Source organism: Rutilus rutilus (genome assembly GCF_951802725.1).
Source record: "Rutilus rutilus genome assembly, chromosome: 14".
Classification (NCBI taxonomy): domain Eukaryota; kingdom Metazoa; phylum Chordata; class Actinopteri; order Cypriniformes; family Leuciscidae; genus Rutilus; species Rutilus rutilus.
The window spans coordinates 15,326,506-15,580,632 of record NC_140219.1 but is presented as its reverse complement, the minus strand read 5'-3'; the positions used below and the strand labels follow the sequence as shown (position 1 = coordinate 15,580,632).

General features: G+C 38.3%; 2 protein-coding genes across 6 annotated transcripts; both read left to right on the top strand.

The window, feature by feature from the left end:
- The first annotated feature begins 20,844 nt into the window (after positions 1-20,844).
- Positions 20,845-198,658, top strand: pcdh1b (protocadherin 1b). Of its 2 annotated transcripts, none has more exons than XM_084430737.1 (5): positions 20,845-21,489; positions 28,769-29,603; positions 31,305-33,485; positions 129,586-129,805; positions 193,846-198,658. In XM_084430737.1, the coding sequence occupies exons 2-5, from the start codon at positions 28,782-28,784 to the stop codon at positions 194,253-194,255; spliced, it is 3,633 nt and encodes a 1,210-aa protein (XP_084286863.1). In that variant the 5' UTR covers positions 20,845-21,489; positions 28,769-28,781; the 3' UTR covers positions 194,256-198,658. The 2 variants fall into 2 exon arrangements, with proteins under 2 accessions (XP_084286863.1, XP_084286864.1); XM_084430738.1 differs by lacking the exon at positions 193,846-198,658 and adding an exon at positions 164,089-165,692.
- Positions 198,659-228,915: 30,257 nt separating this feature from the next.
- On the top strand, positions 228,916-232,599 carry LOC311303825 (uncharacterized protein). Of its 4 annotated transcripts, none has more exons than XR_014629835.1 (11): positions 228,916-229,013; positions 229,766-229,947; positions 230,085-230,134; positions 230,577-230,625; positions 230,730-230,801; positions 230,906-230,987; positions 231,082-231,115; positions 231,199-231,285; positions 231,428-231,591; positions 231,727-231,784; positions 231,877-232,599. XR_014629835.1 is itself a non-coding variant. In XM_084430517.1 (11 exons), exons 6-10 carry the CDS (start codon positions 230,967-230,969, stop codon positions 231,769-231,771), a joined length of 315 nt encoding a protein of 104 aa, XP_084286643.1. In that variant the 5' UTR covers positions 228,916-229,013; positions 229,766-229,947; positions 230,085-230,134; positions 230,577-230,625; positions 230,730-230,801; positions 230,906-230,966; the 3' UTR covers positions 231,772-231,784; positions 231,877-232,599. The 4 variants fall into 4 exon arrangements, 2 of the variants coding, with proteins under 2 accessions (XP_084286643.1, XP_084286644.1); XM_084430517.1 differs by having other exon boundaries at positions 231,464-231,591; XR_014629834.1 differs by lacking the exon at positions 230,906-230,987.
- Positions 232,600-254,127: the final 21,528 nt, after the last annotated feature.

The window sequence follows — 254,127 nt, the reverse complement described above, 5'->3', positions numbered from 1 at the left end:
TATTTTTCCCACAAAAACAATGTACACAGTGTACATGCCAACCAACACAAAGTTGTACATACAGTGGTCTACATACAAAACAACAGAAGAATTGACTGTATACAGTTACAGTAAAATAAAAACAAATCCAATGTTGGCATCCATTGCTCCATTGAAGAGCTCACCTGTTGCTCTTTCATGCTAAAGCTCTGATTGCTAATTGTAAAACTGTGTGACGGGTGTTTGCCCATGTGATGAGTCAGTGTGCATATTTGAATGGCAGTGTGTTCCTTGTGAAAACAAGAGATTTTCTGCATGAAAATTGTGCCAAAAGCAGAGAATTGTGTGTAGTGTTTTGAAAAAGGTGTGTTTTAGAACTGCAGTTTGAGTGTAAAGCAGGAATTGTGCTTGTAGTTTAGCAGGATTGGTTCAGGGGGTTGGTGAATGAGTTACATGTTGTGGTCATTGTGTCTCAAGTACCAGTATTTGTGTGTAAACAATTGAGAAAAACTTTAAGGCCACATAATCCACAATTTTTCATGCAAGTGAACGTAGGCATCACATAATTATTATGTACAGTATGAAAAATGAATGCTAAAGATTACATTTAACAGTGTAATCAAATAATTTGTGTTTTTAAAGATGAAGTCAGTGTTAATTCTGGCAGATAATTGTTTTTGATTTTGTGGTTGATAACTGATAAATTGCTGATAATTGAAAATCTATAATACTTCTAAAAGAATTAAAACACACTTTACCTTTATAGGCGGCTGCATAAATAAAATAAAATAAAAATCGAACCCTTAAAAAAATTCTACCAAAAGGTTTCTCAGCTTATTTTTGTAGTATTAGGTGTCCTTAATAACATACTAAACGTTTACCAAAGTTTGACCACTAGAAAGGTGTAATTTTCAAGATGGCGTCCAAGATAGGTAGGAAGCCCTTAAAATGTCCTAACTCCTTCATTATTTGACCTAGCCAAGTAATCTTGGTGCCTAACTCCATGTTTTCTGGGTATATGAATCCATTGGACTTGTCTAAATTGCACTGACATGATTACATACTTATGGAATACATGATTTTGTGAGTTTACTGTAAGGTTTTATCTTTGTTTGGGGTGAACCAGAGATGTAAACGATTTAGCCTATGTCATGTAACTTCTACTCAGTACGTGTTTTTGGACACATACCCTTTTTTTGCTAAAACGCAGACTTGACATTCAATGTAAAAGTTATTGCACCCAAAAAGTAACTTAAATTGGAGTTGTATAGCTTTGATTCTAAACTCTGAATTAGCCCGAACAAATGCCTGTGTGTGAACCCTCTAAAATGGTCACTCATTTCAATTTGAATAAGGTAATACATATGTAATCTATAATAGATGTTTTTGAGTATAAAGGTGGCATTATACTAAACTTCAGGTTTCAGGGAAGTTCAAGATGCTGATGTTGAAAACTATTCTGGCGCAGATTTGAACAGGGGACTGGTTCGTCACCATGGACCTGAAGGACGCCTATTACCACATCCAGGTCATTCCATGGCACAGGAAGTTCCTCCGGTTCACCTTTGGGGGAAAGACGTATCAGTATCGGGTCCTTCCATTTGGTCTAGCTCTGGCTCTGCGGATGTTCTCCAAGTTCTCCCCCTTGAGGCTCCAGGGCATCCGTGTGCTAAATGATCTAGACGACTGGCTCATTATGGCTCATTCCAGAGAGTTGGTGTGTCGTCACAGGGACGTCCTTCTCCACCACCTCCGGTCTCTTGGTCTCAGGTTGAATGCTCAGAAGAGTGTCTTAACTCCTTCTCAGCACATCACTTTCCTGGGTGTCTAACTCGATTCTCTCTCGATGCAGGCCCATCTGGCACCTTCTCGAGTTTCCAGTCTCCGTGCGTGCGTGCTCCAGTATCGCGTCCTCCTAGGCTCTTTTCAAGAGAGTTCCTTTAGAGCAGGGTTCACCAATCTCGGTCCTGGAGGGCCGCTGTCCCTGCAGAGTTTAGCTCCAACCAGCTCCAACACACCTGTTTGAAAGTTTCTAGTATGCCTAGTGAGACCTTGATTAGCTGGTTCAGGTGTGTTTAATTGGGGTTGGAGCTAAACTCTGCAGGACACCGGCCCTCCAGGACCGAGATTGGTGAACCCTGCTTTAGAGGATATTTGTGTGGCGGCAGGTTGGTCCTCTCCGCACACTTTTATTAGGTTTTACAACTTGGATTTAGATGCGGCCCCTGGTTCCCGGGTTCTTTCTGTATGAACTGGTCGCCTAGGTCCTAATTGAGTCTGGTCTGGCAAAAAAAAAATAAAAAAAAATTATAGGAAAGTTCCTTGTTGGGTCAGATCCAGCAGCGCTTAGCTTGGCGTGTGTGGTATATCGTTCCCATTGCGTCTTCGCTACGCAGCGTTGAGTGAACCTATGAAAGAGAACGTCTCTGGGTACTCGCGTAACCCATGTTCTCTGAATAAGGAACGAGACACTGCGTTCGCTGCCAAGCTCCTCTTGCTGCCGAAGGAGCTTCTTCTTCATCGGTGGAAAATCTGCGGAGCAGATGGTGTGTTCAGTGTATAAGATTGAGTGACGTAGCCCTGCTGAGGAGGCGCCCGCGCCATCAGCCAATGAATTGACATGATTCTATACGGGTTCAGACAATCAGCACATGCCTTCACGTGGCAGCCCTGTTTTGACTAATTTTACAGTACCACACATGTTCTAATGAATTTATTCTTTATTGGAATCAAAAGAATGGTTATGAACCACAGAAACCACGATATGAGAAAAGAGAAATTTGCAATTACTTAAGGGAAATTGTACTTATTTTTCACATAAATATGCTTGTAACCAATTGCTTTAATATATAATTGTACTTGTAATCACTTATCCATCATAAAAATATGCTAATTAGAATATTACATGGCCCAAACATGTATCAGGCACCAGTATTCCTGGTCTAGGAGGAATACAAAGGAGTAATGGTCATTTTAAGGACCTGACAGCTGCCATTTTGAAAATGGGGCCTTTCTTGGAGTCAAACAAAGTACATCTGATACTACTGTAAACCACTGAGAAATCTTTTGTTAGAATTTTTTTGAGGTCAAGCCATATTTGCAGCTGACTATTAGCTTTTACCTCGTGAACGAGCAGATCCGTTTGTGCTCTGGAGACGCATTCGGTCTTTCCAGTATCAAATTCCGTCACGTAAATAGCGAATCCTTCATGGCGCGAATGCAACTGGCATTTAAAGAGAATGGGAGATGAGACTCTGATTGGTTTATTGCACGTAAAGCCCAAAACACACCCATTAGCTACTCATTAAGAGAATAGAGACAACCCTTTTAAGCCATGCGCCTGGTGCGCCGACCATTTTTCCCGGTTAAACTAGCAAAAGTGGATTCGGACACGCCCTAACTGCACTTGCGCCATACGCTTTAGACCAGAGGTCCCCAACCCCCGGGCCGCGGACCGGTACCGGTCCGTGGGACATTTGGTACCGGGCCTCACAGAAAGAATATATAACTTAACGTATTTTCCGGACTATAAATCGCTCTGGAGTATATGTCGCATCAGTAAAAAAATGCGTCATGAAGAAGAAAAAACATAATATAGCCTAAGTCGCACTGGACTATAAGTCGCATTAATTTAGAAATGTAGCCTATTTCAAAAAAAATAAAAATAAAATAATAATAATAATAATAATAATAATTGTTCGGATGGGACAGTTCACCCTTACGGACGTGAGCGCTCTGAAAGCGGCACAAAAAGACTGCTTTAAAACTTTCACAGAGACCTCAGACAGAAAGCAAAAAGCCTGTCTTTAAATTGTATTTCGTTTTGTATTAATTGTATCTTAATTTTAATCAATGTTTCATCACCCAATTGCCTGGATTTAATAAGAAGTAAATATAATAGAAAATATTTAATCAGGACACGGAGGCGCGGGCGCGTGAACTGGAGCTGATCTCATAAATTAACCGAAATTCAGCGTATAAGGTAGCCTACTTGCCTCACAGACCTGAGACATAGAAAGCTTGAAATGTCTAATTTTAAACAGAACAATTCAAAACCAAAGAAAACTGACTGTTCTCTGCTTATGTAATTCGTATGAAATGTGCATTTCTCTCTGGCGCGTTCACTAGGCATACTGCGAAGATCGAGTCAGCATTGTCAACTTCATCTTTGCACAGAAAACACTTGTTTATTATTAAACAGTTAAAATGTCTCCTGCTATATTTTACATATTCATAATCATTAATTTTGGTTCTTAAAATCGGTTCTTTGTGACAGCTTTTAGGTGCTTTATTGGCAGCGCCACCCTTACATCGCATCAGCACCGTAAACATGGAGATTTTTTTCTTTTGGGGGGCTTTTTGTTTGTGTTCAGGCTTTCTCAGTTGTCTTTAGGCGCGATATTACGAGTACCCTGCTAATAAAATTGCAAGTAAGCCTACACATTGGATTCACGTTTATTATTATATTTAATTATTTATTTTTTTTTTTTTTATATTTTGTTGTATTTATCCGCCGCACCTTAAAGGCTGGTCCGTGAAAATATTGTCTGATATTAAACCGGTCCGTGGCGCAAAAAAGGTTGGGGACCGCTGCTTTAGACCATGCGCTTAGATCGTTAAAATAGGGCCCATAAAATTTGAAGTTGTCGTAATTGTTTTCCCACAGTCTTTGCATCTAGTCGATTTGACATGTTAATAACCCCAAATCAAAGAACATATGGCACGGTTTCTCCCGTCATGTTTCATGGGACTTTCATTATGACATTTCGGAGTTTACGCGCAGCACGGACATACGTAATCAAATTCTAAGACAAGGGTCCGAACTACCGCGACCGTATGGAAATATATGATACAGATATTATAAAACCATTCAAATAAAACACAAATTATTTTTCTGTATTTCTTCTAAAAAATATGAACTTAAATAAAATTAATTGATAAAAGTGTTTTTAGATTACAAAATCAAACAATTAAACAAAATTTTTGCAGATTTATTATAATAATTGTTATAATGTTTTAGTTGATAAATGGCTGACATTAAAATACGTAAATTAAGTATAACACTTTTAATCTACAAATGTACAAGTAAAATGGCACTAAAAATTTTGTATTAATAATTTTGTTTGCCAAAAGTGATTTTAGGCAACACAACATTATAGTGTGCACTATGAAAAGTGTATATTCATTTTGAGATTTGTTAAATATTACATTTTATTTAAATGAGCATCAGATGTAAAAACCGGGGACATTAGCATGTACAATTAAATATACAATGTCTGCATACTGAAAAAAAGTCCTCAAAAAAGTTGTCTGATAGCTTATATGCAACTAATATATTGCATCTCAAAAATAAATACAGAGATATTTGCATAAAAAGGCATCAAGAAAAATCAGCCCACACATTTCATATAGCCTTCTGTAGCTTGGTCACACATTGTGTATAGATACAGCTACTGTATTTACAGCAGAAAAGATGTATTCCTTCCTGCACTGCATGGTGACCGGCATTAGGTTTTATTGTGCGCAGCATGGTTTTGGTTTTATGTTGGAAGATGAAGTGCTTGTTTGGTTTTTATTTCAGACGAGATAAGTCTGTGTGATCCATCTTTGCTGGAGGTTGGACTCAGAGTGTGTTTGGTCCCTACAGTGGGGGAGAGCGTGTGTAATAACCTCTTAAAGCCCCTTACACTCCCCCACATACTTTGTGTAGAGGGTGATGGATACTAGCATTAGATCCATGCAGCGACTCCATGCTGTTCCTCTCCTCTCTCCTCTCTCTTCTCTCTCTCTCTCTCTCTCTCTCTCTCTCTCTCTCTCTCTCTCTCTCTCTCTCTCTCTCTCTCTCTCTCTCTCTCTTTCTCCCACACGCATGCACTGCACACATTTCCCACTCTCATTCATCTACATTCTGTGCACTCTCTATCTCGAGCGTGCTGCTTTTGCCAATGTCATCAGTCACATTACAGTGGAACAGAATGCTGGGAAAAAAGATATATCAAATATTTTTACTGTAACTACCACCACGGCACTGGAACAAGCTTTTTGCCTAATCTAATGTGGCCACGCAGGGAGTAAGCAAATGAGCCATGCTTCATTATGCAACACTTATCTGTCCGCAAAGTGTGTATGTGAATGTTTGTGTTATTATTTAATCACATATAGGCAACCTTTAAAGGGACAGTTCACCCAAAAATGAAAATTCTGTTACCGCTTGCTCACCTTCATGTCAGTCCAAACCTGTATTTTTTTCCTGTGGAAAAAAGATATTTTTTGTCCAAACAATGACAACCCCAAACAACCCCAGAGTCAATGGGTTCCAATCTTCTTTGATCCAAATTTTCTTTCAAATATTTGCTGTGTTCCTCAGAATAAAGAAAGTCATACAGGTTTGGAATGACTTGAGATTAAGTTAATGATAGTTTAATTTATATTATTGGGTCCTTTAAGGACTTTTTGATGATACAAATGTTAGCATACAAACTAAATGACCATCATTCTATATTCAGGAAGTGATGTAAAATCAGAAAATCAGATCAGAAAAAGTAATTCTAGCAGATTTATTGCAACACATGTTCAATTTATCATCCCAGTGCACAGTAGATGGATGCTGCATGAGTAAGTGTAGTTTTTATAGATGTTTTTGCAACGTTTGCTTGGGTATGATGAATGGTGGGAATACATGGTGTTTTGAGTGTTTTCAGGGTGGTGTTTAGTGTGAAGAGTTGCCTTTTTATCCTGTTCTCTCATTCCTCTCGAGTTCTGCAACACTTGCAGCCACTGGTGTGTGTCTATCACTTCTCTGCACACCTGCAAAGCATCTATGCTAGCCCAGCTGGGCCACTGGCCATTTCTAACAAGGAGGGGGCCATCTGGGGATGACATGCAGAGACTCATATACACAACACATGCTAACATACACTCACACAAACATGCATGAAGACATACAGACAAATACATTGGCCTCAAAAAGTATTTAGACACCAGGCATTATATAACAAAATATGTTTAGTACACACAAGTAAATACTTTCCGAAAATACATTTGTTAGCTAACAAATTATTATAATTATTTCTAAATGTTTTGTTTGAATATTTTCTGCTTTTCAGATGTGAAATTGAGGGAAACTGACCTCATCCAATAAAAGTCAAATTTTTGTTAAAATAATTATTGCAAAAATAGTACAGACAAGTGAAGTTAGTTATGAGGGAGGAAAAAAGGTCTTGCATAATGTGTTTGCTGATACCACTTTTTTTTTAATGTTAAAAAAAAAAGTCTCTTATGCTCACTAAGGCTGCATTTATTTGATTATAAATACAGTAAAGCAGTAAAATTGTACAATACTAATACAAATTAAAATGATTGTTTTCTATTTTAATTAGCGCTATCTATTTAACACGTTAATTTAATTAATTAGTTATGGAAAAATAACACGTTGAAATTATTTAAAGCATTAAATGCATCTGCCCCGTCCCAGTCTTACTTTTTATGCAGTTGATTGGTGATGAACATGATGCAGAACAACAACTCACTCTTTGATGGAGCCTTAGAATGCAGTTAGAATGCCCCTAAAATTCAAGATATCAGGGCAAAAATGCCCTGTTTCCAATTAAATTATTACCTATTAAGCCAGAGCAGAACTGTTGTGCATCTTTGAGTAATACCAAAGTCCTTTTAGGCAAGTCGTGCCACTCGGCCGCCATCTTGGCAACGCCTCCGGGCAGCTATTTCGAACTAACAAGACCAGGCTCCTATCTAAATGAATGGGCAGAGAGTCACAACTGCACTTTCACTGGTCACTGGGACATAAAAACTGCAAGTATAGAAACAGCAGTAAAACATGATAAAAATCGCTGAAAATGTTTGATGACTTTGCCCCAAAATAAGGTTTAAAACGCCTTTTCCCCCACAGGTTATACTTTTACTACGCATGCGCAAGGGTTCACGACACCAACTTCATTTACGTCTCTATCCAGAATGCCGGTGTTGTGCATATTCAATGTCAATATTGTTCTCCTTTATTTAAATATAAGCAGGTTTGCACTTTATCAGTAATAACAATTTGTTGTATAGATCAGTTGTTTTAACTATTCATTAAAATGAATCGGTTCAAATGAATCATTAGTTCGCGAATTGGACATGTCATACGGTTGTGTGATTATCCCAGCAGTTAGGACATGGACATCCCACAAGGTTAGTGTCAACACAGAAAACATTACATCACTGGATAGGTTTTTTCGTTTATTTAGAGAGTCATTTTATGTCAGCTGAATGTGCGGAACGCATTTCAGAGAAGATAAGGCAACGTATTTTAGCACAATTCACACCCAGCGGTAATTCAGGGGGAAAAAATCTCTGAATGCTCCAACATGAAACGTTGGTCTTCCGACCTTTTACCATTATGTCATTTTATTTAGATTAATATGCGTGCGGGAGAGAGAGCAAGACAGCGCTTAATTTGGAGACGTTGAAGTCTTGTTTACATTTTCGCCTGCCTTCGGAAAGAGAGAAAGAGAGAAAGAGAGTGCGCGCGCGCGACCGGGGCTCTCCCTCTCTGCTTGTCCTTTCCATATGGTTCTTTCAGTTAAATATGCGCCCTGTCACTGATCTTGCACACACAACAACTCGCTGTCCCCAAATCTTCTCCGCTGTCGCAAAACCTCAACTGTGCGCATGCGTCAGTGGAACCAGACGATAGGTTTAAATGTTTCGCGGCTTGACTGTTAAAAGCAGATGATTGGCTTTCCAGCGGGAGGGGCGGGACATGTTCATAGAGCCGCCATCTTTGCCGTTACGGGTTTTCCTTATATAGTTCTATTGAGGATTGAGGAAGTGGCATGTCTCTTATATAAATTGTCTCTGGTAATACACAGCGGTGTTTCGTTTCTAAATGAAGTGTTTTGAGTGAATGACCAATGATAGAATAGCCTGCTCATAGAGACATTAGGTGCATTCGACTTGAAGTGGTGCTGCGCAGACCAATCTGTGTATGACATCAAAGTACAGTGAGAGCGATTAGAGAGCAGATGAATCCGCACGCTTTCGAATCACTCTCGTGGTACACCAATCGGTCTGCGCAGAGCCACTTCAAGTTGAACACACCTATTTACTTCAATCCTGAATGAATCAGCCATTCGAACTAATTGAATAAATGAATATATGACTCAATGGCTGCGTTAAAAAACTTAGGCAGCTGACTTGTTGCCTCGCTGCCCTATCAGGCTATGACTTTTGCGTTTGCGCATGAAGGTACCTCACGAAACTAATTTCGGACAGATTTCTGAGGCAGCTAAGGGTTTAATGATCTACAGCATAATAGAGAGAGTTGATCAAATAGATAGTTGGTGATAACTAAGCGAATATTTAATTACTACAATAGTAATTTTTCACTAAATGACATCAGAAGTGGAAAACATTGGTCAAAAACGTACATTTACACACAAACTGACCACCAACCACAACTTTCAGACGCCTTTATTGTTTAGCTCAACTGTCATGGAATGGAACCCACTGGATTGTGGGATATTAAAGGCAGCAATACATCTATGCTGCCATCAAAAATCGATCAGATGAAGGTATCTCAGAAAACAGGAAGTGATCCTAACATTGGATTCAGACGTGCCTTGATGCCTTTCAAACTTGGAATGCGTCCTCCGAAGGCAGCATTTTTTTCAGTTTTCTCAGCTAATGACTTACTCAGTTTAGACATATACCGCCAGTACTGGCAGTTTTAGTTTCTTATAGGGTATTATAAAAAAAAAAAAAAAAAAAAAATCTGCTTATTTAGATTTACTCACCCTCATGTCATTTCAAACATGTATGACTTTATTTCTTTTGCGGAACATAAAAGAAGATATATTTTGAAGAATTTGTGTAACCAAACATTCAGTTTCAGATTCAATCAATTCAGATTCAGCTTCTGAATAATTTCTAAACCTGCTTTTTGTAATGTCTATTTGATGCTTTTCTCATTTAACACAATGACTTTGAATTATCTTTTGGGGTAATTTCGCAGCCAAAATATATGATGTATTTAATGCATCCTTGCAGAATATTTTTTTCTTTCTTTCTTTCAAAAAAAAAGAAGAAATAAAAAAGCGTACTGTCCCTAAACATTTGAACGGTAGTGTATATATCCATTCTTGTTTATCACTACCACTTTGCTGTTCACACATGCATGGTGTGTCATTTCCCAGTGCGTAAACATACCAACCATTGGGAGAGAAGTACCTTGGCCACTTATATGCAAATAAGACACATGGAAGCATTGATAGTATATCTTAGCATTGGTTTCTCCATGTTTACTGCTGATCAGGACTCAGATCATGCAGTAAAGATTGCACAGACACATTTGTATAAAGCTCTTAGTAGGCAACATCATGCAAAGAATTTCTGCCTACATGAATGGATAAAAGATGTTTTACTCTCTGTATGGAGAGTGATTTCACTATGGGCCTCAATCTGGATGGATCACAATAGAAAAATGCATTTTCAGTTTGCTTGTGTGTGTTCCAGCTATGAATGTATGTTATCTGAAGAGCAAGAGTGAAAGTCAGAGAGAGCTTGAAAATTAGACTGGCACATATGAGCAAAATCGATCATAGATAAAAAGCGTTTGTTTGACGTTGTTTACAAGGATAATGGGCTGACAGGCAGCACATATAAATCATGCGGAATAAGGGCATGTGTCAAACAAACAGAGTGAAGAGCGACGGTCACGAATCCTCGCTTCACCCTGCTCACTGTTTGCACACTGTTCTTTCTACCTCCCTGGCCAGGCTCAATACAATTAAAGCACTTTTCACATGACAATTAATGCTCATCTGCATACTCAATTGCACCTTTTTTGCATCCTGTCCTTTCAATGTTGTGTGAAAGTGGTTGCCATGGAGACTAACCCGATGTAAGGTCCAGATCATTTTTAATGTTAGCTTTGCTTGTGTAAATGCAATTATTTTATTGGGGTAAGACAGTTTGAGTGGCTACTTTCAAAATGGACCACAGGTTATTTTTTAAATGCATTGCAGATTTATTAAAAGAAATCTAAAATTCACCTTCATCGTTTAACTCAAAATAAAAGCAGGGAAGGGTTCTCGAACGTGAAGTAATTACATATGTATCTTGTTTTCCCACCTTACTTGCCAACATCACACATTCATCAGTGTATTAGCAGGTACAAGAGAAAATGTATGTCATATTTAACCCTGCAGTTATGTTTTAGACTGTCTGCAGAAAGGTCAAGGCCTTTCAAACACTTCTTAATTAGACATCGCCTTTTCCCATTAATAATGCTTACATGGGCAAACTTCTAATGACTTGGTTAGATGTGGAAAGTCATATTTAAATCATTACATACACCCCCTGACAAAACAAAAACTCCAGAATTATCATAGCGTTTCATAAATCAGTTACACTGTGATGTACAGATAACATGAAAGGCTTTCGCTGTAAGCTTTTATATTTATTGTTGGGAAAATGATGACTGAATCTAAGAATATAGAGGCCATTGCATGCAGTTTACTATTTGCTTTACTATATGTTCTAATGCATATACATGCAATATACATTATGCATATATACACTCACCTAAAGGATTATTAGGAACACCATACTAATACTGTGTTTGACCCCCTTTCGCCTTCAGAACTGCCTTAATTCTACGTGGCATTGATTCAACAAGGTGCTGAAAGCATTCTTTAGAAATGTTGGCCCATATTGATAGGATAGCATCTTGCAGTTGATGGAGATTTGTGGGATGCACATCCAGGGCACGAAGCTCCCGTTCCACCACATCCCAAAGATGCTCTATTGGGTTGAGATCTGGTGACTGTGGGGGCCATTTTAGTACAGTGAACTCATTGTCATGTTCAAGAAACCAATTTGAAATGATTCGAGCTTTGTGACATGGTGCATTATCCTGCTGGAAGTAGCGATCAGAGGATGGGTACATGGTGGTCATAAAGGGATGGACATGGTCAGAAACAATGCTCAGGTAGGCCGTGGCATTTAAACGATGCCCAATTGGCACTAAGGGGCCTAAAGTGTGCCAAGAAAACATCCCCCACACCATTACACCACCACCACCAGCCTGCACAGTGGTAACAAGGCATGATGGATCCATGTTCTCATTCTGTTTACGCCAAATTCTGACTCTACCATCTGAATGTCTCAACAGAAATCAAGACTCATCAGACCAGGCAACATTTTTCCAGTCTTCAATTGTCCAATTTTGGTGAGCTCGTGCAAATTGTAGCCTCTTTTTCCTATTTGTAGTGGAGATGAGTGGTACCCGGTGGGATCTTCTGCTGTTGTAGCCTATCCGCCTCAAGGTTGTGCGTGTTGTGGCTTCACAAATGCTTTGCTGCATACCTCGGTTGTAACGAGTGGTTATTTCAGTCAAAGTTGCTCTTCTATCAGCTTGAATCAGTCGGCCCATTCTCCTCTGACCTCTAGCATCAACAAGGCATTTTCACCCACAGGACTGCCACATACGGGATGTTTTTCCCTTTTCACACCATTCTTTGTAAACCCTAGAAATAGTTGTGCGTGAAAATCCCAGTAACTGAGCAGATTGTGAAATACTCAGACCGGCCCGTCTGGCACCAACAACCATGTCACGCTCAAAATTGCTTAAATCACCTTTCTTTCCCATTCTGACATTCAGTTTGGAGTTCAGGAGATTGTCTTGACCAGGACCACACCCCTAAATGCATTGAAGCAACTGCCATGTGATTGGTTGATTAGATAATTGCATTAATGAGAAATTGAACAGGTGTTCCTAATAATCCTTTAGGTGAGTGTATATATATATATATATATATATATATATATATATATATATATTGTGTGTGTGTGTGTGTGTGTGTGTGTGTGTGTGTGTGTGTGTGTGTGTGTGTGTGTGTGATTATTGATTCACTGATGGATAGCATGTTTATATTGAAGTTAAATGTGACAAGACAGGGTGGCACATATAAGTTTGTTGGGCTGAATAGTCCTTCTCAACCTATTTTCTGACTGTTTACAGGACCTTGCAGTATTCAGGAAGGCTAAAAAGCCTAAAACTAAACAAAAAAGTCCATCCCCAGGAGCTGGTTTGATATTTCATCAAAAGCTGTGTCCAATTATCCAGAGGAAGTGATATTTGAGTGAATATGTATAAATATCCCATCGTGGATGTACAGTAGAGTACAGCACACTCTGTTCTGTCACCTGTGCCACTGTGGACTCATTCCTAGATCTCTCTCACTGATTCAATCTCTAAAACCGTTCACTCCGTCCACTCACCTTTAAATCCTTCCTCCTCCATGATTTTCCCTCATTTTTCTGTTCATCTATTTCTGTCTTTGTACATGTGTTTTATCTATTCATCTCTTTCAGTTCACAGCTCTTGTCTCTACTTTGGTTTGCCAGGGCTGCTGTTACAAGGGCTTCCTCCCCATCCTTTTCTGGTTTCCCTTTATACATCTATCTGGCTTTCTTCCTTCATCTCTCCCCTCAGTTTCTCTCCGTCACTTCTCTTTTATCCCAGGGTTTCTCTGTTCTTTATTAGTGCTGGCCATCTCTAGGCACAAGATCAGTGATGTACCTAATAGCCTAATTAGGAGAATAAAACAGCACTCTACCAATACAATGGAAATGTCAGACCGCAAGCTATAATTTGACTTCCGAGTCGCTGAAAGGGCGCCGTGAATTTACCCTGGTGACGGGCAACGGCTCAGCTGGGCCTTTCTCTCTCACCTTTATCTAAATGTCAGTAAGGAATCAGCAGAGAGGAGGGCGGCCATGCCGAGATGGAAGATATGGGTGGTTGGTTCCCACATTCACTGTCTAAAGGGGTTTTGTTGATGAGCGAGTGGGGTTTTGTACAAAAAAATAATAATTACACCCATAGAGCGTCCCCTGAGATGAACTCTCTCACTGATTAAACACAGATCACCAATCTCTTGAAAACTTTCTGAGGATCGCTCAAGTGAGCCTGAGGTGCTTTTTGATCGTTTGAGTGCTTTGTAACTTTGACCGCTCCGAGTCTCATGGGCTCGAGAATAACTGAATTAATAGAAGTGTTCACTGTAGATGTGTTGCGGTCTGACCTGCTCGGTGCCTGTGAAAATAACTGCTCACCTGCATTACCCGTGGCCTTTGACTAGCTAAATGTCCAGGTCGGTTTCTGGTGTCACGGATGAATAAATGTTGGCAAACGGCCAAAAAAATTACCTCTGAAAACAACTTGATGAAAGACAAGCCTATACGTGAAAATGCACACGACATGGTTTCCCTTAGGAGTCAACAGGCTTTAACAGCAGAGAGTTCTGTCCATAGACACAGAAGAGATTGATTGATTTCCAATTGACCCTTTGCTAAGCTCCACCCTCCTTGGTTATTAATGTTGCTAACTCAAGACAAGCTTTAGAAAAAATTCAATAGAATTTAAGTGGAGTTTTCTGTCAGAACTGTGTGGATGTTATTCTAATGTGAGTTGAAATGAAGTGTGATATTGCAAAGCATTATTAACAATTAATAAAAACTGTGAAGACTGTAAATTAGAGTTTATGCAATCGCTTTTCACTGTCATCTGAAAAGAGAAAAGTCTTATTTGGAAGCGATTAATGATAACACTAGTGTAGATGAACAACACATTTACTGTGAACTCTTTAGTTGCTATTAACACTTCAATGACTAATGAAATGATGTGTGTTTTTACTGATATTATACATGTTCTTTTAAAAATAAGGGGGACATATAGGCTACTGTTCAAACGTTTGGGGATAGTATTTTGTTTTGAAAGAAATTAATGCATTTTATTATGCTGGTATGCATTAAATTTATCAAAAGGGACAGTAAAGGCGTTTACGGTGTTAAAAGATTTATATTTTCGAATAAATTATATTATTTTGAACTTTCTATTTATCAAAGTATCCTGATAAAACAAGAATGTATCACGGTTTCCACATATCAAGCAGCACAGCTGTTATTTTAAATTGATAATAATTAGAAATGTTTAATGTGACACTGGATCATGTTACACTGAAGACTGGAGTAATGTCTGCTGAAAATTCAGCTTTGCCATCACAGGAATAATTACATTTTAAAACATATTGGAAAAGAAAATGGTTATTTTAAATTGTAATATTTTTCACATTATTACTGTATTATTTGAATAATAGTAATCAAAACTGAATAATAGATCAAATAAATGCAGCATTGGTGAGACTTCTTTTAAAACATTTTTTTTTTTAATCTTGAAAAATCTCAAAATGTAGCTTTTTTTTTATGAAACTTACCCACATTCAAGTGTTGATAAAAAAAAGAAGAAGAATGCATGAAGTTAAAATAAAGCGTTTTTTTTTTTTTTTTTTTTTTTTTTAAGCAAAGTCTGTTCTTTCTTTTGATATATTGCATGTTCAGATATTAATACAAAAAATATATATCTGTATCAACTTTTAAAAAAAAAAATGGGGGAAAGAGTTAAGCGAGTGTGTACGAGAATTTTTTTTTTAGATATATATACAATTTGTGGGAAATTGGGTTCATAACTGTTAAAAGACACAGCTCCTCCCTAGACTTATGTTAGAAAACAGTAAAAGCTTGTCTGAGAAATGGCTGATGGCAAATTTTGGTAGGATTGGTCATTAATGTTTTAAAGCAGGGTTTACTGAAAGCTCAGCTGGAAAACCCGCACAAGAGTGAAACTTTACTCGCAAAATTAAGTGTGCCTAGCAGAATATTAAAAATGAAAAGGTGATAAAGTTTAGAGGAATGAATCTGGTAGTAATGTGATCATCATATAACCATTCACATAGCAAAATATATCTTATGTAACTGTTTTAAAGGTTACCGATGATAACAAGAATGACTGAGTGATGAATTTCTTACTGCAAGTTACAATAACAGAGAAATGACACGTATAATGAGCTATTGATGAACTACAAATGCAATCTCCATATACAGAAACAGAAATGAATATGTGTCTTTGTTGGCTCAAACCTGAAGTGGCAGTTTAGTATAGATTTTATTTCAACAGACTTTAAATCGTCTCCTACTAGTTTGACACACACATTTTCACTACTGCAGTTCTTCCTGAATGCATCCCATTGTCCTCTCAATAATCCGTAAATTTGAGTGACCCAACAACGGGTGTGGACATTTGCATTGTCCAAACAATGAAAGACAGGCAGAGTGTTTGAAATGTGTTTAGAAACATTCATTATTTTTGTGTCATGTTTGCTTGAAAGACCTTACCAAAGGTGAAGTGCGTAATTTCAGCGCCATTAGTGGCACCAGACACACTTCACCTTCAGCAAGATCTTTACAGCACACATAATTATAGTTGTGACATATGGCCACTCCTCTCAGCTGGCTCGCAACAGTACACACACAAGTGAAGTGTCCACTTCTGTGATACCAACTTGTGGGGCAACATCGAGGTATACAAAGATTTACATTATCATAAGATGAGTCTTCCTGTGTCCATGCGTTCACGTGTGTTTGCAAATAAAATTTTAATGTGTGTGGGAGTGTGTGTTGAGAGAGAGATTAACATGTTGAATTATTCATTCTCTTGTTGGAGTTAATAACAGTGGCGTATCAGGGGGATCGGGTCTGATGGTTGTTTGTTTTATGATAAGCTGACGGAGTTCTTATCTCATGGGCCCCGATACAAATCTCTAATGCTTGCTTTGCCTTCTCCCCAACACCAAAGAGTCAAAGCTCACTGTGGACCAGAATTAGCCTGAAAATCCAGACCCAAATCTGAAAGATTAAGGGTCTGGCATCGACTAATAAAAATCGGCCAGCCCGAGGGGCAGCACCAAACTTGTATTTGAAAATATCACTGCAAGCAATTGGATAACACTACGACCAATCACAACAATAAGCCCCATACGCTTAGCTACCAGCGGAGCTAACTGGTAGATTAGACTCTTGCCGTATCCGGTCGGCAAAACAGCAAAAACGTCCTTCTTGCAAAGGAAGGATTCGAGCGCCGTCTTCTGTTCCTCTTTTAGATAAAAAGCCAAGTCTAACTCGTTCATTGTAGCGGCCAAAGCCGTTTCAAACAACTGGTGTTCATCCATAGCCATCTTGCAATGTTTATTAAAGGGATAGTTCACCCAAAAATGAAAATTCTATCATTGTTTACTCACCCTCAAGTTGTTCCAAACCTGTATGAGTTTCTTTGTTCTGCTGAACACAAAGGAAGATATTTGGAATAATGTTTGTAACCAAACAGATCTCGGTCCCCATTGACTTCCATAGTATATTTTTTTCCTACTATGGAAGTCAATGGGGACCGAGATCTGTTGATTACAAACATTCTTCCAAATATCTTCCTTTGTGTTCAGCAGAACAAAGAAACTCATACAGGTTTGGAACAACTTGAGGGTGAGTAAATGATGACAGAATTTTCATTTTTGGGTGAACTAACCCTTTAATGACTTCAACGTCGCAGCGCTGTCGTCATCTGTTTAGCTCGCCTCTGGCCCGCCTATATCAGATAACCCGATGTGATTGGTGCAGCTCAGATACAAGGGCATAGTTAATGAGCATCATTACTCGACGCCAGAGTAACTCGCTGAGCAAATTCAAATTGTGCTCTCGTGAGAACTCTGGATTTCCAAGGTAGACCAGAATCGAAATTAGGCTGAAATTGAAGTCAAAGGGCAAAAATGCATTCATGCGGCTGTGGTACGTCAAAAGGAGTCAGCAAGGTGTGAGGCTGAAAACTGGCAGGAACAGTCTGTGTGTGTTGTGTGTGTGTGTGCCCATGTCAGTTTTTCTGACAGTAAGCAGGTACACGGTCTCATTAGTACGGATTATTTAAAGCACTTCCTGCTGCCTGTGGCTTCATCCACAAGTGTGACTCCTATGTGTCTGCGTTATACCTGCCTCCTTTTCTCTCGCTCAGTGCATCTGAGTCTGTTCGTTCTGTCCAAAAGGTGAGACCCATAATTCTGAAGTCGGCCTTGCTTCAAACTGACATGCATTAATTACAGACTTCTAAACACCTGAAAGGCAAAAGGACAGCAGGTCTCACATTCCTCTAAAATTACCGGCCGAACAAGAAAACGCCCAACTTCATCATGAAACAATCTCACTGAATGACAAAGCGCTCATTTTCACGCTATTAATATTGGCAATAATCATCTCGTTCCTGGTTATACAGACAAGAAGAAACAATCTTTTTTTTAATGGAAAAGTGTGAAGCTTCCATTCTCTGAGCTCAGCTGTGCTGGTGAACTAATTTCAGAGTGCTGTACCTGTAATTCTTCTGAGGAAATGAGTAAAGTCTAGTCTCTGAATTTAAATAATCTACACCTTGAGACAAAAGGACCAACCAGCGCTTTGCAAATGAACAGTCCATCAGCCAGTTTAACACACTCAAATTCAAGTCGCATTGAACGAGGACTGAATCATGATATGATTCATTCTCCCTTCAATGTGACTCTGAGTTAAACTTGCTGATGGACTGTTCCTTTTTAAAACCCCTGGTTGGACCTTTTGTCTCAAAATGTAGATTAGTTAAATTCAGAGACCACTTTACTTCTTTCCATGAGACAGGAAACCAGATCAAAGCCCTTTTTACTCCAAGAATGATAAGTAAAGAAAATGATAACGGTAAATCAGCATCCACAACGGCAGACAATATCATTCTGCTTATTATAAGCGCATGCTGCAGCTTTTTCGTCTGCCACTTTAAATACTTGGGTTTTATCAGCTAAAAAAAAAAGAAAAAAAATCTTTCTGAAAGTGATTCTAGCGAAATCGTTTCTCTGTTCCGTTATTGTTACTGTATTTGTAGTGTAGACTCTATTCTTTTGTATTTAGAATGATTTTTAGAACTATATTTGTATTGTTATCCTTCCTGTTGTAAATGGCCTATAGGACTGGCTTAAACTTGTTTAACTCGTCTCTTTTTAACTTACAGTTAAATACTGAATAGTCCCCCCTTCAATATATATTGAGTTACTCTATACTTTTGTGACGCCGTATAAGCTTTATTGCATAATGTGAACTGGCCTGGGGCACAAATCTGACAGTGTATATGCCTTTAATAAACATTTTAAAATATTCCTTTTACATAATGAGACCAGGAAGTGTTGTGACCCTGTGTATTTGTTTTAACAGTTCAACCAATTAAAAAAGAGCTACAGGAGTGACATACATGGCATGGCAACATTTTGATGGCATAATACATTTACATTAAGCCATTTATAGATAATATATCTCTAAACTATACTTAAACTAAAATGTGCTACAACAACAAATGCTCCCCTCTCCTGCTAACTTTGAAATACACTGGAATGTTTTTGATTTATTTAAAAAAAAAGAAAAAGATAGTGAATGTAAAATTGTTAATTGCCCCCCTCTTAAACTATGTAAACCCACTTTAAACAGTCTAGTTCTGTTTTCTGCATTTCAGAGTCTGTGTAACTAGAAACCTACATCGATGATGCAACCAATTGCTTAGCTGTCTGTGAAAGAACAAAAAAAAGTACAGCACACTCAGTTCAGTTTATCTCATGAACGCCGTAACGCGTAGACCTAGTTTGGTTCACCGTGGCTGTGTAATAATTACTCCTGTTGTGACCTCTAGATGCCGCTAAGAGCACAATGAACATTTCCTGCAGCGCTCCTATACAGTGGCGTTCATGGATCTGAGAATTTCCCCCTCTCCCTCCTACTTAGTGCCCTCATGACAGCATGATAAACTACATAATATCATTTAACATGGTGTGTTGACGCAGCTGATCCCTTTAAACAAAGTCGAGAGTGATTGAAACCCGCGCCGAGTCGAAACATTTCGACGTGACTATGACTCAATCGTGCCTGCAATCGCAACTTTCATGCGCGACTATTGTGAATTTTGGTTTGAGTTTCGATGAAACGACTGAGACCCTCAATGGTAGATGGACAACACGTCTACCTGCATCCTTAATAATATATTTTAAAAGTTAGTCGTCATAAATTGGTCATAAAAATGTCTTCTAGATAAGGGGTATGAGAATTCCACCTGCACGGGGGATGCGCGCGCATGGTGTAAGGGGTTGAAAAGGGGACGGGAATAATTGTATTCCGTGGGGTTATAAGACACATTCCAAAGGTTTTCTGCCTGGAAAGAATCGGAGGTATCCCTCTTTGCAGTGTTGCCAGATCACAGAAAAGAAACACAAGCCCAAAGTGACTTTCCCCACCAAAATGAGAGGGGAGGGGGTTCAAAAATTAAATCCATATGTTGCATACAATTGTCCATTTAAATCAATTAATAAATCGCAGTGGTACATTAGTATGTGGTCGGGAACGTCTTGATTGTTGGTGAATCACATTCTGTGTGTGGTTTAAATACATTACATTGGCTATTGCATTGACCATGTTGCCATTGACCCGTGTAGGCTACTACTTTCTTGGTAGCACTAACACGTACAAACATCTGACATTTGGATAGCAGCCTATAGGCTTCATCTATTCAAGAATAGCATTCAGTGTTGTTGGACATCATTCATTTCCATATTATAAAGTAGCGAAGTATGCATATGTGGACGTGGGAATTATGAAGCTAGAGCAAGACTAAAACTGTAAATGACAGCTGCGATTAGCAGGCTAAGTAGTTGATAACACTTTAGTCAAAACGCTACTGTGTTCCATGGAGCCCCCAAAACACAACTTGTGACTACTCATTTTATTTACTGGCATTTTTATGACAAAGCAAGCCTAGTCGCTTATAATAAGCGGACATGGCAACACTGGGACTTGGTAATGTTTGGGTAAATACGAATGAGGTATTGTTGTGGAGTCCACACAAGCACGTCTCACAAAGCTCCGCCCTCGACGATTCAAAATGATGTTCTTGTATGAGGGACTCGGCGAGCGAGCGAGAGAGAGAGGGGGAGAGCGAGAGCGCAATCGGTCGGAAATCACTTCACTCTCACATAGGCTATCCACAGAATAGACGCGCGCGGTGAGCTGCGGCAAGAGCGCGAGCCCCGGCGTCCTCAACACTGAATGGTGAACTGATGATGAGAGCACGCGCACTGGACACTACCGGACATAGCCGTGGAAGATTGTTTCTGTTTTCACTTGTATGCACAGACAGTTGTTGACTGAAGGCTGAAGTTTTGGAGGATGCTGTCGTGTGGAATTGGACGTTTCGGGATGCTGTGAGCCCGGTCCGGAGTAGCGCTGGTTCGGGGTTTTCCTTTCGTGCGCAAGGAGAGGACACTTTCTCTCTGATGTGCGTAACCACCATCAGCCAAGTTACGCGCTCTTATTTTCTGACGTGACACTTTTTTCGATTCAATTTTAGTGAACCATCCGTGTTAAAAAAGAGGAATTTTAAAGAAAAAGAAAACAAGAGAGCTGACAGCGGAAAAGATTGCTGTTTTTGTATCGACAGGATTGCGGTGGTGCTGAATTTTGGATTTCCAAAGCACTTGATTTGTGGTGTGGAAAGGGAACACGGCTTTTGGTCCGACTCTATCAGCCAAGACTAACTAACTGAGAGGAGTAATATCATTCAAGGTATATGAGATTTTTTCTATTAATATTTACGCATTTCCACAGTTTCTCTCCTGCCAATGTATGCGCTCTCCTTTGATTCTTAACATAAAATGAGGTAGACTAACATTAGGAGTCATATAAAGATACTTTTCTTTGTAGAGGAGTAGTCTATGTGTGTGTCTGTGCATGTGTTTAAATTGTAATTGTGGCAGAAATATACCACTCGACATAGCCTACTATCACAAGGTTGTGTGATTATTTAATTTATCTTTACAATAAATGTTGAGCAAATCACTGTAAAGTGTTGCACGCCTCCGATTAAATATCACGAATGTATCGATACCTCAAGTTAACATCGACCGCGGTCGTTCTTAGAGCTGATTAGCGCTCATGTGACATGTTTTCCCTACACTACTGCTATTGATTTTTATTTATTTTTTTACAAGAAAAGATTTTTCTACCGAGCGCTCTAGTGGATTGACAATCTCGCTTTCTAGCCTATTGCATTTCCACATATAGAAAACTAGCCCTTGACCCATGAATTCACATAGGCTATAGCCTATAAATTCTTCATCTAGCTCAAGTTCCAGCCAGTGGATCTTCACGTAGATTTTAATCGATTCCTTGCTCTCAAATATTCAACTCTTTCTTGTGCGCTCGCGAACGTCCGTCCATAGTCCATGGAAAAAATCTCGGTCAGAAAACCCTCACATGAACTGCGCTTACTTGCGTAAACTTGTTCAACGCTTGGAAGCGCTGATTCTAATTAGTTTTTATATGTTTGTGAACTATTATGTGTAAAACCTTACATTTAGGCAACTATCTTATTTGTTTAGTCTATTCCTCGCTCCCACAACACCTGTTGCACTCGTTTTTGCGCATTTCTCACGTAGCTCTATTCCCGCCTCAGAGCGTGATGGTTGAAAAATGCTGCTGTTATTCCTATTAATTCTAACCCGCAGAATGCCAACTAGTCAACATTTCACGAGACGCACTCATTTCCTTCCTTGGTACTAGCCTGTCATCATAACAACGGAATCCGGTCTTTCTAGCCGCTCCCGCTGTCGGGTTACTCTTAAACCTGTTCGTCCGGTCCGGCCGGGAGAGACAGGTGTGAAAACACGAGAAGGCTTGGGCTTCATTCCGCCCATCTGTGATCGGACATCTCGAATCTTTCTGCGGTTCATATGTAGGCAAAGCGTTCAGACGGATGTAAACTTGTACAGAAGCCCACAATTGCTTGCAAATGATCTGGTCTAACTCGCAGGTAAAAGTCATTTCCTTTCCTCTCTCATCGAGATCGTGTTCTGTAGGCATCAGCACAAGCGCACACACACACACACACACACCGGCACTTGGAAGAGCTTCTCGTGCTGTTCCAGTAGATTATTGATCTGTGGATCTTATAAGCACGTTCTTTTATTTCCCCCCATCCATGCCTTTAATATAGCCTAATTCGTCACTCACCCCGGCGGTTATAGGTGAATGCGATTTGAATAGGGTAAAGACGTGTATTAAGACCACCAAACTTGGGTTCTGACTTGCTTTGGCAGTAGTAGGCTACATGTTTTACTAGTGTGAACGTTTCCGTGAGATTCAACTTTAGTGGCTTAACCCTTTTGTTGACGTTCGGACATTGGTTATGTGCTTTACCTCAACTAATTGCACCTTGTAGGCTATAGCCTATATTCTATGTTTTCATATATATAAAAAAAAAAGAAAGTTGCAAAACACCGAATGATTTGCATGATCGATTGTTGATCGTAAAACAACGAGTCGCGCCATTAAACTGTCCTTATATTGATGGGCGTCAGCGCTGCATAGAGTCCAGCAAAAAAAAAAAAAAAAAAAAAAAAAAAAAACCTGGAGAAAAGGAGAAGCTTCACAGCCACAGAGTAAAAAGAACCGAAAAAGACATAGGGATGTTTTCTTTGTGGTTAAAATGTGTTACCTCACTTTATTCAACATATCCTGGTGTAAATGTTTAAATTGGTCTTATTAGAAATTACATGCAGATTTGACAGCTTGCCATTTTAAATGTGAAAAAGACAACATGTCCATGCCATGAGGTACAAGTTTAATTAGCCATTTCTGTGTTCATGGGTCAGTTGTACATAATACAAATATCTTTCAGTTTCAGTGCTTCAACTTATAGAAAATAATAGGCATCGTCCTTCAACTGTCTATAGACAATGAATATACGCTACTGTACATTGTTCAAGGAAAAATAATTAATGTCTGTTGATCAAAAACAACTAAATAACAAGATAAGACCCATTGTTGAGCTTTACTGCCCATCATTATATTCCCATTTTTACAGTTACAAAACAAATATGCATACATCAAGTAAAAATGTTATGCCTATTTTATTGATTTTATTACAACATCTATGTCTGTGTAACCATAACAGTAGCAGTCCTCCAGTCTTTGTCTATGCTATCAGTGTGTGTGTGTGTGTGTGTGTTAGCTGTGTGTAATGGTGTGTGAGAGTTTGTGTGCCAGCCTTGTGACTGGCCAGCTCTCTCTGTGTAACAGACTGGTAGACAGCAGTGGGGCAGCAGTTCATCTCGTCTGAAAGCGGGCGCAGACTAATCTGGCCCCACAATGGCTGAATGAAATAATTAAAGTAATCCTCTGTGCCTCGCACTTGGCTAGGGAGGGGGGCCTTGGACCACCCATCCTGAACGGGTCACTGAGCGCCATGGAGCTGGTGGCCCGTAGAGCCTGGATGGCTGCAGCCGAGGATAAAAGCTCGCGTGAACTCAACTCTGTGGCTGTGGGTGCTGCAAGTCTTGAATCACAAAGCACTCAGTATTTAGGATGTGGTTGGTTAGTGTTTGTCGCCTGCTACTATTTATTTTAGCTCATTCTATTTTAGAATGAGTAAACATGAATGCATTTTATTCGAAGGAGCTCACTACACACTTTTTCGATTTCCTTGCTGATTAATCGGCAGCATTACTCAGTTGGTGAGTCTATCGGCTCACCTCATGTAACTGTAAGCAAATAATTCTTCAGCTTCTCTGCTATAGTTTTTGAAGACACTTCAGATGTGTACTAAAATGTCAGTTGAGCCGGTTGAGTTAACCATTAACCTGAGACAGATGCTGCACTCTTACTTCCTTCTGAGTCAATCATTATCTTGGCTTTAGACAAGAGCTGACTCCTGAACCCTCATAAATGTCAGCGCTTTAATTTAATTCTTTAATTATCACATCGAAACCGGGATGGGGAGGGGTTAGAACAATCATTGACTAAGGACTCAGTGCGTTACCATGACGCAGTGCCTCAACCAGGAATCCGACTCCTGCTACGGCGGTTACGTAAATGCTTTTATTGCTTATTTTCCCTAGAATCACCTTGCAGTTTCATGCTGAGCTGGATGCCACCTGGGGGGTGTCTTGGCAGAGGTATGCCATCCTCATATTCCCATGAGGGTCTTTTGCTGGCAGGGAAGGGTGAGCGTTGGTACAATGATGAATTCCTCCTTACAAGTCTCTAAAAAGGAAAAGAAGGAGCGCAAGACTGTGAGAGAGGGAGAGAGAAAATCATACAGCAATTTTAAAGCATGTCAGCGGGGGAGGCTTTAGAATAGTAATTAGCCCGTTAAATCTGTTAACCTCCCCCTGCGCTTACAACACAATGGCCTTCTCGACAGTGTATGAGCGCATCTCTGAGAGGGCACGGAAAGGCATAAAATGATGGTGTGCATATGAAAGAGAAAGACAGAGAAATGTATGTGATGTTGTTTACAGAGACCAGGTGTGAAATGAACATAATATGGTTTTTGCAAACAGGAAATGAGAGGGGAACCATGTTCCCCTGAAGGCTAATGCAAAAATTCTTACCAAATGCACAGTGAATAATGCGCAAAGAGCCGATGGTGAGGCTCCATAAGGGAACTCCGATTGACACCTTCCCCTGCACTCACAGCTATTGATTGTATTAATGACATCCAGCTTATACACAGCAGTACAAGATGAATTAGGCTGCACAGCCTGAGAGCCAAGAATAAATTCTCACAGGATTATGACAGTAGTCATAAATACCGCACTCTGGCGACGCCTGTCTCCCTGTGAGGAGATGTTAGCCGTGGCTCGACAATGCCATATTTGAAGACGTTATTAGAGGATCGGACGCTGCATGTTGATTCAGGGCCTGTCATAAATCTGCTCTCTGACCATGTAAGGATGATGATCAAAACTCTGAGGTGAGGGAAAGCCCCACTGACGGCCCATTGTCATTGTAATGGCTAGGCTTATTGTGTACCTGTGTGAAGGCGAAGTGCTAACTCTCTGCAACTGAAAGGAAAGCTGTCTGCTAGGTAGCCGTGCTTGATTTGACTCTGTTAAGGCCTCCTGTGTCTTGTAAATATTGCTGTCATTAGGGCACACCACTCATATGCACTTTTGCATTTCCATTTCAAAGGAGAGTTCTTAGCCAAAAGCCTAAGCTGTTGCCACCTTTATATTTTATATACTCAAACACGTTCAGAAGTTTTTCTTTTTTTCATGACCTTCATGTTTTTCCCTAAGATTTTCCATTTGCCTGAGCGCCTGCTCACAGACACACACTGACATTCCTTTGCTGTGTTTGTTTTTAGATCTTGTGTGTAAGTTTTACACACCCACAGACATATACATATGTGCGCACATGCGTTCACATTCACAGAAGAGTGTGGGAAAGGATGTCTACAGCCCACATTAGGGTTCCCAGTGCACAGTGACCCTTTAACACAGACTCTTTACGCTGGGCCCTTGAGAGCGAATGTCGTGAGAGCTTCTCAAACTCTTCATCGCAACAAACAGATTCACACGCTTTTCATTTTGCCAGAAGGTTTTTGAACTTTTTTTTTACTTTTCCAGTGCATGATGAAGATGGTTTGGTTTAGTTTATATATAGATCTTGTTCTTTTTGTTTTATGTTTAAAAAAAAAAAAAGCATTTTAGTGCTATTTTTACTGCCCGGTTAATCCTTCACCCAGTGCTTCTGAGGTCCCTGCCCTGCTTTTTCCTGTTGACCTTTTTTCGTCAACACACAGTACAAAATTCAACACACACCTTCAGCGAAGGCTCTGACACATCTCTGTGAAATGCCAACTCCTTAAGACGGTCGTTCAAAACCACAATAAGGGATATGTTGCTTTAAAGGTGAGGTATTTTTCACCTCTCTAGCCCCTTTTCTGGTCCACACTGTTTAATTAGCCACATAAAAGTGTGCCAGAGTCGTCTGTCTCGACAGATTCAAAATTAGACTGTGAAATTAGTGAGAAACGAGTCAAGATCTCATCATATGTGTGAACAGGGTCACACATCCCACCCTTCATTTCAGCCTCATTAGTGCATTGTGCTCCCTGCAGTGTCATTGCCTTGTGGCTGCAGTTTTGCAAGTGTTTTTGTATTTGTTGGTGTCTAATTTGTGCATATTAAAACTGCATTTCCCATGTATAGGGGAGTGTGTGAGGTGCACAGTGTCTGATGCAGTTACATTAGCCATTTTTTGATGCTCTAACCACATGAATTTTCTTTGTAATGTGTTTGTGAGAGGCTCACCATGTCATGTGTTTGCTAATGGAAAAATATTGAATGGGACATGCACTAAACTACTACAACCAATCAATACTGATGAGAGTATGGAAGAACCCACTTCCTATTAGTCACAGTTGTACAATAATATACATTTTTTCCCAACCTCATAGAAAGTGACATGTAAAGACTTTGATTTAGATTCTTTAAGGTTTGGTATTCACAGGCAGGATGTGTACAGAACTGGTGGCAGCGCTCTCACATCCCCCATTGGTTCACCGCTGGGTCGAGTTGAGGTGTCTGTCTCCTCTGGACAGTAATCTAGCAGCCCTGCCTCATTAGCCATGGGGAGTGTGGTGGGATAACATTCCCCATATGTTAGAAGGGTCTGCAATTACCACAGTGGGAAACATCAAAGTAACATGACCTTAAACGTGATGGATTAATAGAAACTGATTTATTTATTATATTTTTTTATGTTCTTTTGTAGTTGCTCATACTGAAGTTGTTAATGTTTGGCAAGGTGGCAGGAGGGGGCCGTTGTCAATATGCCTTCTATAACCCTGTCTATTACTTCCTCATGGGTGTGTGATGTTGCCACAATTTGGGGGCCATTTGCTGTGAAGTGGCCATTGGAAGATTAGAAAACCACACTCTTCTACCATGTGTTCAATAACTTAAAGACTCGGACAGGAAAGGGAAGATTCACATGTAAATTTGTCTTCAAGAATGCTTTTGGTTTCTTTTCCCCATTAAATATCTTTTTTTTTCTTCTATGGTCCTAATATGATGGTAATCCTTCTTTGTCTGGCTACTATTCTGTCTCTTTACACACCCTGTTTATGTATGGCATAAAACATATGTAAGAAGAAGAGCTAGAAGAAGAACATGGTGACAAGAAAAAGAGTGACAATACATTTGTGAAGGAAGTGGGCAGTGAACACTCAGAAATGAATGAATGAATGAATGACTGAAACCAAATATTCACTTTCTAATCTTTGTTTTTTTGCCACTAATTTCTACTTTGTTGTTTTGCCCTCCATTTTTCACTGTGTTCTGGAAATAATTAAATTACAGAATAAATTAGTGAGAATAAAAGAATAATACAGAATAAAAGAGGGAGAATTGACCTAAAAGGTAAATATAATAACTAGCCATTAATAAAATGAAGAACAGATTTATTTCTATAAGCTGAAAATAGCATGAGCCAAAAGCTCATTTTAATTGTACTGCCTTAGATATTAGATTTTTTTGGTTTTGGCCAAAAAATATGTTGGGCTTGGAGAGATGGGGAAAATCATGCAGGTTGATTTTGATGGATTTCACCCTTTCGTTGTCCCCTAGGCATGATTCTAGAAATTAGAGCTGAGACAGTGTATCAATAGCTTGGGAAAGGTAGATCAAGTAGTGTAGAAATTATTATTTGAATGGACATCACTTGTCTGCTAGCTTCCTCCTTTCTTAGGGTACATCAGCCAATACATCTCTTAGGAATATGGACATATGTTGTTTTTACGAATTAGACTTGACACAAAGTTTGCAGAATCAAGGTCAAACACAAGTAACTGTTTTTGACACATTTACTGCCTCTAAAATGGAGAGGTTTACAACACATGAAGGGACGATCAATCATAAATCCCAGGGAATCAGTACCATAAAACTCTGGCTGCCATCGCTTTACAGGGTTCTTGGCTCTGTCAGATACTTTAAAGGATTGTGTCTGAAGAATGAACGTTTCATTAATCTTATTTGTTTGTTTGCTTGATCTTTTGCAGCAACAGACTGACGATGTGCCAGAGTGCCAATGCGATGTGGTCACGGTGGAGTGCCATGCTAGTGTGGATTTTGCTTCTCCTCTGTTGCTCTGCAAATGTAGTCAACACCATCATCTACCAGGTGACCGAGGAGCAGCCGCCCAACACCCTGATTGGCAGCTTGGCATCTGATCAGGGCCTGCCAGACACAGGTCACCTTTACAAGCTTGAGGTGGGCGCTCCTTACCTCCGTGTGGATGGCAAAACAGGGGAAATCTACACCACGGAGACCCCGATCGATCGTGAGACTCTCAAGGACTGTCGCAACCTTTTTGAGGGTGATCCTTGTTTCCTAGAATTTGAGGTGTCTATTACAGATCTGATGAAAGGCACAGGACCTCGGCTCATCGAAGGCCGCATAGAGATCTTGGATGAGAACGACAACACTCCACAGTTCTCTTCACCTGTCTTGACATTATCGATCCCTGAGAACACGCATGTGGGTGTGCTATTCGCAATTCCTGTGGCCACCGACAAGGATTCTGGAAGCAATGGCATCGCCGATTATGCGCTAACGACTGGCCCTGAAGCTGCCAACCTTTTCAGCCTGCAGGTGGCGCAAGACTCAGATGAGAAATTGCCACAACTCATAGTATTGGGTAACCTGGATAGAGAGCAGCGAGATTCATATGACCTCAACATAAAAGTGATCGACGGCGGCTCTCCACCTCGCCAGAGTAGTGCCCTGCTCAGGATCACCATTACAGATGCCAATGACAATGTGCCCAAATTTGAGAAGACTCACTACGAGGGTGAGCTGCCAGAAAACAGCCCACCGGGTCACTCTGTTCTACAAGTAAGTCATCTTTTTTATATATATATATATATATATATATATATCTATATCTATCTATATATCTATATATATATATATATATATATATATATATATATATATAAACTTTCGATCTAAAACTAAACAAATAGAATAGCATGATGCCAGCAAGGGGGTCAGTTCTCTCAGAACACACATACTGGCAAAATGTATATACCTTAAATACATTTATTTTACATTATTATTATTATTTCCCTTTCTTATAAGGTCATGATGTAAGTTTCGCATTGAACTCACCTATAAGCAAGTATATGTTATGCTAAACCTTAAGAAGATTGGGCAATAAGTAATATAGGAGCTGATTTGACAGCCTGGAGATAGAAGTGCACTCAAGCCCAACATACAGAGTCTGACAAGCGCTTGTAAATGGAAGTCTCAGTTATCCCAATGGGCTTTAGCCTCGGTTCCCACACAACAGGGTTAAAGCGGAAGAAATGGGAAAGCCAAATCATATTTTCACGGGCAATCGATTGATCCCTCATGGTCCCTTTAAACACAAGCTTTACAAAACAGGAGAGAGGTATTGACTGGTGGTGAGAATTACATTTTGAACTGTTGTGGAAACGAATGTGCTGCTAAGATTAGGATAGCCGTGAATGCTGGAAGCTTTCCAAGATCAATCTGAGGCAAGTGTCCACGCAAAACAAAAAAATGTAATGACTGTCAACAATTAATCCATGCAACCAAGTTGTATTCAAAAAGCATGTCAGAAGACTTTATTTTCCTCTAAGTCCTCATAAGCATCCTTTGAAGCCAAAGTAAATAAGCAGTAGTGGTATTAAAACAGCTTAATTTTATGATTTCAGAGGGTTGTAAGTGTTGATGGAGTGTTTTAGCTTGTTCAGAGAAATGCTCTTCAAATACATTAAATAAAATGAATTCCCAGTTTTCATGGCGGATGAAATGGAGTGACTCATATAGAGCAATAATAACTTAAGCACCATGAATAATCTTATGACTGACTCAGATTAAGGCTGTTCTCTGTAATACATGGGCTGAAACACCATGCATGTTTCATACACACCCAAGGACAAAAAGAGGAGAGGAACAAGGAAATCTTGATTATTTGAAAACTTTAATCAAGTCACACTTTGATTTATAGTAGTTTAAAATTATTCCCAATTTCACAATAGACCTGAAGGATGTATACAGTAGAAATATTTGCCAAGACTGAGTAAATCAAATTGACTTCATCTAGCAAACTACAGCTAATTTTGGATAATTTGACTCAGTCTAATCATGATTAATCCCACTGAGTAAATACATTTCTCATTTCTCTTCTTATATTGAATATTGAATAATAATAAATTGTTTATGCATAATTGTATCACTAATTAGTGAAAGCACAAACTGCCTTCTAAAATCAATTGAGGTGTGCTTGATATTAAATTCCTAGAAGATTCAGTATATTTATTAATTAGACTAAATTAGTCTTGTGGTTGGATGAGCTTCTGGGTCTTTTTTTTCCCAGTTAATAAAGCATGTTTTTGCCATGCTTATTTTTTGCAGCTTACAATGAGCTACACCTAGTTCTGATATTCCTGACTACGCATTTTAACCCCTGTATTGACTCTGATGTGTAAACCTGTGATTATATAATTTGTTTTGTAAACTGATGTTTCAGTGCTTTGCTTAGTTTCATTTTGTGTTTTGTGGATTTAGGTGAAGGCCAATGACTCTGACATGGGGCCCAATGGAGAGGTGACCTACAGCCTTCATCAGGCACCACCAGCAGTACAAAGGCTTCTTAGCATTGACCGCAACACAGGCACCATTTTTGTCAAAGGCTCAGTGGATCGTGAAGAAATCAGCATTCTCAAGTTCTATGTCCAAGCTAAAGACAATGGTCCCCAATCAAAAAGCTCCAAATCCCTTGTGACTATCACAGTGAAGGACCAGAATGACAATGCACCCTTAATCAGGATCCGGGGCATTGGTCTTGTGACACATGAAGATGGTGTCGCTAACATATCGGAGGACATGCCTGTGGGCACAGCTGTGGCTCTGGTGGAGGTATTAGATAATGATGAGGGCGAAAATGCAGTTGTGACCTGTGTGGTTGCAGGGGACGTCCCATTTCAGCTGCGTTCAGCTAGCGAAACTGGCAATGACCGCAAGAGGAAGTACTTCCTCCAGACAACCACACTACTAGACTATGAACGGATCAAAGACTACAGGATTGAAATTGTGGCAGTGGACTCTGGCAATCCTGCACTATCCAGCACAAATTCCCTGAGGGTGCAAGTGACAGACATGAATGACAACTCCCCGGTCTTCTCACCATCCTTGTACCAGGTGGAATTTGCTGAGGAGAACCAGCCAGGTGACAAGGTTCTGGATGTGTTAGCCACAGATGCTGACAGTGGGACTAATGCAGAGCTGACATACAGTATAACTGGTGGATCAGTCCCTGAGGGACTGTTTGAAATTAACCCTAACACAGGAGAAGTGCGTGTCATGAGCCAGTTGGACCGTGAACAATTAGATCACTATCAGTTTCTAGTTGCAGCAGCTGATAAAGGTGTACCAAGCTTGAGAGGAACTGCCACTGTTGTTGTTAAGGTGCTCGACAGAAACGACAATGACCCCAAATTTATGCTCAATGGTTACAGCTTCTCAGTCCAAGAGAATATGCCACCCCTTAGTCCTGTTGGAATGGTAACAGTCACCGATCATGATGAGGGTGACAATGCTCGTGTTCAACTCTCTGTAGAACCAGACAATGGCAAGTTTATGATTCAAAATGGAACGTACACCATCCTTTCAACTATTTCCTTTGACAGGGAAAAGGAGAGTACCTACAGTTTCCGACTTAAAGCTGTTGATGGAGGGGACCCACCACGTTCCTCCTACGTTGGCATTACTATTAATGTTCTTGACGAGAATGACAATGCTCCTTATGTCACCAAGCCCTCGAACTCCTCATACAAGTTCTTGAATCCCCGCACCAGCCCAGAAACCCATGTAGAACACGTTGAGGCGGAGGACATTGATATTGGTTTAAATTCTGAGCTGGAGTTCAGTATTGTAGGGGGTAACCCTCATGGCTTGTTCCGCATCTCTTCAGAAGGTGAGGTTACGTTGGCTAAAGAGTTCACACCCAAACACATTGGTCTCCACCGTCTGGTAGTAAAAGTTAGGGACAGAGGCACACCGCCACGCCATACGACTGCACTGGTTCACATCTATGTCAATGAGACCATCGGCAATGTCTCACATGTCGAAGGACTTGTTGGACACAGTCTTTATACGCCACTTGAAATGGACATTGCAGGAGATCCAGATTATTCTCATGACCAGCATAGTAACATTCTCTTTGGAGTCTTGGGTGGCCTTTTTGTGGTCATTCTAATCATTGTGGTGGCAGTGATCATCAGGCATGTGCTGAAGGAGAATAAAAGTGGCTACCAAGCAGGCAAGAAGGAGACCAAAGACCTCTATGCTCCCAAACCAGGACCTAAGAGTAATAAGAACAAGAAGGCAAAGAAAAGCAAAGCTCCAAAGCCTGCCAACCCATCTGAAGAGGACGAGGGGGGAAGTCTTCAAAAAGGCCTAAAGTTCAACCTCATGGATGATAACGTCAACGATAGCCCTAGGATTCACCTGCCGCTCAACTACCCCCCTGGGAGCCCAGACCTGGGGCGACACTATCGGTCTAATTCTCCTCTGCCATCCATTCAGCTCCAACCTCAGTCACCTTCTGCCTCAAAGAAACACCAGGCAGTGCAGGACCTGCCGGCCACCAACACCTTTGTAGGAACCGGGGACAACAACTCAACAGGCTCAGACCAGTATTCGGATTACAGCTACAAGGCCAACTCTTCAAAATATAGCACCAAACAGGTAGGAGACGACTTCGAAAGCATGGCAGGGTACCACAGTCCAGAGAACCACAGAGGGTACCACAGCCCAGAGTACCATAGAGGGTACCACAGCCCAGAGTACCATAGAGGGTACCACAGCCCAGAGTACCTCAGCCCAGGGTATCAAAGCAACGGGTATCACAGCAACATGGTGTGGACTAAGGGCATGTATTAGGCGGGAACTGAATGAATGTCAAACCAAAGCTGCACTGATCACAAAGCATGCTCATCACTTGATTGAAAGAAATTTGTTTTTATTTGTCAATTTTTTTTTTTTTTTTTTTTTTTGTTCTGTAGTAGCATTTATATCCTGAAGGAAACATATGATTTAATTTAATTATGAATCATTTAAATGAAGGAGACAATACCGCACATTCTTATTTTTATTTTCTTAGAGAGCCGTTTTCATTTGGACAGTGTTTATTGCTGCCCCTCAAAAGATGAACATAACTACTTCTAATACCCTTTGAAACACATTTGTGGTGTAATAACCTTCAGACCAGAGTGATGTGCCTTTTTTTCTTTTCTTTTTTTGCCCTGAAATACAACAAATAATAGCCGTCATTTTGATATCTTTTGTTAGGCTAGCTTCAGGAATTTGCACACTTGTTAATGTGTCAAAATTACTCTAAAAAGCAAAACTTTCACGTTGTATTTTTGCATAAAAAAGAAAGTGTGCTGAATAGAATAAAATACACAGGAAGGCCGGTCAATTAAACTGAACGTATTTGAACGTTTCCATGGCACATTTTGACAGACCTTTAAAAATGTCTTTAATTATTTGGACCTTGTTATTTATACAGATTAATGACTGGTATTTCCCACCTTCTTTCTCAAGCTTCATTGATTGTGCATGCAAAAAGTGCCTTCTTTTTGTTATGTTCATAAATGAAATGGCTTAATGCAGATACATTAGCTACTGATGTCAAAGTGTGCCATCGAGCATTTTTGAATTAACTGCGGGATTTTCAGTCAGGCTGTGAATAATTCACATTCATTGTAAATAGAAAGCTACTTGACATTTAAACTAGATCACTTTTCTATAATACTGAACAAGAAAACCAAAAAATGAGTATAGTTTGTCTTGGATTTTATTAGCAAACCTTTGGAGACAATCATTGGAAAAGGTTTTTTGTTATGCAAGTTGTATATTGTGAATATTAATAACAACCTGTGTGTGTGTGTGTGTGTGTGTGTGTGTGTGTGTGTGTGTGTGTGTGTGTGTGTGTGTGTGTGTGTTCATCCCTTATTATGTTTATTTTGTGGAATGGCGATGAACAACTTAAATAGCTTTATACAGAAAAATGTACTTAATTCGTTCTTAACACACCAAAAAAAATTTTATACCAAATTTGTAAATATACAGTTTAGAACCAACTAGATAGATAATTGATCTCAGCTGCTTTGATAGTGGCTCCATCTTAAAAATTTTGTACATTTGATGTTCAAAGTGAGACGCGTGTTCATATTTAAAGCAATAATCACTTGTGTGGAAAGATGCAATGTTAAAATGATGTCCTGCAGGAGCAGCACGTTTATACAACGCAGCACACGCATCATACAAGTTGAATATGACACAACACTTCGCATTCTGTGTAGAGCGTGTACCATCTGTGGAACTGTTTAAAGCTGCAGACATCCCCAATTCTGTTTAATTTCTGTCATGTGTTATTTTGTTTCTGTTGATTTGCAATTTGTATTTTGTATTTTTTACAAGTAAAGAAGTTGGCTTTCAATAAAACTTTTGTGAAGGTTTTACATTGTGGATTTAATGTTAAACAGAATCAGTGCATTGAAATTACTCACCAGGGGACACTAATTCTTAAGGTACAGTATTTCATTTCCATATTCCCATATTTATTTATGACATTGCCCTTTCAATGCATCACATTTTACCTGTAAACATTCACTTTTTATTTATTATCTGACACCATAAAATGTCTACTTCGAAAGCTTTTTAAAATTCTCACAGTACCAGTGAGCACAGGTCGATGTGGTTGCATTACCGCAGCTTTTATTTTAAGCTGATATCTAGACAAATGGATTGATTTTGCTTTACTTCTCAGCAAGTTATGTTTTATAGTATTCACAAAATGTCCGTTTTGAGTGTTCCATATCTTAACACAATTAATACGACACATTTACAACATCACTCCTCTGGGATTGAGCCAAACATGTAGTCATGTGCTTTTTTTGTGTATTTCTGTGTTTTTGTTTTTCTCATTCCTACTGCACATCACAGGAACAAAATCATGTTCCAAGAGGATTTGAACAGTGCAGACTTGGCGTATCCGAATGACCCTAGAGGAAAGTGAGGTGTTTTGTACAGGTCCTGTCAATCAAAGCCCATTTTTTTGGGCCCCATCTTTAGATTCAAGGAATAGGATCAAGGGATGGTTGTCAGAGGTCTTGTTACGTTTTTTTGTACAATTCGATTGGCTCCTTGTATGCCGGCAGCTAATCTGGGCCACGAAAAAAGACACACACACACACACACACACACACACACACACACACACACACACACACACACACACACACACAAGCCTTTCCTGCCACTGCTGAACATTTAAATTCTAGCAGCGTCTGCGCTTCTTAAAAGCTGGACGATTTTGCCCTCAGCTTGCACCGTCACCATGGCAACGGACTGACCAGTGTGTGTTGTATGCTGACTCACAGACTGCTCTGAGTGCAGGTGGAGAGAGAGAGAGAGAGAGAGAGAGAGAGAGAAAGAGAGAGAGAGAGAGAGAGAGAGAGAGAGAGAGAGAGAGAGAGAGAGAAAATGTATAAAAAAAAAAAAAATTCATTCCACACCATTATTCCATGTACTCCGTTCATGACACCCTAGGTGCTTCATGCAAATGGAAGAAACAGGTCATTCATTCATTCATTTGGTCACATTCCCTTCTATCGTCCACTTTACATTTCATTAAAATTAACTTTGAATGTGGTCATATATTGAATATTGGACTCTACTGTACCTTAAGATTGTCATTGTCCCTGTGATCTGCTTTCAATGACAGAAATCAAAGAAGAGGGGGTAATGCAGCCTTAAACCAGTTCCTGTATGTGCTTGCATAGCATTTCATTTCTATACATTGTTTGGTATTAAAAATCATACAAAATATAGCATACAGTGTTATTTAACTAGTCCGCAAAGTCTTATATACACATTTATAAATCCTACCTTTTACCTTCATAAGAGTTTCATCCTATTGTGCTTGTTTAGCCTCCACTCAGTTCTCCCAGTTGTAAAAACTTCAGTCAGAGCGTGATTGAGAATTAGTGGATGTCGCTTTGATGTCGGTCCCTTTCATTTTAGGAAAACATGAATTAAAAGATAAAACAAGAAGCTGTCCATTTGTTCCCGCTTTTTCTCGCTCTCGTGTGGTGTGGTCTTGTGACTGTACCCGTTATAGAGCAAAAATCTATTTTTTGAAATGTAAAGTCAATTATGCAAAACAGTTCTGTGGTCTGGGCTGCGGTAGGCTACAGCAGCTGCGAGTCACCCTTTAGCAGCTTCAGTAGTATCTTTATCTCAGCAGTCTGTCCACCTTTCTTTCCTTTAAATAAGCAAATAAGTGCCTACCATTGCTTAGCGCTTAATCAGGCAGAACAAACTCGCCAGTAATAATCGTGACTCATACGGAGACAATATAGCTGAAGGGGGAAAGAGGAAAACAAAATTGTTTCAAAGGAACTCTGACGGAATATTAAGCAACCAGCTTCATTTGCATTATTCAAGTGTTTTAGTTGACAATGCAGCTAATTAAAATAAAGAGCTGTTAATTGCGATGAAGCCCCTTTTCCTCCATTCACCTTGACTTTAATTTTTGAACACATAGAGAATATGGAGAATCATTAGCTTTGCTGTGCCTAACACCAGCAAGAAGCACCAGACTGATAGCATCCTTTGTATGCATTTTACAAGGGAAATTACACCATTTGGAGTGATGCCGCTAAATTGCACTCTTTGCCCGCCACACTGACTGTTTTACATGTGCTATTTAATGCATGTGCATTTCAAGTCATTATCTCAAAATGATGAGCTACTAAGTCCTAATTATTTGATGAAAAATATACATTGACAGTTAAAAAAAAAAAAAAAAACTGAGAAAATTAACAATTCTTTATAAGATAAAAATACATGACATAAAAAGTTTATCAAAGTTGTCATATTTGACTTTTTATGTAATAGTTATGTTTTTTTTATGTCATAATTATCTCAATTTTGACTTTCAGACTCGTACTTTCCCAAAGCATGACTTTTTCTAATGTTGCAGAAATGTGCTCCCACATTTTCTGTCACTGCATCCATTCTTTTGAGTTTTGTTTTAAGAAGAGAAGGAAGGATAGATAAGAAATGAAGACAGTAACAGTGACATATCTGTGTTTTGAGCTTTCCTTCACGTTTTGTTTAGGGAAGGAAACAGGAGAGGAAAGAAGTGGAAGGAAGTGACAGTGGCATCTGTGCCAGTGCATTGCCATTAAAAAAGAACGGAATGGAAGGAATAAATGAAAAAATAAAGGGCACTGATATTTCTGCCTTTTGAGGTTTACAAGTTTGTTGAGAAAAGAAAGGAATGAGTTCTGGATAGCCTTGTTGCTTCATAGCATTTGAGGTGTGAACTTAATGAGACACATAACTAAGCTTGTCTTTTTGTTTGTGTTGGGCCATGTTGACACTCTGTTGTAATATGCTAATTAGTTGCCAGTGCCTTTCATAACATGCTTTTTGTAAGTCTTCATGTGCTGTACTCCTAAAATTTGAACGTGGTACTGCCATAAAGATGTCTCTCTTTCCATGGCTTAAAATTCTGTCCCCTTAGCACCTCTATGTTATTACTGTACTTGTTTCACAAGATATGTTGCTGTCCTGTGGGCTTAAATCTGGGACAACAGTGGCAGACAGGTAGATGGCCATCTTGACGCACACACAAAGGAGTGTTTTTGCCTCTCTGTAATCAGTGAATTCCTGAGAGTACAAATCACTCAGCGAAGGAGAATTACTCTAGCCTTGCTGGTGTGTGAGTGAGTCACAGCGAAGGCACGTGTGCAAGCCCTTCCAGCTCTCTGGGGGAAAGATAAGGGGACACGCATGCACAAAGGTGAGCAAGAACACAAAGGTTCCTCTATGTGGAACTCTGACATTCACTGTCAGAGCCTCTCTCATTAAGGAGCCTGTCTCTGGGCTCACACTACAACCCGACATCAAGGTCGAACACATTAGCTTTCATTTAGCTCTATTATCTAGATTATCTGAGCTGATCTAATGATAAGTATTAGCAAAGTTCAGCTCTGTGGTCAATGTTAAAGAACTAGTCGACTGTCAGTTGCTGCTCAGTTGGGATTGAGGCCATATGGCTCTCTCTGGGCATATGTGTACCATTATTTGAATGGCCTCTGATTAGTGATTAGTGTGTTAGGACACGCTAATTGGAAAATGTTTCCGGTTAGCCTTTAGGGTTTAAGGCTTGGGCAGCTGGGTGGAGACCAAAGGACATGTCAGATTTTTAACCAAAAGTACATAGAACTTTTTCCTAAAACAGAGAGCCAATATACCAATATATATATATACATTTCTCACATTTCTTGTCAAATACTTAAAGGTGCAATAGGCGATCTGGGAAATTCTAACTTTAGTCTGCTAGAATTGAAAGCATTCGATCCCACCCTCCCTGCAAATCGCTGTCCAAAGCCACGCCTCCTCCAAAACAAATGAACGCGCACAGAACAGAAGCAGGCGAGACGACCAGAGTATATGTGTATTTCAGCTTTAATCACATGCGAAAAATGGACAAACCAGGACAAAAAATGTTTCTGTAGAGAATCACCTATTGCACCTTTTTAAGTCTAAAAGCTAAAAAAGCTGAATTTTCAGCAGCCATAACTCCAGTCTGCAGTGTCACGTGATCCTTCTAGAAAGCATTCTAATAAGATGATTTTGTGGTCAATTATTACTGGAGTTCAATTATTAATAATTCTCATTATTATCAATGTTCTAATAAAATGTTTTGTTTCTTAATACTTTTGAGGAAACCATGATATATCTTTTTTCAGGATTCCTTCATTAATAGAATGTTTAAAAGCACAGTATTTTTTTTCTAAATGGAAATCCTTTATGACATTATGTATTTACTGCCACTTTTGATCAATTTAATGCAGTGTTCTCAACTGGTTTGGCTATGAAACCCACATTTTCCATGGTCATTCCCAAATTTTTGGGAATTTGAACCAAGCTAATTTAATCCTCAAATTGCCACCAGAAGTGCCATCCTTTTTTACTTAACATACACATAAATCGTAAGAATATAACGCTGATGAATAACAGTATAAGGACGTACAGTATAAGGAAGTTTATAAGGTATAAGGAATATTATAATATTTTTAATTATAATAAACACTTTTTGTTATAGGCTACTGGTATGAACTCTCCTCATATCCTGATAGCAATCAATAATAGAAGTGGTCTAAATATAAAAAAAATGCACTTATATCTTCGGTCCAAATGCAGTGATAAAATGTCTTACTGTCACCACACATGTATTTTCATACCAGTCCGTGCACCCTGCTCGCGTACACATCACACGTCATCAGCGTTTTCCGATATAGGCGGCTATATATGAAAAAAAAAAAAAAAAAAAAAAAAAAAGGTTTTCTCAAGTTTTTTTTTTTTTTGTAGTAGTAGTAGTAGTAGTAGTAGTAGTAGTAGTATTAGGTGTCCTTTAATAGCATACTAAAAGTTTACCAAAGTTTGACCACTAGAAAGGTGTAATTTTCAAGATGGCGTCCAAGATAGGTAGGAAGCCCTTAAAATATCCTAACTCCTTCATTATTTGACCTAACCAAGTAATCTTGGTGCCTAACTCCATGTTTTCTGGGTCTATGAATCCATTGGACTTGTCTAAATTGCACTGACATGATTACATACTTATGGAATACATCATTTTGTGAGATTACTGTAAGGTTTTATCTTTGTTTGGGGTGAACCAGAGATGTAAACGTTTTAGCCAATGTCATGTAACTCCTACTCTGTCAGTACGTGTTTTTGGACACATGCCCTTTTTTTGCTAAAACACAGACTTGACATTCAATGTAAAAGTTATTGCACCCAAAAGTAACTTAACTTTGATCATAAAGAACTCTGAATTAGCCCAAACAGAGACGTGTGTGAACCCTCTAAAATGGTCAATCATTTAAATTTGAATAAGATAATACATATGTAATGCATATAATTATAAAGGTGGCAATATACTAAACCTCAGGTTAAACCTCAGGTTTATACTAAACCTCAGGTAAAATTCAGGTAAACCTTCAGACTTGAACCGCGGTTTCTTCAGCCGCTACTTCCTAGTCCCAAAGAAGGATGGGGTCTGCGCCCCAATTTGGACCTGCGTCTTCTGAATTTTTTCCTTTACAAAGGGAAGTTCAAGATACTGACGTTGAAAACTATCCTGGCGCAGATTCGAACAGGGGACTGGTTCGTCACCGTGGACCTGAAGGACGCCTATTACCACATCCAGGTCATTCCACGGCACAGGAAGTTCCTCCGGTTCACCTTTGGGGGAAAGACGTATCAGTATCGGGTCCTTCCATTTGGTCTAGCTCTGCCTCCGTGGACGTTCTCTAAGTGCATGGATGCAGCTCTGGCCCCCTTGAGGCTCCAGGGCATCCGTGTGCTAAATTATATAGACGACTGGCTCATTCTGGCTCATTCCAGAGAGTTGGTGTGTCGTCACAGGGACATCCTTCTCCACCACCTCCGGTCTCTTGGTCTCAGGTTGAATGCTCAGAAGAGTGTCTTAAATCCTCAGCAGACCACTTTCCTGGGTGTCTAACTCGATTCTCTCTCAATGTAGGCCCGTCTGGCCCCTGCTTGAGTTTCCAGTCTCCGTGCGTGCTTGGCCCGTTTCATGCTCGGCCGTCATGTAGCGGTGGGCATATGTCGTAGGATTCTTGGGCTCATGGCAGCAGCCTCTCCTGTGCTGCCCTTGGGTCTCCTTCATATGAGACCATTCCTGTGGTGGATGAAACTCAGGGGCATCCGCCATTCTTGGTCTGCCTTCCGCCTGCTGAGATTGTCGCACAGTTGCCTTTGCGCTCTTTCGAGGTGGAAAGACTCCCCCTTTTTACTTCAGGGGGTCAAGATGGGTGTAGTTTGCCGTCGCCAGGTTGTCACGACAGACGCTTCTTTGGTTGGGGTGCGGTCTTTGAGGGCAGACCAGCGTGCGGTGTTTGGACGGGCGAGCTTCTCTCGTAGCACATAAATTGCCTCGAGTTGCAAGCCGTCTCTCTGGCCCTGGATCATTTTTTCCCGGCCCTGATGGGCTGTCATGTCATTGTCAGGACGGACAACATGGCAGTGGTGGCCCATTTAAATTGCCAGGGAGGCTCGCGGTCGCGCAACCTCGACAGGCATGCTCACCGCCTCCTCCTTTGGGCTCAAGACAGGTCTTTCGCTGAGAGCAGTTCACGTTCCAGGGGACCTGAACATCGCAGCGGACTTTCTGTCGAGATAGAAGCTCAAGTCGGGGGAATGGATGTTGCACTGCCAAACAGTGGCTCAAATTTGGAGCATGTTCAGCGAGGCAGAGGTGGACCTCTTTGCATCGCAGAGCTCAACACAGTGCCCCCTGTTGTTTTCCGTGTCTCATCCGACACCTCTGGGGATAGATGCCCTCGCTCATCTGTGGCCGGAGTTGAGACTGTATGCATTCCCTCCGGTCAAGCTAATCCCTGCAGTCCTTTGCAGAGTGAAGGAGTGTGGAATCCGCCTCCTTCTGGTAGCCCCATTCTGTCCATCCCAGACGTGGTTCTCGGAACTGAGCTCCCTGGTGGAAGGGTCCCCTTGGCAGATTCCTATCAGGAGAGCTCTGCTGTCTCAGCTCCAGGGCAGGATTTGGCATCCTTAACTTGAGATATATTAATAAGAGGCAATCGCTAGCGACAGTGGCGTGTGGTCTTCCCGCTGATGTTCAGGAGAACATTGATAATGCTCGTGCGCCTTCTACTAGACGGCTGTATTACTCTAAGTGGAAGGTTTTTGAGTCTTGGTGTTCGGCTCATGCAGTGGACCGCGTCAGCTGCCTGGTCTGTTCAGTGCTGGAATTCCTGCAGGATAAATTTGTGGCTGGAGCTGCTGCTACCACCTTGAGAGATTATGTTGCGGCTATCGCTGTGGCGCATGTCGTCTCAGTTGTTCGTATGCTTTGGGGCTGGCCGCCGAGGGCTCGCCGCCTCTAAGCACAGGATATCTCACTGGGTGAGAGACGCAATTTCCCTGGCTTATGAGGTGCAGAAGCTCGCTCTACTAGGAATATCGTGTCCTCCCAGGCTCTTTTCAAGGGAGTTACTTTAGAGGATATTTGTGGCAGGTTGGTCCTCTCCGCACACTTTTATTTAGTTGTACTTAGGTTTTACAACTTGGATTTAGATGCGGCCCCTGGTTCCCGGGTTCTTTCTGTATGAACTGGTCGTCTAGGTCCTAGTTGAGTCTGGTCTGGCAAAAAAAAAAAAAAACAATTATAGGAAAGTTCCTTGTTGGGCCAGATCCGGCAGCGGTTAGCTTGGCTTGTGTGGTATATCGTTCCCATTGCGTCATCTCTACGCAGCGTCGAGTGAACCTATGAAAGAGAACGTCTCGGGTTACTTGCGTAACCCATGTTGTCTGAATAGGGAACGAGACGCTGCATTAACTGCCAAGCTCCTCTTGCTGCCGAAGGAGCTTCTTTTTCATTGGTGGAAAATCTGAGGAGCAGATGGCACGTTCACTGTATAAGAGTGAGTGAAGTAGCCCTGCCGAGGAGGCGCCCACGCCATCAGCCAATGAATTGGCATAATTCTATACGGGTTCATATAATCAGCACATGCCTTCACGTGGCAGCCCTGTTTTGACTAATTTTACAGTACCACACATGTTCTAATGAATTCATTCTTTATTGGAATCAAACGAATGGTTATGAACCACAGAATCCACCAACACTAGGCAAAATGATATGAGTAAGTAGAAATATGCAATTACTTAAGGGAAATTGTACTTATTTTTCGCATAAATATGCTTGTAACCAATTGCTTTAATATATAATTGTACTTGTAATCACTTATCCATCTTGCAAATATGTTAATTAGAATCTTACATGGCCCAAACATGTAGCAGGCACCAGTATTCCTGGTCTAGGAGGAATACAAAGGAGTAATGGTCATTTTAAGGACCCGACGGCCGCCATTTTGAAAATGAGGCCTTTCTTGGAGTCAAACTTTGGTAAACTTTTAGTATGTTTTTAAGTACATATGATACTACTGTAAACCACTGAGAAACCTTTTGTTAGAATTTTTTTGGGGTCAAGCCATATTTGCAGCTGACTATTAAGGCTATGCAGAGTTGTAGACTGAGCGCCACAAACAAACAGCAGCCGCCGTTTACAGTTCCTCCTGAACCAATGCAACAAGTTTATGCTGTGTTCATGCCATGTCATAACCGTAATTACGAGATATGACAACCCGTGACATTGCACCTGGAGCTGCTCATGTCCTCAGACCTCGGAATTAGCGTTTCAATGTCAACGCTATCAACACAGAAATGCAACTGCAGCAGTCAGGTGGAACAACTAACTAGAGCTCTGTAAGTCGTTTAAGTTCATTATTATTGTAATGTTATGTGCTTTGTGACATTGAGGTAATTTAACGTAACATAGTCTCTTGTGACGCGTTGCAGACTGGGGTTGGATCTTATGCTTTCAAAGCTAGCTTGCTATTATTAGCCTCTCTTTAAATAGCTAACTACCCCAAACTAGTATTTGTTAATACAATGAAGTTTGTAAGTTAGTATGAACCACCACAGTCATCAAAAATATAGGAAATAACAAACCAAGTGGAAAATAAAATGGTATTCTGGAAACTACAGTTAACTTACCATGGTAAACACAATATAACATAAACTAATAATAAAACATATCAAATCCATCCCAGCCAACACACAACGTAGGCTACAACTTATGTAATTTATTAGTACCTTATGGTTATTTCACGACTTGCAAAAAATGAAAACGTAAACGACGTTGCATGCTCATAATTTCATTATCTCTTTGTTATAGTGAAGTGAAACTATCTAGCGCATGGCTCCACATTTATCCTACGTGAGCAATTGAGTGGATGGACGGGAAAGTTAATTTTTCTGAGGTCAGAGACACTTTCTATTTCGTTAAGAAAAAAAACGGAAAAAAAACGTAAGAGCAATGACACACAGCCTGACAACATCTCATCTGACAGATAGCAGATCTGCAGATACTGAATCAGGACAACGCGTTTTTCTCAGGCACTCTTTACTTAAACTGCTTCGGACAGAAGTGTCCACACTCCTCAGATTTCACTTGCGTCTTTTAAAATAAAAGTCTTGGATCAGAAAAACATACAATTACACTTGTTTCTGCTGTTGTTTCTTTAACTAGCATTTTTGTGTTGCGACCCACCGGTGGAGAAACACTGATATAATGCGTCTTTGCTGAATAATAGTTGTGTAATGGCTGCAGAAAATTCAGCTTTGCCATCACTGGAAGGAATTACATACATTACATTGTATTATTTAACTATATTACTGTTTTATTGTATATATCATCAAATAACCTCATAGTGAGCATAGAAGACTTATTTGAAAAACATTTAAAAATATAATTATATATATATATATATTACTTAATTATTCCTGTCTCGGTAGTAGCTTATGTGTACACACTTAATTTTATGTCTGAATTGTTTCTATTTGTATTTCTATTGAGGGATTTTAGAGATTACATTTGAGACAAAGTTGACATGTAGCCTATTGGTTCTCCTGAGCTATAAACTGAGCATATAAAGTTGTCCTCTGGGGTCTTTCTCAGGTTGATAAAGGCCCAAGCGGTGCATAAAACGTTTCTCTTTATCTCCCTCTCTTGTTCTCTCCCCTGTCACTTTACTCTTGTGGGCTGTCATTGTTTCTGGGCGAGGTGTCGTGTGCCGTGTGGTGACTGCACTCTTTGCCTGTGCAACTGCAGAATCCGACTGCTACTCCACTTCTCTCCTCCCCGGAGGCCCATCCACACACCCTGGCATTGTCAGGCAACATCTGCTGAAATTACGCCTGGCTGTCCCCCTCCTGCGCACACACACATACTCGCTCTCCGCACAGACGCTGACAGCGTCCATCTTTATAGCTCCTGACAGCGGATGAATGAACTCGCTTGCGCTTGCTCAACTACTCGCTCAGACAAAAACACACACCCAGATGCGCTCGGCTGCATGGACAGAAATTAGCCTCATAATCGTAAAAACGAACATGAAATCCAATCAAACCCTTCATGTGCACAGTCAACAGAGTTTAATCCCTTTATTTATGCATTTGCTAGCTCTAAATTAAAACAAAAAAACAAACAAAACAGAATTCACTTTGCATAGCCATTAAGAGAATTTTAGTCCAATGATGTTACAGAGATTTGCATGGTGCGTGTTTATGGAACATTTAGCGTTCTGCCTCACTGCTCTGCTCTTCTGCCTCATAAGGCACTTGCTGTCCGCTGTGTCTACAGATCTGCTTTTAATTTCACAATAAGGACACAGAGAGAAACGTAGAGATCCTTCAAAAATCATTCTAGTTTAGTGCACAAAACAAAAAAAATATTATTATCAATGTTGAAAATGGTTGTTCTGCTTAATATTTTTGTGGAAACTGATATTTTTTTTCTTCACTTTTGATCAGATGCATCCTTGCTGAATAAAAGCATTATTTCTTTTAAGTAAAAGAATAAATTTTATTGTCCCCACACTTTTGAACGGTCATTTGCAATTGTGTACATTTTTAGGAGGACCCTAGCATGTAGGATAGCAGTTAACGCACGTTGACTTAAAGCCCCACAACTTTAAGTCTACTAACCCAATATTTAGAGCAAACCAAGAAGCCATACGGACAGAGCCTAAATGGCCGTAGGTGATTTGGCTTGTATTGCTAGTAAACGGCAGTGACAGAACAGATGTTTTTTTTAGCATAATGGCACACACACTTACATACATACTCTCTCGCATTAAGATGGAACAATCTGGACCCGCATAGAAAGGAGTAAACACGTTGCAGACAGGTTAATGGATTTTGCTGCGGTGAATGTAGATGCGTGTAATGTGAATTGCTTTGTTGTTTAGTCCTCTGAGCACAGGGTGGGGCCTTGATGATCTTTGACCTGTGCAGTAGTCTCCGGTATGTTGCAGACATCTCTTGTGCCTGTGCCAGGCTGTTAGCAGGTGGCACGGATCTGCCAAGGCGTGCGCACTGACCTGTGCTACAACCACCAACACTCGCCGTCTGTGTGTGGGTGTTTTTGCGAGACTGATACACAAGGAATCTGCTGCCCTTTTGTGCTCCTCATAATGATTTTTTCCAGGTCTTTAGTGTGATTGATGTTGAAGAGAGATTCTACTACTGTCTAAAGCATGTGGTTCAGTTAAGGCAAACTATAAGGCCAGAAGCATAGTAACACTTACAGGATGTGGCTATGCTGACACATGATACTTGTGGTGTTTACATTTTCCTGATGGTCACACTAGTATTATTTCCTTTTTGTCCTCCTATTTTTGTTTCCATTTTCGATAAGGCAGTAAGCACTAAAATCTATTCTATATTAATTCGTTAAATTAATTATTAAATAAATAATTGTTTATTTTTGTTCCAACCAGCCATGACTGCAACTAGCAACAAGACATTTGATTGGTCACTTTGTTTGTTGCACTTTTCTGGGTACTATGGGAATTTATTTCTTAATCAGTATTTTTGTCTGGTTTCCTCTAAAAATATTAATAAAACAAGGTGTGCAATACAATATTTTCAGAATAATAAAATAATTATTTTTAAATGACTTTCCTTGTTTTAAGCAATTATTTGATCAAGTTATATATAAAAATGCAAATCAGTGGTTCTTGTTTCTTTTTTTTTCTTTTTTTTTTTTCTTTGTTTGCTGTGTAGCCACACCCACAGCAAATCCTAGTTGGCTCAAAATTCCTTTCCACGTCAAATACTTCAAAAAACTGGATGTGATTTTGTCTTAATTTTGTCTTTTTTTTCGACTGTGGACATATCTATAACTTGATGCTGCAAACTTGTTGCATTTCTCCTAGTCAGGATGTGGTTTAAAGGATATAGTAAACTGGCCATAGACATTTGTAAACACTTCCTTTCACATCCCCCTCATGTTTTACCCCCAAGATGAAACCATACAGCTCATCTCTGATTTCATGTCTCTTTCTGTCTGTCGCACACAAGTAGACACTCACTTCAACTCCCTTCATCTCGAATCAACTTTTGAGTGACAAACGACTGGGCTCGGGCATCAGGGCATGTGATTTCGTTGGCATACCTTAGGAGCCATTAGTCATGTCTATATTTAACCTAGCTCTGCACTGGTGCCCACCTTTCATGTGCCAACTTGGCAGAGAAAAGAGAAGAGATTGGAGAAAAACGAGAGATTGGAGAAAGAAAGTCTCATAGATAGGATGGAGAGTATTCAACTGCCATCACTGCTGCCTTCATCTGCAGGGTGAGAATTGGTCTTGCGTTCGGCTGGCGTGAGGCAGGCGTTGCTGCATACTGGTGTGTGATTGCAGTCAACGGGGGGTTTGTTAGAGGAATGAGGAAACGGGAAGGGAATCAGAGAAAGGGGGACTGTGATGGGGTAAAGGTTTTTTTTTTTTTTTTTTTTTAAAGGAAAATGCATTTGGAGAGTGAATGAAAGGAGCGGGTGAGAGAAATGAGAAGGTAATGATAAAGAAAGAAGGATTTAACTGGAAGAGCTCGGTGAGAATATTCATCTCAGCATCTGAAAGGGATAAGTTACCCCCCCCCCCCACCCCACCCCCACCCCTGCAAAAAAAAAAAAAAAAAGGCCACTTTTCTCAGTCTTCTAAAGCTATATGATGATTATACAAATAAATGATGTTTTAAGATGTCTAAGGCCCCTATCATACACCCGACGCAATGCAGCGCTAGGCACGACGCAAGGTTTTTTTTTGCTAGTTTCAGCGTGCCAACCATTTTACCCATTGTTAAACTAGCAAAAATGGATTCGGACACACCCTAAGTGCACTTGTGCCGTGCGTTTTAGACCATGCGCTTAGATCGTTAAAATAGGGCCTTTATTCATTGATAATCTATTATGCTAGTGTTGTGACAGGATAGAGATATTCTATGGCTTAATTGATGTGTTGGAATATAGTCCATGAGTCCGACAGATCACTTATATGGTACATGCTTTTTTGGTATTTTGGAGCTTGACAGTTATTGTACTCATTCACATTTATTGCACTGAAAAAATTGCTAGCATATTTTTCAATGAAAATCACCTTCTCTGTTCCGTAGAACAAGGTCAAACACATTTAGAACAATATGGGATTGAGCAAATGATGAGCTATTCTTATAAGGTGTAAGAGAGATGGTGAGATGAGTAAAGGAATGGAAAATTAAGATGGGGTTTTAAATGAACACAAGAGGAAGTATCTCTTACTCATCTATCGATCTCTCAATCTATCGGTCAATCTTTACCAGTCCCTGTGGGGGTCTTTTTCAGCCTCATGGCAGCACCTATCGACGGTGAGAAAGCCACATACGCGACTAGCCACATAGAGCACAGTCAGGCTTGCAATTTTTGCCAGAGTCAGAATGATTATTATTATTCAGAGTCAGAGGTTATTTTTGGGGTAGAATTTTATACGCTACCGCTACCATTCAAAAGTTTGTGGTTTTTGTTTTTTATTGTTTTTGAGAGAATTTTCTTATGTTCGCCAAAGGCTGCATTTATTTGTTCACAAATGAAAACAGTAATATTGTGAATTCTTTTCTTTTTTTTAATTAAAATATCTGTTTTCTTTTTGAATATATTTTAAAATGTAATTTATTCCTGTGATGGCAAAGCTGAATTTTCAGCAGTACATGTGTGTGGAGCGAGGGATTGAGGGACAGCATCAGCACGGGTCCGTATGGGTCATGGTCAATCCACTCCTCCTTCTGCTTGACCAGACACCACTCTCAGAGAGGTCATTCGCTGTCTCACTACTTGCTCTGTCTTTCAGTCTCTTCTCAACTACTCAGAACTTACGTACTGCTAAAAGTCACTTTCACAGCATACCTTCTCAATTTGCTCTCTGTGGGCTCCATTTTATTCCTCGTTCCCTCCATTTCACCATTTCTGGCTGTTGGTCGGCTCCGTTTGTCCACCCCACACAACTCTGAGACTGTTGACTCTCTAAAACAAAGCACTTTTGTGTGGCTGGACACAGGAGAGGATGACAGAAGAGTGGGTATAGCCTTGGGTTGTTCTGAGTATGACTACAATGGTTATGATTATGAATCACTCTGACAGGTTAGCTTGAGGTTTTAGGCTGACGAGTTGGAGGTAATAAGTTGTGAGTGTGTAAATAAGGCGCAAGATGAATGTAGATGTTTTATCATTATAAACATTATCATTATATATTTATTCATCAATATTCCCCTTTTTCAGTTTCATATCTTGTATAATGAATATCCAAGTGCATTTAATGTTTCGTTTGTGGGTGTGTGTGTGTGTGTGTTTGCACAGTTGTATGTGTGTGTGTCGTGTTTGCCCCGGGTCTCTGCAGATCACTTGAGCATACACCTCCTCACTATAACCGCAAGAAGTAGACACTGTCCATCTGTTTATCCACAACAGATCCTCTCAGCTCCTGCTGCTACAAGCCCTGTCCTCTGCCTTCATATATGTGTGAGAGTATGTGTGCAAAGAGTGTACACTTTGCATTCTCTGTATCAAGTTTTCCCCTTTAACTTGCACCTCATAAGGTGTGCGTTTGCTTTGCTGTTCTTTAGAGTGTGTGTCAGATTTACTCAAATATCCAAGACCTCATTATATATATATAATATATGTATATATGAAGAGTTCAGATGCAAAAGTCTCTAAGTGCCATCTGAAATTTTCTTCTAGAATGATCATTTTTATAAACCTTGTATATTTAAGTTAAGTAATTTCACTTAAATGACAATTAATAGGTAATTTGCATTGCCATTTAAGTGAAATTATTAAACTTAAATATACGAGCTTGATAAAAATGGTCATTCTAGAAGAAAATTTCAGATGGCACTTAGAGGCTTTTGCATCTGAACTCTTCATATATATATATATATATATATATAAATTATCTTAAAATAATATTTTTATTACTAGGATGCATTTAATTGATCAAAAGTTATACAGTACAGTATTGTAGTATGGTATAATATAGTACATTTTGTGTCATATAATCACTTGTATATAACTTAACTCACTAGTTTACATTTTTTATTTAATAATTTACGATTGCACAGTAGTTTATGATTCTGTTTTCAGTTTGGTCTCCAGGGACACACTGCTTTTGTGCTTGCTTTTGCTCATAGCTGTGGTCAGTCCTCGCCCCAAACACACACATCCCATCTATCTCTGCACTCCTTACTTTATTTAATATTGCCACTGCTAGTCTCACCTTGAGCTTTCTTCCCTCAGCTGCAAACTGTTTGCCTGAGATAACACAATCTTACAGGAGAGATAAATAAAGAAATGAGAGAGAGAGAGAGAGAGAGAGAGAGAGAGAGAGAGAGAGAGAGAGAGAGAGAGAGAGAGAGAGAGAGAGAGAGAGAGATTATTTAGTGATGTTTCTTCACAGCCTCTTCTCACACGTAATCAAAATTCATTAGGCACATTAGTCTTTTCAGCAGGGCACGATGTGTCTTCCTGTAAAGCTGAATCATTATGACACTTTTGTTCTACCATCCTTCTCTCTCTCTCTTCTCCTCTCCCTCAAATTCTTTTTTTCCTCTCTGTCTTGAGGGCAGCAGACTGCTTGCATATGCGTGGTGATATGTCAGTCAGCCGTTAGTGGGGAGGTGTAATCTATTCTGTGGATAAAGAAAGAGCGATAGTGAGAGGTGTAGTGAAGAACACAGGGTGTCTCCGAGCTGTTTTACGCTAGTTTTTTCTCCCATCCTGGCTTTGAGTAATCTACACTTTCTGTCTCAAGGTCAGCATGCTCTTCAATGAGGTTTTAGTAAAGGGTATACACTTTGTCCACTTTCTGTCTGCTTGGCTGATCCAGGTACAAACCACCCATGCACTGTATGTCGCTTTGTAAAAAACCCTGAATATTCTTTGTCAGTTTCCTGTTGTCTTAAAAGGCCCCTTGACATGGTACGGCATAACCGGGGATTCCTAGTTTTCGTATTCATCAGGAGAGAGGCTGCAGAATGAGTGTGGAACTGAAAACATCACTACTTGTGAGGCTCGTTCATATGAATCCTGCTTTTCTTTTTTTTCCTTTTTTTACATACATGGCTGCTAACAGCACACCGGTTAAGATAAAGATTGTATCCTTTTACTGATAGTACTCATTGACCAATTGGTGGACTTGATAGATAGAACGATTGATTGATTGACCCATTTGGAGACCCCACCAATAATTGGTGGACATTTATTTATTTATTTATTTATTTATTCCATTCTTTTCTTTTTTTTTTCATGCAGCTATTACTTTGTGTACTGGAAAAAAAATGTGTTCCTCGCAAAATGTAAAAATTTATGAAGCCTAATGTCACCTATCATGTACTGTATAGAATGCCCTTAATTCACTGCGACAGCCACCCTCCATTTATTCACATTTTCTATTTGTAATAGAAATGCAATGTAAAACTGTGACAAGGGCATTTTTTTTCACCCTGAAAGAAGACCTACTGGTGACAACCTCCAGCCTTTTTGTGCTGGCCCTTGCCTGCTTTTTGGGCGATTCACAGCCTCAATGACCTGGCCATCCTTTAATCAGAGCCATGCAGAAAGCAGGGCACTAAGGCATATCTTTCTCTCCCTCTCGTCTACATCCCTCGGCTTTAATCTCTCAGCATTAGGCAGGGTTGAAGGCTAAATGTGTGCCTTGGTCTTAATCACTGCTCTGTCTATTCCTTTCTGCCAGAAATCTGCCAAAAGGCCTGAGCACGACAGAGAGAAACAGAAGAAAGGGAGTTAAAGGAGGTCTGAAGCTGTCAACTGGGCATTCAAATTGCACCCTTGTCTATATAATGCACAGAATTCTCCTGAAATCAGTTAAAAAAAAAGAATAAAAAAAAAACAACCCTGAATTGATTACATATGTAGACCTGGTACGTCTAGTCTACATGAACAGTACTGTAGTATTTGCTATGCTGAAATCAAGCAATGTCGTCTGTCGAGTCACATTCAGGTCTGAAGTCAAGCTAGTTGCCGGAAAGGGTGGCAGCTGCTGTTTACAATCGGATATCAGGCCAAACCAGGTACTAAAGCCCTTATTTACTGCCTGATCGTCTTAGCCACCGGTACACACCCATCTCACAAATGGAGCTTAGCAGGAGATTAAGGCATACAAGATCCTCTTTTCGATATTTAGCCAGTCTAATCGTTGCATTAAAACAGAGGGAGGGAGAAGCATCATAGTGTAGCTTCCACCCTTGTTAGGTTTGATCACTCAGGACAGGAGTTCGAGGGGGCGTCTTGCAGTTGGGGGATAGAGATATATACGATTACATGCCTACTTATGTGTGCGTTGGCGGTGGCTGCATGCTAGGTCTCGGCGTGTGTTTTTTGGGAGGCAAACGGACAGCTACTGTTTCCTATAAGCTCTACGACAGGGGTCCTAAGGGGCTTAATTAAGGCTGTCTTTAATGTAGTAACGCAGGAGATTAGACAGGACAAAGAGCTTATGGCTATTATCCCTGCTTCAGAAGACACTTCGGCAGCATCCTTTAATTAAGAGAGTGCCACATTCCTTTCCTCGTCCATCTTTCTCCCTAGTCCATCGTGCCTCACTCTTTCTGTCCGTGTTTCATAAAGGAGTGTGTCCACGCAACCGTGGGATTGGTGTGACAGATGAATGCGTCGCGGCTAAGCTTGCCGTTCTTTCCATCTCCGTCCTCGCTCCTCAGCAAGCAGCCTCTGTTTCCCCTGAGATACTCGTAAACACTCATCAAAAACGAGAAGGCAGAAAAAAGGACAAGAACAGAAGACAGAAGAGAGAGACAGATGAGGGGAAAAAAAGAGCAAAGCACTAAAGGAAATAATCATAGCCCAAAGAAAATTGAACCAACAGACAATTTAAATACCCCAACAACTTCAAAGTGTGAGTCATGCAGACTTCAAAACAGAAAATCTAATTTCCACAACAAAATCTGAAGCTTTTCTTGTAAGCATTGTTTTTGCTCTTTCGCTTTCCATTTCTCTCATTTTGGAGGGCAAGGGCAGAGGTCTGGGAACAAGAAGTGTGTCAGTCTGATTGCCTTACCCAAGTAATAAATGGAGAAATGAGTTCTGGCCTTGTTGCAGTGTGGTCTATGCCCCGTTCACACATACACTGATATAATCGTTGGAGGTCGCCAAGTTGCAGTATTAGGGACTTTAAAGGGTTAGTTCACCCAAAAATGAAGATTCTGTCAGTAATTACTCACCCTCATGTTGTTCCAACCCCGTAAGACTTTCGTTCATCTTCGGAACACAAATTAAGATATTTTTTATTAAATCTGAGAGCTCGATCACTCCTCCATAGGCTTCTAAGGCACTATAACTTGCTGGCCCAGAAAATGTATTAAAGACATCGTTAATATAGTCCAAGTGACTCCAGTGGCTCAATCTTAAGTTTATAAAGCGACGAGAATACTTTTTGTGCGCAAAAACAAACAAAAATAACGACTTTATTCCACTTTTCATTTCCTTCTCTCTGGGCCTTGAGTCTTTTTGCAACACAGACGCGCAACGCTTAAACACTACGTGAAAAGACTATTCTCGTCGCTTTATAAACTTTATAAAGAGGAGTGCTCGAGCTCTCAGATTTAATAAAAAATATCTTAATTTGTGTTCCGAAGATGAACGAAAGTCTTACGGGGTTGGAACAACATGAGGGTGAGTAATTACTGACAGAATTTTCATTTTTGGGTGAACTAACCCTTTAAGCAACAGCCTCTGGTGGAATGGCAATGGCATTCTGGCGTTCTATTGCGCATGCACAACTTTAACTGCTACTTCGCGACGTTCTACTGTAACCGTCTACTACGGGAGAACAGCTGATTTTCCGTAGTCGTTACTACGTGAAAGTTAATGTTATGTTTTAAGGTATGTGGCATTGTAATTGTTTATTTATATCATTAAACGCCCAAAGCAACCCTCTCCTGCTTTTTGAAATCACTTTCTTTATTTGTATTTTGTCAAATGATTAAATTATCCCCTACGCCATAGTCTTTACTGTTGCTTAGTGATTTTTGCATCCTTTAGCTACGGCAGTTAACCGTTTACTTCCGGCTGCCGTTGCCATTCCTTCAGCAGCTGTTGATTAAAGTCCCTATTAGTGGTCATTGGTAGGTGTTCCCTAATGTTATTGGTGGTCAAGCAAAACTTTTCAAATGGAATGTGCTGACAATAAAAATAATGGTAACACTTTAAAATACGGATCCTTCGTTAATGAATAACTACACAGGAACAAATGAGTAACACAATATTAACAATCTAGTAACTACAATTAACTAACAAGTAACTCTGATTAACGAATTAGTAAGTAATAGCACACAGATTTAAGTGGTAGTTCACTATTAACTAATCAATAACTACTATTTTTTAATACTTCACAGAGAACTACTGATTTTTTTTTACAGATTTAAGTGGTAGTTCACTAATAACTAATCAATAACTACTATTTTTCAATACTTCCCAGAGAAATAATGAAAAAAATTCACAATTCATGCAAAACTAATTAATAACTAATGCAGGACAAATTACTAGCACTAGATTAACATTACTGCTAGATACTGTACACTAATTATAAATATGTAATAGCGTAGCAGACTTATGATTTGGGAAAGCTGTCAATAATTAGCCTATGCACTGCTGTCTTTTAGAGAACTATTCATAAACTAAATAATTTTTAAGAATTGTTTTTATAAATGCACTTGTCTGGAACACTTACCCTGTGGCCGATTTTCCGGCATTCCTCTGGACTGGCTTTGAATAACTAGACTCATCATGGTGAGTACTGGAACATACTGAGTCATCAGCCATCCAAATACCAGTTATTTTATTATAGCTTGAGTCATTTGAGACACTTGAGTCATTACTAGTTAGTTAACATGATCTTCACTTTAGAATACGGATCCAAATAGGGGTATGTAGTAACACTTGAGTCATTACTAGTTAGTTAACATGATCTTCACTTTAGAATACGGATCCAAATAATTAGTAGTTCCTATAGAGGTATGTAGTAACACTTGAGTCATTACTAGTTAGTTAACATGATCTTCACTTTAGAATACGGATCCAAATAATTAGTAGTTCCTATAGAGGTATGTAGTAACACTTGAGTCATTACTAGTTAGTTAACATGATCTTCACTTTAGAATACGGATCCAAATAATTAGTAGTTCCTATAGGGGTATGTAGTAACACTTGAGTCATTACTAGTTAGTTAACATGATCTTCACTTTAGAATACGGATCCAAATAATTTGTAAGTCCTATAAAAGTATGCATTAACACTTGAGTCATTACTAGTTATCATGATTCCATGCTGTAGTTACTAATGAAGAGCCAACCCGAAAGGGTAGAATCATCTAATCATTCACAGGATATATATACACACACATATTTATATATATATATATATATATATACATATGAACAAAGAGACATACATAAAAACAATTTTGAGAGGTAGGTTAAATAATAAAATAACTGGTATTTGGATGGCTGATGACTCAGTATGTTCCAGTACTCACCATGATCAAGTTATTCAAAGCCAGTCCAGAGGAATGCCGGAAAATCGGCCACAGGGTAAGTGTTCCAGACAAGTGCATTTATAAAAACAATTCTTAAAAATTATTTAGTTTATGAATAGTTCTCTAAAAGACAGCAGTGCATAGGCTAATTATTGACAGCTTTCCCAAATCATAAGTCTGCTACGCTACTACATATTGATAATTAGTGTACAGTATCTAGCAGTAATGTTAATCTAGTGCTAGTAATTTTTCCTGCATTAGTTATTAAGTTTTGCATGAATTGTGAATTTTTTTCATTATTTCTCTGGGAAGTATTAAAAAATTGTAGTTATTGATTAGTTATTAGTGACCTACCACTTAAATCTGTAAAAAATTCAGTAGTTCTCTGGGAAGTATTAAAAAATAGTAGTTATTGATTAGTTAATAGTGAACTACCACTTAAATCTGTGTGCTATTACTTACTAATTCGTTAATCAGAGTTACTTGTTAGTTAACTGTAGTTACTAGATTGTTAATATTGTGTTACTCATTTGTTCCTCTGTAGTTATTCATTAACGAAGGATCCGTATTTTAAAGTGTTACCAATAATAATGTCATTTGTAGAGGAAACAGAGTGTGTGTTGTACATAATACATAATATCTTGAACTTTTATCAAAGTCATGAGTCAAAATCATGATTTACTCTGGCTGAGTATAAATAGACATTTTCTGATTCACAAACTCTTGATCCAGTTCAATCTGTTTTGATTCATATCCAGTTAATTTGGATATATCAGTTACAATATCCATTTTACTTTCATATGAAAGGGGTATAACCTATGTAGCATATATGTTTCCATATTGCGTATATATGTGTAATATATATTTAAATCATTATTAAATCATGTAATATATTGAAATATGAAATTATTGTAACTTGGAAATAATGATATCTGGATGTTTATTTTGTAACTAATCGATGGAATGGGGCCCTATCTTGCACCCAGCGCAATTGACTTTGTACACCGACGCATGTATCATTCCTATTTTGCACCCGCGCAAAGCGGACTTTTCCCTCCACAGATGCACGTCGGTTAACTAAGAAATACACTTGCGCTCCCCGGGGCGGTTCAGCGCAAAGAGGAGGCGTGTTCCGGCGCAAATGTTCCCTCATGCTATTTTACAGGTTTAGAAAACAATTAGGCCACTAACCGAAAAAAAAACAGTTTAAAGTCAGTGGCGCGTTGCGCATGTTATTCATATGCTATTTTAAGGGCGCATGCTTGGCCTTAATCAATGTAGCGTGTGCACAACGCGCATACACTTTGATTCTCTCATCTACACACAGACGCAGCAGTTATTTTTGCAAATCATACATTATTAAGATAGATAGATAGATAGACATTTTATTATAAAAGCATACATCTAACCTAAGTTAATTTGGGTGTGTTTCTCCATCCCCAACGTCCCTGATGAGAACGTCGGTCTCCTCGGCCTTGAACCGCTCCTGTCGTGCGCCTGGCAAATCCGCCGTTATAATAGGAATCCGCTTTAGAACAAGCGCGCCTGCTCTTAAAGGGAATGTGAGATGTCGCTCTGATTGGTTTATTTCACGTTACGCCCAAACCACACCTATGAATAATGAAGCTACTTCAGACCAACCCCTTTTAGATTTGCGCCAGGCGCAAGAGTCATTTATCCCGCCGGGAAAATAGCAACAGCGCCAAGACCCGCCCACAAAGTTACTTGCGCTTTGCGCTTTGACACTTGCGTTTCAGATCGTTAAAATAGGGCCCTTGGTGTTCAAGAAACATTATTGAAAATAATTAAATAAAATAGCATGTTTACATTAGGTTACAGACAAATCATATAAAAGAATAACTTTAACATCCAGCCCGTTCTCATCCCAAGGCGTCATATACTGACGCTTTTGACATTTCGTCTACATCGAACGCACATGGCACCCTTTAGCGTCGATATGAGACGCAGATAGATATGGGCCAGAAGGCGCCTCCTATCGGTCTAACCCTAACTCTACCCCAGACCTAAACCTACCCATAACCGAACAAAGCTCTGTGCGTGTCATATTGACACTAAAGGGTGCCATGTGCGTTCGATGTAGACGAAATGTCAAAAGCGTCAGTATATGACGCCCTAGGATGAGAATGCGTTGTAACATCCTACCCACAGTATCTCACAGTCTTCTCTCCCATTTTAAGCCGTTAAATTCAACTTCCAGATCGATGCATGTACAGACACCCCTTTAGACATTGCAATGCAAGAGGTCAGAACGATTCGCATTTATCTCTCTCTCTCTCTCTCTCTCTCTTGCTTTATCACCCTTGATCAGCATGTCTTCAATGACTAAAGGCTAATTAAATGTAGCTCCTGTTTGTCACACACCAGAAGTCAATATGTGAAATAACCATCATGCCTTTATCTGCTGCATATAAATGAGTGTACAAGCGAGGAAAAGAGGATGACAGGGAGAAAGAATGAGATTTTTTTTTCCTTGAAAGAGGGTCAGTCTATTTGTATGAGTGACAGATTGACCTATTCCGCCTTTAAGGAGCTAATGGTGGAGTGTAAGGGGCATAAGTTTGATGTATCGAGCAGAGAAGGAAATTCTTTGAAGACTTCCACCCTTTCAATGAGGTTGTCATAGCATAATGAATTAGGCGAATTTGAAATTCAGTCCTCTATCCATAAATATCAGACGTGGGGTTTTTTTTTGAGCTATATTCATATTTGGCCCCTGAGCAAACCACCACATCATGATGACAGGTAGTGTCCTTGTGTTTGTTATTTGTCTCATCGTCATTGGGAAATAAGCCTGGGATGTCAATACCCACATCTGTCTTCTCTTCTAGAAGTGTGTTTCTTTTCTTCTGTCCATTGTTTTCGTGTTTATAAATAAGTTTGTCGCCTCTGTTGGGGAAAGGCAGTCCATTATTCAAGTGACTCTTTCAAACCCCACAAAACTGCTGGAGTCAGAGTTATTCATGGCCAGCTTTTGTTTCCCCCCATTCTCTCTCTCTCTTTTCTCAAACAGCCATTGACTTCCATCGACATCTCGTGTTGCGGGGAAAAAGCACAGGGTCTCGGGGTGAAAGAGATGTAGATTTTGAAGTAGATAAGATGTGTGTTAAGGAAAGAACGTGCACATACACACACACACCGTAAGGTCTCTTTTGGTTTATCTAGTGAGAGGCACCTTTAGAGCGCTCCGAAGGCTCAATGAAATGCCGCTGTGTGTGACATTTATCCGCACTCTCAGTGAAGCACACTGCTTTTTATGCCTGTTAACTCTGGGCCCTCTGTTCTTTACTCTGTCTCACATCATGTGTGGGCGCACGAGAGAGAGAGAGAAAGAGAGAGAGAGAGAGAGAGGTAGAGAGACTGTATGTTGTAGATGTGCTGGATATTCTCTGTTGGCCTGTGCGGGAGAGTCTCCGTCTCACCCCTGAATGATGATTTCCATGTCATTGGGCAAATTCCATTTCACAGTGATAAGGGGATAAGAGCGGACATTACACACATGTTTACATGTGGGTTACTTCTGTTTTCTCTTCTCTTTTCATCATGTCTCATCTCCTCTCTACTCGTCTTTTCTCTTTTCTTATCTATTTGTCTCTTCTCTGTTCACCTTTTTTTCTTTTCTTCACTACTTGTCTCATCACTTTGTATGCTCTACTCCTCTTCCCTTTTTTCTATACTCGTCTTTCTTCTCGTTTCTTCTCCACTCGTGTAAACACTTTATTTCGATGGTCCACTTTAGACATTTAGACACAACTATAAGTGACTTTGCAACTACATGTCAACTCATTCTTCTAACCTGAACCATAACACCCAATTCTCTGAGAGGTAGGCTAGTTGACATGTAGTTGCAAAATTACTTATAGGCCTAGTTAGTAATGTCTAAAATGTAACCCAACATTTTTTTTTTGTGCTTTTCTTGTATTTTCTTATCTCTTTATTTATTTTTTGTTTTAGTCTGTTCCTTTTTTTCCCCTGTCATTTTCATATAGTCTCTTCTCTGTTAATCTCTTCTAGTCTTTTCATTTGTTCTCTTTTCATCTTCATTTGTCTCAACATTGCATTTTTTTCTTCTTTGTTCATTTTATGTCTTAATTTTCCTCTTGTTGTTTCATCTCTTCTCTTTCTGTCTCTTTTCTTCATTTTTTTTTCTCATCTCTGCTCTTTTTTGTCACTCTCACTCTTCTCTGTCTCCTTTGCGCCTCCATTTCCAATCCTCTGCTTGACCTCCTCTGATCCTCATTTCTCGCTGCCCTCCTCCTCTCCTCCCCTCCTGCTCTGTCATTCCATCTCACTCTTCTTCGCCTCTTGCTGCCCTCCTCTCCACTGCGTTTGTAAATCCCATAAATTTGCCGTGGCCTGTGAACGGGAAAAAGACTTTGGGAAGTCATGCGTTGGTCTCTGTGGGCCTGGTGGCTGGGTTGGGCTTCCCGTGACACTTGTTTCTAGAACATGTTTGTCAGCTACAAGGCAACACACATCTCCGGTGTTTTAGCATTTCAGCTGGAAAAATATATTGATGTCTTTTCTTTTTCAGTGTTGACAGTACATGAAAACTATTACATCGGATCTGACAAGAATAAAGAGATGAGACCATGGAAGCAGAACTGTGCAGTTAATAGTTAGTTAGCAGTTAACAAGGTGTATTACCAAACTTTGAACTGGCATGCTGCAGAATTTCCACACTCAAAAAATATCAGGGAATTTTAAAATTCCATGGGCCAGATTTACTAACAGCTTGCACCAGCGCAATACCCTCTTTTGGTGTCAAAAAACTACTGTCAGGATTTACTACAAGACACACTGTGAATAATTATCGCTTAAAAGGTGTGGACACAGTTATTTTTGCGGTTGACATTATTGCATATGCATTTGTAGGTGTTTCCCTTTCAGATGCAAAATTTATGGGAGGAGAGAAAATGTAGGTGATTTACTAAGGTTTGCCCTTGTCAATTTACTGATATTTTCGCCATTATTTACCTCCCAATCTTGGTAGATTGCGTTGGTCATTATGGAAACTATCCGGCTGCGTCTGTGTTCTTTAATTTGTGCATTGTCTGTAGACTAGATCACGCGCAGAACTTTCCACTCCCATCTGCACTTTTGTGGGATTGCGCTTTCAAACGAATGCCTTGTTTAGTAAATCGGTCATATGTCGGTAAACTCATTGGCATAAATAGTTATAATTAAATTCACAGTTCTTAAGTCAGCATTCTCACTTCAGTTACATTTCCAACTCTAGTGGTTTAGGTTGGAACTGCAGGTTCAGGAGATTTCTATAGAAACAAACATTTTAAAAATAAAATGTGTAATATTTGGTCAATAAATATAACATTTTTGATTTTGATCCATTATATACAAAAAACATTTATGCATAGAATAATGTACAGTCAGTTTGTTGTTGCAAAAAGATATTATAACTTATACTAATATTTTATTGTATTATACTATTTTGTTGTAGCTGACTGTCATTATGCTGCTTACACAGCTGCTTATCAATTATGTAAAGATCGCAGAGCAGTATGAGAGACATGAAACAGTGACAACCATCAAATATACAGTTAAGCGGTCTTTATATAAAATTATTTGACCACAGAATGTTATGATTGACCAATCAGGAATCAAATATTCCAGGGAGTCGTGATACAAATTGATTGAACATCCAAAACATTATTTAAAATCTCATCGGGTGCTTCAGTAAATAATTTAGGTCACAGAGGTTCAGCAGTCCAAAAAGGTTTCTAATCCCCGCCGTACGTCATGATGGTAAAAATGAAAGATTTGCAGAGATACTCTTATCTGTGATGTGGTTTGAAAGCTGTAAAAGGATTCAGGAAAAGCCGTGGAACTGCATGTACTTTCCTGAGCAGCGTCATTTTCGTCTCAAATGACGATAGAGCAGTGAGCATCCTGGTCCTGACTCCACTAAATGCAAAGCAGGCTAAATCGGAGACACGATTACTTCCCTCTCTTCCTCTCGCGCCCTACATCCCCTCCTCCTATGGGAAGGAACAGCAGCATATGCACTCTCCCAACTGAAAGTGATTTTTTTTTTTTTTTTTCATCAGATTTCCAATTTAGAGAGATTACTGGGTGAGGCCATCATTAATGGAACCCAAATAAGCCTTTGAGAGCAGATTCAGAACAGGCATATCTCAGCACAAATGTAGCATTAGCAGTGCCAGGGGATGCACTCTCTCTCACACACACACACACACACACACACACACACACTCGTGCTTCCAAAACACATCAACAGACTCTAATCCAGGATCGTCAGACAGCATGGATGTGTGTCAGTCCCAGCTTTGACCCTGAGAAACACACACACACACACACACTCTCTCTCTTTCTGGGTCCTGAATGACATGCCATTTGTGACGTATTTATGTAGGAGTGTGTTTCTAATCCCTATTTTCCCCAGCTGCATCTTCAGCCTCATATAACCCGAGAGAGATGGAGAGAGAGGAACGGACAGAGTAGAGGTGATCTGTGCAGATAAATAGGGGAAGAATGATAAAAAAGAGAGCAGAAACAGTGCAGGGAGGAGGAAAGAGGTTGAGGTTTTGATTTTCTTTCTCCTTAAAATGCCTAATCGAAACCTGGAGGTGATTTTATACCAACATCCACCCCAGCACCACTCCCATACCAGTGCCTTATTCATTGCTCACAGCTGAAGATAAGACCAGAGTGGATGTTTCTTGCACACATGAAACAGTGATAACGGCAGTTTTTAAGGCAAGAGGACTGCGCTGACGTTCCCCTCGGAGACACTCGTTCCCACAGTCTCCTCCTAAAAGCGCTGAACTTGTTAACATTGTCATTCAAAAAGGCTCAGTATTGACATTTCTACTGCTTTCTATTCTTGTTCTCCTGTTTTGCAGTTAATTCAGTGTGAACTGATTAATGTAATTAAGCAACCAATCACACTTGATTTTGTTGATAATTCAGTCTATTTTTTTGTTTACACTTTAAGGAATTGATTGAATTGAATTTTGAAAAACGGCATCTGTACTTCTGCATAAAGAGTTGAAGATGGTTTTCACTCTTAAAGGGATAGGTCATCAAAAAAAAAACAAAAAAACATTATTTAATCGCATTTCATACCAAAATTATATGTCTGCATAACACAAATTAAGATATTTTGAAGAATGTTTTTGGTAACAGTTTTGGTGATCACTGACTTTTGTCCATTGTAAGGACAAAAAAAACACCTAGATATTTCTTAAAATATCTTAATTTATGTTTCCAAGAAGAAAGAAACTCACACAGGTTTGTAACAACATGCTTTTTTAGCTCTAAACTGTATTAGTTCTGCTGTTATGGTCTTTGCCAAATTTTGCTTTTCTTATTCAAATGAGGTGGCACAATCCAGTCAAGCGTGTACTTCATCTCGGTGTCCTGTGGACTAACTGTCACTAAGACCCCACAAATCATAGTTTACTTCTTTTTGTTCTCTACATTTAAGTGTGGGAAACATGTATGCAGTACAATCATGTCTGTGTAGTTTTAGCACTGGGTTCACTAAAGGAATTATGCAAATTAGGAAATGGCAAAAACATGCAAGAAAACCTATTAGAATGCCTGTTTCGTTGTATATAGAATCTGGTCAAACTGGATTGTGAGTAGTTTCTGAATAATACTATGACTTTTTTTTAGTGAATTCACCTCTAAATACACTACCATTCAAAGGTTTGGGGTCCATATATATATATATATTTTTTTAAAGAAATCAATACTTTAACTTAGCAAAGACACACTGAACTGATCAAAAGTGACAGTAAAGAGTAAAGACATTTATTATGTTACAAAATATTTCTATTTCAAAGCTGTTCTTATGAACTTTCCATTCATCATAAAATCTTGGATTTAAAAAATAAGCAGCACAACTGTTTTTAACATTGATAAGACTAAGAAATGTTTATTGAGCAGCAAAACAGCATATTAGAATGATTTCTGATTTATATATGTTATTTTAAATTGTAATATTTCACAATATTACTGTTTTTTATTTATTTACTTGATCAATAAATGCAGCCTTAGTGAGCATAAGAGACTTCTTTCAAATACATTAAGAAAATCTTACTAACCCCAAGCTTAATGATGCTGAAGACTCAGCATGAAAAATAATGATAGAAAAGGATAGCCTACAAGAATATAGTTGGTAAACAGTAGTGATTGGCGTCCACTTACATCAATTGTTGTGCTATTGCTGGCTTAGTCTTTGAGGTTCTTATCTCAGCAGAGCTGTCAGCCTCTGTCAGAAGAGTTTAGTATTCTTAACAATATGATTCTCACTTCATCTTGCCTTCATAAGAACAGAATGACAGGATGACTCACTTTATTCTCCTAGTTTTCTTTTGATCTCAGGTCGAGATGTAGTCTGGCTATCACCAGACCAAGCTCAATCTTTTAAGACTGAACATTGGTCTGGGGAGTCTGCTCTGTATTTTTACTGCACAAGAGGCGTGATCAACGGGCATAGTTCAAATGACTCATACGCAATTGGATAGTCCTTCAACCAATAAGCGACGCGAAAACTCCAGGCAGGAAACGTGTCAACAAACGTGTTGGTTTGTAGCATTGATCAGCGGTTTGCAGAAGCAGCAATGGCACAGAGCAATTTTTGCAGGTTGTGAAAAAAACAACAAAAAAAAACATGAAAGTGAGTGATATTTACACCCACTCGAGCGATTTGTTTACTAAACTAAATAAGCCATTGAGCATCGTCGAGAGGTTAAATGGAATTGGATTGACGGTCGTGCGAGAGACGGGTAAATCAGAAAGAGTGTGCGCTTCTCTATCGTCATTGGGTTAAACCCGCCAATAGCGTGCCAGGTGGATAAGCCAGTTTGTGATTGGTTCCCGCAAATTTGTAACCGAAGCAGGAGAAATAAATGTACAGGTTTCCAGCCAGAGCTGCAGGGCGAAATCAAATCGCCGGCAGATCGGGCTGGGTTTACCCAGTCTAGTCGAGATGGACATTTTGTCTCTTCATATTTTATTTGTATTCAATCTTCTGTTTTTCTTCTTTAATATCTAACGTAGATGTTGCATACACTAAGGGTAATTAATATTTACTTGCAAACCGTGGGAAGATGGGAACGTGTGATAATGAACATGTCGTAGAACAGAAACAATCCCTGGGTTCCTGACGTAGATGACAATGTGAAATTGTGCAAGAGGTGCATTTGGCACCACAGCGAAACACAAAAGAGAATCATAATCACCTTTTCATGGATTGTTGACTTGTGATATGCTTTCTCCAAACTCTCGGGGAACATTATTAAGAATTTTTTTACTGATCTTGCTGACGTGCGGGCTCAGTGGGCTCTGGATATCTGCTGTGTCAGGAAGTTGAAAACTTGGTAACAATTGTGAGATTGCCCTGCAGGCCTGACAAAAAAGTGCTTAAACCAGAAATATCCTACACGAGGAGGAAAATCCAGCGAGGGAAACTGGGAAGGAGCAAATGATCCGATAAAGTGGAGATGGAGTGGACAGAGGTCAGAAAGGAAGCTGTAAGTGAGTTGGCGAGCGGCTGAGTTTGGGCTCATTTTTTGCAGAACATAAAAATGCGGCAGTGGCACCTGTCAAGACATGGTGAAAAGAGAGGAGTGAAGACAGAGGGAGAAGCCGAGTACTGCATCTGACATTTAACTTCACGGAGAGGAGCTGCCAGTCTGTCACCACTTAAAGAGAGGAAGAGAGAGAGAAAGAGAGAGGGAGAGAGAGGGTGTGTGTGAAGTTGTTAAGTGCTTTTGTGGTGCTGCTCTGTCAGCCTCCCACTCTCCTCTCCGTCTTTGTCTTTTTCACACCCCTCATTTAGCCGTAAACCTCTGTCGATCACACTAAAACAGACACACACACACACACACACAAGCTCTGTAGCAGCAGGATGCATGGTGACAATGGCAGTGTGTTGGTTATATTTGGGGAGGGGAACTCCTCAACAACTGCTTTGTGTGTGAGACAGAGTGAGGTAAATAAAAGGAAACGCGGGCTGTCCTGTCCGGACAGAAGGATGGACATGGGGACAAAGGCAGAGGCAGTTTCAGACCAAACCAATCTACAGCAGGCAGGGTATTTTTTTTGTGTGGTGTGTACGTGTTTGATTTGATGAGCTGCTACGAGCAGTACTGATATTGTCTAGGTAAGTGTTTGCCTACTTAGGAGAGAAAGTCATCGACTTGTATGTGTGGTTACACTACCTCCAGAAACACAATTATACTCTATTCTGTGCTATTTTGTATTATGAGCAGTGTAAGTAGTGTATTCACTTTGAAAAAATGCAATGCGGCATAGTATGTGCATGATGTAGCCTATGTTTAAGCGAAAGCAAAGTGGAATATTAACAGTCACAGTTTTTTTCTGTGGCAGAACGGGAGGTTTAAAAACTAGAGATGGGACGGTATGAAAATTTCATATCACGATAATAGTGACCAAAATTATCGTGATTATCAATATTAGCACGGTTTTGTTAAAACGAGATGAAAGTGTTCAAAAATAACTGATGCTCAGACTGAAAACATTTCAACAAGTTTTATATTTGAAAATCAACAAACAACAAATAAAACAAGCAGCTCTATGCAATTTTTAAGCAAGATTATATTCTGTGGCATTTCCTTCCTTAAAATGACCGTCATCAATAACAACGCATTACAGCGCACATGTATCACAACGGACGCACACGCGCTCTCTCGTTTCATTCAAATACAACTTGCCGTCTTGCGTCTTCATTTTCGATTGTATTGAAAATGAAATCAGAGTTGATTTATTGTTTACTGAGTTTGATAATATTTTTGTGATCATGTAAGATTTAAAACATTAATCTGCCTTCCGCCATTCCTTCTCGAATAAAAACAACATTGCGCGCTGCGCCTGCGTCAGCCTGTTGCTGGCTGGACAGGATTTACAGTGAGTTATTAAAATCGCGATAATCAAACACGGTTTTATTGATAATTAAATTTTAAACGATAATACTAACCGTCAGTACATTTTATTGTGGTTTATAGTGAAACTGGTAATCGTCCCATCCCTATTAAAAACCATTTAAAAAAAAACAGTTTTTTCTGTGGTGGAACGGGAGGAGCTAACATGTTAAATCTATCAATTACACAACCACATTTTTATGGTTTTTAAACCATGTTTTAATCACATTAGATTTTTAAAACAATTTATGCATACACGCATACATCAGTTCAAAAGGCTGTTTAAAAAAAAAAAAGTATCTTATGCTCACCAAGACTGCATTTATCTGATCCACAATACACAGCAATACTGTGAATTATGAATACAATTTAAAATATCTGTTTTATATCTTAATATATAAAAAAAAAATGTATTCCTGTGATAGCAAAGCTGAATTTTCAGCAGCCATTACACCAGCCTTTAGTGTCACATTATCCTTCAAAAATGTTACTGACTGCAAACTTTTGAACAGTAATGTATATATAAAAGTTTGCTTACATAATTTTACCGTTCATGTGCTGACCATTTTTTCAAGTACATAGTCTAAGTACACACACCCTTTTCTGCGCTTCATTAGCATCTGGCTTGTCTTCACGTGTGTGGTCCTTGTTGCTCTGACGCATTACGATCCCTCTGAATACCGTCCCACTGACGTGTGTGTCATTAATTGTGTGTGTGTGTGTGTTGTGCACATTGTCCTTAGTTAGATTGTTGGGAGGTCCAAATTAATGTCTTAATGGCACTCGTACCTATTTGCAGAGCTGATGAGTAAAAGCACTTGTCTGATCAGGTCAGGCCCGGGTCAGTGTTTACTGTGCAACAGCCCATCAAGAGAATGGATCCATCCCTCCAGCCCTGTTCATTTAGACCCAGTTAACGGCTTCAGTGAACACCTGCTGACTTGTGTCCGCAGATAACAGCCATTTAGCATGAGGCAGTGATCGTGCATTAAACGCACCAAAAGGCGAGAAATTTACATCACGCCCATTTACCATCTAAAAATAAATGCACAAAACCTATTACCGTTCAGTTTGGTTGGTTTATGCATCTGACAAGGGGGGGGGGGTAACTGTTATATTGGATAAAATCATCTCTGAATGGGAGATTTAATTTAGCAAAAAATCTTTGTTGGTTATGTACAAACCCCTTCGCCCACGTATACACACACAGCAAAATCTTGGTCTTCCTCGATTGGGTGTAGAAGCAACATCCGGTCTCCATCATTCTGACAGACTTTGAATCAAGCCTCGGCAAACAGACTACCCCAAACCTCAATTAGACTAACACACATCAGTATGGAGGTCTTCATATATATATATATATATATTTTTTTTTTTGTGTGTGTTCCCTTTTGTCACTACCAAAACAATGATGACATGTTTCGGTCATGACTGTTTCGGTAATGACAATTTAAGATACTTTTGAGCCTAGTTCAAAGATGCTAATCAGCACATGGTTAACTAGCACAATTCTGAACAGTTGTACACACACAAAAACAAAATTTTATCGAATAACACTAAAAGAAGCCATGATGTCACAACCGAAACTTCACCACATGTTTCGGTAGTGACAATTTAAGATACTTTTGAGCCTAGTTCAAAGATGATAGCTAGCACATGGTTACTTAGCACAGTTCTGAACAGTTGTGCACACACATAAAAACTACATTTTATGGAATAACATCCCAAAAAGTTTGCTTAATTGCAGAAAAATGGTGTTTGGTAGTGACATCCCTTAAAGTTACACACAGATTTTCAGACTTTTTAACACATTTCCCTCAAAATGATGGCACCTATCTATAATGAAAGAGAGGCTATGAGAGAGAGAGAGGCACACAGGAATATTTCCTGATCAAAAATGTAGGGGTGTGGTTAAAGTCAGTCTCAACCAATGGAATAATACACACACTGTTTTGGTAGTAATATGAAAATGCGGGACACATTTTTTTACATAGTTTCATGATTTAAAAATATAATATAAAATATATAAAAAAAAAAAAGATGATAATAATAATAATAATAATAATATTATATATATATATATATATATATATATATATATATATATATATATATATATATATATATATATAAAAAAAATTAGAATATCATGGAAAAGTTTATTTATTTCCATAATTCCATTCAAAACATTAAACTTCCATAGATTATAGATTCAGGGCCCACAACTTAAACGATTTCAAGTATTTAGTTGTTTATTTGTACATAATTTGGGCTTCCAGCTCATAAAACCCACGAAAACAGGATTTCAAAAAATTAGAATATTACATGAAATCACACAGTAATTACACAGTGATACCATGGTCATTGAACCAGGTTTTGGTTCTTTTGGCAGTGTGGGCAGGTGCAAATCCTGCTGGAAAATGAAGTCAGCATCTCCATAAAGCTTGTCTGCTGAAGGAAGCATGAAGTGCTCTGAAAATGTCCTGGTAGACGGCTGCGTTGAGTGGACAGCACAGTGGACCAACACCAGCCGATGACATGGCTCCCCAAACCAACACAGACTGTGGAAACTTCACACTGGACTTGGATTGTGTGCCTCTCCATTCTTCCTCCAGACTCTGGGACCTTGGTTTCCAAATGAGATGCAAAATTTGCTCTCATCAGAAAAGAGGACTTTGGTCCACTGTGCTTTATTAAATCCAGAGTCAACGCAGCCGTCTACCAGGACATTTTCAGAGCACTTCATGCTTCCTTCATTTTCCAGCAGGATTTGCATGGATGGGTGGGTGGGTGGGTTATAAAGATTGAATGTTCAAAAAACACCTTATTTCTTCATATTTTACATTATTGCAGCACCTCTCTTCCTAGTCAGAGATACTCTGTTTAGTTTTTGTCTCTATGAAGCCCCTCCTTCTAAAAAGCACAATGTGCTCTGATTGGTCAGCTAGACCAGTGTGTTGTGATTGGTCAAATGCTGTTTCGGTAATGTCACGCCCCTTTTTTATAATCATGCATTTCAGCTTCTCACATCCGTCCGTCCGTCCATCCGCCCGTTTGTTAATACATTGAAAACAATCATACGCAAGTTGTACAACTAAGTGAATTTGCCCAGAGTGTCTTTTCATTAAATGCCACAGACCAAAACCGCCCCAGGAACGGGCCACTAAACACAAATCCTCCTCAAATTCAGCTTGAGCCAGATATATCAAGCTCTGTGTCTTCTGCCATCCACCTGCCATTGAAATATTCTAAGTGTTTTAGATCAAAAACACAACACAGTCCCTCATACATGGGGGAAAAAATAATACAGGACTAGACTTTATTCACACTAGAGTCACGGCGTCAGGGACACACCACTTCCCCAGCAAAGCCTCACAATACCGGCTCTCTCCTGAATTATAACCATGAAATTCATTCCTGTCCACGCTCTTTCCTTTCACTCAGCCCTCTTTCACACTTTTATGTCACGTCTAAAGAGAGAACGAGAGGGAGCGGCGTGTGAAAGGACCCCAGTGTGTGTGGCTAACTGTGCTCTTACATTCACATTTGATGATAATGTGCCTTAATAAGGAAAATGCACAGACTTACTTAGCTAACAGAGCGTTAATGGCCATGTAAGATGCATGAGTGACTTGAGTGGAACTTTTTCAAAATGATTTCCTTGTTTTTAATGAGATTCTATTTGCGTGTGCGGTGGTGTTGTATGTTGTTGAATCCTAATGAGTTTGCATTTGCCGCGGTGTACGAGGTGCCACTGTAAATTGGTTGGTTAACGTGTGATCGCCCTGAGGCAGATTGGCTGTCTGTTTATGGCAAGTGTGGCGTGGAATACTTCAGCGGTAGCTTCAGGAAATGTGTGTGTGTGTGTGTGTATGTGTGTGTGTTAGAAAGAGAGAGGGTGTGTCATTTTATGTGTGTTGGTTAAAGTCAGCCACATCCAATCACATTCAATCACTCCAGATTACAGTATGACAGCCCATGAGTCGCTATGAGGTCTTGTCGCTATATCTTTTGTACGCTGAAGGGACACACTGCAAAGAAGAAGAGTAGTATGTCAATTGTACAATTATATTTATATAATGCATTATCATTATTATTAAGCAGTGTGTAATAATAATGATAAATACACTGTAACAATTATATGATCAATATGATCAAAAATATGAACAAAATATGTTTTTACATTGCTTTAATTCATAAAAATAAGTTATATGTTCTTTTTTTTATATGTTCTAGACAAGATTCAACACATTTTTTAAGTCAATTTAATGTCATTTAAGTTGAAATGACTTAAACATCCAAGTTGATTGTACTTAAAAATTTAAGGCAACTTTTTTTTTGACAGTGTACAATTTATTTGTTAAGACCCTTGCATATACTAAAAGCAATACAACAATAACTTAATACAAAAAAAAAAAAAAAAAACTTTACTTGCTATTTTTGTTAGCAGATATTTTACTGCACTAGTCACTGATTATGAATTCATGAAATGGAACTATAGTTTTCCCTGTTGCTTTTCATGATACTTCTGTTGTCACATTATCATTCGTAATGTTTACATTTCCCTCACAAATTTGAACACAAACACCCATCAACACACTGAGTGACAAATGTCCTTGCCAGGACATTTTCTTCCTACCCCCACACTTCAGCTCCACTTTACACACCCTCTCACCTCCACATGCTTACTTCTGTTGATTACCTGACCCTAATATTATTGTTACCAATGAAGTTGTCTTGAGTCAAATACTGGTTTGACCTGCTTCTTGTCACCAGTAACATGATACGTGTGTCCTGACTCACCCGAGTCAACTGGTGACTTCACCCCATTGCCAAACAAATGGTATTTTGTCGCTGCTATTTAGCCTGAAGCTTTGGGCTATATCCTTTTAAAACACATTACTCGTTTGTCTCTGTCACACAGACATAGTTAGTGCTCAGTACAGTCCTGAGGGAAGCACAAGAGTGCTAATGAGAAAGAATTCACATTTAGCTATTGTGCGACACATTGAATGGAATGAGTTTTAAATAATGCATTTTAAGGATGCTGTATTACATCCCTCCATCTCTTAGCTTGGTTTCTTCCCTGTAAATATTCCTGTTTCGACCCATCTATGTGGGCTGAGGCGTTTATTGACTGTAGATGTTGTGTAAAGTGGGAAAGAGTGGATTGGTTAACCCTTCTCTCTAAGTGGCTGGACGGCCTCAGTTAACATCTTTAGTAATAATGCTCTTTGCTCTGTTTTTATTGAACACTGCAAGTCATACATGCTCTACGCTCCGATCCGGTGTACTAGTGAATATTGAATGGTGCAGCAGTCAACTGCTTGTCTTGTGTAAACTCGGTCGCCCCCATGGCTCATTACGCTCAATAACTCGAACAAACTCTTTGTCTCACAGATGAATATGAAATATGAGAATAAACCATGGTAGTATTGCAAATATCAATACTCTGTGATCAGCATTTGAATGTGTCTCTTGTTTAACCGTGCCCGCGATCAATCACTCTGTGTTGCCGGATTCACGTCCTGACAAAAGGAAGGGGTGCATGTCTGGCAAATGAGTGTAAGTAGTAACCATGTTTTAAATTGATTCTACCTTCCCTTTTGGCTCCCATCACACACATTTATTAAAGATGTCAACTTTAAACACTGATAAAATGAATGGCTAGATCGAATGACTTCCTCTTATTAAAAAAAAAAAGAAAAAAAGAAAAAGTTTCTTTAGAGAGTGATAGAAAGAGACAGAGATACAGAGACAGAAAGATAGAGGTGAGTCATTAGCCATTTTCATTTACCCAGAGGTCTCCTCTCCTTCTACCCTCCGTCTCTTTATTTGATCGACACGGTTGTCTGAGGCATAATTTGACTGCTAGGCAACTGGTGCGGACTTTGAAACCCAGATCCCAGTGTAATTGCATGGTGTAATGAGAAGGGTGATATTTAATGATATTTAATTCTCCAGTCCCTCCATTTATGACAGTAAGAGGGGATGGTGCTCTATGAAAATATAACTCTTGACATCAGTAAGTACTTTTATTCTGAGGGCCAATCTATTTCAGTGAAAACTCTTTACCCACCGGTGACATTTAATGACATCACAGTGACTTTGTGCATGGATACAAAAATGTATTAGAGAGGGAGATAATTTTAATCGGCAGAGAATATGGTAATGGTCGCTTTGAAACAGGTCTTTTGCAGTTTAATGCCATATGTATTTCAAAAGATATCTGACAAATATCCCCTATCATCCGTGCGCATAGCCGTTCTATTGTCCTGTGCAAACCCGACGCCAAACTAATTTCACTGCCTTGGCCGGGCAAATCTCATTGTTATGCTAACTGCCTGGCCAGTTTAATTTCTAGCTAACTATTTGCCAAACTAATCATATCCAGACTAGCCTTTAGACCACACTACAATGTCAAGGATGCAGCGTACCTATCTGTCTTTCTGTCCGTACATTATATTTACAGACATGTAGTTATATTGCATTATATTTATATTGCTTTATTTAATCTAGGCTTTACTATATAGATTTGATGTGATGTATTGCATTACATATATTAAATACATATTTCACAAAATTTGTATATGTTTGTGTGTACTATTAGTATAATTACTATATATATATAATTTAGCTTAACCCAGTTAGCCCCTGTTGGTATGTTGTGGTAAGTACACCTTTCTGTTGCAACAAGCTTTCAAATGTCCAAGTGTGCATTGGTGAATGAAATCTGCCTCTGTGGTGTGGTCATCTCTGTGGCTTGTGGTTTTGAGGGCCCAGCAGGTGCAGTAATTGGGTCCTGATAGAGTCTGGAGGGGTTTACTGCCTTACCGCCCGTCTCTCTCGCTCTCTCTCTCTCTCTCTCTCTCTCTCTCTCTCTCTCTATCTCTCTCACACACACAATGTTGTCTTCGTCCTCTGTGGTCACACTCCATTTGCTGTCATACATCACTCTTTTTCTCTCTGCTTCCTCTCAAACACAATCCTAGTCTACTGGAAGCACAGGTGTCACTGCTGCTTTAGTAAGAAACGTTCTCGCTATTAAACCCGGGCCGTTCGACCACACTCAATGTCCCTGCTGACCCGAAGAACATCTTTCTTCATTCTGTATTTTCGAACACCCTTGCTTCCGTTCACTCCATCTGTTAGGGCTTAGGTGTGTCCTTCCAGGCAATCGGGGTACAAAATGTTGATGGCGTTGCAGTGACTCACTGTGCTCGGGTCTCCTAGTGTAATAGTTTCCCTGGCTCTCTTACTTTTTTGCTGTTGGTGGTCACAGTAGGGTTTCTGTGCACTGCTCCATTCCCCATGGCCTCCCCAGAGTCTCTGCCCAGGGCTGGGACCCAAGGCTCCCCCAGGCTCTCCGATGACTGACAGACAATTCCCCAATTCAGATTTGCCAGAGTCCAACTCCCCCGCTCGACATACAAGCCCCACAGCTGATCATTTCCTCAGATTAAGAAATGAATCATTCAGTGTTTAAAGAGTCACATGACTTCCCTCAAGACTGTCAGTGAAGTTTAAACAGTAAGTTGTGAGAAATAATACTTTTTATTTTATTTAAATCTCATCTAAACCTCAATGAAGATGCTTCCTGAAAGCCACAGCTGGAACAGGAACTAGGTCACACCCCCAGGCCGTCAAGTTATGGTCATTTTAAGAGCTGAAATTAATGGCTTTTTTCCATTCTTTAGTGAAGTCATGGCCCTATTTTAACGATCAGAAACGCAAGTGTCAAAGCGCAAAGTGCAAGTAACTTTGTGGGCGGGTCTTGGCGCTGTTGCTATTTTCCCGGCGGGATAAATGACTCTTGCGCCTGGCGCAAATCTAAAAGGGGTTGGTCTGAAGTAGCTTCATTATTCATAGGTGTGGTTTGGGCGTAACTTGAAATAAACCAATCAGAGCGACATCTCACATTCCCTTTAAGAGCAGGCACGCTTGTTCTAAAGCGGATTCCTATTATAACGGCGGATTTGCCAGGCGCACGACAGGAGCGGTTCAAGGCCGAGGAGACCGACGTTCTCGTCAGGGACGTTGGGGATGGAGAAACACACCCAAATTAACTTCGGTTAAACAGGCGTATGATAATTTGGGTAAATGTGTAAGCTAGATGTATGCTTTTATAATAAAATATCTATCTATCTATCTATCTATCTATCTATCTATCTATCTATCTATCTATCTATCTATCTATCTATCTATCTATCTATCTATCGTAATAATGTATGATTTGCAAAAATAACTGCTGCGTCTGTGTGTAGATGAGAGTGTAGATTAAGGGCATGCGCCCTTAAAATAGCATATGAATAACATGCGCAACGCGCCACTGACTTTAAACTGTTTTTTTTTTTTGGTCAGTGGCGCAATTGTTTTCTAAACCTGTAAAATAGCATGAGGGAACGTTTGCACCGGAACACGCCTCGTCTTTGCGCTGAACCGCCACGGGGAGCGCAAGTGTATTTCTTAGTTAACCGACGTGCATCTGTGGAGGGAAAAGTCCGCTTTGCGCGGGTGCAAAATAGGAATGATACATGCGTCGGTGTACAAAGTCAATTGCGCTGGGTGCAAGATAGGGCCCCAAATGTCAAACATGTATTGTCTTTCAGCTGAGTTTGTCAGTCCATCTAGGGTAAATGTAACATGAATTCTTAATTTTTAAGCCTATTCAGTTTTGACTATTGTCAATGTCATGTTTTCCGGAAGACTTTTACTTGTAATCAATACACAATGCATTTCATACAGATGGAAAGTGTGTTAAATATGCATATTTAATATCAGCAAAATATCTGAACAAGCATAAGACCAAGACAGACAAAGAAAAACACAGGAAAAAACAATAGCAAGAACAATACAAAGACAGCCGTCCTCTAAACTCTCCTATTTTTGGACTTCCTCTAGCATGGATGAAACAATGGATAATGCGGACGCTCAGCTGTTTTAATGTATGATTGCTCTTCATTAAGTTTCCTTTAGCTTCTGATCTGAGCCAATCCATTTCCCAATAATCTCCTGCGTCTGTGCTTGTATTCTTCATCGATCCCTTTGTTCTTAGGCTGTAATTACTTTCTTTTGGCCGTAGCTGCGCATGATTAGACGATGTTTATGGAGGATAACACTTCGGGTAACACGCCAGCCGTCTCCGCAGACGATCAATGGCAGTGCATGCAAAAATTATCAATCAGTGCCTACTTGGGTTAGAGGGACGAATGTGTCTGATTGGACAGACCTGAGAGAGACAAAGTAACTGCAAGCTAGAGGGCTTCAGGGTACAACACACCCATCATTCCTGTGTATTTTATGTTTGTAAGAGTATTGTGAATTAGTTTAGCAACATGCTAATGTGCCAACATGCATCAATTTACGAATCAAGTATACTTCAAGTGCAATCTAATGCTGCATCTGAAATTCTCTCTCTCCGAGTAATTACTTCTGACGGATTTGGTAACACTTCATTACTGTCCCTAGTCATTATTAGGGAGTTACCATGTTCTTCACTTTGGAATACTGTTCCAAATAATTAGTAATTCCATTAGAAGGATGCAGTAACACTTGAGTCATTGTTATCCAAAACCTTACAAAACTGAATGACTTCAGTGACGTTCATTATTAGGGAGTCATTACTAGTGGGTTACCATGATCTTCACTCTAGAATTAATTATACATTATGCATTATTCACATTAATTATGAACCTGTAGTAGTTTGGTCACACTTTAGATTGGGGTCCAGTTCTTACTATCAAGCAATTATTAACTACGACTTTTGTGTTAATAAACTATAAACTAATTACTGCTTAATAGTAAGGTAGTTGTTAAGTTTAGGTATTGGGTAGGAATAGGAATATGGTCATGCAGAATAAGGCATTAATTATGTGCTTTATAAGTACTAATAAAAAGCCAATATAATATGCATGCTTATAAGAAACTAGTTAATAGTGAAAATTGGACATTAAACTAGTACGATTAATTCTTATTATTTCTCCAAGAGGTATGAAAAAATAGTAGCTGATTAGCTAATAGTGAACTACCTCATTCAACTGAGTGCTATTACTCACTAATTCGTTAATCAGAGTTTGATTAGTTTATAGTAGTTAATAGTAGTTACTAGAATGTTAATTGTGTTACTCATTTGTTCCTGTGTAGTTATTCATTAATGACGGAATAAGTAGTTTGCAACCTTTAACAAATACTGTATGCTCTATGTAGTATGAATGTGTGCAGTATATAGGGATGTACTACATTTGTCATGTGACCTATGGTGTCACTTAACTGCCATTCATAAATCCTCTCCTGTGGCCTCATGGGATAGTTATTAGTCTACTGGATGCACACTTCAGAATCTTATGGAAGTAGTACTGTAGGTCATCCGGGTACTTGGATGCAGCCTAATATCTTTAGTCAGTTCACTTTGCGGCCATCTTGGCAATGATTCTGGCAGCTATTTAGTACAACTCATATCTATCTTAATGTAAAAAGACCAAAATCTCCCAAACTGTTTCTCATGATAATAGCCTATTTCAATAGCATCAGCAATTCAAATCTATTTCAATAGCATCAGCAATACAAATCACACAACTGTAATTTCAAGTGAGAAACTAGAGTAAACAAACTAAAGTGATTTTTTTTTTTAACTGAGTGATGGGACTAAGAATACAGCTTTTTATACGTTTATACAGCTTATTATCAATACAGCTCAGGTTTTTAGCATACATATTTATACAAGTGGTACATCTCTTCCTCATATTGTCTCTGGCTATTTGTAGAGTATTTCAAATCAGTTTCTTATGAGGTTTAACTTCAGTTAGTTCAGTTGATAGTTTTTCAGCTGTTGAGAAATGTGGTCTGTTCAATGGTCACTAATGACCTTTTTGTGTGAACCTAGTTCTGGGTGGCAAAGAAGGCAGAACGAAAGCCATGTTTGTGTCACACTGTGATATACATTTTTTTGTATTCTTTTTTACACGTTAGGAGTTGTTTCATTCATATGCGTTTAGGTATGATAACTTAGTGTGTCCGTGTCCTTAAAAGCCACAATAAACCTGTTCCCTGTCTTGTCAGTTTTTCAGCTGTTGAGACGGTGGTCTGTTCATTGGTGGTGCAGTTACTAATGACATTTATGTGTGAATCTAGTACCAGGTGGTAAACGTGTTTAAACTGTTGGGTTGTTGGCCTGTGTTTGTGTCCTCTTTGTGGGCAGTGTTATTGGTATGCATGCTCACATGCCTCAGGCACACACACACATATGCTTCCACCTGAATAGCTGTGTGTACAGAGCGGAGCATTGATCCTTCTGTGTGATAACCTGTTCTATTCTCTTACTGCCATGCCATGTCTGTGAATACAGAGGAAGGAGAATCTTTATCCAAACATTCCTCCTGTCATCTCCCCCGTCAGTTCATCATGCCCCGTCTTCTGTGCTTTCCCCCTCCCTCCTCCCCCTCTATCGTCCCCCCAGCCCTCCGCCGCTCTTCTTATCAGATGTGTGCACGCGAAAGAAAACAAAGAGTGTGGCGCTTTCATTTTTGCCTCATTATTTTGTAATTTCACAATCCAATAACTTTGCCTTTCCCCAAAGAGAGATACACGGCGCCGCGCTTCATATGCCGGGCCACGCTGAACAGAAAGAAAGAGAAAGAGAATAACTGAAGGAAGGAGGGAAGACTGTATTGTGGCTGCAGGTCGGAGTGCTCGGGGAGGAAGAGAGCTTTTTGTGACGACAGGGAAGGGAGTCAAATCACAACCGATACGGAGAAATGAATGCTGCATTAAAGGAGGCAGAACGAAAGCCGCATACTTGTCGCACTGTGATGTACATACATGCTTTTTTTTGTATTCTTTTGTACGTTAGGGGTTTGCAAGTTGTTTGCGTTTAGGTATGATAACTTACTGTGTCAGTGTCTTTAAAAGTCACAATAAACCTGTTCCCTCCATTTGTGCATACAAACTAGTGTTTGTCAGTGCCCAACCTCGAAAAAAATGACATACCATGTGTTTTTTGTTTTTCTTCTCTGTGGAGACTTGTGATCGTTTTTCACCCCTTTCATGCACTTTGCACATGGGGAGTTGTTTTTATTTTGTTTATTTATTTATTTACTTCTTTGTATCTCTGTGTGTGTCGTTTCATGTCTTCAGTTCCTGAGGGCAACCCAGAGGCTACTTCAGCCCTTCACAAACTACCTGTAGGTATCCCAGGTATATTCCACCTGTATGACTTCTGCCCTCCCAATCTGGTGTCTCACCAAGAATCTGCTAGACATATCAATAAAATATGATAGATCCAACGTGAACTGAAAACAAATCTGACTCAGTTTCCCACAAACAGATTCAGACCTACGTGCGTTCCATGTACGAAAACTTACAGATGTTAGCTAACGCGAATCTCTGCATTAATTCCAGATTTACTGTAAGTTTCACCCTTCGAATGTGTTTTCTGTGCTCTTTTGATGGTGAAATTGATTTTGTTTGGTGCCCCGAGGCAGATATCACGCTGTGTGAATCTGTCTGGATTCCGTGAGTCTGGAGTGTAAGAAATAAAAATGTAAATAGGCTCATTGGAGTGCTTGTGTAAACACTGTTAGGCCTATATAGCGCTAGTTTTGTAGCAGTGGAGACCGTTATTGGTGGGTTGAGGAGGATGGGAGTTTTCATATGCATGTGTGTCTAAGCACCTGTCCCATTAGTGTATATGTTTAGGACAGTCATATTTAATTTGAATGGCATCGCACACTTTCCTAAGCCAAACAGAACAGACTGCTGCATGGCTGTGCTACCAAGTGGAGTTTATTGAACCATGGCTGCCTGCCAAATCTCTGTCTTTCTCTTCATCTTTAACGAGCAAGAATGTGAGAGAGAGAGAGAATAGCTTATTCATTATCTCCTGTGTTTGAATTAATATTATGATGATGATAATAATAGAATAACAGTAATAAAGATTACAGCATCCATTTTGTATACACAGAGCGTTGCTTTGTGTTGTCATTTGTATTATTTAATGATGGGCTTTATCGCACATGCTAACTGCTGAACCTCCTCACTATCATCACGTCTGAGAAGAGATCTACAAACGCCCACGTTCAATTTCCCATTTTATTTCTCTTAAATTCAGGATCTCAAAATCTAATTTAATTTGTGCGCTCTGTAAATATAACAGATCATTTGTTCAAAATGAACTATGCCATAGAGCATTTGGAGTAATTATATCGCTTGTTATTGTATCAGAAGTGTCTAAAGCTCTTCTGATGGAAAGATGGTGCAGGAAATGAGGAGGTGAAAATGCACATGGGGTTGCGCCACTTTTGCCCAGCATAAAACCCTGTATAACCAGACACTAAATGTGCTGAAATAGCACTATACAGTGCTTAAATTGATTCAGTGTCATATTTTTTAAACACAAACACATCTCCTTTGTTTGCAAATTAGGCTTAATTGTTATAGAATGTGCCTTATGTACAAAACTAGCAATTAGCACTGTGCTATTAGCACCTGTAAGAAATCAAATGGAGACAAGCACTATAACAGAAATATATCCAGGTATACAGTGTATTGAACATACTTTCTGCAGTTTAAAGAGCGATATGTGTGCTTTTGGTTTGAGAGATGTTGTACAATCCCAGTGTAGTATGCCAAACTGCGGTGCAGTCTAATGGCGCTTTTCCATTACCAGTACCAGCTCGACTCGACTCGACTCGACTCGGCTTTCATTGCAGATAGTACCTCCACAATAGTACCTGGTCGTCATAGCGGCGCCGCAGGAAACTGCCATGACATAATCTTCTACGCGACACACACCCGCTACCCACACACACAGGACAATGGAGGAAATCGAGTGTATGCTGTTTTTGGATGTTTTTGTTTTTGTTTTTGCTGTTTTTTATTCAGGATACTCCGTCTGGCGCGTGCAATGATGACGCAGTGAATAGTGACGATTATCTCTGACCAATCAGCAGTCTGCCGTGTTTTCACGTCACATTTTAGTATCGCCTCAGCTTGCCTCAGCTCCTCGCCGGAGGTGATACGAAAAAAAGTACCTGGAAGCAGGTACAGGTACAACTTTTACACAGTGGAAAACCAAACAAAGGCGAGGCGAGGCGAGCTGGTACTGTGTAGTGGAAAAGCGCCATAAGTAAAGCTCTTAGAACTGACCTGCAAGATGGGAAATTGTTGTGAAAATTGCATTCAGAACAGATTTTGTTGCTGCATTTGGATCATTACATGATTTGCATGACTTTGTTTTAGTGAATTTGGTGCTAAAACCAAGCAGACATCATGTGCACATAAACAATGGCATCAGTAGATGCAATTCATTCTTTCTACTGCCACAATGTGTACGGAGTTAGTCACATTTTCTACTTTCATAATCACCAAAGGAAGGAGAAAAAAGAGAAAGAAAGGAAACGTGGTTTGTGTCGAAGAGATTAATGGGGAAATGGATAAAGAGACAATCTCACCTAGACCAAAAGAATAGCATGATGCCGTTGGCAAAGACATTCATAAACAGATGGGTTTATGCATATAGGAATTAGTGTGTTTTGGGTCAGATCAATGACCTACAAAGGTTGTGGTGTATTGACGTTTTTTTTGTTGGGCACATTTGAGGGAAATCTATTATTTGTAATTGATAAACCCACACACAAACATTTTAGCATTGAATGATCACAGATCAAGGTGTGTGTGTGTGTGTACGTGTACGTGTACGTGTACGTGTGTGTGTGTGTGTGTGTGTGTTGTGTGTGTTGTGCGTGTCTTGACTATTTGGATGCTATTCACAAACTGTATTGCATATGTGTGCATGCCTTTGAGACTTCACAAGCAAGTGTCTTGTATTTTTGCTGAAGGTATAGGTGATATATTTCTATAAACAGACGTGGAGAAGGACTCTAAAGGAGACAGAGGAGAAGGAAGCACTGTACTTACGTGCAAGAGGCAAGCATAGCTGACAGTGACAAATGTGTAATCCTCCGTTTTTCCCCAGCCATGACCATCTCTCACACATACACACACTGCATTGTGATAACCTTATTCTGTGTGGAGGTCTTTAGGGTAATATCTGAGCTCAACCTGTTCACATATCTAGGTTACAGTCACTGCCCTAGAGATAACAAGAGTAGCTCTAAGGTTCCTCAAGAGCAACCTCTGAACCACCAGCTTGCTACACTGCAACAAATCAAGCTCTTAATCAATAGTTTTCATTACAAACATCATCAAAACACAAATCTTATTGAGATAGAAATTTGAAACTGTATAAAGAATTGGTAAGAAAAAATATAAATTCAAGATCAACTCTAGATAAAATATTTTAAATTCTTTCAATATCTCAAGATTTACTTAAATGTATCATGTTTTAAGGATGATTTAAATGTTTTCTACTGGAAAACAAGATAACATACCAAGAAAGAACGTGACTTTTCGTAGTGCAAGTTCATACCAACCTAGATGGATTGTAAAACCTGCAGGATTGTATACAGTATGTTTATGTCTTCAAAATATATATCTGTGTCCAAATATACATACTTATATCCATATATGCACAGTGTGAAAAAGTCATACGTCAAATAAATAGGATGTCCGAATAGTTTATGATCCATTCTGCAGCCAGTTTATGCTTTGCTGTCCCATCAGGGAGTTGAGGAGCTGTCAGATTTGAAAAGACTGCTTTTTCAAGTATGGGCTTTTTCATCTATGTGTGCATGTCTAAAATACATTAACTTTTTTGGGGGTTAAAAATATGTAATGGTTTTTGTTTATGGCAGTATGCCAGATTGACAAATTGTCAAAATCTCAACCAATCATCCATCCCTGCTTGTTTATCCCTCCATTCACCCCTCCATCTGGACTTCTTTCTCTTTCGGCAAGCTAGTATGTGTCCCTATGACATCTCTGTGTGTATCACCAGACTCTGCGAATCTGCTCCCACACCAGCGCTTTGAAGAGAATGGTGATTTATTGCCCGCTCAGTGATTGATTGATTAGGACTGACAGAGCCTTAGAGTGAACGTAAACAGCTTCTTTCCCCCCTCCCACGTGCATCCCGTGGATATTGACAACCCTGGGTGGCCATCCATCCAACTATCCATTTCTTCATCCATCCATCCATCTGTCCATCTCCCCATCCATCCATCAGTCTGCAGATGCCTTCTTTTTTTCAATCTAGTGTCTGCTTAGCGAAGGCTAGTTGGTGAGAGATAGACAGGATCTTTGTTTGAAGGTCTTGTTGATGTTAGAAGTTGCGCTACTGAATGTGTTGATTGTGGCATATAAGGTATCATGCCTGACCTTAAGGACGCGCTGAAGTGGAAATGCTAACATGGTGAGCTGTATAACTTGATCTGTGACATGTCTCCATTTTCACACTGGGAACTGAATGCTGAATACACTGAATGTCAACATGGCTTTGCTCATGCAAATTTCAGTTCAAGTATTTTGGTACTTGAACTTTAAGATATGAGTGTATATTATCGTGTTTCTCTAAAAGAAATTGCCTGTGCCTGATTGTAATAATAGCTTGCTGTGGTCTTGTGAATGAAAATCAGCCAAATATTTGTACATAAAAGAAATCCTTTGTTTTGTTTTTTGTTTTCAGCATGTGTGTGTGTTTCATAGAGAACAGTCTGATTGATGACTAGCTCTCAGCTCTTAATTGACAGGAAATGGCCACCAGTGGCCTCTGACCTAATCAGGCTTTAAAACCCCCTACTTTTAATATGTGTGTCCATGCAGTAATAAAAAAGCTGGACTTTTAGGCACTTTACATAGCTTACTCTTTGTTCTAAAGACCCATTGACCAAAATTGCAGATATAGCCTAAATATCTGTGTGTGTATACTAAGTGCTATTTAGTCAAGCCCTTAAAGGCAGGGTAGGCAGGATTTTTCTAAAAAAAAAATTCCCAAATTTGTTTAAACTGTCTTTATATATCAATACATAATTCAAATGTAAGTACTCTCAAAAAGAGAGTATACAAATCGAGTGTCTGTAGTCCTCTCAGGGCTGCAATAAACACAGCTACTTATTTCCATTCGGAACGAATGAAATGATTGGCTGGGCGACTGTCACTCTCCCTCGCTACCATGGCTACCACCCCTGCTGCTACAGGAGCTGCCCACATGCACGCACCCGTTTGACTCGAGGAGGGGAAGAGGCATGGAGAGAGGCACGGAAGCTAGGAAGAATCACAATTATGGCAGAGAAAGGGCAGTCAAAATTCCAAAAGTCATATACAGTCAGCGAAGGCAAACAAGGCAAAAAAAGGAACTAGTAAGGTAGAAAGGTAGGCTACTTGTCTCCGGAGTGTAACGTTAGTCCTCATCAGAGCCAACAATGCTTTCATCTTGGAAGCTCTTACATGCAAAACACCGTATATGTTATGAATCTTACACAAAATTCACCTTCATCACAGTGTAACTGTGGGAAATGGGGAAACGTGTATCAATGCAACCTGTTTTTAGCTTTGCCTTATGTTACTAGCTCGTTACCGAATCAAACTCAATATATTTTTAACTTTACCAGTATCGATATGCTAGCTTGATAGTGAGTACTAACAGTCATGTTAGTTGTTTATATTCATAATGATAAAGTTAGGTATTTTATTACATGTGATTCTGACATGATGTCATTACATGCACTGCGCTCCTTTCCGCTCGGCGCTGGCAAACGCGTCCTCCTCCAGCTGAGCGGTCGGCATCATATGTGTTTTGGGGGCGTGGCTTTGGAAGGAGCCCAGAAGGGAGGGGGTGGGAGTGAATGGAATAAGTAGCTGTGTTTATTGCAGCCCTGAGAGGACTACAGACACTCGATTTTTATACTCTCTTTTTCAGAGTACTTACATTTTAATTATGTATTGTTATATAAAGACAGTTTAAAGGCACAATATGTAACTTTTTTGCTTTAAAAATAGCAAAAATCACTATATCCATGTTATATATATATTTTTAGTTGTGTACTTACATTATCCCGACTGTTTCCAACAACTTTCAAACCAGGAGAAATTTGTAATTTAATTCGAAGACATGTCCCGTTTCTTTATTTCCGTTTTGTCGCCGTCAATGTCGTCATATCTGCGTTGTCCCTGGTTTCCGCTCGTACTGCCATAGCAAACAGAGCTATGAACCAGAGCCCTCTGATAGTAACCAAAGCGACAGACGTGGACAACTGTTAGTTTGCAATGTCTATCTGCACGCTGTTGTTGTTTCGTTCAAACATTATGGACCATGGCAAGCAGACTTTGGATAAAAAAGGAGAACTAAAACGAGAATCAATATCAGCACGGTGTTTTCGAGATGCCGAGAGCTCCACGTCTGAGACTTCGACCGCTCCTACATGTACTTTATTAAACAGGTGAGCACATTTACATAAAAGACATACAGACAAACTAACACAAATTTCAACACATTTAAATGCAGTTTAGTGTGATAGTGTAATGTTAGACCAAGTGAAACAGCGCTGCGTTACCTCACAAGTTTAATTTGTCTAATAAACTGACCTGTGAGAAGTAATTCTGCACTTGCGTGTAGTTCGGTAGAATGAAATGTCCTTATTCCTTTTATATCCGCGGGACTCGCGCCGCGTGTGGAGCTGATAGCTGTCTCTTAGCAATCCCGACCTGCTTCATTTCACAGTCATGATAAAAACATCGATGTATTCACTCATCCATAAACATTATTAGATCGGTCGGCTTGACGTTGACGACAAGATCCATAATTCTTAGCAAATGTTGCATCATCAAACTACGCCTTTGTTATTGTAAGAGGTTAGCGACCCCTAGCGGCGAAAAAAAAAAATACATACTGTACGTTTAAACAAATTTGGGCGGGGAAAAGTTTTTAGAAAAATCCCGCCTACCCTGCCTTTAAACCTTTTAAATACACACACACACACACACACACACACACACGCACACACACACACACACACACACACACACACACATATATATATATATCTTTTTTTTTTTATATATGGAAAATGTGATCCAGACAGATTTTTTATTTTTTATTTTTTTAAATAGTTCCGCATGGACAAATGAAAGTTTAAAGTACTTTATTTTTTGCAATATTTGTTGGTAATATGTGAGTGAGTATTTTGTATCTGTTCAGTTTATACATTGTCTGGACTTTGTTCAATAGCACATTTCCCACAGCTGACTCTTTGTTACACTGTTCACCATTGCAGATGTAAATAAGCTTCATTGTGCCTCCATCTCAGCAGGTGGTTTTAGCCCAACAAGTCTCTCATTGTTAGTATTAAGAAAGTGGGTTGGATAAAATTATTTCAATTTTAGTTCGAATATATTTTGTTCACTGTCAGTATGACACAGCTTTTAGTTGGGTTGAGCATAACATATGCTTGGCTTTAGAAGATGTCACTCATATCATAGCCAATTACTTGAGACGCTAATGGTGTGGGTGGGCCCTGGAATCAATTGCCTTTAACTCCCACTTGTGTGATATTAATTACCTCAAGTCAAGTAAACAAGTTAGGGGGGTTTTCCAGGGTTCTCCCACAATGCTTTGTCTTAATTATCCCATTTCTTCTGATTAGATTGAAAAGTGAACCCCACAAATGAATTTATTAGTCGATGTAGTCCCCAGAAAGTGCGACCATTTGTTTCTCGTCAAGTGTTTTCATTGTTAAAAGGCTTCAAATCTGAATTTTTTTCACAAATCACATCATCTCTATGTCAATCAAAGGACATTCATGACAATCAACATGCTAAATGTCAAGAACGTCCTTTGATTGTCCCACACAGATTGATCTATTGATCCAAAACTGTAGTCATCAACCATAGAAGCACATATGGACGCTTAATGGTGCCATAATATTTCTGCGATATACCTCTGTGTTTAATGACGCAGGTTGAGAGGTCAGAGGTCAAATTGAGGTTATAATGTCAGCACAGTACTTCAGCTAAACCCTTGTGATTGGTTCAGCCCCGCTTACTTATATGAGGTGAAAGCGCGGCAAGCTGACATCCCTACCGCCCGAGAGAAAAATATCACTCATAAATCTGCATTCCCTCCATTTTTCACTCCTTTCTCATCTCTCTTCTGCTCTACACCCCCCCCCCTCCCTCCTCCCTCCTCCCCCTCCCCCTCCCTCCTCCCCCTCCCCCCATCCCCACTCCGTCCTCCCCCCATCCCCCCTCCCTCTTCCAGCCGCTTGTTCTCTTCTTGTTCCTTTAGCCATCGGTCTGCGGTTCTCCCTCCCAACCACTCTCGACTCACCTAATCAATCTGGCATGTACTTTTTCTTCTTTTTTCTCTTTTTTCCACCCTCGCTTCCCTCATTTATAGAGCATGTAAGACTGTGTTTCTCTTAATTAAATGCTGAGCTTGCGTTTCTACGCTCACGAGAGTCGCTTCTACAACACAGGCCGTTGTTTAAGGCGGTCCCCCACAGGGAAACTGAGCACTGGGGAACGGATGACAGGACGGATCTGTTGCTTTATTGGGCGAGCATATGACAGGACAGATCTGTTCTTATCAGAGCGACTTGTGCTTCGGTTTAATTATTCTCTTGTTTCGGTAATGGACTTTTGGAGCATCAGAGCCCAAATGAGATGTGAGAAGCAGGAGACAATTGATTGCGTTTTCTCCTCCCACACCGCACACTGAGACACGCAAACACTTGAGGATCCACCGAGAAATTAGGGGTTTCTCATTTTTATGTAACTCTAAAAGGGCAGATAAAGGACTGGGTGAATTGCTGAGAGAAAGAGAGAGGGAGAGAGTCCTCTGGTATTCAATGTAGTTAGGGCTGCACGTGCAGCTTTCCTCTCATCCATACTAATATCTCACTGCAGTGTTGAACGGGGCTAGTTTGTATGTGTGCCTGTTTGCACTTAGACTTTGAATCTTTTGCATGTAGATTACAAAGGGAAGAAAAACGGCACTCAAACACCTGCACTCAGTCATTTAGATAGACACAACAATTTTATACACATCCTAAATGACAAGCCATAGGTGTGGGACATCTATAATTCTCACTTGAACAGGTTTTTCCTAGTTAAGTCGGTGGGCTCTTGCTGTGGATATTTGTTTAAAGGGCTTGTCTTTGATTGAAGGGTCGCTAAACACACACGCACGCACTCACACACACACACACACACACACACACACACACACAAAACCCTTTTCAAAAGGTCGGACAATTGTAGACGGCTTGATTTGCTTGTGAAAGGCCTCTAAAATCGAGATCAGGGGCCAGGTAAACACACCCTCCCCCTCCCTCCCTCTTTTCCAAACCTCCCCGCTTCCCTCCATCCTCTCTGCCATCCTCGTGCCCTCTCTTTCCAGCCCACTCCTGAAGTGCCATCATCTGCATCTCATTAGCCATTATGTTGGGAGATAAAAGAGCCAGAGAAACGACAGACAAAAGGAAGCCATTGTGATCTGTTTTCCCATCTTTATTTATCCTTATTTGATTAATCAAAGCCAATAAATGGACATTTGGATGAGTAAACTTATGTATAATGTCTTTACCTGTGTGTGTGTGTGTGTGTGGGTGGGTGGGTGGATGGATGTGTGTGTGCGCAGTTTTCTGGATTCAGCAGCACTAATGAGGCATTTATCTGACGGGACTGAACTGCGCATTTAGAGGGTGATGGATGATGTTCTTACTGTTTTCTGCAAGTGTGTGTGTGGATCCATGAAAATGTGTGTCCATATGGGCATGTGTTTTATGTATTTTTAAAGGCACACTCAGTAATTGTTTTCCTCATTAAAAAGTTCTGCCCATAATGAAATCAACAGTACTTTAGGCGAATCTGTTTAAAAGGATATACGCTCACATGGGATGAAGACACTGGTGGTCATATCAGTATCTTAATAAAAGCTGATTAATTTATGGGTCAGATTAGATCACATGACCAGCCACTATTTATTTTATCTTAGTAACACCCTATTATTGGAGAATTTTGCTTGTGGAATAATTTAATAATGGCTGATGGTGAATAGTACTATGGCATTGGTTACGAAAAATGGTCAATTCTCTTTATAGTTCTCATCCTCTTCCTCATCTTACCCATGCCTTGAAAAGCTTTTGCAGTACATACATCAGTAAATTGTATTCAGCCTGTCCAGGTTAAATTGTATGTACAAAACAATAGTGTACAGTAAGTACAGTACTGTAAATGAGCAAAGACAGTAGGATTCCATTCTCAGTCTCAGCAGAAAACTTTTCTGCAGTAGTTAAGAGCCACCCGGTAATCCTTCACTTTTGTCATTTCACAGCTATATTTAGATCTTTCTATTGATCTGCAGAACCCTAAATTAAACACCTACGTTAAGGCAATATTAACCAATTAGGTCATGTGACTGCACCATGCCGTTCTGCTTCAATAACATGTAAGTCATAGCCTACTGCAATACCATAAATGAAACACAGGGATATTTAAGATATTTGGGCAGTTAATGTGAAATAATTATTCATTTATTAGTTGTGCCTGTATTTTTGTAATGGTCTCTTAAATATTAAATTACATACTATGAAATTATTATTTATTAATGTATTACTTACTTGAAGCCTTACCATCACAGCCTTTTATCTATACAATATTTGTATCCTAACATCTTGATATGGACGTCGACCTGCAATGCGTCAATTACCCATTTACACATTTGCAGTATCCCATCTCTTTTTACATGCTGTAACATGTTTCATTTTGATCAATCTCTTCGACCTTGTTTACATCAGCCTGTTCTTCAGGAGAAGTTGGCAACAAGCATTTTGACATCTCGTTGTCTGCATTTCTTTCAGACAAAACTTGTTCTACTGTCAGAGCTGGCTTGTTTCAATATTCCAGTCTGTTGAAATGTTAATGCTATTCAGATTCCGGTAGATGTCGGAGGCTTTTAAGATGTAAAGCCGAGACATGCGGGGGACCTCGTCTGCGGAATCAGCTGTTGATAGTCAACAATGTCTCTGCTTAGAATGATAAAGGCTTCGCTCCAGACCACTGCTTGTATGTGCAAGGAGGGGATTGAGACAGCTTTGTGTCTTAAGAGGGCCCGTCCCAGCAGGAAGCCCGGTTGAATGCAAGCGATCTGTGGGGGACTTGCAGCTCCGTCAGTGGGCTGTGAACTGCAAACCGGCCCCTGTGGTTCTTCTGAAGACCCAAACCTGCTTTTGGCCTGACTTAATGGCTGCCATTTAAAAAACGCAAGGACAAAGAATAAAAGGCCAGTCGGCAGGGAGAAAAAGATGCTAGGCTGACTGTATCTGTCTTTAATGGTCTGATATTTTTAGAGATAAATCTATTCATCACATTCATTTTAAACAAACAAAAATGTAACGGGAGATAAATGAGGTTGACTTCAGTAAAGCCACAGAAAGGCATTGAGATTTATAGTTTAGCGGAGGATGAAAGCCAGACCCAGCCTATCTCTGCCTATTGGGAATGGGTCACTATAGAACCGGTGGGAATTGTTGCATCTTGCTTTGTAGCTTCCTCCATTTCTCTCTCTCTCTCTCTCTCTCTCTCTCTCTCTCTCTCTCTCTCTCTCTCTCTCTCTCTCGATCCCATGGTTACTACAGGGCTTGTTGACAGGAAAAGGTGTTACCTTTGGGTCCCCCATCCCAAACATAACCTAATTAAATTAATTCTGCTTTATTGCACTAGCCAAAATAAGCCAAAAATAAACTAGTGCTTGATTTACATTTTAAATTACAAGAACTTCATAGTGATGCTTACTTTAAAGTGTAAAATATAATATATCTATATATATACACTGAACAAAATTATAAACGCAACACTTTTGTTTTTGCCCCCATTTTTAATGAGCTGAACTCAAAGATCTAAGACTTTTTCTATGTACACTAAAGGCCTATTTCTCTCAAATATTGTTCACAAATCTGTCTAAATCTGTGTTAGTGAGCACTTCTCCTTTGCCGAGATAATCCATCCACTTCACAGGTATGGCATATCAAGATGCTGATTAGACAGCATGATTATTGCACAGGTGTGCCTTAGGCTGGCCACAATAAAAGGCCACTCTAAAATGTGCAGTTTTATCACACAGCACAATGCCACAGATGTTGCAAGTTTTTGGAACGTGCAATTGGCATGCTGACTGCAGGAATGTCCACCAGAGCTGTTGAATTGAATGTTCATTTGAATGAATTGAATTCATCCGTGAATTGAATGTTAATTTCTCTACCATAAGCCATCTCCAAAGGCGTTTCAGAGAATTTGGCAGTACATCCAACCGGCCTCACAACCGCAGAGCACGTGTAACCACAACAGCCCAGGATCTCCACATCCAGCATCTTTACCTCCAAGATCGTCTGAGACCAGCCACCCGGACAGCTGCTGTAACAATCGGTTTGCATAACCAAAGAATTTCTGCACAAACTGTCAGAAACCGTCTCAGGGAATCTCATTTGCATGCTCGTCGTCCTCATTGGGGTCTCGACCTGACTGCAGTTCGTCGTCATAACTGACTTGAGTGGCCAAATGCTCACATTCGATGGCGTCTGGCACTTTGGAGAGGTGTTCTCTTCACGGATGAATCCTGGTTTTCACTGTAGAGGGTAGATGGCAGACAGCGTGTATGGCATCATGTGGGTGAGTGGTTTGCTGATGTCAACGTTGTGGATCGAGTGGCCCACGGTGGCGGTGGGGTTATGGTATGGGCAGGCGTATGTTATGGACAATGAACACAGGTGCATTTTATTGATGGCATTTTGAATGCACAGAGATACCGTGACGAGATCTTAAGGCCCATTGTTGTGCCATTCATCCATGACCATCACCTCATGTTGCAGCATGATAATGCACGGCCCCATGTTGCAAGGATCTGTACGCAATTCCTGGAAGCTGAAAACATCCCACTTCTTGCATGGCCAGCATACTCACTGGACATGTCACCCATTGAGCATATTTGGGATGCTCTGGATTGGCGTATACAACAGCGTGTTCCAGGTCCTGCCAATATCCAGCAACTTCACACAGCCATTGAAGAGGAGTGGACCAACATTCCACAGGCCACAATCAACAACCTGATCAACTCTATGCGAAGGAGATGTGTTGCACTGTGTGAGGCAAATGATGGTCACACCAGATACTGACTGGTTTTTGGACCCCCCCGGACCCCCCCCAATACAGTAAAACTGCACATTTTAGAGTGGCCTTTTATTGTGGCCAGCCTAAGGCACTCCTGTGCAATAACCATGCTGTCTTATCAGCATCTGGATATGCCATCCATACCTGTGAGGTTGATGGATTATCTCAGCAAAGGATAAGTGCTCACTAACACAGATTTAGACAGATTTGTGAACAATATTTGAGAGAAATAGGCCTTTTGTGTACATAGAAAAAGTCTTAGATCTTTGAGTTCAGCTCATGCAAAATGGAGGCAAAAACAAAAGTGTTGCGTTTATAATTGTATTCAGTGTGTGTATATATATATATATATATATATATATACAATTATTATTGTTATTTTGGCCCATTTTTTTACCCACTTGAAGCCTTATCATCATATCTAAGCTAACGACCTTGAAGCATTATAATCAAAAGTGATACCATCTGCTAGTGCTAAGCTTAGCTCCATTCATTAGCGCTGCTGTTGATGCTATGCCTAAATATACATTAAAAGCACTTTGGGATGTTTGGGGTCATGACAAGGGTAGCACTGAAATCGGGTGATGGATATTCCCATCTCTCCAGCACAGCAGTAGTCTTGTCCGTCCATTGTGTTCCCATCCCTTCACCCTCGACCCTGTGACATCCCACCTAAGGGGATTACACTTCACGGCTAGTGGCCAACGAAAGCATACTTTGTACTGTTTTGGACAATGGATATGTAGTGTATGCTGAGATTGACACCATTTGCTTCTAAAAGCCAAGATCTTTTTTTTTATTTTTTTTATGTGGTATTGATAAAAAAAAAGAAAAGGAATTAGAATCAACATCAACACCCAAGGACCATGTAGGTTAGAGTATCCACTTTAAAGCATGTCTACAACAACAAAAAGAGACAAGGATAAAGCATTCAGGCTAAAAATCATGCATAATTGAACAGGATGTGAGTGATTGGTGTAAATATCCTGACAGCAGATAATTGCACAGTTGCTCTGGGCTAATGGGTGGCCATTGGACATATGCTTCAAATAAGCTTCACGGGTGATGTTGAGATAAGCACAGCGAGATATAGACTAGGCTAGAAGATGTAAGAAGGTAAAGTGTTGCAAACGAGTATGTGGCATAAAACCTGTATTTGGATAAATATGTATGTGTGATATTTTAAGTCAGGTAAAGTGTTGTGCTATTGCACGTCTTCTCCACACACACATGCTCACACAGGCGTACATCCTCTCCTGCTGCTGCCTGTTTTTTTGCTCACACACCCCCTCTTGAGTAATTAATTTTCACCCTGGCTGTCGGCGCGTGGTGCTTGTGTAAGAGGGAAAAGGGGTTGCTGCCTGTCTGCCTACTTGCCCGCCTGCCTCCTTGCCTGCGTCAATAGTCATTTCTTGAGGAAGAAAACAAATGTATTTAAGGCCTGCTTGTCTTGTCCGCTTTTTGTATCCCATTCCTTCCTGTTCATATGCCCCAAATGGGAAGCTATGCTGAGACGGCACACCGAAGTTCCCTGTGACTTTTTTTGGACCAAATGAATGAAATCTGTCACTGATTAATGGGGTAAAGTATCAAGAAGCTGTTTGTTGTACTTGTTGGGGAAGTTTAGTTGATGTAAGGAAGAATTCAGGCACGGCTAGACACACGACAAATGTGCACAAGTCAAATAAATTGCAGAATAAATAGTGACAGAGCAGAGGGTGAAGGAAAGCGCTAGAGAGAGTTTATGGCATCAATAGGACACTGTGATGTCAAGCAATTTATTTTGCTGCATTGTTCTGGTGTTTTTTTGTATGTTAGCAGAGTGTTTGTCCCTGAGGTGGCACAATGAAGGTGAGGGAAATCTTCCTCTGCAAGCTTGAAAACCTTTTAGTGAACGCTTAGCTGTCAGAATCCATTCCAAATCTCAGCACAGCTCATGACTTCTGTTCTCCGTTTTCATTTAAAAAGGAGTCAAATGGGTGTCAACTGTTGCTCATTTTTTCAGTTTTTTTCTTTTCTTTTTTTCTCAATGTGGCTGTCTGCCTCTGTTTCTCACGCTCTCTCTTTCTCTCAATCTCGCTCTGTCGCTTTACAGGGAGGCAAACCATCTACAATTTTTTTTTTTTTTTTTGTGCCATATCTGTTCTCATTGCCACTGTGCCAGTCCAAAACAACACTATTTCACCTAATAGGTGCTATATTTATTCTCTCTTTCTCTTTATTGTAGCATGTTTGGGCTCTGCACTGGCCTGAAGCCTCTCCGGTGAGTGAACTAGGAACAGAACAGAATATAAAGAGGCACTTTTTTCTGGCTCGGCAGCTGTGAATCTTTTGTTTTGTTGGGGCAGAAAAGTATTTTAGTCCCCTCTTTGCTTCTCCAGAAGATAGAGGCCCACAAGACGAACAGGATACAGAAAGAGACAGGAAGTATATCCTCCTCCTTTACACTCTCCTTTCCTCTATATGTATAAAAACTCTAAAGATTGAGTTAAAGGTGAAAAGACCAGCTGCAGTGACTCACTGAACTGTGAGAGTAGACTTAGTCAGTGTCGAGAGAATTTGTAAAGATCATCCTGGTTTTAAACCAGCATAAGATGGTCTATCTGTTGTCCCAGTCTGATAAGTACTCGAAACTCTTCTAAAACCAGCAAACTTGAACATCATGACCAGCTAAACAAGCTTCAGCTAAGTTTTTCTGCAGGATTCTTCTCTTGTTTGCAGGTTTTAGAAAGGTTTTGAGCACAGTTCGAGGACCAACTCGACCACAAACTAGGCTGTGTAAAATTATTCTTATCACAGTTTCTGGTCTTATCTGGTCTCCCAGCCTTATTAGGCTGGTCTGGTTTACTCGTTTGGGGTTGTGGACACTTTGCCAGGCTGTGAGACCAGGTTGACCATCTTAAACCAGCAAAGACCTACTTTGGTTATAAAAAAGTTTTTGAAGCTGGGAGATCATCTTGAGCTGGTTCTTACCTGGTCTCCCGGGGGGGGGGGGGGGGGGGGCTGTGGACACTCATCAGGCCTAGAGGGGTTAGCGCACATGAAGTTTGTTAAATCAGCGTGGTGGCAATTATCAGACAAAACCCATTCAGTACCTGTCAAGTCAAAACATAAAACCGTCATCAAATTGACATTTCACTCTAGATGGGATTACAAAATGTGCACGGTGAAAAAAAGGCCAGTATAAATAAATAAATCAACAGACAGCGAGAAAGCGGAAGAGAAGCAACCACCCTTCTGAATAAAGGATGAGGTGGGCTTCATACTGGTTCCCTCATTGCATAACGGTAAACAGTGGAAGAAAGACAACCCGTGTCATGCATAACTGCGCTCATGTGCGTGCCTCTACCATGGGAACATCCCTAAATGAAGCCGCTTTGGAACCATGATTGGGAAATCGGCGGCCTATGAATAGGCAATTTATTGTTGCCATTGAGGCATTGATTGGACAGTGCCAATGACAGAATTTTCCATCATTAATGATACAACGCTTCCCCACCATTGACCGGCATTCCATGTTTTCACTGTTATATGGTAGGGGGAGCTATTACGGATCTTCTGAAAGAGTACTGCATCTGAAAAACACAGGTGAAATAGAAGCAGAAACAATCAAAATGAAACTATGTTTCTTATAAAACGTACACACTTTCAAGTGTTGATAAAAAAAGAATGCATGAAGGTAGGCATTTCTAAGCAGATCTGTTCTTTCTTTTGATATATTGCATGTCCAGATATTCATACAAAAAAAAAAATTCTGGGGGCCATGAAAATTTTGTGAAAATGTGGCTGGCAACTTAAGTAAAAAAAAAAAAAAGTGGGTAAAGTCATTTTAGTTACACACTTTTGTCATTTTTATTAGTTTTTTAATTTTTAATTTTTAATATGAAGAGTTCAGATGCAAAAGCCTCTAAGTGCCATCTGAAATGTTCTTCTAGAATGATCATTTTTATCAAGCTCGTATAGTTTAAGTTCAGTAATTTCACTTAAATGGCAATGAAGATTACCTATTAATTGCCATTTAAGTGAAATTACTGAACTTAAATATACAAGCTTGATAAAAATGATCATTCTATAAGAAATTTTCAGATGGCATTTAGAGGCTTTTGCATCTGAACTCTTCATATACAGTATAGCCTATATATATTTTTTTTTTTTATCTAGTTGTATTTTAAACTTATTTATTTCAGTTACTTTCCATGTTAACATTTCTATTTTTTTTTTAAGTTATGTTTTTCATCTAATATTTATATCTCATATAAGAGATTACTCATTTCTTTATTTCAGTCACTCTCTTATTGTCAGGAAGGGTTGTCGAGTCTGAGGGGCCAGTCTTACTCTCGTTGTCATAGTGACATACTTTTCATTTCCTCTGCAAGTTGTCGGAATGTTTCAGAAAGAAGGTCGGAATTTGAATTCTGCATGAATATTGTCAATTCTCGCAAAATACAGATTTTTTTTTTTTTATACTCTTGTTGTGGAGAACATTACCATAAAACATGGTGGCAAATTAAGGTGCATATTTGCTTTGTTTTTCATGGACAAATTAAACAGGCTCATTAAACGGCTGCTTTTTCCCTTCCACCTCTTCCAGTTATAGAAGAACTTTCATTGAGCCTTTACAGCCCACATAAAACATCATCTCCATTCGCAGCAGGATTTTGCTGACTCTGGAATTTTCTATAACGGCCTGTGATATGAGGTGCCCTACATTCAAAATAAACCAGTGAGCAATGTGCTCACAGTTCCCTCTCATTCTCTCCGCGCTACTTATAGCGCACCACAGTTAACTGTATGCTCCTTATGGCCCTTCACTCTTATAATCACCTGCTATTTCCTGCAGCTTTTCTTTTTTCTTTTTCTTCTATTCTATGTGAAATCCTACAAACACAATGATTCACTCCCATCTATCCATCTCATTTTGCATGCGAGGAGTCTTCATATCTCTTGCAGAGACCCTGTTCAAAACATATGTATCTCTCTGTGCCAGGCAAAGGGGACGTTATACACGTTCAGCCCAAAAATGTTCTTTCTTGCACACACACATGGTTGCACACAGATAATCTTGCAACAGACACAGACACACACAGCAACTTAAGAGTTTACCTCAGTTTAAAAGCTCCACACACCTGGACTCACAAACACACACATATGCACACTAATATTCTCATGATTTCAGCTGCAGCAGCAGATACTCTCTGTTCTCAGGCCTTTCATCTGTGCATTTTTAGAATAAATGAGAGAGAAAATCTCTCTCTCTCTCTCTCTCTCTCTCTCTCTCTCTCTCTCTCACTCACATACACACACCAACGTAGAGGTCCTTGTGGGACGTGAGTATGTGTATTTGTGCACTCACAGCTTTCATAGCACTTGGAAGAGTTTTTGTAGCTACAAGTCCCTCAGGCTAGACAAGTAGATCATCATGGAGGATGTGAGGGTGTCACCTTCCCTGTTCTGCAAGAGCAAAATGATTATTTTAGTCACTGATTATGAAAGAAACTCAAATCACCTCTAGAGAATCAGATGTGCAATTCTTTTGAATTAGGAATAGTTCATTTAAAGGGATCACCCAATCATGTACATTTTGTTATCGTTTACTTATACTATCATGTTATTCCAAACTGACTATAGCACTTGAAGACTGTTTGCCGTTCAATTACAATGAATGGGGTTTGAGGCTTTTGAGCAACAAAAAAACATCGGACAATGACCATAAACGTGGTCCATACAACTTTTGTCCCACATTGTCCCAGTCTTCTGAAATCATATGATAGCTTTGTGTGATGGACATATTTTACATGCAAGGTCATGTGTTACCCAACAATTCTTTTGATCTTTGGAGTCAGAACTTTTTAACTATGCGCTTCACAGAACTGGTCTGAATGATTCATTCATGAATCTGACTTATCCGTTACTCGAGTCCAACGCTCTGATTCAGTGATCCAGTCACAGTGGTTAACAGCTAACTAAAGGTGGTTATCAGTGAATTACAACATCATTTTGGCCTGTTTCTCACACAAAGCTACTATATGGCTTCAGATTTACAGTACCATTCAAAAGTCGGGTCTGTATTTTAACAGTATATTTTGAAATATTACTACAATTTAAAATAACTGTTTCTGTTTTAATATATTTAAGGTATTAATTTATTCCTGTGATGGCAAAGCTGAATTTTCAGCAGCCATTACTCCAGTTTTCAGTGTCACACACAAATTACATTTTCTTCTTATTGTCAATGTTGAAAACAGTTGTACTGCTTAATATTTGTAGTGTTATTTGATAATTATTATTGATAATTATTTAATGTTATTTTATAGAACGTTCAAAATAACATTCATTTGAAGTAAAAAATATTTTGTTACATTTTAAATATCTTTACTATCACTTTTGATCAAGTTAACGCATGATTAATTTCTTGAAAAATTATTACTGACCCAAACATTTGAACAGTGTATATGGTGTTTTTGCATCCTTTTTATGAAGTTTAAGACCTTCAGTCCATATTTATTGTATGTGAAAACAGCGATCAGCCGATCAGAATTTCTCCATTTGTCTTCCACAGAAGAAAGAAAGAAATTCATAACAGGTTTGGAACAACATGAGAAAAAAAAAAGAAAAAAAAAATGGGTGAACTATTCTTAAGCGACAGCCCTCATTATTATGCAAAATTCCCACAATTATTTGGAAATAAATAAATAAATAAAAGCTGAATTTGTTCAACCTGCCTTACATGAGGGGTCTTCTAGAGCGTTCCACCGCATGATCTCTTGCACTGACGCGGTATGATCATTTGTATCTCTCTACATACAACTGTTATCAGTGACCTTGTAAAACAGGAAGTGGAATCTCTCCTTCTCTCCTCCCAACAATTCTTTACTTTATGCAGTTTTTTAAGGGAGGACTGTAAAGAGTCAATTACACACTGCCAGTCTCAGTGACCAGCCACCTCATAAAAACTTTATACAGGACAGACGGCCGCTTCAGGCATTATTCATAGGATGTCCCTGATGCCTTCCTCTGATTGACACGAGCCATGATACCACAGCTACAAGCCTCTAGAGCCGTCAAACGCCTGTGAGCTTTTGTCTCCCGAATAGGATGCTGACCATTGGTCTGGTCTAAACTGGTTCAAAGGCAATCAGACACAAAATAAGACTTTGATTTATTGATCCTGTCTGCTGATGTTCTTGAAAGGCTCTGCTGGCTGTATCATCATCACACTCTGCAGAAATGTTTTTCTTCTTTTTTTCTTTTTTTTTTTAAGGCAGAAATGATCAGAGAAAATAGGTTGAAAATGAAAAGATGGAAATTAGCCAAAGTCGACAGACTTTTCATTTGAGCACAAAAAATAAATAAATATATATATATATATATATATATTGGCTTTTCCCATTAGAGATGGAGCTCTAAAATAAATGTAAATGCCCGGAGGATATAAGCACACCATTTCCGTCTTGTAATCTTCCCGCAAATATGCCCACACAGGCTGGATTTGTGTCTCGGTGTTATTTAAAGTTTGGTAACTGAATCTGTGGGGAAGTATCTTGTGGAAGTGTCTACTTTCCTGTCCGGTAAGGTGACTCTATCGTCTTTTACTGCTTTTTTGTGGGTCTTTGAGCAGCAAATGTTGAGTCATCTAATGCTATTCTTGAGATAGATTCCTTTCGGGCTATCGTGCGTTTGCCTAAAGAAACAACCTGAGCGTACCAAATATGACTCTGCTAGACAAAAGCCCGCCAGCAGACACTGGGATGGTGGCTATGAATGTGTGTGTGTCCGACAAGGATTTGTGTGGAAGCTAAGACTGGTGAAACACAAGCGTTCTGTCCCTTCTTTGTGTGACGTCACCACAGGAAATGAGGTTGTGGCCTCATTACTGAGGGCTGCCCTGTAAGCAAAGTAGCATGCCGCTGCGCTAATTAGGCTAACGAGCGTTCAGCACACTACCTGAAACAAAGACTCCCTGTTTCTTACCCAGCTGTACAATATCACACTGGACCAAACCAACACTGGGGGGCTTCATTCGCTGGCCTCTCACCTCTCTTTCATGAATTCACACCGACACATACAAATGCTCTCTCCATATATAATTAGATATGGGTCCTGATCCTACTGATTAAATAAAAATAGTTTTAAAAGAATAGTTCACCCAAGAGTGAAAATTATGACATAATTTACTCTCCCTCATGCAGTTCCAAACCTGTATGAATAGCGATATTTTGAATGACATATTCGGTTGTTGTTGTTTTTTCCCCCATGGAATTACAGTGAATGGGTGCTGAAGCTTTCAAGCTTCAAAGAGAACCTATATCGTAATGATACTACTATGGTTCTTTTTTTTGCTATTTTTAGAGCTTTACCACCCCAGCCCTTATTCACTTCCATTGTATTAAAAAACGAAAGAAGTCAAACGGGTTTGGAGCTACACTACCGTTCAAAAGTTTGGGATTTTTTTTAATGATTTTTTAATGTTTAATGTTTTAATTTTCAGCATCAGTACCCTCCAGTCTTCAGTGTCTCATGATCCTTCAGAAATTATTTTAATATGTTGATCTGGTGCTCAAGATTATTTATTTTTAGTATAGTCAATGTTGAAAGCAGGTGTGCTGCTTAATAGTTTTGTGGAAACCATGATATATTTTTCAGAATTATTTGAAGAATATAAATATTTGCCATATAAATATTTTGTATTATAAAGGTTTTTTTTTTTTTTTTTAAATAGACTATATCTTTACTGTCACTTTTGATCAATTTAATGGATCCTTGCGGAATTATTTTTTTTTTTCATAATTTTTTTTTAATAAAAACTTACTGACTCTGAACTTTTGAACAGTAATGTACATCAGAGTAATTAATAAAAAAGTTTAATTTGTTTTTTTAAATATCCCCATACGACATGATATAGAGTCATATAAATGCTACATTTGCTTTTTCTTTTCTTTTCTTTTTTTTTTTTTTTTTTTTTTTTTTTTTTTTTTTTTTTTTTTTTGCATTGTGTGGTAGTATTTATATGTTGGACTAGTCAGAAAATTAAGTGTCTCAAAATTCTCAGAACAGGCTCAATAAACTAAAAGAACGGTCTGATCAGAACTCCAGTGTACTGATGATCCAGTCCAAAGGGGTTTGATTTATAAATGCTGTATCTCTGTCCAAGTAAAGCAGATGTAAGATCTAAGGTCTGAGAAAGCTTTTGGCATCAAGTAGGCCTAAGAGTAATACATTATCCTGAGATCTGACCATTTATAGTGAAGAACACAAATTAATAGTTGAAAAATATTTAGCACAAGTTGTTCTTGGATTTTGTGCAGAAGGTGGGGGTTTTATGGAAAAGTGGGTGGGTGTATATATTTAGTGGATGCAGGCTGCACTTTACTTCTGTGAAATATGTGAACCATTAGAGCCCAATTCACCCATGGCATGACTAAATGTGTGTGTGTGTGCGTTTGAGGCTGAAAATGTGAACCAGGTGTTTAATATCACCACTGTTTGCTCTCTTCATGTCCTTTCATACTGTTTTGCTTTTTTTGGAAGCTTATCAGCTTTTACATGTGCTTGAACAAACACACATTCTCACACAAAAACTGACACACCTGTCTATCATTTTACCCACTCGCTTTATCACTTTCCTCTTCTCCTCTCCGCTCCTCTTCTCCATCATTCCAGGCCCGTGAGCTCACAAGAGTACCGTCACTGATGAATAATATTGATAAAGCAGGTTTGCTTAAACAAAAACACTCTGGCAGCCCACATACTTGGATATATTGATTCTGGAATACGGCACAGTCTTGGACAGGGTTCATCTTTGTCCGTGAATCAAAGATTAAACAGACAGCGAGAATGCTTTAAAGGAAATCACACCATGATGGTTGTTTACTTACAACAACGCCGCTTTATTCTATATTTACAAAATATAGACAGATGTGACAAGTTATGCATGCTATTATAATCACACAGAATCTTTTTTCTTGCCAGACATATTTTCCCACCAGTGTTGGGGAAGCTATTCTGTCATTTCAAAGTTGTTCATTTAAAGTAGATAAACTACCTTTTGAAAGGCAGTTAGCGTTTCAGGAGACTTTACCAAGTAGCAACTATATTAATGCTATTTAATGAGGCAATATATTTTTGAATATAGGTCTAAATGTCAGATTATGCAATTCATTTTTATATTAAAAGTTATGAGACCCAAAGAGAGTTTCCTTACATTTGTTGCAACCAGCCGCTGGGGTAAAAACAATGAAGATCTTAAAATAGGTACTTTTACACTGAATGATTATAGTAAAAAAAAAAAAAAAAAGCCTCATATGAACCAGTTAATTTTTATTATAATAATGTTTTTTCATTTTTTTTTTTTCATTTACATGAACTGAAGGAACCAGTTCACTAAAATGAATTTGACTTCCCAGCACCTCACATCAATCAGTGAATCATTTTTACGGAACACAAAATTATGTAAGAGAGAGCACGGTGAATGTGTTGTTGTGTCACTCTATGCATATTTTAGTTTGTCACTCCCAAACTGTAGTTCCCACAACAAAGTAAATATGTAACACCCTAGTTTATGATTTCACGACAGTCCATCTGTGAAATGTTGTCAATCTGTTTATGTTTGGAAGCATCCCTTCCTCTCACTGCATTTAGAAAGCAGGTCTAATGCGAAGTTAATATCCTACCCTGCTAAACCTAATGCTTAATCTCAACCAAACACACATCATTTTAAAACAGGAGCCAGTACACACACACTCCACCTGCTGGCTATTTGTGTGGGCTTGTGCTGTAGCGTAGTCTCTCCCCTCTTTTGTTACAGAATTTAATTTAATCGATTTACAGATTGGAAACTTTAATTAAGGAGAATTCTTTGCCTCTTTGTATTTTCCTTCTTCGTCTTTGTTCCTAGTATAAAGGCAGCTGAAATGTGTGAGCGTAACTTTGTGGAAGAAAAAAAAAAAATCTCTTTGTGTCTGTGTTAGAATGTGTGTGGATGGGTGTGTGCGTCAGCAATCATCTACCAGCTAAATTCCTGCTAAGTAATGATGCAACGCGCAGCTATGTAAAGATAATTCAAGCTTGACCTACTTGACCCATGTAAATGTGTCGGACACACAAACTTTGCACTTCACTCAGGAAAATGCTAATCAATACTATGGTCTGGCATCATGATTATTGTAGATACGGTCCTTTAATTATTATTATTATTTTTTATTTTTTTTAAGTTGGCTATCATGTATGCTTAATGCTGACATTTGATTAGTGCATTAGATTAGGGTATCTGCTCCTTTTCAATTCCACCACAGCACACAGCCAGATGAAAGAGCGAGAAAGAGTGAAAGAGGCCACATCACATTTCTGTCCTGAATAATGATTTCGACCTGCTCCTGACGACTCTAACACCAGAATGCTAAAGACAGACATACTGAAGTGTCATCGAGAGCGAGAGAGAAAGAAAGACAGAGATAAAATGAAAATGAGAGGAAGAGAGAAGCAGATTGCTGTTTTAGATTCAGAGCCACTCAGTGCAGTCTTGCATCTAAATCTAGGGAGTAAATGGGAGAAATCTAGAGGAGGCAATATGGTATAATTAAAAGTGTTTTTGATGAATAGGAGTGAGAATTCCCCAGTCTCTCTGTCCCTCAGTCCCTCCTTCACTTCTTTCATGATCTCTCCTCTCTATCTCGCTCTTAGTGTCGTACGTGGCTGAGAGCTGGGATGGAATCTCTCTCTCTCTCTCTCTCTCTCTCTCTCTCTCTCTCTCTCTCTCTCTCTCTCTCTCTCTCTCTCTCTCTCTCTCTCTCTCTCTCTCTCTCTCTCTCCTTTTCTCTGAAGCGCAGAGCCCAGTCACATTAATCAGAGCACTGAGCTGTCAATCACCACTGCAGGCACAAACCCTCACGCACACACATATACATACTCATAGCATCTTAACTCAATTTAGCATTAGTGGGCAGATTCAACATTGTAGAAGGGAGAAAAACATGGAAAACTAAACATAAATTGTTGTTTTTTATTATTAAACAGTGGTTTAGTGAACAAATTGTGTCTCTGTCTTTAAATGAATTCAGTTATAATGAAAAGTTTCTTAAGGATTAATTTTAGTTTTATCTCTGCTATAATGCTGTAAACTATTTATGCAGCCATTACTTGCACATTAAAGGTTAACAACGTAGCCCAAACTATCAGCCTAAATTATTTTTTTTTTTACATAATAATCAACACTCAAATAACACATTGTATGCAAACATGTAAACTGTGCATAAGGCAGTTTTTGCATTAACTTCTAAATGTAATTAGGCTATATGTTTTTACTCCAATTCGTTGTTGAAATAATATAATCTACACATTGGCTGTCATTTTCATGACCGATAATAATCAAGACATCACTAACAGGTTAAGTAAAACATAATGAATGTATAGGCTAATACAGAGCATATATTTAGCAAAAGAGTCAATTTCTCTGACTAACTGTGGACAATGAATGACTTGCCTGAGGAAAATGATGTAATGCTACGTAACGTGGCATATTGTTTACAAGCTGTTTTACTGATGTTTTTCCGCCGTTGAAACACTGATTGAGCGATTACACGAGATATAATAGCCTACGTTTCAGTAAGTCAACATACCTTCAGATGCTCATTCATGTTTCTTAGGAAGAGATGATCGCGTCCACTGCTGCTATCTGTCACACCACATTAAAGAGCGTTAAAAACGGCAATTATTGTTTGAATTTCGTGATCAAATAATTTATGGATGGGACATATGGACATAATTTGAAAAATGACACATTGTTTCTTATCAAAAGTAACAAAACGCGGAGCTTATTGCGATTATTGGTGGTTAATGGTGGTCAGTTAAGACAGTTTGCAGGGATGAATACGTGTACCGTTACACCCCTAATTACTATTAGTAATCAAATGTCAAGGAAGAAAAATTAGTTTTGTGAGGTCAACCTCTACAGTAGACCAGAGTTGGGCGGGGCACGTTCGGTACGCCATGATATGTAACGTGGGTGGTGTGTGTGAGTGTGTTAGGGGTGAAATGTGACTTATACATGCTGCGTTCGAGGTGCTGTTTGCTAGCCTGCTAAATTGCTAAGCTCAAGTCCATTTAAATGAGGCAAAGTGGTCATTGCCTTCATAGCGAGAGAGAGAGAGAGAGAGAGACTGGCTGGCCTCACAGCCACTGTATCTCTATCTAATATTATTATACGTGCAAAGCCTCCACCCTCATTCCTTCTTCTGCATTTACTGGCATCAGAGATCCTTTCTGAACAGCGGGGGAGTTGATTTCTCCTTAAATGTTTTTTTCTCAGAAATCTCTTTCACTTTAAGTCAGAATTATGGCATGTGCCTGATGTTCGAGTGAGAAATGAAGGTTTAAATCAAGTTTAGGTCGTGCCTTGTGTCCTGCAGCAATCTCTTTAAATAATTTACTTTCATCTCTTTACTCTGCTTTCAGTGTCATTATCTTTAAAGAAACACCTACAGTATATCCTGCCATAAATGCTAGTTTAGTTTACTGTTCACCAGTGAACCTTAGCTAGTGAAGTTAGTCAGCCACTATTTTTTCCTGGTGAAGCTGGGAAGCACGCCAGCACCCAAAACACAATATATGACAAACTTTGTCAGTCTCTTCAGAAGGATCATTTCTCATTCAACTATCTGATTTGCAGTGGAATTCTATGCAAAATGTCTGGCTTCAGAAATCAAGCAGAATCAGTTCGGAAACAACGGCGAGATGAAAGGTTGTGGAATCGAGCTCCACTATCTCTTTCACACACCATCATCAATAACAGACACAGATTACAGATTGATCCGCTGTCACCCAACGCCAAGGTAACCATCTCCGTCAGCAACTGGCCCTGTCTGAGCCAACAATACAATGGCCCCTGGAACAGTTATGTGTGTGTGTTTGTCTCCTCTTTGAATGTCTCAAGAAGACACTGGGGAATAAGTGTTCCACGATATGAGTGTGTCTGTTAACGTGTGAATTATGGTGCATAAGTTATGATGAAAGAAAGATCTCCATGTAGTAAACGATGCATGTTGAAAGTGGATAAACACTGTTCACTGGACCTCAACCTGATCTATCTCCGGCGAGAGTGTGTGGTGCTGTCTGTGTGTGTGTGTGTGTGTATGTCTTTGCTGTGACTGATGGAACAGCTCTGTCAACTCTACTGCCCCCTGTCCAACTCATGATGAACGAGATGATGTTCGCAATGCATCCTCTCTCCCTGACCACTGGCCACTGGTGCCTGACAAAGTATGTGTGTGTTTGTGTGTTTGTGTGTGTGTGTGGGGGGGGGGGGAAATCAAGGAGACAAAATATAAAAGCCTCAAACTGAATTTAATCTAACAATGACAAATGTGAAAGTGCCCCAGGCATGTTTTAATCAAGCTGATATCCTTATTAACAATGCAACGCTGGCCACTTTGTACCGAAGTACAAGTAACGTATGCGCGTGTGAAGGTGCATGTGTCAAAACACAACCGTACAAAATGACTAAACAGTTGCACCTTATTGCCTACCGCAGATAACATTGAGCTATTAGTGCCTGCGCAAAGTCGGAGGTAAAAAGAGCTGTGACATAGTGGTTAGAACATGTGCATTGCTGCTTAAGTGAGAAATTCAAGGTTTGAAATTGGCCCATCTTGCAAAAAAAATTTCCCAAATTTTTTTATTTTTTTTTTAACAGAGGTGTAGCAGCAACAGTATGCAGAATAGCAACTTGAGATTGGATGTAAATATATAGAATTCAAAATAATTGAAATTCGAAGAAATTAATGTAATGTCATTTTATATAAGAAAAACAAGTTTTTCCAGAAAAATAAAATAAAAAAATCTAGAGAGCAAACACATTGTTCAAAATATTTGAAGAAAGAAAAAGAAAAAAAGCTTTAAAGTGAAAGTTTATTAGATGATAGATAATTTCTCATGAATTGTGTTCTTCCTCTCTTTCTGTTCCACCTATCCAATCCTAGCCTCTCCTCCCTCCCTTTTTATCCAATCCCAGCTATCACAGCAAGCAGCGGGCAAGCTTAATGAAATATCCTCGACATTCCGACCTCAATCGAACGCATATTTACATTTCCACCTGCAAACCCTCCCTCTTATCTGACTCTCTTATTTCACACTTTACCTGATCGTTTTACAAAGCCCAAATGAAGGTAATTGGAGATAACACTTCTCGGCGTCCAAATACATTACCACGTCTCTGTTAATAACGTATTAGCCACGTAATTATGCCTAAATTGTCACGCCACATTTAGAAGATGTATTGAGATTGAACGGACCGTTTAGCGAAGGCCAGACTTCAACAAGAAAATATACAGGCTGACAAGGGAATTGTTTTTGTTCCCTCAAGTCTGTTATTCTTATGTAAACACATTTGGTATGCAAACCGAATAATAATGACAAGGTAAACGATTGATTCACTCAGACAGAATGATGTTTATCTCTCTCTCTCTCTCTCTCTCTTTTTTGTCCTCTGATATGGAAAATACTGACTGCATTGTCAGTTGAATTTGCCAAAATGGCCACAGTGGAATAATCAGTTTTTGTACATTTGCATTAAATAGACAAAGTTTGACTTTGTACAGACATCATTTATCCTGCTCAGATAGAAAAGCTACTCTTAGAAATAGAATTATAAGGGGCTTGTGTGGTTAAACACACTCTTAAATTGCTGCTTTGATATGGACGAGCCCGTGGGTATTAGAATGTAGCGGTAGCCGAAGTTTGCCAATGCTTTTAAAAGCGTCTTAAAGCTATTGTGGTCTCCACCCTGTTTGATGAAGTCTGAAACAAACAAATGGTTGCGTCCAGCTTAAAGGTTGTTTCATGATCTGGCAGTGGCTGAGATTGTGATTGTAAGTGACCCTGTGTCGGTCACCTCTCTTCATTCTCAGGCCAGTGAGGTCTCAAATTGGAGCACAAAAGGCTCTCCGGCAGGGTGCTTGTTAGCAGACAGATGCGTAGTGAACTCTGTCCCTTTAACGCTGGCAAGTGAGCTCTTCATTTGGGTCATTTGTTTGGAGTTCTGGTGTTTCAGTGTCTCTGCCCTTGCCGCTGTTTATACACAAACAAACAGGGACAAAGACAGGGGTTGCGCTTGTCAACACACTCCTCTCCCACAGGCTGACAGGAGCCTAAGAGAGGAAGAAAGACACACCTACGTAGTCGATTTCGCTTAGTGGCTTTGTGTTGTGTGTTTGAACCAGGGTTGTGCAAAATTTTGAATTGAAGAAGTGGCTCCCTTTCAGTTCATGAGAATGAATTTGAATTGAACTGGAATGACAGGAAGAGGAAGAATTTACTGATTTGCAATTCAAAGAAATGTCATCTGTCTATTTATCTGTCTGTCTGTGTCTGTTTTTCTGCCCTATAACCCCCCACCCCCTCAAAAAAAAAAAAAAAAAGTCTTGGTTTGTCAAACCAAGATTTAGGTTTATATTGACCCAATTTCTTTTCTAGTTACTTTACTACAATTTTATTTTCTACAGTTACAGTTTCTTTACATTCAATTTTAATTTGCTATTCTTATTTTTCATACTTCAGTTCAAATTCTATTCAAGGTCATATACAAAAAAAAATAATACAAAAAGAAAGTCTTACTTTAAGGCTTTACTTTTGTTTCAAAACATTTAAAAAAAAGGCCTTTTCAAGTCAATATTAAAAGTTTGTCTTGAAAAGATTTCCTTTTTTAGTTAAAAAATAGTTTCAGATCATTTTAATTCTGCTTCCTTGCATTCAAATTCAAAAAGCAGCTATTGCTGCCTCAATTCAAATGTAATTGTAATTTAAAGGACATTCTCAATTGAATTCTGAATGGTGCACAAACCTGGTTTGAATGGATGATTTTATTGACATTTGTACTGTCGCATGGGGAAAAAAATGGTACAAAACACATGTAGGCGCACCCTCGCACTGTTAAACCAATTAACCCTATGTTTTCTTTCTGCCTATTGCCATTTAAAAGCCATGACAACCTGTGTTGACAATATCATTCTTTTCCGACACTAACCTCTCTCAAACCATCTCCATGCATGTTCTAACACGCCCGCCACAGGGGTCACCCAGAGCCCGCACCGCAGGAAACAGACGAGGTATCGGTGCTGGCAAGGGTCCAGAACTTGAATCATTCTCGTTCGACCGCACTCCCAGCATGGGTCTCCCAAAGAACGGCTGGTTGAACCTGTCTCGCGCAAGGCACGGCTGTTGTTTTACTTACTCGGAAAGCATTCGAAGTGTAAATTTGTGGCTCTCCATCACGACCTGCTCCCCTCGGGGGCATCTCGCAGCAAATGGCAGTCGTTGCGCACATAGCGTCTTTATCTCTCCATATCTCATTTTGGCTCTTTAATTCGCCTCTTTCCAGAGGCTGTATCAGGCTGATAAATGCTGCCCTAGTGTTGTTTTATGATTGTAAAGAAATGCAGATGGGTTCTAGAGAGAAGCCAAGATGCCCCTGCCAGGTCTGCTTACTTTCCATTTCCTGCCTTCCTATTTGTTTTTCTTTATTTATTATGTTATTATTTTTTTGTCCATTTTTTTCTAGCTGTGCCACAGCATGATAATGGGCTTTCACTGCTGTTAAGTCGCCAATTTCCCCTGCCCCATCCCTCTTATGTTTCCATCTCCTCTGGCCTTCGTGCCAGAAACGTGACACTTGCTCAGAGAGATAGAGGCGTTTTGATTGGCGGTCATCACTCACTCAGTTTTTCTCTCCCTCTTTTTTGTGTCCTTTCTCTCTTTCTATCTCTTTGGATGAGTTTTGTTTATACGGCACAGCCCTCAGCCCCTAGACTCCAGCCCGCTCTGCATGCCATGTGATACGACCATTAACATTGCTGTTGTAGCGCTCACACTCAAAATGGGCCAGCGGCCTAATGCAAATAAACACACACTCACAAACAGACTCAAATAGAACAGAAATGGAATACTGCTTTGATCTTGCTTATTGTCTTTGGCAGGCTGATCAGAGTCTCCAATTATTGAAGGATTGTTTTAGCGGAACGTAAGAAAAGTGACCATTCAACCTATTGTGTGCTGCGATCAACTGAAAGAGCCAAAATAAAGGCCCCTCCATCTGGGCTGACCACAGAGAACTAGGCCAAACGATGAGCCCAGTAGGGAGACTCGGGTACCACGCCATATGTGATGTTGGACTTGATGGCAACTACGTCCACTTTAACGCTTTAGCGTTTAGTCATAGTTATGGTAATTTCAGATACATATGCACAACTAGTCGATTCCCTCTGGGCCAGTTGAGAACATGCACTAATGCACAAGCCTGATATGAGAAAGCAGGCTTTGAAGTGCACTACTATGCAGACTTTCCATATCTTCAGTCAACTAGCGCTACACAACTCAGTTAGAAGCCACTCCTCGCTAAACTTCCTCTTATCAACAATAACATTAAAATATGTAAATGCAAAAACACATATGCAAGCGCAAGTCTTCCTCTCAGGATGCTCGGTGGTAGAACTCATCCATTGTTACTGGGGCCAGTTCCTGGTTTTCTCTTTGAAGTTGATGTTCCCCTTGGTGAACATGTGCATGTCGCAGACATTGCCTGGCTATTGACGTCAGCCATAAACAATTGAAATTAGGGTAATGACATGACACTTGTTAATTTATTCATACAATGACATGAATATATAAGCAGTCCAATTATTATTATTATTATTATTATTATTATTATTTTTATATATGAATTATAATATGTGATGCGATCTGGGAAAACCCACCACATGGTGAAATTTTTCTTATTACAGGTTTTGATATCATATGGATGCTGGTATCAAGCCCTTTCCAAATCTGTTTTTATTTTTATCATAGCTTGTTAGTAGCAGAAGTTATGTTTATCTGAAGTCGGCCGATCTCTATGATTTTCTGGAACGGAATTTTGAGAAAAACAGGTTTAAATAACTGTCACCATTGAGACGCGTCCATCTCGCGATTGTTATTGTTATGAAACTGCGTGACGTTATAGTTTAAACAGGATTATTGGCGCGAAATGCGCACTATACACATTCACTGTACATGTATGTGGTTTATTTTAAAGGTAAACTATCTTTGTAGTGTTACGAGACGGACAGGTGTATGGGATATACGGCGATTGTTTTGTTTTTTTCCCCTCTGCCGGGCGTTAATGGTCGCATAGAATGCATTAGAGAAAGAGAGTATTTTCAGCTTGACACTATAAATCGCTGTTTTTCTGCACTAAACAAGGGAATTTTGCCAAGATATTTTCAGAGATAAGAGAAAAGATGTTATAGAATAATAATTTAATAAAAAAAAAATTTGACAAAAAAACTGACATTCAAACTATTTTGGAATTTACTGAAAACGGCCCAGCGCGACATCCGACGGGTTTTCCCAGATCGCATCACATATAAGTAGCCTAGTTATAATAACTTTGATTATTAGAATAAACTTTTAAACTTTTTTTAATACATGAATCCTTTTTTATATATATAATTAATTATACTGTATCTATCTATCTATCTATCTATCTATCTATCTATCTATCTATCTATCTATCTATCTATCTATACACATTGATAAAAAAAAAAAAAAACATGATACAGTTTTTCTAAACCAATTGAAACCAACACGAATACACATAGGACATTTTAAGAACTTGCCACATGTTTTAAACTAAAATTTCCTAAAAATTTGACCAATTAGTGTATTTGTGTGTGCATCTGTGGTATGATGTCATTTGCAAACAAAAGCTCATGTGATGGGTTTGTTTGCCTGGACACACTGTGCATTTGCATGATTTCGTCTTTGCATGCTGGAGTTCGCTGTGTGAACTCTGAGTTTTTGTGTGTGTGTAAATGTGATAGCCAGCGCACACAGAGTGTGTAAACACTGCAACTTGTGCACAAACCCATAAGCAAACACAAGACATCACCTGTACAAGTTCAATCATTCGTGAACTGTTCTTCGGTTGACTCAAACTATTTATGTATAACAGCCTCCATGGATTGCCGAAAAACAGAGTCTGACAGTAAGACATGGAAATGACGAAGAGACTGTCATTTGTTTAAGTCTGAGAGCTTGCCTCACCACCACACTTGAATCCTAATGGGCAGTGCCGGTATGAAAGAGCTTGCTGTTCAATGAAAAAACGACGAAAGGCTGGGAAGGAGGGATGCAGGGAGAACAGAATAGGAAAAGAAGAGTATTGATCCGTGCCTCAGAGGTGTATAGACCTTTACTTGCATATTTCAGATCAAAGAACTCTCCAACGGTACCAATAACTTGGCTGTCTTTGATGGAACAAGATACGTTTTTGGTTCTGGCAAATGCTAATATATAGCTGGAATCTTATTCCCGAATTGTTGAAAGAGAACATCCATAAAGCTCACGTTAAAGGCAAAATGTAGCCTAGCATCTTTTTAAGTGGTGTACTATTTAACTAACTGAACGTTTGCACAAATAGTCATCATCACCAGGAGCTAATATCAAGGGTTCTTTACTAATTAACTGATTACTATCGCTAATTAAGATAGTCATGAGAAGGTTGTACCATTGTTTGTGCGAGGAAGTGGAAATGCAATCTGTCTAGTTTGTATTCTCATGCTTTTCCTGTTAAGTCATACTGATTTATAAAACATTGTCATTGCCAAAACAGACCATACAATGGCCAATGTCCTGGCCAGCTGTGGCTATTGTTCTGACTAGCATTCCTTAGAGTGTATGCGTCAAACACAAAAACCAAAGACAAAGACTGATAAAAAATAACAATATAAGTTATAAACATTCTCAACAGTGCCTCACCTCAGTTTGTGAATTCACACTATTGTTTTGTCTGTAACATAAAGGTATGCTTGTGTGTAGATAAGCATGGTGTGTTGATGCATTTTAATGCTAATAATTGACGTTGATGCCATCATTTTTCTGAGGGATGATTTGTGAATCATCCGTTCACAGCTGAACTATTCCTGTTGGTTGCATCAGATCAAATCATATTTAGTGTTGCTTGAAAGACTTGAAGGATGTTTGATTTGACCACAATTTGTTCACAGAGGAAGTCAGTAATATGCTACCGTTAAAAATGTTGGGGTTATAATAAAAAAATATTTCAAAACTTTTAATTCAGCAATTGCATATTGAATTGATCAAAGGTGAAAGTAAAGACATTTATCATTTCATAAAATATTTCTCTTTCAAATAATTGAATTTTATATTCATCAAATAATCATGAACAAAAACTGTTATTTTATATTGTAGTATATATATATATTACTACATAAGAGACTTATTTCAACAAAATTTACAAACGTTTTGAACGGTAGTCTATACAAGGATGATCTGGTAGTGATATTTATCACAGTATTTTCTCCATTTCTGCAATTAAAACTTGGCTAATACTCTGTACCAGAAATGTGGTGCATGATGTCTGCCCTGTCAATCACTGTGTTCAGAAATATCCCTCCTCCTCGATGAGGTGACCCTGTAACTTTTTGAAGTTTTGGTCTTGCCAGACTCTAGGAGGAAGTTTGAATGCTGGCAAGGGGGTTTACCATCTGTACTTCAAATGACGGCATCTTGTTTTCTAACCAAATGCTCTAAAACGAACAGGACTGAGTTCCATAATTTCCCTTTAGCAAATTAGAACCTCTTCAAAATATGAAACCAATAACTTCACTCCCTGTAACCCACTGGAGGCTTTGGAGACAAAAGCCAATAAATCACACAGCTCATAATTTGCACATAAACACGACTGTAAGACTCTGGCACATGAGAGCTGTTGGGAGTCGCTTCATAATTGTGCTAATTATCATTGAGGTTTTGCTGGTCACTTGTTTGTTCATTAATTTCAAGGCATTACGGGAAATGAGCAAATGTGCCTAATCAAGAAGTAGAAGCTCTAATACACTTCCTAACACATCATGTTTTCTGTGAAAACGCAGTCTGGCTTGATTAGCAAGAGCAGGTCGATATCGTTTGATTGTTGGGTTTGCAGTAGCGTGGTGTTTTGCTTGCTTATTCGTGATATGATTTCGATCTCTCTCTCTCTCTCTCTCTCTCTCTCTCTCTCTCTCTCTCTCTCTCTCTCTCTCTCTCTCCTTTTTTCATAACAGATGGTATGATGCATCCTGTCATCATTTTAGAAGTATTTAAAAGGGGCTTTTTCGTGACATTGCTTTTATAGACACACAAACACACACACACACACACACACACACACACACACACACACAGTTCTTTCAGTGCCACCTTGCATGACTAGTAATGTGCTTCAATCTTTAAGTCTTTTGAGGTAAAAAATAAGTTAAAAAAACAATACAGGCCCTCACTGAAAGCAGAAGTGGACACAACAGACATCAGTATCTCATACCAATGTGCTAACATTGGAAAATATAGCACTTAAAACAAACAAAAGGTGTACAAAGTGAGAGGAGCAGGCTTTGTGTGCTCATGGAAGAGACCGCCGCTTTGTCTGAGGTGCATAAAAGAGTGCTTTGTATTCTTGGAAGAGGTCTTGAACTGTGGGTTCAAATCAGATGCTTGTCTAAGAACACAAAGAAGACTCACTCTTTTTTCTCTCTCTCTCTTTTATTTCTTATTTCTTTGCCACTTCATAGATCTACTTTTACCTTTGCTCACTATAGCCACATCTGGGAATAAAAAGTAAAAGTAAAACAACCAAACCAAAACTTCATTTATTTTTATGACCAGAGCAGTTTGTCATTGGGTTTACAGATTGTATAATCTTTTTGAGAGCACGAGTTCAGATAATTCCGTAAAATTAACAACTGTTAAATGTATGTCGTGTTTCGCAGCAACACGTTCATGGATGCCTGAAGTTCACTGATGCGTCTGAGCGTCTCGACATGAAACGTTTTTGTTTGTGGAAAAACTCAATTTCACTCTATTCTGATTTGTAGAGATTTTATCAGATTTATAGTTTTATATTGGTTGACAACATGATGTTCAGCTGAAAGCATTATGCTGCTGAAACTTTGTAGCAATCTAGATACAGATCTGAGATAGCAGTCAAAGATGACTGCTAAGGATTCAGGAATGACAAATACTTTGTTGTGTGTTCGTGCCATCAGGTTTACGGAGGGCTGAGATAAGGCTCAACAGAAGGCCGTAGTACAGTGAAACGATAGTGCCAATGCTGATGAAGTACTTTGAATGGTGCCAGTATTGTTTTGATCTCTCCATCTCCCATGAGAATGTTTATTTTTGTGCATTAGTGAGTATGAGTGTGTACACGTGGAGTTACAGCAGTGGCCCTGGTGAACAAACACAACATAGAGATGAAAAGCAGCTTTCATACTTTGAATGTGAGAGAGATTGTGTTTACATGTTTGTTTGTCGGAATGTTTGTTTGTCGTCCCCTGTTTCTGTGGAATTCTCTAGTGTCTCTTAGTTTCAGTATCTTATAGGCTAGCTGAGGAAGCCTTTTGCATACTGAAGTTTGTATTTTAGCCAGACATTTTGTACCCTGCGGCTGTCCAACATCAGAGTTCAGGCATTCCGAATAGTTTTGCACGTACAGTATGTAGCATTCCTTTGGGATTGTTTTGTTTTTTTTGTCCGAATTCCTTTTGGGATCATTGCATCTGTCATCACCCAGACAGCTTCCCATCCCATTGCTTTATTTAGCAGTTCTGTGTGTGTGTGTGTGTGTGTGATTGTGGCATTAGCCAGACTACCGTTCAAAAGTTAGGGGTCAGGTTTTTATTTTATTTTATTTTTATTAAGAAATGCATACTTCTGTTCAACAAGGATGAATTAAATTGACAAAAAAGTGACAGTAAAGCTATTTATGCTATTACAAAAGATTAATATTTCAAATTGTTTTATTGTCTTTTTGATCAAATAAATGCAGCCTTGGTGAGCATTAGAGACTTCGTTAAAAAAAAAAAAAAAAAAAAAAAAAAAAAAAAATTCCTGACCCAAACCTTTCACACTGGCCCAAACCTTTCACACTGGCCTAAGGATGACCTTAAGGGAGTGTTTTTTAATGCACATTTGGAGATTTTAATTTGTATTTATTTATGGTTTTATTTATTTGTAGTATTGTTTCCATCCAGCATTTGTATGGTAAAGTTTGCATAACAAATTGTGGCTGGAAAACAAGCTAATGGCTTCTTGGCTTTGGGTTCTTTTGACAGTAGCATGTCATCCCTCGATCCCTGCCAATGTCGCCCTCGCTCTCGTCGTCACCAAACCCTTGTGCTCTGTTAGACATGTTTAGACTGGTACAGTATTCCAAAAATGAACCAGTTGACATTATGTAATAGTCTGTGTGATCGTTAAGAAAACTTGACTTTTTTCCCCTCCTCACACAATCTGTGTTTCAGTATAAATACACCTTAGGCTACAGACACAAATTACTGTTAAGGTTTGAGCCTTCTCAAACTCTTTGAGCTTCATTTGTTCCGTGTCTATCGCTTTTGCATCTTTATGTGGCCATTTTGAAATGCAAACTAAAGCAGGCCTAGTTTGCATTCTGTCTGCTTAAATACATACACAGTCATTACGAATGGTGACGTCTGCCCTGCCATGTATTTTGTAAGCATAAAAAAAACATCAAGATGTCAGCAGTGGCTTGCAGTGACCTCACCATATCTCTCATTTGCCTATCCAAAAGAACACAGTCCTGTATTCATAATTCAGCTGGAGGAATAGAGAGTGGATGTCTGTAATTGCGTTGGGCTGCATTCGCCTGCCTATTGGCGTCCGCAACCTCTCCTCTGAGCGTAGAGCACCATCTGTTCCCCACTCTCTCTGACACCAGCACCATGTGTACAGATTCATCATTCTGCATGCAAGTGCACAGTGAGATACCGAGAGATAGAGAGAGAGAGACTTTGAGTCTCCACCAAAACCCACATCAGATATGTATGCAAAGTAACCAGGTCTTTAAGATCAGATATTCCCAGCCCTGGTCTGCAGAGTTTCACAAACAGACTGAGATAGTTTGCATTTGTGGAGGCAGAATGAGAAAGCTGACCAACTGAGGGATATATTAAGCATCGTGTCCCCTGGTATTGCTTAGATAACTTGGATAAGCACTTCTGCTGTTCTCTTTGGGGTTTAAACTGTTCACTGTCACACTCTTTATTGAGGATAATCTGAACTTGAATGGTTGTAATTCATGAATGCTTTGGAATACAGACCTAAGGTCTCTTTTTTTTAAGGAAAGCAGCTTCAAAAAATGAAAGTGTAAAATAATAAATATAATATAATATAAATAAATAAATAATATATTTAAAAGAAAATCAAAGCCTTGTGCATAACCAAGCTGTGTTTCAAATTTGAAGCAAGCTAAAAGGCATTAAGGTACAGTTTAACGCAATGTCCAGTTCCAAAATGGTTTTCACAGGATGAATTTGGGGTTTTTAAGCTTTTTAAGACCAAAGTCTGTGGGAGGGAAAAAAGGCAAGAGAAAGCATGCTGACAGTTAACAGGCTAACCAAGTTTGAATTTGAAAGTTGGTTTGGGAAAGGCCTTGCCTGGTAAAGCCCTTAAAATGTACGTACTTGTTTAAACTGGAGTCTCTGAACCCCCTTCACACAAGCAGTCAACATGGGCATCTGTTGTTGTTGCCGTCTCCAGTAGTTTGTTGTTGTTGTCTCCTGTTTATTTTGCGACTGTGAAACAACAGCCTGGGGCCTTGTGGACAAACTAATTAGTTTGAAAAAAATTTAGGCGCATGTGTGCCGATCTGCGCAAGTACTGTACGTGTGAACTGTGCTGATGATGCAATTTGCAGTGTTGCCACCTTGTGGACAAACGTATAAATAAATGCGGAAATATGTGGAAAAATGCGGTTTAAAAAGTCGTTCTGTGTAAGTACAGTATGCGTGTAATGTGCTGATAATGCAATTTGTGTCACATACTGTACGCATCACGTAGCATAAACCGAAGAATACTTTGGCGTGCGAATTCAAAACTTCTAGATTTGGCAGATTTTAAATTGCATAGGCTACTTCCAAGGGGGTCCTGCCCTAGCCAAGCAACTGCCTTTGAGATGAATGCTACTGCTAACCGTTAGCCTTCCCCAGGTTTTATAACACTCCTCGATGCAAACATGCATGCACACACTAAATCATTTGTAGACGCTCGCTCCCCTCCGGTCCGTGTGCACGAAGTGGGCTATATTTAGCGTGTACAGTGTGATAAAGACCAGCACTGCAGGCGGCGATGGAGTAGTCACCCGTCATCCTTCCTGCCGAGGCCACAAAGAGCGGCAACGGGAGAAAAAAAAAAATGAGGTGCCGGCAAGAAAGTGACAAAGAAGGAGAGCACCTTTAAAAAGACGCAGCAAGCATAAAATAATGAAAAGTGAAGTAGAGGGGAACACAAGGCATATACACACGTGCTGCTCCTTTTTCTGCTTCTTCACACGTACACATCGTCTCATCTGCCTTTCATTTCCTCCTTCCTTCAAACACCTTTCATCTTCCTCTCCATTTGTTTGATATCAGCACATTTGAAGGTATAAGAAAAATTGCACGGGGTGATGGGTAGGCAGTTGATTCCACTGATACATTGAAATTACAGTAAATTTAATATATATTCTGTCTGGGTTTTCCTTTAATTTTTTTTTTTTACTGCTTTGAATTTCACAACAACCCTTGAATGTCCCGGCGATGGCACAGTTCCCATAACAAGTGGATGCTGAAGACTTGCCAATGTGTTTTGTGAAGCCCATGAAGTCGTTCCACTGATTTACAGGCAGCAGAACACACACACGGCCGTCCACAGAACTGCCTGAAACCTATTGCTTCATTGCAGTAGAGGCCAAAGGAGCAATTACTGATGTTCACCTGCATTTTCTCAACTACTGTAGTGCCTTTCCTGACATGAGGTCTGTGTTGAGTCTATTCCAACCACTGAACCCTGAAGCTCTTAGGGGAAGCATCAGTGTTTAGGTCTGCTTGAGTGACGTCGCCAGTTACCTCATACATTTAAAAGTAATTTGACTTTGATTGTCACCGTGTAATAATCAAAGCGAGCACTAAATTTAAATCTGAAAATGTAAGATTAACTTCAAAGCACACCTGTGTTAGATTAAGTTTACATTTAACTTAGCCTTGGATGTAACATGATCTGTATAGAGCAGTTCTTTCTCACGGGAGCGTTGACGTTGACCACCATTGCAGTATGTGAAAGTGATTAACCTTGCTTGGTTTTTTTTGCACTTCTTTGCAGATTCCTAATGATAATCTAATATTGCTCTTACGAAGCAAAATGCTCACGTAATTAACTTTCGAACTCGCGCACACACACAAAAATGTAAGAATATTATTTAGAATAATGATTTTAGATATATTCTTACATTTTTGTGTGTGCATATGTATATATGTATGTATATATGCATGTGTGCGTGTGTGTATATATACAGTATGTCATTATTTTAAATAATAAATATTATTACATTTAGTTAAATTACAAAATCATGCTTGATAATTGTTATGCTGATATATTAAATTTGGAAAAAAGGGCTAAATAGAAACACTTAAACTGGTTTCAGACCTCACTGTCCATGAACCCAATCACAGGAAGAAGGCCCTTCATTAACCTCTAGATCAGAAGAGTACTGTAGTAATATCCATTCATATTATTATCCATTCTTGCTGCCATCTATTAGGCTATATATCAAACAGCAGTCATTTACAGTAGTTTTAGATCTCACACTATGTGTGTGTGTGTGTGTGTGTGTGTGTGAGAGAGAGAGAGAGAGAGAGAGAGAGAGAGAGAGAGAGAGAGAGAGAGAGAGAGAGTGAGTTAATCTGGTCTTATCTGTGTATTGCCAGCAGCTATCTGATAGCAGGATGTCTAGCTAACAGAGAGCGCCACTCAGCTCTTTCCCAAACACTTACCAACACACGCAGATACACATGCGCATCTCTAAAATGACCTCCCAATTTTCTTCAGAGAAATAAGAGGTTATAGTGTTGATTGTAAGTAGAGATAGAGGGAGAAAGAAAGAGATACTCACGGGTTTCTGGCTGATTAATGTCCTGCTCAGAAAGAGGGAAGGAAAAATGGAAGTGGAGAGGGAACCGGGGAAAGAGAGGACCATGGGGAGAGGACGACAGAAACACCAGAGGAGGTGACCTGCCTCCCAGGTCTATAGCACATTCTGTGAAAGTCACACACATTAACACAGCAGTGGCCATTGTGAAGGTGAAGCCACAGAGTCTAACTAGCTAAAGCCAAAAAGTGCTTACGATTCCCACATGAGGTCATTGTGAGAGAACAAAGCATTTAAGCACTAATGAACGATTTACACCTATTATTCATCATTTAGTAACCGTTACAAAGACGTTACCATGGTTACAACAGATTCAACCCAATGCTACTAATGTAAACGGGACTTTATTCGTGACCTGAGTATTTCATTCAAGCCAGCAAATTTCCGATGAAAAAGCCCATTCAACTTAAGAATGCACTTCAGGTGTCTTTCACTTATAACGTACCCATGTCTTAATGCCAGAGACACTGTGTTATTTCATCAGTCATCTCCATCTCCATCTCCGACTGCTGTATGGTTACAGTATTGACCGGTGTGGTTCCCTCAACATAACTCGTGGCCACGAGAAATAGATGTCGTTCTCTCACAATATGAAGTCGTGGCCACGAGAAAAATATATCGTTCCCTCAACATATGATCTCGAGGCCACTTTTTTCTATCGCGTGGCCATGACATAATGATGTCGTTACCTCAACAAAATGATCTTGTGGCATTTCTATTTCGACCTCAGACCAATTCTGTTTTTGAAATTTTATATTGGTTAAATATGGCTAATGACTGTTTGTGTGTTGCTAAGCACTAGTCAGAGACCTGTCGTTTGGTTGACTTTTCTCTACGACTCTGATGTCCTTCCATCAAGACTCTTTCTTCCCTTTCCCTCCAGAGAAAAAATCATTTACACGTACAAACACACACACATACATACCCGCACCAAACCTGGCTGAAAATACTGAGGGCCGTATAAACCGTCGGGAATAGATGACTCAATCGATGTCCTTCAAAGAGACACAGTGACTGACTGCTGCTCATCACTTTATCTCTGTCTCTTTCACTCTTCTTCCATCTTTATTTTCCTCTCTCTTCATCAGAAGAAGAGATGGGCTAAAGGAATGACAGAGATTGAGAAAGAGAATGTAAGAATTACTGAAGACTGAAGGTTGACCATGTTGGTAGAAACATTTTAACCAGCCTAAGCTGGTCTGCTGGTGTTCAGCGGGTTGGCCTAACCCGGAGATAATTGCAACACAGACTCATACCAAAAATGTGCCACTAGCTAAATTCATGCCAGATTCCAAAAACGTACCTATACGTACAATTCACTGCAATTTCCACCTGCAATTAACAGGAGTGGCAGTAAACACCAACAACTTTCACACAAATGATAATTGCGGGGAAGATAATCGGTTAATGAAGACTGTGAGGTTTTGTGAGGTTTCTTACAAAATTCGATCTTATAACCTTAACACACTTTTACCATTGTGCATGATTTGTAAACTAATGCATTTTGACATTTAGCTTCATATGTGTAAGCCTGGTGTGAAGTGCAAGAAGCAAACATATGGGCACATTTTACCATTGAGCCTGGGTTGGAAAATTGCCCTGAAACAAGATACTAGCAGACCATGACTTATCCTGTGTTTTAAGAAAGGTAGTGTGTGTTTGCAAAATAAAGAGGAAGATAGATAGGTTTCAATGCACAAATTTCCAATTTTAGTTGACATAACCATAAATTTGCATCAGCCAGCATCGTTTCCATGGCATTAATCGCCACAATCTGAGAAAAGGCTACAGTATGTATGCCTTTCGTATGCATCATTTCAATGTTTATATTACAGCCTCAAAGGGCCAATAGTCATCTAATGTAGCAATTGCTCAATTCTTTCAAACACAAAGAACATTGAGAGAGATTAACTGAGCCGTTACACTGTGGAATCATAGTATCGTTTAAAGAGAGGGAGCTATCAGGTTTTGTGAGTTTGTGTGTGTTTGTTTTCTGAAGTTTGCCTGAGGGAAAACATATATCTGAACAGCTTAAAAACTCCCCCTCTCTTTGTAAGTATATGCCTTTAAAAGAATTTACTTCAGCTGAAACTAGTGTATGCTAAAATATGTGTGTGTGTGGGGTGTGGGGTGGGGTGGGGTGGGGTGTGGGGTGTGGGGGGGGGGGAGCAAGGATTGTAAAACCTGAAATCACCTATTGTGGGGACGATAAACATACTAAGTAATTTAAATTTAAAAATGCAGAAAGGTTTCTGTGAGGGTAGTTTTATGGCATAGAAAATACTATAGCATTAACTCAGTATAGAAAATAATAGAAAGTCCCCAGCATGATAGAGTAGTAGTATTAGTTGTCTTTTTATGGGCCCACACAGTAGATTTTTTTTTTTTTTTTTTTTTCTCCCCACCTGCATTTGGTTTTAGCATTCCTTGGAGAGAGACAAAAAAAATGTAAGAGAGAGAAAGCTAACCCTAACCCTAAGTCTGAGTATACAGAAAAATGAATAAGATATGAGAGATAGAAGTGGATAATATCTTACATTTAAGACTATTGAACATTTGTATCATTTGGGATCCCCATTCACTTTCATCATATTGAAAATAGCTCAACGTTTTGCTAAATTTTTCTTTTGTGTTCCACAAAAGAAAGAGATATAAGCCTACGCTGGTTCAAAAGTTTAGGTATGGTAAGATCTTTTGAAAGAAGCTTTTTTTTTTTTTTTTTTTTTTTATCAGGATTCTTTGACGAATAAAAAAAAACAACAGCATTCATTTGAAATAGAAATCTTTTGTAACAATGTAAACTGTCACTTTTGATCAATTTGAATGCATTCGTGCTGAATAAAAGTGTTAATTTCTAAAAAAAATTATAATACTAAAAAAAAATATTCTTACTGACCCTAAACTTTTGAATGCTTGTGTAGGATTGGAACAAATGGAGGGTTAGTAAATGATGGCACAATTTAAATTTTTTGGGGTGAACCATCCCAGTAAACATGTTTTTTGTATCTGTTGGGAGGGGGATGACACTAGTGAAATGCATAATGCCAAAGTATTTACACATGACTTCTTGTAGCTTTCATTTTTGGGAGGGGATTTCAGTTTGCAGGGATATTGGAATGAAAATTTTCTGTAGCAGAGCTCAGGTGTTTTAATACCAGTTCACAGTTGTCCCCCAGATGCGTGTGTGTGTGTGTGTGCGCGCACTCGCTGATCGGAAATACCCTTGACACTGTAACTTCCAGAGTAATCTAAACTGAGCTGATAAGTGTGTGATTGGCATGCTGCCGTTGTGTTGCCAGCGATATCTAAGCATTTGAGAGCTGATATGTTTGGTGCATTGAGCCAGTAAATTGAAAATATATTCACAGACACTCTTGATGTTTTTAAAGTTGATTTGTTGTGTTGAAGCGAGATTTGGGGGTCTGTGTGCGTATGTGTGAAAATGCGAGCGTCGCTCTACCTCTGTCAGTACTGTAGTGTATCCATCACAGATCCCTGTTGCCATGGCAAACCTTCAGACCCGTCACTTCATGTTGCGTTTAGCTGCACCTCAGTTCATGTGAAAGGAATTCAAATGATAACACAACTGAATATTGGTGAATATTGTGTGTGTGTGTGCGTTTAAGTCAAAACAAGGCATTGTTAGATATGTATGTTTTTTTTTTTTTTTTTTTCTCCTCTAGTCTGACCACTCATTTCCATTTGAGTTATGTTTAGTAGGTCACACTTCATTTCCATTTAGAATTTACATAATGCCCATTTATTTAGCAAAACAGATGTGCCCCATCCGTGACAGTGACGAAAACATGCATTTGAAGGCATGATAAAATGAAGTTCTGTACAAATTCTTGTAGCTTTTGATAGCTAATTTAACATGGAAAAATGACAATCTGGCCGCCTCTTCATCACTAAGACACTAGCACCATCCGAAATGTGCCTTGGCGGAGCGTTTGCCGAGCATGTCTGTTTGAGGGCCTGTTAGAGGTTGTTAGTCTTAAGTCAGGTGATTGGGCAGCTGCTGTCTGCTCACATCTCATCTCTCTAATCCACAGGCAGACTTTAGACCTGGGCCTCTGGCTTCTAGTTGAATAAGACACACATGCTAATGTAGCATTAAGAGCCAGTGTCGGCGAGGCAGTGGATGGGAAGGGAGTGTGTGACACGGCTAGAGAGAGTGGAGTATTGTCTTCCTGCTCCTAAGGGGAGGATGTATCTGCTAAAAGCCTCCAAGAGTGCAAATGAGTCTTCACTCCATTAGAAATGATGGAGGGATACATATCTGTGAGTTTTGACAGCGCAATGCTGCCTTTCTGAAGAGAAACTAGTCACATTTGTATCTTGATTTTAAAACCACATACCCTCAGGTTGTAGTTTTAATTATATTATATTTTGTATTATATTTTTATATGATAAATATAAATAAACAAATGAGAATGATCACAGATTGCTAGCCTTACCCAGGTATTATAGACTTCCTTAGCAGGATGCGGCTTCAGTATGACAGATGGATTGGTGACGTCAAGAAATTCATTATAGAGGAGAATAAATGTTCTTCGTCCAATACTTCTTTGGAATTTATTTAAGAAATTAAATAGGCCAATTTTGACTTCACATTGTCTTTAAGAATCAGTTCAGTGTCATTCCCACCCAATCGCATTAATCACTCTCTCCATACTTTATTCTTCACCTTATCTGCTCATCTCACTCTCCTATTTGGCTTGCCGGCGCCTCGGCATTTCTATCCCTCATAGTCACAGAATTCACTCCCACTTTCGTCTCCCTGCACTCTTGTCTCTCTCTACACATCTCTCTGATGCTGTTAACAGGAATCAAAGCTTTTCTGCAGTCTGAGGACTGAGGCAGGTACCTGAGTCCCACAGGTGCATTTTCCCAGCTAACCAATCCCGTCCTCAGGCATAGCTGTCATTCCTTACATAACTCAACCCTGGCACCTACCCTCTAGCCTGGAACAGAGGGAGGGAGAGTAAGACCGACAGCACAAGGGAGGGAGAGGGGAGGTTAGTAGTGGGAGCTGGTTTTGTTTGTGAGTGAGTGCTGTCTTAGCTGGGGGCTAAAATAGTAGAAGTACCCCAAGAGGGGGAACAAAAGCAGCTTTTACAGAAAGTACAGCGAAAGAAACTCTTTCACACACACACACACACACACACACACACACTGCACTCAAAACCTTCTCTATATTCTGATCCACTTTTACTCATCTCAGTTTGAGAATGAGATACAGAAATCATATTATCATATCAGCGCATCCACGCTATCATCTCTGCATATGTGTCTGTGTGAGAGTATGGATTATAGTCTCACAAAATAGCCCTTCACTGTCTTATCCTCACAGAGAGAGAAAACTAATGAGGAACAGGATACAATGAAACACACACAGAAAGATACAGATGCACAAATCTAATAAGCTCAGAGCTGCTCGTCTGGTATTATCCACCTCCCTTCCTTCTGAACAGGGAGGACAATAGACCAGTGTGTTTGTGTATCCATCTATACACATCCACCGGACACTCTGCACACTCTTGTTTATCAGCGTAAGGGGATGGCAGGTTTCGTAGCAGACACAGCAAGAGGCTTAAAACGAATCCCTCAGCAAAAACTATTCACCCCTCTGAATAGAAGTGTTGTGCTTTACACAAATGTGACCCTGGACCACAAAACCAGTCATAAGGGTCGATTTTTTGAAATTGAGACTTATATATAATATGAAAGCTGAATAAATAAACTGTCCATTGATGTATTTATTTAAATGTATTTATTTATATTAAAGATACAACTATTTGAAAATCTGGAATCTGAGGGTGCAAAAAAATATTGAGAAAATCGCCTATTCGCCTTTAAAGTTGTCCAAATGAAGTCCTCGATGTTGCTGCATCCACTGACAAAAGTTAATTTGATATATTTTTGGTAGGAAATTTACAAAATATATTCAAGGAACATGATTTTTATGTAATATCCTAATGATTTTTGGCATAAAATAAAAATTGATCATTTTGACCCATTCATTGTATTGTGGCTACTGCCACAAATATACTCGTGCGACTTATGACTGGTTTTGTGGTCCAGAGTCACAAATGTGCACTGTCTGGCTTATCTTTATTTTATCTGGAACAGAGGAGATGAGCCATGTGTTAGGAGTGCTAAAAAAGTCAGGCCAAAGTGTGACATGCAGCAACCGAAGGTTTTGAAGCCTCCCTTGAGCCTTTGCATGCATCAAGATGGCTCAACTAACGCCCATCTTCTGTTACATCAGATGCACTTAAGGAGTGGCTAATTATCTCCAGCTATTCCTTTTCCATTCATTAAATTTAGCAAGTGCAACACAGATGCAATAAAGTTGATGTCTCCTCCTCATTTATTTACTTATGGAAGAATCTTTCTTGTTTGTGTGGTGAAAATTTCCATTCACCCATGCTGAAATCCTCAATGCTATGTTGCAGCATAGACATTCAGTTGAAAATAAAAGTTAGGTTCATTGCTTTTGCTTAATAAAGCAACAAACCACAGTTTTGTTCATTATATGATATGTTTTTTTATAGAAATGCTTCTATATATATATATATACCATTACACTGCCGTTCAAAAAGTTTGGTGTCAGTAAGATTTTTTTTTTTTAAGAAATTAATACTTTTTAATTAGCATGGACACATTAAATTGATTGCAAGTAAAGACTTAAAAAAATACTCATACTTAAAAATCATTATCATACTACATTCTAAAAAAATGCTAAACATCAATACAGATATATATATATATATATATATATATATATATAATTATTATTATTTTTTTTTTACTTTCTATTCATCAAAGACTTGCTAAAAAGTATCATGGTTTCCTTATATATATATATATATATATATATATATATATATATATATATATATATATATATATATATAAGGATCACATCACATACAGCGCAAACTGCACGTGATGTGGGCTACTTTCTATATGTGTGCATTAGTTTAGAACGGTGATTAACTTAAGCTGTTTAAAAAAACATGCATTCACCCGATCAATTTTGAACATCCAGATGGTGTAATCAAACATGTCTTGTGGAGCGCTCTTGGAGAATGCATTTATTTGTCATTTTGACTGTTGGAAACGCAGCGTAAATTGGACTTCAAATATTTCTTGTCCTGTTCCGCCCTCTATAGGCCATGATCAGCGACTAGTCGACCAGTCAAGCTTAAAGCATCAGTCTGTGTAATCCCTAGCATAGTCACGCAGGTGCGCATACAAAAGTAACTAATTCAATCAGATTATCAGTCATCTGAGTTTTAGAAAGAGTCATTCTATTTACTTAAAGGTAATAAAGTCATAAAATCATATTGGAACAGCTGATGTTGCTCGAAATTGTGCTGAACTCTATACATCAATTACAAATGTGTAGAATTTACAGCACTTTAGAAAATTGCAATTACAGAAAAGCAGACCTACAGTAATGACTCCCCGCTGAACAATTGTCATTTCTTTCAGCAAATGTAAAAGCATCACATTCACAGTGGTATAGTCATTATCTGTCCTCTGATCAACATTTCTGAGATCTGATAACATATATTTAACCAATGGAAACACTTATGTTCTGAATGGCAGGGTCATCTGGCCTGTCTTGAGAAATGCTTTGTGTTTTCCAGGATTTCTTCATTGTCTCCAGCAGAAGTGTGAGATTTAAGAGAAGTGAGTTCTGTTATTTCTTTGTGTATTTCTTTAGGAGTTTCTCCTCGCACTCACAAATCATTTGCGTGTGACGCAAGCAGCTTTGTGTGTTCAGAGCGGAGTGCTGCACAAGAAAATGTTTACCTTGTAAAAATAACCAAAACAAACATCACAGCTTAGCTCTCAAACCGAATGTGTGGCGGGTGAAGAGGAGGCTGAGAAGTGGAAAGGGAGGGAGAAATGAACTGGTTGTGTATCCCTGTGGCAACTCCACATGGCACAAGGGAGAGAGAGAGAGAGAGAGAGAGAGAGTCAGAAAATAAAAAGAGAGATGTGGTTGAGGAGCATCTCTGTATTATTGAGAACAGTGAGAGGATGAGTAGATTTCTTTTTCCTGTTTTTACTTTCCAACTCCCTTTCTTTCGCTCTCTCTAAAGGTTTGTGTTTTGTGATTGGTATGTGGTGGGGTGGATGTGCCTCGGAGAGCTGGGTGGCTGACAGTGGTCTCCGTCTAGCTCCAAATGCCAATTTGCGAGCTGTCTCATTCCATCTTGACGAAATGTCCTATTCTCTCGCTGGTACTGCTTGAGGGAGGGGTGGGGTGTGAAGTGGGCTTCTCCTGTGGGAGAGCTGTGGCTTCTATCATCCTTATCAAACCTGGCTTCTGCAGTCACACTGGATTTAGCTAACACTTGCTTAATACACTCCTCACTGAGCCTTAGGTGTGTGTGTGTGTGTGTGTGTGTGTGTGTGTGTGTGTGTGTGAGAGAGAGAGAGTGTGTGTGTTTAGGGATCTGTGTGTATGACTCTGGGATGTACAACGAGTGTGTGCTGAGGGATTTGCTCATGTCAGGGATGTATTATGTAGATGTAGGGGAAATACCATATGTGCAATGGCTAACGGCTGTGGATCTTCATAAAGATGCAATTCGAGTTACTATATTAATACATAGATCAACATTGCCTATGCTGTTAGTGTATGTAAGTTAGGAATGCATGATATTTACTCTCGTTCAAAAGTTTGGGGTCAGTACGATTTTTAAAATGTATTTTTTAAGGATGTCTTTAACACACACCAAGTTTGAATTTCTTATTATTATCAGTGATGATAAACTGTTGTGCACTTAAAGTTATTATTCAGATCAAGTTTTATATGATTTGTAATTTGTTTATTTTAATATTTTAATTGTGATAATTGTATTTAATTTAATTGTAATATTATTACTTATTTATTTTTTCCTGAAGAAAATAGGATTGGTTATTGATTGAATGAGTTGCTTACTTGCCAAAAAGCCCATGGTCAAGTCTCTAATATTATGGTCTCTCAAAATATTATTTCGGTTAAAATTGTAATTCAGATCGCTTAGAAATTAACACTTTTTTTTATAATACACATAATTTATCATACATGTCTGTGGAACAAATGGTGCACTAGCAGCGCTAAATATGTGAGCTAAAAACTGATCAATACTGATTCTCTGTACAACAAAGTTGTTGTATATTAGATTGAAAATTATTCAGTCATTCACCAAGATACCTGATGATGTTATCAACATGCACGCTGACCTTTGACCTCTGTCTCTGTCAAATCACAGCTCCCGCATCGCCGAGTGACCTTCTCCACAGCCAATCAGGCGCAAGATCTGCAGGATCCTTCTCAGCACAGTTACTATGACAGCGGTCTGGAAGAGTCAGAGACACCCAGCAGTAAGAGTTCTTCAGGGCCGCGTATCGGGCCCCTCGCCCTACCTGAAGACCACTATGAACGCACCACCCCGGATGGCAGCATCGGAGAGATGGAACACCCCGAGAATGGTAAGAAGAAATGAACTCCTTCTACTCTCTTTCAGAAATTTCTCTTTAGATCTTCTACATCTTACAGCTTTTTTGTTGTTGTTTAAGTAACGGCTGGTAATGAGCTGCACTGCACGGTTTACTTGTATGCCCTTCACTCACGCTCGCTTTGCTTTAAAACAAAAAAAAATGTAAAATAAGGTCAATCTGAATTCTTAGGCACTGTGAACTAAGTGTCAGAATTTAAGCAAATTAACTACTGATTTGAATATGTTTTTCGTTGAAAACTGTATAGACCTCGTCAACAAAAAAGCATTAATTCTTGGCAAGATATTGCAATTACCCATTCATATTAGCACACACACAAACCAGGAAAACCTGATGTAATCCTCCTCTGTTGTAGCTGTAGGGATCAGCTAGTTCTCCTATAGTGAGGGATGCCGTCTCTCCTTTCCGCCCAGGCGAGGTGCTACAAACCAAGAATCCTCAGCAACAGCTTTTGAGAGGGTGGAAGTCATAGCCAAAAGGCAGGCTCACATTGAAAGCATTTAGTATTTCAATTACAGTGGAATTATTCAGTGCTGTGTATGTGTACACACAACACACACTCTTAAAGGAATATTTTGGGGTCAATACAAGTTGAGTTCAGTAAACAGCACTTGTGTCATAATGTTACTGTATGTCCTTCCTTTATTTTTTTTTATTTTTATTTTTTATAATAAAATAACAACAACCCTGGGTTACAATATGAGGGTTAATATGTTTTTGGTGTGGAAAGGAAAAATCACTTATTCATATTTTTTATTCAGCCAGAGTGCATTAAATGGATCAAAAGTGACAGTAAAGGCTTTTACATTTTTAAAACAGATTTGCTGTTATTCTGAACTTTCTATTCATAAAAAATGTTTCACAGTTTTCATAAAAATATTAAACAGCACAGCTGTTTTTAAATTTTACAGCTGCGCTTCCATAACACATTGCTCAAAATGACTTTAAAGGGAAAAGTTTGAGGAAACTAAGTTTAATTTATTTCAAATACTCTGTAGGTGCCATAACCTCGATACATTTTTTTTTTTTTTTTTTTTTTTTTTTTTGGGTGGATTGAACAGAATAGTCTGTGAAAGAGGTCAAGATGCATGGAAAGAGACTGAGAATACTGAGAATCAGCTGAAGGAAGTAGAATTGAAGAAAGAAAAAGAGAAGTATGACTAAGAAAGTGAGGTGGACTGAGGCCTAAATGTCATGGCTGTCTTCCCACATCAGTGCTTTTACTGCAGCTGCAGGACAGTGTGTGTGTGTGTGTGTGTGTGTGTGTGTGTCTGCAGGGAGGGTCACCCAGACAGGTCTCACTTATGGCATCTGTACACACACAGCTGGGCACAGAAGCCCCTGGCAGGTGCCACCAACCGCAGCCTCTCACACACACACTGAGAAGAAGGACAGTATGCATTTCTGTGCATGCAGAAATTAGGTCAGGTGCAATGGGGGTTTGGCGGGATATTCAACCGATATCCTGGTATTTCCTTAGGATGTGTATATATGGGCGTGTATGTATGCTTGCGTGTGTTATCATTGTAGACAGACTCTACTTGTGCCTGTTGACCCTGACTGTCTTCATGGATTGCTGCCAGCTTCCTGGGGTCGACATCGCTGATGCTGAGGGAAGAGTTTTACTGTACTCCCTTACATCACTATACACAATAGAGCTAATAAAAGAGCAGGGATCTTAAAATAAATAGTCCCAGCGCTCGAAATGACTTTAGCAGCTGCGCAACGCAGCAGTGCTAGTCTATAAATACTGCGCTGCCACAGCACTGCTCTTCAAATTAGCTCTGCTTCATATAGCCACTATAGATAATGCATGGATGTAATGTGTAAAAGAGGGCAGGGTGGGTGTGGAATGATACTGTGAAGCATGAAGGTGACAGGGCAACTGAGTTTGCACAAACACGTCTTGATGAGTCTGCCTGGCAACCCTTGATTTGGTTCTTTTTAAAAGAACATTGTCAAAACATGAGAAATGAGGCAACGTGCAAGACAAGGACTAATGTTGTGAAATATTTATGGTACATGGAATAAAGCCGCTGCCTTCTGATTCTTTAAAGGTGAAGTGTGTAATTTATGCGCCACTAGTAGCACCAAACAGACCTGTGAAAAAATGTGTATTTAAGCTTCGAACACCCATCTGCTATTGGTCAGGAAGTTCTGTTCTAAGCTCACCCCAGTCAGTCACTCAAAGAAACAGTTTGTTCTATTTGATGCCACTAGACAGAAATGACTCACTTCATATTCAATTTTATTTAAAAATGTACTGCATTAGAAATAATTAAGTATATGCTGACATGAAAACAGTACCCTTCATATCTCACTATTAAGATTTTACAAGTCAAAAGTTTGGGGTTGGTAACATTTTTTAATGGTTTTGAAAGAGGTATCTTATGCTCACAAAGGCTGCATTTATTTGATCAAAAATACAGTAAAAACAGCAATACTGTGAACTGTAACTGTTTTCTGTTTTAATATGTGTTTAAATGTCATTTATTTCAGCAGTCCAGTCTTCAGCCTCACATGATTCTTCAAAAATCATACTAAAATGTTGATTTGCTGCTTAAGAAACATTTCTTATCAGTGTTATCAACAGTTGTGCTGACTAATATTTTTGTGAAAACTGCGAGGCATTTTTTCCAGGATTCTTTGGTGAATAGAAAGTTCAAGAGAACTGCATTTTTTCCTAGAATTTTAAAATACTTAAAGGTGAAATGCTTCCTCCATCAGCCATTTGCACAAACAGGTTGCCCCGTCCCTGAGCTCACACCATTGGTTGAGAGGAGCCACATGCCAGACTTTTCAGACAAAAAGCATTTTTATGAAAATGCTATAAAACTAGAGTGTTTACGCTCTTTGGGGAAATCAACCCACGAATGGCTTACTTATAGTTGTCTCTGCACATTAAAAAGTAGTTTAACACTGAAAAAATTGCACACATCAAATTTAATTAGCTTCAGTGTGTCACTTCACAATGATGTGAACATGAATAATTTAAAGATGATGTGTGTAATGTCTTTTTTTTCCATGTTGAAATAGTTTCTCCAATCCCACTTTAATGTGCAGAGACAACTTTAAATAAGCTACTCGTAGGTTGATTTCCCTGAATAGAGTAAACACTGTGACTCTATGCTGATAAACCAAGATATTGTCCTGTTTATTTGACCTTCTTGACCAGCCCGAGGAGGTCTATACTATATAATACATGAAGAGCACTAAACAAATAAATGACAATCAGTCACTTGCAGAATATTTACTTTAATATAATAAAATACAGCATCTACTCCCAGGGACAAACTGGAGCATGGTAACCTGCCAATTTGGGGCGGGACTATTTGCTTGTTTGACCAATGGCAGACAGGGGGAGTGTTTAGGAGACATGTTATTTATTTATTTATCATTTATGCAATTCTGTTTGGTGTCACTAGTTGCACATAAATTACACACTTCACCTTTCAATAATTCATTATAAGAATATTTGCAGATTAAACCATGGTGCATTGTGCAAATATTCTTGTTAAACAAGATATTTAGTTTCCTGAATTTGCCAGATCCATTTTAGAAATCCACCTGTATTATACCTGAAGAAGAGAGGTGCAGATAAAAAGCACAATTTCAGATATCTTCATGTTTCCAACGGGAATCTTTTGCATTAGACCAGCAGGAGTCAGAACAGGCTCTGCTTGGTTCCTCTCTCTCTTCCAGAGACCCCTTACAAGACAAAGACTCGTCTCACTTTCAGTCTTTATTCTTTCTGTTCATTCCTCTGAGAACAGAAAGAACCAAAGTATATTCTGGGGGGTGACTTAGCAAAACTATCATCCAGTCGCTGTAGAAGACATGGGCCAGGTTGTCTTTGCTGAAGTAGATGTTGTCTCTGATGGGTTCTGCCTTACTCCTGAAACATAAAAAAACATCACTTCTGCTATAGCTATTGCTCATTTACCTATAGCTCATATTCCATGAGGAAATAAACAGGAGGAGCCTATATACTTTGAATAAGTACTATAGACTTCACTACAACTGTATAGCCAATGTTTGGTAAACCAGTATCGTTCTATCATTTTTTCTATCTATATCGTTCTTTCTATCTATCATTTTATCTGTCTGTCAAAGCTAAATTATAAAAATGAAAGCTAATTAAAAATATTAACAATACTATTGCAGTTAGTTTTGGTAACTTTCTTACACATTTAAGGCAACTTTTACATTTTCATTTAAATGTTGCTGCGCATCCAATCAAACTAAGCGAAATATTAAGGATATTTTTGTTGCCTTTGTATTTATGAACCATTTTGGTACCATTTTGTGTAAATCCTGTGTCCTGAAATGAAACCATTTAAGAACCACTGCATGGAGCTCAGTGAGCCCTTAGAAGTTGGCCTTGGAGAAATAGTGTGATATCCAACACACGGTGGCTGTTGTTTAGATTAGCTTAGATGAAGCAAAATGGACTGAACTCGCTCTCTTCCTCTCTCCATCCCTTTCTCTTACTCCATCTCTCCACCGTAGCTCGCTTCTCTCCAGCTAAATGGAATCATCTCCGTTTGATAATGGAGTGTAATTCCATTACCCCAGCTCAGCGTCCCAAGGGGGGGGGCATTTCCGCCCGACACCCCCTTCTCTTCCCTAATGTGCTCATTTCCCCTGCCTAATAGAAATGGATGGGTCTGTGGGTCTTCTCTGGGAAGAGTGGGATAAAGCAAGAGAGACAATGGAGAGAAAGAGATACACAGAAATAGGGGATGGTGTGAAATGTTTTGGAGAATAATTTGACGGAATGAGCCGAGATGGAAAAGATGAGACGAGCCCAAAGCAGAAAGTGATTATGCGGTAAAAGCCAGGAACGGCAGACGTGTGGTTTGATGTCATTCGTCTGAGCGAGATGCTGCCTGAGCATTTATGAGCAGTTATGGATCTATTTGAATTTCTGTCTCTCATCTCTCCTCTAAAGACAGACCTAGTGTTCTTATCAGCCGCCTGGTAATGGCTTCCTCAAACAAGCAAACAAACAAAAAACAAACGAACGGTCTACGCATCTAAACAGAAGAAAGGCCTTTTGAACATCTGTGCAGTTGTCAGGGTTCATTTCTCAAGAGCCTCTCAAAGGCAACCGCGAAGCGCTCTAACGTTGCACAAAGCGTCCATTACGCCCTCGTTTAGGAGAGCAAATAAGCTGCCGTTCTACCGCCATCACGCCCATATCAGGGGAAATGAAGGCAATCATTCGTCTCAAATGAGCAAACAAGCCATCTCCATAACGGCAACATCCAATCTGTCCCATACCATTCAATCAGGCCACTTCTTTAAGCTGGAAAACAGGAAAATTGTTTTGACGTTCCGATGCACTGAACCGGATGTACACACACAGAGGGAAAAAAACGAGAGAAATTTGAGCTGTTTTTAATGCTTCCAACTAACCACAGACAGCATTTCTACCGTTGACAATTTGCCCAGAGATTTTGAGATGGTAAACATAAATTACACAGAAATGCCACCGTTTTAGACGATTCTTGAAACAGGGTATTCAATCTCCATTCCACGTCTTTAAAAATAATTGCGTCTTTACAAGTCTTTAAAAAGAATTGCGCGATAATGTCTAGAACATTTATATTAAATGCAAACCTTGATTCGTGTAGACTGGGGTAATGCATTTATGATTATGTCTGTCATGCACATCCTTTAATTACAGACTTTATGTGGCTTTCCTTTAACGATCATGCAGACACCAGAGATTCTGAATCATTCCTCCCTCAGCCCACAATTCCACTCATATTTATTTAATCTTACACATCAAACCATACCATAATACCATAAAAAATGTACTAAACACAGAAAGGCTAGCTTAATCATGCTCCATGTTGCACAATGACTAATTGGTCAGATCCTTTTATGATGCCAGAAACATGCACCTTGCCACTTTCTCTCGAAGCTCAGAAGCGCTTTGTTATATGCCGAGGGCGCCATGGTAACCCTAATTAAAAGGCTAAAGCTGGAGTTAATGAAGCGGCTGGAGAGGATATAGACAAAGAGGAAGAGAATCCATGGTTTGGTCAGGAAGTATGCTTGAGTGTTCACCACTGTCTCTTCGTTCCTCTCGGGATGGCCTGTGAAAGTCTCGAAGGAGGTTTAACCCGCTGACCGCCCCCTGAATGTTGAACCTTAAGATGGATGGAAGAACAGAGTGAAAGAGAACTGCATGGGGTGCGTGTAAGCTAATCAAAAGCAGATGCACTGTGTTCTGGAAGTGTTTCCCACACACAGAGTCTCTGTTACTTCCTGTCCCCACTCACTAGTTTTCCCACCGTGACGTTCTTCCTAAATACAAAGTGATACAAAATTGTTTCTAAAACTCTCTCTTTGCGCTTGACCCCATCCTCAGCGTTCTCTCTCTCTATCATTTCCCCTTTATTGTGATGAGTGTGACTGTGATTATCTGTCATGGCTCCACTCTGACAGGCGCTTGTGGGGCAGCTTGGGGTCTTCACTAAAATGAGCAACCACAAAACATCCAGGCAATGGGTCATCTCGTCCTGATCAACCTCAACGGAGAGCACACATACATATGCAGCTGTGTTTTTCTGTCATGATGGACACTTTCCATTGACTCCTATTGTTTTATATTGATAAATAGTTTTTTTTTTTTTTATCTGTATTTTTAAAAATGAAAATGAGTAAATATAAGATCAAGTCTAATATATGAAATGGTTACATTGTGAGATATAAAATCACAACTGTGGAATATAAAGTTGTAATTGTGAGATATGAAGTTGCAGTTGTGACTTTATAAGTCATATATCACAATTGCAACTTCATATCAGATATGAATCCACATTATGATATATAAATTTGCAATTATTTTGAGATATCGGTTCACAATTATGAGGAAAAAATGTAATTTAAAAGACACAATTGTAAGTCACATTTTGAGATGAAGTCGAAATTATTAGAAATAAAGTTGCAATTGTGAGAGATAGTCACATTTTGAGAGAAAGTTGCAATAGTGAGAAAAAAATCGCAATTGTGAGCAATAAAGTCACATTTTGAGAGAAAGTGGCAATTGTGAGATATAAAGTCAAAATTACATTTTGATATCTTGTTATCTGAGGATGAAACAGGTACATATATGCACACAACTTAGTTGGAATTGTGGGATGCTTGTGAAAGCTCCGTAGACTTTGGAAGTAGATCTAATGCCTCTACAAATTGTATAATAAAGTGAGCAGCAGTGGACCTCTCTCTCTCTCTCTCTCTCTCTCTCTCTCTCTCTCTCTCTCTCTCTCTCTCTCTCTCTCTCTCTCTCTCTCTCTCTCTCTCTCTCTCTCTCTCTCTCTCTCTCTCTCTCTCTCTCCCTCCCTCCCTCCCTCCCTCAAACACAGACACACACACACACAGAGCTATCGTTAGACTTTTTAAGTAATGCTGAGCGCTTGTTTCCAAGCTGAATTTATCCTCCCGTCCCCATGAGGAAGGAAAAGTAGGGAGCGATGCGTGTATGTGTGCGCGTGAGTCTGTTTTGGACATTCCTTAGTTCTTCTTAATTAGCTGTGCTGTTTTGCTATAGCTGCTAGATGAAAGGCTTGTGCATAGGGAAAGTGGGTGATCTCCCCCACAGAGCCCTGCTCTCTTTCTCTCCTCACAGCCACTGTAGTGGTCCCTGCTCTCAGTGCTAACAATGGATGCCGACGAGATTGTTAGTGCCTTCACTAGAGACGCTCTCAAAGCTTTTTTACTAAAAACAGCCCATCAAGACTGCTGGGGCAGAGCAGGATTTTATCAATTATGAACAATAAATGCCAGTCCATTATGCAGCAGTTTGTTTGAAGTTTTGTAATTTCAGGTTTCTTTGAAAGGTGAAGTGTGTCATTTCTGTGCCAAACATAACTGCAAAATTATTAATTTAATGTTTACAATGAAAGTCAATAATTATCCTAATATCCTCATAAAAATAAAGGTTCCAAAAGTGTGTGTGTGGGTGTGTGTGTGTTTGTCTGTGTGTTTTTTAAGGATCCCATAGAAGAACAATTTCATATATTTTCTATTAGTAGAACCTTAAATAACTTTCTTTGTGCAATGGAAAGGTTCCATAGATGTTAAGGGTTCTTCTTTTAAGAGTATAGGTTATTGGCCACAACATGAAAATAATCAGCTTATTATTAGTGACCAGACTTTTAATAAAGGTGCATCCCCCATGTTAAAACTTAAGTCTTGTACCATTGCTTTATTCCTTTGAGTCACCAAACACACTTTACAGTTTTTAATGCTAGGTGGAACTGGCTGCAGAGCTGTGTGTGGCTCATGTATGAGACTACAGATACAGAGGAGGATGAGAAGTAGTAGACAGCGAGAGAAGATTCATGGAGGGGTTTATTTCAGGAGTGGAGCTTGTTTATTTGTGCTTATTTGATGGTGGTCTGCTGTTCTACGGTAGTGAGCGAAAGATTGAGTCCTGAGAAGAGAGAGAGAGGTGTGGTTGTATTCTTGCTTCGCCCAGAGCAGTGCATTGTGGGCCGCTGTTGTAAATTGGAGCAGAGCTGGCAGACAGGAGTTCCACTACTGAATCACAACAATGACTGGAGTGCTGATCACTGCAGTTCTCCTGCAACGAGAGAACGACAGAGAGAGAGAGAGAGAGAGAGAGAGAGAGAGAGAGAGAGAGAGAGAGAGAGAGAGAGAGAGAGAGAGAGAGAGAGAGAGAGAGAGAGAGAGAGAGAGAGAGAGAGGTGGCTGTGAATGTGGAAGTATAAAAGGCACTGGAGTAAGCAATGTGTGCGTGTGTGCACTTGTGTGTGTGTGTGTGTGTGTGTGTGTGTGTGTGTGTGTGTGTGTGTGTGTGTGTGTGTGTGAGCGACCATCCCTACCTCTTCATCATCTAAGGATCCCTGGGTCATCCCTTGCCAGGCTGTTTGACAGGTGCAGTACAGTGAACGCAGTGTCACGCAGTAATTGTACATCCCTGTTATGTCAGCGTGTAATTGAGCACACAGCCTACAAAGGGCCTGCCAGACCACCACACACACACACACCTCTGAATCAGCGAGCAAGACATCACTAACATCCCATGCTATGCCTTTATCGACGTTGACAAAACACTGAGGCTATGCAATTCACAATCCCAGATAACTTGATAGGGGGGGTTTGTTAAGAGCAAAGGATTCTGGGAACACCGCCATTGTGTTTAATGGCTACTAACATTAAGATGTAACTCATCTAATTAGCGAATGTGATGTGGAGTCATGTAAGGACGGATTAAATTCACTCTTTCTTTCTCTCGTTCTTTTCTTTCCTTCCTTAATTATCTCTTCATTCTCTGCATGCATTGATTTTACCGTGGCCTTGATGTCTCTCTCTCTCACTTTCCAACCCCATATACTCTTTCTCCCTTCCGCAGGCCTGTAACCACACTCGCATCCTTTCCTCCCTGCTTCTGTGCCACTCTGTCATTCCGGGTTAGAAGCCGATGGCTGGCTTCCCCACCAAGAGAATAACTGCTGTAATCATATTTGATCAGGGAAATCTTAGTATCACGTATCTGTGGCCTAGCTCAGGTAACCAGAAGCACTGTGGCTTCAATAAATGGGACTGGACCTTTAAAAGGCTCTCCGGGTTTTGAGTTCCGGCAGTCCGAATGAAGGAATTTGAGATGAGTAGCCTATGTGAAGGTCTCTGGATGTAACTGGATAAGTAGTATATGTATTATGATGGTGTGGCAAATGTACCATCCTCGCTCACATAGGAAGGAGCCGAAATTTTAAATGTTCCTCTTCCCCTGTGTTTGAATTGAAAATAGAAGTCCTTTTATCTAATTTGTTTGATTAACCAAATATGGAGTATGAATTATTTATTCGTTTTGCAGGATCTGAGAGATTCTCACTGTGAAAGAATACAGTGGATTTCTTCCCCTCTCTCGCACATGCTGAGGGTATTATGGTTTCCGCCTCAGAGTAGAAAAAAAATTATATATTACAAAACATTAGTCAAATTGTGAGATATGAAGTTGCAGTTTTGAGAGATAAAGTCAGTTGTGAGAAGTCAGAATTCTAGGGGGAAAAAAATCACGATTAACTTTTCATACCTCACAATATGACTATATATCTCAAGATTGTGACTTTATATTTCACTTATGACATTATATCGCACAATATTCTTTCATATCACACAATTGTGACTTTATATCTCACAATATAAATATATATCTCACATCTGTGTCTTTATATTTCCCTTATGACATTATATCCCACAATTTGATTTCATATCTCACTACTGTGACTTAATGGCCCGGTTTCACAGACAGGGCTTAGACTAAGCCAGGATTAGACCATAGATCAATTAGGACATTTAAGTAATTTTTATAAACATGCTTAGAAAAAAACATTACCGATGTGCATCTTAAAACTAAAAAGGCACTGATATATTTTTAAGATCAGTCAGTGCAAGTTTATTTCAGTGGAAACAGCTCAGACTTACATTTTAGTCTAGGACTAGTCTTAAGCCCTGTCTGTGAAACCAGGGGCTAGTCTCACAATTATGACTTTATTTCTTTATTTCTCGAAATGCAGTTTTATATTTCACTGTGACTGTATATCACATTCATGACTTTATATCTCGCAATTGCGACTTGACATACCATACGTACTATATTCTCACAGTTAATTGTGACATTATCGTACATCCCACTATTATGTCTTGTTTATTTTTCTTTACATTTATACCTCAATCCATAGTCATTAGAATAACATTTTGAGGAACTTTTACATTTCACAGAATTTGAAATAGATGGATGGACACTTATCAAGCTCCTAAGTGTACACAGCTGAAATTTGCAGAGTTTGTGTTTGTAACAGTTCACGCCTTAGGGCCAGTTTGCTACTTTATATTTGTCATCCCTAGGGCTCGTTGCTGGTCCCCACTATAGTCCAGAGGGAGTTTTTTGCCAGCTTTACACCTCGCTCTGGGAGTTAGCTTCTACTGCTATCGCAACCTTTGTGTCTAGTCCACTGAGTTAGCTGCTGTTGCCAGGTTCATGGCCAGTGTGGGGAATTAGCCACCACAGCCATTGCCAGTTCGGAGAGGAGCTTAGGGAGTTAGCCACTGCCGATCATGCCACTGTTGCCAGGCCTGCTGTTTCCCGAGGGACTGGCGGCTGCTTCTAATCTAAAGGATAGTGTTGTTGTTGTCCGTCAACTTCAGAGGATAAAGCCAGCTAGGTGGATCTCAAAGGACTAGCCTGACACGCACAGGCGCGCACACCTCCCATCCCAGTGGTAGGGATATGGCTTCTTCTTTATCTCCTGTCCTGCTGGGGCTCTCGGCTAGGGTTGTCATGGAAACGGTGCCCTGCTGGGTGGGGGTGGGGGTGGGGGTGGGGGGTGTCTGTGTGGGGGGGGATTGGGGGTTTGAGCTGCTGGGTGTGCTTGAAACTCGGCTTACCTAACGGAGTGTCTCACACATACACCAGTAATGGTACTGTAGGTGTAGAATGGCTCATGCTGTCTATTGCCTACTTAATGCCATAGTGTCTCAGTAGGCAGTAAGCTGTTTCCAGATATGAAGAGCTCTTATGTTTGAACCCATATCACCTCACCTCACCCAGGCACTATAGATTCAAGATCAATACTGACTCATGGTGTGAAGCCTGACTCTCTCTATCTCTCTTTTCGCTCTGTAAGAAAAGTGAGGTTCAGTCCCACTACAGTCTGTATGTTTTCCTTCCACTCTAGCAGTAAATTGGGCTTGATTGAGCAGGTAATTGAATACTGCTTTGAGTCTCCAGTAGAAAGACTTAACACGTACAGAAGTGTGTTTCCCTTAATCAAATTACTCTCTCTCACTTCATGTTGAAGCGGACTCGAGGTGTTTCCTCTCCATGCTGAGTCCTAAAAAGCCTCGCCCTATCATTTACGTTACAGTTAATACAACTTGGTGTTAATCAGCAGATTAGTTGTTAAATTAGCTAGCTTTTGGACTCACGCTGTCTGTGTTCTAGAATCGGAAATGAATGAGACAGTTGATTAAACGTGGGATGATGTTTGTAAGTATCTAAACGGGAGGCTAATTGTCATCGGAAAAGCTAAAGTAGTGATGCAAAACAGTGCCAAAATAGGCATAGTGGGGTTTGAGATGTTTTTTTGTTTTTTTTTGCCTGTGCAATCTTTGAACATTCTCAGGATGTTTTGTCTGCACTCATTGTGCAGTTATTAAAGCCACATTTGGAGGGATGGAGACCAGGCATTTTTAAGTGCAGCCACATTGGTTGATTCAAAATCAATGGGTTGATTTTTATTAAAACAGATTCAACTGTTTTCTTTTTGCTATGTGAAGGTAATATTAAAACATTTTATCATGAATTTACATTCTTTTACATTTATGAATTTATCAAATGCTTTTATCAAAAGCTAGACTTTAAATATAAAAATATGAAAATCCATAATTAAAATGATAAATTGCAATTAAACAATGATATATTATCCAAAACAGGAGAGGTAATCTTCAATCATTTTTATATTAATTGATACTGTGAAGTGTTAAATTCATTTGATAAAAATAAAGCCTGTTCCCCTTAGTTGTGGCATCATTTCCATCACAACCACCATTTTTTGTTAAAAGTGAGTTTACTTAGTTACCAATAAAAAAGAGCGTGCTTGAGATGAAAAATTAGACATAATTTGTAAAGTTCATTGTAAAATTATAGTAAATAAAATAATATATTTTGACTGTGCTTCATGTCTAATCCACCAATGATTTTGTGCAGAATCTGTGGAAGTGTTATTTTATTATTTATATTTCAGATATATAAATAACTAGATATGATATTAGAAGTTGTACTAATATAGAGAGATTAGAAGAACTAATAAGTCGTCCAAAACAGATTGTTACAATAGATAATATAAGCTGTGATTTTAGCGAAAATGTTTTTGATGTTTCAAAACATTTCTTGGGAGAGAAAGAGAATACACAACTGTTATCATGTATGTTAACCTATAAGAGTCTTAAAAGTGTGTTCCAAAAGTCCACAAAGCCAAAAGTGCTCAGTGCTCAGGGTATCTTTGGTCAGTAAATCCATGCACATCAGGCATTTGTTAAGTAAAAGTCCCTGCGAATGGTGGGGTGGTGATGCATCTAACTAAAGTTAAAGAAGAACATTGGTGTCAAAAACTCATTCCCCATGCAATGTTTTCCATGACGTGTTTGAGTGAATGTATCTCCCCTTCTGCATGTGTTTGAATGTGCTCGCCTTTGCATTTGTATTTGTAAGCAATCGTCTCTTATCACGTTATTGATGCAGCCTGCTGTTGTTGCGTGCCACAGAGATCTGGCTTTATCATGTCCGAAGCTTGACTGTTTGACCAGCCCACTGCCAAAATACATACACAAACCAGCAATCGCACACTTCTCACGCAATGTCCTTGTGACCGCTGGGGCCAGAATCAATTTCCTGTGTAGGACTAAGAATGTGTTCCACCGCTACACCCTCAGTTTTCCTGCTTTTAAGTTTCAAATGTTTCAGTCGACATGAAGACCTATGAATTCTCTCTAGCAGTGATATTACTCCTGTCCTGGCTCATCGCAGATAATAATGAACCAATGGCAGCCTTTTCTTTGCTTTTTTTTTATTTTTATTGACTCTTATGCTTTTTGTACTCGTATAAATACAATAGAACAAAGACACAAATGAAATAAACAGCTCTTTTCAGTTTTTTTGTTTTTTAGTTATATTTTTTTTAGGTAGGTATAACAGTAGTTTTAGATATATGGTCTTTTATGGGTAACTACTTACACTACCATTTTAAAGTTGTTGGTCCACAAGATTTTTTTTTTTTTTTTTTGAAAGAAGTCTCGTATGCACACCAATGCTGTATTTATTTCTGTTTTAATATATTTATCTATTCATGTGACGGCAAAGCTGTTTTTCAGCATCATTACTCTAGTCTTCAGTGTCACATGATCCTTCAGAAATCATTATAATAAGCTGATCATCATCAGTGTTGAAAACAGTTGTGCTACTTAATATTTTTGTGGAACCCATAACACAACTTTTTCAGGATGAATGAATAGAAAGTTCAAAAGAACGGCATTTGTTTTAAATGAACATCCTTTGTAGCTTTACTAAATGTCTTTGTCACTTTCTATCTATCCTTGGTGGTCCGCTCCATGCATTTCTCTGCAAATCAGACATATTCCTCAAGCAATTACTTCAACTGAGGCACTTACATTTTTAGCATTATCTTGAGGTCAAACTGTGCTTAGTTTTACCTCTGGCATTGAGTTTGGCACTTAGCTGGATTTTAACTGGGTTTAACATAATCCACTGGTTCAGCAGGTTCAACAGCAACAATCCCTTCTATATTAAACCAGAGACCCTCTGCTGCGAGCTTAGTGAGAGGGATAACTCGTGGGGTCAGCATTTATCTGGAGCTAGTCTTTAGTAATTCATTGAGAGGTTGATAAGAAGGCGGAGGAATACATTGATTAAGCATTGATTTAATGTTGATTTACAGTTTGCACTGGAGTGTCAGTATTATTAGCCTACTCAGCTTGACTTTGTGCTGTTTTCCTCTTTTTCCCCTCTCTGCATTGATTAGGGCTTGGTGTATGTGTGTAAAAGTGACTAAAACAGGTAACTGCACATTGAGCGCAAGCATCTCTGCAATGAAAGGAAATAGGCTTGTACTTTCAGATAAGAAGACAGTGTATCTGGCAGATGAAACAGGTTTAAACATGACATCAAAAACAGCTAGTGGATGTTAAACACTGGAAGAAAAAAACTTCTGATCTGAACTGAGATACGCACACTTAAAAATACACGGCTGTGCTCACTATTCGGCTACTGGTAAGATAGTTCTTGCTATATGAACTGACAAATAGAAAGATAAATTAGCAGCCATTTCAATTAACACAATCAAAAACATTCTTCTAAATGGTCCACTACTGTTGATTTTTTTGATTGGACGGACAAAACGGATGGGTGGAAATTTAAATAGGAAAGTAAATTAGATTCTTATTCTCATGGAAACCATTTTTTTAGTCTTTACAGTGCATGAAACTAAGATCAACACATTCAAAAATGAATCACTTACATTTTCACCAGAGAAGAGACTGAATGGAATAGACTGACTGAATGAATGGATGGACAGGCGGATGGATGGATAAGCAGCCATTTCAGTAGGTTTATACAGTATTGTTCTGGAGACAATGTGTTTTACTCTTTATGGTGCATAAAACTGAGATTGATCCTCAGAAATGCAACGCTGACTTTTTTACTAACAATGAGACATATCAGACTGAATATATGAATCAGTATAGGTTCATATTGTGCATGAAACAGATGCAAAAAGCTCAAATATGCAGTCTCTGCTTCTTCTGAGACATATATTACATCAATGGATGGATGGATGTGTGCTCATTTTAATTGGTCCAAACCATTGTGGGCTTTGTTTTTTACACTGCGTGAAACTAAAGGACCAAGAGAGGAATGGACTGATAGGTGTGTGCGTGTGTGTGTGCGTGCATGGAGTGTAATTTCAGTTTGCCTCACCTGGAAGCTGTTATACATAGCTTTTAATCACACTTTAATCCATGCATTTTAAAAAGCACTGTATTTCCGTGTATTTGTTTCCTTCCTGTTAGCTTCATCTGTTTGTTACAGTAAAGACTTTTGAACCACTACTTCCTCTCTGCAATCCATCATGGCTCACTCCTTCACTCTCTCGTTCTCCTCTATCTTGTATCAAGCAATCCCAGTTTACATCTATAATGCATGCAAGTGTGCTACTTTCACCTGCTGCAATGCACTATAGGATCGCAAGCTTCTTGAAAAAAATAAAAAAAACTCAGTAAGGTCGATCTCCGTCAAAACAATCAGAACCTGGTTTCTCAGGTTCAGAACATTGATTTTAGTTCACTCCTTCCAAACTTTCCTCTCATCTACCTGCTGAATGCTTTAAATAAAACAGGTGAGGAACGTAGTCAGGGCTTTGTAGCACAAGGTCTACCTGTGGAGGTAAGCAGTGGCTTGTTGGTTTCTGAGCCATGTTGCGCTGATGGGATTAGGATGGATGTGACCCCAGGTAATCCCAGCATGCAAAAGTCAGGTAGAGAGGGATAGAGCTCATTAAAATATGCTCTGCGGTACAAGCGGCTTATGCACACTGGAGCTTTTATTGAGCAACTGTGCCGGCTGTGCAGAAAAACTTCCTGGAATATCTCCCAGCTCGTATTCCCTGAGATAGGCACATACAGACTCCCACGCACAACCCACGCTACACACCAAGCGTATTTTTTGCTTTAGCATTTCTTGAGGTAGGGTTGACTTGCAGGTTGTGGGGTTTTATATGTCACTGTGAAGCTGAAGGCTTGCTTAGCCCTTCCTGAGGCCTCAACTAATCAGAATCAAGCAAGGTCCATTGAGCTTTTCAATAGATCTCACTTTGCTAATTATGAAGTGTGTATATATTTAAGCGTCAGTTCTTCACCAAACTAGTGAAACTAGTCCTGTGTTTGTCCACAATTTGTGAAAGTAGTGTTAGAGAAAGTGTGTGTGTGTTCTCTGTCTAGGCTCTATAGCTCAGGGCACTTTAATGGTTTAGAGAAAGAGGCAGAATCTTAAGAAGTAGGATATTTGTTTCTGATGTAAGACCATCTGTGGCTATTGATTTCGGGTTATTTTTTAAAAAAAAAATTCAGGGTGAGTGCTGTTTTTTAAGCCATTTTTTGCTTCGGGTGATATCCCTTCTTCTGAGATGCTGTATGTTTCTTTGTAGAAGTGTTTGTTAATGTGTATATGTGTGTGAGAGAGATATGGAGAAGGAGAGTGTGTGGTCTTACACTGCCTATGGAATGTGAATGGAATGGAATATGCTAGGTTTCTAATGTGAACACACACATACACCAACATGCAAAAATTGCACAGCTCTAATCGAATACTATGCTCGAGTTATCATATCACTTTAGAAGGAGAAGATCTGGTTCTTCCCAACTCTTTAAGCTTATCATTAGCTCATTGTCAAACACTACTGTCTAATGCTCATCTCAGCTTAACACTAGTGCCTTACACTAGTGCCTGCGAGTTTCCCGTTCTTTGATGCGCTTGCATTAAAATACTGACACTATGCACTGTGCTGCTTTGTGCAATGTTTTATGTTTTATATAAAGTTATTTTGCCGCTGTCTGATGTAATTGGACAAGCATAGATTATTTTATTAAAATCCAATCAGATGTCTATGTAAGTTATTTTTCAAAAACATCTAGGCGGTAAAAGGTTTGGACGAATAAAATAAAAAACCATAAACGACAAGGAATACCATCTGCTCTGGCAAACATCATATCTGGATAACTTAGTAGTGATGTAACTATTACATATCATGTGTTGATTATGTGATTTTCTGTTACATACAACTGATAATGGTGTTTGTATAACACTACGAACACTGAAAAGTAATTTATTTTAAGTGTACAGACATATAGCTTGTATTTGGTCAAAGAACAACATGAAAATCATAATGCCTGCTGTTGTCCCTTTTTTTCTCATTAAGAAATGCTCAACTCGATTTCATAAAAAAAAAAAAAAAAAACTATTTACTATAGAGAGAAGTTTGTTATAGGAAAAAAACATTAAGGTATACGCCTAAACCTAACCGCCATTGGGGCATAAGCAGATTGTATGAATTCATATGAATTGGCCACCAATTCACCAAAACTTAAAACAGTTACGAATTGCCATGAGAATGTGTTGGATGTAGCATATTCTCAATGGCTAGCATTTAGCTAAAGCGTAGCAGACATTGTTGAAGCAGCAGCGAGCATTGTTCGACACCGTCTGTACACAAAACAGGTCCAAGATTGCAAGCAAAACATGTCACCTATTGAGTAATTGTATTTATTTAGTGTAAATGCTAACATTCATTTATTACTGTATATTCAAACAGCTTTGTTCAAATTTAAGTCAGGATGGGTTTGGCCTTTGGAATTAAGGCGTATGTCTCGGCACACCTTATTAGGATTTAGGTTATAAAAAAAAAAAACAGGATACCGTATAAACAAACAGATTAAAGATCTTTTACATGCCCCTAGTTATTGGCAACTTGTAAGAGCTCTTACATGAGGCTACAACTCTTTCAGGGAGTCTCTGTCACTAAACCAGTCAGTCTGGCTGGATGAAGTCACACACTGTAAAAAATGTATTGTCAAATTAACAGTAACTTACTGGCAACAATTATCCAGTAGTTGCTGTATTTCATTCAACAGTAAAATTACTGTAACACTAAATACAGTACTGTTAAGCATACTGTAAAATTAAATACATTATTTTACTGTAATTTTTTACCACGTTAAAACACAGTATTACACCGTTGATTTTTAATAATACTGTATAGTATTATACAGTTATGAAATGTTATTTTATTACTTTTATAGTGCTACTGTGTTACCTGTAGAATATGTAGAAAATCTGTAGGAATATTATTTTAACTGTTAATGGGAAATAGAAAAAAGAACAATTGAAGCTTTAACTGCACAACAAGGTTTATTGTGTATTTTTAAACAATACATTAGTAATAATAATGTAATATGATACAACAATAAAAATCTGTTTTAAAAGAAGACTAATGAACAATATATATTTAATAATTAAGATCAGTGAGCAATTCATGTATTTCAATTCATGCAAAAATGATCCTGAACAGGTAAAAAAGAAACTTAGAAAGAAAGCAAGACAGGTGAGGATGAAGGCCAGGTGAGGAGGGTAGTGATGGTGTCAAGTGGTAGAAGAGCGACAACACTTCTGATAATCCTGCAAGGAATGATAAGCACAAATCAATCAGAAGCAAAACTAATAATAAAAAAAACCTAACTCACATTATCAACACCTTTTTAGGAGAATTTTTTTTTTCCTATGGTATCCACTTTATTTTTCACGGAAGAGTGGGCACGGCCATTTATAAATGAAATGTGTCTGCGCTTGAAATGCGCTTGATTGGGGCTAACAGTAGCTGCTGATCATTTCTGTTCGATTCTCGATTTTGAACCAAATTTCATTTAGATATATGCATAGATTTGATTTTAGATTTGATCATAGATTTTAAATCTACAGGGTGGGCCATTTATATGGATACACCGTAATAACATGGGAATGGTTGGTGATATTAAAGTCCTGTTTGTTGCTTCTAAATGGCCACCATGGTCACCACCCATCTTGAGGAGTTTGCCCCCTCACATATACTAATGTGCCACAAACAGGACTTTAATATCACCAACCATTCCCATGTTATTACGGTGTATCCATATAAATGGCCCACCCTGTATTCTATGCATATATCAAAATGAAATTTGATTCAAAAGAGAATTCCCAATTTCAAAAGTACCGCCTCTTTTGAATCAAATCGTGACCCAAAGAATCGATTTGAATCGAATCGTTGAATCAAAAAGATTCCCACCCCTATTACATTTCATTATATTTTAACTTTACCTGTTGTCTTCATTATTTAATGTATGTTTGAGAACATTTAAAACTTAAAATAAATAAATATTTGACATTGATTGTGATAATTATCAATACTGACTGATATGAAACATTTTATCAAGATGATTCTTGACCATATCACTCAACCCTATTTTTTACCATTTCATGTTTTAATTAAAACTTATTTAAAGAGGTGTAAAAATTATAATATAAAAATACAAATTATTTGACTTATACAAGGCATATTTGTTAAATGGAAACTGTGAAGGGAACATAATTACATTATAAAACAGACTATCAGTTTGAAAAATGTATGGTTTAAGTCATTTCCACCCTTTTTGGATTTTTCTAAATACAGATTCAGACACAAATCATTTCTAAAGATATGGGCTCCGCTGCACATCCCTAATATTACTCTTACCTTAATGATTTTGCCAATCATATTCTGCAAAGTCCCTGATTCAAGGCCATGGTCTTCCTCCGAACAACCTTCGCACTCTTTCTGCTCACCTGGAACTGTGATGTTCATTTCGAATTTTCAGGATTTATCCTGACAAGAAACCTGTAAACACAAAAAAAATATATAGCCTATATATTTTCCAACTGAATCAAGAGTGATCACAATATGTAGCATCATCTGTAATAAGTCACATCACAATAAGCTCTAAGTCAAAGCTCTAAACCATCACTTGTGCAAAATAAAAAGCCATTGGTGTTACTAATAGAAGTCAATTTGTAACAAAAGTGTATGAATGAACATAGACTGAGGTAACTGCACAAGGTCCTGGCAGATCGCCAGGTCAGGTCCTCACAGACGTGTAAAAGAATATTCTGATTTAGACAAAAATAAGCGCGAATAAATCAATAAGAGGAATCGAAAATTTAATTTTATAACAAGAATCCGAATCCTAACCTTGGGTATCCGATTTCAGGATATCGATTTTCAATTCCCAACGGTATGATATATATATAATGAACGCGCAGGCGCTTCCACCGACTTAAAATGGTAAATAACACAATTATTAGATCATTCTGACCTTATAATAGGCTACATATGCAATCTATGTTTATAAAATTACATTTAATAATCAAGTAGGCTAGCTATCATCATGAAGGAAATCCGCGTTACAGGCGTTATAGAACATAAGCCGCGGGCAGTTCTTCTAAACTAACATAACCTGCTACTATTTAGTTTGCATAAAAAATATATAAAGATTCATCACTAACCAGATATTTATGGCGAAAACTTCGCCGACAGACACAGCGACGCGATGCAAAGGCCTGCGCGCCCTCAACGTTACTCGGGGAACTGAAGAGTTATTCATAAACGGCAGCTTGTGGTTATTTTTCGCGGTCATTTCGTACTAATGTATTTAAATTTACAGTAACACCAATGTCCCAAACTACATTGAAACCTAGAGTAGCCTATCATATTGTACACAGCTGATAGTAAAATGTTAAGAATAAATTAAATTAAATATCTAAATCCTGGTCATACTCTCTAAATAATTTTAAAGTTATTAGCTAGAATCCATGCATACAAATATTAAGATTTATTACTTACCATATGGCGAAGTTCCTAACACCGGGCTGAAGTTCCAGGTCGGCAGAAAAGACTGACACAACTGACACAACAGAAAAACTCATTCAAATGCGCTCTCATGCACCCCCCACTGACAGAAATTAATACTGTTAATGGTCACCCAGTCCTGAAAATGTTTTATGTAAGGATAACGTTTGTAGGCTAGCAATTTTACTCGTGGAATTGTGTGTGGTGTTTTTCGCGGTCAATTTGCACTGCTGTATTTAGATTTACAGTAACTAATAATTTCCCAGAATGCATTGAAAATATACAGTAACATACTGTCAACTGTGTGCACAGTACATAACTGTTGAAAATACAAAATAATACTGTGAAAGCAACAAAATCTACAGTAACATACTGTACATAGGTTATACAGCAAGAAACTGTTGAGAAAAACAGTATAATGCTGTGAAAACAACAGAAATCATTTACAGTGCATGTATGGAACAATGTTTAGAGGGTCGATTGCACCTATGGCAATGCGTCGTCATTCTCCTTTATTGAAGCGAAGCATATGGAGAAAAAGACATGATGGTACGATAGCCACGCATCAAATCCACTTAGAGAATGAGCGGATAAGGGGAGTTACAGGGCTCATCTTTTGTTTGCCCGCTCCTGTGTCTGGATCCTGCTGTGAGCGCTATATAATCCCATCAAAGGCAGAGCATAGCCACCCCTGTATCTACCAGAAGGACTGCTGATTATTGAACGAAAGATTAGGATTACGCTGGCAACAGATTGGGACCGATTGAAAGACTCTAACCAAATGTATCATATAGATGCATAAGAATGAGTAAATAAATAAAAAGGTGCATCGAAGCATGAAAGTAGAAGCGGTGCGTTAGACACTTAATAAACTTTTTGAATTGTACAGAATGCTTTATGATCTAGTTCATTTTAACTTGGTTTCCACCAACTTGCTCAGTTTTAGACCATCTGACCACAGATTCATGGGGCTAAGACTTCTGAAGTCCTCACAGCATGCGAGGGGCTTTGAGTCCGACCCGGGCCCAAATCCTGAGGTCTGACTGAAAGAGATAAGGGGAGCTATTTTAAGTGCTTTAGTTATGTAAGGTTGTTTATTTATGATGTAGTTTTATTTCATGTAACTGGTTTCCCTTTCTTTTAGCAAAAGTCCATTCTTCTGACTTGTTTGATGTCATAAGACCCTCATGAATTTGTATTTTGCTCAGCAAGCAAGTATGTGTACATTTTCATACAAAACCAGCACATCATGCCCTGGAGACATCCTCTCTCGAGTGCAGCATGTCGAACAGTCACTCATGTTGTCATTCAAAGCTGTCACTGAAGGCCTTATGAGAGGTCACACTGGAAGGCTTCATACTTCACCATTACAGCACTGCCTGTAGCTGCATGATACAGACAGGTCAGAATGGGCAAGAGCCTGCAGTCTCTCCCGTCCTCTCCAAAATCACAGTGAGAAAATCCAGAACTTTAGACAATGTCAAAAAAAAAAAAGAAAAAAAAAAAAAGTTTGTCTCTTTCTCTCACAAAATTTTAATGAACATTTAAATTTTACATCCTGTTAGCGCTGGGAGTGAGCGGTGAAATGTGATGCAACACAAACACCCAGATTTCTCTCATTAGAAACACTGCCCATCTGCTCTGTAACCACATGACGACACTGTTATTCTTTTGACCACCTCTTCATTCTCACAGGATTTTCTGGTGGTCTTTCTTCTCTGCTCTTCTCTCTTTCTGCAATTCTGTCGCCTCTGGCTGGTGGCAGAAATAGTTGTGGTCTTACATACATCATTGTGTTCAGACAAAACCATAACCTCAGACACATTAAGATGTGTCTGTGTCATATATACAGTATATTTTAAATATTTGTTTAATGGCATATTTTTGCTGAGCACTATGATTGAATGCCAGTATCACTGATACCAGTACTGATACTGATGTCTGATACTGAATAGATTTTTTTCCCCCTCAATTTTGGCTATTAATTATAGTAATTCAACATTACAATATTATTGCAAGCTATACATTTTAACATTTAATAGGTTTTAAAAACTATAATAACTTTTCATTTAAGTAAACTTAAAACAATCTTCACATAAACCCAGTGTAATAAATGTCTTATTTAGGTGTGTCTTTAATATATCAGGGCTCAACGCTAAGGTTTTTTTTCTACTGGTCGGTTCAGATTTGTATGTGCCCTGTTAAGATGCAGAAAAAAGTTATTGTTTTCGTTGTTTTTGACTCATATAACAACCTTGTAAACAGTGCTTTAAGATTTCCAGGTATGTCTAACAGGTACTGTAAATATACAGACATTTTTTGTGTCTTTGTGCATTTGAATGGTTTAATAGCACTTGATGATAGTGTGATCATATACTGTAGCACAGCCAAAAGATGACAGAAAAAAATGATTCTGTGTTAATTGCATTTATTATTTTTAATGTGTTAAACTGAAGGAAAAAACTTAACACAGCAATTTTTTTTACCAAATGCATCCATTCAAGACACTAAATCAGCGCAGTGTCAACAATGTAGTGATGCATTGTTTGGATAGATTTTCATTATGAAGTTTAAGCACAAAACTTCATTCATCCATGCCAGTAGGTGTCATAATAAACCCAAACTACTGAGACAAACAAGAGCTGATTGAGTGCACATTTATTACTAAATGAGAACAAGAGTGGGTTACCATAAAACAAAGTTCGTTGAAAAGAAGAAAACAAAACGTTTTGTTTGTTTTTTTCGGCATTGAGGCATTGTGTTGGCTGCTTTCCAGGGGTCACTAGGGGCCATGCTGGGTGGCGTCTGGCTACCTACAGTATTCCCCACTGGCACACCGGGTCTGTCTCGCACTATTCTCTTTCTCTCCCTCTGTTTTTATATTTTCCTCTCTCTCTTTAGTATACACCAGTTGAACTTCACAGATGAATTCAGCATAATCTTTTGGAAATGAGCTGCTAAATAGCCAGAGACCTTCTCTCTTTTGGAGTTCAGGAAAAAGATCAATTCTTTCCTTTTCATCTCCATGTGTTTTCACAGATAATGATTACATGCCGCTGACCCAATACAAATCTGCAGTTATAATAGGCTTTTTTTGCAAAACAAAGAGAGCTTCAGTGAAACATAGTAGTTACACACAAAGGATCGCTGAGTAACATTTATACGTGAGCTTACAGCAGATTTTAAAACAGAGGGGTGTCTCTATCATCTGTCTCCCTCTTTTTCCAGCTTTATACACAGGCTCACACACTTGGAGGAACAGTGGGGTCTGATCTTGCCCAGGGCACAGGGAGTCATGCTCACACTGTGGAAAGGAGCCAGTGATTGTAGAGAGGTCCCATAGTGCTCGGAGGCTGCACAGTGCATCCGTGCATGTGTATATAGCCACACTAACAACTCCTTAGGGGGAGGAAATACACATCACGGGTCAGCTGCTGTCACTAGAGCACATCCACTCATCTGGAGGAATTTGAGCTAGTGGTAGATGGGAGAGAGATACTCGGCACTGAATACATGTCGGTGTTGTTGAAAGAGGAAATCCCTTGTATAAGCGGTATACGTGTTTACAACATTGATTCATACAAAAAGATAGCTCAATTTATCGACCCATCCTGCACACTAACAACCCTATCACACATCATTTAACTCAATTCAGGTTTATTTGTATTGTGCTTTTCACAATACATAATGTTTCAAAGCAGCTTTACATAAAATGCTTGTTTTAAAGTCACAGTTTAAGAAGGATTTTGCTATTAGCCATATTAGCCATGTCCATTTTGCTCTTAAAAATAAAGGTTCTTAATGGTCCCATGAATAACCTTTAATATCCATTGCACAAAAGGTTCTTTACAGTTGAAAAAGGTTCATTAGATTATAAAAATGTTCTTTGAAAAAAAAAAAAAGTTATGTTCACAGAATGGTTCTTTAGCATTTAGAATGGTTCTTGGCATAGCTGTAAAACATTTTTTTAAGAGTATACATCTATGATACAGTACATGTTATATACTTCATTATTCAGTTAAGCTAACACAATGAACGTGTTAAGGCCATGACACACAAAGCCGACGTCAAACAGCTATCAGCGACAAAAGCCGACTGTGTTGTCGCTTCGCATCGGCTAAAAAGATGCGCTTGAGGTCTAAAGGTCTACAGGCGATTGCCTACTAGCATGTGTGTTCTGCACCTGCGTGTGAGGAAACAACTATCTTTATTACACGGCTCTGAGGAATACTTGATTCTGATTGGTCAATCGTGCCATCCAGTGATATGTTATCCCCTGATAACAACCGGTAAGAACTGATAACTGATGTTGGTGCTTTACGCCCGCTAGGCACAGTTTTTCCTCGTGGAGGTTTTGCGTTTGGTGAGCTAATAAAATAGGCTATTAAAACTCAAGTCAGTATTTTGTGTACAGTTATTTAATTATGTAATCGCAGACTCGCTATCTTTTGTTTCATACAAACGCAGCTGCTGCCATTTTGTGAAGATTGTTTTGTACACTGTAATGGATCATATGTTAACAAAAAGGTACGATTTAAAAACGGTTTCAATCAATATCTCCTGTCCCATAAATACTTAAACTGTAGGAAAGAAAAACGGAGGATGGCAAAAGGATGAGAGGGAGGTAGACATAAAAACATGAGATGAAGAGACCCAGTGCTAGCTAAGAGGATTAATAGTCATATGTTGGCATGGAGACGAAGTTGGCCACACGATTAGTCAACCTTGCCTTTATTGTATCAGCCACTTCTATACAGAGTCTAATGAGTGAGCTGTCGTCTGAGAAAATCCAAAGCAGAAAGTGCATAACAAAGGAATGTATGAAACACTCCAGACTAGAGCGGACGTGAAGAAAACACACAGCAAAAACCCACAGACGTTCACTGACGGCTCTTGGTGTGTCACGGCCCTTAGGTAGCAACTACAACTTGTGCTTGTAATGATTACAATATAAGAATAATATTACAGTATTAGGATAATTGAAAGTTTTTCATGTCAATCCAAAGTTAACATCATCTGAAATGTTCAGAATTGTCAGTGTCTCCTGAAAACATTGCAAAGGTTGGATCCAAACTGGAGCTGGTGCAACCTGTAGTTACTGTGGGATGGACATCCCAAGGTAGAACCAGGGTAGCAAAAGGAGAAGAAAACCAAGTGAATACCTCAAACTGTAGGAAATAAAATAAATAAATTGATCAAAGCTTTCAATATCTAATTGAGGTCTAACCAGGTTTGTAGTCGGTATCTGACAGCGGTCTTCACTGTTAACATTTGTTGCAATGGAAAGCAACAGAATGCACAGTTGTTAACGAAGCATGTCAGTTTAATGACCGATGCCAGTTCATGTGAAAAACATGGATTTTATCTCCGTCAACAAGCAATTAGCTGCCTCTCTCTCACTTTTCTCTCGTCTCTAGTGATCAAAGAGTTTTTAAAGACTGTGATCTGACGAGTGGAAGCCAGTGGCAGGAAGGAAACAGTCTCTTACCGTCTACTCTGTAGATTTGTGTGATCACCAAAACCTCATCCTTGTGAAAATTTTATTGATTTTTATTTTTTATTTTTCTGGGCTAGATGTTTTTAACTATTTTAAAAGTATATATATATATATATATATTTTTTTTTTTTACAGAAGCCTACAATGACAGTTGACAGTTTTCCAGATAGCTTTTGCAATGAATACTAGCAAAGATAAATGAAATATGTAAGTGGTAATGTGCATTCAGTCAGTCATACTGATTCTAAAACAGTTTTAAATCCTGATTCGATGAGACCGCTCTCATTTTAAAGTCATTTTAAAATACTGATAAATGCAAAAAATGCTTTTCTTACTTAGTATTTTTGTTTTGTTTCCAGTCCAAATATCTAAAAATTCTTAAATCAAGAAGCGTTTACTAGAGAAGTAAAATGACATAAGAAATTCTATTTTGTTTTAAGATAAAAAGAAAGTAATTTAAGTAATTTTTGCTTAAAACAAGCAAAATTATCTGCCAATGGGGTAAGAAAAAAAAATCAGAATTCGAATGGAAACCAAGAAAAAAAATCTTAATTCAAATGGAAACCAAGATTATTTTTCTTACCCCATTGGCAGATAATTTTGCTTGTTTTAAGCAAAAATTACTTAAATTACTTTCTTTTTATCTTAAAACAAAATCAAATTTCTTATGACATTTTACTTATCTAGTAAACGCTTCTTGATTTAAGAATTTTTAGATTTTTGGACTGGAAACAAAACAAAAATACTAATTAAGAAAGCATTTTTTGCAGTGACACGCGACCGCATGTTATATATCAATGCAATAAGTTGCTGCACAACTTGGCAACTCTAGTTAGGCTAATGAACAATATTAATTGGTGCAAGATTTTTGTCAATCAATAATTAACAATAATACATTTACTAAATATTGGTGTCTTTTATAAGTGTAGTGGCGAGATGGCGTGGTGAGATTGCATGTGATAACATGTATATGTATGACACATGTTAGGAAGGCAATCCCTTTCCTTGAACAATGTTTAACAAAATATTTCACTACAAAATACTGCAATTGGCCATTCAAAACCGAGTATTCTATAGAGCAGTGAAAAAAAGTTTTGACATCTGGCTCAACATGAAGCTTAAACAACCCCTGTCCCATAAATACTTAATCCGTAGGAAAGAAAAACGGAGGATGGCAAAAGGATGAGAGGGAGGTAGACATAAAAACATGAGATGAAGAGACCCAGTGCTAGCTAAGAGGATTAATAGTCATATGTTGGCATGGAGACGAAGTTGGCCACACGATTAGACAACCTTGCCTTTATTGTATCAGCCACTTCTTTACAGAGTCTGATGAGTGAGCTGTCGTCTGAGAAAATCCAAAGCAGGAAGTGCAGAACGAATGAAAGAGGAATGCATGAAACACTCCAGCAGTCTAAGAAGTCTCTTTCAGATCCGGTGCTTCGACAGTTACAGAATCTTTCCCCCTCCCTTCACAGAGGCATTGTCAGTGCCGCCTGGATCTCTAAACAGTCACTCACAGTACTTTTGTCTCTGGGCTGGATAGATCCTCTGACATCATGGCAGTTACAGCTGAGCGCTCATGGATGAACTATCTGTGCGGCATCTCAACTAGGCTCACGCACACATACAGTAGACACACAACTTTATGATGTTATTGAGAAAATATGCACTAGGGTTTACATTGATTTTATTTTACTTTGACATTTCAGTGTCTTCATAATGCAGAAATAGTTTAATAATAAGACTTAAATGCTTGTTGGGTTTGGCTAAAGAGAAAAATCTTATAGCCCCCGGTTTTTCTTTAAGACGTGAGTTAAATTAAAGTTTTTTTTTTTTTTATGTTGAAAAATAAGAGCAATTAAATGACTGTACCTATGGTAATTTGAGAAATATAATTCAGATTTATTCCGACTATGAAAGAAGAAAATTATTTAGACTTTTTTGGGCAAATTTCTGTGCAAAGTTTAAGCTGTCGGTTCTACTATTGCTTTCATCTAGTTTAAAAAGACAGGTATGAGCATCTCCTTAATGAGTTCCTCCCCTCTCTCTCTCTCTCTCTCTCTCTCTCTCTCTCTCTCTCTCTCTCTCAATATATATATATATATATATATGTGTGTGTGTGTGTATATATATGTATATGTCTCTCTCTATCTCTCTCTCTTTCTTTTGTGATGTATGGTGTTTTAATGAGGTACTATGTATAGTACAAAATGATCAGCTCATTGTGAATTTTTAATTATAAAGTAATTTATTTTTATTTTTATTATTAACTGTCAGTAATGTAACGTGATGTAAGGTTCATAGAATAATAAAGTGTGTATATATATGTATATATATGTATATATATATATATATATATATATATATATATATATTAGGGCTGTGAAAAGATTAATCGCGATTTATCGCATTCAAAATAAAAGTTTGTGTTTACATAATATGTGTGTGTACTGTGTATAATTATTTTGTATACAGTATATAAATACACATGCACGTACATAATTAAGAAATATTTGCATGTATATTCTGTATATATATATATATATATATTTTTATATATAAATAACAATTTTTTCTTAAATATATACATGCATGTGTGTATTTAGAAATACAAAATAATTATACACAGTACACACACATATTATGTAAACACAAACTTTTATTTTGGATGCGATTAATCCTTTCACAGCCCTAATATATATATATAGCCTATATATAGTGGTGGGATTGTTGCTGCACCCTTTTTCTGCAAGTTACATCGTTATGCCAACAAGTGACTGTCTTAACAAGTGAGTAACTGACTCATTCATTGATTCGTTCAAAAACACTGATTCATAGACCTTAGGTTAGATATCATATTGCATTTAACGCGGATGAAAACGATGCTGCAGGGATTGACTTCCAGTCTTTTAGTTTTTTTTTACAGATTTTTTTTTCAGAAAGACATTTCATCATCTGAACAATCAGTATGTTTCAATAGTGCGATCCATTGAACACACTGTACTTCTATCCCTCACAGCTTCGTAAAAAAAAAAAAAAAAATATGGCAGTACCCTCACTCAGGTCCATTCGTTCCATGACTGAAAATAATTCCTTATAAATCTGTTGCGTGATTTTAGTAACAAGAATCAGTCTTAATCAATACATCACAGATGTTCTCTGTTCATAATTAACTTAAAATAATAATAATAATCTCGTCCGAATAAAGCTTCTGACTGGCACTGTGTCCGTGTTGCAATACGATTCCAGATACAAGTAGTTTGTCTGTCCACACCAGACGCAACACAACTATGAGGAGCAACAATATCAATCAAAATGACAGCCAATCAGAAGCATGGGTGGGCGCTGGGCGGGCTCTCTCTGCAAGTGATCTGCATTTACACAGAAATGGATAAGTAAATAATCAAATTCATAAATATTACACAATTTTAAAATGAATAAAACTACATAGTGAGTGACTGAAACCATCTTTGACATAGAATACGCTTGTTTGTTTACGTTGAATTCACAGTTTGAACGTTCTTGTTGCCTTTATTTTCCAGATCTGAGGTGAATTATCCATTGTCACTTTCAGAGGCTATGATCAAGGTCAAGCAAAATGTATTCAAGCACATTCAATTCTTTTAACAATAAAGAAAGCACACAATCACTAAATGATATTATCATTGTCATACTTTGTATGTTATAGTTCCAGCTGTGGCATTGCACATACTTGTCGCGTATCGTTGTCGAAAACTCTGATTAACACTGAAAAGATACCTTTTATCGCATATCGCAGTGTCATGTCGCGTCTGGTTAGGACACGGTGTTACGGATAGGCCATCACGACAGCTGCTGTACCCTGTGTGATGCCAAGGGTGCATCCCCTTTCCTAGGCACCCTCAATGGGTTTTGGAAGGCAAACCCAGACACACACATACTGTCTCCCATTGGAACCAGGTACCCTCACTATGCTTCAATGTGCCACGCTGGGCCTATGGCACACGCACATGTCTAACGTGCATCCATGCTGCGTCGTCTCACTGTGTGGAATTAATAACAAATGTTACTTATGCGGTCGACCCTCAAACCTCCCCCGCACTGCCCATAACATGTCTCTCACAGAGCCGTATGGTTCACAGTACAGAAAAGAATTCACTAAAGTGCCGTTCGCCTGGACAAAAGAAGGACCTTGAATGTCTCGTAGCTTCTTAATGAAGTTCAGGATTTCTGAACTTTTTGCCGAGCCAAGTGACTGCTGACTGTCTGAAGTATCGCAAGGCCACTAAAGCAAATCCTGTAGCTGCTCCAGTCATAAAGCAAACAAATAGTCGCACTGCTGTCAAAGCAAACGTTTCTCAGACAGTAGATTGTCTATAGACCACAAATCAGTTCATCGTCGTCTCATAAAATCTGTTGCTATGACACTTCCGCAGCAATAAATCACTTGTCATTCAGCTGTTGATACGAAATGGAGGATATGGAGATTTTGTGAGGCCAACACTTTGTTCGCACCTAGTTAGACAGAGACGGTTTTATTTTCAGCCATCTGATGAACGGCTCGGTTATGATTGTTAGACAACATGAATAATGGCCCTAAGAAAGTAGACGAATGGAGGAAGAGATAAATAAAGACATCAACAAACAATGAGGCGTCAGTGCAAGTATGATCACATTTGCCAGGCAGACGCCGGTGCACCATTTATCCTCCTTCTGAAAGACAGATAGCAGGAGGGAGAATGAAAGTTGACCCCGTATCCAAAATTGTCATTATTGCCATTTTTGACAGACAGCTTAGTTGTTTTACTCGAATGCGTTCGGGCAGACTTATTGGTTTGCTGGCTATGCTGCAAAAAATTGGATGCAAAAAAGTAAATAAAAATATAGGGGAGAATTGTATTTTATTTGCTTTATTTTCCAGCATGCTTATTTAAATGCCTGAAAATAAGCAAATCACTCTGCAATCTCTCCTTCCCTCTCAGTCTCAATGTATTCCATATCTCTCTCTTTCACACTGTTTGGTGTGGGATTAGAGCTCTTGAGCTATGTTTAAGTGGTGTTTATGCAAATATTCACTAGCCTCAGCACAATTATTTAAAGTGCTAACAACAGAAAAATGCATCTCGCTCAGGCAACAGTCACACTGCCACTTACTGCGGCCATCTGCCTTTGGTGTAACACGCTTTTTACTCCATTTCCTGTTAAAGGTTTTGAACAAGCGCCTGTTGATTATCCCCATGTGTCGTCATTGTGAATAATCAGAACAAGGTTGGAGGCCTCTAATTTTCTTTTGAATAGTTGCAAATTTTATTTTTGTTTGTTTTTTATTTTATTTTACCAGAAAATGTTTTTATTAGGATGTGTAATTTAGTAAGCCAGCTGGCTGGGGTGTACAGGGATCACTGTAAGCAGATGGTTAGTTAACTTTGATTTATTTTACCACAATACATCCAATAATAGATAGCAGATACATATATGGGACTGTTGTCAAATTGGAAAAAGTCATCCTTTTGTTGTTGTTTTTGGGGAATGGCTTAAAAAGCACATTGGAAAAATTGGAATAAAGTAAATAAAACGGCATGCAATTGGCCGGTGACTTTACTAAGAACTGCAGTTAATATATGGTTAAAACTGAATATTAAAAAAAGTGAATCAGTCCCTCATTGATGTAAGTGGTGTGAACCATGTTTTAGACCATAATTCAAACAGAATTATCTATCAGAAGTTTACCTTGCATTTATATATATAAACACAGTTATTATATATCTGATGGATCATGTGACAGTGAAGACCATCATTTTATGGTCATTTAAAAAAAAAATGTCATCAACCCAAACTTAATGGTACTGTACCTATTTTCCCTCGTCGTCTGTTTTTATTTCTCTCACTTATTTTAACACTTTATTTTGTGTCGGTCTACGTTTTTAAAAAAAGTACTAATTGTTGTAACATCTTTGATGACTAGAGTATAAACCTTGCACACTGAGATAACTCTGTGGTCATCCATCTATAGAGTCAAACCTCATTGAAAATCATTGGGTTGAGAGGGGTGGAAGGGATCCCGTTGCAAGAACAACAATGGTACATCACGTCAGGAGGTAACCTCTGACGCAGGTGCTCATGGGAAGGAGCTAAACGGGTGCAGTGGCAGGCTGTGAGCCTCATTAGGCCCAGATGCTACCCGACACACTCACGGGCCTGTCTGCATACACACACTTCGACAGATGTCGAGGTTGCAGAGGTGAGGACCAGGATTAGGGAAGGGCTCTTGTCTCAGTGATTAGATCTGAGAAAACAGCTTGAGCAAGGCCACTAAAAGCCCTGTTGGGTGCACCTGAAGCCATAAACCAATGACTGTGTGTATATATGTGCATGTGCACTCGTAAAAAAAAACAAAACAAAAAAACATATTGTATCCAATAGTAGAATTATGGTCATGTTCACTGTATAATTTCTTTTATACAGCCTATGTTATGTCCTTCGTCTTTTATCCTTGCATTCCATTCCTGTCCACCTTCAAAAAAAAAAAAAAAAAAAAAAAAAAAAGTAAAAGCAGGGCTCAATGAGATTTTATTAGCTTCTCAGATTTTTTTATTATTATTTTAGAGTAATATATATTTATATAATATTATATTATGTGAAATGTATATAATACGTGTGCCATCCTTATTGTTGAGCCCTGCGTACATTTAAGTTTAAATCATCCTAAATAAATCTCAAACTTTGCATTACATAACTTCCGCACCTTACACCTGCGCATCAAAAACGATGGGTCAGCAGCAGGCAGTCCTGAATACAAAGCCAACGCGTCACCTTTAATGCAGTGATAAAAAGTCTGTGTCTGCATTAGTGACATGCAGGATCCGTAAGGCGCGCACTGGTCTCTGGACAGATTGCAGCAGCTGGTGTTTGTGTCAGCAGGGTACAGTGAAGCAGTGGCTGAAACTGTTACTGTGCAGTGCCTCATTGCCTACTGATGAGATGAAATGTCAGTTGCATTTCTCCTGCTGATCTGCACCCGGTAGGCAAGCTGTGCCTACTGCGAAAGGAGTCTGTGTCCTAACATTGTGAGAGACCTCTGGATCAGTCATTGGCTGTAAAAAGCAGTGTGGCCAGCAGGAACTGTTGTGGAAAAATAGCGTAGTCACTGTTGCTCTATTTTGTGTAACGAGTCTATCTCAACATTGTATCTTAGCGATGAGTAACAGGGATTGTATGGAAACTTTTTGGGGACTTAAGACTTTTTCATTTTGTGTTTCCTGGCAATAATAATGCTAGGTTTCTATATATTGTAATTGTCAACAGCACAGAGAGAAAAAAACAACCGGGAGCATGGCCATCTGGGCAGTGCTGTCATAAAAGTGTGGACTATAGGGGGGCAGGTTTGTTCAAATCAGTCTCTGAATGAACTTTGCAAAGACAACTTACCCTCAAAAAAAGTTCTGTACATTCTCTGTGTGACATAAATGGCATTAATATACAGTTACAATGTAAAACTGTTCATTACAGCAAAATAAATGTAATAATTGATAACAGTAAAGGAGCTCTAATCCCAAATTTTGAATGGATAGAGCAGGTTTTTGGTCTTGCCCCCTTGCTCTTCTCACCACCTAATGTTGTTTACACATATTCGTCCAAATATATGTTTTAATTGCACTATTAATATATATTTATTTATTTTCAATAGAAATATTTTGCATGGAATGTATTGCGTTCCAGTACGTGAGTAGTAAGTCGTATCTATCCTCTTGTAGGTGCAGTAACGGGCGTTGACCAAGAGAAGGGGGCCGGCCAAAAAAGACTGCCTTAAACATTCTTCTTTTTCCAAAAGGTTTTTCTTTTTGCTCTGTGACAGAGCTTGCCTCTTGTCACAGATTGCCATTTCACATATCTCTTCATCTCTTAAATATATATATAACTACCTTTTTCACACATAAACAATGAGAAAACCAAATGGACAAAGTCGGAAAGGAAAAGCTGACTGAAAATGGGCATCTGTCCGCTGATGTTTGTCACCCCAACCATGACGTTTTTTTTCCTCCGTAGCTTTTTGGGAGCGGATATCTTTCGTCTAAGGACACTGCAAGAAATTTGGACTAATGGATTTGTGATATCTCCATTTTTGCCTCTCCTCCGCTGTGCATTTCTTCCCTTTGCTATGAACTCTTTTATATGGACTTACCCCCTTCCTCTCTTCTCCTGTCCTCTTTGAACCGCACTGGAGTCTTACTATCATTGCAATCACCCAAGGTTTGGTAGGTATGTCTTTCCTCTGTCCTTCTTCCTCCTTTTCAATATACTCTCCTCACTCTCCTCACTCTCTGTCCTCTTTTCTCTACAACAGCCAGACCATTCATATTAATTGAAAAACCACCTAAGAGGACTCAATAGCTTCTCTAATGCACTCTGACCTCTTATCAAATATGGCAATGCTATTTTCCTCCCATAACTCAGTCTTTCTCATCTTGCTACAGTACATAAAAAACGGGGAATGGTTTATGAGAAAGAGGAAAGACTGCTTTGCAGCCGAATCGAATGAAGACTTCACATTTCAGTTTATATTTTCCCCTTTTCTCATTCTCGTCTCCCCTCTAAAAGACCCTAAGTGAAAAGAAGCAAGAGCAAAGATTATGCTTAGGTGAGAACATTATCTCTGTGTTGGCTAACCAAACGGAGCTCAGTGCCATAGAGTATCAGCCAGTCACATTTGTTAATTAGATTGTTTGACTGTAACATAAACTTCATTCCAGTCTCTCTCTCTCTCTCTCTCTCTCTCTCTCTCTCTCTCTCTCTCTCTCTCTCGTATGAAGGCAATGACCACTTTGCCTCACACCAATGACTGTGCCACAATGTAACACAGACGCCAAATACACGTTTGCCTTTGAACTGAGAACACATACTGATGTGAATATTGTAGTCATTGACGTTCCTCCGTCTCTACATTGGGAATGTGTAAATATGTAACTAGCTTTGAATGATATTTATCAAATATATATGAATATATGGTACACCTGACAGTACGTCCGTAATGTGAAAAGTTATTTTATGATCACATACAGTATGGAATTTGACTTCTCTGTATGTCTAAGACAGTGATTACAAAAGCAGTAGATAGGAAGGTTAGATTAATGTCATGAGTCATTTACTTACATTAAGCCAGTGATAGAGATTCTGTCGGCACTGCAGACAGTCTAGCAGAAAGTGCTGTTCTTGTGAATGTACTTTGTATTCAGCCATTTTTAGTACAATAAATGGACTTATCAACATCCACTTGCTGTGTCTGTGGTTTTACTAATAGATGAGTAGTTTAAATGCATGAGACCAGCTGTTTTTGGATTGACATAAAACAATAAATAAATAAAAAACAGAACAAACAAAACATAATGTGATGACATTAGATGCTGATACCATGGTATTTTAACATATACTATGGTACTAAATGATCACGATAGTCATGTATCATGGTAGTGGCATAATACTCCTAGGTACTTCATACATTTCCTAGTATACAGTGATTATACAGTGCTATGCATAAGTTTAGACACCCATGCTAAAGTTGACTAAAAAGAGGAATAAAAAATCATCTTTTGGAAATTGAACTTAATGCCTTAATTTAAAAAATTAGGAAAAATCCAACCTTTAAGGACACCAATTTTCTTTGTGAATGAATAATGTATCGTAAATAAATAAATGCTCTTCCTTAAAATACAGGGTGCATAAGTTTGGACACCCCTATGTTAAATTCCCATAGAGGCAGGCAGATTTTTATTTTTAAGTATTTTTTTAAATTTATTTTTTAGGATACTATGCATCCTGATAAAGTTCCCTTGGCCTTTGGAATTAAAATAGCCCCACATCATCACATAGCCTTCACCATACCTAGAGATTGGCATGGGGTACTTTCCATAAGATCATCTCTCAATGCAAATCAAACTAGCTATTAGGCTAACTGAAATAAAACCATGCCAATCTCTAGGTATGGTGAAGGCTATGTGATGATATGGGGCTATTTTAATTCCAAAGGCCAAGGGAACTTTATCAGGATGCATAGTATCCTAATTTTTTTTTTTTTTAAATACTTAAAAATAAAAATCTGCCTGCCTCTATGGGAATTTAACATAGGGGTGTCCAAACTTATGCACCCTGTATTTTAAGGAAGAACATTTATTTATTTACGATACATTATTCATTCACAAAGAAAATTGGTGTCCTTAAAGGTTGGATTTTTCCTAATTTTTTAAATTAAGGCATTAAGTTCAGTTTCCAAAAGATGATTTTTTATTCCTCTTTTTAGTCAACTTTAGTATGGGTGTCTAAACTTATGCATAGCACTGTAGATAAATAACTAGTATTAATACCAAACAAATTTTGTAGGTACAGAATGAAATCAGAAAGTAAAAAAAAAGTTTCACTTTAGGTCTGTGTAATCTTTTTTCTAAAAGAAATGTATTTGGTTTGATATTTTATATAATGCATTAATACATTTGGGTAAGGATGCATTAAATTGATAAAAAAAAACAAAAAAAAAAACTCTACACATAGTAACCAGTAATCTTGATGGTGTTTTTTTATAAGTCTTTTATAAGTCACAAGAAACTGAGAATGTCGAATATGACAACTGCAAAAGAAGACAAGAGCTGATGAAAGACAAAAATGCATAATGCAAAAACACATTTGAATTGTTATTTAGGTGAACTGTAAATGTGTTTTTGAAATAGACAGTGCTTATGTTTTTTTTCTTTCTTTTTTTTCTTCACAGTCTCTGTTGAATCATAAAGCAGCGATCAACAACATTTTTTTTTTCCTTTCTCAGAGCGAAAAGAACAACACTCCGGCATTTGCATATCAGTACCCAAAAGGTGGTCAAGGAGAGACACGACAGAATGTGGCATTTTTGTTCAGCAGGAAGAAATCAATAGAGCTATTGTTACTGCTATCCCTATTTCTGAGTGGTATTTAAGGTCCAAAACAATATTGAATGGATCATTAAAGGAGTGCAGGGTGAGGGTACAGGTGTGTGTGTTTGTGCGTGTGTTTTGCTTGAGAGGGTGTAGTAGCAGTAATCACAAAACACATCCCAGGAAACTGCGACTCTATTTTCACGTTCTAATTCAGGCAGAGCTTGATGACAAGATGAAAGACATGCTTTTTTGTATTTCCACTCACACCTTGCACAAACACATCGTGCATGTGTGTACGAGTGGGCTGTGAGAGATAGCGGTGATGTCAGCTAGCAACTGAAGGTATTTAAAATCCAACTGAATTTAATTAAACCATAACTTGCAGGCCTAATTAATGATATATATCATTGTCCACCAGAGCTACAGCTCCTCTAGAGAAGATCTGAGCTTCTCACTTTTTTTCTTTTTAAAGGAATACGATTGGTCCAACGCATTCTCAGAAAAAAAAAAATATGGGGCTAGTATTTATTTTTTATTTTTTTGTGCAAATATCTAAATGTGACACATTGTTTTTGCAACATTCCATGGTTTTGAATTTAAAGTTTGTACATTTGAATTCTAGATGTGATTTGACAAGTTTTTTTTATTTTTTTTATTTTTTTATGATGTACTGTATATTAAAGTTTAGAATTTTTAAATTTGAGTTTTAGATGTTAACTGTATTTGTTAGATTTTGTAGATATTTTTGGTGAGGTGAAATTAACTAAATATTCCGATAAAATTTGCAGCTTCAGCAGCAAAATACAAAGCAATTTAATTTAGCAATTTTGTTAAATGTCATGTCTAGAATTCATATACAATTCTATTTCTAAAATATACATAGAAAATAAGTTTGCAACAAGTTTTACAAATACGCAATATTTTGCCATTTTTCTAGCCCCATAAAAATCCTTGTTTCCTGATCCTTTCCAGTGGTAATCAGGTTTAAGTTTACTTAAATCATAATTGTGAGTACAAATGATATCAAAGCAATATAGTTTTGTTTCCTTCAATCACCCTGCACTGTATAAGCAAATAAACAACGTTGACTCTTGCCTCTAAAATGCTGTTTGACATGCTAGGTGCTGCCCTGTGGCAAAAGGCCTCCCGACTTACACACACAATCATTTTGTCTGAATAAGTAGGCTTGAGTGAACATTAAGTCTTTGCGGCATGTGTGTATATGTGCGTCTGCATTTGTATGTTTGTCTTAAGGGCACTACCTACGTGAACCGGCTGTGAATGCTCTCAGACAGATGGTGTGAGGCAGTGTTTGGCTAAACAGGGCATTTACCTGTTACCACACTATCAATCAGTACTGGCAAACTCACATGCTCAGCGCGTTTCCAACACCTCTAGCACAGATGTGTTCTAGTTTCAAATATACGGACACGGCCACGCTATTCTCAGATCTGTATATCCCCCAGGGTCCTCACATGACTATATCCCAGTGCCCTGCTCAGGCTGGCTAAGGACATGCCTGACTGTAAAGAGAATCCCATTAGCGAGGTCTTTAGTGTTTTGTGGGTCGGTTTTGGCCCGTCCACTCGAACTGGCACAATGCTGGGCTAGTGCTGGGCAAACAGAGGGTGCTTATTACAGTGCTGCGCTTCTGTGCCAGCCTAGCCAAGCCTGACAGCGCCAGCTCACAGCATAATCCACTCTCTCCACCTCCTTCCTCACTGTTTTCCAAATTACCTTCCATCTCTCACACTCCACAGACTATCCCTTTCTTTTGCATATGCAGATTTGACTTATTCCACCATCTTCAAACAGGGAAAAGATTGGCATATCGTTTGCTAATCCATTCCATTTTGACTGTGCATTATTCAAATGTTCAGATTTAGATTGACTCACTTCACATATTCTGTCATCTTTTTATGGAAATTAGTTCCTGCCTCAAAATAAAAGTAACAATAATAATAATAATAATAATAATGAGATTAAAGTAGGTATGAAATGAAAATCACCTTTTCTATTTTCTAAATGCATCTTATTATGAACAATACATCCATGGAAATGTTTCCTTTTATATATTTATTTATTTAGACCCGATCTTTGGGAAAATGACTTCTCTGGTGACGTATGCCATACTCCTCCAATGATTTTGTCTGTTTAAATCCCGCCCTTTTTGTACAATCCACTGCAAGCTCGCATTCAGATCTGTCTTCAACCACTTCTAATAGATAAAACTAAGTTCACTCCCTTAATGATTTGTTTCACTCAGATGTACGTCACAATATGGAAGAAATTGTCTGCCACTACTTCCGTTACAATGTTAGGAAGGTTTAAATCGCAAATGCTGTTGGGATGTAATATAAAGTATGAATTACGAGAAAATATCACATTGTGAGATATAAGTCAAAATTATGAGAAACAAAGTCACAACTCTGAGATATCAAGTCACAATGTGCGATATAAAGTTGCAATTATTCTTAAAAAAGTCTCAACCGTGAGATATAAAGACAACAATGTGTGGTAAAAAAGTCTCAATTACCAGAGAACAAAAGTCACAATTGGGAGATATAGACTAAAAGCACAATATCCAGTAGGCCTATACATTTCCAATTACTAGAAGAAAAAAAAAAGTCACATTGTGATATAGAAAGGTACAATTGTGAGATATAGTCACAGTGTTTGTTGTATGGTGTTTTTGTATGAGTTACCAATAGGAAGAGAAAGTTGGCACACCATGCACAGCTCCAAAAATAGAAAAATATATTTATTTCATGTTCTCACCACAGGTCACGTTTAGTTTTTTGTAAGAGTTGCCACTGTTTTCTTCACTTGTCAGAGTTCATCTCAATTTGTTTTCTTTCACTTCTGTCCTGTCTCCCGCTGCTCGCCATATGCCCTTAATTGTTTTCAGTCTCTGCAAACCTTACAGCGCTATGCGTGACAGACAGACAGGTTGAGAAGGGAGTGAGGGACAGGCAGGGATAAGCAGATATCTGATAGAGAGGAAATGTGCTCCTGTGGCGAAGACGCTCGTTAGCGTTAGCATTGGCTAATCCTCTCTTATTAATGGGCTCCATTGCAGTGCTGTTGTGTGCGCAGAGGATTAGCTGTTGTTTGTCTCTCCTCCTGTGTTATGTTGTTCTAGCCTCATGTGGGTCAGAGGGGAGACTATTACTGAGCTGCCCTGTTATAGTGGCTCACACAGACTCTTTGGTAGTGGTGCTTAGCACAGGTGTACAGCTGAATTGAAAATGAAGTCTTGGACACAAACACACACTCACTCACTCACAACCAGTTTATTTCTTACACCCCTAGTGCTTTTGGATGAGGGTATAGGATTTCGTGTGTGGGCGTGTTTTCTTTGGATAGGGTTTCTGTTAAGCCACAGGGCGAATGTGTTTCTGCCCCAGTTAGGCCGCTCTGCCCTGGCATGGCTTGAACTGGCATGAGTGTGCCACTGATACCCGTGGGCACTTGTTATTCTAGAGCACAGAGGACGTGGGCAGACACTTGTAACGAAAAGCCCCACAAACATCAGCCACCGAACACCTCTACGTTCTGAACTCAGGTCAGCGTTGGTGTGCCAAAGTCTTGCTCATTCCTAAATGTCAGAGAACAAATTCGCTTTGAGCTGAAAATAGTACTGCTTTCAGCCGAAGAGTGTTGAAACAAATGCCTTTATTCTTTTTTGTCCTGTCAATTTACAATATGTAAAGCAGTGAGATCACAAACTAAAATCTGTACCTTAAAGAACTGCAAGAAATGCAATGTTTTAAATCAAAAGAAACTGTGCTCTTTAAAGCTAGTTGAGCACTAATTTGGCACTTTTCACTCTCTAGAGAAATAACCTGTTTTTTTCCCCTCTACAGCTGAGATAGAATTGAGTATTTTATCATAAAATATCAAACTTTTCATTTTTAAATAGCCAGTAGCCTTTATTTAATGGTAAACCGCAAATTAATAATTTGCTGCTTGCTATCACTAGTTGGACTCATTCAGAAGAACATTTTATTGTCCAAAATATGTATATACCACTGAGCAGAATATCTATCTATCTTAACATTTTGGCTGTTTTCCAGCAAATTAAAAAAAAAGTGGGTTAACATTAGCATATTGATAGCTTCGAAGCTAACAGTCATGATCTAAAATACTTTAGTATTTAGCTCCCGAAAAAGCTAGACTTGTTATTTCAGATATGCACTTATATTAAGTTATCAGCCATTTCAGAGGCTAAAATGAATATCCCAGGCTTCACAGGTGTGATTGTTACCCTTTGAAGTCAGGGTGTGTAGCGTGTGCTTGTGTGTGAGAGAGTGCTAGCAGTGCTATTAGGGGACACTTTGCTCCTCTGTGCTGGATCTCTCTGTGGGCGAGTTCCCGCAGAGTGTGTGTGTGTGTGTGTGTGTGTGTAAAGATGTGTACCTCGGAGAGATCTCACAGTGTGTGGCCAGTAGAAGTATTGTCCTGGTTAATTAGCAGCACAGCGGTCATATCCACACACTGGCCTTCAGAGCTCTCTGACACCCGAAACACACACACACAATTGTGAGTATATTGTGTCTGTATGTTTTACACACTTACACCACACTTACACTGACAGTATTGTTAGTGGCTCTTCTCTGTCCTTTTTTGCCTCCTAAAACTACTCTTTCTATCAACTTTAAATATCACCATCAGCTTTGTTCTTTTAACCAGTTCATCTTCTTCAGCTATCAGCACCTTTGGCTCTGTGGACTTTCTTAAAACACACTTTTTTAACTCCCATTTTTCAAACTAACAATGTTCAACATATGCACCCATGCACCATAGGAGAATTCTCATTTCCATCGCGTTTTAAATCACATTTTTTATTTGATAACATTCTGTAAAAAATGACAATGAGTGAAATTACAAGTTAAACATTGTAAAAATGGCCAACATGTTTGTTTTGCTAAAACTAATTTCATGACTAGAATGTTATGTGTCCTAAATACACACAATTAAATATTACATATTAAATACACAATTCTTTTCCCCCACACATCACATTCCTGTGATGGAAAGGTGTTCAGCATCATTATTCCAGTCTTCAGTGTCACATGATCCTTCAGAAATCATTTGAATATGCTAATGTGGTGCTCAAGAAACATTTCTTATTATCAATAGTTATGTAATTTCACCCTCATCAGACTGTTTTTACTCTTAAACTACCAGTGTTGCTCAAACTGTCAAGGCTTTTAATGTTATGTCGCCTTAAAGATCATATGAAATGCATATTTATGCTCGTTCTGCCCTTTATCAGTAGAGTGAGCGACTGTATTTGACTTTAGGGGTTCCCTCAAGAGGAAAATGGCATTAATTTCCATTTAAAATCAAAGCTCTTTCCTTAAGGTTTCTAGAGCGGGGATAGCAGTCAGACACAAAGCTTTTATTTATGGTTGTTTCTTGTTTTGCAACTTGCAGAGGAAGTGTGGTACAAGTTGTACTGGGTCGGATGCAATGTTGCAAATAGAGTGTATGAGACTTGTGCACATTTGCTTGTTAGAGCCTCTGTGGCTTTTTGGATCAATCTAATTTATTTTCTCCCTAAAATCACTTTGTAATCAGCAAATCCAGAAATTTTTTTTCAACCATTCCTATTTCATTCCTACCCTACTACGTTACTTTATAAGACCCCAAAGCCAAGGGAATCATAACAATGACCTGTCCTCAATGTTCTGCTAGGGAGAGTCAGAAAGCATCATACATCGTGCTGAGCTGAAAATGGATGATAGGATGTTCCCCGTCTTTCAACCTCAAACATTAGCACCGTACTTCCTGTCAGGGAGATACATAGTGGAAGTGAAGTGGAGGGGAAAAAAAACCCTGAAAAGTAATAATGGCATTGTGCACTCAACTTTCTTGCCTCACTCTTTTCTGTTGTTATTCAGCTTCTAATCTGCAATGCAAGGGAATTAAAGCTGGGAGCTTTGCCCACTATCAGTAGCAGAGGTAAAAATGGATTGTGTTTAATAATGAATCAAACAAGTTCGGCAGCACACACAGCATACACACTTCCTATATTTCACCTTAAATGTTGAAAGCCCTTGATTCTGTGCACACTTTTTTTGGTGGAGAAGAAAGGAGAAGACAAAACAGAAGAGATATAGAGAATAAAAGGGTTCTTTGGGCTGCTCTGCGTTGTTTTCCTTTGAAGAGTCACTGGTTTCCAAATCCTGTGAATTCAGGTGGGCGTCCAAACTTTAGAATCTTTTGCTAATTGATAGATAGACTATTCTGCCATTAGACTATATTTTAAATTAGTGATTTGTCTCCCAACCAGTTGAAAAAAAAAAAAAAAAGTGTTGCAAATCTGTTTCCACTAGGTCACAAACAGGAGGGAATATTTGTTAAATGCTAGTATTAAAATTGATCTAGCCATATTATCACGCATCATTAGGATACAAAAATGGGTGCATAAACTTATGAGGCAATACAGAATGCTTTTCAATCAAATTTGATGGTATGTTGGTGCAAATTATTTTTTGTTTTATTTTTTACTTAGTGACATGGCTAATGCTAATATATTACTTTGCCTATTTTTTGTTCCATGTGTTAAGCTGGTAAATTACATGTATACTTTTGTTTATTATTTAATAAAAATGATTACCCTTATTTTACCCTTGTTTTATTTGAGTAATTGTTCATATTTTTGCCCCATTCAGTTCCTAATTATATTTTATACATAGCCTATAATATACATTTTAAATTCCTATGGTGCTTTGTACAATAAACCTTTTTTGTTAGTGCGTTGGGTCACACTTGATTCCCGATGTAGAATCTGGGTCTTGAAGCAATAACCAGTTGAGAACCACTGATTTAGACCAACGTGGGGTTTGACCCAGAACAATAACATACTGACACAAATCTATTTCCTCTCTCACAAAACCTTCCAGTAGCTCCATCCCTTCCCCAGAGGCCTGAGAAAGAGAGAATAAGGAAGATAAGTTGAATTGTGAGCAATGCTGCACATTGATTCATAACTAATGTACCCCTATGAGAAGGATACATGAGATAGAGCACATTATTTATTGAAAAACAATAAATCAGGCATTTAAGATAATCACTGGTACATTTTAGTTAAATTTTCACTCCTTTGAGGTTTTACTCTAATCTTACTCACTAAAAAAGACGTCTTATGATTTCTTTTGGAATTATTTTTTTTCTCGTTTATCTTATCTCGTTTCAGCCTCTAACAAGATAGAAAAAGAGACACAGGCAGTCTAACTTGAGAGATACTTGCCCAAGGCATTATTCGATTTAACTTGTATTAACTCTGTTTAATACAGCACGCCATTTTACTATGTGAACAGTATGTGAAATGATGGCAGATCTGACTTATCTCCTGAAGTTTGTGTCTTCAGGAGCTAATCATCACGCAGATCAAATACAGAACTCAGTTCTGTTTTCATGTTCAGTGTGGAGAGAGAAAATGCTAAATGAAAGCAATGCTGCTTTTTTGTCTTTCCATTTTCTCAGATAATGATGGTAAATTTGGAATTTGGAGCATGAAATGATGCTACAGCGGCAGAGAGAGTGAGGGGGAAAGAGAGAGAGAATAAGAACAACAGCAAGAAAAGGATAACAACAGAGACATCACACAACTGTGCAGCAAACAAAACAATCATATTGCAGTTCTGAAAGCTGAACGTGTCCTATTGAGGGGAAGAATCTTTCAAAAAGGTCAAAACTTATCTGCATGACTGCACTCTTATAGGCGGGATGGGAAGCCGACTGCCTTAATATGTTCCTCTAAACAACAACAACAGCATAAAGCAACGAATAAGTTAATGAGAGAATAGCTTGTTATACGCTGCTTCTCTCAGTGCTCGATGTGGATTTAGTGAGAACATTATTTTAGTTATTGCTTTTATTCTTGTGCTGTTTGTAAGGCCAAGAGCCTCCTCTAACAAAACAATGCTTTTCTAACACATTATCTCTTTTAATAACTGTTATATTATATTTTCTAATCATCAAATCAAGTAGATTACATAGCCTACCATTCAACATCACTGGTATTTTTGTATCGCTCTACTTGTTTGTGTTTGTTCCAGACATACTTTATGTATCTGTGTTAGTAGTGGGATTTTTCAGTGACTCGTTCTACAGGTTACATAGTTAAACCAGTAGGTGGCGACAAGTGTATTTACGAGTTATTAATTCATTCATTCAAACTATTTATCAAAACCACTGATTAATTAAGAAATGAAACATGTGACTGTGAATAATTCATTTAACCAACATACTGTATATAAAACCTTTAAAATAATTTGGATGTACTACATCCGTCATGTTGTCATTGTCATGTGACTTACCAGCATCAGATACGTAGCTTAACTGCCATTCACAAATCCTCTCCTGTGGCCTCATGGGGTAGTAAAGTGTCAATTGAATGCATAAGTCATCAGAGTACTTTACGACTACTGTTTTATGACTACTGTGAATTCCGGACATACTGCTCTCATTTCACATTCTGTTTTTTTGCCTACTAGGAAGTATGCAATTTAGGGTGCAGTCAATGACTTTATGAGTGATTCATTGAATCATTCATTAAACCGATTTGTGCAAAAATGTTGAATTATTCAAGAATGAAACATCACAGCTGCCTGAAAAAAAAAAAAAAATAGTTTACCACTAAACCACACCATTATGATTTTTTTAAAGAGTCTGAATGGATTTTAAGTAGCCCTTCTTGCCTTTCAGAACATGCCGCTTATAATGCGCACAATATTGTCTGGAGTTATGTTCAAATACACTTATTATTAATCATTCCTTCATCACATAATGAACTATGTGATACATGCCATGTAGAGAATGAACAAGCAAGTCAGCAGTTTTGCACACAATATGCATGAATGTGTAAAATGTAGCTCTGTTGCTGAGATTCTCTCATCCACATTGCGAGTTCAACACTGCAGCGAGATGTCATTGTATTCATAAGCAGAGGAAAAACTTTCAGTTGTATGTCTTTTTTCCATACTGACAACCTGTCAGTGACAGCTACTCTCAGTTGTTGCATGAGAAAGTCTCTTGGCATTGTGCTGACGCTTACATTATTACCATAGCAACCAATGTAGATATACATGTCCATTAAGCTAAGCAAACAGATCCAGTTTTGCCGCTTACAAAATAGACAGTGCAGAAAGTTAGTCCCAAAGACTAGTTTGTTGTAAACCAAAATGGGATCTCCTTGAAACAGTGTAAGAAACTATCTGAGGCTTTGCCATTTTATCATATTTATTTTTTTTAATTTTTTTTTATAGTAGCATCTACTGTATTTCAGCCGAACCTACGGTTAGCATGACACGTCTTTGTAAGGATTCCTCGTCTGTGTTCTGGAGCTTTTGAGTGTTCTGTTGGTGAAGGTGAAGAAAAGGATGATGCTGGGTTGCCAGATCAATATAAGGTGAATGTCCGGGATATATCGCAGCCCGTGCATCCCTGACCTGCTAAGATAAGAGTAGCTTGCTCCCTCTGGAGGAGGGATAGATGTTGGTTCCCTAGATACAGAAGAATAGAAATCCTGTGCGTGCGTGTGTGTGTGTATGAGAGAGTGTATAATGTGTGCTGTGCTGCAGAAAAAAAGGCTCATGCCCAAAACCAGCATATGGTCTCTCTCAAAACAAGATGTCCGACAGCCATATGTTTGCATGCAGGTTACACACACACACACACACCATCACAAACACGTCACCCTTTTGGTGATCTAATCTCATATTCACACACCAACAATCTATGAAAGTTCGCCCCGAAGCTGCCAATGGTTTCAGGACTCTTTTTCACTCTCTTTTATACACACACATATGCTTACAGTGTTTTTTTTTTTTTTTTTTTTTTTATAGCAAGGGCACCAGGGCTCATGGAAGGCAGTGCTGTGACATTTTGTCATTCTGAATGACCCCACCTCTAACCTCACACATGACCCTTTCTCCTTTGAGGCTCTTGGCCAACAGAAAGAAAGACAGCATCGCAAAAACGCACTCAGCAATATGACACTCAACAGTAACCACTCGATTCAGTCTCTCTGTGTGTGTGTGTGTGTGCGCGGACGCGTACGCTGGTAAGAGTAAATGAGCATCTTTTTACATGTGTTCGTCAGCTCTTGCCTCCCAAGCCTTCTCTTTTCCTTTCTTATCTGTCATGGTGTGTAACACCGTGTCTACACTAGTAGCTAGCGATGAAGTGTTGCGATGTGTTGTGCCACAACGTCTCGTCCGTCAGCACTGGAAGTGTACTGGAAGCTGCACAAAATCTCAATGTTCACTAACACTTTTCAGTCTGCTACTACTACTACTTGATAAAATGGGTGTAAAACTATACACTTTTTTTTTTTTTTTTTTTTTTTAACATAATAATGTTAGTATTGATACAACTGTATGCCTATGATTAGAAACAACAGATGTTTTTTGTTTTTTTTTATTAGTTGGTCAGATACATCCCACGGTGACATTAATGTAATATTCAGGAGGTATGTAAATATATAATGAATTAAATTTATGAAAAATAAATAAATAAAAAATATATATTTTATAAAATACATTACTAATGGGTGGTGCTGTAACTTCTGTTTCATAAACTATTCAATTTAATTTACATTCACTAGTTCACACTTACAAATAAGTTAGATAGAATAAATGCGTATTTGGCGTGCTGTCCGAGGAGAGGGCTCCGGGCTCGGTATTCGGCCCGAACCCAGAGTACTCCCCCCGTATTCCTGGCTGTAAAGATTAAGCCAAGAGTGAGGAGTCGGGGTGGTGGAGGGATGCTGAAAAACTGTCAAGGAATATTAGGTGAGTTGACAGTGTGGATATATATATACTTCTAGTCATGCTGATTAGGGTAGACATAATTGTTTGATGACGAGTAGATTGGATTGCTTATTTGAACGTGCTCCTCCCGAACTTTGTTTATAAAACATCATTAAATACATAGTTCACCTACAAATGAAAATTCAGTCATCATTTTCTAATCCTCATGTCTTCTAAACCGGTATGACTTAATTTCTTCTTTGGAACACAAAAGAAGATATGGTCCCACTTTATATTAGGTGTAGACTTTACTATGTACTAACATTTAGGGTACAACGGGATTAAAGGCTGTGTTCACACTGCAGGGCTTAATGCTCAATTCCGATTTTTTTAAAAAAAATAATTTTTTTTGCAAGGCCAATTTCCAATTAAATGCGACCTTTTGTGATCTCCTGTGTGAACGTGAAATGACCCAGAAGTAACCCGCATGCGCCAAAGAGTACTCACCGGTCAACGACGTCACTTGTTGTTTGCGGAAGTAGCTAAACTTCAACTAACTGTGATTCACTCTCACACACACACAACACACGAGCGCGCGCAGCGACCGTTACACAAGACGGCTCATCTTATTTACCTCAGCTCGACGAATATGCAGTCCGTTTTCAAACCGACGACTACTTCAACGCAGACTTATGACGTTTGTCGCGTATCAATGACGTGCGGGTCGGATACATGCGACCTGGCCGTTCAGACTGAAGTCGCATTTCAAAAGATCGGATACGTATCGGATTTGGACCACATACCCAAGTGGCCTGGGTCGCATTTGAAAAGATCGGATCTGTGTCGTTCAGACTGTCATGAAAAGATCAGATACAGGTCGCATAGGGGCAAAAAAATCGGAATTGAGTCGTTTCAGCCTGCAGTGTGAACGTAGCCAAAGGCGTACCCGGGTAAAAGGCACATTTTATTGTTTTCTCCTCTAAACCACTAGATGGCACAATAACTTGCTGCAGCCCTTTCCTAAACATCCGCTTTTCAAGATACACAAGGAAATTTGGCTGATCCTTGACATGATCGCGGGCAGCAGCGCAAAGTTGATTTAATATTTTATGTTTTAGCAAAGTAAATTGCTAAAATGATTTTAAATATTTTGAGACAAAGGTCTTGTTAATGATTTTCAGCTTTGTTCAAGGTACTTAAAGTTACAGTTTTTCAATAACGGAAGAATATGTAAAAGTATGCTATTTGGTGTAAAAGGCGCCCCTGCTGTTAGGGATAAAGGCACAATTATTAAGATGATGATAAACAGCTGGCAGACTTTTCCATTTGTTGACATGACATGGTTAGATTCAGACGGTAAATATCATATATTATATTGGGTGTCCTCTTTAGAGATAATCATCATATTTATAATGAAACCATCATATTTAAAAATGTGATATGAATCATATATAATAAAATATATTTATTGTTACTACTGTAAAGCTATTCAATTATTATAGGATCTGATTTAGTGCTTTCAGATCTTTACGTTTAAAAAAATGCTTTATTTTTCAAATTAACATTTTAATGACAGTACATTTATTAAAGAAAAATGAATTCCTTTATTTATCAAAATAAACAGAAAATAGTACAGACTTTTCTAAAGTGATTGTTTTGAACAAGTATTAACTTTATTTTTGACATTATTCAAAACGTACTACTTTAGCTAAAGTATTTGTATCAATACTGTGTTGCCCCATGCTGGTGCCCCGTTTGTGGGGTAAAAGGCCCAACTTGCCACCTCATACATTTATATCATTTTTAAACAAACAAACCACGTTTATGATTTATTTTCACACAAAATCTGTTGCTCCATCAATGTTCAATAAAAACATTCTGCAATCATACACTATGTGAATAGTGAAAATCACACTAGGTGTGCTTTTAGCCCCGTTGTACCCTACATTAATAATTTGATACAATGCACTTATTGTGTACATATATGTTATTACATTGTTCTTATATTAAAAAAAAAAACTGCATATAATTGCATGTAATTGCATCTGTAATTACACTGTTGACCCTTTCCTTACCTCTCAACCCACAATTAAACCTACCCATACCACCAAACATGTCCCTAACCTTACTTGTATCCCACCTCAATACTAGCACAAGTGTTTTGCAAAACTACATGGACATAAGTACATTGTAATTATTTTTTTTTATGCAAGTACATAGTATTGAAAGACACCTTATATAAAGTGTGACTGATGATATTTTGAGAAATTATTATTATATATATTTTTTTTTTCATCAAATACGTCAAAAACTGTTTTACTCTCACTTTAATCTGCATAGCTCAGAACCCAATGTGTGGTAGTAAACTCCTTAAATAATCTGGAATCAGTCAGTTAGCCTATAACATAAAGTAATGTTTGTGTACCTGTCACTATGTGTGCACTGGCATCAAGCCCAACAGATTATATAATTTTTTTTGTTTGGCTACAGTTTTTATTTGGCTCTGTGAAAGCCTTTATAGTAAAAGCTCGCCTTTTTCAGCTCGCTACACATGGTTAACATAGGGTCTGCAGCGAATCTCTACTCAAATCTATATGCTTCTGTCACGCAGGTAGTGTGAATACAGTAACCGGTTAATATGGGCACAGAAATGCATGCGTGTGTGAGTGTGTGGTATGACACAGGTCTGAGATTCACAATGTGAGGTGTGAGTTTAAAGTAAGACGCCAGGGGAAAAGACATCTGAAAAAAATAATAAAACAACCATTCAGTGTTTCTAAACGCCTGCGTCTTTGCATTGAATAGATAACTTGGATCATTACCATTCAGCTGAGACATCTATTAAAAATATTCTGCTATTCAGTTGTTGTTGTTGTTGTTTGTTTTGCTTTAGGGTGTTTTCCCCATTTTTGGTGTGCGTTTTTTTTTAATATATTTTATGAATTCTGGAATGATTTTCTCTCACTCTCGTTCCCTCGGAATCAAACAATGAAGTTTACTGGGTATAAGCTCAATCTTTTTGTTTGGTTGGAAGGAAAATGCTGGATATTTAAGGATATCCATATTCATCCCACATTCTCCACCATCCTGCCTTTATCCCATGTTATAATATGAATTACCCCAAACCATAAATATTGCTGTTCTTTTCAAAGAGAAATCAAAGCTCTCTAATGATGAGAGATAAGGCAGAGCGTTTGTGAGTGTGCGTGGATGTGCGCGCTTGTTTCTCCTAAATTAAAGTTGGCTGCTATCCTCAAAAATTCAGCTTGTCTCAGTAATGCGGTTCTCTCTCGACTGTGGTCCTAAAAGCTTATTGAGACGGGGGAGAGAGCGTAGGCCTGAGGGCAGCTCGCTGCAGCCATACATTTATTCACTTTTGTAGCATGATTGAAGTTTCCCTACACTGATTTCTGGAGAGAGAGGGAGAGGCTCTTTCCTTAAAAAAATAAATAAATTTCTCTCATTCTTCCCTTCTTTTTTCTGTGTCCCTTAGTTCTTCTTCATTAATAATGAAAATGATTTTGTGCTGCATGGCATTTGCCTTTGAGTCTGTTTCTTGTGAGATCTGATTTTTCAGGGGTCTCCTTTTTCTCCTTTTTAGTTGGCCTGTCAATTAGTGTACTCATTTATGATGATTGATTATACCATGATTTTAAAAAATAATATTGCAATGACCCCTATGTAAAATTACATACGTGGAATGTTTGGCTATTGGAGCGATTCATGTTTTTGCGTGTCCACAATGAGAGCGGAATGATTAATTGTGATTAATTTGATTCATTTTTCAGCATACCATGTGATTAATTCAGTTAAAAATTCTACATGATCGACAACTCTACTTTTTAGTCAAATGTATAGCTATAATTTAATCTCAACTCTCATTGTAGGTGCAGCTACATTACTGTTTAAAAGTTTGGGGTCAGTAATACTTTTTAGTGTTTTTGACAGAAGTCTGTTGTGCTCACAAAGGCTGCATTTATTGGATCAAAAATACAGTAAAAACAGTAATACTGTGAAATATCTAATATGCTGATTTGGTGCTCAAGAAACATTTTTATGCAGTCGTACTGCTTATAATTTCTTTGTATAATTTTATAAGTAGAAAGTTCAAAAGAACAGCATTTATTTGAAATAGAAATCTCATGTAAAATTGTAAATGTCTTTACTGTCACTTTTGATCAATTTAATGCATCCTTGCTGAAAAAAAAAAAAATGGTCAGCTATCCTTTTAAGTGTCATCAAGGAAAAAATGATAATTATACTCATGGTATCCACCTTATTCCTGACGAGCTTACTGCATTTTGAATTATAGGTGTCACTTCCGGTTTGGGGAACTTCCATTCAAAAAGACTGAAACGAATCATTTCAAATCATAAGGTTGCCTTACAAATATCCGTCAGTTTGACTCAATGAGCTATCAGTTTTCTTTAAGAATAACATGAGAATAACACTTTTAAATGTCATTTTAATGTTCAATGGTTGAAGAGTGAGTAGAATAATGTAATGTCATTGTACACAGTTTAAAAATATATATTATTGCATCCATAGAGCTAGTCTTTCACTGATTACACCCATAATTCGCGCAAAACGTCATGGGGCGTAGGAATAATGTGGATAGGGACATTATAGTGATGACGTTGTTCAGTTGTGAACATAGTGACTGGGACGCTGTGCATACGCTGAATTTTTGTTCAGAATATGTAAATATACATGTAAACGAAAATGCAAAGTTTTAGAATCTGAAATGGGATTGGATTCATTTGGATTGGTGAAAATTCGTGCATGCACATAGCTATTGTGTATTTCTATTTACATGAGCCAAAAAAAAAAGGGTGGTATGAAAGAGGGCAGGAAAAGACAAAGTAAAGTGTTAGAGGCTGTACTAATGGCAGAGTTTTATATTTATAGCTGTGTTCCTCTCCCCCTCTGTCAAATGTCATTTAGACATAAGCTATAATTACAGTTATTCATTTTCTATGGCATAATGAAACTTGGAATAGAGCATGGTTCACTGAAATACTCTTGTAGCAAAAATCAACTTATAATGCCTATCACACCTCCAAAAATTGAACTGAAGTCTTATCGCACTTGTCAGTGGACTGGCTAATTTCATTAGACTTGTCCAATCAGTCTGGATTTCTGTACAGTGATTAAGTCTTTTTCTAGCTGAAAACAAGGTTTTGGATGGTGAATCACTACTTACAGTGGAGCTGAGTCCAAGAATGGACTACAGTTTGTACCAAAGCAATTACAAAGCATTCTCGAATCATCAATGATGCAAGTTCACTGCAATTTTTATGAAGACTTTGGGTGCCGTGACGGTCCATGGACATTGATCAGTTGAATTTGCTCCCTTTTTCATCTATCCATTTGTCTGTATCTAACTTACAGAAGGCTTTTGTGCTCGCTTTTCTTCTGCAGAAAGGCAGTTGTTTAGGCCTGCAGCACAATCAAACACTACACCCTTGTTTCATCTTCAATGATTCAGCTTGTACGCATACAAACTCAACTTTAAAACATTCATGAGTGGAAGATGTTGTGCAGCTTACCCTAGTTGATTTAGCCGCGGGCTACAGCCTTTCTCCATGTGCTTATCTTCCTAAGCCAGAAGGAGTTTTCTATGCAGCTGATGCATACTGAAACACAGTGTGCCAACATGTGGAGGTTTGCAAAATGACACACGTCGCTCCCCTCGGCTGGCAGAGTCGGGAGAGCAAATTTGGTCAGCGAGCGAGGACATTGATTTTTGCGGATCAGACAAGTTCCGTGTTTAACAGATGTAGGCTAATGGGACATGGTCCAAACGATGGTACTCTCTGACTCCGCTCAGAACTTGTTTATCCCGTAAGTGAAGCTTTGGCAAAGAGGATGTGTCATTCTGGCAAAGAGCACTGTGGAACATACGCACACAAAAATGCTGCAGAGGTTTAAACAGCTCCTCTGAGCCAGTGAGAGTGGTGGAAAAGAACAGAACGTCATCTAAAAAGGGCTGAAATATTTAATGTTTGAAATCCCTCAATCCACCTGCAGTTAAATGATAGGAGTAGAATCTTTTGGGGTTCTATGAATGAACTCTGTGACATGATCTGCTTTCGAAAGATATTTATTCGAACATTATTGAAGACCGCATGTATGCCTGGCAGGCTGTATTGACATGCAATGCTGCATGGAGCATGAACAAGCCTAATGTACACCACATCATTTTATTACACCAAATGTAATCACAGAAAAAGAAAAATAACTTACTTGTTTAAAATAAAAACATACTTGTTTCAAACCTGTATGACATAAGATATTTTGAAGAAGGTTTCAACTATTTTCATGCCTATAATGAGTCACTGGGGTTAAAAAAAACAGTGTCCTCCTCATCGACTTTTATTGTATGGACAAAAAAACAAAAACAGTCGTTTTTTCAACAAAAAAAATATTAAAAAAAAAATATATATATATATATATATTTTTTTTTTTTTGTGATCCACAGAAAAGAGGAAGTCATACAGGGTTGGGACAACATGAGGGTGAGCAAATAATAACATAATTAAAATTTTTGGCCAAACTATTCCTTTAGCATTAGCACAAAAGCAGAACAAATACCGGGAAATACAACTAATCGTTTGCAAACACTATGAAAATTGATTTTAGTTCCCCTCATTCCACAACAAAATGTTTAAGTTTAATGATAATCAGAACAGGCCATGGATGAAAAATATAAGTATGAAACAAACATAAATTATTGTTATAAACAACATTTATTATAAAAAGTGAAACTACTGGCATGTGGGAAATGTGCTATAAATGAAATTGGGCTCATGTAGCTCTCTCAAAAATCTGATTTATATTCCAAAAAATAGATATTATAAGAATCTTTATTTTTGTAACTGTTGTTCACGCAGTGCATTTTTGGTTATGTAGTACAGCATGTATTGAAACTGGCAATGGAACAAGTCTAAATTTAAACCTTCATCAATAGATTGACGCCACGAGCAAACCACCAGCCGAGTGGGAATGTTTGAATGTGGAGCAGGACTTGCACGCCTGACCCAATCATTAGATTCCCAAATGACTATCTATTGGATCAGTCTTGCTCTGTGTTAAATGTTATTTTGTAGTTTAATATGGAAAAGACTGTGGTGACTTGTCTTGATAGCCCTGAACCCCTGTATTTGCATCATCAAACTTGCAAATGAAGCTTCATATGAGAAGCAAAATGTGTACATGATAAGCTTTGGTGATGTTGTGCTGTATGTAAGAAAACAGCGTTTCTGCATGTCTTGCTTGTGTTTTGCTCTTGTGGTTACTCACTAATGTATCTCTTTAGTGTTGTGGCTACTGGTTATATTTTATGCTTGCTGCCATTAGAAAGTGCAATGCCTCTTCCTCGGTCTCCTGCTGTGTCCAACCTCACGTTATTCTGAGCTGCTGTTAACCCAGCCAGGAGTAAAAGTACTGCTTACGGACTTTTTTTATTATTTTTTTTTCACCTCATCTGTCTAATGTAATTTCACTCTGCATATAGGCACTTTGATTTATTATTAAATAAACATTCATAACCTATATTTAACTACATTTAAAAAAATATTATTTTGGTTCACACCTTTTTCCTTTTTGGATTTTGTACAGGAATCCTAATAACTTTTTTCACCCCTTTCAAATCCCCCCATCTTCTATCCTCTCAAAAGCAGCGTGTCGATTAATTAATAGCTGCCTAATTTAATTTTCCTAAAAGTAATAACTTGTTTAAGCACGAATAAAGACTGACAAGGCAAAGTTCTAATCTGCCCAAAGTTTAATTAGTCTCAGCGAGGTTTGCATACAAGCAGACGTGGGGTCAGGGGGAGAGGACACCCGAGCGAATGGCAACGGAACGGAGGGTTGGGAAGGGTAGAGCACAGGCTCCATCAACTCTGCCTGTGTGCTTCCATCCGTGCACAGGATCAGCAAGGGATTCTGGGAAAGTTGGAGTGCTGGTGTTAACTGTCAAATAAAGACTGGTTTTCCCAATGCTATCCTCCACACCTGTCACCCAGGGCAACCTGTGTGTTGTGGCCTGAGCGGTTGGCTCCTCTGGGTGGCTTTAAGGCACAGCCAAAACTGAAAATCAATTGGCTAAAACTGTTATGGAATGAAGCGAAGAAGCTGCATATATTAGGTATTCGCTTAGAGGTCCCTGGGGTAAATGAACAATGAGCTATTGACTACAGCACTGCCCTCTTACAATGACTGCACTTCCCACATGGACTGGAGAACATAATAATAATAATAATAATAATAACAATAAAATTTGTTTTAAATACATTCAAATAATTTATTATTATTGTTGTTGTTGTTGTTATAATTATATAAATAAATAATATGATATCCAAATATTATATATGACTAGACATCCAAAATGGACTCAAGGACACGCATAATTCATCACTGGACTGTAATAGTGAGACTGCCACGGCACAATGCCAAATGACTTTGTCTTATTATAACAGCTGAAACAACTTAAAATACTCTGTCATTTATGGTCAGGTTTCCTTTACGTGAAGTTTGTGGAGCACATCACAAAAATGTATAGAAACTGAGCGTTTAGGCTACTAGCAAGGTCTTGCGTGCCATCTGAACTCTTGTTTTGGCTTGGTGCATAGATCGTCTCTTCTTGCTTTTTCCTGTTGTGGCGGTTAGCAAACAGCGTTTTATTACCATGAAACCAAATCCCCCTTCTGGATTTGAGTGTGGATCACCTGTGAGTAACTGTATTTATCGTCTGACTGTTTGCACCGAATACATGTGATATATGTGCCATGATGTGTATATATATATTAGGGGTGGAGCCGAACCCGAATACGGTATTCGGAAAGCACAAATAATGTGTTTTTTACGAATACTTATTTCGAACAAATACTTTTAAAAATATTTGTATTCGGGAACAAGAAAAACTTTATATCAAAAAGCTGCGTTTCCTCATGAGACATGGCGACCGGCGGTGCTGCTGATGTGGTGGCTGAAATATTTTGGATTAGGCTAATGTCACGTTGTCATAAGGGGTAGTTCACATAGCGCGTTTTTTGCGCGTGCAGATTTCAAATGTAGGCGCGCGGCAAGCGCGCTTATAATAGAAGCGAGCGGCGCGCTGCATAGCAACGACAGACGCCACGGGAGGGCAAGCGCTTGTGGAAAGGAGAAAGCGTGCGAACTGCGCTCTTCATGATTACGAAGTATCAGCAAAGAATTAATTGATTTCTAGCCCTTGCATTAGCTTTAGATATATTTATGGAGATGAGAAATGAAATAAAAAAGCCGTCATTTTGTCATTAATATCAGTCCGTCAGAAAAGCAGTTCTAGGCTTATTCTTGGCTGGATAACTCTTAGCAGGTTTAAAAAGCTCTTTTAAAATTAAATATGAATGCAGTTTTGGATTAAATATAAGTACAGTCAAGTCAAATAAAACATGTTTTATCTCCTGTTTGGTAACACTACAATAAGATACCATTCATTAACATTACTTAATGCGCATCTAACATCAACACATTGAGTGAACAATATATTTTTACAACATTAATTAATGTTTGTGAATGTTATTTAATACAAACACTTGATTGGTCATGTTTGTTCACTTCATTCATTGTGCATTAAATAATGTTAACATAAATAATGTTAACTTTTGATTTTAAAAATGTATTTTTAAATGAACCCCAAGGAGAATAATTGCGACAGTATATAGCCTAACTATTGTTTATTGTTAGGTCATTTTATCTATTGTTATCTAACAAATGTAATATTAATGTAGTGTTTTTAATACTACAGTTTCCATCTTTGTAACCGTGATATAAACTTTAATATATGTAAATTTAATCTAAATTAAGCTTTACCGAAATTGTTACCGAGAACCGTGGATTTTCACAGGTATTGGTACCGAATACTGAAATTTTGGCACCGTGACAACACTAGTAGCTCTGTTAGCTTGGTAATTTAGACAATAGGCTGTTGACAGAGTAACATTAACGTAGGTAATGGCTGTTATGTTATTTTCTTTTCAATGACGTTCCTTGTTACATGTTCATTGCTGGATTTATGGAAAAACATCAACCAATATTGCATATCCATAATTATTATAATGGATATAATTAAAGAATACTTACACTATAACTTAAATTAGAAGTGCAACGCAAAAAAAATGGATTTTTACACCTATTTTGAAATTTACTCGAATACAAATACAAATACAAATACTTTTCCCCTCTCAACAAATACAAATACAGATACAAATACCGGCTGCTTTGCACACCCCTAATATATATATATATATATATATATATATATATATATATATATACTGCCATTCAAAAGTTTGGGGTCAGTACGATTTTTTTATGTTTTTAAAAGAAGTATCTTCTGCTCACCAAGGCTGCATTTATATATATAAAAAAAAAAAAAACAGTAATATTGTGAAATATTATGACAATTTAAAATTACTTTTATATTTTAATATATTTTAAACTGTAATGTATTCCTGTGATCAAAGCTGAATTTTCAGCATCATTACTCCAGTCTTCAGTGTCACATAATCCTTCAGAAATCATTCTAATATGATGATTTGATGCTCAAGAAACGTTCATTATTATTATCATCAATGTTGAAAACAGTTGTGTATTTTATTTATTTTTTATTATTTGATGAATAGAAAGTTCAAAAGAACAGCATTTATTTAAAATAGAATATTTTCTAACATTATAAATGTCTTTACTGTAACTTTTGATCAGTTTAACTCATCCTTTATGAATAAAAGTATTGATTTATTTTATTTATTTCCCCAAAAAATAAAATTAAAATTCTTACTGACCCCAAACTTTTGAACGGTAGTGTTTAATGTTACAAAAGCTTTAGATTTCAGATAAATGCTGTTCTTTTGAACTTTCTATCCATCGTAGCATCATGAAATAAAAATGTAAATAACTGTTTTCAACATTGATAATAATCATAAATGCTTCTTGAGCATCAAATCATCATATTAGAATGATTTCTGAAGGATCATGTGACACTGAAGACTGGAGTAATGATGCTGAAAATTCAGCTTTGATCACAGGAATAAATTACACTTTACTGTATATTCACATAGAAAACAGCTGTTTTAAATTGGAATAATATTTCACAATATTACTGTTTTTGTTTGTATTTTTAATCAAATAAATGCAGCCTTGGTGAGCAGAAGATACTTCTTTTAAAAACATTAAAAATCTTACTGACCCCAAACTTTTGAACGGTAGTGTATATGTTACCGGCAAAGTGTGAAATCCCGGTATTGTATAGAATGCCTAGGCAATGTATAGAATGCCTGATGGTTTTTGGCAAACTGTGAAATGTAAGTTTTTTTGTGAAAATGTTACATACTTTTCCTAGGCATTCTATACAATTCCTAGGCATTATACAGAATGACCAGTACCATTTAGGCAAAGTGTTAAAAGGGCACAAGATGAGAAGCCTTTATTAATTAATACGCATTTGAAACTGAAAGAACAAAACTACGAAATAAAGCACAGGATATTCTTACCGGAAAACAATGAAAGCAGAACTGAGATTGAAGTACTTGTTACACTAAGAAAGGCCGGAGTAACACGTGGAATTGTACTCACTTTTCTTCTTCACACAAAAACACCTTATATTTTGGCACTTTGATCTTGTACATGAACAGAATATTGTTACCGGTAAAACACAAAGCAGAACTGGCATAACCGACTTGTTGCAGCAGGGAAGGCTAGAGTGACATTTTGAATTGCACTTAATTTTCTTTTTCACACAAAGGCACCTCATATATTGGCATTTCGTCTTGCACATACACCTGACGAATCCTTGGCCGCTTCCTGTGGACTGAGAAGTAGCTGCAGATCGGAGAGGTATTTCGTGGTCAGGAACGTCTTCAATTCTCATTAAGTTCTTTGGACATACGGTGAATTGTGATCTGGCGTAGAGTTGCTTCTAGATTCCTTGTGCAGTTCCAAGTCGGTAAAAGCCATCTTCCGTCACGTTCAGAAGAAGGATTTTCGGTAACCACGGAAATGGAAGGCTCTTCGATAACCATGGCTTCATCACTGTTTTGGTTTCCTCCATCATGGATTGCATTCTCATCTATGTCTTCTGCAGGGAGCTGTGCCTCTTGCATTGATTCATCTTGTGCCTCTTGCATTGATTCATCTCGTCTTTCTTCCTGCTGTTGTGTTGTTTGTACGCTCTCTATTATTTTTTCGAGCTCTTCCTCAGTCTCTACGTCTTGTAAAACGTCGTCAGGCAGGGACGACGTCGAGAGACCTACTCTAGCTTTGCAGCCGAACAGTTCTTCATAAGTTGGACGAACCGCAATCCCTCACTCCAGCAGCTAGTTTTTTCATCTTGCATCCAAGCACACAGCATATTTTCAATGTCCTGATTAGCTATTTCGACGCTCCCCTGACTTTGTGAGTGGCGCGGCTTACCATGGACAATCTTCAGGGTGGGCCAATTCTCCTTTAGGCTTCTTACCACATTGTTTGCAAATTCCCTGCCGTTATCGGACTGTAGAATCGTTGGAGCACCAAGCAACGTAAATATGTCGACGAGCTTGTAGGCTACTTCTTCCGCTCTCTTTGATTTCAGAGCACTGAGAACTACAAACTTAGTGAGATGATCTTGGTACACCATTATAAACTTGTACTCTCTGTCAGGATGGGACTGAAAATCGATGAGATCGACCTGACAACGGGAGTTGAATTCAGAAAAAAACCATTGGCTTGACCACAACACCTTTTTTAACACCTTTTTGCTTCTTCTGGCAAGGCTCGCAAAGGTGAACGTACAGCTCAATATCATGACGGGTAATGTTCTTATACTTGGGTGAAAGTTCTTTCAACATCCTGTTCCGTCCTCCATGACCAATAGCCAAATGGGCCTTATGGAGTACGTCAAATAACTCGGAGTCCGCGACGTAAAACTGAATAGCACTCGTACCTTCTTTAACAGGATAGATCAACTTAGTCTTATTCTCGACCATCATTACGTCATAGTGTTTCAACAGCCAATAGTCCCGTGGTTCCTTCTTAATGGTCGTCTTAGCCTTTTTCACATCGTCCACTAACTTTTGGTAACTGGTTTCGGTTAGGGAAACACAGTTTTTAGCAGCATTGGCTCTTACTTGAGATAATTCATCGCAGAACCGTCGTTGCATGTCAGCATGGCGTGATTCCTGTCTTGGCACTACACTCCCTTCCGACATGGTGATACAAGAACCACGGGAAAGGATGACGGGAGAGCGTCTGTGGAACCTCAGCCGGATGCAAACGCCACCGCAAACAGTAAACAGCGGGATAAAAATGGCGGTATTAGACGTATTATATACTTTGCCGGCAGACAATCCGGCATTCTATAGAATGCCTAGGCAATGTATAAAATATCAATAATTTCACACTTTGACGTTCGATTTCGGGCATTCTATACATTACCTAGGCATTCTATAGAATGCCGGATTACACACTTTGCCGGTTATATATGTTATAAATATATATATACATACACACACATCATGGCACATATATCACAGTTCACATATATATCACATATCACATAGTATCACACATATATGTATATGTATATATATATACATATATATATATATATATATATATGTGTGTGTGTGTGTGTGTGTGTGTATATATATATATAATATATATATTATTATTATTGATATTAGTTATTATACACACACACACACAGTAGACATATATATTCAATTTATAACCCTGAGTCTACCCTGAATATACATAAACTGCATAAAATAGTAGCTAAATGGGAAAAAAATTGCCTCTGATTGATAGCAAGGGCTTAGTACGGTGGATACTAAATAATAGCTTTGTTTTTTTTTTTATCCCCTAATACACACACAATGGTCATTTCATTCATTACTGCCATTTTTATCAAATCATTATGATCTTTCATATGAAAATCATCCATCTGCGTGTTGAATAGGAATTCTTACCTACAATGACATGGTCAAATGGACATTTTGACAGCTGCACAATTGGACATGGAATCAGAAAACAGCTTGGACCTTGTATGTATATTTCCATCCATATCACACCCCAGGGGCACGACAGTTGAATGAAAATGACATGAAGCAAATCTCTTGTGCCAGCCCTCCATCACAGAGGAGAAGAGCAGAGAAAATGCACAGAGCCCAGTCTTAACATATCTTTCCTCTTTACTTTAGACAGCACCAAATGTCAGATACTCATCTGGAAATAATTTCCATTCTATTATGGTGACAAGGGGCCAACAGAATCTAATTAGCTGAAAAAAAGTGCCAGAGAGCCGGATTGGGAGTGATTGGTGATAGGGGCAGTGGTGCAGGGCCAGCTCTCCAGCCTTCAGGCTCAGCGGGAACACTCCTGAGGTTAACTGCAACTCGAAGGAAGGAGATAAGAAAAGGAGAGAGAGGGATTCAGGTGCCGTATGCCAGAGACGAAGGTCTCTATTGGTCTCTCAGAGCCCAAACTTTGAATATTCTTCCCTGAGTGATAGTAAAAGAGAAATATAAGATCTAAGAGCAAAAAGGGGGCATATATAGTTTGGCTCTCAGTATAGTCTCTTTTTTCTAAACACAATTTTTATAGCTTGGATCATATCTATCTATGAAAAAAAGTGACATGAAAAAAAGAGAATGATTTCTTAAAGTGTGTTCTGTGATGGTCCAATATAAGGGACAAAATAATGACATCCGCTGCCTCAAATCACAGGCCTTTCATAGAGCTCAGACATCTCAGGAAATAAATGTTTCCCCTCCAGAACTCGCCATTCTGCCTGCCCTCTTTTCACATGCACACTATCAAACTAATCTAATGTCACTTTGAGAGGAAAGGTTAGGCTCAGTTTTTGCATTTATATTTTCCAGTCAGAGAGTTTGACCTTTGCAGATCAGACCGTTATTTTCGCTTCTTGTGATGCCATCCAGCTTCAACAACCTTTTATAGTGAAGATTAGCATCCATTGCACTGATTGGTTACAGTGAACAAGGGTTAGAATAGGCTGTAGAGTTGTTCGTGCATGCAGCTTTGATTGACTACAAAAGTGAAGCTTCATAATAAAACTGGGATGATCTCAATTATGCTTTTAAATAGTAAGGTTTCTGTTTAATTTGTCATTTGAAATGGGTTAGTCAATGAATTATGTTTAATACTGACTAGTGTCGAGTACAGCTAAAAAAAAAAAAAATAGGCTACCGAATCAACATGCACCACTGTCAAATTTTCCATATGTAATCATTGTGATATCAACTTGTAATAATTGCTTTAATGAGATCATTGTTTCTGCCTAAATAAATACATGATGTTAGCTAAGTGTATGATTTGTATTATCTTAGAACTGTACATTTTTGACATATGGACATTACTTTGACACAGTCACCTCTGATAACAGATGATTTATCTAAATTGTAATGTAGAAACATGCATTTTTTTGTCTCTAAAGCTGTTTCGAAATGATATGTATTGTGAAAAGCGCTATATAAATAAATGTGAATTGAAATGAATGTGGATGGAATTTCGTACTACTGTAAAAATACTCTGACAGAGTTTCCTGCAATACTTATTCAATGACACTTCAACACCTAGACACAGCAAGACCAGTGTAGTTCAATTTAAAAGAACACGGCACACAGGGTGGATCCTGATTCCCAAATTAATCTCATTAGTCTGTTCCTTGTAGTGAATCAAAAGCATACAGCGCAACCAGTGTATTCTGAATCACAAAGTGACTCTTATGAGTAAACGCACCTTTTGCACAAATTGTTTTAAATGTATTAAAATGACCTCATCGTTCTGTTCTCATTTCTTCCAGATCTGAGGCCTCTACCTGACGTGGCCATGACGGGAAAATGCACGCGCGAGTGTACGGAATATGGCCACTCGGATTCCTGCTGGATGCCCGGACAGCCCTCACCCAACCGCACCAAGAGTGACAAGAGTGGGCCCAAGCTCTCCACCTTCGTGCCTTACCAGGAGAGGGAGGGTCAGGAGCGTCTGATGGCTGACAGCAGCTCTAAGCCTCACGGAGAGGAGCGGAGCGGAGGCGGGAGCAACAAAGTGGCCAGCATTCGCTTTTTGCCTCCCTACACTAGTGCCTATTCTACAGGCGGCGACTCCGGCAAGGACTGCGCCCGGGAGGAGATCCCCCTCAGTCAGACAGCCGATTACGTCCCTGCCACTACACCCTCCAGCCAAGGCTCCAAAAGAGAAATCTACCTGTGATTCATCTGTCATCCGCCTAGGTTCGATTCCACATTTGATCCAATTTACTTGCGATCAGCAATGCCTGTGAGAGGATAAAAGGCCTTGTTTTCAGAACACCTGCTAATTCTACTACACCACCAGACCCCGATTTACACAGACGTCTCGACGTGCATCTCCATTCCCCTCATCCATAATCCTAATGGCTGACACAAAACAGCTAGAGACCTTCTTTAAAACCCTTGGGGTTTTATACAACCCTGCACGTTGTTAGAGGCTCTGGAAGCCGAATAGAAAAAATAAAAATAGAAAACAATTTTGTGAATATAAAATGAAGAACACAATCCCCATGTAAACATCTAATGAAAGAATGTAAGGACAATTTTTAAGTGAACATTGTGATAATTTAATGTCAAGGTTATATTCCTATTTGATTCTGAATTTTGTTTGTTTGTTTATATAAATATATATATATATATATATATATTACTTATGATCAGACTAGTTATGCTTACCTAAAAACATATACACTGACCTACACATCCAAATAGTACCTTTTTGTTCCCTTATGTGTGTATGTCTACTATGAACTTGAGCCAGAAGAACTGGCAATCCAAGAGTGAAATACATTCTCAACATGTATACTTTACTGAAGAGAAAACACATTCACCTTTCTTAAATTGCTGAAGGGTAATTGTTTCTTACATTTGTCTTTTTTCATAGGAAACTTTTTTCTTAATGTACAGTGATGTAAATACTCCACGTCTGACAGAACAGTTTTGATTTATGATTTAGCTGTACAGACCCACGTAGCCGCGACTTCCTTCTATTGATGGTAGTAGAAGGAACATTGCTCAGAGGATTTGCCTCCCTGTTAGTAAAAGAAGGACAACAGTTTTGGACCACGGAATGCTAAAGATAATCCACAGTATGAGCCTCCACAGTCTGACTTCATGGGACTCGCGCGAACATGGAATTTGGGCCAAAATCCAACGGAAACAAATGAATTACAGCAGGTTTGCATGATGCCATTTGTCATTTCAGACAAATTTGACAGGCTTCATCGGTTCCCATAGGAAGCTCTCCCAGTGACTGTAATACTCCTTTGCTTCATAAGAAGACAATATACCAGGAGGTTTTAGGTGAGTTGCCCTCTGGAAGAGCTTTGTTCAACACATCCAATCCTTAGGAAGGAGCAACAACTTTTACAAAAAAAAAAAAAAAAAGGTTAAAAAAAAAAAAAAAAGAAAGAAATGAACTGAACTGTCCATGTGCTGTGCAATAGCCTACTTGTTTTCGGACATGTCAAACTCTGTTGTGTAGATGTGTGGTTTTTTCAGAGATGTTTGCTCTACTCTGTGGTGACCCTGTCAAATGAATGCTCACAAGAGATAGACAAGTTCAAAAATCATGACAGCAGAACATTTCTCTTGTGTTTGACCACATTAAAGTTGTATTCAACAAATCCAGTATATTTTAGAACATCTGAGATTCTGTTTTAAGTGTACTTTGAGCATATGACATAACAAGACTCCTGCAGCGAGCTTAGAAACGTCTAAATTGTGCTAACCTATTACCGCAATGTCACACTGGCACTCGTCTAACCAGGGAGCTTTTGTTGGAAATGCTCATTTGCACATCTAAAAGGAAGGTCTTTCAGAAAGTTTACAGGAAGTTCATTTAGGGCCGTTATTAATAGCGGCCGACGGTAACAGGGATTGCTTCAGTTGCGACGCAGGTCAGCAAAAGCTATAATGAGTATTCGAGGCCTGAGCTATACACACGCTAAGTGCACTATAATTTACACCATGTCACACAGCTAAGTCGCCACTTAAAACAGACTCCGGTGAAAAAAGGGTGATTATAACTTTGTAGGTGTCGATTCAACGTTCTCAGAGATTTGTGCTTTGGGTTCAGTATGCGATAAAGTCTCCTTTAAAGAAAAAAAACAACAACTACAGACAAAATGACCCAATGCGAAAGGCTGTTGCCTTTTGTGAGTGTGAATTAATTTAGTTCACAGCTGACCCCCTTATTTGAACACTGGAAGACCAAACACTTGAATGACTAAGTAAATAAGACGTATTTCCAGTTTGACTGGCTCTTTGGTCCCTGTGTGCCATGCGACATCGTTTTTTTTAAACAAGAATTGCTGTACCATTGTACTTCATTGTACACATATAACTTCCTGTTCTTTTAATCATCCCAGCAACTACTGACCTTAGAGCCGTTTCCTGCTGTGACAAACAGAAGCTGCTCAGGACCTCAAATGCTGTATGACAGTTAGACAGTCTTTCACTCCCTCTGGGAAAACCTGGAGTTTATCCCCGGAGAGCAACTGTCACAGACACTGATAGGTCAAATCACTCGGAGTGTATGTGAACGTGTGCGTCTTTGCACACCTCTGTAACAGTGTAGGTACACAGAGGGATCCGCTCACTAAAGCAAGGAATTTTAAACGCTACACATTCATTTTTTATTTTTGCCAGGATTTTCAATGGGCAAATTGTGTTGTGGAATCTCATTGAATAAAATGGTTCTTACTGTGTGAAACATTGGACTGTGGTGCAGAGAATCTGATGGAAAACAAAAAACATGTCTTATACACTGGGTGTAAAAAAATTGTCATAGGGTGAAAAGGTAGAAAAATAAACATTGTATAAGGGGGAAAATGGTCTAGTGTTATAATCATGCAATTGTAGCTGTTAGTTTGTTATTTGACAGTAACATGTTTTACTCATGTGTGAGATTCTGTCATTTCTTTTGTTTTGAATTTATTTGGACAGTTTCTAAGTCTGACTGAATCTGTGGCTCAAAAATGTATACTCAACCAGTCTTTTTATTTTATTTTGAACTATTGAACTACTGTTGTTTTATACCAAGCATAATCTCTAATTACATGTAGTTGTTTTTAAGCTCATTTAAGGTACATTCCACACAACCCTGTTAAACAGTTTTGTTATCATCAATACAAATCTGTCCTGCTAACACACTTTTACACTCTTACAGCAAAATTGACAATAGTTATTTATTCTATACATATACGTGTTGATTATTATAATTTTTTTTTTTTTTTATAAAGGATGTCTAATGCAGCACAGTCATGCACAAATAATGTGAACAATCACCTTTTTTGTACCTAAAACAGATACTTTACACTGCATCCTTTTTTATTTAGGCTTTTGTCTACTTTATGACCAGGCCCAAATGGAATCTTTATTTCTTGCCTTGATTTTTGAAGGGAAAAAAATTCTGCGCAATGGATTTGAACATGGTAAAATGGGTTAAATAGTGCTTTCAGCTACCGATTAAGCTCTATCAAATTAGCCAAATATTTAATAAATGAACACACAAGGGGTGGACGATGTATATGGCATTTTAAATAATGGGCGTTCCAGTTCTGTGAAAATCTATAGAGCTTTCTGCCGGCACAGATTCCATGTGGGCCTGCTTATGACTGATGTTCAATTTCATCCTACTGTAAGCTCTATTTCATTTGTGCTGAATCGTATATTTGATTACATGGAAATCAATCAAATCCAATGTGACTTAAGAATCAGTTCTTTGTCTGACACATGGACTCATTTTGGAGCAGAGCCACCCGCTGCATTTGTCCAGGTATTAGGAGTTATGAACGAACATGTCATCGTGTTGTAATGTCACCGTGCATAATGAGGCTCACCATGCATCTCTGCACATAATAGAAGTAGAGAGTAAACAGCATCATTCTACCCCGCGAAAAAGATTAAAAACGAAATCGGTAATTTATTTTGTGAAGCGGTGGCTGAGTGGCTTCATTATATGACTTTGGCTCTGAAATTAACTGATAGTGCTTTAGCGGTTTGTGGGCGTCTGCCTTCATATGATCTCGATATTAAAAACTCTACAGTATGTAACTAAAGAACAGCCACCATTTAAATAGATAATTACAGGAAGTACAAGTTTGTAGCCTAAGTGTTGGTTATATTTATATCGAAACGCTTGTGATGCCTTGTTTTCTTTGTACAGTTTTATGTACATGCTAATAACGTGGCTTTAAAAAAAAAAAAAGAAAAAAAAAAGAGAGAACAAAAACAAGAACATGTTGAAAGACAAACTGATATTGTAAAATATTTTTAAAAGTAGAATGTGTTAGAATGAGAGTTGGGGGCACAAAGGAGTGCCTGTGTCTAAAATGTCATCAGTAGCCATTCACTGGCTTCTAGTCTATTTTAAAGTTTTACTGTCTCTCTTTATGAGTCTTTTTTTTTTTTTTTTTTTTTTTTTCGTGTTATTTGCAAAATAGTGGCTTTGAAGAGTTTTAGCCCTTATTTGTTCCATTATGTTCTTATCAATATCCGCATGTTAAACACGATGAGGAAGAAAAAAGAGGAAAAAAAAAGTTGTCTTTTATTTTTGCTGAGCAAATCAAAGAAATACTATCTTGTAAGTACTCCTTCCTTATAGCTTTACAATAAAATACATTCTGTAAAACACTGTCCTTCATGATTTTTTAGTGGCTTTAAATAGCTTTGATTAACACAGTTTCTTTTTATTTCATTAGGGAAAGTGCTTTGAAAATGTGTTATTTTTTAAGTCCATTCTTTGGGGAACACATTTACCACATTGTACTCCCATCTTGCAAACAACTACAAGTTAACTTCCTGATTCAGCACATGTCCACTGCCAGGGAGCTGCTGAAAAGCTGGGTTTCTTTCTTCAGTCTTAGCAGACCTGGCAGAATTGAAATTCTCCTACGGTTCTTCAGCTTGTTCTTAATGTGTGGCATTTGTTCTTTAGGAGAATAAAGCCCCGTTAACCCCATTGGATTTCGTAACGTGCCAGTGGCACTGCCAAGCATGGGTTTCATCGATCGACATGCACACAACAGGACCTAGAGTCCAAACACCCTATCAAATTGGCTCTCATATGCCACATCCATACCGTGCAGTGATGCCATGCAAATCTCTTGGGACCCCAGAGGCTTTTTTTTAACTAATCGGGTATTACAATAAATCATGTTATCATGTAGATCACAAATCATTCTGAAAATCAAAGCTAGCAGCATTTAAATCATTATTAGCCATCATTAGCTCATGTTGTTGCGAACCTATTTTTTTTTATTCCTTGTAACACCAAATGAGAAATTTAGGGGCCGTTTATATTGCACCATTTTCAACTAAAAATGGAAAACTTTTTATGCGTTTTGTCTGTTCATTTACACGACAATAGCATTTTGGGAGCCTGAAAACGCAAACCTTTGAACACTTGTTTCAAAGTGCAAGTTTTTGAAAACGATACCGTTATTGTCTCCATGTAAGCTACAAAAACGTGATTTTTTCAAAACGAATTTGTGACATCATGCGCATGCATATTGTTCAGTCTATAGACCTTATGCACCAGAGAAACAAGGGCGCCGCCATCTTTGGAAAATTGTCTTTTAACTTCCGTTTTGCGGTCGCTCTGTATATTTATATGGCATTTCTGTCCAGGAGTAATTAGCTTTTTAAGTGGATTTACTTAATGTAAAGTTAACGAAAGTTATCATGAGGACTGTAATGTTTAAAGCAGATGACTTAACAAATGTAAATCGACCGGGAAGATTTTAAAACGAGCCGTTCATTAATAAACACACAAAACGCTGTGAAAATACAGACCGGAAGTCAAAAGACAATGAGCGCAGCGCTGAAAAGGGGCGGAGCTACATAAGGTCTATATGCCTGTAGTGTTTCTTTACAAAGTGACATCGCCAACTACTGGCCTGGCATGAATTATACATTTTTTTTTTTTTTTTTTTTACAACATTGTCATCTGTACATGGAGTACTTTTCAGTTTTTAGTATAGTTTTCGTGTAAACTTTCCCTTAGCCTAGTGTTGATGCTCCTCTTTTCTAATGTGGATTATGGACAGGGTATAATACAATAAAAAAAATCCAGTATACAGTAAATAAATATACAATATAAAAATTGTAATATTTTTAAATATTACTACAATTCAAAATGTTATTATATTAGATCAGTATGTTATCAGTAATTATATGCTGATTTGGTGCCCAAGAAATATTTATTATTATTAACAATGTTGAAAACAGTTATGCTGCTTAATAGTTTTGTGGAGACTGTGATGCATTTTTTCAGGATTCTTTAATGAATAGAAAGTCAGGAAGAACAGCATTTATTTGAAACATAAATGTATGTACTGACACTTTTGACAAATTCAATGCGTCCTTGCTGAATAAAAGAAATAATTTCTTTCAAAAGGAAAAGTAAAGAAAAATCGTACTGACCCCAGACCTTTGAACAGTATATTTGAATATGGTACATTAAGATGTGTCGCCACAGTTTTGACATCTGTGATGCAGGCATTGAGAGCAACATGAATATCCTGCCAAACATCATCTTTTGTTGTCTATGGAAGCATTAAGTCATAAATGATGACAGAATTTTGTTTTTGATTTCCTTTGAACCTATTCAAGTGCAACTAATCTACAGCAGCAAACTCTAAAATTTACCATAAAAGACTATTACTTTTAAACCAAATGAAATGACATAGTGTTTTCAAAAATGACAGCTTCGCACTGTTGGAGTTCATGAGAAATATATCAACAAAACTAAGATACATTCAGTAAAAGTTTCACAGCAGTTCAAACTCTGCTGCACTTTTTGTCAAGGGTTATTTATTGAAGAGTTCTTCATTTCCTTCCACTGCTGCTGTGTGCATGAGGAGGATTTACCGTGCTTGACTGAGGGTCAGTGTTATCAGCCTCTAGGCCGATAGAGCAGAGGTTTTACTCCACAGCACAGTGGCCGCCTTCACCAACTGTAAATATTGGCTCTTCCGTGCAAGCAAATGAAGTGTCTAATGATGGGGTTTTGAAATAAGCCCTCACCTGCTGCCGGCCAGCCAGCCAGGCAGTCTGAAGGCAGCTGAATATGTGATGATAGAGAGAAAAACTGAGATAGCTTGAAAATATAAAGGAGAAAATAACATTAAAAACGGCACAGTCCCTCAATGGCCATCTCCGAGGACTTCAAGCAAACTTTTTCTGCTCTTGAGACCAAGTTGAATAGTGTCATAACTACCGTGACAGAACACGCTGAAAAAATTGAAATTCTTGAGAGTGAAGGTGATGCACGAGAGCAATGTCTGAAGGCTGCCAAGGAAGCTATCATCAAGCTCCAAACAGACCAGGCTAAACTAGCAACAAAAATCATCGATCTCGAATCACGCAGTCGGCGCAATAACATCAGGATTATCGGTGTACCTGAATCTGTGGAGGGGCCACAACCGACAGCTTTCTTCGCCAAGATGCTCGATGAGGTATTTGGAGAGGTCCTTGATTCGCCTGTGGAGTGTGAACGGGCTCACAGAGCCTTGGCTTCCAAACCTCCACTCAATCAGCGACCAAGACCGGTCATCGTTCGACTCCTTAGGTTCCAGGTAAAGGACAAGATCATCCGCCATGCACGGTCCATGAGGGGAAGGTTGAAATTCATGGACCATACTATCCTTGTATTTGAGGATTATGCTCCAGAGGTTGTGGAGCAGCGGAAAGAGTTTAAGATGGTCATGTCGGAGCTGTACGAGCGAGGATTCAAGCCGGCCCTGCTCTACCCGGCCAGGCTTTACATCAAGATGGAGTCGGGAGGTAGGAAACACTTTCCCTCGGTGGCTGAGGCTGAAGCTTTCATTGACTCATTGCCTTCGCGGAACACCTAGACTATAGTTTAAATAAATCCATACGACGAGGATGGCAGGCCACGGTTAACTATCATCTGAGTAACGTTTTAGAGTTGTATGCCGTTCTCTATTGACAGTGGACAGTGGTGATCAGTTTGCCTCTACTTCTGCGGATCATGGCCGAGACTCCTTCTATAATGACATACCTTTAATAGCCTAACGTTACTCTTTTCTAGATGGAGAGGTGAGAGACTTTTTCCTTTTCATTTTTATGAGACCATTTTATTTATTATTTTGTTCCATTTGCGAGTCGGCGCGGACGACTGCGGCGTAGCACAAATTGTTTTACACAATGTTACTGGTTACTGGTGTGTGTGTGTGTGTGTGTGTGTGTGTGTGTGTGTTTGTGCGTGTGTTTGGTTGCTCCGAATGTATTTGCGACTTTCACCGTGTATCCCAGAAAACTCCATGATCAAACTTTACTGGGTATATTATGAGTTTTGATGATTTTAATATCGTTGGAGATTCTCAGTTTCTTATTGATATGGTTGGAAATACTACTTGTAATGTTTTTGACCCCGATGACCTAAAACCATTAAATGATATATATAATTATTCACTGTTACATTTAAATATCAGAAGCCTAAACAAACATCACTATGATTTAGTTTCCCTACTATCTGATTCAAGTTGTCACTTTGATGTAATTGGGTGTAGTGAAACCTGGCTCAATGAATTTTCCAATGTAGAGTTACTGAATCTGGATGGATACAATCTACATATTAAGAACAGACCAAATAGAACAGGTGGAGGGGTTTGCCTTTATGTTAAGAGTACTCTTCAGGTAAAAAAATGTGATTTTTTCTTAGAGGATGATTTTTGCGAGTCTTTATTCATTGAGATTAACAATTATGATAAAACATTTATTGTCGGTGTACTTTATCGTCCACCCGACTCTGCTCTTAACACATTTTTTTCTAAACTGGAGGATCTACTACATAAACTGATTAATCAAAAAAAAGATTGTATACTTCTTGGGGATTATAACATTGATATTTTTAATGAAGATAGGGCAAAACATAACTTCATGAACACACTGCATTCCTCCTCTTTTTTCCCCACCATAAATAGATTTACCAGAGTAACATCTACATCAAAGACAATTATTGACAATATCATTACTAATATTCAAAATACTAAGCTGGTGACTGGGATCGTGCAGTCTGACATCACTGATCATTTTCCCATTGTAATTTTTTTTGGTTCTGGAAAATTAGTCTCTCCTCCACTTACTAAAATTAAAAATAAAATCATTAATGAGAGATCCTTACAGCATTTAACTGCTAACTTACAGGTCAAGTCGTGGGCCTCTGTCTATGACAGCAGGACTCCGGATGCTGCATATGACAGTCTGATAAAGATTATTCAAGATTCCATTAAGGACACAATCCCTGAGAATACTGTTAAATGTTGCACTACTCTCCAGAACCCTTGGATTACAAGGGGAATTTTGAAATCGATTAAATGTAAAAGTAGGCTTTATAAATTGTATATAAAAAATCCTTCTAGCTTAAATAAAGATAAATATATTACCTATAAAAATAAATTAACACAGATTATAAGAAAGGCTAAAAGAAATCATTACACAGAACTTTTAAAAGCTTCACAAGGGGACAGTAGGAGGTCATGGAATGTGTTAAATGAAGTTCTCAATAGGAGATATAAACAGACTGCTCTACCTGACCTGGTTGATTCTAAAGATGATCTGGCACTGAGTTTTAATAATCACTTTGCCTCAATGGGTGTAAATCTGTCGAAAAATATAAGTCAACCGAAGAGTGTCAACTTTAAGCATTTTCTCTCTGGAAATTACATTCATTCATTTTTCATGAGACCAACAGACAGTACTGAACTCCTCAAGATCATTCTTGACTTAAGGAGCTCAAACTCTACTGGTGCAGATGGAATATCTAGCAAGATTATGAAGGCCATTGCGAACATCATTGTAGAGCCAATGGCCCATTGTATTAACCTTTCTTTATCTACTGGTAATGTACCTAAAATGACAAAAATCGCTAAGATAATTCCAATTTATAAATCGGGCGACCGAAATGATATGAACAACTACCGGCCAATATCAATTCTACCCACTTTCTCTAGTATTGGAGAAGGTAGTATATAATAGATTAAGTGGCTATCTTGACAAATTTGATATTTTAGTTCCGTCTCAATACGGTTTCAGAAAAAAGAGTACAACTTGTATGGCGATACTTGACCTTATTGAGCAAATTAATGACTGTATTGAAGAGGGAAAATGTGGTGTTGGCATTTTTTTGGACTTATCAAAAGCATTTGATACCATTGATTTCGATATATTATTGCACAAATTGTATTACTATGGTATCAGAGGTTTAGCACTCGAATGGTTCAGAAGTTATCTATACGGAAGAAAACAGTATGTCTATGTCAATGATTGTAACTCTTCCTGTAAGCCTATAACCGTTGGGGTCCCCCAGGGCTCTATCTTGGGGCCACTCTTATTTATCTTATATATAAATGATTTTGTAAATTCATCTAAAATATTCCATGAAATCATCTTTGCAGACGATACTAATTTGTTTGCATCACATAGTAATCCAATTATTCTTCAAAATATAGTAAACTTAGAACTAATTAAAGTTGACACTTGGTTTAAATGCAATAAACTGTCATTAAATATTAGCAAAACTAATTACATAGTATTCAAATCAACCAATAATTTTCTTTTTAAAAACACTGATCTCTGTCTGATTAAAATAAATGAACAATTGATAAAAAGAGTGTTTTCCACTAAATTTCTGGGGGTCCTCATTGATGAATCTCTTACTTTTAAATGTCATATTGATCATCTTGTTACCAAACTTTCAAAGTATGTTGGCTTGTTTTATAAGATCAGACATTTTCTTCCTCTGTCTGCTCTTCTTGTGTTGTATAAAACTTTGTTTGAACCACATCTTAATTATTGTAATGTGATATGGTGCAACACCTACACAAGTCATCTTAAAAAACTTATATCATTACAAAAGAAAGCCATACGGGCTCTTTCCTGGTCAGAGATAAATTCTTCTACATATCATCTATTTTATCGATTTGAGTTACTAAGAGTAGTTGAGCTAAATAAATATCATAATGCTTGCCTTATCTTTCAAACTGTAAATAATCTGAACTCTAGATTAAATAGTCTTATTCCTATCTACAGCCCCCAGCACACATACCAAACGAGAACTAAATCACTAATATATGGTAAATATCGTCGATATTTGCGCCCTAGTATGAGTGTTGCATGTCGGGGGCCCCAGATTTGGAACGGGATCAATGATGACATTAAGGTGTTGCCCTATATCTCCAACTTTAAAAAACAACTAAAAAATTATTATTTATCAACTTATATTTAATATATAACTGCTTTCTCATGGACCACTGGGATGTATGAGCATGAATGTATGTGTATGTAATGTATGTATGTCCTTGTGCGTTTTTCGTGTGTGCTCTGTTGTCATCTGCTGGTACCAGGTGGTGACCATGTATCTTTACCGTACCACTTTTCTCTTGTAAAATTACGGGCCCCCACCTATAAGCTTCTCTAGCTTCTTTGGGGGACCCATTCACTATACCTATTTGATTTTGTTCCAATGACTGCATTATTATACTTTTGGTATTTTGTGAATAAAAATGAAAAAATGAAATGAAATGAGGGAGAGCGTCGCGGGAAAGAGAAATGGAAAGACCTATTTATACATCTGCTGTCGCATTGGAATAAGTAATACGTTTAATTCATGACCTAGACACTGGGGAACTTCTATGTGGAAATTCCAGATATACCTTGTTTTCCTCCTAAGAAAATGCCATGGCTATGAATATTTTTTGAAAGGACAACCTGTTTGCGCATTATTGCTTTTCTCAGTGTGTGGCCAATGACTCCGACAGAAGGTCGGCTGCTGACTTGAGAGGCATTTGCATAAATGTTAATGCTAATCACTCAAAGCGTGTGTATATTGTAGGACTAGGCCATCTATTTACCCCATTCCTCTGCTTACCATATCTCTCCGTTAAGCCTGACTCCACCTCTCTTTTGCTTGTGGTTTGCATTATGAGGAAGGCACATAACTGCAGGCACTGTATGTAATGTTAAAATGAGATTAGCCTACTGCTGCACATCTCTGTGATGATTAGGAACAGTGCTTGCAGTCTCTAGCTATTCCAAGGTTCTCTTTGCTGATGGAAGGAATCCTACAAGTAGTGGGAGAACATAAGCATTTGAAGATTTGTTTAGGCATTCCCAGTGTAGGTGATATGAATGAAAAATATTTATTTTCCAAAGACGGATGCACACTTTGGAGTTATTTGCACATTTATTCACACACACACACACACACACACACACACACACACACACACACACACACACACACACACACACACACACACACACACACACACACACACACACACACACACACACATATATATACATACTGTATTCCTTAGCCCTATTCCACCACAAAAGGAAAAGAAAGAAAAAAAAAAAACTCATGCTGTGGTAATTCATAATTACGATACGAGTAGAAACGTCATTTTTTGATGATTTTGACTTTAGGTCATTTTCATGCCAGAAATTGAACTTTGTATCTTAAAATTATCTAAAAATAAAAACAAGCAACAAGAGGAAAGAGGACCAGAAGAAATGACGGAAGTTGCGAGTTTTCTGCAATACGAGAGCTTGATGAGACATGAGCATGATGAGAGAAAAAAATTGCAATAATTGAAATGACAACTGAAACGCATCTGAACTGCTTGAAAGTCTCTCTTCGGCGGTTCACGAGCTCATACTGGATGTCGGACAACACAACGAAGCATTGAAATTCATTTCAGAAATCTTATAATTATGACGCTTCTCATAGTTTTTACATTTATGCCATAATTTAGATTTGTTTATGTCATATTTTTATCTTAATATCTCAGAATTTTGATAATAATATGTTATAATAAACACTAGAAATTAAAAAAAATATTATTGCATATTATTTAGTTTTGCTCCGCCAAAGAAAGTGACTCAAAAGGAAGCCATAGCAGGATCAACTGTTTTGATGATTTGATGATTGATGTTTTGCCAACCAGTGCACGGATTGGAAGCCTGTTTTGAATGCTGCAAACACAAATCAAACTTGATAGAAAAATACTGAAGAGTTGTGTTATGCTAAAGATCATCACTGATCATTTGGAATTCCTCTTGTCCATTCAAATTAGAGGACTGAATCTAACTGTTGTATAAAAACACTATAATGATGGTAAATCATCTTAATGATGATGATAATGATAGTGATTTGACAGAAAGAGTGTCCACCTCTTACTTCTACCTCATAATTACAATCACGCCACTTCGTAAAGCCTTGGATGATAAGATGGATGGACGGATGAGTATAGATGGAAAGATGAGGTGAAGAAGATGAACCTTGCTGTGATGGAGGGTGGAGGGAGGTCTGTCCTGAGGGGCCATGTTGTAATGCCCCGCCATCACCAGCCCTTCCTCTCCATCAGTGTCGTCCGTCTGACTGCAGAGGGGAACCGGTGCATGTCGTGTGGGCGAGGGCAGAGGGAGCCGCCCCCATGCCGCTTCTGAAGTTCTTTTCATATCAATCACTCCACAGGCAGAGAGCTAAAGACAGACTCTGACTGCCATTATCCACTCAGGGCTGGAGCATTAAAGAAACTCCTACCATCCACCTCCCCAAACAACATCCTCCTCTGATCTCTTTCTTATAAACACGCTCATTCCATCTCAATCTTGACCCTCTGTTGGCTGTCATTCTCTGGCTTTTGCCAGACCCCTGCAAATCGAGTTCCATTAGCCTCAACCTGATGGTGGGAGTCTCTGGCAAAGCAAAGTGTGAGTAATGCGATTTGTCTCTGTGTTGTTTTGCATTGGGAAATAGACTGTCAAGGTGTTTACGGGCGCGAGGATGAAAATCGAGAGCATTTTTAGTGGTCCACTATAAAGGGGACTATAATTAAGGTCAGGGCTCCAGACAAACAAAAAAGTAGCTTCTAAAATAAAAGAAGACAAATTACAGAATCACTCAATAAAGATTGATCAACAGTGACTGCTGATGATAGATAGACAGCAGACAGACAGACAGACAGACAGACAGTTAGTTAGTCTGTCTGTCTTTTTGGTGAGTCTTTGATAGAAGAATCAGTTCATAAGAGTAATTTTGTCATGAAATAGAGCATTTACATTGTTCATCACACAGCGTGGTTTTCGTTTTATCTTTCACTGTCTCACTTGAGTTTTCTCTTCCTTATCCCAAGGGTTTATATTTTGCTGCTTGGAAAAATTAGTCACAATACCAGTTGTTTGCAGACTTGCTTAGACTTGCCACTTGAAACCGCAGGTTCATTAACAGGAAACAATTAGAAACCGAGCTTGCACGCAATACAACATGAGGGAGGTCGTTGGTAACAAACAGTATGAGGCAGCATATATATTCTGCTTAAGTAGATTTCCCTTACACCTCTCTCATAAGTGGGATGTCCCTAGCCATTATTACACATAATGACTATAGCACATAATGACTTTTGTACTATGAAAAAAAAATCAGTGTTTGATTGCGGTCAGCATTGGACTAAATCGCATGCTGGATATTGCACATCCCGGGGTTAAGTTGGTAATGTGAATATTTTAACATGAAGCCAATTCAGAGGCAACCACAATCATACTATTTCTCATTGGGCCAAGAATCTACAGGTGCCTATTGGTGCAAGAGTCAGAGTACATCTCATTTTTCTGTGAGAGTGATCAGACCTTTGCTATTCTCTCTTTTCTTTTTAAATGAATAGTTTTTTCCATCTTTATTTCATCTTAAAAAGAGTGCAATGTGACCCTGACCCATATCAAATCAAAGTGTTACCCAGGCTTATTAGCGGCACAAACCTGGGTATCTTTCTCTCTTATTCCTTCTATCCCCCACTCTCTCTCTCTTTATCTGTTTTCCACCTGTGATCGCACAGTCTTATCTTCAGTGATATGCTGCTTGACCTTCCGTTCAGAGCCAGCTGTGAGGAGGTGCTTCGTCGGAGAAGAGGACACTGGAATGGATATTCATTAGTTATGAGATAGCTGTCCGCATTCGCATGATGACCTCCAAGGATGTCGGATAAAAGACAGCCAACAATGAGGGATGTGATTTAAAGCCTGCACTCCTCCTTTTATGGGGTGACCTTCCCCTACAACCCTGGCCTAGTATGAGCCGTCATACTCATCTCCCTATAGTCAGACATCATCTGACATAATGGACTTGAACAAGTCCATCACGGCTGTTACTAATGTTCTTCAGTATGTCACTGAATGATGAAAGGATTCTTCTCAAATTATCTGTTTATGCGATAACTTGTGATAATAAGCTTTAAATCTAGTGGTCACGCGGACAAATATGAATAAAACAAGCTGAAAATATGCAGTCAACTGCACTGATGTTATCTTGTCCTTGCTAATGTACTGAAAGGATAATAATAAAAAAAATAAAAATAAAAAAAAAAAAATATATATATATATATATATATATATATATCAACAGTGATATCCCTGTGGAGAAAATGAATAATTTTTTCTCTTCTGGAACCAGACTGTTGCGCTCTATGGTATGGTATAAATGTTAAATGTGTTCACATAAGCATTGATGTGCTAGTAATATTTTGTGCTAGATGTTTTTTGTAAGTTTTGCTAAGGAAAATCTATACTATGAGTTGTTGCTGTTTCAAATGAGTAATTACAATCTGTTTACATGAGCCAATTAAATGCAATTATAAGTATCAAAGTAGTCATTTTCTTGTCACCGCACTGTTAAAATATACGAACGGTCATATTCAGAATGCAAATTTATATAGGCACATTACCAGAGTTTTTATTTAGTTGTTATTGTTTGACTCAAATTAGTGTCCATCAAACACTTTTATTGGAAGTTTGGTTGTCTCTGTGCAGTTTAATTATTATTTCCATGAAAAGGCCTGTTCCAAACCCTGTTAAAGTTTAATAAAATGTGACTGACTAAATTGATTTCAGTATAATTTGAACCTAGAACTGTAATGGTGGCATAATCCAGTATATGGTTAAATTAGTTCACATAAGGATTGAATGTTCCATGAAAACATAATATTATAATGTGTTCTCAATAGTGTTGGGAAGGTCTGAGATCAAGCCTTGCAGTAGTAATTCAATTCAATTCAATTCACATTTGTGTGCTTTTCACGCTTTTCACATATCGTTTCATAGCATCTTTACAGAAAAATGCATGTTTCTACATTACAGTTTTGAGTAATCTGTTATCAGAGGTGACTGTGCCAAAGTAATGTCCATATGTCAAAAATGCACAGTTCTAAGATAATACAAATCATGCAGTTAGCCAATTTCATGTATTCATTTAGGCAAGTTGTGATCATACTGATTACAATTGAATTAGGGCTGGGAATCGATAAAAATAAAAATAAACTAATTAATTGCACTATTTGCTGTAATTAATTGTAATTAATTGCATTTCCCCCAAGCTTGTAATCATCAATATTTAAACTTAGAATCACCTAATTAAATTAAACAACACAAAAAAAAAAAGAACAGAAAATAGCCCTATATTAAAATAATATTACACATCAATATATCAATATATTATTCTTTTTCAATAATTAATCAACATCATTTAACAGATTTTTTTTTTTTTTTACTTATTATCAACATAAAATATAGTCCTACAAAGCTATTATTACCAGAGCATGTGATCAGAGCAGGTACTTTTACCATTGTTGCCTAGCATGACTACCAGCTCAGTAGGGCCATTGCAAACAGTTAGAGAAATTTCACGTTATTTGAGCGGACTTCACTTTTGCATGATTGGTACATGATTGCAGCGTTTGGGCCGTTAACGACAGAGCAGAACGCGCAGCGCAAACACGGGGTGGAACATTGAGCAGAGAGCGCAGCAGCGTGCCGACACACACACACGGAACGAAGAGCACGGCGCAAACACGGAGCGGATAAGACCCGCTCATGAAAGCTGCGCGAGAATGAAACCTGATCGCCGAACACGGAGGGGCAGGACGGCATATTTTCGGGCTTTTCAATAGCAGCTGCAACAGGAAATCGTTAAAACGAGGCAACAAAAAAAAGTGCTGCGTTAATTGCGTTATTTTTTTAACACGTTAAACATCTCAAATTAATCGCAAAGATTAACGCGTTAATTCCCCCAGCCCTAATTACAGTATATAAAAATTTGGCAGTGGTGCATGTTGATTCAGAGTTGGCGTCATCTGAAGTCCTGGCAGGGGTTGGTCATCTCTTCACAGATGTTGGAGCATCTGAAATCTTCAAACTGGAGCTTGTGTAATCTAGTTATCACAGGATGGGCATCCCAGACAGAAAAGCAAATAGACAATAATTAGTGTAGCTGCTGTTCATAACGTTTCAATCAAAGGATAATCATGTGCATTTCATCTGATATAACTGGAGTACAAGGCTATGAGGTGCATTATGTGAATGCTTAGCTAAAGTATGCTTGGTAAGTACATCGGCTATACCATTTAGAAGTCAAATAATCCCCAGGTCCACCACTTGACGGCCCATCAATCATTCCACACACACAAGCACTCAATGAAAGCTACGGAGGTGACAACGGATTTACACAAGAGATTGGACCTGTTGTTAATTAGGTCCTATTGTATGAGCGATCTGCAAGTTCAATATCTTATGAATATTAGCTGCTGACAATTCATTAAAATGTCCGTATAACTTTGGCGCTGACTGTGGGGGGAGATTTGGCTAAGTTAAATAATGAAGCAGGGATATGGCTGTGCAGTAGTGTGACAGTAACAATGTGCAGATTGCCAGGACATTTTTGGCAGCTGCTGAGATCTGGGATTTATTACAGAGTTGCGAGAGGGAAAAGGCCTCTCATCAGGCCAGCAAAATGGGCATTGAGTATACGCAAGAAAGAAAAATAATTCATTATTTATCGGTTTTCTATTTTGGTCTGATGCGTCAGTCGTTCAGGAGTGTGCTAGTGTTTGCTAAGGGAAACCTGCATTAAGAGTGGTCACACTTTCAGATGAGTAATTAGAATGTTTACATGAGCCAATTAAGTGCAATTAAAAACATCAAAGTAGTAATTTTCGATCTTGTCACCACTGTTAAAATATTTGAATGGTCAAAATCAGACTGCGAAGTCGCATAGGCACATTAACAGTTTTTATCCATTAATATTTATTAACCAAAAATTAGAAATTGACTCACATTAGTGTCCATCAAACACTTTTATTGGAAGTTTGGTTGTCTCTGTGCAGTTTAATTATCGTTTCCATGATGAGGCCTGTTCAAAACCCTGCCTGAAACCCTGCCTAACTTTAATAAAACGTGACTGATTGATTGAGGTTCAGTGCAAAGCACAGCTAATTAAGGTTGGATGGAGGAGTAGGCAATTAGGAGTGTAGCAGTGCATCCTCCACAGTGAAGATGTGGGAGATGTATACATTCCCTTGATGTGCTTCCAGAGAGTTATCTCCAAGTCAGTCCATCCTACCATCAAATGACTGATGTTTTTATTTATTTAGACTGCAAGAGCTTATGGCTAAGCACTGTTTGCACTCACTATCTTAATTGCTATGGAAATTAATGTAAAATGGCACTAGATTCAATCAAGTGGAGAGTTCAATTTAAGGAAGATTGCACAGAATGGACTGGTCATTAAAAAAACAGCGTGGGCTAGAACTATCATCATATGCTCTGGAACAGGAGTGCTCAATCATGTTATTGGAAATCTATCATTCTGCAGAGTTCCGTTCCATCCCTGCCCTGGCACACCTGCCTGCAATTTTCAAGTGAACTCAAAGACCTTGATTAGTCGGTTCAGGTGTGTTTGATTAGAGTTGAAACATTTTCCGCGCACAGAAGACACCATTGTCAAACCGTTCCCCATTCACAGGGAAACCCACGAAAATGACTGAAAACGCTGTATTCTGCTGCCAGGCCATTCAGTGGTGATGAAACATTATAGATTGAACACATACGCATGTGCATGATGTCATCGTCTTCAAAAATTCAAGTTTTTGCTGTTTACACAGAGACCATTTTCAAAAACTTGCATTTTGAAACACGTTTTCAAAAGTTTGCATTTTCTGGCACCCAAAACGCCGTTGTCATCTAAATGAACGGCCAAAATGCATAAAAAGATTTACATTTTTAGTTGAAATTTTGTGTCGTGTAAACAGCCCCTAAGACCCTGTCCACACGAACAAGGGTATTTTCAAGACCGCCGCTTTTTCTATGTGGTTTGGCCATTCGTCCACACGCAAACGCAGTATCAGGTCACTGAAACCGAACCTTTTTGAAAACTCCTGCCAGGGTGAATATTTTCAGAAACTCTTGGTTGTAGTGTTGTCGTTTAGCAGGTGAAACCAGACATTTTGGCTTGTGACGTCGGAGTGCGCACTGTTATCTCTTTTGTTTGACATCAGATTGTGCGCCACTATCTCCTTTGTTTACATGAGGCGAGTCTGTGCAATGGCGGACGTAGCCAAAAAAAGTGCTGCTAATAACTGTGCTAACTATGCTTAAACAGCATTATTGTCATCCATTTAAATACTTGATTTTATGAATTATGAGTCTTATGCCAAAACTAATTGAATTCAATATGGCCTAAAAAGTGCAACTTGAAAATGCAATAAAGCGACAAAGGATAAATGCTATCTAATCCACCTTCAACGTTTTACGTCGGGTGACTCGTGCTGGGTAGCCCCTCCCACACTGAAAACTCATTGGTCCAAACTAGCTATTCTCATGTATATTAATTATTAAATATGGATGAGCAGAGACTGATTGTGTATATTTAGAACCTGACAAACAAATCCATTAAATTAAGACATACAGCCTTCATGAATTTACAAGGTACTGTATGTGTTTTTAGGTTTATGCCAACAGTGAGAACAGTTCTGATTTTCTGTGATTATGTGATTGTGTTGTGTTGTGTCATGGCATGCCCCATTTTCACATTTGTTTTGCATTTCCAAACTTTGTTTTCTTTAATCTGACGTTGGGTTCTGACTTTTATTTCCAACCAATATCCAACAGGCTTGTTTGAGATGAAGAACCGATTACCGCTGATGCATGCCGGTTAGAAATGTGTCCGACTTGCTCTGATGTCATGCTGATGTATGTCAAAAAACTCTTGCGATGTCAAGGTGGATGTGTTGGATTCTGCAGTCGGAATCCGTTGCTCTCCAAAAAAGTTGCTCTCCATCGACTGCGCTGATCAAAAGCACGATGGGAAACGACTTGCTGACGACACAGCTTAATGCTCAATGGTTTAAACAACCCTGATGTATTGTTCTCTTTTAAAATGTTTGATTTTAATGTGTGAATATTCCTAAACTCTCTGACAGTGTGATCTCTATATGGGTTATGTGATGTCATCTTTATAAAAAAAATGTATAAAAACATATGTCTTTATTAAAGTAAAAATTATTGATAAACTCGTCTCTTGAATGGAATTAAATAACAAGTACTTTAATGTGTCTTGTTCATTATATTTATTTTCATATAAAGGCACCGGAACATAAATTTCATCCAGTTTATTAGCAACACCATGCACGAGTGTGAATACCGCAATATCCGTCTTTGATCTCGCAGGTGATCCACTACGAGAAGAGAGAACTGAGAACACTTTTTTCACTCCTCCCCTCACTGCAACCGCCTACTCTCGCACACATTTCAGGCGAGGCGCATCTCAAACAAGCCTATACGCTGATTTCACGCAGCCGCCATTTTGAACTTGAAAGTGAGGCTCCGGTGGGAAGAACCCCGGAAGTACAGATAAACAACAATGCCTTGGACTATACCAACCTGAAGCTGCTGCCGCGATTTACACTATTGGAAGATAATTTCTAATATAGGATATGTATATAGTTCATTCCTGCTTCGTTTTTTACTCTCTGAATTATATATAAAAAATTTATTTTATTTATAAATAAATTTCACTGTATATAGTCTAAAGTATGAAAGAAATGTATGTACAGTTTTAGAATTGACACAACATCATTAAACACAACAATACGCCATCGCATTCACGACTCTCCTATGATTAAAGGCGACACTTCCGGTTTTCTTCCCACCGGAGCCTCGCTTTCGATTTCAAAATAACGGCTGCGTGAAATCAGCGTATAGTCTGTCCGACGTTGGATGTTGACATCAATCTGACGTCGGGTTCTGACGTCAGTCTGATGTCAGTTTATGATGTCAACCTGACGTCGGGTTCTGACGTCAACCCGAGTTTAATTTCCAACCAAAATGCAACGTCTGTCCGGCGTTGGGGTCCAACGTCAATCTGACGTCATATTGACATCCTTTGCCTACTCCGTAACTACATTACTTAACACGACCTACGAATGAACAACACTTCTACAGCATTTAGCAAATGTTAATCTAAACATTTCAAGATCAAAATTTGTAACTGTTAGCATCAATGCATTGTGAACTAACATGAAAGTAAATATTTGTATTAAAGGGGTGGTATAATGCCTTTTCACAAGATGTAAAATAAGTGTTTGATGTCCCCAGAGTGTGTATGTGAAGTTTTAGCTCAAAATACCCCACAGATATTTATTGTTACAGTTATTGTTTTGCAGTTACAAATTGTTTTAAATTTGGCTAAAAAGCCTTTAATAGGCTGATTTATGGCAAGTCCCAATTGTAACAACTTATATACCCCACAATTTTGGTATGTTGTCACAGAAATGCAATGTGTGGTAGGTATCTATGACTCTATTTTTGCTAATAACTACCCTTCCCAATAATGGTGGAAATGTTCTGTATACAGAACTATACAGAATTTTTTGAATTTTTTTTTTTAAATGAGCATAGTCATAAAAACATCACATTGTTCTGAACATTTCCTCTCCCTAACAACCAAAGAAACTTTTCTCCATGGCATCTGCACCAGCATTCGTGCAAGTGTCGACCACTTACCGACACCTGTCTGGGCCATATGGGGGACATTTTGAAAGTGCGCTTTTTTCCCTCAAATGTGCAGGTGAGCAATTTGCTGTCAGCAGATTCTATTACGTTGGACAGGCTGCCTGCAAAGCGAGGGAGGGGCCGTGGGGTTGGGCAGTGGAACGCGAGTCTCTCTTTCTCACTTCATATTTGCCAGAGCGTGGCTGCACCTGTTCGAGGCTGGTGAATAATCATACACAGAGGGGGATTTGACGGCCAACATGCGGCAGCATATTGCCTGGAGATCGCCACGTATATCAGTTTACGGCTCCACGTGGCAAGTAACCAACAAACAGGCCGACGTAACGTCATTTGTGAGAGGGCCTTGCTATTATCTAAATGAGTGTCGTATTAGCTACACTGCCAGTAGCATACAGAAGAATCACTCACATTGTATTGCTTTCAATCGCCCTGTTCTTGGAAAAAGCCTTTCACAAAGATGGTCTCGGACAATCCCATCTTGTCTCGGGTGTAAGAATATCAGGAGATATAATACTCTCTTTAATTTTGTGGTTTGACTAAAGCTGGCATGGTGACAGACTTAATGCGCTTTGCAGGGTCCAAAGCATCTCAGGTTTGGAGCTCTGGGGGCAATGAAACCAGACTCTGTGGTTTTCATGTGTGGGCCGAAAATGACTGGAGAGAGAGAGAGAGATGGAGAGAGAGAGAGAGAGAGAGAGAGAGAGAGAGAGAGAGAGAGAGAGAGAGAGAGAGAGAGAGAGAGAGAGAGAGAGAGAGAGAGAGAGAGAGAGAGAGAGAGAGTTGTGTCATATTTTTTGGTACTTTCATATTATCATTGTGAATGTGTAATTTACATTTTGCTAAAGTTCACTTTCCCTTTTTTTTCCCTTTTTTTTTTTCCCAATTTTAACAGTCAGAATCAAACCTGTGATCATAGCTGACGTTACATTTTCAGTGTGATGAATGAACAACACATTTTGTGTTTGATTTATATGATTGCACTGCCAAAAGTAATGTATACACACAATTTCAAACAGAAACTTTTTTCTTTTCTTTTTTTTTTATCTAGCTGGACATGCAGTGTGTTGAGGTCATGTGACAACAATGAAGCATACTACTGTTTGAAATATTTATGGTTGTGTAATGAGAGCTTGCTGAGGAGCAGAAGGGTTTTGTCAGTTCTTAAAAGTTTATATGTGCTGTGGGTCTTGTGTTGACCCCTGTTGGGCAGTAAGTGAACTGCAGAATTATTCCACTCAATTGAAGACTTTTTTTTTTTTTTTTTAGAGAGGAAAATACAAGATCTGTCTGGAAAGTTACAACAATGCACTAAGGTATCTAAACGAGAGAGAGAGAGAGAGAGAGAGAGAGAGAGAGAGAGAGAGAGAGAGAGAGAGAGAGAGAGAGAGAGAGAAAATAGACAGGTGGAGATTTCAAATAATTGATTTTTGATTGTAATAAAACTTAATTTTATTTTAGCCCATTTGAGTATCTACGGAATATCAGTTCAGCTGCTTCAAGAGTTTCAGATTTGTAACAATGTCTTTAGGCGCTGCAAGTTTTGCACTTCATCTTGGCCAGAGTCTGGGGCTGGAACCAGAGTTCCTCGGGGTTGAAATAAGCTCTGGAAACTGCAGACTGCAGAGCACACTGGGCTTTTATTGTCTCATATTGGGGAAGCAGAGAGAAGTAATATATCGCTTCCTCCCAGGGTTCTGCTGAAGTGTGCCTCTCTCCTGTTTAATCTCACTGAACCTGGAAGCGAAGTGTGTGTGTGTGTGTGTGTGTGTGTGTGCGCGCACGCATTTATGCCATTTGTGTATGTGGGTTTATTACGAGCCTATTACAGGCCATGGAGGCATCTTAAGCTAGTAAAATATCTATTTCTTATAATTAACTATTGATGAAAATGAGTGTTCGGATGTGCATTTTAATCAGTTCAAGCTCAGATGGAGCAGTGGGGAGTCACATATTTCTGTATTGGATTTTTTATATATAAATATATTATCATTAATAATGTTAGAATGCAAGTAATTGATGCTATCTCCATTACATTTGTATGTTCAGTACTAGTCTGTAATAACCAGTCAAATTGTCAAATGAGACACATTAAGTAATTGAGACTCTGCATATGCAATTGTAATAAAAACATTAGAGATACAAAGTGAATAAAATAGAACTGCTCCATCTATCAGCATCTGTTTAAGGTAAAAATGTTTAAAAATGTGCCTTAACCTCTGTGTTGTATCAACTTCACCCAAAAGTGCACCTTAGGTTTTGAATATCATTATGTCAAAGCCAAACTGTAATTTTCCACTTTTATGTACAAGCATGATAAGCTTCTTGAACTTTCACTCTTTTCATATTTCCAGGCAATGTAGCAATTTCCAAAGTGGGGACACCAGCTCATGTCTCCTAATCTGAATATATGTGACAAGGGCAGCAAGTTAAAGTGTAGTTTGTCAGTATTGCTTTCACTTTGCTTTTTGTTTTACAAGAAAAGCTGTTTGTACGGGGAGAGAGAGCCTAAAATTGACAACAGGAACAATTGCTGACTGAGGAACAGAGGGAAAGTAAATTGTATTTCAGGGAAGAAATTGACCTATTGACTGTTTCTTAGAAACAACAAGGCAAATAAGTGTTGGAAAGTTTTAGTAGTCAAAACAAATAGCGGTAAACAAAGTTTCATAAATAGCTCAAATCATCCACCATCTGTTTTTGGCAACAATGACAGAACTATAAAAACACACAGTTAATCTGTGAACCAAGAAGAGGCATAATAATAATAATAATAATAATAATAATAATAATAATAACAATAATAATAATAATAATAATAATAATAATCATATTAAAACAAAAGGTTGAACAGACCTAGAAACAGAGGCATAGAAACATCAGACTGTAAAGTTTTATTGAATAATAATAATAATAATAATAATAATAATAATAATATATTTATTAATTTATGATTTTTATTATTAGTATTATTGTTATTATAATTATATATATATATATATATATATATATATATATATATATATATATATATATATTTTTTTTTTTTTTTTTTAGAAAAAGAATTGTTTCAGGTGACCAATGCAGTCATGGTAACCAACACTGAGTAAAGATGTTTGTGATACAGCGGGACCATATTTCCACATTGAGAATGTGAAAATTATTTATACACGAAAAATTATTCATACACATTTGATGGATCATTGACATACCCAGCGGGAGAAAAATGCTTGTGTCTGACATTCTTAAACTATGATCAGGCTGTGTAAAATCCATATCAAGAGATCCGTCACGATAATATAGTATGTGCTTGACAGCATACTAAATGTAACATGTTATAATTTATGTGTTTTGAAATATAGGTGTTTTTGGTGGTGATACTGAGATCAAGGTTATAATTCACCATAGGTTGGCTGTCAGTGCTATATGGTCACTGGCTACAGTAGACAGTTTAGTAGACAGAATGTTGATTCTCAGGGACATCTGACCAGAGAAAAACATTGTTTATTTGCATTTACTAAACCCTGGCAGATGACAGATAAGTTGGTAAATGGCAAATAAGGATAATGAAAAGGAGAAATCTTTTTTTCAAATCTAACTCAAAATGCAAGTGCCAGCTTCTTAGAAATGTCATTTGCATTCATGTTGGGTAAAATAATAATAATAAAAAAAAAATAATAATTATACCCTACCATTTATCAAAGTTTTGATTTAATGACTTCTAAAATGTCAAGTGGTGTGACCAAGTAAAACTTTTCCTTATGGTCCCCCTAGAAATCGAGTTCTGCGGGGCACTGCAATATGACCGAAAAGGGCCAGCACTCCCTTTTACGATTAAAGGGCCAGGGGCTCAAGACCCCCCGGTTACATATTCTCATTAATGAAGTTAAGCACTTAAATTACATGAAATCATTACCAAGAAGTTACAACATTTTTTATATTATAATAAATATAAATATTTGTAGTGAATGCAATGCTTTTGAACACTTTTCCTGTGGCATGCTGTGTTTTAATGTTTAACTACAGCGAGGAAATATTTTCGTATAAGGCCTATCCGTTTCCATTAAAAATATAAAGAAATTAAAAATACTATTTGGCCAGTGGAAAAGATTGAGAAAAACTTGAAATCTCTGAAATATATTTTATACTATTTTGATTTATTATTAAAAAACAAGGCAAGGATAGGCTACTAAATTATTTTTAGCAATGTAGGCTAATGTGACGGCACATCTGTATCTCATATTTTCCACGTCTTTGTACCGTTAAACATGCTATCACGCATATGCAAATGATATGCAGATGAGGATATGCATAGTAAAAGTATTATGGTTATTTCGGGGAGGAGATGCACAATCTTCTGCTGACTGGGATAAGTCTGAATATTGTTTTGCGTACGCCATTTTTGGCTTTCGGGCGCACGCACATTTCTAGTAAGGATCCTACGCACAGTTTTATAAATGAGACCCCAGAGCTAGAGCTTCAGTCAGATAGCAGAAAGAAAGAGGCGGATCTTAGTCCTTGCTAAAACAAATAAACACATTAACACTTCTTTTAACATGGCTCCTCCTTTCAATCTGTCAACACACACACACACACACAATAAAAACACAGCTCTTTGATGAAGGGGGTGGAATTAGGATTGAACAGAGTTTAATGGAGTGGTGAGGATTATAGTCAGTGTTGTAGGAGAAATGTAGTGTTTAGGCAAGCGTGATTAAGCGACGCGAAATTCGCGAATGTACTTTGCACTGAAGCTCTTGAATCAAAACAACAGATCCCTGTGGAGCTATTCACACCTGGCACGATCAATCGCAGCACGACAAAGCAAGATTTTTTTTATTCGACCAGTGTGTAGATTTTTTTCCCCTTCACCCCGCGATAAAACGAGCCGTCCAAGTCCAATTAGATTTGAGCTTGCCTGAGCCGCTGCTGTTGCACAAAAGTGTGAGAGTGGTGGAGCTGTAAACATCGAAGCATTCCGGAATGAATGTTGAGTTATTATTGGTGTCTGAGAACAGATCTATTCTCACATTTCTGTTCTTTTTTTCACTGAATTATGCGATCTGGAGAGCTTGAAACAGCGTACATGCTGTTTTCTTCCTTGCATGTCTGTTATGAGTCAGAGAGCTCATACGCTCTAGAGCTGTCAATCATATTATGCGTTCATAATATGATAGAATGAAGACGAATGACGTCATTCGGAAGTTTTCATTTCCTCGTTTTGAGATCTGCCCATAAACAACTGAGAGTAATGTTTCTACAGATGAAACATGAAGCCAAATAAATATGATTACGACAATATATGTTATGTGTTTGTCATGGTATTGTTTATAACAATAAAGAATGAGAAATTCTTACACGAGAAAAGGTGTAGCGTCCACTTTCGATCACAGTTGGAAGTTATTAAAGGCACACGATGCTAGTTTATGTGTATGCCAAACTATTTATCCTATTGTATGCTGTGCAGCGGACGAGATTAAAGCCAACTGGGAAAACCTACGAGATACATACATGAGGAAAAATGTATTCTCGGTCAGCGCCCCCTATCGTTCAGGCGTGAATCAGCTGAAGGCAATCAATCGTTTCAGTGTGAAAGCATCGTTCGTCGGCCATTCGCTTAGCTTTATCTCATCAGGCTCAGTGTGAAAGGGCCTTTAGGATCTGACAGGTGTGTCACACACACACCATATTTCACTAAACTGATAACTGGTTCTAGCAACCGTTTGTTTGAATTTGCTGCTAACGTTTGAGTTGTGCATGCAATTTGTAATCATGACAAATGTTTCAAATAAACTCACAAGGCATTTTAAAGGAGTGATTGCAGCATCTCTGGCGAAGCATGAGGCGAAATATTAAGTGGTGATTTGACTTCACCTTTACTGTATGCTGCTCCAGCAGAAAATTGTACCACTTCAGTCAGAAAAGAGATACCCTAATTTACATGTTCTCTTTTTTGCAATAGTTTTGATGCTAGATGCATGGTGTGCTAGTTTTGTTATGGTTAAATTAGTAAGTTTAGGTAAATATTACTGGCAATATTTTGGGGTTATTTTACTGAATGTTATTTGAACCCTGTTTTACAATAGTGTTATTGATATAGAGCTAGACTTATATGATGCTTATTAGGTCAGGGGCCTTTCTTTGGGATTTTGTTTTTTGTTGTTGGGTTTCTTTTTTTTTTTATCTTGGGATTGTATTTATAATTTGTTATTTTATTATCATGACTTGCTTTTTAATTATAATTGTTGCATTTTTTTTACATTTATTTTTGGAATTATTATTAATGGACTTCTAATTTTCAATAAAATGTAAATAACTTACTGTACAGCCAAAAACTTTCTATGCATATAGTAGTTGTAGTAGTAGTAGTAAACCTACTTTGGGGAAATAAAATTAAGATAACAATTAATTAGTCAAAGTAGTTTTACAGAAATGTGTTAACAAATTTAAACTATTTAAAATAAGGTGATTTCTGCCACTTTTTACCTACAATAATTATTCAAATGAATAAACATAAAATGATTTGTTTATTTATTGGAAGTTACATTCAAAAGCTGTTTTGAGGCAGTACTATTTGACCCTGGCTTTGACATACTGCTGGAGTTCTGTACGCTATCTATAGTCATAACATCTTAAAGACTTGCATTACTGGGCACAGGACGTAGTTCGCATTATACTACTACACGCTATGTTAATAACACTTACAAACTCTCAACAATCATTGTTCCCATTTTAAATGAGAAGTTCAGAGTACACATAAAGTGATTCTTCTTGTTGTTTAAAAACATCTTTATATGCGCACAAGCTGCTGTGCCTGTCGACTCAGCTCTATGTGATTCATGGTATGCGCTCAGAGTCCGGAACTGCTTTTAATGCTATCATTTTCCAAATGCAATATTTTGCAAATACTCGGCATAACAGTCCACTAAACAAGTTCATTATCAGCGCAATTATGCTGAGCCATTGTTAAGCAGCGAAGCTATTTCCAACAGCAAACATAAATAAAGAAATAAATATATGAAAATATGCAAGATGGCATCTTTTTTTAGCTCATAGACAAATTTCAAACAATAAGTGAGTGTTCATCAGAAAACAGGCAGAGGTGGAGCTTTGGCCAATTGCTATAAAGATTAAATGCACGCTCATATGCATTTTTGCTCTCTCCAGAAGAAGTGCTCACTCCGCTGTGCTGACTGCGAGCGTTTGCCCCATAGTGTGCTCACGGTGAAGCATTGGATTTTCATGAAGTGTGAAAGTCTCTAAAAGCTGCGTTTTATATCCGAAGAGAGCATGTCTGTCGCAGATGTGTGGTGCAAATCGACTGAGCTAATTGCTGCATTTTAGCTGCGCTCTTCATTATTCATTGTGGTAAAATGGAGATTTGAGACTTTAAAAAAGTCGAAGTGCTTGTGTGTGTATACATTATTACTCAATGTCTTTTATGCAAGCCGCTTAAATACATTCAATTCATGTGGGTACGCTGTGCCTTTGAGTATGTGTGTGTTTGTGTGAGTTTGTTTCTAGGAGTCTAACCTGCTGTCTTCAAAACTCCTGCCCAGCAGGCATTGCCTGCAGCATTAGCTCCAGAAGCTCCATGTCTTTTTCCTACTACTGTATCTCTGTTTCACAGTCCTAATAACAGGTTCTTGTTTATGCATGGACATCTTTGGATCTGTCTCAAACATGTTGCCTGCCCCCAGTTTTCTAACATAGCATGTCCATTTACTGGCTATTATGATTAAGGCATTACAGAAGCATGCAGTATTTGCCCAGATGCGCTATACCTTGCTTTAAAATAAATGCCACTAGGTATAATATTTTGTTATCTAATGCAATGACATTCACACATGTATCCATCGGAATAATCTGCATTGTCATATTGCTAAACATCATGATTGAACATTTCAAGAGTCCCAAATACGCATACAAACACATGAAATGGTAATTTTAGGTTGCAAATGGATGTGTCTCTGTGAGTGGGTCATTGTGGCTGGCTTCATTACTGATGTCACTTCCCCTGTTCTCAGAGCTGTAGCTCACGGGCTGAAAGCATGAATGATTCATATTTTCTTGCATAACCAGGGACTTGGTGCCAGGCACACATGGGATAAACTTTCCCTTCAGATCTAAAAGAGCGCTATGGGGGTCTTTCATACATTATACCATCTTAAGTAGCACAGTCCTGTAATATATTATATATCATCGTAAGAATTGTGAAACTGAGATTCCAATGGATGCCCAGCCATATTTTTTTCTACTCAAATATATATTTTAATGCAACTTTCTGAGTAAAGTAAATTTTCTATTTAAGCAGTAAAAAAAAAAAAAACCTTGGAATATTATTATACTGTACATGTAATAGCAAGCATACCCCTAATAAACAACAAAAAAAAAATCACCTTCTTTCCCTTATATTCATTTGTAGAAATATACTAGGATGGTTTTTAGTCTACTGCTTGATGTTTTACAATTGCGTAAATAAACATACAAGGTACACCAAGTAACTGCATCCATTTTGCGGAAGAAATTGTTTTGGTTGTGCTATAGCTCTGCGTGACTGCACTGTAAAAAATTTGTAACACTCCCAAATCAAAAATTTCAATTGACCGATAACATCTAAATTTTTCAATTGGCCCAAGTGAAATTCTGTAAATTCTAAAATTAAATGTACAGATTTTCACTTGGGCCAATTGAAAAATTTAGATGTTATCGGTCAATTGAAATTTTTGATTTGGGAGTGTTACAAATTTTTTACAGTGTGTGCGGATGAATATGACCCTTCGCAATAGATAACACTTTAAAATGAACTCTGTTAGAGAGCTACATATTTCAATTTATAACATTTGAAATCACTAAGCTCTCACCACCTCCGAAAAGCCAAGCCAATGTTGATTCTCGGTTTATTACAAGCTCTGTTGTGTTCTCTTTTTGCCAGCAGACTATCCTCTGTTTGCTATTTTTGTATTTTTGTATTTTTTTAAACAGATGATAATTCACCCAAAAATGAAAATGCTGTCATTATTTACTCACCCTCAAGTTGTTCCAAACTTGTATGAATTTCATTTTCTGTGTGACCACAAAAGAAGATATTTTGAAGAATGTCAGTAATTAAACAATTGATGGGCCCCATTGACTTCCATAGTATTTTTTCCCCAAGTTAGTGGGGCCCATAAACTGTTTGGTTACTCAAATTCTTAGAAATATCATATTTTGTGCTCAGTAGAAGAAAGAAACTCATTCAGGGTATCAGAATTTTGGGTGAACTATCTCTTGAAGGTTCAAGATTTGATGTGCTCCACGTCAACCTATCTTGCTCGCTGTGACAACTAACCCATGTCACTCCCACAGCATGCATGCCTCCAAGTTTTGTCTGGATATAACAAGACATGCACACGCAAGGTCTAAAATGAAATACGATTTTCATATAGGCTTACCATTGTGAATCACGTTTACAATAAAGGATTGATGATGTATTGACCCCTTTTTATTTATTTATTTATTTTTGAAGAAAAAAAAAGTTACATTGTGCACCTTTTAAAAATAATTAGGCTACTTTTTATGTGACTCACACATATTTGGAATATGACCAGATAACAATTAATATTAGATCTGAAATTCTACAGCACTGATATTACTGCAGAAAGTGATAGTAGAGTCAACATTCTCAAATAATGAGATTGAGGATTTGGTGATGCTAGATGTGAGGTCTGAGGCACACTAATACTTTCTCGTTTGAAAACGCATATTTTTCTGTCCGTTTTGGCCTTTGTCCATACTGAGACGGACGGCGTATTGTATTAATTTGGAAAGAAAACGCGTTGGAAGCCTAATGTTACTATACCAATGAATTCAACTTTAATTGCGTGGAAAGGGGCAATTAAATGCCACACATAATGTGTGTGTTTTTTTTGTTTGTTTTGTTTTTTTCATTCCATTGTGCAGAGTAGCCTATCACTTTCTAGTGCCAATCAAACAAAAACTTTTATAGCATTCACAGCAAGCCAAAGAGGGCAAGGTTAACTGAACTATGCATTTTAAACACTTGACTTACATTATGTTCTTGCTCTGTCCATGCATTTCAACTTGGTATGAATCAAAAATCAGTCAGAGCTGTATATTAATATTTACAAGTAATTATGAAGATACATATTCACGAAGATACAACTTCTTGTAATTTACACTTTGATAGCACGCAAACATTGCTGCCCATTTTCGTGTGTTGTCAGCCTTTGCTTTTCCGATACGCACTGAAGAGTGCGAGTGTATGCTCCGCGCCGTTACTTTCAGTTAATACAGAAAAAAACACTTCAAATTTCTGGTTATTTTTGTGATTGTTTGGGGCATTCTACAGCCCTTCATCAAACCTTTCAACACATAAACCACCTCAGATTGCTTTTAATCTGCTCAAATTGTAAAAACAGACAAATAATAATAATAATAATAATAATAATGCTTTCCAATTTGTTTACAAATTTTGTTTTAGAATTTAGATTAAAATAGTCAAGTCACTTTTATTTATACAGCGCTTTTTACAATAAAAAAAAAGAATAAGAAGTTTACAGACAGTCTTCTCTACACTGTGTCTTTGAACAATATCACTTAAAAAGTAGCATTCAACTTAATATTTTGTCATTTTATTTGTGTACTGTTGATTATCTTTGCATCCTTTTTTCAGCCCTGCTTAGTCTCTAGATTGTGCTTTCATGTCAGAATCACATGAACAGTTATTTGCTTTGAGCTTGTGAATTAATATTAATAAAATTAAAATAAAACATGGATTAAAGTATTTTTGTCACAAGCCAAATGCAATTTTGAAAGCCCTCATGGTCAATATAACATTCATTCAAGATCATTTATGATCATTAGTTAAACAGTTGCATGTTTAATAATAAATGCACTGTTTTATCCAGCACTGAAGGCATTGCTCCATACAAATATTGTTTGTCAATAACGCCAACTAAATCTGACAAGGCTCGGGTGGATTGCAAAAGAGGGAGTCTGTAAGAAGCTTGTGCACTCAAATGGAAGTCAGTTCTCATTGCAACATTGTTGGTCGGCATCTGAGAAACTGTTCTGATATTGTCACAATATTACACTCCAGAGGGCACTTTGTGGGGGGGGGGGGATTTTCTTAGTAGACTTTGGGGCTGAGCATTTAAAACTGGAGGTTATTGCATCTGAGCTTACAGGATCGGGGCTGACTCAGAAATGCCAGGAAGGGTGCGTGACCTTTTTAGCCTCCACCAATCCTCAGCACACATGGAGCACCTGCAGAAGAACGGCTCTTGTATCACACGCTGTGCTATGTATTGAAAAAGAGTCTGTGTTTAGATAGTTTATGCATTCGGTAATTATTATTATTTTTTTGATTATTATTTATTTTTATGTTTTGCTGAAAAAACTAATTTTTAATATTTAAAATATTGGGGGGGGGGGGGGGGCTTGACTATTGTAATCTAATCAGACGTTTTTGCAGCTTTCAGGAAGCCATGTGTCTCAGTGGAGATGTTCATTTACAGTACACTCAGATTTTTTAAAGATGCTGTACATAGGCGTAATTTGCGGGTGGGACGGGTGGGACATGTCCCCACCACTTTTTGCTATGGTCGATGTCCCCACCACTTTTGAAACATCTCGCGGCACGAATGTACCAGTACAAATAAATAAAACATCTCCAGTTAACTAGCAGAGCATTCATTTAGTTCGTTTGTAGGCGATCTAGCGCTGAAATGTGTTGTTTTTGAAATCAAGTGATCAAACTGCTCGTTGCCACTGCGATCAGTGGCGCGGATACTGTGTTCTCTTGAGGCTCGCGCACAGTCTTCACTCGGACGCGCGCTTCAATCCGTTGTGGAGACTCTCTATTCGTTCCGGTGAAATTACAAAACAAAATGCATACAAACGTATGCTTGCCTGATATACAACCACTGATAAACATAATCGGTTTTAATAAAAAAAAAAACTAATAAAAAAAAAAACGATACGACCCAGATAGCAAAAAATATCGGCACGGCTTCTTTTTGCCGCTGGCCCCAAGCTGTCGGCTATAGGTGCGCCCCGCTGGCGGCGATGAAGCGTTTGCCGCCGAATACGTCACTCCCATTTCTTGCGAGATGCCGCCGGCGAACAGCCGCCGGGCCGCCGACTTCATTCTCTCTGGCGGTTGCCGCCGTCTAAATGAACCGCGGCCGGCTGGCGGCAAGCCGCTTTGAAATCGACCAGCCATGAGTGAAACTGACAGCATCTTAACTACTTTTCACATTTAAAGCGATTATAATTATTATGTGAATTATATCAATTTTTGTTGTTGCTCCAAAGCCATTAGGGGTTATAACAGATTTGACTCTGATTCCATGATAAGGTTTAGGAAATTACATTTAAATTACTTTGAAACTCTGAAGCGATAATATGTAAAATATATAGAATTATTTTATTCACTTAAGGTGACAATTCTTTACATTTCTTTGATTTATGCACAATTTGAGATGCACCAATAGACCAAACAGAATTCCTTTTGTAAAACTTACTTGGCAATAAATATCTTTCTGATTCTGATTCGTTTTTAAAATAAATATTTCATTCATGGTATGAACAATTTAGCAGAATACATGGATGAAGTTAGATTTTTCACCAATGCTTGAAATCAGTGAACAGTGAAAGACATCTGCAACTTGGCCAAAATCTTGGGTTTGCTTTATATTTTTTTTTATTAATTTGCAACCATGGTAATGTCTATGAGAAACATGAAAATCCCTGTTTTGACCTGAAGGATAAAGTGAAATATTTATAAATATTTTGTCTCTCTGTTACTCCAGGAAATTGTGGTTATGTCTTTCATTGTTTTACAAGCTCAATTTTTAATTTATTTTACCTTTTACATGTATAAGGGATTACTTTGCAGTTTGCAATTGCGAGTTTTGCGACCTGTACAAATGTTTAAGAAAGTGTTAAAGCACAAACAGAGAAGTACCTCCACCGGTCGAGAGGGGCAGCACCTAAAAAACTGAAGCAGATTTACTCGTCTCGTCACACGGTTTCAGTATTTGGAGAGAGGAAATATACGATCTTTTAAGTAAGTACATTTTTCCTTTTTGTGTAACGCAATATTACTATGTTCATTTTTGACATTGTTTTTAGTTCTTCTTCTTAAGATCTGTTCTTGCCTAACTAGTCAAGCTAAAGTAAGTTAGCCTTGTTTGCAAAGTTTCCGCCATGTTTCCGCCATAGCTAGGCTAACGTTACTTCGTTTCTTCCTGGCGTTGAGTTTTTTTTCTTCTTCTAAGTATGTTTAACTGTTATGTATGTTTATACAAGTGTGAGTACATGTGGTTTAAGATAGTATTGGTCAGTCGAATTAACTAACGTTACAGTTCCTGAACTACGGACAATTATTCTGCCGCCTACGTGGGAATGGTAACGTTAGCAAAATCTTCACGACAAGAAAGACTGATCAGTATAACTTGTGTTGTTTTCTAACTAAACATAATTATGCTGCTAGTCTAGATTAGTGTTCGCTACCACATGCTGTTTCACCTTTTTTACACTGAGTTCAAGCATGTTCTAACGTTACATGTTAAATGTATCTAGCCACAGTAGGTAGCCAAACTTTACATCTAGAAAGACTAGTTTAACTTTTGGTGTTTTCTTACAAAAATAACGATGTAGGTTGTTTATATGATTTTGTTTGTCTGAACATGGTTTTCTGTTGATCCACTTGTGAAAATTACTGCTTTTTCGAAGGGGTGAGCATTTTAATGTTGTTGATTTTGCCTGAAAAAAAATAATCAAAAAGTATACTTTATGCTAATGTGTCTTCTATTTTAGATGCTTCACATTGTTCAGTTTATCAACAAGGAGGATCTGCCATTTGCAGTGGTTCAGCAAGAGTGGCTCAGCGAAGGGCATGTGCCATTGGCAAAAAAGACAAAGGAACAATTTAGCCATCCGCTGCACACCTCCACACAGCACCTGGGAGAAACATCATTTTAAGTTCATGAAGGGAGCAGGTAAATGGGTCTGACTTGTACATTTGATTTTCCTTTATTTCATCTGTGTAATTTATTTGTCTGTTTATTGTGGATAACGGAATCTTTCATTCATTATTATTATTATCATCATCAAATTTCTGTTTCCCCTTTCTTAGAACCAGGTTTCTCCCCAGTAATCCAGAATCCGCCAAGAGTTTGAGTACAAGTAAGTGATGTTATTTGTGAAGTTTTTTTGTCTTGGAAACTATTGCTTCTATTTAAAGTTGGCATGAACTGGAAGTTACAAACGACTTTTCTCCAATGTTGTGACGTATTTCCAAGTGAAAGGGAATATTGAATAGAGGAGCAGGGTTTTACTCTAGCGCTCCTCCTCTCCATCTCTGCTTATAGCAGACTAATGGTTTGAGGGGAGTTGCCACGCCATTGCACATGACCGGAAGATAAGTCGTTTCGAGGGGGGAGGGAAGGGTAATGTATTTGATTAAATATTATAAGGGTACATGAATAAAAAAATAAAAAAAGAAGTGCACAGATGAATCATTTACATAAACACTACAATATTACATATAAAAATACAAATTGTAACATTTGATTTCATGCTGACTTTAAGATGATGAATCCTTTAATCATAATCTGTTTTTCACTAGGACACTTGATGGAATTCGCTGCAGCAGTTTCTGGATGAAAGGTGTTGAGGTGTGTTGTACATTCCATTAGCTTTGCACAGTTCAATTATTGTTTCATTACTGAATATGCAATACTCTGCATTGAAATGAAAGCTGTTATGTTTGCTCCCCCAGCTCATCAAGTACTAAGCTTTACTCCCCCGGCAGCAAATTTACCCTGGCAGCATATGGGTGAAAACTCTGGAGGTATGTAATACGTTGCGCTTAACTAAGTGTTACATTTAAGTCCAATTAATGAAATGTATGCAATAACTTCAAACATATTTTTACATGTCAATGATTATCAATAGGAGGGAGAAAGTCATTGCTCTATTGTTGGCCCTTGTACTCCAATGGCATCTCGTGTCAAGCATGAAGTTTTCAGCTGTGAAGGTATATTCTAGCCCTATGTCTTAATGTCCAGTGTTTTAACAGTATTGCAAATAGTGCCTTTAGTTGTTTGTTTTATTTTATTTTTTAAATGTAGAACCAAGCCCTGAGGGAAAGCAATGCACGAGCAGGTGAGAACTTGCACTGTTTCTTAAATTGTACTTCTTTGTGTGTGATGTAAGTCCAAAATTACCATATGCCTTTCATTTTGTAGCTTCGGATGACAGCGGCTTACTTCAAGAGCAGGTGAAGCAAGTTCAACAAACAATGTTGAAGACGTTTGCTTGCACTGGGCAATCAGGTACAACTTGCAAACAGCACCTGTGGTTGTTGGTTTAATTCCCACTGGGGCTACCTGTACATGTAGTAGACCTAGATATAAATGTCATAGTTTAGTAGTTGAGGGACCAGGACTGACTATTTTATTCTGGGAAACCCTGTAGGTGCAGATCAGACCCTTATGCTGTGACGTCTTGCAGAGTTTGGCGATGTTGTGTCTGTTGGAGTTATCCCTGTCAGGGGATCTGTTACTCCCCTACACACCCAGGAAGATTTGCCGTGTCTTGACAACAGTTTGAAGCAGGATAAAAAGCTCCAGGAACAATTTGTAAGTTTGCTGATTATAACGCCATATCTAAAAAGTAAAATTTAAGATTGTATACTGCATATATTACAGTCTGAATCCTTAGCCTTTCACAAGCTTCAGAGAAATGTAATTTGTAACACTTTTTTGGATTTTCAGCTTTGTGTAGGGGATAAAGCAAGTTTTAGAGACATGTTCCTTTAGACCATTGTTCAAAGTAAGTTGGATATTTTTTTAATTATATTTAAGTAGATGTGTATGGCGTCATGCAATTCAAATGAAATGACAGATCTGTATTTTCTAAATTAGCCATCCGGAAGAACCTGGCAACCCAGGATGCCACTGATGAAGCGGTCTAGGTTAATGTTTCGCGTTACCTGAAAGGAGCATCTGACCGTAAAGGCAGAAAAAGGCACCGCACAGCTGAGAGGGACCCACAGCCGACCACTTAGGCTGACTACTGACACCCTAGAATCACTGACAACTGGAATCCTTTCTTTATCTTGCAGTCAGTAACATCAAGACCCCTAAAGAAGTCAGAAGTGTCACACTATACTCACTAACTGTGGAAATTACTTTCTTTTTTTTCTTTTTTCAAATAATGCTTGTAAGTCCTTGTGCCACAGGTCAGCATTGCAGCTATAATGGTCTATTCTACTCCAGAGCTTTACTATAAATTACTACCACTTAACCTATTGTTAGAAATGGCTTGTAAATGTGATGTCATACTTTGATTTATTTGGTATCCTGCACATTATTTCGTATCAAGTATTCTCTTTACTTGTCATAATGTTTACAGGTAATTTTTTTCACCCTAGAGCTGTCCTCTTTATATGAACAATTATTGTAAGAGTTGTAATTTGCTTGTAAGGCTGTTTTTTGTTTGTTTGTTTTTTTACCAAAATTTAATAAGAAACCTGCATGTTAGTATATTGATTTATTTATTTTTCTGTTATGTTTCAGTGATCTGACACATCTTGTTTAAATGACAGTTAATGTACTTTGAAATGTGGAATAAAAATGCCAAATGGATATTTGTCTGGTTTGAGCAATCATTATTCTTGATAAACTGCATGCTATAAATATTAAATATTATATATAAATATATAGCCAGAATAAGCGGCGGCAGGTCGCTCGAAAATAGCGCTTGCCTCCAGCGGGCCGCGGAAGGGCCGCCTTAAATATAACGGCGGCGGGACGGCGGTTGGCCGGCGGGCCGGCCGCGGAACGAAGGCGGTAGGAAGGCGGCTGCCGCTTTTAAAAAGCGGCTGCCGCCGGCGGTGCGCCGTCCAACGTGTTTGCGATGTCGCCATTCTGCCGCTTCTACTGCCGCCGGAGCGCCGACGGTGGTCCGCCGACTCATTGCTATCTGGGGAGTGTGGATTAGAACCCTAATCTCTAACAGGCTTGGCAAAAGTTCTACCACTGGACCATTTCAATATACACACTACGATGATTTACCCACACCAATATATCAAACCTCATTAAACGACAAATTAAACCCATGCACCATTTAAATCGATTGCTGGACATCGTAATGTTATTGTACATACATCGATTTATGATTTAGCATTCATAAATCCCCCCATTTTCAAAAAAAAATGTGAAGTGGTGCTTGCAGTGGCAAAATTCGGCACGGTTGATAGGGTTCCATACTTATCATGGTACGAGCATGGAGCATTAGTTCAACGTCAAGCTGATAAAAGTAGACTATTATTTTAACATTGCAGTGGGAGTTTACCTGAGTTTCCAGCATGTTGTGGGATGCTTTGTGTGTTGCGTCCATAGGTTGCGTCTCAGTCTGGCCGGTACCCACAGTGCTCGCTCATAAATTCGAGCGCGCATAAGAGCACGGGCTTGTAAACTTATTGGTTGCAATCTGAAACATCACCGCTAGATGCCGCTAAAAACTACATACAGCACCTTTAAGTATGTATTATTTGTATTATTTAATATGACTATAACATATTATTTATTTCTCATGCACTACCTTCCCAACACTCACTGGAGATTACTTACGTTTGCATTGTTTGTTGTCCATGTTCCTTTTTTCCTTTTTGTTTTTTCACTTATACTTGTCATATGATCTCAGAATAGTTTTGTCCCTTTTTTTTTTCTCTCTCGCATACCACATGTTGAGGTCTCTTTTGTATTTATGGCATATAACAAGTGGGTTTTTTTGGTTGTTTTTTTTTTTTTTTTTTTTTTTTGTCTCATGCGTTTTCATGTGATGTCAATAGTTTAATATTTTAATCTTGGGGTCAGTAAGATTTTAATAAGTTTCCTTTTGTTCAGCAAGGAAGCATTCAATTGATCAAAATACGGTAAGCACATTTTTCAACATTGATGATGATGATAAGAATTGAAAGAATAAGAATGAAATTAAAATAGGAAAAATAATATTTAAAATAGGAAAAAAAATATTTAAAATGTAATATTTCACAATATTACAGTTTTTTTTACTGTATTTTGAGCAAATGATTGCAGCCTTGGTGACCATAAAAAACTTAATTAATAAAACATAGAAAAATCTTACTGACCCTAAACCTTTGAATGCTAGTGTAGTGTGTTTCTTAAAGAGGAAATAAGATTAATCACATAATACTGAACACATCAAAAACCATGTAAATAAAGAGAGCAGTTTGCATAGAACTTTTAATGTTGACAACTTCATGACTTCATGTTGACTAAAGTCATGACAAAGTTCCATTTTAAGTTTTGTAAAATATTTACTTTTCCCATTTTCCCTGAACACCTATTTTTTATGGTGTTCTCATGCAAGCATGTTTTTAAAAATCCAGCAGAGATAACTTCCCTGTTATTCTTTTTTTTTTTTTTTTTTTTTTTTTGACAAGTTTTTAACTTGTATGTGTCCCAGCAGCTCTTTCAAAAGCTGAGGACTGGCTTGCTACACTTCTGCTCAGCTTGTTCTACTTCAAGCTGGCATAGTCGATTCCTGGTCACCCAGCGGCGATGTAATGAATGCTCAGTGGACACAACTGTCACCAGTCCCATCATACCACAGAAGAGTACCAGTTTTGTAATGAGGTTTACAGACAGCTCTGGCCACCAGAGAGAGGAAACACTCAAACACGCACTTACAAGGTTAATTAAAAATGTTGTACCATACCGACACCAGCTACGATAAAAGGTGAAAGTTAAGAAAAGGAGAGCGAAATTATAATGAAAATAGTCCCCCTCCCCTTCACTTTATTCCCTTAATCACTGATTACTCTCAACTCGTTAATTGAAGATAATTATAGGTTTTTAATTTTCGAATGTAGGTTAGTGGAGAAAGTGAGATAAATCATTACAAATGTCAAGGGGTTTCAGAGTGACGCAAATGAAGATCTTGCTGTGTGGCAAATATATTAGTTATGACTGCATGGCATAAAGCAAAAGGCAAGCTAGTGGTAGACTTCCAGATAAGCAGTGTTGAGAAAGTTACTTTTAGAAGTAATGTTGGCGTTACTCCCTAAAAAGTAACTAATTGCGTTACTTTTGCATTACTTTTTCTCACCTGGCTTGCTTGTTTGTTTATTTATAATAATAATAAATAAATAAATAATTGGCAAGTCCCTTTCACACCAAAAATGAAATGAAGCCTCAGACTGAAGGAAACTCAAATCCACACATTCATTGTGTTGTGAATTTAATGTACTAGTTACTTGAAAAAAGTAATCTGATTACGTAACATGCGTTACTTGTGCGTTACCCCCAACACTGAAGATTTGTGCTGTCAGAGCTCAAAGGTTGATTCATACCCTTCATACTCTGAAACAAACAATGTTAATACAATGTTAGATATATCCTCACTTTTCTATAAGACAATGAACTACTGTAGCTAAAAGCAGTTGGTAAGTTTTGTCAAAGTTCTAATTTGGGGTTATGACCACTGAAGAAAAGCATTGACCTTTGAAGGCAGAATATTGAGGAAAAAAGTAATGAATTATTAACGTAAACATTTTAACCAGTATAACATAAAATCATTACATTTTAATAATAATAATAAAATAGCCTAGTGTTATTATTCCTCACACTACTTATACAAGTAACTGTGAATGATTTTCCTTCCAAACTGCACGAAACATTTATTTTTTCATTGAAAACTTTTGTGGTATCTGTCAGGAGTTATTCCTGTCAAGCACGAGACAGGAATAGCAAACTTTATCCATCAATCTTCATTCTCATCACTTCTGTTCTCCACACAGATCATGTCAGAAAACAACTGTTCAAACTTCATTTTCAAACTCACTCATGAACACAACAACTTTTGAAAAGATAAATGACCTTATACAAAAAGTATGTTTGCTTGTGGGTATTTACAGTTCTAAAATGGAGGTCTTATTACTTATGTAAAAGCAGACATGATGCGGAAACCAAGAAATGTGTCACAAATCAGCACTTTGTGGTTTTTTTTTGGAAAATACGTACGGATAATACTAATGAATGTATGTTAATGTATTTATGTGGCGTGAGACAGCTTATTATTGCACACATATGATAGCTTATGCTATTTTAATTTTATTATCGTGTACCTTGCGAATCACAATGTACATTTTTATTTTGAATCACTGCCAGTTCTTAGTATGACAGACGAAATGCTGTATGAGCACACAAATCACACAGGTGACCCAATTTAACCAGTTCACTGCCCTATATACAGCACAAACACCTGAGACAGAGCGTATATTACATCCTCTTCACTGGCTGGGATGTGGAAGTACATGTGCAAACAAACAAGTGTGCATATACACAATGATGCCCACCTGAGAAGGTTGAAAAGAGTCATGCATACAGTCTGTTTCTAAAAATGGAGTAGATGAAATGGTTCCTGTGTTAATCAAAAGATAAATATTTATAACGGCAGTAACAGAATGAATAAATGTCTCTCTTTTATCTTGCCGTAAACCTACGTTTTGCATGCAGCTATTTTTATATGCCCATATTTTAATGAAGCTTTGTTTTTGCAATAGTGTATTAGAAGTTCTCATATTTAACTTGATTTAATTCGAATTCTGGCATAGTTGTTCAACCGCATATATGTACCAGAAGCTCAGATTTTTACAGATCACACAACCAATAAGGAATCATTTATCATTTCTAAATATGCTTTACAAGTTGTGCAAAGACAGACTGGGCAATTTACTCTACCATGCTTATTCAGTATGGTGTTTTGTAGACAGCTTTGTAGACTGGCATTCTAAAGCACTTTTTCACAGTAGTCATGTTGTTGTATTTATGAAGCAGATGTCCATGAAATGGTATAACCAACTGAAACTGATGCATCATGTAGATTACAAATGCTTTGTGTATGTTAAATAATATTACATTTATGGAATTTATTTTATTATACAGTATTATTATTATTAATTATACAGTGTGTGTGTGTGTGTGTGTGTGTGTGTGTATATATATGTATGTGTATATGTGTATATGTGTATGTGTATGTGTATGTGTATATGTGTATATGTGTATATGTATGTGTGTATGTGTATATGTGTATGTGTATGTGTATGTGTGTATGTGTATATGTGTATATGTATATATGTATATATATATATATATATAATATATGTATGTATGTATGTATGTATGTATGTATATGTTTGTATATGTGTATATGTGTATATGTGTATATGTGTATGTGTATGTGTATATGTATGTGTACATATACATACATATACACATATGCACATATACATACATATACACACACACATATATATATATATATATATATATATATATATATATATATGAAGAGTTCAGATGCAAAAGCCTCTAAGTGCCATCTGAAATTTTCTTCTAGAATGATCATTTTTATCAAGCTTGTATATTCAAGTTCAGTAATTACACTTAAATGACAACTAATAGGTAATTTTCATTGCCATTTAAGTGAAATTACTGAATTTAAATATACAAGCTTGATAAAAATGATCATCCTAGAAGAAAATTTCAGATGGCACTTAGAGGCTTTTGCATCTGAACTCTTATATATATATATATATATATATATATATATATATATTACTTATTGCACTTCTTTAACACAATTACATATGTTGACTTTATAAGCATTCCATTCTGTTTTGTGTGATACTTAAAGACTGGTCAGAAATGTCAGAACCTTTGTGAGAGCTCACAAGCATAAATTAGTAAAACAGATGTTAATATTACACCATAACACTGATGCTGTATTTAACTTATTTCATACTTATTGAGCCTAATAATGGAATTAATTCCACCAATCAAAAACTAGATATTTGCCATTAAAATGGACAAATGGTCTCTATTTGCTGATAAACGTTTTGAATCAGGGGCTTATTTTGGCTGAGCATTGAACTTACCTGCAGTCCTCTCGCAAAGGTATGGCAAATCCAACTGAGACTCATCTTTAGAACAATTCTTAGTTTTTGCAGTATAGAACTCGTAACATTCGTAAAGATTTATGCATCTCTAAAACTAGTTCAGAAGCTGCCCATACTGTACATTTGAGCATCAGTTTAAATAAATAAAAAGTTTACAAATATATAGCCTACATACAGTATGCCTACAAATGCTAATGAGCTCAAGTTGTGTTTGTTTGTTTCTAATTTACTCGATTTATCATATGAAGTCAGAGGAGGGGGCTTGACAGATGCTTGCTCATTGTTACTGTCAAATGATGCACAAGGTTCTTCCTTAATGATACAACCAATTATGTATGTATGCATGCATGTATGTATGCATGTATGCATTTATTTATTTATTTATTTATTTGTTTGTCAAAATTGGTCGTCCAGCCCAAGGACACTTTGAGATTTATAAATGATTAATTCAGATTTAATTAAGCAAATGATGTTCATTTGTACTCTTTATCCAGAATCCCTAAGACCTATATGAGACCTATAAATCAATTGAAATGTCTGTTTATACATGATGTTACAGTGTTCTGTGTTGTAATTTGCCATTCGTTGCTACAGAGCAATGCATGATGGGAAAACATGGGAAAAAGAGGCCGATTCTTATTTTACCATGCTGCAACACCATTAAAGTCACATTCTGAGAACTATGCCGAAGGCGCTCTCTCTCTCTCTCTGTATCTCTCTTGCTGCCCATGTTTCTGTCTCTCTCACCCTGAAAGCACGGCTATAATTCCGCTGAATAGGCATATCATGAATTTAACTGGGGGAAGAAAGCTGGGTAGCGAGCCAGGCTTTTCTATGCAACGCTTTATCAAAGTCAGCCAAGTGTATTAAACAGATCCACTAGGCTGCGGTATAAAAGAGCTGTTTGCCACTGCAATCAGGGCCTCACATTGAAAAACAAAGACAGTTCCTCTCTAGAAAGGGTGAGGTGTTACTGAGCCCACCCAGGTAGTGTCTGTTGGAGGTGGGCCTTAAATCAGGCATGATACCGATGAATAACTGTAAGTCTGAAACATGTTCATTTTCCATGAAGATGTTGAGCTACAGCTCTTGTTGATATGCATCATTATAACATGTGTAGTTCTCTCAACATTTAGCACGTAATGTTTGAGGTGTCTAAATCCTTGTCAATCAAGAGACTTTACAGTTTCTACTTCATTAATTTGTTCATTCTTTGTCTGTTGGACATACGTTTTAAAGATAACTTGACACTTACAACTACATTTTCCATCATGTGACACTTCTGAGTACATATGTCTTTTATCTAGTACATGTTTTCCAGGACACTCCTAAAAATTGCTTTTGCTATTTTCCATTGAAGCCAATGTTTTGCTATAAGAAAAACATTTGATCTGACATGTATTTTTTATTTATTGTATTTTATAGAATTCATTGTAAAATACAACTGATAAAATGTGCATAAAGGGAAATAAATTATCATTGTAGTTTAGAATAAAGCTACATATTTGCATTACAACGTTCAACTTACAATTTATAACATTAAAACTTGGTTCATAGGATGATGTCAGAACCCGGAAGACTAATATGCTGCTGGTTTCTTCGAGATTTTTGTTTGGAGGTTTATTATGGGGATTTTACATTAAATTGCACACACACCCCAAAATATCTTGAAGTGACTTATTAGAAAAATATGTTCTAAAAAATAATATACCTGCTTCAAAATTCACGTTTTCGGTAAGTGTGTGTGTGATTTACACTGTAGAACAAAACGTCAAAGTATCAGCAAAGTTATGTTTACCACAGGCTTTATTTTACTCATAAAAAACAAAAAACAAAAAACATAGGAAAATCTCGAAGGAACCAGCGGCGAATTAGTCTTCCGGGTTCTGACATCATACCTGCACCACTTGTCAGGATTTGAGAAATTTGTTCATGTTTAGAGTTTGTTTTTGTCCTGTTTTTATTTCTGTTCAGTTCCTGTCTGAGTTTTCTATGTCATCTCAGTTTATCTCCTAGCTAATCTTCTACTAGGGTTGCCAACTGTCCCGAATTAGCCGGGACGTGCCGTATTTTGGGTCTTATTTATTTGTCCTCCCTTGTCCCGATTAAATAGACTGCTATGCTGATCTAACCACTGACTGATACAACAGCAACACGACACTTGAGAATGATCACGACACCGATCAAGACATCATCCAATCACAGCCCACACTCACGCGCATCAGACCATACGAATAACAAACTCTAAATTGAGAATTAATTATTCTTTTGGGACAAATTATTGTTTGATTTGCGAACAGAATCCTCTGTCGCTCCTGGTTCGATCCGGAGATTCCGGACTCATGCTAACGGCAAATCCCTTTCACTGTCCGGCCGGGTTTTGATTTCGGCAAACCAGTTTTGGTGAATTCAAACAACGTGATTATTGTTCATGAGTCCAACATCCAGCCAAGCAAGAAAACATGAAATCTTCCTGAGGGAAAAGTAAGCCTATGCTATTACTTTCTTTAATTTCTTTAAAATGTAGTGTATAATGTTACAAAAGCTTTCTATTTCAGATACATGCTATTATTTTGAACTATGGTTTGTGTGTAATGTGACTTTTTTGTGTGACCTTAAAATTCGTTTTAGAATTAAATTGTACATAAATAGGTTAAGCAAAACAAATGTGTTTATATGTGAGAAAATTTTAAACACATACGAACCTGAAAAGACACATACTGTTTGATACAGTACAAATATTTTGAGTGTCCCTTATTTTGCTGTAAAGAACCACGATTGTCCTGCATTTTTATTTTCTGAAGTTGGCAACCCATTAATTAGTTCAATCTTCCTCCATCACCTGCCTGTTTGTATCCTTGGTTACTGATTGTGCTAGTCCTTCCTTTAGGTGTGTCTTGTTAATTAGTTTCATTAGTTCCTCTTGTTTTCCTATGTATTTAAGTCTGAGTTTAGTGCAGTCTAGTTGTCTGTCGTTGTTGCTGTTAGCCTAGTTGTTCTGTCCTGTGTTTTAGAAATTTCAGAGTATCTTGAGTGTTTCTCTAAGTTTGAGTTTATGATTAATAAAGATTGCTGCTTATAGATCCTGTTTCCTCTTTGCTGCAAGCAGACCCGTGACACCACTCTAACCATTAACTATTTAATCTGCTCAAATTTAAAAAATCATTTGACATTTTGGATGTTGAAATATGTATTTTTTAAAGACCCAGTTGAGTGTAATGGCATATTATTACTGTTTAAGTGTCTTTCAAACAGAACGCGTTTTTGCTTTGAAAAACATGAGACATTGGCAGTGGAATGGGGAAAAAACTCAGTGTCTAGAGACGCATTTTCTTTTAAAAGTTGAAATGCGAGTTAAAAGCGAGATGCTGCAAAAGACGCGAGTGCAACAGTAATACACATCCATTTAGCACGTGTTTACATAGAAAAACAATATAAAGGTATCTCATCGGAATGGAAAAACGGATTCTGTGTGAACGGAGCCCAAGCGTGCCGCACAAGCCCTGAAAAGTTAAGCCAAAGCGTCTCGATCGCCCCCCGGTGAATGGTCCTTGTATAGGTCATAAACCCCACCTCCTCGTGTTATTCAACGGGACGTGAGACCAACTAAACAATTAAATTACACTTCAAATATCTTTTTTCCAAAGGTGGTTTCTGTCATTTGCTGTCGTTTTTATCACGTAAGTTCAAGTGTCTGTTTTTAAAATAAGTTTGTTTTTAGTTAGTTACGTGATGCTATAAAAACGGTGGTGTGTAACGTAATGATTGACAGCTGTGATTGACAGGTTCTCTGAGCGAAGTAGTCACTGAAGCACCAACAGACTTTTTTTCAGGATCTTCGGAGGACTGAGGAGATTGTATTTACTTTATTTTAACTAGCCTCTTGTCGTACTGCAATCAACAGAGAGATCAAAACTGGAGCAGAACGGAGGAACGGAGCAGACATAAGCCACATAAAAAAAGTGCAGGGAGAGTGCATTCTGCGAGAGTGAGGTTGGGGCGTTGATTTCGCGGCTTTACTTCCTGCTCAAGACTGCGCAGGTCTGGTCCCGAGATCGCTACTGCGCAGACTCAAGTCCCAAGATGTCAGCGCCATATCAGGACACTGGTGGTTTCAGTTCTCACCAATGGAAGAGAGCGAAGGGGCGTCTAAGAAAGACAAATAAACCATTCAGGGTCAGTTTTGATGTCATGTTGTCTTTACTTTTTTTATATAGCTGCTCTGCTATTTTAGTATAGCACAACAGAAACAACGGAGACATGAAGTCTTTGTGCAGTTAGATCATAATTTATTTTGTTCTATTACCCTGTAGCAGTCGATTGCGGTGGCATAACGGCACGAGGCTGAGTGACTGTTGAAGCATTAGCGAACTGTCACAGCTGAAAGTACAACCTAAATCCCTCTGCAGATGAGACGTGTATGGGCCACTACTGCAATTACCTTGCCTATGCTCTTTTATATTCCCTCAACCTCTCTCACCGTCCCTCTATCTTTTACTCTTTCTCACACTTTCATACCCACACCACCTCCACCACCATCACTGGAGTTTTCCAGTGACATGGTTGTTTGACACCATTTAATTGGAAACTCTATTAAAACGTGTTCTGTCCTGTACTTCAAGCTCTCTTTTCTAATTGCTAGTAGAGGAACTCTTAATTGAAGCTGTATAGTATGCAATGTAGGAGAGAGATTGGGAAAAAATAAAAACCAAGCGAGACAGACTCAATAGGATGCAGCTCGGAGAAAACTTCTAATTACAGTATCTAAACTATAATTTGTTATACATTGATTGAACTGTGGATGTATCAATGTCAGAGCACTAAAACCAACCCCTCTGAGACGATGCATGCGAGGACATCTAAATACAATCCTGGGTGTGCATCTTACCGCTTAATTACTAAGGTGCCATCAATAATAATTCCAATAGACCTCTTACAAGCCATCAGTGCCAGACAGGGGTCAGTTGCACGCATTGATTTTCATAAACTGCATGCGGATTTGGATCAACAGGAGAGGGACATCGTGCATTAGTATTCAGGGTGTTTGAGTGTGAAGTGACTGCGGGGAATGGAGAGGGTCCTCTTCAGAGAATGTGTGGGGAAAACTAACATCCTTCAGTGCAGGGACACCTGTGGTGCAGCCATGCATAACTTGTTTCTACAGCTCATCATAACGCTCAGAGTACATAATCACAATGGAAACCAGGTTTTAACACACCAAAGAGATTTGAAGGTCAGGAGTGAAAACGTGAACTTGCTTGAGCCTGCTGTCTTACCGACTCCCTTGCTTTGTTCCAAAACCTTGTGAGCTGCCCACGGAAGCAGCATTTTGAGACATCAAAAATGCTGTTCCAAACGGTTGTGGATTTTAATTAAGCTGCCTCGTAAAATATGTTCTAAATAGTAAATAGTATGTGAGATAGGAATATCTCACAATATCTCAGTATGCTGTGTCCCTAAGCATAGCATGTTGAAAAGATATGCTAAAAGCCCCCGGATGGTCTACTATTTCCAGTAGATTTTCAAAGTGTGGATCTGTGCACACTCTAACGGCTAATATTGCCCACAATCCATTGCGCTTTGGAGGAGGTTTCAGTTCAGAACTACTGATTATTATTATAATAATAATAATAATTATTATTATTATTATTTCTGTCATGACAACTCTCTGAGAGATTGGCATATTAATGGACTTGTCAATGTTAATGTATTTGGTCTTGGCGTATAGATCTGCTATGCTGCTGCTGCTGTTGATTATTGCTGCTGCCAATACATTCACAGACATGCTGCTGTGAGCATGTTAGACATGCTGCTACTGCACATATAACATACAATAAATAACCCTGTAGCAGATCTATACAGGTGGAGCTGGGGAAGGTGTAGGGTTTCTGAAAGCACGCTGAAGACTGCTAACAGCAAACAATGCCAAGTATTTGAATGCTGAGCAGCAAGCTCATTGGCTGCTGATGCCACGGCAACCAATCAGCTGCGCTTTGTATTGAGTTAAGGACCTAGCAGATGCGCCAACTAGAGTTTCATGACAAAACTTTGTATTAGGCTACTTTTATTATTAAATTAATATTACAATTAATTTGCCCCACAATAATTTGATAGCACATCACCGCATAACCGATGCTGCGATGATGTTACATTAGCTTACTCATTTAATATATATATATATATATATATATATATATATATATATATATTTCTCTTCTCATTTTTTTTTTTTTTCACTACGTAATTGCCACAAAATGAATAATAAGAAGTAGTTTCTGCTAGCTCTTATCAGCCAGTTTTTACTTTCACTTTCTGTAGTGAATAATTGACTGGAATTTCAGACTCCTTCACTGGCATAACTCTCGCACAAAGTTTGCACATTGCTTGTGTAATATCCACTGGCTTGTCTTCATGGTTTAAAACGGAAATATTTCCAATAATTGCGACGTGACATTTTTCTTTATCAACAATTGCTTGCAAAATGATGGACAACGATACACATTTTGTGTGCGTCATATCCCGTGATAATAAAATCAAGTAAATGATTCAATAAATAAACAAGTAGGGCTAAATTACACACAAGTTGTTTTGTCCTGGCTCCAGGTCGGTTTGAGTTATTAATAATAAATATCTAACCTGATGAAAAATATTTACACTGTAAAAAAAAATACATCCCCAAGTCAAAATTTTCTAGTGACTGGTCACATCAAAATTTTTCAATTAGTCTGACGTATTATTTCTCATTGAGCCAATGTTAACAGACTATTGCAACAAGAATTGCACTTGGGCCAATTTAAAATTTTAGATGTGACCAGTTACTAGAAAATTTTGACTTGGAGAGGTTAGAATTTTTTTTACAGTGTACTTAATGTTATCTGCATTATATTTCATCCGCAACTTTTATAAAGATATACAAATAGCATAATACTAAAAGCATCATTATGCAAAAAAAACAAGAGCAGAGTTCTCAGCATGGAAGGCCCTCGAGTTGCAGATCAACATGCTACTTGTTTTCTCTCCAGTACAGTAGGAAGAATTGTTTGGGTAGAATAAATTTAATTAAATAAAACATGAAGTGTGTAATGTGTATACACTCCTAAAAATAAAAAAGAAAAAGAAAAGAAAAGGGGGTTAAAGCCCAAAAGGCTAAATGGCAGAATATGGGAAGTTGTGTGTGGAATGATGAATCACAATGAAACACGAGTTGCATGTTGATGCTCCATAAAATCTGGTAATAAATAAATAAATGCATCTCTACCACAGTGAAGCATGGAGGAACAGGTGTCATTGTGTGGGGAGCCTTTTTAGCTGCTGGTATTGGTGAAGCTACTTCACTGTGAAAAGTCATTTAATGCTTTGGAGTACAGGAGATTATTGCCGAATGGCTTGCTTGGATGGATGGATGTCTTTTCATCATACGAGGAAGAACATTTATTATTTATAGCTTTTTACACAATACTAAAGGATGAATCTGCTTAGAATGTCTCACAAATATCCAGTGTTCTTCTATAATTAAAAGACTGCATAAAGAACTATGATTAATCAAATCATACTGTGTTTCAGTATATTTACTGAGCTAACTTTTCGTTCATCTGTCAAAATTTTTTTTATCATTATTATTTATGAAATTCTTGTTTTAAATAGTTAAATTACTTTTAATTCAAAATTTGTATTTATGTTTCTCTGAATATTCCATCATTCCTGTCAGGTCACGTGTATTCAATTGAATTATGCGTTCAGTCTCCTGTGCGCTTAGACAGGAGCTCATACAAAAAATGCTCATGCTATGTAGTGTGTTCCATGACCTTAGAAGGCTGCTTCCTATGTAGGCAGCAATGTAGCTTTCTAGGTTGCCGAAAATGGCTAATTTCTCTATGATGCTATTTACATGTATGTTTAGAGAACAATCACTATGAAAACAAGCATTGGCATCATTTGTGAGAGGCTGAACGTATTCCAGACTCCCTGTATTTGCCTCTCATGACAGGAAATCAGATCGTTCGCTTCTGACTGAGAGTGTGTCAGGCACATCTCCCCATTGCACTGACACACCAGCATGGCAGCTAATTAAGTGAATCTGTGGAGAGCAGACAGTTAAAGAAGGAAAGAGGCACAATTAACTGGGGGTGATAGAGGTATCAAAGTCCTGTACGCCTCACATTTAAATATACACCGATGCCCAAATGGCCACACAAAAAGGTATAGAATAAGAAATGCTGTGCACCGTTCAATGCCGTGACACTTATGGGTCATGGTCGATCTCCTACCCTGCCTTCTCTTTCTGTTTTTTTTCAGTCCTTTTCCTAAATCTTTCCCTTTTCACTGGGGCACAGCTGCTGCACGTCCCTCGGTCTCCGGGGAGCAAAATGAAGAAGAAAGAGCTGAAAGAAGTAGACTGACAATAGAGGGAGAGGGAGAGAATGGAAAAAAGTTTGTTTCAGCTCAGTCCTTTCTCAGCCATCCTTGGCTGGTCAAGAAGACTGTCTGCAGCCGGTTCACCAGTCGCACACAGATGGTCCTTCCACACTGGTGAAGAAACCTTCACCTGCCCTGACCTTCCTAGCGCAAGCAGCCCAAACAGACAGAGCGCGAGACGGCAAAAGAGACCTTAAACAATGTGCCTTCCTTCAAGTCTAAGTAATGAGCCGTTCAGTTGAATTAAAGAAGCCGAAATTGACTCGCTTCACCGCAAATCGTATTTTCCGTTTGTTTAGATTTTCTAGTGATCACGTTTATGGACAGTCCTACTTACATGTGTGTCGTGACACAGCCTGGTACTACTGTGTGCATCCAGGTGAATGTTTTCAGCTCCACTCTTGTTGTCCATTGTGCGTGTGTGCGGAAAAGTGAATGTCTGTGTGTGTGTGTGTGTGTGTGTGTGTGTTTGTGTGCAAGTTTGGAGGAGGCCACAGCTGCATCGTTGAACCGTTCAGCGCAAGCTTCCTCTCAGGCTCATTTGACACTCGATTAGCTCACACCTGAGCAAGGCCTCTGCCCATACATCAGCCCACACCCCGACAGCACACACACCTGCGGACAGGGACAGGCACAGTCAGCAACACTCTCATTGGTCAGAAGCTGGTAGCTTCTAAAAATGTCCTTTCCAAATCTGGAACTTTAGATTTCACTGATTTTAACCATAATTTTCAGGTGAGAATGACTCATCTATGTTTTATATTTGTGGTCCCCATGTAAAAATAATGACGATGATACTTTATTTGTCCCACTAAGGGAAATTTGTTTTGGCCAATACATATGAAGAAGTTATAACAAGATAAACACATCAATAACAATCACACAGTCATGTCCTTCAGACTAGAGTTCAGTCATTTTGTAGCCGAAGGAACAAACTAATTGTTATAGCGGTTGCATCTAGACCTTGGAGTTGGGAGATGGGAGACAGTTCGAATTCTGGATAGAGCTCATGAGAAGTGTCCGGAGTCAGAGTTTCCTTGCCTGTTTGAATATAATTCTGTTAAATATAGAGCAAAATGGATCAAAATGTCCAATCAAAAACCGATGACTAGAACCTAGTCCCTACCTTATATCTGATAATTCATTGCACTCTGGTGCAGTATAGAAAGGGGATAAAAAGGATCTGTTTGCATTTCATCGCAATTTTAATTAAACTTAATGTTTAGAAACATTATTGTAAAGTGTTACCCAAAAACCTATTCTTTTAAGTTATTTTCTTTACCTTGAACCTCAGAAAGGTGTGTGTTTCCTTCAGCTATTGCTCTATTTAAGGAACCCAAACCTTTTAAGCAGATAATATTGAAGTATGCATACTTTTTTTAGAAATAGAATTGTATTAATTTTAGTATTGTTTTACTCTGATGGTAAAAAAAGGATAATAAAATAAATAAAGTAGACTTAAAAAAAAGTACCTGAGCTTAGCTGTTTGCATGTGAAAATGAACTGTTCATATTACAACAAACAATAGTTAATAAACAATTATTCATGTTTTATATAGCATAATGTAACATTTTCCATGGATGATGTTTGATGAAGTGGAAAATTATGTACTGTATACAGTCAGTTTTCTTAAGATCAGCAAAATGTGTGAAGAATCAATGTGATGCTAAAATGTTTTGTATGTTTTTGAACAGTTAAAATGCATTGTGCATCTCAGACTTCAAAAATAAAATAAAAACCGGGTTAAAAACCATCTCTGAATTTAAGGTTACAGAGTCATATAGGTTTTATTGACATAATATCTCTGAGAACATAATCAACAACGAACATCTCTGGAGAAATTATTTCTCCGAGTTTTGAAGATCCAGAAGGAGCCACAGTAAAGATTGAAGCTTCTCATTAAATGTGGCTCAGCAGTTCCACGATAACACACTCCCTCTTTCTTAACATGTCTGTACAAAATCAGTTTAAATCACCTTCAGTGTCAATCACAATCAGCATTTCCTAAGGTTCTCTCCCATTTTATTTGCAGGGTGGCATTAGATAGATTTCTTTATTTCTTTATTTATTTATTTATTGCATTTTCTTACCCAATTTACTTCTTAAAGCAATTGTTGATGTCTAATAAGCAATTATTAGACATCAACAACAACAACAACAACAAAACAAAAAAACAAAACTGTGCAGGCCTGAACTCATGAATGTGGCTCACTCAATTATGTCACTTATACCTTTTGGCATGGCCTTTATGAGCTAACTGCATATTAATAGCCTAATTAAAAAGCCACAAGAAGTTTAGTTTGAGAGACTTTTGTGAAGGGACATGGTTTTCCAATGTGTAGCCCACAAGAGTAATTATAGCGACGTCTGAAGAGATGGTTTAGGAAGTTGATAAGAAGTGTGAAGAAGAGGGCAAACAGAACCTTTTGACTCCTCAGCTCAGGAAGACAAAAAGTTAAAGTGCTCTCCGAATTCATATTTCATGAAATCTGTGGTACAATTAAGCAAATCCATACCAGTGAATTGATAAATGAATTTAAATTAGACTTGGCACATATCAAATGCTATCTGATGCCAGCTTCCCTACTTACTTTGACAAACCCTGACAGATGAGAGGAACAGCAGTATAAGTCATAGTGAAGGACATTTTATCAGGTATTGCTTACACACACACACACACACACACACACACACACACACATAGAGTGTGTGTGTGTGTGTGTGTGTGTGTGTCTAAAGCAGGGGGAGACTGCCACAAGGATAATGTTCCTCTCTCCCCTTCTGGCCCATTCTTCGTCTGGACGTCCACCTTGGCTGGCTCTTCACAGCAGGCCTGTGGTGAAAAAGACATCCATCCGGCAGAGAGGTTAATAATCGTGCACCTGGCTCTCCACAGGGCCTTGTTCTCCCATTCTTACCTCTTATTTAATCAAACACAAGAGATAAAAAATCAACAAGGGTGTGCCAGGCAATATATAGAGTATGCAGTAGTGTTGTCAAGGGTATATGCATGCCACTAAAAATGAATAATGTACATATCAAAAGCTGCTGCAACAATGTGGATGAGCTGGAATTTGGCCCAGCAGTTTTAAAACTACTGCACTTTTTTGAGTGGAACTAGAGATCTTATGGTTAGCTGAAGAAATGAGTTGAAAGAAACTATTAAATAATAATATATCCAATAAGTAAAAGAAAATGTTGGTGGCTAACTGTATTTTTTTTTTTCAAAAAAAAAAAAAAAGAAATGAATATAAAAATAGAATATGTCACGATGATGATGTTGTATGAGAGGATCCATATGGTGGCCCAGTAGAGCACAACACAACGAAATTTAAAAAGCAAACATAAGTTCACAACAACGAAATAAAGCCACAACACAACGGAAATGTTCCCGACCACTAGAGGGCTCTCGGAGCGCGGTAAAATGATTTGTTCTTGCCACTGTTCTATAGATTTGGCAGTCTTACAAATATATCAATACCACGATTAGTTTTAAGAGAATGTAACCGTCGTATATCAACATGATATATTACTTCAAAATCACCTACATGCATTATAGCGGCGTATTTATACTCGAGAATCCTTTGAGCCGCTACCACAGCGCATGATGCTTAAGGGAAGTCTGCCAATTCCACCAAGTGGTTAAAACGTATAATTTAATATAATATAATTTGATAAATATGGCACATTTTCACCAGTAGTAAGTCAGTCTGGTCCCTAGGAACATACTACAGCCTTTGAAACATGAAAAAAAGAAAAAAAACCTGTTATATTAGTCATTTTTCCTAAAAATAATTGTTTACTGTAAATACATGAAGGGAGGCATTGGAAAAAAATGTCACCTGTAGTAAGTCAGTCTTACCAATACAGTCAAGCTTTGGATTTTGAGCATGTCTGTATTTAAATGTTAAAAGTCATTTTAATTAATACAAATTATACTTTTTAACCACTTGGTGGAATATGCGGACGTTCCCTTAGGCATCAGCACTGTGGTAGCGTGTCAAACATTCGAGTATAAAAACGCAGCTATAATGCACATAGGTGATTTTGAAGTAATATTTCATGTCGATATACAACATACTGTTAAAATTAATCATGGTATTGATCTTTGTAAGACTGCCGACTCTAAGAACAGTGGAAAGGAAAACTAATTTTACTGCACTCCGAGAGCCCTCTAGTGGTCGGGATCATTTCTGTTGTGTTGTGGCTTTACTACTGGGCAACCGTAGATCCATTCTTGCATAAACATATTGATACCAAATGTTTTAAATGGTAATTTTCTTACTTATTGTGAAAATTAATGCACAAAATAAACTTAGTGGAGAAACAATGAACCGACAGCTCTCATTCAGACAGAGCGAGCTGATATTGACACAAGGAGACAACACAGGTAATGCAATCACACTTATGGTTTATTTACAGGAAGCAGAGAACAAGCAGGAGGAACAGGTAAGCTTTCACTAGCCGCGTTTCCATTACCCTTCAAATTGCGCAAACTGAAAATACGCCCAATGGAAATACGTCAATTTCGCAAAAACTCCCATTTATCGCAAACAAGTTTTTACGCTCGCATGAGGTGTTTTTTCAGCCAATTCGAAAAATAAATATTTCGCAAACCTGCAATGGAAATTTTGCACATTTATTTAATAATAATGGCCAGCCCGATCTCATCCCAAGGCGTCATATACTGACGCTTTTGACATTTCGTCTACATCCAACGCACATGGCACCCTTTAGCGTCAATATGAGACGCAGATAGATATGGGCCAGAAGGCGCCTCCTAGCGGTCTAACCCTAACCCTACCCCAGACCTAAACCTACCCATAACCGAACAAAGTTCTGTGCGTGTCATATTGACGCTAAAGGGTGCCATGTGCGTTGGATGTAGACGAAATGTCAAAAGCGTCAGTAGGCCTATATGACGCCCTAGGATGAGAATGCGTTGTAATGGCCAGTGCGGTGGCTGAGATATAGCCTAAATAAACCTACCAACGTCTGTTACTATGATTTTTGGAATGACTTATCGCGAGAGGAATTTTTGTTTTTTGTTTTAGTCGCATAACATCGGTTAATGGAAACGCCGTCATTTCGCAATAGTTTTTTGTCGACATTTAGAAGAAAAAAGAAATAAAATAAAAATCGCAAAAGTTTTGCGCAAATCTGTAATGGAAACACGCCTAGTGAGAGGTTTGGTTGAATGACTTAGCTCGTGGATAACTCTCTTTGTCATTTGCAGGTGCATGGCGGACCAAGGTGACTGAAGGCGGTGAAGCTGAACTGAAGAAGACTGATGATAGCGAAGGCTGACGAACAGGGATTTCAACAGGTGAGCGGAACTGGTAGGTAGTCGGGTAAATTGAGTGGTAGTGATCAACAAGACCAGACAGTGATGGTGTGGAGAGTGACTGCTTAAATGCTGTGATGGTGACAGGTGTGATGAATTAGAATTTCGGGTGAGGCTGATGATCGAGTGGGCGGAGCTGAAGGGTGTTGATGGTGTTGACTTCATGACAATATCAAAGGCATAGCTAAATTTATTATAATGTTTTTTTTTTTAGAAGATTGTTTTAAGTGTACTTACATTAAAAATTGTTCTAGTCATTTTCGTAAAGCTATTAAATGTTTACAAATATGGCTTTCAATTATACTGTAATGTTGAGTAGCTATAATTATTCATTTAATTTCCAGAAAAATCCATTTACAATAATAGAGACATCATTGGTATCAGTGATTGCCTACTGGCCTTCATTCACAGTACTTAGTAAAAACAGACATATATTCAAAATATAACGTTCATGTTGTTTGAACATTATTTTGGAGATTCAGTGTAAAAATATGTATTACAATAAAAGAATATATTAACGCATGTGATTAATTCTAAATCCTTAATGCAAATAACGCATTTAAATCTCTAAAGCACGTGAAATTGCGCCATTAACGTAATTCACGTCACAAAGTTAGATGATCTTAGAAGTCCAGGCTGATGGACAGAGTGAGATGGCAGAGACTCACCTTGCGTTTTCAGTGAATTATTCTTTCCAGTGTGTTTCCCTTTAAAACACAAATCATGTTCTGTGATTGCTTCTGAAGAGTGCGGACCCTCACGCCTTGGACATCTGAAATGTAAACAAGTTCTTTGCTGTTGCACTATTCACTCTGAAAGGGGGCTTTGGTGTGCATATAAGAAGTTTCGATCACAAGTTTGTGCACATATTAAAGAAAGGGGATAAATAAGTGCCTGCGTATTACAAAAAACAGTTCGGTTGTGATAAGAGATAAACGGGGCTATGTGTTGAAGGTAGAGCAAATAAATGAAAAGAAATGGAAAAGGAAAAGGAGAAGGAAAGCTGCTCGTCTAGAAAGGGGAAGCCCGTCATATCAATTTCAGCCGGCCTTGCTCCGTCTGTCAGTAGGTAGCGAGACCCTCCCCCTGCCTTCAAAGCACATGAAAGATGGCCTGCAGATCACAGTCAATCAGCCACAGTCTGTTCCAGCCCGGCCCTGCCTGACTTCACTCCACTCCAATGACTTTCACACAGCACTTCTGAAACACTCCCTCTCTCTCTACAGCTCATGTACTCTGGCTGACATTATAGTGTGACCTTTGATATTCTTGTGAAAGTCTGGAAAGCACTCCACACTAATGAATGCACAAAATGGTTGTTTGGAGGGAGGGGGAAAAAGTGTGAATCGTGTGATCATTTGACATTATCAATTACAAAGCTATTACTCTGATTTTTAAGGTCAGTGGTTACTGAAGGTTGCCTCCAGTCAGTTTGGAGCTCAAACGCTGATGATGATGATAGAATTCATGGCAAAAAGATGCTACAACTGAAGGCTTCTTTAATGTAATATAACATATTTTATAACATGATTAGGTTGATACAAGTTGCTGTCTCATTACCTCATCTTAAAATGAAGGCTCATTACCATTCTATTACAGTGAGCTAGAAACCTTAGATTAAAGAGAGGAATTTTGGCACCTACATAAAAGTTTGTGTATTTTATGACAAGAAGGCTGTGTTAAAAACATAAAATAAAGCATCACTTGTTATACTGTTACTATTAATAAGAACTGCACCCATATTCTAATGATTTGTTGTTTAGAAGTGATTAAACAACTTTTAGTGTATAATATCCCACGTTGGCTTTCTCACCAAAGTTAAACACGTCTTATTATTGTGCAGATATATCTCTTTTGAAATTCTTGCGTGGTTATATATTCACATATTCAGAAAAGAGTTCTTTATCAGCATACAGCCGTCTGTTAATATATGAATTTCTTCTCAGAAGGGTGCGCCATATTTCATGTTTGTGTTGTGATGAAAATCTCCCTCAAAGCTTTTAAACGGAAGCCCTCACAGCGCAACATCAAAACCCGCAAAATATACAGCGAGATGCAAAACATCTGCGTGGTTTCATCTAGAAACAGATGTGTTTCTAAATGTGTGTATGATTGATTGACTGTTTGATTGAGAATGAGGAAGAGAGAGAGCGAGTTTGTTCCTGTAGGTTGGTCATTTGTGGTTGGTCATTTATTTTGAAGCTCTGCGAGATTTACTCGCCAGGAGCACGCCATGCTTCATAATGTCAGCAATTTCTGGCACTTCGATCCATTCAGCAGTGATTCATTGTGGTCAGAAGTGGCATGACGTATCCCTGCTTGAGATGCCCTCGCTGTGGCACTTTCATACAACAGGCGTACACAAAGTATTTGGGATTGTTGCATTTAAAAGTAACTTGTTACAACATTACGTTAAATATGGTACCAAGT

What these genes read in the sequence shown, in the direction of transcription:
- pcdh1b (XM_084430737.1), top strand. Translation starts at nt 28,782, where the DNA reads ATGTGCCAGAGTGCCAATGCGATGTGGTCACGGTGGAGTGCCATGCTA. An exon ending in CGGGTCACTCTGTTCTACAA is followed by an intron (nt 29,604 to 31,304) that starts GTAAGTCATCTT and finishes TTGTGGATTTAG; the next exon opens with GTGAAGGCCAATGACTCTGA. An exon ending in CAAAATATAGCACCAAACAG is followed by an intron (nt 33,486 to 129,585) that starts GTAGGAGACGAC and finishes GTCAAATCACAG; the next exon opens with CTCCCGCATCGCCGAGTGAC.
- LOC311303825 (XM_084430517.1), top strand. Translation starts at nt 230,967, where the DNA reads ATGAAGTTTTCAGCTGTGAAG. An exon ending in TGAAGTTTTCAGCTGTGAAG is followed by an intron (nt 230,988 to 231,081) that starts GTATATTCTAGC and finishes TTTTAAATGTAG; the next exon opens with AACCAAGCCCTGAGGGAAAG. An exon ending in GGAAAGCAATGCACGAGCAG is followed by an intron (nt 231,116 to 231,198) that starts GTGAGAACTTGC and finishes TTCATTTTGTAG; the next exon opens with CTTCGGATGACAGCGGCTTA.